The 288,358-nt window shown below is 33.9% G+C and overlaps 3 protein-coding genes across 6 annotated transcripts in view; 2 read left to right on the forward strand and 1 right to left on the reverse strand.

Moving 5' to 3' along the window:
• Nucleotides 1-38,311: 38,311 nt before the first annotated feature.
• Nucleotides 38,312-152,235, reverse strand: LOC145284833 (zinc finger protein 236-like). The gene is made up of 24 exons (XM_080133809.1): nucleotides 152,059-152,235; nucleotides 135,012-135,292; nucleotides 128,109-128,411; nucleotides 119,592-119,728; nucleotides 116,289-116,416; nucleotides 112,474-112,631; nucleotides 109,421-109,543; nucleotides 103,768-103,875; nucleotides 101,581-101,784; nucleotides 96,971-97,229; nucleotides 92,138-92,332; nucleotides 87,651-87,794; nucleotides 86,411-86,660; nucleotides 81,688-81,982; nucleotides 78,298-78,381; nucleotides 74,498-74,589; nucleotides 69,245-69,399; nucleotides 65,848-66,114; nucleotides 62,433-62,641; nucleotides 55,241-55,463; nucleotides 48,432-49,522; nucleotides 46,982-47,176; nucleotides 44,518-44,692; nucleotides 38,312-39,978 (listed from the first exon to the last, which is right to left on the reverse strand). Exons 1-24 carry the CDS (start codon nucleotides 152,108-152,110, stop codon nucleotides 39,617-39,619), a joined length of 5,490 nt encoding a protein of 1,829 aa, XP_079989935.1. The 5' UTR covers nucleotides 152,111-152,235; the 3' UTR covers nucleotides 38,312-39,616.
• A 12,379-nt stretch (nucleotides 152,236-164,614) lies between these two features.
• Nucleotides 164,615-288,358, forward strand: part of LOC145284835 (xylulose kinase-like) — a 225,628-nt gene continuing 101,884 nt past the window's right edge. Inside the window, exons 1-2 of one of the 4 annotated variants that reach the window (XM_080133813.1) lie at nucleotides 192,050-192,424; nucleotides 283,883-284,063. In XM_080133813.1, the coding sequence (XP_079989939.1) occupies nucleotides 284,058-284,063 (6 nt within the window). In that variant the 5' untranslated portion in view covers nucleotides 192,050-192,424; nucleotides 283,883-284,057. Of the gene's footprint in view, nucleotides 164,653-192,049; nucleotides 192,425-274,904; nucleotides 275,076-283,882; nucleotides 284,064-288,358 lie in introns of those variants that run through there. The other 3 variants (XM_080133812.1, XM_080133811.1, XM_080133814.1) reach the window with 3 other exon arrangements.
• LOC145284834 (ubiquitin carboxyl-terminal hydrolase 34-like) lies at nucleotides 240,712-261,418 on the forward strand. Its single transcript, XM_080133810.1, has one exon. The coding sequence runs from the start codon at nucleotides 244,222-244,224 to the stop codon at nucleotides 255,604-255,606; it is 11,385 nt and encodes a 3,794-aa protein (XP_079989936.1). The 5' UTR covers nucleotides 240,712-244,221; the 3' UTR covers nucleotides 255,607-261,418.

Raw genomic sequence — 288,358 nt, forward strand, 5'->3', positions numbered from 1 at the left:
GCGCGTGTAATTATGAAGCAAGAGTTGCATAATCTTCAACCACACCTCTCCTGACTCGACACTGCTTGAGTTTAATATATATATATATATATATATATATATATATATATATATATATATATATATATATATATATATATATATTGTTTGCAGTGGTCCTTGTCACTGGACTCAAGCAGTGTCGATTAAGGAGAGATGTAGTTAGAGATGGTGTGCACCGTTGCCTCACAATTACAATATATATATATATATATATATATATATATATATATATATATATATATATATATATATATATACTAGCAAACGTACCCGTTGTTGACTGGGTTCAAAAACAGCCTACAGAAAATGGACTCTGATTTATGCAAGTATGATAGGTTATGAAAAGGGAGTGTTGTGAAGAGATAGCTTCGAATTTGGGAGTATCAAAACCAAAGCAAAATATGATGAAAGTAAAAATAAAATATATAAACCCCATAATTTATTATACCATACCTGTTCACATTGAAACACCTATCACAATATTCTGTGGATCTATATTAAAAAAAAAACTTGTTAAACTTTGTGACATATTTCCATTCTATGGAGGTCAGGCGCGAACGAACACCCCATAATTTTATTATACTATATTGCTTCAAACTGAAACATAATTATCAAAGTATACTTACGCAGATAGATATGAAAAGTCTTTATTAAAGTTTGTGCCTATTTCCATTCTATGGAGGCTAGGCGCGAACGCCGGCCCCACAATGTTATTATACCATCCCTATTTAAGTTAAAACATACTTATCAAAGTATCAGTATGTACATCTATATCAAAAACACTTGTAAACGTTTTTTTTTATTTTGTAAATTTTTTATTTCCATACTTTGTGGAACAGGAGCGTACGCAGACCCCACAATTTTAATGAATCATCATTATGCCAGATCAAACATACCAATTCCTGTGTCTCGATACATCTATCATTATATGTGATTTATGTAATAGTCAACCATATAGGAGCCTATTCGTGACCAGACACACACACAGACGTTCAGCTTTATATTATAGATATAAGAGACGTACCATGGTTTCACTAAAATGTTCACGAAACTTTCTTCCACAATCTGCTGTAAGTAATGTGTACATAAAAGGATTAGGAAAATAATTTAAAATCTAAAATCCTGTTCGATAATTTACTCTTTTTCAAAATTTGTCTATATACCTATAAAGTTAGGTTTTTTTCTTATTCTTGCATTGATATTAAAAGCTTACTTTTTCTATTTTAAAAATTATTTATATATAGTTTCTACATTGTGTATAATGTGTATAATGTTAGATGAAAATATTTTAGCACACGGAAATATATATATATATACCCAAGTATATATATATATATATATATAAGTGATCTTGTCTGTGTGCGCGAAAATTTTCTACCAAACTCCTCTCTGAATATTTGAACTACAGATTTGAAACTTGATATGTTACATGAAAAGGGACAGACCCAGTAATTAAAAGAGCAAACTAGATAAGTTTGGGCATGATATTTGGAAAAGGTTAGAATCGAACCCAGTAAGAAAAGTTTTAAAAAAAGAATACATATTGAAATCATAGGAATGTAGCACGATTGTCATTGAGAAAGAAAGTATTTCAGTGGAGTTATGAATGTTCATAGAAGTCAGTAAAGATTTAGCTTCAGAATTAATAGAATCCAAAAGGTTGCGGGAGACTATAAGATTTAACTCCACTGAAATACTTTCTCCGGGTACCCCTAGATTCACGCTCAAAGACCATAAACCTAATTTTTATGATAACCCATCCATCAGATTGATCTGCCCATCTAGCTCTGACTTGGGTGCGGTGAGCAAAAATATCTTAGATAGAATTATCCCCTCTATTAAAGAAAAAGTTAGCTTCCTCCTTTGGCAAAATTCGAATTCTGTAATTAATTGGTTTGTTTCCCTTGAAAATAAACACCTCCTTAACTTCATAACCTTTGACATCAACAATTATTATCAATCAATTTCACCGATACTCTTAAATAAGGCCCTAATCTTTGCTAAATGAAATTCTGACTTAACTCATTTGGAAATTAAATTAATTCTCCTAGCCAGAAAATCCCTTATACAATTTAACAATAAGTTTTGGACTAGAAAAGATACCCCTAATAATTTTGACATCCTAATGGGTGCTTCCAACTCTGCTAGGTTACAGATTTAGTGGGACTCTTCTTACTGAAAGAATTGAAATACCATTTTAAACATATCCAAGGGGACCTTTATAGAGACGATGCTCTATTTACAACAACAGCTAGGCCAAGAGAGTATAATAATACAATTAAAAAATTACATAACTTTTTTAATAATTTTGGCCTTTCTATAATTATTGAACCAAATAAAAAAACTTCAGATTTTCTAGACATTACACTTAATCTTAATACTGAAACTTACAGCCCCTATCATAAACCAAACCTTACGCTTTTATACGTCCATTAATCTTCTAACCACCCCAATTCAATTATAAAATCTATAGTACCATCCGTCTCTAGAAGAATTTCTACGCTCTCAGCCGATAAAAAACCTTTAATCAAAATGCTACTTTCTTCAATAATGCCTTAAGAAATTCATGATACAATGAAAAGATTCAATATAACCATTATGCTCCAACTGTAGGCCGTCTTAAATCTGTAATCACACAGAATATGACTCGCAAGAAACCAGTTCAAATAACAAGATCTGCTGCTATCAATAGCAATGGTCCACTCCACAAATATAATCCGAACAAACATGCTAATCGTAATACTTCTAAGCCACCCTGTCGCACTAGGAGAAAGAAAAATATTTGGTTTAATCCTCCATTTAGCATAAATGTTAAAACTAATATACCTAAAGAATTCTTCAATATTGTAGAAAACTCTTTCAAATACCCACACAGATATAGTTCAATTTTTAATAAAAACTCAATAAGAACTTCTTATTCTACTATACCTAATTTAGCACAAAGAATCTTAGCATCTAATAACAAAAAAATTAAATCAGCCCAAAAAATCCCTTTCCCAATCCAACCAAAAAGAAACTGCAACTGTATTAACAAACATCTTTGCCCACTCAATCATGATTGCATCACAAAAGATGTAATATATTCATGCACAATTACAGAGCTCCCACGAAATTCTCCCATAATAAACAATAACATTTTGCCACCAAATTATCCTTCCTCCGACCCTCCCTCTGATATAATTATTAATCCAACAAACGATTCAACCAGCCCCTCTATTTTCAATCATACAACCAGCTATAATAATAATAATAATAATAATAATAATAATAATATTTTTAATAGCAGCCATCCTAACACTGATAACACTAATTATCCCCTCCAAACCAATCCTGATACAATTACTGTCCTACCCTCTGTTCATCAAAATGAACAAAATTTAAATTCTCTTCCCAGTATAAATCAACAAATTAATATTAATTCTCGACTCCGAACTATTAATAAAACATATACATATATAGGTGCTACTTCAACTTTAATAAAGAAAAGAATTTCAAACCACACTTCTTCTTTCAATAACCAAAATTCAAATAATAACCAGGGAACTTCTCTAACTACACTGGTTAAAAAGCTTAACTCTACCAATACCCACTTTTCAATTAAATGGACCATCCTAAAAAAAGTTAAGTCTTGTACTCCAGGATCTAAGTCTTGTCACCTGTGTACATCTGAAGCTATAACTATTATAACCTCGCCTTAAAGTAGTAATATAATAAACTCTAAAAACGAACTGATCTCTTATTGCAAACATATGTCCAAGTTTAAATATGGTAAATTTGAAATCACATAGCTATTAATTTAACCCTTCAAATATATATCTTCCCATAATTTTTTTTTTATAATCTTACCTTCTAAGCTTTTTATATTTTTAATTTTATTTGTTTTTCTTTATTTCTTTGGCCTGTTTTCCATCTGCTGTCTCCGTTTTATGGTATAAGTATACCGATTAATTAAATATATACATCAACCTATTCATTTTTATTCTATGTATTTGTTTACTTATATTTAACTATATGCCTTTACATACACATTTATTTGCCTTATTTTGGAGTTTGCAGATACCGGCCTCTCCTCTTATTTTGTATGTAAGTATGTATGTTTTTTGTTTAACCTGTATATGTTTTTGGATATGTGTATATGTTTATGCATGCGTGTGTGTTTGTATATATATGTATATATATATATATGTGTGTGTGTGTTATTGTATATGTATTCATATATGTGTATATATATTTATATTCGTGTTTGTATGTATATACATGTATGTGTGCATTTGTGTGTCTGCATGTATGTATATGTGCATTTATTTTGTGCATTTATTATATATATATATAATTTTTATTTTTTATTTTATTTTATTTATTTATTTTTTTTTATTTATCTATTTTTATTTTTTTTATATATATATATATGTGTGTGTGTGTGTGTGTGTGTGTGTGTGTGTGTGTGTGTGTGTGTGTGTGTGTGTGTGTGTGTGTGTGTATATATATATATGTATATATATATGTATATATGTATATTTATAACAGACGCCCCATTTCTTGGTCATTTATTTGTTCTTCTGATCAGTTTTCTTAATTTTTCTGAGACTTTCACGTGCATATCTAAGCTGACCTAATTATTAACGCTAACTTTCGCGCTTTTTGTCTGGGTCAGTTTGACCTTGCTTTTCAAATTTAAATTGTCACCGTTTTTCGGATTTTTTTTAAGCCTTAATTTTTTTGATTCATCCAGCCTTGACAGACGTGTTTCAAATATTATCTTTAGTACTTTTCTTTTAATGATTTGGAATTCATTCCATTTGCGCTTTTTTCCAAGGAACTCTACCTTTTGGATGATTTTGGACCATTTGGAATTTATCATTTTAAATTCATTGGATTGAAATTTTAAATTCGACCGTTTTGGATTTTACCATTTTGAGATTTTTACCCTTCACCGGACTATCCATTCATGTGAAATCTTTTTATTATTTTTCTTTTGCCTCCTGTTCCCCTTACCTCACCCCTTTTTTTAACCAAGTAAGATTTTTGACTTACTTGTAGTTTCATTAAATACTTTTATATGCAAAATCCGATCCTGCATTTTGCTAATTCCTGCCCTCTGATGAGAAGGAGAGTATTTCTTCGAAACTCCGCGGATTAAGGACTATCCACTTATCTTGTGCTTCCTTTTTTAAAATTAAATATGTCTTTAACTCTTTTTCAAGATGTCTTTTAACATATTTTATTAATCATTTGTTCATATTATAAGCTCTATTTCTTTTCGGTTTTATTGAGCTTTTTATATCTGGCTGAGTTTATTTTACTTGTAATATTTATAATATATTTTAAGTTTACCATTTTGATTACCTTAGTAAACTTATTGTAACTTTTATTTATATATATATATATATATATATATATATATATATATATATATATATATATATATATATATATTAAGCCCGTTTCCTTTGGTAAAGCACTTTTATAAAATGGTTTCACCTGCTGCTTAATTAGCGTTTATGCGAAGTTCTCTCTTTGTTTGTAAATAAACAAGCAGGTCGAGCACTGTAAAAAATTGTCATTTGTTGGGGTTGTTTACGAGCACCGAGCCTATGGGCCGAAGGTTAGATCTGACGACAATCAACTAGGTGGTTGTAGGTTGAATTCCTGGCTAGAGATTGGTACTAGTCTACCTGTACTGATGAGCTGTGATACAGCGCAACAGTACTGTATGTGGATGAAATATATATATATATATATATATATATATATATATATATATATATATGGTGTCGGAATGTGTCAAAAAGAAATTAATATAAAGTGCTTGATCTTAAAATGTGAGCGTTCAAATACGGATTATCTATTTAAACACTATATTTTACATACTTAAGATATTACCATGGTTTCATTGACGTCTTTGTCTTGGACATCAAACGTTGAGTCAAACCTCAGTTCTTCATTCTGCTGTAACTGATGTGCATCATAAAAGGATTAGGAAAATAATTCGAAAATTTACCTCTTTTTCTGAATGATATTTATAAATACGTTGGGGTTTGTTTTTTTTTTCGAAAGTTTTTTTTAAAGTTTTTATTCTGCGATTTCCCGTCATTAATGCGCGTTTCTAATTCATTAAACCTGACATGAAGTAAAAGTAATAAAATTGTTTTTTACCATGGATGGATGTGACGCAATGTCGAACGTAATGTAGAGTATAGGCATTATTGAACGCCACAAAGACGCTCATGATCTCGTAGCGTTCAATAATATTTATGAAATAGTGCACCTGAGGGTGATCTCATTAAAATAGTTTAGTGCTTCTAAGATTATTTTGAACATTCCACCCAGAGGAGATTCCCCTCTTCCGAGAAAAGAAATATGATTACCTTTAGAATAAATAATGTCTATTTCAAATATTCATTCCCTGCTGTTATAAACACAATTTTTTTTTTTTTTTTTACATAGGCATCACCACATTATCAAGGCCAAGAGGCCACTCAAGGATAAGGGATAAAGAGTGTACAGTAGAAATTGGGCAATATAGTAATCATTAGTAATGAAAATTTGTTAAATTTGATAACTTATATGGAACGGCTCATCAAGAACTTATTCACGTTAGACTTGAAGACAACCATATTGTAGTCAGCCGGAAAGCAGGAAAACGGAAGACAATTCCACAGGCGTGCAGTTCTAAGAAAGAAGCTTTGTTCATGGAATCTACGTTTAGGTTTAGGCACAGGTAAAGAGTGGGGGGAATTATTGATAGTGTTTACAGCTAGACGAGTGTTTCTTGTGAAAGTTTGGCGAGGGGGGACCATAGATTGAAGCTCAGTCGAACACTTTCCATGAAAATAACGATACATCAGAGACAAACTCGCAACATCTCTTCTGTGAGATAGAGGTTGCAGCGAAGAGAAAAGAACATCTCCTACGAGGCTACGAAGTCTATTTTGAACTCTATCAAGGCAGGACAAGTCCTTTCTAGCAGCTCCTGTCCAGATGTGGCAACAGTATTCCATCCTTGGACGTACCTGGCTCTTATATAGATAGAGAATAGCATCAGCAGTGAGATATTTACCGGATCGATAGAAAGATCCCACCATTTTTCCAGCGGCCTTGGCAACAGATTTGATGTACGTGTTCCATTTAAGATCAGGAGTAATGGTCAAGCCCAGAAGCTTGTCAAAACTTGAGGCCTCCTGAAGACGAGAGCCATTCATTTCAATTGATGACAAATGTGGATTAGAATGTTGATGATGTAAAGAGAGAAGCTTGGTTTTAGATCCATTAAAAGTAACCAGCCACTCCTTTCTCCATTGTACTACGTGCTCAAGATCAGAGGAGAGAGAATTGGAGAGAACTTGGTCGTTTACTGTCTTAGATGTGCTATCATAAATGGTAGTGTCGTCAGCATAAATGTCTACAAATGATGTAAGGATGTGATTTGGAAGATCATTAATGTAGATCAGGAAAAGAGTCGGGCCCAGGATGGACCCCTGAGGGACACCAGCATTAATACTGTGAGCTTCTGATTTTTGCCCCTCAACTACTACTCTTATGAACCTATCAGAAAGAAATGATTTAATAATTGAGAAGACTTTTCCAGCTATACAATAGCTAGCGATCTTATGAAGTAAACCTTTATGCCATACCCTATCAAAGGCTTTAGATATGTCAAGAGCAATTGCCCTAGAAAGATTGCCACCGTCGAGAGATTTGCTAATCCTATGCGATATAACTGTAAGCACATCTGCTGTAGATCTAGCAGAACGGAAACCATATTGAGTGTCACTAAGAAGGTTATTTTTGTTGAGATGGTTGATTACTTCTGTATTTAACACAGATTCCAACAACTTACTCATGACGCACAGGAGACTTATTGGCCTGTACTGAGAGGGGGATGAGCGATCACCTGAATTCTTAAATATAGGGCATACTGATGAAATTTTCCAGGGAGATGGGAAACTATTCTCCTTAAGACAACGTTTACACAGTTTTGTAAGTATGGGCGCTAGTTCAGGTTGAAGTTTTTTGAGTACTATAATTGGAATACTGTCAGGGCCAGTTGCTTTACTGGAATCAAGGTTTTTGATTAGCTTGGCAACATCACGTACAGATATACGTATATCACATAGCGTGTTTTCTGATACAGGAGGAAATATTGGGGGTTGGCGGCCTTGGTCGCAAAGGGTAGAATTAGCTACAAAGTTCTTGACAAAGAGTTTGGCTTTGTCTCATGCTGACGAGATTACCTCAGGTCCATTGATAATAGTTGGGATGGAGCACACGCTTCTGTTCAGGATTCTGTTTGCTATTTGCCAAAACTGGTGGGAACCAAGCCGCTGCTCAGCTACTTTGGACTTAACAGATTGAGCATACAACTCTCTTGCGTTCTTTATTACTTTCTTACAATGGTTGCTGGCAGTCCTGAAAGCGGCTTTAGTTTCCGTACATCTATTACGTTTGAAGCAGTGGAAAAAGTGATTTCTGTGCGCAATGGCAGCAGCACATTCTGGAGAGAACCATGGCTGGCTGTTAGGTTTTTGCTGAAACTTTTTAGAGGGTATGAAACGGTCAATACCTACAATTAACCATTCCGTCAGGTCTAATACTATAGAGGACACATCCTTTTTAAACATGGAATGCAGAGGTAGATCAGATATAAATGTATGGAAGCTATCCTAGTCAGCCTTAGTGTATCGATATACTATACGATGAAGAGGTACGTCTGGGGACTTATTACATTTCATTTTTATCTTAATTGATACAACAGAGTGTTCGGAAGATCCAAGAGGCGACAGAACAGAAACTGAACATAGTTCAGGGCAAGTTGTGAGAAAAAGGTCTAGTAGGCTTGCATACTGGCCGTCATTGTCGGGCACACGGGTGGGTTCCTGAACAATCTGAGTGAGGTCATAGGCAATGGAGAAATCATGACAGAACCTCCCCTCATCATCGGTCTTGTTTGAGTGGGTCAACCATTCGACGTTGTGAACATTGAAATCTCCACATACGTGAATGTTAGCTGAAGGATAAGCAGATAGGACTTGGTCAATTTTCTCAGATATGCTTTGAAAGATAGTAACTCCGCTGTTGTGGGGGCGATAGAGAGTAAATATAAATGCAGTAGTGTGAGCTAAAGCAACCCGGAAGCACATATAGGGTAAGTTAGGATCTTCCTTGGAGATGTCCCTACCACATGGAAAGCTATCTTTAATATAGGCACATATTCCATGCCCATGGCGATCTTGGGGGTCAGATTTAGAAGTTAAGTTAGAGTATCCTGTAATTGCAAACTCTTCTAGGGAAATAGCCTGTCCAATGCCAGTTTCACTTAAAAATAAAATGTCTGGTTTAGTCTCCTGTAATTGGGTTTCAACCTCTGTAAGGTTAGAACGTAGACCCCTGATGTTGGAGAAGGAGACATGGTAGTAGGGGTCTACGTTGGAAGTTGGAGAACCGGGTTTAATCGAGTATTTTTTCTTGAAACTTGTCATGATGAAATTTTGGAATTTGTGGACTAGGTCGTCAGATTTACTTAGAGCAGGACAGAGAGGGGAAACTAAGAGAGAAAAAGAGACGAAGAATTTTTTTTTTTTTGTAGCTAATGATAAGGTAAAGCCGTAACAATTACCCACTAGTATGGCATCGAGAGGCCCCACCAGAAGCTACTGCATGGTCCAGAATCCATTCACCAAATGGCAATAAAGCAGCCTCAGTACTTTGCACCTGCTGATAAGACAGCCTCCTTAATGGTTAATCCAAGGTTCGGGTCTCTGACTATCAGGCGGATAACGTCAGCCTGACGTCAGTCAAAACGTTTACCTCCAGCACCCTTACTAGTGACATGGCTACAAGGATAGACATAGAAACAGAAAATTTCCACCATCTCTGCCAATTGTTCGCGCAAAATACTGTCAAACTAGAAAACAGCTTTTTCTTCTCCCTTTGTCAGAAAAATCACTCATTAAAAAATGAGGACTGAGGGACAAATAAGAAGAAACGAGAGTAACAGGAGCTGCCGATAATGCATCCACAATGCATTTTCTACTCTCCATTAAAAAAAAAAAACTATTAAGTATTGTACTTAATAAAAGTCCGACAGACGTGTTTAAGGGAAAGTATGGTGATAGATTCCCCTCTCACGAACTAAAAATGAGTACAATTACGTAATCTATTTTTGCAATCAACTCGGTAGATAAATAAACATTTATCGACGAGAAAAAAAGCTAGCATTTAATACAACAGAAATACATGAATTAAATACTGAAATAAAATGTAGTTATTAATATTTGAATCTAAAAATAAAAAGTGGGAATTAGTATTGAAATCACTTATCTCAAAAACACTTCCGTCTCAAAAATGCAAACTAGTGAAGAATTTAACTTTTAATAGCGTTCAGAAGATTTTATTTTTTTTTTAATTAACCGTTAAAAGAAAAGCGTGATTTTATTCTGAACTTTAACTAGTCACATTTTAAGAAATTACAATTTTGATGCTAAGATATATTTTATGTCTAAAATATGATTTAATGATGTAGTTATGGGTTACATCCCTTCCTTCTTTTCGTTTTCGCCTTGCTATCAGTTGGAATATCAATAGAGAATAGCAATAAAGATTTGGGGTGGAAATAATTGAATATCGATGATATGGTCTAGATATCACCGGATATATATATATATATATATATATATATATATATATATATATATATAAACACACACACACACACACACATATATATATATATATATATATATATATATATATATATATATATATATATATATATATATATATATATATATATGATAAAAATATTATATCTGGCTTGCTGAAACCTCATTTAAATATAATTTTAGAATGGTCTTTACTAACCCCAAACACCCGAAAAAAATCTCCCTAAATACCCACTACTTAAGCCTAATCCAAAATAATCTTACACCCACCATAAAATAGGAAATAGGAAATTTTCGAAAGATCCGTTTTCTATATACCCCTTGCTTTCTTTGTCTGCATGAAAAATTTTTATTACTAATTTTAAAGATAGAAACAAACTATCAAATATTAGAAATGAACTGTCAATTGTTTGCAAACATTACAAATCTCACCTTTTTAGCAACTTCACGCCATACTGAAGCACTTTCATTAAATACTATCTCACTCAAGCAGATTACCTTAACTTTATTCCATTATTATTATTAAGAAGAAGAAGAATATTAATGTTAATAATAATAGTAGTTATTTATTTTTATTCCATTTGTAATAATTATAAAATAATAATTATTTACCTCTTATTTCATTAATAATAATAATAATAATAATAATAATAATAATAATAATAATAATAATAATAATAATAATAATAATAGTTATTTAATATTATTCCATTAGTAATAATTATAAAATAATGGTTATTTTTCATTTATCTCATTATTATTATAAATAATAAAAATAATAGTAATAAAAATAATAATAATAATAATAATTTACCTTTTATTCAATTAATAATTATAAAATTATAGCGATTCATCTTTTCCTTCATTAGTAGTAGTAGTAGTAGTAGTAGTAGTAGTAGTAGTAGTAATAATAATAATAATAATAATAATAATGATAATAATAATAATAATAATAATTTATATTTTATTCCATTAGTAATAATTATAATATTATAGCTATTTGTCTTTCATTTCATTAGTAATAATTCTAATAATAATTATTATTATTATTTATCTTTTATTCTATTAGTAATAATTAAAAAATAATAGTTATATATCTTTTATTCCATTAGTAATAGTAATCATAGTTATTTATTTTTTATTTTCATTATTAATAATTACATAATAATAGTTATTTATATTTTATTCTATTAGTAATAATTATAAAATAATAGTATTTATCTTGTATTCCATTAGTAATAATCATAATAATAGTTATTTGTGTTTTATATCATCAGTAATAATAATAATTATCTATATTTTATTCTATTAGTAATAATTATAAAATAATAGTTACATATCCCTTATAGTTTTTACCTTACTCAAGTTTCCTTAAATAAAATAACCCATTATATATTAATTAAAACCCTATTTGTTCCGAAAATTAATTAAAAACTCCGAATCATTCCCCCTTAAACTTAACTAAAATTCCATAACTACCTAATAAATGTATTACAGCTTCCTGTTTATTTGACAACTTTTACTTTTATAATTATAAATCTATAATTATTATCCCTGTCATTTATATAAATGGACCGTATATTAATTTTATTGAACACCTGTATTTACCTCTTGAACTGAGCGTATTTTTGCTCTATCTGCCCCTACCATGACTACAGTAGCTAGAGGCCACAGAAACTCTTCTGAATCATGACTTTGTTGGCACGCGCAAAATACTGCTGTTTTCTCTTGGCACATGTTAAACATACTTTTCTTCGTTATTTATCTCCTTCTGCCTCACTTTCTAACTCCGTCATGTTTTCACTTTCTTTTTTTATTTTATTTTATTTTAATTTATATTTTACATTATATGCTATTAATTTGCCCCTTTTAACAAACAATCTTATTCCTTCATTTTAATTCATTTTCATTTCTTTCCTTCCATTCTTAATTTTTAATTTCAATTCTAACAATAAATATAATCTATATTTCTTCCCAATCCCTTTTCTTTTTCTTTGCTCTCACTCCCCCCTCTTCCCTCTCTATCCAGCACTTTAACTCTTGTTTTTTTATACCTATACGTAATTTAAAATAATCTTTTTCCTTCTAATTTATTTTGGCTTAGATCGTCTGACGAGATCGGCAGAATATTTTTATTGTCCTGTCTATTGAAACAACTTGTAATGATTAAGTAAACATCGCCGAAGTTTAAATAATAAAAGCATTCTGATGAGTTAAGCGCATAATAGATTCATTGATTGATATAATGATTAAGTGATTGATTTTGCGCTACGAAACAGATACTGTCAAGAATTGTATAAGTCAACTGAATTAAAGGAGTAAATTATAAGATGGTCAACATCATGAATTTTGGAATATAACTTTTTGTCATTTATTCTCTATATTGCTCTGTAATTACATTGAGCTTCTTAAATAAGGATTGATATATATTATAAGGAAATATATTTCTACAGAAATATATATATATATATATATATATATATATATATATATATAAAGGAATAAACCAAGTCACACGTCCATCAACGTTTCATCTTTATTATAAGACTTCTTCTGGACGAATGAATTAAATGAAAATATATTTGTTGTAATGAAAAGTATGACTTCTATTTCAGAACAAAAACAGTTGTTGGAAATTACAAAGAAAAATTATAGAGTTGTGAAAGAGAGTAAGATTTTTAATGTCGCATAACTGTGCTGTTAATATATTTAAAAAGATATAATGTAATTTATATTCTTTTTGAATAAATAAGGCCATTATAATTCAAATGTGGACGTGTCACTGAAATGAAATGAGTGTATTTTAGTTTTCGCGGTTTATTTGAAATATATATATATATATATATATATATATATATATATATATATATATATATATATATATATTATTCTTGTTGGGACGATTAATCGGAATCGAGAATCGGAAAGATCGAAACTTTTGGGAGTATCGGAATCGGTATCGGAATCGGAAAAATTATCGTCTAATTTCCGATTCCAACCCGATTCTTTCAAATTTTAAAATAAAAGATGAAACAAGCACAAATTGTTTTGTTGTTTGATTATTATTATTAGTAGTAGTAGTAGTAGTAGTAGTAGTAGTAGTAGTAGTAGTAGTAGTAGTAGAAGAAGAAGAAGAAGAAGAAGAAGAAGAAGAAGAAGTTGTCCTTTACAACATAAGACTGAGAAGGGCCACAGAATAGGTTATAAATCTCATTTACAGATTAACATTGATTAGCAGAGTTTAATTTATTCTATTTATTTGTCATTTATTGAGAGATAACTTATCTATTGCCTTTGTTATCGTTTCGCATCTATTCAAAATGACTATGTGCCCTCATCTGAGGGGGGTTCATATTATTATTAAAAAGTTTTAAATGCTCTGAGGGAGGATTTCGTTGGTGCCGGCTATACATTAGGGTAACTGTCATCGGCTTCTTTTGAAATAATAAAGTTTTATGACACCTCTTTGGACACAAGGAAATCCTTAGCGGCTGTGACAATTGTTATTCCAAGCATATTTGAAACCCCATTCCCAGATGTAACCTCTCCAAACCTAATTTAATTTTTGTATTATTAGTTTTTATGAAGACTGAGATATATGAAATACTTAAAGAATCAAAAGTGGAGGAAATTAAAAGCTTAAACAGAGAAGATGAACAAGCTCATCCTAACAGATATCATTACAAACCTAAACAATTTAATTTGTGCAGATGCCAAGACAGCAAGTATAAAGTTTAAATCAGAAAAAAAGACGGGGAAAGAAAAAAGACCAACAAAACCTGGATGGGAAGTGAGGCTGGAAACCCAAATAAACAAACTAAAGAAAGAAGACAGCCTATCCTGCCTTGACAGAGTACAAAATAGACTTCGTGGCTTAGTGGGGGATGCCCTCTTCTCTACCCTGCAACCTCTCTCCCATAGAAGAGACGTTGCGAGCCTATCCTTGTTTTATCCTTATTTCCATGACAGGTGCTCATCTGAACTCCAATCTCTGGTCCCCCCTCGCCAATCTTTCACGAAAAACACCCGTCTAGCTGAATCCACTGTGAAAAATTTCCACCATTCTTTATCTGCGCCTAAATCAAAACGCGGATTCCATGAACAAAGCTTCTTTCTTAGAACTGCACGCCTGTGGAACTCTGTTCCGTCTGCCTGCTTCCCACCTGACTACAACTTGGATGTCTTCGACTCCAACGTTAACAAATTCCTAATGAACCGCCCTCTTAAGTAAACACTTCATTAAATCTCCACACTAACGTACTGTACTTGCAATAACCCTTATCCCTGAGTGGCTTCCGGGCCTTGATAAGTGGTGACCACCCTGTAAAAAAAAAATTAAAAAAATAAGAAGTTAAAGCGATAAACAAGATGAAAACGACGAGAAGAGGATGAAAAAATGGAAATCTGACCAGCGAGCTGAACAAGAAACAGGGAGAATTGAAGGGAAAAAAATAGCAGCAAAAGAAAGGAGATTAAGACTGAGCGCCCCTCATATACCGTCTAGACCAGATGTATTTAGTTTGTTTCTCCCAAGCACCAACAATATGGTAAGTCTACTGTAGTCGCATTCAATGCATGCAGCTGTTGTCAGTGCAAACTAATGTAGTTGAGACTGAGAACAATAAGAGAGCAGTATACCACTAGTAAATATTTTAATTACAAGAGAATACTACAACAAGAAGGAGGATATGTACTTAAATAGTCTTCGGGACTAACGACAGAGAGTGGATGAGTTCATTCGATGGGAGGAGGGAAGTTAGAATATAATTTACAATAACAATGGAACATATTTTCGAATGAAAATACGATATCGACTTTTGTAAAGACAAATCATAACTCGTGTCTTCAACGCTCAACCACAACGCTACATCAAGACTCCAAATACTCCATTCAAGATCGTCTCTGAGGTCTGTCATACCCTCCCCCGTCAGTGGTTGTCTCTGGAGAAGGTAAAGACAGTTCAGCTCTGAAATCAGTGGACACAAAAATGCAAAAAAGACATCGAATTGAACTTGAAAAAGGATCATTTTATTAAATAGTTGCCGGCAAGAAGTAGAATGATCGGGAATTGCAGATTTGAGGTCATGCCCCTTTACTTTATGTATCATCAATTTCTGTTAGCGTTCAATTGCATTGGCTTCCAAAGATTCATTTACTCTTTTGCGCCTATTCTATATACTCTGTCTGGCATCATTTCATCTATCGAATTTTCTCGCAGGATGAAAGAACTAGAACCCTCTGACTCGTGTAAACTTCGTTTTCTGTTTATATATGACAATATTGGTACATTAGAAACAAAAAAAAAAAGATTGATATGTCACCTTTTAAATTCAGAAAGATGAAAAAAAAGAAGAACAGAAAAGGAAAAAGAGAAGAAATTGGGGTTAGGGTTAGAAATATGTTAATTACTCACAGAATTCGCAAAGTAGGGAGGATTGATAAGAGATATGCTAGATTTACTTAAATAAAATTTGAGTTATTCTCTGGCCAATAAAATTTAAGTGGATGTTTTTTATTTATTTTCATAAACCGGGTTATGGTCTGATCGTGTCAGAGAATGGGCGCCATTAGCCGAATTTCCCAAATAATATCAAGTAGGTATATGACTTACCAGAAGAGCTAACAGGGCCCCACACACACGCTCTGCAGTATTGGTTAATTGAACTAGATATTGGGCAAAAAAAAAAAGAAGTATGATTATGAGAGACCCGTCCCAAAATAGGAGAAACCTCCCATTCATGGTAACAGGGGGGGGGGGGAATAAATGAGTAAGAAGGAATGTTATAAATCCGTTGACCATTCCAATGTCAGAAGGACGGATCCTCGCATATTGAGAACAATTAATTGTGACAGAAAGTTAAAACAATGATGTATTATCAATAAGTGAGAATTAAATTCTATTGATAAGATGGGCGGAGCTATGACACTGGTTTCTCGATATAACCCAGAGGGTCTGCTGGAGACCCAGACCGAGAATCAGCCGGGCAGATAAGTCATTGGACTGGGCTGAGAGACTTCACTTTGTTCCCCACTAAACTCCACGTCGTTAAGTCTGATCCCCACACTCGAGATCGCTAGCTGAACTTGAAAATCGACCTGACTTTATTAAGAAGTGCCGTGCAGACACGAATATTAAGGGCCCAAGTTGATGAGTGCATAATCTTTCTGCAAACAATTATTGTTACGTTATCTCAAAAAAGACCAGTCGTCAAAATGTTATTTTTTCTTCTTTTGGCTTGAAATTACCTTTGCTCTCCAGCGATACGGATTTTGTTGACCAGTGCCAGACGATTTGCCTTCATGATCTCTGACAACGTGGGAGGAAGTGGTAATTTGCCGGACATGACCTTTAAACATGCAAGGCCTTTCCCAGAGTAACCCCGGAGCATCACCTGGGACCCATAACGACCAAATTCAGTGACGTCACTCGTTGGAGAGTGTAGAGGTACATATGTACTATACAACATAATCTCGTTTAAATTACAGAAGTTAAGCATTGTGGAGCCTGGTCAGTACTAAAATGGGTGACCATTTGAGAATACAAGGTCCTATATGTGCTCTCCGCTTATTTCGGAATTGTTTCCAGTTTTCTTGGACCTCTCCTTGCAACTGAAATCAAGTAGTATCGACATGAGAAGGGCGGTTACATATTGCGCAACCTTTGCTTCACAATTTAGCATGTGTCATCTACCACCATTCCGGGATAATCAGATGGGCTTCATCGTTCCAACAGACAAACATCCTATGTTAACGTTTCCCCTCCAAATTTAGCTCACCAAGTATGTCCTTACAGACGTATATTTAATATGTAACACTCTTATCGCTAAGATGACTTTCGAGGGGTAGCTGATAGCATTATATAGTCAGAATGTCATTGTCTCCCTACAGCAGATAACGTTATCTGATACTGTTTTTATTTATAACTAGCATTCCAGCCCGGCGTTGCTCGGGTGTTCGGAGGTGTATGTTGAGCAAAAAGAAAAAAAGCGGCCAATTTTTTTAAACTTTGACCCCTATTATGACTCCTTAACATTTATTGATTTGGGCTCAAATCAAGTTATTAAGTTAGATCCATGTCCAAGGAACCTATATCTAAAATTTCAAATGTGTAGACCCAAAATTGTCGGAGGAGTTTGGTAGAGTTCTCAAAGGTTAACTCGTTGAAATTTGACCCCTTAACAGCCAAATTTCTGGCCGAAAACCGATCCCAAAGATTTTCCAAAATCTCAGTACCCTGTATATCAAATTTCGAGTCTGTAGACTTAAAATTGAGAGAATTATTGCGTAGGGAAATGTACACACATACAGACACACAGACACGTTCACTTTTATAGATTTACATTTATAGACTAGCATTTACGCCCGGCGTTGCCCGGGTGTTTGGAGGTGTATGTTGAGCAAAAAAAAAAGCGGTCAATTTTTTAAACTTTGATCCCCTTTTATGACCCCTTAACATTTATTGTTTGGGGCTTAAATCAAGTTATTAAGTTAGATCTTCAGTGTGTTGTTTTGTTTCTTTTTTTCCTTCTCGTCTCATTCTTGACGTTATTCTCGCGTTGCCTACGCACAGTTCAAACATTTCACAATACAGCCGCTAGAAACAACGCGCTGCTCTTTACAAACAGACTTCTTTCTCCAAATTTACAACAAAGAAAAAAAAAAGAAACAAAAGAACACACTGAAGATGGAGTATTTCTTCTGAAATATATTTGTGATAAATTTCAAACAAGTAAAATATTTGTTTATTTTCCTAATATTACGTTGTGATTTGGCTTTCAAGCGCACTTGATGCATATTTTATTTTATTCAAATTAAAACAACCTTTCTATATGAACTCCCATCTCATTCTTGACACACACGCACGCACACACACACACACACACACACACACACATATATATATATATATATATATATATATATATATATATATATATTGTTTTAGCAAAAAACAAGACATCAAAGAATGGATCGATAGCAACAAATCGTGTATTTCAACGCTAGTTACAATTGTTTCAAGATTATTCGGGAAAATTCAAACATTATGTCGTTTGAAAATTTTCACAAGAACAGCCTGTCATCAGACTTGTTGAATAAAAACACTTTAACTATAAAACATTATGGAAACCATTTCCTTTATAAGGAAAAGAAAACAAGCGAAGATAATTTACGTATATCTCATCATTGCAAAGGCTTTTAAACATTTATATATTTCGTATCTCCATTTAAAAAAATTTTCAAACAAATTATCATACAACGTTACCACTAATTACATATGCCCACTTAATATGTTTTACTAATACGATTCATTGGTTTCTTAATTTTAATTTCTTTATTTAAATTATTTTTTCTAATCCGGATTAATTAACTAAGTTATATTGTTGCGATCCTATGCTAGTTTCGTATCTGGAATTTGCTTTGTTTATTTACAAATATATCGGCTACCCTATTTATGTGATATATATATATATATATATATATATATATATATATATATATATATATATATATATATATATATATTAAGTAATGTGATTTACAATTTAAAAATTTAAAAAAAAAAAATTTTATTTAAAAATCAAATTTTAATTAAATTAAAAATCAGTTTCATAAGAAGGAACAACAACAAAGTCAATTATCTGTACGATCGTTTCGGAAATCCGTGCTTTTTATTTGTGGTATACATGAAGTTATGTAGAAAAATTATATATAGTTTTTTTTGGTAAGCACGGTCTCCTCATCAGCAAATTTAGGAGGATTTTTATTGAATTTAAAAGACACCATAAATAAACCTAGCATTAAAAGTAAGGCAGATGAATCTGAAAAAATTGAAATAAAAGGTTTGGATTTAAAATTTATAAGAAAATTAATATAGGTTAGAGATAGAAATGAGTAGAAAAAATATATATTTTTGAATTTACATAATAAATTTGATTTAAAAATATATAGAGATAGTTACCTTTTAGTTTTTCTTTTTTTAAATCAGGAACTGTGTTTAAAGTAGTCATTTAGATGTTTGCTATAGCTTTTTATTTTATTGAATGATGAATTTTAAAAGGGCGACGCTCATGCAGTAAATTGTTTCCGTTAGTGTATTTTGATTTAAAGACGCTACAGTTAATATATATAGAGAGAATATTTATTTTGCAAGTTTTTAAGGGGAGATAATTGTCATGTGTTATTGACTTTATTTATTATTTGATTTACGGGTCTAAGGGAGGTAATTGGTCTAACTTAATTTATTAAAAAAAAAAATTGTAATCTATTTTTACTAATGAGTAATTTTTAATGATTTAAGGTGGTTTATATTTAATAAATTTAAACCAACGTTTATGATTACATGTCAGAATCTCGTGTCTTGAATTTAATAATTTGGTTGTACTTTTTATATCTAATAAATAATATCTATATAAAAAGTACAACCAAACTATTAAATTTTTTTAAATTTTTAAATTGTAAATCACATTACTTAATATTGAATTAGCTCTAGGACATTTAACTATCGAGCTTATTATATATCTAAATTACAACGAGCATTTCCTGTATTTTAATTAAACTAGTAATTTCACATTACATTAAAATACACTTAGCTCTTTAGACTATTATTCTAATCTCCTTTAAATTATATATATATATATATATATATATATATATATATATATATATATATATATATATATATATATATATATATATATACAAAGAACTGTCCGGTTGAGTTCCTACTAACCTCGTACCGCCTTCTGTAAAATATTCACAGTAAGTTACAATCATAATTATTAACGCTCCCCTCTCTCTCTCTCTCTCTCTCTCTCTCTCTCTCTCTCTCTCTTCCTCTCCCTCGCTCTCTCTTTCTTTCTCTCTCTTTCTCCATACTTAAAACTAAACGAAACTTCTATAAGCAAAGTTTCTTTCATAGAGCTGCCCATTTGTAAAGCACAATACCGAAGGGCTGCTTCTCAGCTGATTATAGCATGATTGTTTTCAAGTTCGACATAAACAAATTTTTGTTGAGTTGTCTCTTTAAATAATTAAATTCTGCCTAATCACTACCATTACAAATCATTACAGTGTTACTGTTGGGTCACTGTCCACCTGGCACTCATTTAATCGTTATCCTCGAATCGCATCTATCTTAATGAGTATACATAGGTGTGTGTGTTTTATATTCTTATATTATAGATGTAATTTAGCCATAAAATATAAAATAAAAATGTTTTTAAAAAAATTAGCTGAAAATAATACGAATTGATCGATAAAATAAAATCTATAATTTATCCGTATTTCTACAGTACTCGGGACAGTTAACAATGTCGTGTCAAAAATATTGATTTCGCCATATCAAAACACCTTCATCAAAATAAATCGTTCGCATCAATTATATTGTCTCGTTTCTTCCTCGTTGGAAGATACTTTCTTCCAAATGTTCTTATTTCTAAGGAAGCTTAAGTGTCAGTGATTTATACGATGAAAATCACTGATCAATGCTGTCAAACATTTTGCGCTAGTAAAACTTAAAAATAGTATAAATGCACTAAGCAACCTGCAATGAAAAGTCTGTAAAAGAGGTAAATGGCGCAGCAGCACCAACTGAAGCAGTGTCATTTTGGAGGTGAATTGCTATTTTGCAATTTGGTACGGTTTTATTATGCAATTTTGTTTAGGTTGATCGCAGTATTGTTGTTTTTTATTTTTGTTGTTGTTTTTGTTTTTGTTTTTTTTTGGGGGGGGGAGTACTTTTGTTTACTCCAAACATTATTAAAAAATCAATTCTTACTTTAACAATTCTGTAATTTATTTATGAATCATATTTTTTTTACAAAAAAAAATGTCTGAAATTAAAATTCATCGTCCAAAATAACGAGGAAAATTCTTTTCTAGGTGTAGAGTTTATAATGACTAGTTATTTTGACTCTAAGATCACTGCCTACATCTATTCTGCATTATAGACATTATCTTAACTCCTTTTATCCCCTTAATATTGCCTTAATTCCATATTTGTATCTTAGTATATATCAATATATGTTAACCATATTTCCAATCAATTTTTCTAATCCAAATGAATACAAAATAATAAGTCTGCTTTCCATGTTGCCACATTCCTGTACATTATGCTTATTAGAAGAGTGGGACTTATACCCTAACTTTTTTTTTCAACTTTAGAAAACAAAAGAACTTTATTTAAGTAGATACTTAATATCTATTTATATCTATGGTCCTTGGTATGACACTAAACTACATTCGGCAGCAAGACCCAGATCAGGAGATTTGGTGTCTGAGAAGAATGTCATTACCTCTTGATTGCTGCTGTGCTGAGCAACCTCTGGCCAAGGTGCAGTACCCATAAGCCCCCCCCCCTTCGCTGGGTTACAGCTGGGCAGGTGGAGCTCATCAGTCCTGGACCGAGACAGAAAATCAGGAGTGGGGCCCCTCAGGCAGTTGACCATCCATCCGGCAGCTCCTGCATCATCCAGATAGGTCTCCAACTGACTCGACTCCGCCCTGCCACTGGAAGAGAGAGAGGGAGGGTGGTCCTGCGCAAGCCTCCTTCACTTAAATCTCCTTCCAGCGCTAGTCATTGACAACTACAAAAGTCCTGTGGAGATGGGCGAGCAGCGGTGGTAGCAGGTGCGAAATCACTGGAAGCTGCTAGCTGCAAACCTGCACATAGGCGGCTCAGGCCATATGGTCGTTCTTGTCTGAATTCGGAACAGCAGCAAGGTCCGGCAGCCATCTGAGCGACCAAGCAGTCCTTTTTAGGATCAGCTCTGCTTACCTCCTAGCCTGAGGACGGAGATAGAAAAGGTGCTCCAAACATGGCCTGTTCCACTGCAACCTGGCCAGCTTACCACGGCTGGTGGGCTTCCCTCTTTGCGGTCGAAATCAAAAGAACAAACAAAAACTCATTCTGGCATCCTGGAATGTCAGAAGACTACTCGATCCAACTTCAACCACGACGAAGACCAGAAGGCTGGAAAGGAGAACGGCCTTAGTTGCCAGAGAACTCGGATGATATGGAGTAGAATATAGCTGCTCTCAGCGAGACGCGGCTCCCCGGCACTGGTCAGCTCATTGAATCTGGCGGTGGTTACACATTCTTCTGGAGTGAACGTAGCAATCAAGAGCGCCGCGAGGCCAGCGTTGGATTCGCCATCAAAAATCATCTTGTGGGCAAACTCGACAGCATTCCTGAAGGCTTGAACGATCGCCTCATGACTCTGAAGCTACAGCTCCAGCTTAGTAATAAAATATTTGCAACCATCATCAGTGCCTATGCTCCCACCACGACCAACCCCAAAGAAACCAAAGAAAAATTCTATGAAGACCTCAAAGCCATCCTCTCCTCTGTACCACAGACCGACAAGCTCCTTCTCCTCGGTGACTTCAATGCCCGTGTTGGCAAGGATCACCAAGCGTGGTCAGGTATCATCGGACATCATGGGATAGGAAAGTGCAACAGCAATGGTCTTCTGCTGCTCAGGATCTGTGCCACCTATGGACTGACCTTAACCAACACAATGTTCCGTCTCCCAACCAGAAACAAAACTTCATGGAGGCATCCTCGCTCCAAGCATTAGCACATGATTGACTACCTCATCGTCAGGGCTAAAGACAAGCAAGATGTGCTCGTGACAAAAGCTTTGTGCGGTGCCAACTGCTGGACAGACCACCGCATCATTGTTTCCAAAATCAGACTGCAAATAAAGCCCAAAAGAAGACCACACGGTCAAAAAGTTGCCAAACGAATGAATGTCAACAAGAAAGACGCCTACTGTGGTAAGCGAAGTGAAGTCCAGACAAACTGTGCATCATGCAAGATACCTGGCTCAGTAACAAAGCCGATCCAAGGCTACGCCGATAGGCACGACATGAAGCGTTTCTACGAGTCCTTGAAGTGTGTCTATGGACCAACGACATCAGTCACATCTCCCCTGCTCGGTGCAGATGGTTCACTCATCACTAAGAAAAATGAAATCCTCGAGAGATGGGCTGAACACTTTGACAGTGTCCTGAATCGTCCTTCAGACATCAATGATGAAGCCATTTAACGACTACCTCAAGTGCCAATCAACCATGCCCTCGACACACCACCCACAGAGGAGGAGGTTGTAACAGCTACCAGGCAAATGTCGACTGGCAAGGCACCTGGCTCCGATGCCATCACAGCCGAAGTATTCAAGTCTGGTGATCGCTATCTCATCCTCAAACAAACAGAACTGTTCCAAGAGTTGTGGCAAAGCGAAACTCTACCTCAAGACTTCAAAGACGCAACAATTGTTCACATCTACAAAAGGAAGGGCAACAGTCTTGCGATAATCACTGAGGTATCTCTCTCCTCTCAATTGCAGGCAAAATACTAGCTCATGTTCTTCTAAACCGCCTTCTGAAACACCTGGAACAGGGTCACCTTCCAGAAAGCCAATGTGGTTTTCGCACAGGTCGTGGAACCATTGATATGATATTTGCTGCTCACCAACTCCAAGAGAAGTGCAAAGAACAATATCAAGACATCTACATGACTTTCGTTGATCTCACGAAGGCTTTCACCTCAGTGAGCAGGGAAGGCCTGTGGAAGATCATGTCAAAGTTTGGTTGCCCGGACAAGTTCATGAATATTGTAAGACAGTTCCATGATGGCATGATGGCACGAGTAACTGATGACGGTGACATCTCAGCCCCTTTCCCGGTAACCAACGGCGTAAAACAAGGTTGCGTGCTAGCACCAACGCTTTTCAGCATGACGTTTTCGGCAATGCTGGCTGATGCCTTCAGGGAAGTTACTCCTGGCATCCAAATCCGGTACCGGTGTGATGGGAAGCTCTTCAATCTCCGCCGTCTACAAGCTGTCAGTAAAGTCAAAGAAAAAGTAATCAGAGACCTCCTTTTTGCTGACGACTGTGCTCTCAATGCCATCAAAGAGCATGAAATGAAACTGGAAGTGGACAAATTTTCTTTAGCATGTGAGAACTTCGGTCTTACAATAAGTATGAGCAAGACAGAAGTCATGCACCAGCCTGCTCCTGGCAACACGTACCAGGAACCAAACATCCAAGTAAATGGTCAGAGCTTGTAAGCAGTAGACCATTTCACCTACCTTGGCAGTACACTCTCTCGTGCTGCCAACATCAACATCGAAATCACCAACCGCATTGCCAAGGCCAGCAGCTCCTTTGGCAGACTAAGGAAAACAGTCTGAGAACGAAGAGGAATTCAGCAGTACACAAAGGTCAAAGTGTACAAAGCAGTGGTCCTGACATCTCTTCTATATGGTTGTGAAACGTGGGTCTTCTACAGACGTCACAAAAAACAACTAAACCACTTCCATCTTCGATGTCTTCAGAACATCTTGAACATTCGCTGGTAAGACAAGATCCCAGACACTGATGTTCTCGAGAGGTCCAAGCTCCCAAGCGTCATCACTACGATCCGCAAAGCACAAACCCGCTGGGTAGGCCACGTGTATCAGATGACAGACTCGTGCATACCAAAACAACTGCTCTATGGTCAACTCCAGTGCAGAATGAGAAGAGCTGGTGGACAGCACAAACGGTTCAAAGACAATCTGATGTCCTATATGAAAGACTTCAACATTGACGTGAACTCAGTGGAAAGCAGTGCTTCCGACAGGCCATCCTGGCGCTGCTTGTTACACAAGGGCTCTCTGCTCATGGAGGCAAGATGAACTGAATCTGCAAAAGAGAAGCGCGCTGCACGAAAAGCCCGAGATGCTGAAGTGGCCGTCTTCAGCCACTGGTGTCCAACATGTGGCAGGGGCTTCCACGTCCGGATTGGATTGATCAGCCACCTACGGACACACCACTAGTTGTCTATGGTCATAATCGACTCCGATTGACGAACACATATTTATATCTATGTTTGTATCGATATAAAGTTGATACTTAATATGTATAGATTGTATATTAATTGAGTATAAAATCATTATCTATAGTTCATACCTATATTTGATATAAAATCTATATTGAAATGATACTTTTAGTGATAGTCTAAATCTATACTTAAAACTATCTATTAAATAGATACTCCTTACTTATTTCTATCCTTTTTGTGGGTTAATGTATGTAAGTGTTTATATGTATATGGCCTTTTTTTCTCCGCTCTACAGCAAATGTTCTAGATGGCCTCTATTTAGCTTTTGTTTTTTTGGGGGGTCACCATATATATATATATATATATATCTTGTAAAGTAGGCTTTTATGCCATACCTTATCGAAGGCCTTTGATATGTCAAGAGCATTTGCCCTAGAAAGGAAGCCTTTGTCAAGAGATTCACTAATCCTAGGAGATATAACCGTTAGCACATCTGCTGTAGATCTAGCAGAACGGAAACCATATTGCATCACTAAGAAGTTTATTTCTGCTGAGGTGGTTGACTACTTCTTTATTTAATATGGATTCCAGTAACTTACTCACGACACACAGGAGACTTATTGATCTTACTGAGAGGGAGATGACTTATCACCTGAATTCTTAAATACAGGGTATACTGATGAGGTTTTGCAGGGTGTTGGGAAGCACTTCTCCTTAAGGCAATGTTTTGTAAGTATGGGAGCAAGTTCTGGTTGAAGCTTTTTCAACACTATAATTGGAATGCCGTCAGGGCCAGTTGCTTTACTCGAATCAAGGTTCTTGATTAGCTTGGCGACTTCATGCACAGATATTTGTATATTGCATAGCATGTTGTCTGTTATAGGAGGAAATACGGGGAGTTGATGGCCTTCATCGCATAGGGTAGAATTAGCTGCAAAGTTCTTGGCAAATAGTTTGGCCTTGTCTGATGCTGACGAGGTTACCTCAGGTCCATAAGCAGACAGGACGTGGTGAATTTTGAACAATATGGTAATCGTTAGTTTGTTTACTTGTTTTAAACTTGACTTGCGATTTTGTTTGGAAAATCTTTTTGTTACAGCAGTGACCGAGATCACATAATTGATATTAAGGTCAATCTTGAGATAAAGCCTCAATTTAAGTATGGAGATGCGATGTTGCCTGCGATTGAATAAAGATCAACAAATGTTCCACTCTTCCAATACTTTTATTGTCATCTAATATATAAATGACTATATGTCTGTCGGTCTGTGTTTGTCTCCATATTTTCAAACTATCTCCTCTGAAACTAAGTCACAGAGCAGCGCTAGGGACCTCAAATGCTTGGATTTTTTACGGGTCATTCTTTTATAGGTCTTTAGCAGGTTAAAATTGTTTTTAAGGGGTCAAAAATGGATCAAACTTCAAAAAATTGTTAAACATTTTGTTCATTCATCTTAGTTTATTTTTCATTTTTAATCAGTTTATATGTGTGTCACGTTCGTATAGTGTTAACGTCGCCAGCTTTGAATGCTTTGGTTTCAATTCTAGCTGATGGCACCTCAATACGTTTTTTTTACTTTTGAAATTATGACTTTCATAATATATACAAAATCTGGACAAATTAAAATATCATATTTAAGCATATTTTACGCCCGGGCAAAGTATCACATGTTTTCATTTTATCAAAATTGGTGAAATTGCCCATTTTTCATTCAAATTGACTTTTCAATCAAATTGATCGCCTGCTCTAGTCAGGGACCCACCATGGTGCACAGAACGGCTCACATGCTACCTTCAGTGCATTAATCCACAATACATTGTAGTTTAGATTTCACTGTAGGGAACTTAGTGTTGATTTTATAAAATTATTTTTATATAATGACTTGAATTAAAGTTTAAATGCAAAGATTAAGTATCATGGTTTAATTGTACTCTAAGCAGAAGCATTCATTTCGAACGCACCTCTGTCTTATCAACAAACATACTGTTGATTTTATACATTAGTTTGTTGTTTGTTTGTTTGTTTTTGTTTTACGGCATATCAACTCTTTTCAGGTTATTTAATGCCGAATCAAGTGATTTTGAAGAACAATTTTTTAATAGAGTATATTTGTTTTTTTTAAGTCGGTTTCTATTTAACCCATAGTTGGGACCCTAACAGGTACTACCACTCCAAGTTAGAGTGGACCTGGGAGCAATGGCAATTAAAAGGTGGCGCCACACTCCCCAAAGCCCGCAAGCTGCGGCCTCACCATCGGATATAGTTTAAGGTCATATCCAGGACCTTATCCTTCTGCTTGTGTGGTGATAAAACTTCTTAAATGCTCTTGTGCTGTTAGGCTGTATAAGGATATTTACTTTGGTTAAAATTGGACTCCTTCTTTAATCAAATTTTTTCGATTTTCGATACTTACCGAAGGCATTCTGATACAAAACCTATCTAAAAACATTCCCAGACACATAAAGTATATTTGTGTGAATTTTTTTTTAAATCGCCCCAGCCATTTTGGAATCCATAAGAAACGAGCTCACACAGACACACACATAAATTGCCTTTTAAATAAATAAGTAAAGATAGCAGACGATCACATGCAAAGAGTGCCACAAAAACAAAAAACGATATTTTGAAGGAAATATTTTTATTTTTGGAATTGCATTCATTTTTTCAGATGGTAATATTTTTTTATCAAAACAAAAAAAAACAAATTTTTAAATAAAAAGATTTTTTTTACATATTTCACACGGATAAAAAGTATTGCTTTAAAGTCCCACATTCATTCAATATTTCTTTATTCACAAAAGAAAAGGAATGAAAAATATATTAAATTATCAAAATTTCAAAAATTCTTTATTTTTTTTGCTTCATTTTTTTTTTTTTTCTTAAAAAAAATTGTTTGAATTTTGTTCATTCATTTTTAGTTTTTTTTTTCCATACAAGTACTAAACAACAATAACAACAACAATATAATAACAACAACAATCTCCATCAGAAAATCGTTCCTCCAGATGGAATGTTATTTTAGAGCATGTTATGGGTAAGGAATGGTGAAAGAGGAAGGAGGGGGTGAATGGAGCAGATCTGCCTTTCTGAAAAAAAAAATTTTTTTTTAAAAAGCTTGGTGGAAAAAGATCAACCAGAGAATAACTTTTATTTAAATAAAAAGACAATAAAAAAAAAAAAAGAGGAGTTGGTGTCACCATTTGTAAATTGTCTTGAAATCCAGTCATGGGAGTTTCTAAAAATTTAAGTCAAGGAGGAAGAGGAGGAGGACAAGGAAAAAAGAGAACGGAGGAAGAGAAGATATATCAGGATCTTCTTTTATGCAAACAATAGATTTCATCTTATTTTCCAACACATGTTTTTATAATATAAAATAAAATTAAAAAAAAAAAGATTGCAAGTTCGGAATGCAACCATATTAAAAAAAAAATACAGAAATTCTTTATGATGTCATGGAACGCATATGTCATATTCCAAAAATCACATAAATTGATTGATTTTCTTTTTTTAACTAAGAAAATCACATTTTATGATGAAGCGAGATCTTGTATTTTGATCCACATTTAATAAAATGAAACAACTCAATTCGAACTACCTAGATTTTAAAATCAGTCTTATAATGGCTGCAATATAATATTAATCATTAAAAATCATTTAAAAAGAATGATTTTCTATATTAAAAATATTACTAACTAAATTTACATAATTTTTAGAATATGACATTTTCGTTCAGTGATGTGACATATATCAAAGATGTTTCTGTATTTTTGTCTTTTTTAATTAGGTTAAATTCTGGATAACAACGAAAAACACTTTAACTAAAAAGTTATCGATATTAGAATGTTTTAATTGCAAACCTTTTTAAGGCATTCTTTACTTCATTAAACACAATAATGCTGCAGTCAGACACACATTGGTTTCCTTTGGTTTAGAAGCACAGTTAAAATAAAGTCGTTGACAGTAGTTGAGGGCGTCCTTTTCGGTAACTACTACACCAAAGTGTAAAGAAGGGCGCTACTCTTTTCCCAGAACTACTCCACTTACACTTGATCCGCACCTGATAACGCTGCATGTTTTAACAAGGGGTTATCAAGTACCATTTTTTGAGTCTTTGGTATGACTCAACCGAGGCCTGAACTCCAGTCTCTTTGCTCATTAGCGGATACTCATTACACCAAATGGGCCATTGCACAAATGAACCATAATACTAGACTTTTGCCTTTAAATTTTAATTCTAGGTTGAAATTGTTTTTTTATCTGCCAATTTAAAGACTTCAAAATCACTTTCAAATGTTAAAATATTAATTTCATAAATTTGAAAAGGAAATATTGTAGCAAAGGTACTGGGAAGACTATACCAATCATCAAAAGAATTTGCATAGCGACATGCATTGTGTGTGGTCATAGGCAGACCCAGCTGTGGCTCAATTTGATCCCAGGCCTAAGGATGGCAGCTTGCAGCAATGTTATTGAGTAATATATACATATATATCATTGTTGGTAATTGAAATTTCAAGGTGCCAAGTTGTTGAAAGATAAGTGCATATGCATGATGACAAGAGACTATAAAGTAGAGTGGAACTACAATATCAAAAGGGGAATTCACATATTGTGACCATTTTTGAGACGGTGAGAGAAAGTATCCACTGATTGTGGGTCACATCATTTTTTTAAACTGCGACAATGATTAGACTGTGCCAAATTATTTTATATATATCTTTATTATTTCAAATAAGCAAAGGAATTAATAGTATTTTATGTTTCTGAATTTTTTAGATGAGGATTGTTATTCATATTATTTGGATTCATCAAACTACTGTTCTCATCTTGAGTGTTATTTTCATAACTAGAAATAAAATAGGTTTATGGCTCCCAAAATTCGAACTAGAACCGTCTGCAAGAATCTCTGGTGCAGTGGTTAGAGTACTTGGAAAAATCAATTTTAAAAGTGATATTCTTCTAAAGGTTGAAGGTTCAATTCTCAATGTGGGCAACTGAAAAATACAATTGCAAATTAATTAGAACTCTATCGAGTCATGGCTGATGAAACGAGAACATGCTACTCCCATGAAGTAAATAATGAGTTCAGTTCGAAATTCTGTTCAAATTCCAAAGTTCAACAGAAACATTCCCGAGTTTGACAAGAAAATATACCTGAAGAAAGTCACAGGTTAAATCGACCAAAATGTTGTGAAAATGACACTCAAGATGAGAACAGTAGTCCGAAGATTCCAACTAATATGGTTTCCATTTTAACACTGAAACATAAAATATTGCAGTTACGGTGACTTCTCAGTGCCTATAGTCAATTCATAAGTAATTTTTAAGCCTTTAAACTGTCCATTCGAAAATAATTTCTGCTTAGAATAAAAATGTATAGACCAAAGTCAAACATTGTTTTTTTTTTGTTGTTTCAAATTTCATAATGATTAATGCACCAATGAAACCATTCTTTCTTTGTGTTCCTTTCAAATTTAGCATGCCTTATAAAATCTACAATACCCACGTGGTACAAATATTAATAAAAGGCAAAGTTTTGTTTTAATTTTGTAAATAAGAACCTCACTTTAACCAAAAATTTTGAATTATTTAAAAATATATGTATAATTGATTTAATTGCAGGGAAAATGTATTTTTTCTTTTCTTCTTTAAAAAAAAAAAAAAAAAAAAAAAAAAAACACTGTAGTCTAGTTTAAAAGTGACCCATTGTTAATTTTCTTAAAATACTTTTAAAATGTACTCTAAAATAAGTTCCCTTATGCTTTAAAGAGAAAGTAAACGATTACACTCTGATGTTCGTGAAATGTAAAAAAAGATTTGGAAAAAAAGGAAACGATTTTGAAAAAGAAAGAAAGAAAAGATTTTAAGAAAGAAAAAATAACTGATTAAATTAAACATATCTGTTGCTCACATTTGTTTTTTTAGGTGAACACATAAATGAATAAATATAGAAAGTTTTGTAAAATAAAGGGAAGTAACTCTTGTACTTGTCTCGCTTTCCTCAAAAATATTTTGAAAAGAGTTGAGTCCCTTGCATGCGTTTAAAGAGCAGACTTCATTACAAAAGTTAAGTACTTCAGTTGTAAAAATATGAATAAATGATTATATCAAAGATTTTCCATTGAAATATATTTTTCATATGATTTCAATTATCGACACAGTTACATCAGGGTTTTTATTTTGCTTTTTTTAATATCTCTATCTTTATAATGTTAGGTATGTTTATATATTTGTATGTATAGCATTCACTCCTGAACTAATCAACCGATTATTATGAATTTGGAAACACAGTTGTTAAGCGGTCCAAATGTGGGTTATATTTGATTTAATTTAGTTTTATGCAAAGATAGTAAAAAGTTGGTACAGGCCCTTCGTCAAAATTCAGATACCTCCAATCATTGTGAAACTTTAATAATATGTATTAAATATAAATTAATAAATATTCTCCAAACTTCTGTTTGTTTCGAATATTTTATAGGGTTTTTAGGAGGGAGCATAATATGGAATAACCTGCCATTTGAAAATTCAAATTTATCAGATTTTCACTAAATTTGATCCATTGTCTTGAGAGACCAATTAAGTAAGATTCCCCGAAAATTAATTTCTTCTAAAGACGCTTTAAGCTTATTTTCTAGAATTAAAATTATATCATAGATTTTGATCAAAATTGGAATAAGGATTCCAGACATAGTCTAGCATTAATCTTAGTTTTGGTGCAAAATTGTTCTATTCAAGGGGAAGGGGATAATTGTACCCATCCTAGGACGGGTATTTTTCTAGTTGTATATAACTCTTGAGAAGTAAAACATTGTAAAATATGAAGTCATTTGATAAGGAATTTGCATAGATATTAGATTGCGAAATGACATAAAATTTTCTGAAACACTGTGCATATCATTATCAACATTGGCAGAACTTGGATATGAGTATATATTTTGCTCGTTAGGACTGAGCCAGCCTCAACTACAAAATTTTTGGAGGTGATCTGCAAGGTGCAACTTTATGTCATACACACTTCAGATGTCATCATTCACTGAGGTAAACGTGCTTGACATGTAAGGAAGGCCTCTTGCAGAAGGTTGCCTACCTGCCAGGCGAGTTCATTCGGGGATGCATCTCCCCCAGTAAATTAAACGCACCTCCAAATACCAACCTAGAAATTTCTACGATTCAGAGAGAGAGAGAGAGATTCTAATGTCATTACTTTAGACAAATGTGCCCAAATGCATTAAAATCAATACATTATAATTTTTTCACACGGTTTATTTTTTTAATATTTTTCTTTAAACTTGAAAGATTAATTGATTGAAAGTAAAGCATTTGAAAACATTGAAACGTAGCAAATTTATAGATTTAAAAAAATTTTCTGAGAAATGTTTTTTGTTTGAAATTAAGAAAAACAAATACATATTAAATTAAATGCGATTTAATAATTGATACATTTTTGGAAAATTAATAATAGTTAACATTTATCTACATTTTAAATTCTCCAAAGCAATTATTATTATTAAGTTCATAATGATTTGGAGGGGGGGGGGTGAAAGAAAAAAATAATTTTTTAAAAAACGATCAATTTTTTTAAAAATGATCACATTTAAATTTTTACATTTTTCTTACGATAATCAAACAAAATAATTTCTCAAAAGAATTTTTTTTAGATATATAAATGTTGCCACTTTTCAATGTCATTTTATTACCATATATACTTGTGTATAGGTCGATCCTTTTTTTTTCACTTTTCATTACTGATTTTTTTTTAAAAAGAAAAGAAAAAGAAAATAACAAAAGGAAAAACAGAAATAAAAAGTGAAAAGAGAGCAACTTATACACAAGTATATACAGTATCATATATATTAGTTATGAATAAAAGCTATAACTGGCATACGAAGATGAACAAATAATTTTAAAATAAAAACTAATAGGAGGGGAAGGGGGACTCCAAAGAGCTTTTATAAAAAAAAAAAAAAAGAAAGAAAAAAAAAGAAATTTCCTACAAAGAAGCTGCTACATCCTTCATCATCTGCGTCTTCATATTTAAGGTATTATAAGTGTCTCAGATTTCGAGGCATGCAACACCAACAAACATCTTATATCTGCTCTCAATGCGATCTGATTAAAAAAAGCCGACATACTGCATACAGTCATATCACTTCTCAAGCACTATGGCCAGGTATTCTTCAATCTCTAATGATTTGAATATCCAGACGTGTTATGGGGTCGATGCAAGAAGTGGCACAGCCGCACATACACCTGACCATGGTATGATCATTACACTGAATCCATTGCAGGTCAGAAATGTTTGGAGCCATACAAGTGAGATATGGGCACTATGTCTTGATAGCACAGCGTTGAAACATGAGTGCCAAACCGTTATTCATTATTTATCAAATCTTTTAAAGTTTGAAAAATGATATCAAACCTGACTTTAACTTCAAAGTAACTTAATCTTTTTTAGGATTTGTAATCATTATTGATATTGTTTCGCATAGTCTCACATGGCTGAATTTGGTTAAAAGAGTGTGTGTGTGACTAAAAAGATAGTTCCCCTATGAATATAGATTGTCTAGAAACCTGTTTTCTGTGGCAACTTCTCAATGAATTTGGCTGCAGTTAGCATGTAAACATTCATATAAATGATGAAACTGTTTATTAGAATACTAGTATGTATTTGATACAAGATATATAAAAATCTGTTGGATATAAGTATCCAATGTATAGATAGAAAGGTATATGTATGTTTAAATTAGTATTTCTTATTGTTAGTAATATTTTCTATGTGAAAGCTAATGATAATTGCACTTCCTGAATGATTTAGAGAGTTAACTCCCTTACATATATTATGTTGGCACCTATTTTTAGAGACCTTTATATATATATAAAACAGCGAAACAGTACTGTATGTGGATGACTATAATGCTCCTCATCTTGAGTTGAGCATATTGAGAAGTGATACACGCATTACCATTAGCGTATAAGCGATGCTCTTTGTGTTCTTGAGTATTTCGGACGATGTCAAAACATCATTAAACTCACGACTTGTTCAGCAGCCGCCGATAATATAATGGTTAGGAGCCTTGACTGTCGTACAGACGGAGGGTTTCAATCCTGGCTTGAGGTAGTTGCCTGTCTAGCCGCACTGATAAGCTGTGAAACAGCGAAACAGTACTGCATGTGGATGACTATATATATATAACTTTTTGATATACTTAATCATGGATATGTGAGCGACTACATGAATGTTAACTAATTTGTATATACTTTTGCAAAACAAGCGTTAATTACTTATTAATTTTTTATGGTTTCTTATTAGATGACTGGTACCAAAAAACGTCATAGTTTCTACATGCTACATAACTGCATAGAATTTAAGGTGAAAACTTTCTAGCACACGGAAATATCTGTATATAGTGACCTTGTCGGTGTGTGTGCACGAAAAGTATCTACCAAACTTCTCTCTAAATATTTAGTCAACAGTGTTGAAATTTGTTATATAGGATATTTGGACCTGTAGCATGCTTTCAATTTGATTTTTAGCCTATAAAAATAGCTGTTAAGGAGTCAAAATTGAAAAAACAGAGTTGACCTTGGCAGAGGTAAAGCGACTATCTTCTGGGCATCCATACATATACAGTTTTATCTTGAAGTTGCTTAATTTTTAGCCTTTTTTTTTTTTAATCCATCTGACAATTGCGCAAATGTTATTGATAAAAGCTGAAGTGCTAAATAACAAGTAAGACAAGAGCACTGAATGCTTTGATTTCGATTCCAGCTGATAATGCTAAATCTTTTTTTTTTACTTTTCAAATCATTAAATGGGTACAATATAATAATCAACAGAGAATTTACTCTTTTAGAATAAAAACGAAATCTGCATAAATTAAAACATCATATTAAAACATATATTACAACTGGGCAACACTAGGCGGTCTTCTAGTAAATCTATATATCTATAAATTGAGGGGGTGTTTTTTCTCACTCTGATATTAAAAGCCTACTTTTTCTATTTAGAAAATTATTAAAACAAACTTTTTGTATACTCAGTTATTGATATGCAAGTGACCAAATAAAGGTTTACTAATTTGCATATATTGTTGAGAAACTAACTTTAATTAATTATTCATTTTTTAATGGTTTCTTATTGGATGATTGCTTTCATTTAACTATTACGCCCAGTTCTTTTTATGCATATTTTCTACATCATGCATAATTCTGTAGTATCTTGGATAAAACTGTTCTAGCAAACTCATATATATATATATATATATATATATATATATATATATATATATATATATATATAGCCATCCACATACAGTACTGTTTTGCTGTATCACAGCTCATCAGTGCGGCTAGACAGGCAACTACCTCAAGCTAGGATCGAAACCCGACCACCCATATGACAGTCAAGGCTTTGAACCATTACGCCATTCAGCAGCTGCTGTACAAGCAGTAAATTAACGATAAAGCTTGATTTGTTTACACAAAGAACATCGCTTAATACACCAGTGGTATATCATGTATCACTTCCCAATATGCTATAAGTGACCTTGTCTGTGTGTGTATATAATTTTCTACCAAACTCTTCTCTGTTTTGGTCTCCAGGCTTGAAATTTGATATATAAGGTATTTGGACCTGTGGAACACTTTTGATTTGGTTTTTAGCTGGTAAAATAGCAGCTAAAGGAATCAAAAATTTAAAACAAAACATTGACTTTACCCTGGCATAAGTCGACTATCTTCAGTTCTGTTCATGCATTAATTAGCAGTTATAAATTAAACGTTTTTTTGACATTTTTGTACATGTATAGATTTAGGTCATACGCTAATGGACAAGGCTGGAAAGCTGTACATTTTGGTTTCAATTCTTGCTGATGGCAGCTAAGTTATATTTTTTTTTTTTACTTTTAAAATCATTACTATCTATTAGGTATAATATAATAATCGATAGAGAATTTGTTCTATATATGAAATTTAATATAATATAAATATATAATCTATATATCTATGAAAGTAAGAATGTGCATGTATGTGTGTGTGAGGACACTTCTCAACCTATATACTGAACAAATTTTTGAGCTACAGACTTGAAATTTGGTACATAGAGTATTCAGACATGTGGAAAACTTTTTAATCTGTTTTCATCATGAAAAAAGGGCTTCCAAGGGGTCAAAATTGAAAAATTGGTACTTGGGAGTGATTGGATTTTTATTTGTTTGCTAACTATTTCATGAATGCGCATGTGTTAATAGTTCACATTCAGATTAATTATGTTAAGAATAAGTAGTTTGAAAACATTTTAAAGAACGTGTCAAGTTGGTGTAATGGTTATCATACTTGATTCACTGTCTTTATGTTTTTGTTTCGATCTCAGCTCGAGTATTTTTTTTGTTTTTTGTTTTTTTTTTTACTTAAAAGAAGTGAACGGTTTCGAAAAAAGAATAATACTCACATGCACATGTCTCAGTTTCTTTCCATTTTTTTTTTAAAGGAATTTAACATTACGTTTAATACCTACAGTATTTCTGTTTATAATAAATGAGAATTCTGCAGGAATTAAAATATAATATTTATGCATACTTTACAACTGGGCAATGCCAGGCGGCCTGCTAGCATAACTGATTTTATCATAAGATACAGACAGTGTATATATATATATATATATATATATATATATATATATATATATATATATATATATATATATATATATATATAGGTATGTAATAATTAGCCTATGATAAAATAAAATAGAATACAGAAATTTGTGACATACCATGTTTTTCTCAGTTTGAGCATTGATTGAATACCTAGAAGTATGTACTTCTAGGTATTCAAAGTTTAAATTGAGATTAATTAGCAGAACACTAAGTGAAAGACTTCTATATCCGATTTTTATTTTCTGCTTATTACCTATCTCTCTCTTTTTATATATACTTTTTAGAATAAGTACTGAGTTTTAAATGATACTCATATTTTACTTAGACAAACTGTGTAGTATATAAACTTACAATAATTAAAAAAAAATTACTGAAAGAGCAAAACAAAAGAATAGTTGTTATAAAGCCAGCAGAAGAATGAACGAAGAGAAAAACAGAGTGAAAAGTCTAGAAAAGAACATTGATAGTGTACTTTTATACCAATATTATTAGACTGGTCTAATGCTTAGGAGTTGGAAAAACATAAAATTATAGGTTATTAGGATTTTTTATAACAAAAGTTTTATCTTCATAAATGTGTTGTTGTTTTTTTTTTTGCAATTACTGTGTTCCTAAAATACGAGATGCCTTAAATAAGTTTCCAGATTTTTTTTTCCTACAGGTATTTTTATTGATAGTGCACACATCTTCTCTGGCTGTAATGCACTTGTTGTACCATTCCAACAACTTCTGGAAGATTCCATGGAATTCCTCTTGTGTGAGCGTGTCAATGACCCTCATTACAGCATCTTTTATCTCCTCAATTGTCTCATAACGACAGCTTCTAAGATTTTCCTTGAGCTCAAGGAATAACCAAAAGTCACAGGGAGCAAGGTCTGGATTATAGGGAGGGTGAGGAACTGTCTTGTTGCTGATCTTGATCAAATAGTCTATGACAAGAGTGGAGCATACTTGGGACAAATGTCACACAAATCTTCCACATCTTCAGTTCCTCGAGAATAATTGTGTGTATAGTTCTCATACTGATATCAAGCTGTAAACTTATTGTCTCTATAGACACACGACGGTCCTTATTCATAAAATTCTTTATTTGGCCAATCAACTCTGGTGTTCTGACTTCCTTACTCCTCCCACACCTCTCATCATCCCTCACGGACTCCCTGCCTTCCTTGAATCTCTTATGCCACTCAAAAACTGATGCTTGATTCATCCAAAAGCATTCCACACGTTTCTGTGGCAATTTTTTTCAAATTTAAACCAGAATTTTATTGCATATCGTTCTTCTAAAGTATCCTCACGTCCAGATTGCATTTTCGAAATGCACCAACTGTGATACTCAAGGCTTTAGGAGGGTGTATTCAAATTCCTGTTGAAGCTATTCATTTGAACCGGAGATCATAAAAATTGGTCAGTCATCTCATAAAATGTATAGCAATAGCATACTGATTTTTCAAGAGTCTTCAACAATATTAAAAGCCTGTATAAAAACATTTGGAAATTTATTGAAGGCACCTTGTACTTTATCTTAAATTTTTGTTCGTGTTATAGAAACTAATGCAAAAAAAATCCTAATTCTCACATCAAAATGCAAAAAACAAAAAGAATACCTTTAGTTTAAAAAAATCCTTATTCTTGCATTAAAATGTAATTTTTTTTTTTTATGAGGGAGAGGGAAGGTCCAAAATTCCTCAGATTAAAAGACAAAAAAAAAACAAATCTGTCATATTCCAAATATCACTTAAATTGATCAAGTAGTTTTATTTTTAATTAAGAAAATCAAATTTTATGAGTAAGCAGGGAGAGATTGTTTAACATCGCCATCTTGAAGAAACAAAGGGAGATAACTCGACAATAATTCCAACTTGCATGATCATACTTGCCTATAATTTCTCATTAATTACTTTAAAATCATTAACAATGATTTTCTTTATAAGAATAAAACTACTTGATCAATCTGTGAATTTCGCAATATGATCTTTTCATTGTCACATATATGTATATCAAAGATTTTTCTCTATTTTTGTTTGTTTAATATTAGGAGAATTCTGAGGAAGTACCTTTTTTTTAACTGAAAAAATATATATCTTAATTCTTACATTCAGATGCAATTGAATTTTTTTTTAAATATCCTAATTCTTACATCCAATTTTTGGCATCTTTTACAATAGACAACAGACTAAAAAAAGTGGTCAAAAAACAAACATGCAACAAATAAATGTTACCAAAGGCAAGATAAAGTTGGTAACATTAATTTGTTTCATGACCATTTTTTTTAATTCTGTTGTCTATTGTAAAAGATGCCAAAATAACTTTCAAATTATAAAACAAAACAATATTTTCCTTTCTCTCAACTTTCTAAGTTTACTTTCCCAAAGATGCAATTGAAGCCATTACTCTTGATGAGCGAGCCACTTTTCATTAAATCCTCAATCCACTGGTGAATTTCCTAAAAATAAATCAGCAAGATCCAAACCACTTTCTTTGGGACTGCTACCTCCTGAGGCATCAAGAGATAAGGTAGATGTCACTACAGGATCATTTGTGCCAATTGTGTCTGTACTGAGAGTCATTGAAGGTATGATGGTCGGAGGCAAGTTCATGGATTGGACCATTTCAACATGGTGGGCTCTTTTGATATGTGTCTTCAGGTTTCCCTTCTGAATGAACGCGAGATCACAGTAAGTGCATTTGTAGGGCTTTTCCCCACTGTGTTGTTTCAAATGAATCTGGAGTGCATTCTTTTGGTTGAATCGTTTCATACACTTTGGACATTTGAACGGTCGTTCACCTAGAAAAACAAGATTTCACATATTACAAAAAAGAAATCACCTTACACGAACACATGTAATATAGTGGGGTTGTATATATTTATGACTATATATTATCGTCTAGTGTATATATATATATATATATATATATATATTTACGTGTTGATAGATTTTTACTATCAACATTTTCTGACAGTTTCCCCAGTTCAGAACCATTATGGTCTATGGGCTGTTTCTCTCTCTCTCTCTCTCTCTCTCTCTCTCTCTCTCTCTCTCTCTCTCTCTCTCTCTCTCTCTCTCTCTCTCTGACTATCAACTACTGACTTTCCTTTTACCAACTTTGGACTAATTTCTATGTGTCTCTCGAACAATCTCGTTACGCCATTAACTCCACATGACCAAAGACATAAAGACACATATTTTGTTTATGTTACTTAAGATTTCACAGATTACCAAAAAAAAAGAAATCACCTTACACGAACACATGTAATATAGTGGGGTTGTATATATTTATGAGTATATATTATTGTCTAGTGTATATATTTACCTGTCAATATATTTGATCGTCTAGTGATGAGAGTATGGGCAGGATATATAACATAACCAAAAAAGGGACGGATAACAGTTCTCTTTGACCAATGGAGAAACATACCTGGTTCATCTTTGGTCTTGTTTGACAGGAAGCTGTAAAGAAGATTCATCCCAATGAATCAACAAATCTTGGGTTGTCTTTTCAGCAACTTTATTCTGAATGTTTCCCCCATTGGAAAACTGCAATGCTGGTCCTAGATATTACTATCAACATTTTCCGACAGTCTCCCCTGTTCAGAACCATTACTGTCTGTAGGCCATCTTTCTCCCTCTGATTACTGACTTTCCTCTCTGCCCGCCAACTCTTGAGTAATTTCTATGTGTCTCTCTAACTATCTCGTTATGTCATTAACGCCACGTGACCAAAGGCACAAATCAGATGGCCCACCTTTCACGTATTTTGTTTATGTTAGTTAACATTCTTTTCATCAAGTTAACATTTTTATGGGAACTATTTTATCCTTTCCCCTTGAAAACATACCTTTCCCCTTGAAAACATTTTTTCCGTTTCAATCTTTACAAATATCAATAACGATCATAATAATAATAATAATCATTTAGCTAACTCCGCATTGCCCGAACTAATCATGTAACACAAAGAGATCAAAATTTACAATACAGGTCCCCTTAAAAAGTATAAAGAAAGGCTCCGGCCTCTCTAGTCAAGTATTCTTGGCTTTTTGGCTACGAGTAAAATGCAGTATCTGTACTAATGCTGCACTTCATATTTTCTATCCTCAGTCAGCAAGGGGGAAATCTTTCTAGACTGAGGCAATTTTTATTTTTATTCTAATGCAGTCCCATTTTAGAGAACTGGATTTTTCCCTAGATTAAAAACCGACTTTATGTTTAATTTTGCCCTTGTCAGAAATCATTTGATTGGGACATATTATTTATTACAAGGATAGGCACTGGTGGGGAAATAATTGACACTGTGACCTGTTTCGGAGTTGGACAACGATTTGGAACCCGTACAATGAGCGGACAATAACAGCGTGTGCAGTAAATGCATGCAGTGCATGTTCATAAGGTCAACTGTTCAAAGAAATCTAAAAAATAATTAAGTTTTGAAAATGCACAAAATTTGGAATTGCAGAGTTATGCAGGAAAGAAACCCCCAAGGCATTTATGCTGGCAACATAGTGACGTTCCAGCTTTATTAAGAGAATTTAGGAGGGGCAAGAGAGTTTGATCGCAAGTACAATTTTTTTTTCAAACTATATGTTACATATTTCAGTTATGTATCATGGTTTTTTTCATAGATTTTACTGGTGTTCCTTGAACTTCATTCTTCGATTTGTTTCATTTTGTGAATCACTGATGATTTGAATGAAATTTAAATGGTAGAATATCAATCCACATCAATGAAACCATGGTACATCTCTTAAATATATAACATATAGGTTAGAATGTTCTGCATCTGTCACCACTGTGGAAAAACAGTCATGGATATGTCCTTAGCATCATTCTGGTTAATAATGACTGGCTTGATAGTGAGCAGATCTTTCTTTTGTCACAATGAGTTATAGTTCAGTTTGATCCTAGAAGGTACACCATCCCAGACATTATCTGCTCCGTCAAGAATGAGGTTTGGTTTATTTTGATTGCCTGAGGCACTCCTACTAGATAATAGCAACAGGTTCATTCCCAGCCAAGGAAGTTGAGTTTTTTCCCAATCTTCAAATCTTGTGCCACATTTTGCTGCTGTGAGAAACAGTTAAATTACATAGAGAAAAATATTGACTATAAATCAAATATAGCTAGATGGTTCTCACAGTCAATTTGCATAGGAGGAGATAATTCAATTCATAACTATTATTTGCCAGAGCAATCTAGCTTTAGAAACTCTAAACAATCCATTCACAAAAGGGGAGATAATTCAATGAACAAAATTAGAATATTCTGTGAAGGGTTTGAGAATAATTCTATTGTATAATGAACTTAGCATGAATAAAGCTTTTGCTCAGTGAAGTCCATCTCTTCTAATGTCTAATCAAAAAAAAAGCTTACCAAGCTTATCACATCTTCAGAAAATCTGACAATGTTTGTGGTAGATCCAGCTGGTATCATTGAACATTTTCCAACCAGATTTTCTCCCTTGGTATCAAAGCCAACAGTGTCTATGCCATTTCTGAAATGCAGTATGTTGCTAGTCCTGTGCAATTCTAAGAGGTCTACCCTCCCAGGCATTGTCTTCTCCCTTTAAAAAGGGGTCAATTTATTGTTAATCATCAGAGGCGCCCCTGCCAAGGAATGCCAATGGGGGATCGCGTAGGCATTTTTTGCAGGCCAGAGTGCATTTCTTCTAAAGCACTGACTTTTCATTCCCAGTTTCCAACCCTTGTTTTACACGTTCTTGCCATGGAAGGGTGATAAATGTCATCAAGCCAGAATGAGTTCAAACTCTTTGAATTATAGATAAAAAGACAACCTACACAGCAAAAATATCTCCTTTTCACTTACTCCAAAAAATGTCAAGGTTATTTCATCTGCAGGAAAGATTTGGGAAATAGATTCCCCGAGCAATGCTGATATGACTATAAAAATAGATTTACATATACACTCTTCCCTCTTTTGAGACACAGGTTTGAATCCTGTAAGAGTCCCATTTTGAATTTATTGGTATTCTTTGCTTATTTGGTCCTGGATATGACCCCTTAAACTATATCCAGTGGTGAGGCCCCAGCTTGCGGGCTTTGGGGAGTGTGGAGTCACCCTTTAATTACCATTGCTCCCAAGTCCACTCTGACCCGGAGTGGTAGTACCTGTTAGGGTTCCAACTATGGGTTAAATAGAAACCGACTTGAAAACAACAAATATATTCTATTAAAAATTTTTTCTTCAAAATCTTTGGATTCAGCATTAAATAACCCGAAAAGGGTTGATATGCCGTAAAACAAAAACAACCAACCAACCAAATCTTTGCTTATTTCCAGTCCTGTGGACTAAAGATATTAACTACACAAACACCAGCACCAACAAAAATGCAGCTTCATACATAATAAATATACTCTATACTGTCAGAAATAACTTTTTAATATTTAAAACATATAAAAAAAACATTCATTGCATTTCACTGCTGATACAGCAAAAAGTCATGCAACATTGCTAGTAAAAGCGTAAACAAAGATTTGCCACAAAGATTGCATGAAGAATTATTGGTATTATTGTTAGGAAAATTATTTTCAATAAGAATAGCTTAAACTTTAGTACTTACTTTTTTGAATACCTTCGTAAGAAAAAGGAACTCTTAGTCAAGTCAAATAATTTCACATACTTAAAGCAATTTATATATATATATATATATATATATATATATATATATATATATATTTGTGGTCATCGACATACAGTCATGTTTCGTTGTATCACAACTCATCAGTGCCGCTAGACTAGCACCTCTCTCAAGCCGAGGATTGAACCTAGAACCATCGCGTTGATAGTCAGCAGTTCTACCGATCAACCCACGGGAGCGGTGGCCACAAATAACTTTGCCAAATGTCTATTTTAAACCAACATTTGTCCACCACTTTTATAGTGCTCAAACCGCTTATTTATAAACAAACAGCGAGCCTCACATTTTTCAGCCAATTAAGTAGCGGATGAGATTATTTACAACAGTGCTTTACCCAAAGAGGGGGACTCAAATTAAATCAACACTTAGCTTTGGTCTTCTCTTATCTTTTCTTTCAAAAGGTAGTTTTTTTCGAAGTTCTTCATTTTTAAAAACGTTAGTAATAGTGTTGCCTTTTTTAAGTACTGTCTTTCCTTTAGAACGAGCTTTGTTGATTTTTCTTGGTGAAAAGTTTTATAGATTGACAAAAAAAAAAAGTCTGCTTAATTAATACAAGCACAAAAGACAGCTTTTAATTTTAACGAATAAAAAACGTCTTTTTAATTAATTATACATATTAACATAAGTTAGGGAGATAAGTTATCTTCACCAACTCTGCTTTCCCCATACATACCAGTGTGAATACGAATATGGCGTTCAAGTTGACTTGGTTTCTGGAAAGACTTGTCACATATTGTGCATAAGTGAGGTGTCCGCTTGTGCTTCTTTGGATTTGAGGCGTCATTTTCATGTATGTTTGCTATATGCTCTTTCAGATTACTGGCATTACTAAATGTCTTCGAGCAGAACTAGAACAAAAACAAAAAGCATGAAAACAATACTTAAAAACATAAACATCAAAACATCCATTAAAAAAATAATAGTAAAAAAAGGGAAAGGAATCTTTTTTGATTGTTTTTTGTTGTTGTTGTTGTTGTTGTTGTTGTTGTTTTTCTTTAAAAAATAAAAAAATTCCAACTTAGATGATACAATTTCAATTGTGTCTTGTAAATCTAACAAATAAAATATTATTGAAAGATGTAAATTTGGATCATTTATACTTGAGATACCTCCAAAATCAGACAATCAAAAGGACATATTTTGGTTTGATACCATTTTTTTTAATTAGAAACTTTTTTTTTTTTTATAAATCTCTAAACTTTACAAGTCATTTGTTTTGTAAACAAAATTTGCAAAGGTAATCGTGTTGTTTATAATTCACTCGGAAGTAAAAAAAAAAAATTGGTGTCTAGCCATTTCTATATTAATTTATTTTTATTTCGGACTATCATTCTCATCTTTATTAGTTGTTTTTTTTTGGATCTTTTATTGGTTTTGTTTATTCACAACGTTTCGGCCAACTATTCCTCTGGCCTTCGTCAGGTGGTAACCGCGACGGATAGGAACTTCGAATCTCCTAACTGCATTCTCAGCCATCACTGCCATCCGTAGTTGTTGTCGTCTCACCACATTTTGGCCAATTAACCTCTGGCACGCTTTGGGTGGGATTGAAACCGCTATCTTCAGACAATGTTCATCTGGAACTGTAGAGATTCAACGTCTCTATCAACTGCGCCACGGGCCCCGAAGGGCGATCAAGGTTGGATTCTTTGATCTTATGAATCCACCTTTATTTATTATATATACCAATCGATACGGACCCGACTATGGAAGATCAGATAATAAAATGGCTGTGCATGGGTGTCCGAAGCGTGCTTTGTCATATGAAGGTCATCCCAAAAATAAAGCCATTTATTTTTTTAAACTCCAAAAGTTGAAAAGCTATAAAGATGGGAGTGGTACGATTAAAACGAGCAACCTTTTGTGCTCCCAAATTTATATTTCTACATATAGAATCTCACACCATCAATATCTACAACAGAGATGAAACTTTCAGGTCATGAAACTTTCAGGTCATGAATATTTCTACATATAGAATCTCACACCATCAATATCTACAACAGAGATGAAACTTTCAGGTCATGAATGTATAAGTTCAGTCATCACCATGCTCTATAACAGGCACGAGGGGAAAACAAATGAACATATATCTAAGGAAATGGCAGAAACACTAGATGAAGACCTCCAATCTGTAGTGGAATGGGGACATAAACGGATGGTCACATTCAATGCTGCCAAGACTAAGTTTGTTTCTTATAATAATTACAAGAAACCTTCTCCACCACCAATAGCAAAGGCCCAAAACACATTACTGAAAGTACTTCCTTTAAACTCCTTGACCTAACATTCACAGGGAAGATGAATTGGAACAGATACATTGAGAGCATTGCCAAGGCTGCTGCAAAGAAGGTGGGCTCTCTCTACCGTGCTAGAAAGCTACTTACGCCTGAAAGTATCCTATACCTCTATAAGGCCACCATCTGCCCATGTATGGAGTAATGATGTCATATTTGGGCTGGTGCGTCTGCTACTTGTCTCTCATTCTTGGACAGGGTTCAAAAGAGAGTCGTCAACATGATAGATCCTGAACTGTCATCTAAGCTTCAGCCTCTGTCCCATCAACTAAATATGGCATCCCTCTGTCTGTTTTACAAGTATTTTCATGGTGAATGCTCTGACAAACTACAGACACTTGTACCCCCTCGATGTAAATACCCCCCGACAAACACAAGAAGCAGCTAAATCCCACCTCTACACAGTAGAGATCCCTAGGTGTAAGAAAGCCTCCTACTCCAATAGTTTCTTCCCTAGAACTGCTAGACTGGAACTCCCTTCCGGGATTCTGCTTTCCTAACTGTACTTACATGCAGAAGTTTAAGTGTAATGTGAACAGACATCTTTCTACTCATCTCGCTTCATAATATTCCTGCAACTTATGTCCCTGATAGTAGCTCCCTACTACAAAGTGGCACTGTGCCTTGTTTGGGGTGAAAATTGGAAAAAAAAAAAAAAAAAAAAAAAAAATCATAACAATGCAATCTGCAATCTCCTCTGATCCACTTGGACAGAATAAAAAAAATAGTAGTCGTTACTTTTGGAATGCCGTTCGTATTACATGTACAGAAGCAAATAGAATGAAGGACCAAACGAAAAAGAAAATAAAAACACAGTTTTGATTCATTTGGGAATGTACTTACATGGCAAATATACTTTCCTTTATTTTCAAATATACCAAGGCATTCATCGGTGATATTTTCATTGACTGTGTTATCATTAGCTTCCGGTGACATCATGGCCGTTGCTGCATCATGAACTGTCTCTAGATTCTCTGATTCCTCGACCATATTTGATGATCCATCATCTTGCACATCACCAACACCAGCAACAGAAATCTGCAACAGATTCAGAAACAAACAAGTTGCCAAAGTACACAGAGAATGTAACTGGATTAATAATTTTGGTGCTTATGCATTTTTGGTACTGCGCTATTTTTAAATAGTTTTTTCAGGTTAAATTCAAGTTTCACAATATTTTTTTTATTAAATTGTTAGGTGGAAGCATAGAACAGTTACAAAACACCCTCTCCTCCCCATATTAAGAATGGCTTTCAAAATAATGTTATTATTTCAGTGCAGTACCAAAAATACATACATACCATAATGAGGAGACTTCAATAGTATGGCCACATTGAAAGAATCGAGAAGACTTGGTATGCTATGTTGAAAGAATAGAGACTTTAATGGTATGGCTGTGTTGAATGAAGGAGGAGACATCAATGGGATGGCCACATTGAAAGAATGGAGGAGATTTCAATGGTATGCTATCTTGAAAGAATAGAGGAAACTTCAATGGTATATCCGTGAAGAAAGATTGGAGGAAACATCAATGGTATGGCCACATCAGGAGTATGAAAGAGACTTCAATGGTATGGCCAGGTTAAAAGAATGGAGGAGTTGTCAATGGTATGGCCACATTGAAAGAATAGAGAAGTGATAAGAATGGACAGAAGGGAAAGACGGATTCATATACACTGACCAGATCAAAGGAAAACATAGAAGAAAATGATAAGGATGGGTTTGTAAGAACGAAGAATAAATAAAGGCTTGATCAGAGATAGTCAATTTCTAAAAACTGTTCAATTCATGCCAACATGTAAAACAGACAAACCAAATATGATGACACCAAATCTCTATTATAATAAGATCAATACTAGAGATATGATCACTAAAATAATTTCACAAAACTGAGTTTGTTTTACAAGTATTTTTAATGGAAAATGCTCTAACTCAAGGCATGAGTACCACCTCAATGTAAATAATCCCCAACAAACCCATCAAGCAGCAAAATCCCACCTCTACACTGTAGAGATCCCTAGATGCTATAAAGACTTCTATTCAAATAGTTTCTTCCCTCGAACTGTTAGACTTTGGTATTCTTTCCTGGGCTCCTGCTTCTCTGACTATACCTGACATGCAGAAATTCAAGTGCAATGTGAACAGACATCTCACATCGAAACTCCCTCCATAGTATCCCTGCAAATCTGGTACCAATGACTTATTTGCACTGTGCCTTGTTTGGAGTGAAATAACAGTAAAAAAAAAAAGGGGGGGTGCTGTATAAATTAATTACAAAAAATATATATCTTACCTGAGTGTCTCCCGCCTCAGTCACAATAAAATTGCCCTGATGACCAAGTGCACTTTCTTGACCGTTCATCATTGCAGCGTGGATGGCCTGATGGATTTGATCAACAACACCCTGGTTCTGAGCCATCGTGATGGTGGTTAGTGGTTGCATGACAATGTTTTGATCATTTAACGTCACAGGATGAATCTGGATAGTGTTAGGAAGGAGTTGTGTAGTTGTCCCCGTCGGGAGACCAGCTGGAAGTTCCTGGCCAGCAGGGGCCATCACAGTCTGTCCCTGATGCTGCAGTTGTATATGCGTTGGAGTATTACTGACAAAATTTGGGGCCAAAGTAAAGTTTAAGCCACCTTGCTGCAACTGTTGTAATAAAGTATCATCTATCTGTATCGTCTGCGATATGAGACTTGGATCAAGGCCCATGATCTGAATACTCTGACCGAGGTTTCCAGACAACTGAAGCTGGATGCCATCAAGGCCTTGAAGAACATTAGCAGCGAGAGCACTTTCTGACACGTGACCGCCACCGTTAGTGGTATTACCTCCAGCTGCGGTAGCTCCATTAGCCATATTACCTCCAACCACACCATTGCTAACCAAATGTTCATTTCCAGCCACGGTTAAAGACAGTGGCACCAACCCATGTTGGTTTGCTATCATTGCTGGGTCAATGCTGACCATTTGGCCTGGTAATGGACTTGACGATTGTAACCTTTGGATCATTTCAACAGAGTTTTGTATCGATGACATTACTTGATGTTCTTGTTGTTGTTGTTGTTGTTGCTGCTGCTGCTGCTGCTGCTGTTCCTGTTGCTGCTGCTGTTGCTCTTGACGCTGAGTATCCTCAACTGCTGCAGCGACTAATAAGGCTGCAGTGTCCATGGTGGCAAGCTTTACAGCCCTTCGCTTTTTTGGTGTGCCTGGCTTGAAATGGGATGAGATGTGGCTCTTCCGATGTCCCGACGTACGGAAACGTTGGTCGCAATGTGGGCACTTGAACGGTTTGGCACCTGTGTGTAGTCGCATGTGGACTTTTAGACTTCCCTTCGTTGAAAACGGCAATGTGCACACGTGACACTTGAAGCGTTTCTCTCCTGTAACAAAAAAAAAAAAGTGAACTTTTTATTATACATATTTTATATTAAGAATACAAAAATATATGGATAGAAATGGTTATTCTTGCTTTTATTCTATTACTAGTAGGGGGTACTCAGCGTTGACCAGGTGTTTGACGGTGTGTGTGTGTTGGGAGGGGGGGATTAGATCAAAACAACCCAGTTCTAAAAAAAAAAACGTTGGCCGGGTGTTTGGCAGTGTGTGTGTTGGGAGGGGGGGATTAGATCAAAACAACCCAGTTCTAAAAAAAAAACGTTGGCCAGGTGTTTAGCAGTGTGTGTGTTGGGAGGGGGGAGTAAATCAAAACAACCCAGTTCTAAAAAAAAAATGTTGGCTGGGTGTTTGGAGGTGTAAAAGAAAAAAAAAGTTTTAGTAGGAAGGTAGGCTTGAACCCCGAAGCCTTGACGCAAAGGTGGAAACGAGATGGAAAAAATTCCTGAGACCTAACCATCTCAGCCACAAGGTGGGAGAGGAAGTGATAAGTATCTTACGTTAATGTTAATAAAGTGAAATTGACAGGTACGAGAAAGTTAAGTCGCATGATGTTTGACCTAGTTTTGCGCTGCAAGCCAGTTTCTGTTTTCCCCCGCCCCATCATTTGCTTTTCAAAGACGTGGCGATCGAAAAATATCTCAAAAATAGCTTGTAAAAGTCGGGAAAATTAAAGATAGACTCGACCTTCGTTCTTAAGTCGTAGATATTATGATTTAGACAACATATAAAAAGTTTTAAGAAGGAGTGAGCCGACCGAGAAGCCCAACGAAAAAAGCCTTTGGTGGACATGCACAAAAATGCACACACACACACATTTTTGCTTTTATATATATAGATAACACGAGCAGGGTTGAATGAGGGTCAACAGTTATAGTCAGCTAACGTACTTCCTAACTGCCGGTGTAGCTGCTACAGGAAGCGGTGACAAGGCAAATCAGTTCCTTCACTTTTATTGTTTTTCAGTATTTCTATTGTAAAATGATTTAATGAAATAAAATATAAGAAAAGGACATTATTGAAATGTATACAATAAAAATGAACAATTATAACACAATTAGTCTTTATTTGCACGTTTAATAACAAAATCTATATAAATAAAACAGTAGATACATATGTGTGTGTAAATATTTATCAGCTAAACTATTAAACTATTGGTCACATAACACTGAAATTAACAGGAAATAGTAATCATACACCCAGGATGGTTTATAATGAGTAAAATCTTTGTTTTGAGTAGACGAATGACATGTACAGAAGACAGCAAGTTGAAATGCAAACTGTTCATTTCAACTTGCCAACATTTCTATTAGTTTGCGCATAGCTAAAAGTGGTTTAATTTTACAAGTTTTTTATCTGCCTGTCGGTTTAGTCCGAATGATAGCGAACGAGGCTAGAGATTTAAATAAGGGAATTCAGCTGAAGAGCTAATTGTTTTGGTTCTGATTCTAGCTGATGGCACCAAAATTATTTTTTATTACCCTTAAAATGAGTACCATATATTAAGTACCAGCAGGGCGACCCAACGTTGATTACAAACAATGTTGTATACTTCTAATACTTTTATTGTCATCGAAATTGGTGAAATCACTCATTTGTCAATCAACTCAATTGATTGCCTGCTTTAGTCAGGAACTCACCACTGTGCATTAGGAGGAAGCTTCACATGACTCTCTGTAATGACTTAGTCCACAATTCATTGCAATGTAGAGAACCTACTGTTGATTTTATATAACTTGAATTCAGTTTAAAATACAAAAATCAAGTACAATGGTCCAATTATACTCTAAACAGAAGCGTTCATTTTGAACGTGCCTCTGTCTTATCAAAGAAAATACTGTTGATTTTATAGGCCGAGCCATTCTGCTTGTGTGGTGATAAAACTTCTTGAATGCAATTATGTTGGTAAGCTGCATAAAAGTGTTAATTTTGACCAAAATTGGACTGTTTCTTTTTTAATCAGATTTCTTCGATTATCGATTTTTGATACTTATCAGAGGTATTCCAATACAAAACCTATCTAAAAAATACTCCCAGACACATAAGGTACATGTGTGTGAAATTTTTTTTAAATTAGCCCAGTCGTTTTGTAGTCTATAAGGAATGAACACACACACACACACACACACGCACACACGCACACACACACACACACACACACACGCACGCACAGAGAAAAAGTGCCTTTTATTTATAAGTAGAGATAATATTCAATAGAGACTATGTAATAATTAAAACGAAACCTGCATGTATTAAAATATATTAAGTGTACTTTATGACCAGCAAGGTTAGGTGCCTCTGCTAGTTAAAAAAATAAAAAAAATGTTATTTTATTTGAAATTTTATAGGAAGTATATGCTTATGAAATTATAAAAATAAAAGTTTTTTTGTTTTTTTTAAATTAAAAAAAAGTTTTTTATTTAAATTTATATAATAAATATATGTTTATGGAAGAATAAAAATAAAATTATTGCAATCAAAATAACAAATGAAATTATTGAAATCAAAATAACAAATTAAATTATTGAAATCAAAATAACTAATTAATTTGAAATCAAAATAACAAATTAAATTATTGAAATCAAAATAACAAATGAGATTATTGAAATCAAAATAACAAATGAAATTATTGAAATCAAAATAACAAATTAAATTATTGAAATCAAAATAACTAATTAATTTAAAATCAAAATAACAAATTAAATTATTGAAATCAAAATAACAAATGAAATTACTGAAATCAAAATAACAACATTTCAAACATCATAAAAAAACGTATTCAATACATATTCCCAAAATCTATATATCTATAAAAGTGAAAGTGTCTGTCTGTCTGTCTGTGTACATTTCCCTACACAATAACTGTCAATTTTCAATCTACAGACTCAAAATTTGATATGCAGGGTAGTGAGATTTGGTAAAATCTTTGTAATCAGTTTTCGGCCAGAAATTTGGCTATTAAGAGGTCAAAGTTTAACATTTTGACCTTTGAGAACTTTACCAAACTCCTCTGCCAATTTTGGGTCTAAACACTTGAAACTTTAGATATAGGTTCCTTGGACATGAATCTAACTTAATAACTTGATTTGAGTCCAAAACAATAAATGTTAAGGGGTCATAATAGGGGTCAAAGTTTTAACAAATTTGACCTCTGCGGTCTCTTCCTACTCAGAGAATTTCTGGTCTAAACATTTGAAATTTTACATAAAGGGTATTCAGAGATAGGGCAAGATTTTTAATCGGTTTGGGTCGAAAATTTGAGTTACAAATATATAAATCTATGTATGTATGTTTGCATATCTGCCTAAAACTTTCGATATAGGCAACGGATTTTCACAAGATCAGTATCGTGTTGAAGCTCGACCTTTCAGATGACAAATACTGAAAAATTAGCTAAAAACATTAATTTCTTCACCCTCAACTGGGCACTTTTCTACAGGGAGGGGTCGCTTTTTTCACCGATATTTTTGAAAGTCATCCCCTCTTTTCGATTGTCTAGCTTTAATTTAAACCTACGTCACTTCCGGTTTGGTGGTGGTCGTAACACAAAGATGTCACTTTTTTCACGTTCTTTTCCTCCTTCACGGTACAGGTTCGAACCTGCCTTCCTACAACCATTTTTTTTTTTTTTGCTCAACACACACCTCCAAACATCCGGCCAACACTGGGCACCTAGACTAGTTATATATATGTAGAAATAATAAGCAAGAATTTTGTATCTAAAATTTCTGAATTGACTAAAACCCAATATGGATAAACAGTGCCACATGCGGATGTAGATGGCACCAACTTGACGTTGAAACTACTTTCAGCTACCTGGGTGACATGTTGAATGTTTCTCACGATTATAAACATGCTATCACTGCTGGCTGTTGCGTTGCTTGGTTTAAGAAGCTGCTGTCAATCCTTACAGCTAGGCACATTCCTTTGAAAATTCTCAGGTCAAAGTTTTTTCAGGCAGTGTTTACTGTGCCATCTTGCATAGTAGTGAAACATGGACTGTGAATGCTTCTGATAGCATAATGACCATGTTATTCACTTGTCGAGTGCCAGGATTGAAGAATTGGTCTGAACTTTGATGGAAGAAAGTGATAGATTAGTTTTAATTTTGTTTTGTTTTTTGATTAATGAGTTATCACTTAACAAGGCTAAAAGACAATTAAGGATGAGTATTAATGAGTTGGATAACAAACATCCTTATCCCACCACCCAATAAAGTTGCTAAAGTTGCTGCTAAGAAGGTGAACTCTCTTTACCGTGTTAGAAAATTACACACACACACCTGAGAGTATCCTATACCTCTACAAAGTTACCATTTGCTCATGCATGGAGTATTGTTGCCACATCTGGGCTGGTGTATCTATCACTAGTCATTCCCTCTTAGACAGAGTATAAAAGAAAAGAGTTTCAAATTTAATAGGTCCCGCACTATTAGTCAAGCTTCAACCTCTGTCCCATCGCCACAATGTTGCATACAAGTGCTTTAATGGCATGTGCTCTGATGAACTCCTAGCACTTGTGCCACCTCGACATATACACTCCCAACCAACCTAACAAACAACAAAATCCCACCTCTTCACTGTTGACGTCCCTAGATGCTGAAAAGCCTTCTACTCTAATAGCTTCTTGCATTGAACTACTAGATTTTCGAATTCCCTCCGTTTCCTGCTTTCTTTTTTTTTAGCAAAACTCAATTTTCGCTAATTGTCTTCGAAAACTTTTCATTAATAATTAATTTTCTATCCCATCGAGTTTCGTAATTTTGCATCTGGTGCATCTATCACTAGTCTTTTACTCTTAGACAGGCTTCCAAAAAAGAGTCTCAAATCTAATAGGTATCGCACTATTGATCAAGCACCAACCTCTGCCCCATCACTGAAATGTTGCATCCCTGTGCCTGTTTTACAAATACTTTAATAGAATGTGCTCCAATGAACTCATAGCACTGGTTCCCCTTTAACATATATACTTCCGACAAACAGAAAAATCCCACTCTTTCACTGTTTAGATCCTTAGATGCTGGAAAACCATTTACTCTAATAGTTTCTTCCCTTGGACTGCTAGACCCTGTTTTCTGCTTCACTGATTATACTGACATACAGGTTTAAATGTAATGTAAACAGACGTCTTGATGCTCAACTATCCACAATCCCCCGTTAGACATGATCCCAAATAGTAGTCCCTCACATTCAAGTGGCAATATACTTTATTTGGGGTAAAACAAGTTTGTTTTTTTGTTTTTTAAAGTGCCAGTACATCAATACAGCATACGCAGAAGACAAACTGGGGAACAGAAATTCCATTCCTGTCAATCCAGTCTATCCTGCTGTCCAGCTTCCTCATTACTGTCAACCCAGCCTCTAATGCTGTCTAGGTATATCATTCCTGTCCTTCCTGCTCCCAGTGATGTCATCCTTGTCATTCCAAAGTTGCCTGTTTCTGATGACGTCATCCAAAATATACAACTTCAGTTTTTTTTCACATTATTACTTTTTTTTTTTGGTAAATAAAAATGTGATCTCGATCGTTTTACACCATTCATTCGCATTTGTCATCACTTTTTGTCACTGCCGTTACATCTTGCCTGTGTCTACTTTCTTAGTTGTAAAACCGATTAACCCAATGACATAATCCAAAATAACCCTTCATGTTTAAGTGACAATGCGTCTTGCTTGAAGTGCCAAAAAACAAAAAAAAATACCTACCCGGTTCATGTGTCTTCATATGACTGTCTAATGTCGACTTTACAGTGAATGATTTTGCACAAATCGTACACTTAAAGGGTTTTTCCCCCGTATGGATACGAATGTGTCGAACTAAATCGCTCGGTTTCTTGAAGCTTTTCGGGCACTGACTACACTCATGTGGATGCTTAGGATATGTGTCAGTCTCTTCAGATTCCTCAGGAGTTCTGCCAGATACTTGATTCTGCAAGAAAAATAAATAAAGAAATAATATTAGATATTGACTGGACAACAAATAACCTGATCGATTATTATTCTTAGAAAAATAAAGCAATTAGATTTTGGAAAATGTGTATTTACAACTTGGAATGTTTAGTCAGCAATTTAAGCAGAAATGAAATAAAGTCGATTTAGAAATTTTAAAATAGATTGGGATTTGGTTAGTTAAATAAACAAGGTTTTAGCTTACATGAACGACGCAAGATTTGGTCTGTTTTGCTGACATAATAGTTAGTTAGCAGAGACCAAACTAAAGAGTTGGCAAGAAACGTGTTAATAAACAGACGTGTGGATACCCTGTTGAAAGCAGCAAGGGGAAGAAACAGGAAAATGTAGAAAGAGACTCAGAGTGTCAAACTTCGACAAGGGAGTTCATAAGACAAATAAAGACTGCGTAAAATATAACTCATTATGGCGTTCTTTTGGGGTTTGAACAAATAAGAAGGTATGTGGTTTCTTTGGTCTGAGATAAGCAAACATATTGTTATCGTTTGATAAATCTTGAAATCTAGGTTCTCTGTCATCGATTAATTGCCATTATTGATCCTTGAAGTCCTCTTCTGATACAAGTGATCACTAAGGTGGCTTGTTCTCTGTTGGCTGAGGTTTGGTCCTGTGTGTTGCATAGGTGATGGACAATGCTGCGAAAATACTGGATCCATTGCACCTATGCAAATTCGGCATCTGGGTAAAGCCAGATATTAAATCCAATTGCTGGGCGATAACGTCAACCCTACATTTTAATCAAAAAGGGTGTCACGGAGCAATGGTATGACATATATTTTAACCTGGATTGCAATTGCTAAACACGCAAAGCAATAAAATAATAGAAATTCTGATTAATAAGAATGACATTTCAATATAAGACATAAGAAAACAAAAGCAGAAAGAGAGCGAGCAACCGAACAGTGAATAATATTTCTACCATTGCTCAACCAGCATACACTGCCCAGCCAGCTGAGACCACACCACCAAACTCACATACCAACAGAACTCTCTCTTGTCATATGCTATCATTGAAATGTACATAAACTTTGTTGATTTAAAAAACCACGGCTAAAAAATAGCAGCATGTTTATACATTAGCACGCATAGAAGGTCCACCCACCCAGGATTTGTTTTCTCACTCTTCGGGGAGAAGTTAGTTTATTGACTAATCGCCTGAGGAATTACTGGGGAATTATTTTTTCCGAGATGTGTTTCCATTGGATAATTCACATCATTTTTCATACATTTGACCAATCGCTGTGCTTATTAATTTCTCTTAACAGAATGACAGAACTACAGAAGAACCAATAATGAAGACACTTTTTGGTCTCTAATCAACAAAAGAAAATTGTGCACGGATTCAAAAATGGTGTTTTTTTTTATCTTTATTTTAACATTGTTAATTATAGCAAGTTATAATTAACTTACATTGTATAGTTTACAGACACACTTGCCTACATCTACATCTATCAGTTAAAAAATAAAGCAAAAAAATTTGCTGGTAAATGACACAAATAAATCGCTGGCAAAGAAAGAGAGGAGAAGCTTTAACTAAGGTACGAACACGTGTTACTTTCTGAATAGAAATTGTTTTACCACCAATTTAAGCAGAGGAAAGCCAGTTTTCTCAATCAGAATTTTCGAGGAGAAAATGATTTTGATGGCAAAAGTCATCTAGTAATTCTTCCTCCTTAATATCAGTCAAGAATATGTCCTAAACAATCAGTCCGATAGACATTGGTCATTTGAGTGAGCTTTTTCTAACTTACTGAGGTATGTATGTTTTTAGTAGTCCTAGGAAGTCCATCCTCCAAGGCCTTACCTTCCTTCTTTAGAAAAAGGGTTGGTTTATTGCTAATTACCTGAGGTGCCCCTACCAGAGAATACCAACGGTGCTACCCTGGCTCGTTTTACAGGTCAACTTGGTCACGAGAGTACTGGCTTTTTCTCCCACTTTCTGGCCACATATTGATTAACCATCCTATTATTGAATGCCTTTTGTGCGCCTTTGTCTCTCTACTAACCTCACTTTATCTACCTTTGGTATAGTATTTCGATGGGCTGAGGGTGTCTGAAAAGAAAATCTAGGGATTGTTTCTTATGAATAGGAGGGGAAGGGGTCAGTAAAATAAAATGTACGTACATTTTTGAAAAAAAGTAAATAAGGAGTGTTAAATATTGGACTCCTGGATGAACCAATGGGTGAACCAATTGAAGTGAAAGCGGCACTGTGATTTTCAGTGTTATGAATTAGGAAATATTCAATAGCAAAAAACTGTTGACGTTTTTGAATTTTTGAGATGAGGATTGATTATTCGTATTATTTGGATTCATCGGACTACTGTTCTCATCTTGAGTGCAATTTTCACACACTCCGACCTTCTTCAGGTCTATCTTGTCGAACTCAGGAATGTTTCTGTTGAAATTGCGAATTTGCTGGATGGAGTTTCAAGTGGAACCCTTTATTTACTTCACAGGCTAGCATGCTCTTGTTCTGTCAGCCATGACTGGAGAAAGGTCATAAATAATTTGCAATTGTATTTTCTGATAGACCTGAAGAAGGTCAGAGGTTACATCAACTGAAACATTGTGAAAATGACACTCAAGATGAGAACGGTAGTCCAATGAATCCAAATAATATGAAAAAAAGCTGTTATTGTTTTTATTGCCTTTCCCCATTTTTCACTTCTTAAACTTTAGGGCAGGGGGGAGGGGAGGTCCATAAAATCACCCTTATTAAAAAATAAAAGCATCTCAATGTAAATAGGATCAGATGATTTATTAAGTTATAATATTCAATTGTTTCTTATTTAATAAATACTGTAGCATTTCTGTTAACACACTGATATATGAAGGATGGTATACTGTTGCTATATCTGGGCAGGAGCTGCTAAAAGCAGCCTATCCTGCCTTGACAGAGTACAAAATAGACTTCGTGGCTTAGTGGGGGATGCCCTTTTCTCTACCCTGCAACCTCTCTCCCACAGAAGAGACATTGCGAGCCTATCCTTGTTTTATCGTTATTTCCATGGCAGGTGCTTGTCTGAACTCCAATCTCTGGTCCCCCCTCGCCAATCTTTCATGAAAAACACTCGTCTAGCTGAATCCACTGTGAAAAATTTCCCCCACTCTATATCTGTGCCTAAATCAAAACGCGGATTCCATGAACAAAGCTTCTTTCTTAGAACTGCACGCCTGTGGAACTCTGTTCCATCTGCCTGCTTCCCACCGGACTACAACTTGGATGTCTTCAAGTCCAATGTGAACAAATTCCTAATGAACCGCCCCCTTAAGTAAACACTTCATCAAATCTCCACACTAACGTAATGTACTTGCAATAACCCTTATCCCTGAGTGGCTTCTGGGCCTTGATAAGTGGTGATCACTGTGTAAAAAAAAAAAAAAAAATATGATATATCTTAATTGTTGGTGGCAGTAAAGTAGTGTGGGTTAGCGAGAAAGGAAGACACACACACACAAGAATTCAATGGGTGTTTCTTTTTTTTCAAATCACCAATCAACTGCTAATATCGATTTCGAGTTGTTATTATGTAACAATTTGTGACCATCTGCCTTCATCTGCAAATGTCTACTATACGATTTGGCTGTCAATGTAGTAAAACCCTCAGAGCATTTTACTTGGTAATGAGGTATTTCCTTTTGCTACCAGTCTTTTGCAAACAGTTCCAATCAACAATTATTTTTGAAGTACATTGTACATTATACCGTACAGAACCGACTGTTGAATTTATAAAATTATTTTTATATATAATGGTTTGAATTAAAGTTTAAAATGCAAAAATCAAGCACCATGCCTTACTTATGCTCTAAATAAAAATATTCATTTTGAACATGCCTTTGTCATATCAAAGAACCTACTGGTGATTTTATATGCCAGGCCTTTTAGCTTGTGTGGTAATAAACCTTCTCAAATGGTCTTCTGATGTTAGGCTTTGTAAGTTATTAACTTTGGTCAAAATCAACTGTTAGCTTCTTTCATCGGATTATTGATTATCGATACTTATCAAAGACATTCTGATATAAAACCTATCTAAGAACACTGCCAGAATTTTATATAATAGTAGATAGATAGATAGATATGATTATTTTGACTTTATTAAGTTTAAAAAGCCTCATTTGCAAGTAAATATATTCAAATACAAATAAATCATAACAGTTGTTTATTTTTCTTGCACAAATGTGACTTTCAAGCTAAGACTTGTAATCTTCACTCAAACCTGTGCAACTTCCTGAACATATATATACATATATATATATATATATATATATATATATATATATATATATATTAGCAGGCCACCCGACATTGCCCGTGAAATATGTTTAAATATATTTTGATTAATGCAGATTTTGTATTTATTAAGCCCTGATATTATTGTAGCTCTTTTGTTAAAACTGCAAAAGTATTTATCCAAGCTAGCAGAGATGCCCGGCATAGCCTGGTCATAAAATATGCTTAAATATGATATTTTAATTTATGCAAATTGCATATATATTATTATAAAGTCAATACTCTATCAATTCTTATATATTATAAAGTTGTGATTTAAAAAAAAAATTTTTAAATATCCATATGACTTGGGTGCATCAGCTTGAATTGAAACGAAAACCAAAACTTATGTAGAAAAAAAAATGTCTGTAAATATATATATATAAATATATATATGTACGTATAACTTGAGTTCCTTCAGCTATAATCGAAACAGAAATCAAAACTTATAAAGAATTCTTGGTAAAATTATTTATAAAAAAGTAGATGACTTGAGTGCCATCAGCTATAATCGAAACCGAAATCAAAACTTATCAAGAATTCTTGATAAAATTATTTATTACAAGAAATGGAAGGTCATAACAATTAAACAACAGTCACTCAGAAGAAAAAAGATGTAAGCGTGACACACAGAATACACATGCTATCGTATTAATATATAGATTATATTGGACTCAATATATAGTAATGATTTTAAAAGTTTAAAAAAAATTACTTGTGTGCCACCACCAAGAATCGAAACTAAAATGTTTAGCTTACAATTTACTTTTTCCTTTGACGTTTATGCCTGAGCTATAAAGACATGTTTGCTGCAAATTATGTTATGCATGCATATTCGTAATGCTATTGTTCGACCTTCATCTGGCAGATTCCATTTCTTTAATATTCACACTTTTGCACTGATTTTCCCGCAATATAAAGTTCCAAATGGTTTTGAATACACTATATATTCAATTTAATGTCTGTAGACCAAAAACTGACAGAAGAGTTTGGTAGGCAAATTTTTTAACCATATATATATGCGCATACATAAATATATACAGAAAAAGTTTTGTATTTACTATGACCTTTTTACGCAAATATTGCAGAAGTATAAATCATGTAGAATATCTGCATGAATATAATTACACGTAATAGTTAACTAAAGATGATCATCCCATAAAAAAATTGAAAAAAAAATAATAGGGAATTCATTAAAATGAATGTTTAAAAGAATATGCAAATTAGCTAGATATTTTGCAGATGAATGCAATTCTAAAACCCATATATGACAAAGTTATATTTTCTTTTTAAATAAACAGTAAAAGAATTTTTAATATGAATATCAATACACAAAAAAAAAATTATAGTTAGCTGACTATAACCAGTAATTTTCTACTAAAAATATTCTTAAAGTTGTATATTATTATTATATCTTATTCGTGTGTATGTCCGGCTAAAATTTAAAAATTAACAAAACAAACACCTACAAAATTGGTATGTTATTGATTGGCGTTGCCCTGGATGAATAATATCTTAAATTTTGGAAAAAAATCATTTAATTTTTGGCATAGATTTTGTTGGATTTTTCAGACAGATTATTTATTAATTGAAGGGAACTAACTCTGTTTTTTAATCTCATTCCTCATGGAATTTATAAAAACAAGTTGTTCGTGTGTGTGTGTGTTTCCAGAAAGAAAGATATACTGGGTGAAGAAGAAAAACAGGGTAGAGGAGACGGAAATGGAAAACAGAAGCAGGGAAAAGGAGTGAAAGATAGAGAAGAGATAGAAGTTTTAATAAATAATAATATCCTGCCTTGAAAGAGTACAAAATAGACTTCGTTGTTTAGTGGGGGATGACTTTTTCTCTTCCCAGCAGCCTCTCTCCCACAGAAGAGATGTTGCGAGCCTGTCTTTGTTTTATCGTTATTTCCATGGCAAGTGCTCGTCTGAGCTCCAATCACTCGTCCCCCCTCACCAATCTTTCACGAGAAACACCCGTCTGACTGAAACTACTGTCAATAATTTTCCCCACTCTTTATCTGTGCCTAAATCCAAACGTAGATTCCATGAGTGGAGCTTCTTTCTCAGAAGTGCACGATTGTGGAACTCTCTTCCGTTCGCCTGTTTCCCACCTGACTACAACTTGGATGTCTTCAAATCCAACATAAACAAATTCCTGACAAATCGTCTCCTTAAGTAAGACACTCTATCAAATCTCCAATATTAATGATTACTACAATACTATCTCATTGATTACTGTACACGCAATAACCCTTATCCCTGAGTGGCCTCCAGGCCTTGATAAGTGGTGACCCCCATGTAAAAAAAAAAAATAGAAATATACTATACTATGACAGGTAGCCCCGCTAGTCTTACAAGGGAAATAACTCGTATAGTCTTTTGGTAAGAGTTTGTTTCTCAGTTGCTTTTTTTATTCATACAAAGTTTATTAACAGTTATGTTTTCTTGTTCTTTTTGTTATGAACAAAAGCTAAAATGCTTCATTGATTTATTCATTTTTTTTTTCCTTACTTAGGTCTTGCTTCATTCTTATTAAATCAAAACCATGTTAACTTTTAGATACCAATCAATCAAACAATTGTGTTACAAAAAAAAAATATAAAAAGACGATGAAACCAACAAATAAAATCAGCAAGGGGTAATAACTTACCCTCCTCAAATCACTAACTCTATCTTTTTCTGTTGTACATTCAATCAAAATTCGTTGTGAGACGGTCATGTCTTCTTGCGATCCAGTTTTAGAAAGTTTATGAGTATCTTCTTCACTGATCTGAACGACAGGTCGATTACGTCGGTTTCCATTAGAATATACCTCATCTTTATTATCTTCATCATCATCGTCATCATCATTGTCATCTTCTATAAAAAAATTTTAAAAAACAAGATTAACAAAAATATATATATATATATTGAATAGTGATGGGATGATTCCAATATTGTTTTTTTGGATTCTGATACAATTACCAATTCCAATTCTTTCAAAATCTCTGAATATTTAGCTATAGATTTGTTTTTTTGTTTTGTTTTTTTTAATGTTCAGATTATCGTAAAAACCCATGTAATATGTGCATATACTTTTGTGAACATAAAAATACACTTGTGTGGATTATCTAACGATTTAAGATTTACTGACAGTTGAAAATCAATAAGTATTTATCATTTTATCATTTTTAACTAAATTACTTATGATTTATAAATTACTTATCCATACTGGTAATTTAAAATAAATAAATATTTATCATTTTATTATCAATACCTGCAATGCAAAATTAATAATTTAAAAAATTGTTTTTGGAAACTGAAATTAAACACAAATATTTTTGATTCAGATACTGATCCCGATACACCAAAAACTTAAGATTTTTCCGATTCCCAATTCCAATTAATTGTTCCAAAACTAATATTAAGAAAAGTGTGAAACTTAATAAGGGCATCACTTACACCTTGACTTCAATGTTAAACGATTAATATGAAAAATAATAATCGACTTTTTGCCACAGTCAAAAATAATGCAGCTCACAATCACTGGATTGCATGAGGACTATGCTATCATCATAAAACACTGAAAGGTAAACAAACACTAAGCCAATGAAATCGCAACAGTCAACATAAACGATTAGCCAATTTTACTCAGTAGAATTTTATTTTTATTAAAGTTTCATAAAAATTGTTCAATAATTATTCATATTCATAGAAGATTGTTTTTTTTTATTTTCCAGTTAATTCTTATTGAATTATCTTTGTAATAACAATGTAATAATATATTTTGCATCGGAAAAATATTTCCAATTATTGAATTATCTTCATAATAACAAAAATAATATATTTTGCATTGAAAAAATATTTTCAATTAATTTTTATTTCCAATTCCAATATCGATTCCGAGATCATTAAAAGTTCTGATTTTTCCAATTCCGATTAATCATCCCGGCACTAGTATTTATCTCCCTACCACAGAAGGAAGATAAGACAAGGCTGGAAGAATAAGTCAGCATATGGTACTTTTTCTTGTGAATCGTTATATTTTATTAAAAAGAAGAAAAATATAATTTGATTTAATTCTTCCCAGAAAATACTTTGTCAAGGAATTATTTTCAAATAGTTTTAAAAAATTTTTTTAAAAAGTGGTGTAACTCTGTATTCATCCATACAGAGTTACTTTCTTTTTACTAGAATGAAAAAATTATTTTAAAAATGACAAAGTTTTAAAATAGAAAATCAAAACATATTGCAAATAAATTCCAAGCAACATTGGATAGGTAATAATACTCAGCAAACATATGAATCCTCATATTCCACTCATTTATAAGTTCAATAATACAACTACTATTATTCTAACAATTGGCCCCTCCACCCTCTAAAACATTCACAACAAAAACTCATCTAGCTACAACCACTGTAAAGAATTTTACTTTTTACCACTGTGTACCTAAAACTAAATGAAATTTCCACAAGTTTCTTTTCCTCTGTGAGACACAATACCATGAGAATGTTTCCCAGCTGATTACAACAGTCATTTTCAAACCTAATTTTAATAAATTATTGTTAAGCCATCATCTTAAATAATCAAATTCTGCTAAATTTCAACCATCATTATCAATCATCACAATGTGATCTCACTGTTCACCTGAAAAATTCATTAATCCTTATCCTCGAGTGGCCTTTGGACCTTGATGAGCAGTGACTCATTAGTAAATAAGAAAACTTGTTTACAAATGTAAACCACTTTAGAAAGAAAGGTTCCCAGCATTAAATAACCAGAAAGGTTTAATATGCTATCAAACAAAATAACACTAGATCCCGTGTGATCAGTTAGGTCAGTATTAGTTATATATATCATTAAATATCTTTTAACTTTGACATCTTTGTACATTTGCACATAATTATATGTACTTCTGTTTGTTAGTGTAATTATCTCACTAAGTTTAGCTATACTGATGAGCTGTATTGCTGGAAAAATGGTGGGAACCTTCTACCATTCCATTAGATATCTCACTGCTAATGCAATTCTCTATCTATTTAAAAGCCAGATATGTCCAAGGATGGAGTACTGTTGCCACATCTGGGCAGGAGATGCTAGAAATACCTTATTCTGTCTTGACTTGTAGGCTATTAGGAGATGCCATTTTCTCTTCCCTGCAACCTCTTTCCCACAGAAGAGACACTGCGAGCCTGACTCTGCTTTATTGTTATTTTCATGGCAAGTGCTCATCTGAGGTCCAGCCTCGCCAAACTTTCACAAAAAACACTCATTTAGCTGAAATCACTGTCAATAATTTCCCCCACTCTTTATCTGTACCTAAGCCTAAACGTAGATTCTATGAACAAAGCTACTTTCTTAGAACTGCACGCCTGTGGAACTCTCTTTCGTAAGCCTGTTTTTCAGCTGCTTACAATTTGGTAGTCTTCAAGTCCAACATAAACAAATTCTTGATGAACCGTCCCCTTAAGTAATCCAATTTACCAAATTTCTACTACTAATGATTACTATGATATCCCACACTCAATAACCCTTATCCTCGAGTCACCTCCAGGGCTTGATAAGTGTTGACTCCTATGGAAAAAAAAAAAAGTGTCCATGAATATTTATATATAAATATATATTTATAATTTTTATTCATAACACAGAAAATGTATCACCATAAGATAGCTGAATACTTTCAGCTTTCTTTATTACCAAAAGCAATAAACAATAAACAAAAAAAGCAACTCTCTCTCTCTCTCTCTCTCTCTCTCTCTCTCTCTCTCTCTCTCTCTCTCTCTCTCTTTAGACATCTCATCAGGTCAGTAGCGATTCACTGAATTCTTGGCCACAGTCAATATGACATATTCCCCCTTCTCTGTCTCTCTACCAACTCCCCATCCCCCTCTTTAGTAACACCAAGACAGCATGAACACTCTGACTCTCCAGTTGAACCATTGCTGGCCTAACCTCAACTGATGATCATCACCATCACTGACGAGATGAAATAAATTATCATGTGAAATAGTTAACTATTGAGTTTCTCCTTTAGTTTCCAGATTATGCAATTGCATCTTTTGAATTGAGAAAAAAAAGAACTTACCGTTTAACTTTTCTTTGTGCATCTTTATATGTCGCCGCCAAATTGAATAAATGCGGAAGGTTTCCGTACAATACGGACACTTCAACATTTCAGTATTGTTGTTATGAATGATCATGTGTCGGGTGAGGGAGCCATTCGTTGTGAAGGCTGCATGACAGATTTGGCAACGGTAATCCTTCACACCTGTATGCGTCCGCATGTGAGCCTTAAGCACACCTGTGGACACAAACGTGCGGCTGCATTGAGTGCATTTATAAGGCTTTTCACCTATACAAGCAAAAAAACAAAAAAAACAGAGAAAAATATTTAAAATGATGACTTTACAGCATTTAACATTGTCAGCTATCTTGAAGTGTTTAGCTTAAAAAGAGGTTACTTTTTTTTTATCGATTAGTTTTGTCTGATTTTTGTAACAGTGACAAGCAATATTAGTCAACTATGCAAAAGTCTGTTGTCTAAAAGACAATGTCTTTGACTGTATATTCTAGAATGATGTTTAATGTAATACTGTTCATGTAAGTAAAAAAGTAGGGAATTAGTTAAATGTAAATATGAAATAGGATAGTCAAGGATTCGAACTTGCGAAGCTAGATTTGGAATTGAAAATTCCAATCATAAGTTAAAATAAATACAGAATGTTATTGAAATAAGGAATTGCAATTGTTTAGCTTACATATCTGTTTATTGGGAAAGGAATGTAATCATGAAATTTGTTCTGTTATTAAAATAAGGAATTTAATCGTCAATTGAAATTGTAAACATGTTATTTGAAAAATAGGTTACTGAACTCGGGGTCATGTCAAGTTTGGCAACGTGAGGCATGTCATCCAACATGCTTTATGAGCACATGTTTAATCATGTGATGACGTGACGAGTTCTCAATATAGGTAGAGTTTTAGATGCAGTCTGGGAGAAGAGTAGGAGAGAAGCAGAGAGGTTCAGACCGCTTCTCCGTTAGAATCAAGGCACCCTCTAGAAGTGAGAGGGTTTTAGAAATAACCATGTAACAACTTTGAATCCCTGAGATAAAATCATGTCCGACCGGTTGAAGATGAAATAAAGGACGTCAACATGTGTTTTTGTATCTGCGTCTCCGTGTTGTTATTCAACAGAAAAGGTATTGTCCATTTATATTATAAGAACTTTGTGAAAATCATCATCTCAAAAATAGGTAAGAAATATATGTATCAATATTTATAGAAACACTCCCGTTCATATAGAACTGTCTCTCTCTTTATATATACCTGTTTATGTCTCCAATATGCTATCTCTTACAACATGAACATCTTAAGACATATGAACACTCAACACATGAACACTCCTAACACTGTCTCTATCACTCTAAGACTCTCACAAATATGAACAACAACAAATAACATCAGTCCTCTTCGAATAAGAATTACATAACATATACAAATATTTGGTGCCGTATTTGGTACTTCTAAAAATAACACCCCTATGCAACAATATGAGGGGTGTGCAATAAGTAATGCCCCTGTCCCACTTCCCATAGCAGTAGAGCAACAAAACTTGGCACAGTTATTAGTCTTTCTCTACATAAGAACCACCCAGAGTTATGCATTTCTCCCATCATTTGATGCAGCTCTGGACACCGTTTTTGTAGAACACCCCAGGTTGGCCCTCCAACCATGACAACCATTAAGTAACTGCCAAACGACACTTTCCCGTGATTAAAATTTTGATAACGATTATACAAAAAAGAATTTTGGTTCACAAAAATTTAGAAAACACATTTATAATGATGAACATCAGCACCAAGGAGAGAAAGAAAAGAACCTCCTCCCATCAAGATAACTGTCAGAGATTGTGACCAATGAAGAAGGAATGAAGGGTCCTCCTCTTAGGGTAACAGTGAGAAATTGGGCCCGATGGAAAAGAAGGACAGAAGGGTAGACTTAAATATCCGTTGACCACTCTTAGCCTTGCAAGTCAACAGAGATTAGACCATTTCTGTAATGATCCGGTCGTTGTTGATTTTGTGGTGGGAGTAAAGTTCTGTGCAGTTCTGGGAGGTCTTCTCTCTTTAAGGGGTTAGTTTATTGCTAATCACCTGAGGCGCCCTCACCAGGGAATGCCGATGGGGCTGTCCAGGCACTTTTTGCAAGTCAGAGGGCCACTCTTTGGGGGCACTGACTTCTCAAAAGTCAAATAGAATTGGAAATTGGAAATATTATTGGAAGCGTGAAAAAATAATGTATTATTGAGAATTAGGAATTAAATTCTATTGGAAGAATGGCGGAGTCATGTCCATCTAATTCTTAATATAAAGTGAAGCATAATAAACTTCGGAGACTTCTTTCTGCTCACCCACTGAATCCAAGCCATTGAGAGATTGACTCTTGACTTAGGGCTGAGATTACTAAGCCTGAAAATCGCTCAAACTTTCCTAATAGTGCCATCCAGACATAAACATTAGGATCTTAACTCAAAGATTTGTGAATGATCAGAGTTGTGTAATCTTTCAACAAATAATCAATTTGCTTTTTACAAAACGATCAACTTATTATTCTTTTCTTCTTTTGGTTTGAAATGACCTTTGCTCACCAGTGATACAAACTTTGGTGAACAGTGCCAGACGAATTGGCCTGGGTAAAATGAGGATTTATCAGACAAACACTTTTCAACATCCAGGACCTTCGCCAGAGTAACTGCCATATGCACAGTGACCAACCGGAACTGAGAGTGGCTAAATTAGTGGCATCTCCTACTGAACATCGCTGAAGGAGTAAGAGGTACATTAACAGGTTAATGTAGTTTGCTTAAAACATTGTCTGATGTGTATATAAACGAAATTTGAATGTAAAGAAGGGAATACAATGTAGAGGTGTAACAGATAGACACAAACTGAAGAAAATTAAAACATAACAGTGGAATAATGTATGTCGATTCATCCTTTACTAATAGAATATGTATTTTTCTAGTCTTTTTTATTTCACTCACTATCTCATACATTCCAACTGAGAGATCTTTTTAAGATTCTAACTATCCCTTTCAATGCATACTCTTTTCTTTTTTTTTTTTTAATTTACTTCCGTTAGGTTTACAAAATCAAGGGAACTAACTCCTCCTCGAGCTAACACTTGCTTTCATTACAATTTAGATTTATATCCGAAGGTTCTTCTAACAATAGACATTATTCCCTTTATGGTTGGTAACTGTATTTCATTACAGCTTGGTCTTCCAAAGGATTGTTTCCAAGTAGTTCTTAAGATTTATTTTTTTTCATGAGGCCAGTTGCTCCTATCACAACCGTTATAATGTGTATTTCTTTCAGAGACCATGTCGTTTTTAAATCATTTTTTTTAGATTTTCATATTTTGTTATTTTTCCCCATTCACCTCTATTAAGGCCACAGTCATTTGGAACGGTGACATACCTGTATGAGATCTTATGTGCTGCTTCAAATGGCTGGATTTTTTAAATCCTTTATCACAGTAGGTGCATTTGTAGGACCGTTTGCCTTCATCTATTTCTCGTTGCATGTTCATATGCCGCTGCTGTTGAACTGGCGTCAATTGAGGCTCACTACAACTGAAAAAGACAAATTAATCTATACAATTATAAAACTCAAATGACCTTGTAACAAATGATGTAATCCACTTTTCGGTTTACGACATCCAGTTGCGTATATGCGCATAAACATTAACTTATAACAACGTAAATAAATAAACACAAATCGCTTCTTTTGCAGATTTTGACCTGCGCACTGAAATATTAATGTTATTATTTCAAAATTATTATTTAACATGGGAAGAGTGGGGGTGTTTTGCAACTATTCTTTATTACAACTATACTGTCGCTATTTTCTTACAACTAAACAACTTTAACCCGTTGACAAACATAAGAACAATTGTAGTAAAGCCAAGACTCCTACTACTACTACTACTCTCTATCCGTCCCTTTTCCTTCCTTCCTTCTTTTTTATTTTTTGTTTACATTTCTAGATACAAAATAGTTGTGAGAGAACGGTGAATTTGTTGACACATTTACTAATTTGTTTCAATATTAGTTTCATTTTATTTTATTTATTTAGTTTTTATTTTTTTGCTTCAGGTTTTATTAATTATTTTTTTTTAGATTTTAAGGTTCTATAGCTTGGTTGAAGGATTCCAATATGGGTTTTTCATTCTTATATTTCTCATCGGAAGGTTCATGTGCGTTTTTGCTGCTAAATGACTTTCGGCAGCGTTCGATTCGTAGGAAAATCATGTTTAATTTTCGATTTTGGAGCGATTATTCAGAAAAATAGGTAACTTTACACAAATAGGGAGGATTTTTTTTTTCATGTTTGAGTGATCCGTCCGTGATTTTTCATCTTAATATACTTTCATAGAAATGTTTCTGCTATGTCAAAAAAAAACTATTTTCTTTACGTTACAAGTGTCACGCTCATACATGAATTCCATAGCTAATATAACATACTGATCCAACGGGTCATGGGTAGTCTAGTTCAATATAAAAACAAACACACAACTTTCCTGAAAAGATACTATTTATAACTAAATGTATATAATATATATATAAATGTATATAATATATATATGGGATAATGGTAGCTAAGGTGATTAACTATACAGACCGAACCCGTTCACCACATGCCAGTTAGTTATCTACAATCAAGTGCAAGGATGTTTCATCTAATGTTACAAGTTCCTTATTAGTAATGTTACATGTCCCTTATTGGTAATGTTACACATCCCTTATTAGTAATGTTACAAGTCCCTTATTAGTAACTAGCGGGGTTGGGGGGGGGGGTACCCGGCGTTGCCCGGGTGTTTGTAGGTGTGTATATGGGAGGGGGGAGGGGGGGGGGTAATTAATAACCCTGCTTAAATATTATAAAAAAAGACGATGTAAAAAAAACCCAAAACCAAAATGGAAAAAAATGGCATAAATAAACCTGTGTATGGGGGAGGGGTAAACTAAAGAATAAGCGAAGGAATAAAAAAAAAAACGTTGCCCGGGTGTTTAAAGGTGTAAAAGAAAAAAAAAATAGTTTGGATCGGAAAGAGGGATTGAACCCGGAAGCCTTGACGCGGAGGTGGAAACCAAAGCCAACTACTTAACCGTCTCGACCACAAGTGAGAGTAATTGATTAGCATGTTAAATTAAGGCTTATAAAGCTAGTTAAAGAGGTTTGATTGACAGGAAGACGCTAAATGAGGTCATTGCGGGATCGTTATTTTTAGTTTTCACTTCCCCCAGATGATGGTGGGAAGGGGGAAAAGCAGCACGCAAGCCGAGAACACAACGTTTTAATTTAATTTCACTGTATTTATACTAAAATGCAGGACAAATAGAGGACAGAGCGAAATAGCGCGAATTTCATAAAAGTCAATGTAAATAAATCTAGAGACGACCCGCGTTCCCAAATCGTAGTAATTAGTAAATTAGTAATGTTACATGTCTCTTATGAGTAATGTTACATGATGTCAGCTGGAAGCTGAAGACACACTGGAAATTTTTTCAGTGAGATAATTACACATATGCTAATATGTATTTATCTATATAATTATAAAACTTGATGGATCATCCTGCCATCCTTACTTGCTTGCTTGAATCTTGTCTTTGATGATCAGGCAATTCCATCTATCTATCTATATACATAAAAGCGAAAATGTGTGTATGTATGTATGTATGTATGTATGTATGTGTGTGTGTTTGTATGTCTGCTAAAAACTTTCGACAGACAAAACAAAAATTTACAACTTTGGTCTCATATGAAAGCCCCATCCTTCGCCCGACAAATATCGAAAAGTTGGCCAAAAACGTTAATTTTTTCACCCTGAAATCAGCACTTTTCTACAAGAGGGGGGGGGGGGTCAGCAAAAACCGTCCTCTCATGACGATATTGCTTCTACGCATGCGTCATACGACGTCGTAACTTGATTTAGTTTAAAGATTTTAAAAAATGACCTAATTTCGTGTACATCATCTTAGGTTAGTTGGTTAGAGCGCTGGGTCATTATCTAAAGGTTTTGGGTTCGAATCGTTGTGTGAGATGTATTTTGTTTTTTTTTCGATTTTTTAAATTTTAATATTGAAGCAGGGTTATTTAAGCCATTTTTCACATAATGTTTGTTTTTCTGGGTTTTTTTTTACTTCGCTTATTCTTAGGTTTTCATTAACACCCACCCCCGACTCCCGACGACCACACACACCTAAAAATACCCGGGCAACACCGGGTACACACCGATTTTTTAAATTTTAATATTGAAACAGGCATATTTAAGCCATTTTTCACGTTTTTTTTCTTTTTTTGGTTTTTATTTTTCAGAGTTTTTAAAGAAGTTTTAACGTTCGTTTTTCCGTCTTCTTTTTTTGTTTTTTTTTAGTTTAGTTTTTTTTTACATCGCTTATTCTTATGTTTCGATTAACACCCCCCCACCCCCGCCTGAGCACACACACCTCCAAACACTCGGGCAATGCCGGGTACCCCATCCCCTGCTAGTATATATATAAAAGGCAAAAACGTCCGCACACATTTTTTGTATGTTTGTATGTCCAGAAAAGGCTGTTCTCGGGGAGGGGGGTATGGGTTACTATGTTTTAGAACTTTTTATATACTCCCTAGATCATAATATCTATGATTTGTGAAGGGGTGTCGTATCTACATTTATTTTGATTGACTTTTAAAAAATTCATGCTATTCCATCCTCTTGTTTGTTTGATCGGCTTTTTCATATAAAAGCAAAACTAAATGGAAAGAGAAGACAGCAACCTGGCCTCTTGTGCTGAGACGTCCAGAGCTTTGATTAATCTGGGGGAAACCCCTCATATCAGACAATTGCTATTCATTTGGACACTCCCTTTTTGTGAGAAGCTGGTTTTCCCCAACATTATGGGCAAATGAAACGGCAGAAAGCTGAACTGGCCTCCAGCCAACGTTCGTTTCTGCAAGTCAACTTTTTCATTGACATTGATAAATTTCAATGTTTTTCACTTCCTATGGCCTTGTAGCGTAGCACTAAGATCTCACATTTTTTTTCACTTTCTTTTCCGCCTTCAGGTTCGTCAACACTTCTTTTTTTTTTTTTCTTTTACACCTACAAACACCTGGGCAATGCCGGGTACCTCCACTAGTCTTTTAATAAAGGAATGGCAGGTGTGAATTCTTTATATATATATATAATTCCAGGTTAATATTTGAATTATCCAATGAAGTTTTAAGGTTAATGCAAGATATAAATGGTACTTCTGCTTTGTTTTTGTAAACCCCTCAAAAAGGCTTGCCATAAAGTGAACACTGGCACAATATAAACAGGCACTCCTTCTTCCCATGCAATAATTTGCAAGACTTCAGAGAAAATTTTGGCTAGACTTGTATAACTTTGCGCATTGAAATTTCAGCTGGGTTTGTATACAAAGACATTTTGAGATCCTTTAGAAAATTCTACCCAGAAGCAACTACCTAGGAAGATAAACAGGATTCTTTTTATAGAAAGTAATTTTTTTTTAACTAATGATTCACTTAGTAAGCCATAATCACATTGTTATAATTTCATGAACATATTTCTTATAAAATTTAAAATAAAATAAAAACTTATTTTTTGATTTTGTTATTAATTGTGCAAGTAAAGACTAATTGTGTTATTTTTATCTGTATGATTTTGTTAATTTTTATTGCTTATCTTTCAATAGTGTCCTTTTCTTATATTTTGATTCAATAAATAACTTCACAATAGAAATACTGACAAACAATAAAAACGAAGGAATTGATTTGCCTTGACACCGCTTCTGGTAGCAACCACACCAGAAGTTAGGAAGTACGTCGGCTGATTATAACCAATTTGTTTCTTTGACATTTATTCCAAGATTGTTGCCATTTTTCTTCGATGATCGTGTTTATGGAAGGTACAAAGATCAGAATATGAGATCTTAGTATTGGAAAGTATCATGTTCAGCCATTCTTTTGCTGGTATCTCTGGTAGAAGTCTGAACATGTGAACCTTGAATTCCAGATACTAACCTTACCATATTTTGGTATATATTTTTATTAATCTTTATAGAGAGTCAAAATTGGACCTTAGGTTTACTTTCGGCAGCCTCATAACTTTTGCTTCCCTTATTTTGATTTGTGTTTCAATCAATTGCCATGGAAACGATGATGATTCCCACTATTCATGAAAATGCGTTGAGCTTGCTCTTAGTTTGCCAAGCCAACAGAATATTTGATGAAACTTCACATGTTTGCATATCTCTTGAGAAAGTACATTTTATTAAGTAGAAAATGGATTTTGGCTTTATTTTTGGCAATCTCATAATTCACACTTCCCTTATTTTGTCCTTTAGTCCTCACATTCCATGAGCGATGTTTCTGACAAACAGGAAAGAATTGCTGTTTTTTGGATTGGAATTTATCCATATAACATTTACTATCTGCTAGTTTTTAATCTTGAAGCAGTATTTGTTTTTTCTTCAATTCCTTATATTGAGCGACCTCCATCAAACAAAACAATCTTCAATTGATTAACTCTTATAATACAGCTACATATTATGACCACTTAAAATTTTGCAGCACTAAAAAATGTCATTTTTGCTTTCATTCTAAAACTTCCATTCATTCTAAAACTTCCACAAATTTGTTATTATTGAATAGAATAAAAAAAATAAAATAAAATAAGCTTACCTTGTGGTAAGAATTGGGTTGGAATCTAATGTTGAGGCAAATGATGCATTTAAAGGAGTTATATCGATCACATTTGTTAACTGCTGAGTGTTCTGGAAAGAGAAAACGCATACATCAAATATTTATTAAAAACAAACATTATTCTACCAAAAAAAAATAGTTAGGAAGTGAAAGAAAAGAAAGTAAACAAGCTAAGCATGCAGGGTCCCCCTCCACAAGTGAAAAATTTACTTTCACCATGACTAATGTTTGTGCAAAATTTCAAAAAAATCCAAGGCATGATTGAGATAAATGCGAACAAATGAATGGATGAACGATTTGAGAGCAATTTTATCCCCATAGTGCCCCTTAGGAGGGCAACCAGAGTTATCCCAGAAAATTTGTTCTGGCAAGAATTTATTTTCACCATGATTAATGTTTGCGCAAAATCTTTAAAAAATCCAAGGCGTGGTTATTGAGAAAAGTGCGAACAAACGAACAAATGAATGAACGAATAGGAGTGAATTACTAGATCCAATCCCTCCTTTGTCAGGAGACGAACAAGTTGATCAGCAGAATAAAGGTTATAAGAAGTGAGGTTAGTAAAAAGATAATGAAGAGGAAGTTGTTCACTAAGGCACACAAAAGGCAGCTGAAATAGGATTGTTAATCAAGGTATGGTAGTGACTGGAACAAAGGATTAAATATAGAGGTCAGTACATTTAGAGACAGTTTATGGACAGTCTTGAGATTACAATAGTTGAGGACAGTTTCCAGTTTAGGACAATTGAAGTCAGGTTGCAGATTGGACTAGATCAGGAGAGCTTTATGAGATTGGGATAAGCTGACATCAACCGACAACAAGAAGGTTTCAACAGACGATTAAGATTTAGAGGATTGTTTTCCGCCTACGCACCCAAAGCCCAACTTGATATTTACAGAAAATGTCGGAGTCTGTTTTCTTTTGTTTGTTTTGAGCTGTTTTATTTTTTATACTTGCGAGCCACTGTGCACTCCTCAATATTGTGAGCCACTGTGCACTCCTCAACATTGTGAGCCACTGTGCACTCCTCAACATTGTGAGCCACTGTGCACTCCTCAACATTGTGAGCCACTGTGTACTCCTCAACATCCACCGATGTGAGCGATGACAGCATGGCCAGAAGAAAAGATGAAAGAGAAGAAAACAATAGCGCACAGCATTCGGGTTGACAATTGTTGTCAAGCAGAGGTTTCGACTATTGTTCTCATCTTGGATCCTATCCTCACAAGGTTTCCATCAACTTAAGTTCCAATCTCTGGTTCCCCCCTTGCCAAATTTTCACAAAAGACTAGCTGAAACCACTATCAATAATTTCCCCCATTCTTTATGTGCGCCTAAACTTAAACATGGATTCCATGAACAAAGCTTCTTTCTTAGAACTGCATGTTTCTGGAACTCTCTTCCACTTGCCTGCTTTCCAACTAACTACAATATGGTTGTCTTCGAGTCCAACATAACAAGTTCTTGTTGAGTCGTCCCCTTAAGTAATCCAATTTACCAAATTTCCACTACTAATGATTACTACGATATTGTCCCATTGACTACCGTATACCCATTATCCCTTATCCTCAAGTGGCCTCCGGACCTTGATAAGTGGTGACTCCTATGTAAAAAAAAAAACTTAATCTCTAACTTTCTTCAGGTGCAAGAACTCGAAAATCTGAACAGAATTTTAAATGGAACCCTATATTTAATCTGTAGGGGTAGCTTACTGTAGTTTAGTCAGTCATGACCAGGTAGAAATCTGAAGTAATTCATAATTGTATTCTTAGCATCACCCGCACTGAAGATTGAACTTTCAACCTCCAGAAGACCGTCACTTAGAACTGATTATTATTTAGCACTTATATCCATTGCACCACAGGTTCTTGCGATTATAAGAATAACATCCAAAATGAAAACGGTAGTATGAATAATTCAAATAATCTAATGGTTTGAAGTTTAAAGTTAGGTATATGTTTATATATGTGTATGTATAGGATTCACTCCTAAACTAATTAATGAAGAATTAGCAGAACTTGTGGAAATTCCACCGTAGTTGAAAATTTTTAAAACACATTATAAATAAAATGAATAAAAAAAATAAAACAAATAATGATGAATTTAAAACCATTTTTTTAGTAAATTCTTTTTTAACCTTTTTTAGCTTTAAAGCTAGAGTTTTTTTAACCTTTTTTAACCTTTTAAAGCTAAAAAGAATTTATTTTAAAAATGTAGATTTTTTTTTTCAATGAAAATTCAACACATATTCATTGTTTTGTTTTATTTTGTTTTTTCTGAATTATTTTTTTATATAAATTATAAAGGAACAGATGTCAATTCACTTGCATGATTTTTTTTAATATTTTAAAAAGAAACTATAATAAAAAAAACTTAGTCTTCTCTTAACATGACTTTTTTTTTTAAATTATAAAATAAAATAGCCAATTTGAAACCATAAACAGGCAGCTATGTTTTTTTGTTTTGTTTTTTTTTTTAAATCTTTGGAGAGGAAATGGTTTTAACGGTTTTTAACTGATAAAGAGAGACTATACAGAGAGGTAATTTGTTTCTCATTAATTAATGTTTGCGATATGATGATGGTTTTTTGTGACACTGGACATACAGACAAGTAAATTAATATTTAGATTATAATTCTGGAACACAACTGCTATGTGTAAAGGGTCCAAGCAAAGGGAGTAAAAAGAGGGTGAAAGCATTCATGTAAATTTCAATTCCACTAAATGTTGTGAAATTGTAAAAATAGATAGTACACATTAATATTTCCAAAATTTCAACTACTTTAGAGTATTTTAAAAGTATTTAATAATGGGCCAAAAATGGACCTCTTTGCCCATTTGAAAATTCAAATAAATCAACTTTGGATTAAATTTGATTCATAGGCACCAATGAAGCAAGATTTCCTGAATTTAAATTTCTTCTTAAGACTTCATTTTTAAAATGTTCTAGAATCAAAACTGTACTGACATGCATAAGTTCCCCAACTGTACTGACATGCATAAGTTCAAGTGCAACATACTGATATGCATAAGTTCACCCCAACTGTACTGACATGCATAAGTTCAAGTGCAACGTGAACCAACATCTCGCTGCCCTAATCCCTACATAGTACCCCAGTAGATGTTTCCCCTGATAGTAGCCCCCTACACCAAAGTGGCAATGTGCCTTGTTTGGGGTGAAAATGTAATAAAAAAAAAAAAAAAAAAAAAAAATTATGGAATAGATTGTGATCAAAATTGAAATAAGGACTCTAGTTATGATATTTATCATCCTTATATCTTGATTTTAATCAACATAAGAGAAGATTAAAAAAAAAGATGAAGGAAGATACAAAACAGTTTTGTTTAGAGAATTAATTTTATCTATATTCAACGGACAGGTATTCTTCTAGTATCTGTGTCACAGAAGATACAGAAAAACATTGGTACCATCAGTTTCAAATCCAAACAAAGGGGAAAAATATCTGGTCGCCTATGTTGGACTCTCTTCAGTCTCCGTTTATATCTGTCTTCTCGGAAATAGCATCTTCTAACACATATCTGTGTTACATATTGTAAGACAAATATAAATATTACACTCTTATTTTGATATTTTCTTTAATCAAGCACTTTGCTAGGATCCACTCCCACGAATCCCACGAATCTCTTTCACACACAAAGGTTTATTTCTATTTAATCTCTCCATACGTTTCAAGGGATTGAAGTGAAATAGACATAAAATAACACATTTTTTTAATGATTGCAGTTTACATTTCCCCAAAAAGTCAACCATTACTTACAGGTAAGGTCATTTGACTTTGGCTAAAGGCATTGAGTTGGGCAAAGTTCTGTTGGTTTCCAAGGAGATTTTGTTGAGAAAATACCTATAAATTAAAAATGAAAGGAGAAAAAAATCATTCTCTCATAATACAAAGCAAATAAAATAAACAAATAAGAAAGAAAATCCTAGCTTGAACGGTGTATCTTGGTGTGTTCGTATCATGCAGACATCTCAGGGCAGAATCTTATCATCCTGATCAAAACACCTTTGTGAAACTGTTGTGGTCCTTAGTGTGGTTGTGTCATGGAAAAATCCCCGAGTGGATATTGTCTTGATCACAGCACCTTTGTGAAACTATTGTGGCCCGAAGGACATATCTTGGTGTAACTGTGTCATAATACAAATATATTAGGAGGAATATAATCATCCTAATCACAACACTACTGAGAATAGTAATACACATGAAAAAATTTAAATGGCTTAAAATATTTCAATATTGATATATATAGAAAGAGCTTGATAAGCTAAGAAAGAACCTTTTTAAATTTTTTAAAATCCAATTAAAATCAAGGAAGTTATGACTATTTTTATGCCTTGCATGTTTGGATATTTTCCCCTCTTTAAGACCATATGCGTTTTGCCACAGTTTTTACACTACTTTTCAGTAAAAATGCTATATCTTTGTTAAAACACAAGACTAAGCAATGAAATTTGCCATATAAGTGTATTTTTGTGCAAGGAATCTGAATATGCTACTGAAAATCTCCAGAAATGAATGGTTTCAAAATAATCTGCAGTAAATTCACATAAATATGCTGCGATTGTTTAAAAATGCCATGTATTCATTAAAAAAAAAAAAAAGTTAGAGAATTCAAAGTTTAGTTGTAATGCATTTCATGTGCCAAAAACTGAAATCGAAATCTAGGATTGGTTCAAAATGAATATATTGCAATATTTCTTTGGTATTATTGTAGATTAATACCTTCTGTTACCCCTCCCCATCTGACCACCTCTCCAAAATATGTGATTCTACCTTTATAGAAAATTGCATGTGAACAACTTGAAAAACTTTAATAAAAGATAAACAAAAATTATTTTAGAATTTAATGTAAAATGATTTCCCATTTTGAATCATTCAAGCGCTTTAGGGCAGTTATCCCCCCCATCTGGGTGTTTTTTTTTTTTGTTTGTTTGTTTATTTTCTAAAAGGCAATTATGTGTGGTTTTAAGAGGGTCTTTGTGCAATTATGAGAAGGTAGGGAGGTTGCCACTCTGACTTTGGGTTAATGATAGGGCTAAGGAAAATTATGTGTGAACATCCTGAAGACTTGATAGAAACAAAACAAAAACAATTTTAGAATTTAGTGTGGGGGTTGGTTTCACATAAATGTAAAATAATTCACCATTTCAAGACGATTCTAGCGTTTTAGGACAGTTGACCAATTTATTTTTTTTGGGGGGGGGAGATTAATCATGTGCACTTTTCTTCAAACGTTTTTATGCTTTTTTTTTTTACACTTATATGAGCTCACAGGGGAAATTTGTTTAGTGGGGAGCTCTGTCACTTGTACTTAGTGTTATTGTTAAGGCTAAAGGTTTTAGGAGGAGGCTTGCCACTTGTACCTAGGATTAGATATAGAATTAAGCATTTTTTTTAAGAGGGTATTTGATACCCATTGTGAAACTTTACAAGAATTATGACAAATAGACAAAAATAAATGTTATTTAAAAAAGTGACGTCCCTCTAACAGAAAACATGATGCTTGGAAAAATATCAAGTATTTAAATTCTATTTAAATATAAAAAAAGAAACAAATTTTTGCTAAAGCTGACAAATTGTTAAAAATTTTGAATTAATGTTATTTTGATTTTTAATTAAATTTCATGTCCTTTCTTACCATTGTTATTTTTTAACGGAGCACCTCCTACAAATATTTAAATATTGATTATTTTTTTTATTTTTTTTTTAATAATCGGGTAGATTAATTACGATTCGATAATAATTCATTGAAAACATTTTTTAAGGGACGAAAATTAGAAGTGTGTTACCGTTCGTAATCGTACACGTGAACCAAAACATATCTCACATTTTCGCTTGTTAAAATATTTTAAAATTTACTACTACCCAATTTTTAAAAATATTTGTATGATTGATAATAAAATAGCTCTAACATGTAAGAATTTTTTTTATAACCAGATTTTCAATTAAAAAAAATCGATTTGAAATAAAAATAAACAACAAAAACAAACGTCTGTTTACACCATGTTATCGCTGCTGCTGCTGATACAGCTACTATCACTAATACTACAGAAGTCTTGATTCAAATTCATAACGATTTTTTCGGATATTATGTTTTTAAATTGCTACGTACTACTAGAGAAAACAATGTCCTATCATCTTTTTAACAAATAAACATAGTAAAAAGATTGTTTCCTTTAATAGTGAGTGTCCGAAGAAATTTTTTTTCAAAATTTTCAATACTCACCATTTTGAAATCTTTTTTTTAACACAACAAAAAAAACGAGTGGTCAAATGAATTTCGGACACTCGAAATTATTAAAAATGACATCTCTTTTGGCTAATTTCCAAATTTCATTAAAAAATTCTGTACAGAAACATGGTACGAATGTTTAGAAATCGGGGGGGGGGGGTCCGTTACAAAAACTTACCGAAAATGCTGTTTTATGATGTTCACATTTTTATCACTTTATTTGCTTAAAACTCTAAAAATATATAATGTATGTTATTATTTACTAATTCATTTGAAAGTATATTCATTTCTGAACAAAACGGTAGTATTTTGAAGACTTAAAGTGCTTTGGTTTTTAAAATATGACTATTTTAGCAGAAACCCCTTGAAATTGGTGATTATCCAAAGCGTTTTAATGGCCATGTGTATTGCTACTGAGAAACTATTGCAGCCCAAGTGATGTATTTTAGTGTGTGTTCACTATGCATATATCTCAGGGTAAAATATTATCATCCTGATAACAATGTCATTGTGAAACTCTTATGGCCCAAGGGGTGTATTTTGGTGTGGGTGCACTGTGGAGATATCCTGGAGTGGAATCTCATCCTGATATGGTACCTTAATATCTTGAGGTACGATAGTTACATTCCCATTTGGAGCAATGCTTGCTTCTTGTCTCGAGTCCATTTTGCATCTAAAAATCCTCAAGACAACAATTTTCATTCATGTATGCAAAAGGAAGGGGGGTCAAGTAAATAGTAACATAATACATTAACATGTTCGTACTTCTATTTAAAAAGTCGCTAAAAATGTTAACAAAATCTCTTGTATCTCTATGCATGAGGACGTTTAAAACATGAAATTTCAGACAAGATGGAATGTTTAGCATATAGAATAGTGGATAAGCATGATAATAGACCAATAAAAATAATAATTACCTGTTCCAATAAAGATTCAGAAATGTTTGCCTGTGATAAGACAGTACTAGTTGAGGCTGTGAGATCATCTTCACCGAAATCTCTGAGTTCAGCTGTCATGGAACTCTCCTGCAAGGCCGCGGCTGCCGTTGATGCCTCTGGTTGACCAGAGTCAATGGTTGAAACATTCGATGGCTGTGAAACAAGGACATCACCATCCATTTCATGTTCATTACTGTTCACCATCGAGTTCTCATGAATATTCTGGGATTGTAATGATTGCCCTTCTTGCAATGCTTGCATTGCGAGCTCATGTCTGCATAAATACACACAAGATAAAAATAAATAAAATTCAGAGAATTTAAATTTATAGAAGACAATACAATGCAGAGGGGTAACAGATAGACACAAACTGAAGCAAATTAAGTTATACTTGTAGAATAAGCTTTGCAAATTAACCTTTTATTAATGCAATACATGTTTTTTTTGGGGGGGAGGAGGAGGAGGAGGAGGGGAATATTTTATATGCATTGAGTTTTTACTTGCATCAGCATGGTCAGAAGGAAAATCTGGATTGTAATATTTTGGGAAATTTCCCCTTCATCAGACATGTGTTCAACTTTCAAATGTGCATATTGGGGCTATTGTAAACATGTGTAATTCTGCAGAAATTGGAAAATAATTTTATTTGATGAATGTATTTCAATTTCTAACGGCTATGTCTGTTGGGAAAGCAAAAAAATAAACATTTTTCACAATTCATTAATAACATATAGTGTGAATAAACCTGAAGAAGGTCGGAGGTTACATCGGCCGCAACGTTGTGAAAAAAAATAACCAAAATGAGAATAATAGTCCAAATAATACAAAAAATAATGTCATTTGTTTTAAAAATCTATTATTACTTAAAGCCCTATATTATTAAATATATTATTAAATATATTATTAAATATATTATTAAATATAGGGCTTGTGATAATATTCAATAATTTACTTTTAATATTTTATTCCTTTTTTTGTGCATTTATAACTAATTCTTATTTGTTTATTCTTATTTGTTTAAGTTTTAATTTATTTTTTGTGATCTTATTAAAATGGTTGATGGGAGACAACTTTGTCAAATGGTTAAGGGGAGACAATTTATCGTAACGATTAACACATTGCAACGTTTTGTCAGATGAAAGTCTATGAGCCTAAAAACGACTTCTTTTTTTTTTTTTTTTTTTTTTTTTTTCTAGTCCTACCGGTGAATTCACACATTCAAGCAGGCATGACACTGAAGACTGTCATTGAGACCAATTATTACATGCTTCCAGCATTTCAAGCCTCCACACGTCACAAGTTTTCTATCGCCACAGGACCATTTTTAGAGACAAATGCCTGAGGGAGTATCTATGCACAGATGATGTTACAGAGTCTTAGCTTTGTACGACAGCTAAGTCTCTCTCTCGGTTCAAAATGTTGAGATCCAGCAACAAGCAAGAGCAAGATAGCCAGCAACAAGTTAAACTGCAGACCAGCTTAATGCGGGTACTGGTCTCCCGCTTTATGGTTTTTTTAAATCAGAGATTTGCTTCTCCTAGAAAGGTTGCCTTCACCACGGCTTACGAGAGCCCTCTCTACCCCAGCACACACATACATATACACAAACACACACGATGCTAGTTGGCTGTTGACCCCGAAAAAGGGTTCATTCGCTCTTTGAAAGGTCTTGTTTTTAATCCTTCAGGGAGACTAGCCGCTCTCCTCACCAAACAAGTCTGGTGGGGGAACCAGTTTAGTCGCCGGTGATCCGACCATAAGGCAGGTAGTACTGGGTTACATGGTACCAGTAGCATATGACATGACCTGACACTAACATACACACAAACATACGTACATACATGTATATATATTTATATATTTTGTTGTTTAATGTAATTATTTTGATAAAGGTTGGGTCTTTTAAGTTTAATGGGTTTTGATTTTAGTAATATTTAATAATATTTAAGTATAGATCATAAATAAAGTTTTTTTTCCTAATGTTTTTTTTAATTCCTCTTTTGTGGATATTTTTTAGACTTTTCAGGCAATCACCTTTTATTTTTTGCTAAACTACGATCGGCGTGATAGTGATGAAAAAGTACTCATCAAATTAATTATTGAACGAAATTGTTATAAACTATAAATGATTTGGTTAAGATAATGTTTCAATGGCAGCCATCTTAAAGCTAAAAACTTCAATATAACTGATAAAATAAATATAAATCATAAAATACTAGCAGGGCTACCCAGCGTTGCCCGGGTGGGGTGTAGGTGTAGTAAAGAAACCCTCTCAAAAAAAAAAAAAAGTGGTAGTAGCGGGAGGAATCAAAACAACAGTAGGTAGTTTGGATGGAGAGAGTTGTTTAAAAAAAAGGCAGGAAAGCTCGAATCCGTAACGCGAAGAAGAAAAAGAAGGTTAAAAAAACGTAACGTCTTAGCCAATGCCTCGATGGCAAAACCGGATGTCGCAAACGTTGAAACTAGTCAATCAAAAGGAGATGATGACTTGCAAAAGTATCAGCGGAAAAAAGTAACCCCCTCCTCGCAGAAAACTGGCAGTTGAGGATGAAGGAATTAGTGTTTTGGGCCAATATTTTGATATTTGTCATTCGAAAGATTGAGGTTTAAAACCATACTGGATTCATCATGTTCCGACGCGTCTGTCAAAAGTTTTTGCAAGGCATACAAACACACACACACATTTTGCCCTTTTTATATATATATATAGATGGAAGTCTAATAGGAAGTTGTTATTTACATTTTATTCACAGCTTGTCAAAAACGGTAATGTGTAAGCGCAATGTTTTAGAAAGAAAATGTCCGCCAAGTTCTTAGAATGTGTCCAATAAGTCTTATAACGTTTATGACAATGATTTCATGCAGACTGAAGAAATAACAATATTCCAACTTGTCATGAAACTGTCAGAAATTTTTAAATGATTTAATCAATTGCCAAACAATGATTAATAGTCAATTAAATGTGAAATCTGTAATTTACCATGTGCATTGAACCGTTATTCGAAGTCAATTGATGGTTGGAGATGAAATGTTTAAAAAATGAATTTAATTCAGTATGAAAAGATTTTTTTCAGTAAAGCAAACTTTACTTATGAACAATTATCTTTATAATTTACTAGCAAGCCGTCCGGTGTTGCCTGGTCATAAAATATGTATAAATATTATATTTTAATTAATGCAGAATTCTTATTTATTATTAACAGAATTGCCGTAGGTATTAAATGTAACGTTAAATTCCTTTGTAAAAAAAATGAAGTAAAAAAAAAAAAAAACAGAAAGAAACTGAGACATGTGCATGTGAGTATTATTCTTTTTCTAAACAGTTCATTGCTTGTAAGTAAAAAAAATACTCAAACTGAAACCAAAACCTAAACACAGTGAGTCAAGTATGATAACTTTTAGACCAGCTTGCCATGATCTTTAAAAAGTGTTGTCAAACTAACTTATACTTAACATAAGGAAGCTGCCATGTTTCACAACTGTGCATGTGCAGTCGTGAAACAGTTGAAAACAGACACAAATCCAATCACTGCCACATACCAATTTTTCAATTTTTACCCCTTTAGATCCCATTTTTTCCGGATGAAAACCGATTAAAAAGTTTTTTACATGTCTGTATATTTTATATACCAAATTTCAAGTCCTTACATCAAAAATTCATTGAGTATATACGTTGAACAGTGTCCTCAGACACACACACACATATTCTCACTTTTATAGAGATACTAGCAGTTCAGCCCAGCTTTGCTCGGGCCCTATGTACTGTTCATAATGTTATGTGCATATATATATATATATATATATATATATATATATATATATATATATATTAAAACGTTTGACTCATGTCCAGGCAACCTACATGTAAAATCTCAAGTGTTTAGACCCAAAATTGGCGGAGGAGTTTGGTAGAGTCTGCAAAGGTCAACTCTTTCAACTTTGACCTCTTGGCAGCCAAATTTTCGCCCAAAACCTGATTTAAAAAGCTTGCTAAATGTCTAAATACCCTTTATGTAAAATTTCAAATGTTTAGAGCCAAAATTGACTGAATAGTTTGCTAGAAACCGCAAAAGTCAAATCTTTGGAACTTTAACCGCTTGGCAGCCAAATTTTTGGCTAAAAAACAATTAAAAAAGTTTGCCCTATGTCTAAGTACACTTTATGTCAAATTTCAAATGTTTACACCAAAAACTGGCTGAGAGGTAAATTCTTTTTAACTTTGACCCCAATTTTGACCCCTTAACATTTATTGTTTTGGGCTCAAATCAAGTTAAAAAGTTTGATCCATGTCCAAGGGACTTACATCTAAAATTTCAAGTGTTTAGACCCAAAATTGGTGGAGGAGTTTGGTAGAGTTTTCAAAGATCAAATCGTTGAACTTTCACCTCTTGACAAACAAATTTCTCGCTGAAAACTGATTAAAAAAAATTTCCCAAATCTCAGTTCACTTTATGTCAAATCTCGAGTCTGTAGACTGAAAATTGACAGAGTAATTTTGTAGGGAAATGTACACACGAACAATTTCACTTTTATATATATAGATAGATTGAGGATGCTTAGTTACATATATTAACCATTCATGTTATTTGATTTGTTTTTGTTTTCTTTTTAAGTGAGCTATGAAAATCAAAGAAATTGTGTTAATAAACATAGGAATAATAATAAACATGGTGAACTGTCAAAAAAAATTTTGTAACTTTACCTGTGTGTCTTCATGTGTTTTTTGCAATTAACAGAAGTCTTGAACGTCTTCTGGCAATATGGACACATGAAGGGACGTATTTCTGTATGGGTCGAGTTGTGTCTCTTAAGACTACCACTGGTCGTGAAGGCGCTATCACAAATCGCACACTTATAAGCTTTTACACCAGTATGCGTTCTTGCATGAGACTTTAGTACCCCACTCGACACAAATGACCGATGACACAGTTTACACTCATACGGCTTCTCTCCTAGAGATAAAAATGACAAAAAAAATCATGATTTTTGGAATATGATATTTTCATTTCAATACAATTATGTACATCAGAGATAAAAATGATGAAAAAAAAAATCATGACAATTCTTTGGAAATAAAAAAAACAAATTTTAAAGAGATAGATTTCCTATTAAAAGCTTTGGTGTCTTTTTTCAGAATTCCCCTATAATAAAAAAAATAAATAAATAAATAAAAAAAAAGAAAGAAAAATCTGTATGATGTACATAACCGTGATGAAACAAAAATATCATATTCCAAAAACTACATAAATTGGTCAAATAGTTTTATTTTCATAAAGAAGATAATTTTCACACAACTAACAGTAATTTGTAGACATTACAACAAAAAATTTTACAAATTTAAATGAAGTTATCTCCTTTGTTTCTGGAGGTTATTTTCAAGATGGCGAATAAAATTTGATGTTCTTAGTTAAAAATAAAACTACTTGATCCATTTATATGATTTTTGGAATATGATATTTTCATTCCATGACATTTATGTACATAAAAGATTTTTCTTTATTTTTATTTTGTAATATAGGGAAAATTCTAGACACAAACCAAACCTTTACATTAAAACATTTAGAAAAAAAAACCATAAAACGGAGCAAGTGGAAGAATATAAAATAAGAAAATTATTTTAGATTTAAAAATGTTCAAGTTTTGTTTTTATAATTAAACCAGCAGATACCAATCATTAGCAAGCAACAACAACTTCATATTTGAAAATTTAAAGCAATTTTTTTACCAATTATTTTTTTTTTTTAACTTTTTAGTATCCTTAATTTTTTTTTTTGTTTCAATATTGTCCAATGAAAAAATTTTCAATGAAAACAAAAAAAGAGGTAAATTCTTTCTTTTTATGTTTTATTTTACTTCAGTCAACGTTCTCAGAAATCAAGGGACCCCTTTCCTGGGGCTAACACTTTATCTCTAATGAGATACATAGATATTCGAATTCTTACCTGTATGAGATCGGACATGTTGTTTGAGGTGACTAGATTTTTTGAAGCCTCTTTGACAATAGGTACATTTGTGTGGACGGTCAGAGGTGATTTCAGTGAGGTAGTTATTGAAAAGATTGTTACGTGATGGTTGCTGGATGAGACCTACGTAAGGATGAAATTATACAAGTAAAAAAACCTGACTACTATAAAAAAAAAAACGTGTTTAAGTTTTTCACACATTTTTTTTACAATCATGGTAATACATAAAAAAAAATTCAAGAAAAAAAAAAACAATCATTGACCATTTTTAACAAGAGACAACAAAACAAAAATAGCATGAAAAAAAATAAATATGCAAAAAATTTTACTAAGGTAAGATAAGTTACTCTTCTACCTACCTGGATATTTTTTGTGTTTTAACTTATTTGAAAGCATGTTTTTTACTTAAAGACAAAAGTATCTGTTGGGTTAGAATGAAAAAAGAAATGGCAGTCTCCTTACAACTATGTTGAGCCTCAATAATCACTCAAGAATTGAAAATCAAACAAAATACTGTACTGAAGTGGCACTCATCCTTGGCAAGTTGAACCAGATTCGTCCAAATGAGGAAGTTACAAGCAGTCCCTAGCCGCATGTATATCCCCGTTAGGGAAGATGATGACATTAGGTTTTTGCAACTCTTGCAGGGAGTTGTCAATGTCTTCCTACATACAGCGCCTGGTATTCCTTAATGGTCACCCATCTGGTACTGATCAGGCTCAACATTGCTTAACTTCAGTGATCCAATGAAAACTGGTGTGTCAATATGATTATATTATATAGTTTTAAATCTGTTGATTTAGAATAAAAAAGAAATGGTAGTCACATTACAGCCATGTTGAGCCTCAATAATCACTCAAAATCGCTGCGAAAATGTATTGTTCTACCAGTATTTTGTTTAATTCTTGATTTTTGAGCAATTATCAAGGTTCGTCATGACTATAATGAGATTGACATTTTTTTATTCTAATTTCACAGATTTGACGCTACTTTTGTTTTTAAGTAAAAAACATGCTTTAAAATAAATTAAAACACAAAAAAATTATCCAGGTAGGTAGAAGAGTAACTTATCTTGCTTTTAGTAATATTTATTTGTTGTATATTTAATTTTTTCAATCTTTTTTTTTTTTTGGCTATTGTCCAAAATGTCCCAATCATCTTCTAATATATAAATTAAGACAGCCGCAGTTTTTTTTTTATTTTACTTTAGACCTAAATATGTCTAAAATATGACCATCTCATTCCGTTTAACTTTTGGACAAATATTTTTGCAGAGAAGCCATCTTTTTTTTCTGAAGCAATGTCAGTTACAGATGAAAACCATTTTCCCTATCAGCAGCAACTTTCATTATCATTACAGAATAATAATATTGATACATTTTTTTTTTTTTTTTGTTTACTAACACTAAATAACTGTTAAAAATTTAGGTGAAAACATTATTATGTACTTACAAGTCATGTCGAAATTAGTATAAATTCCCAAAATTATGAAAAATGATCCGGTAGAAAAATAATTACAAGTAAAAATAGAATTTATCGAATTATCAAGTTTTATCTATGTTTTAATGTGAAAGAGCTGTGCAACCAATTTTGCATGACAAACTGACTTATCTCTCTTGATTTTAATTACAGTCCATTTTTAAACACAAAATCTCAGAATGTAATTGAGTATAATTTTTTTTTTTTAAATATAGAGCACATCTTCCACTGGACCATTTAATATTTTCATTCAGATAATAATATTTCCTTTTTAAATTTACTATTAATCTAATGTTTATTTCAAATTATTGTTAATATACCAAGTAAAATTTTATTTTTTTAAATTTGAAAATAAAAATAATTTAAGAACCAAAATGACATTATTGCATTTCAGAAAACATCAAGTAGGAACAGTTAATATCCAATAAAAATGTTGGTATCTAGTATATAAAATTAAGTTACGTGGACTTCCAACTTTGAACCAAAACAGCTTCCATCCTAAAATATGAACATTTTATCTGAAATAGCCACTTTTTTCTTTAGCATTGGCCCATGTTATTTAGAAGAAAAAAATTATAATTTGATTCAGTTACACATATAATTATTCTTAAGTTTTAGAAGTATCTTCACAATTTGAAAGCATTATAATCGAAGAATATACAGCATAATCACATTGACACACTAGTTCCTGTCAGATCATTGAAGTTAAGCAACATTGAGCCTGGTCAATACTAAAATAGATGACCATTTGGGAATATCAGGTGTTGTACGTGCGTTCTGTTTATCTCAGCTTTGTTTAAAATACGCTTAAATATGATATTTTAATTTGTCCAGATTTCATATATGTTATGTACCAATGTGACACACATATGAACTGATTAAAAATTAAAAATAAACTAAACTGAATGTACAAAATGTATAATGACTTTTTCAATTTTGACCCTTTTTTGACTCCTTAAAAACTATTTTAACTGGTTAAAGACCCATAAAAGAACAGTCTGTAAAAATTCCTATCATTTGAGACCCCTACTGCCACTCTGCGACTTTTAGTTTTGAAGGAGATAGAGTTTGAAAATATGGAGACAGACAGACAGACAGATAGCCTTTTATGTATGAGAGACCAAAGGAACTATTTTATGCCAACGAGATGACGACAGCCCATTTGGTGGGTTTAAAAGGATTCATCATTCCGCATTACCAATCTTTTATGAGTTCCACATAACATAACATCATCTGAATATAAGTTATCAGATCATTTTTGTTATACTCTGCACGTTATGTTTAGCTTAAACTTATCGGAGCATATCTTTGCATGAAGTAATGAAGTATAATATTTTGTAACAATAAAGAAAATAAAGCTCTTCTATAAAAAACAGATATATTTGATTCATCTGCGCCATTGGGTGATGGTTGACAAAAGTTTAGACAGGAAAGGAATTTAAATAAACTTATATGAAGTATGATATTCTGAAAATAAAAATTTGCTTAAAAAAAAAAAAAAAAAAGAGACACTTTTATAAACAACAATAGATGTATCTATTCAATATATCTTCACCGTTGGCTGAAGATTGGCAAAAACTTTAGACAATAAAAAAAAAAAGAAATTTAAATGATAAAGTTCTGCTGCCAAAAGTATTTTCTTACAGCAGTGCATCTTATTTAAGACAGCCTTGCTTGACTGTCCAGTTGACAAAGGTAAGAGAGAGAATGTAGATGCCAGGAAGCTCTCCCTGATTGACCTGCAAATCCAAATGGGTCTGGAAGTAATTCTTCAAATATTGATTAAAATTAACATGCTAATGAGTCTGATTGGATCTTGTGTAACCAAATCACCTTACAGGGGTGGCTCTCCACAATGGTTTCTCCAAGAGGCTGAACGCTCTACATAATCAAACCAGCAGAAATAATTCTTCCTAAGCATAGTGGTAGCATCTATGATGGGTAAATGCAGTACTTTCAGCAAATCCTCTGACCTAATGTGTTGGGTTTGATTAAATTTCAATTACCTACACTATTAGGTGTAGGTATTGTACCATACTTATACTGAAGAAGCACATACCTTAAGTGGGTTGAACCAGCTTCCTCCGAAGGACAAAGTTTCATGGGAATATCAAATTTACAAGTGATACCTAGTTAATTCTATATCCCCGTCAAGGGAGATGACGACATCAACTTTTTGCAGTTCTCGCAGAAAGGTGCTGATTTCCTCCTTGGTATTCCCAAATAGTCCCCCTTTTGGTACTGATCAGGTTCAATATTGCTTACCTTCAGCGATCTAATGAGAACTAGTGTGTCAACGTGATTATGCTGTTGGTGGTTATTGTGTAGAAAAATAAATTGTGAAACACAAAAGGTTGCTCGTTTTAATGGTATCATTCCTGTCTTTGTAGATCTTCAACATTTTGAGTTTAGAAAAAAATAGAAGGCTTAGTTTTTGGAACGATTTCTGCATGACAAAGCGCACTCCGAACACTCATGCACAGCTATGGTACATTGCTGGCAAAATCTTTAATTTGCTCCTTCAGTCCAGCCCCTCTTGGTAAACAATGTTCTTTTTTTCACTGTTTCTTTCAAATGCTCCCATTTTTCTTACTCATAAAGCAAGGAGAGATAAGTAAGTCTGTGATTTAACCAAGTAATAATAAATGGCAGATTAGTAAAATACAAATGCTTATTTTTGTTTTTTATTAAACTTCTACTTGATAATTTTTCCTAATTTTTGATGAAGATATTTATTTTTGTCTGATATGTAAGTATATCAAAGAATTTTTACTTGGAATTTGATTTTCATATGTATACTGTATAAATACCAACTTTTTCTTATGTACCTCATACTGTATAAATACCAACTTTTTTTTTATGTACCTCATACTGTATAAATACCAACTTTTTTTTTTATGTACCTCATACTGTATAAATGCCAACCTTTTTTCTTTTTTAATTGGTTAATAATGCCGTATAAGCACTAAAGGATTATTACAACTTACCAGTATCTGTGATTAAGATTGGTTCTTGGAGTGCAATTTCTGGCAGTGGAATGTCTGGCTTGGAGGGTTTGCGTACTGGCTTTCGCGTTTTTTTGGGCAAAGTAATATCTTTGAAATGAGACCTAACGTGACTTTTCAGATGCGCTGATGTACGAAATTTTCTCTCACACTGAGAACAATCGAATGGTTTTGCTCCTAGAAGAAAGAAAACAAAATAGTTTACTGATTTCTTGCCGCAGTTATATCAAAACACCAATTTTTTAAACTATATTCTATGAATCAAATTATTTTGTTTTTAACATTGATAAGAAAAGAGAAATAAAAATAAAGCTCACATCAAGTCTTGGGATTACAATCTCTAATGCTGGAGGTCAGCTCTATTTATTTAGGTATCTTAGTATTTATGGCATGGTTGAACTAATTCGCTCAGTTGTAAACAAATGAATATAATGGCATAAATAAAGTGGGAATTGATTCAAACACGCCTTGTACATATTATTTCAGTATTTGGATAGATGCCAGACACCTCCTTGTTCTGCCTCAAGCATTTCAATATCTTCAAAGCTTGACCCTGGTTCTAAATTGGTCAGCATGAGTTAATATTAGATGCCCTCCTTTTTTAATACAGCCATATATATGTGCATCCTACTGGCAAACTATTATTATACAGATGAAAATAACACAATTAGTCTTTATTTGCATTTTTAATAACAAAATTTAAAAAAATAAGTTTTTATTTTATTTTAAATTTTATAAGAAATATATGTTCATGAAATTATAAAAATAAAAGTTGTTTTTTTTAAATTTTAAAAATAGTTTTTTTTTTATCTGAATTTATATAATAAATATATATTTATGAAAGTATAAAAAATAAAAAAGAAAGATAGGAAAAACGTAATAAAAAAAAGAGTACATGCACATGCCAGATATAGGGATGAGAGAAAAAAGTGAAGGAACTGATTTGCTTTGACACCACTTTCGATGCGTTACACCAGAAATTAGGAAGTACATTAACTAACTATAACTGGATATGTTATACACACGTTTATTTAACTTCTCCATTTTATTATCCGATAGTCCTAATAACTATTTTAATAAATGTGTATATACGTTTATGAAATTATAAAAAGAAAAGTTTTTTATTTGAATTTATAGAATAAATACATGTTTACGTAAGTATAAAAATAAGATTATTGAAATCAAAATAACAAATGAAATTGAAATGAAAATAACAAAATGAAATTATTGAAATGAAAATAACAAAATTTCAAACATAATAAAAAAAAGTATCCAATACATAATATCCCCAAAATAGTTTAAAAAGATTTTTAAAAGTGTTTTCAATGATCCTTTAAAAAACAAACAAACAAAAAAAACAGCATAAAAAGTATTTTCAATAATTCTTAAAAATAACAAAACTAATTTCAATAATTCTTAATTAAAATAAGACTGAAAAGCATTTCAATGATAATTGAATAAAAAACAAACGATCGGAAAAACATAATTAAAAAAGAGCACATGCACAGCGGAGATACAGGCATGAGAGAAAAAAAGCGAGGAAACTGATTTGCCTTGTTACCACTTCCGGTAGTGCTACGCCGGAATGTAGGAAGTATGTTAGCTGACTATAACCGAAATTCCACTCAGCTTTTTCAGTTGAAATGAAATGCATTTGGATTCTTCCAAAATAACGCATGGCCTCTCGATTTAAAAGTCTTAGTTTATCTTGTCTGCAATGTAGTTTACAAAACCCTGCTGCTCTAGCATGGCTTAAAGATCTGTTGCCGTCACCATGAAGCCACACCTCTATCTCACCCAAAACGCATTTTTTTTTTGGCCCACGTGATGCATTTTTCTCTCTTTTTCTTTCCCTCTCTTCCTCCGCTGTGATGTTACTTTGTGCACTGGCTCGGCCATTTGCATGTGTGTCATGCAGCTGCGGCGGCTGCGACTGCGGCTGCTGCTACTACCAGCACTAGCAGCTCTGTTACATTTCTTCCTGTTACATTGAACATATTGCTAGAGTGGGCAGAAAACAGTGAAGGCAACGAGAGAGTTTTTAAAAGAAATATATTATGCACACATTTATTTAACTTCCTTCATTTTGTTATCCACGGGTAGCTCTATTAACTATTTTAATAAATGTATATATATGATATAAATGCGGGAGTGGCTCAAGGGTCTATCCTTGGACCTCTATTATTCCTAATATTCATAAATGACCTCCCTGACAAAATTGTCTGTGAGATGAGTATATATGCTAATGACACCACACTCTATAACAGACACGACAGGAAAACAAATGAACACATATCTAAAGAAATGACAGAAACACTAGAGGATGACCTCCGATCTGTAGTGGAATGGGAACAAAAATGGATGGTCACATTCAATGCTACCAAGGCTAAACTTGTTTCCTTCAATAATTACAAGAAACCGTCTCTACCACGAATAGCTATAGCCAAAGACTCTTTATCTGAAAGTACATCTTTTAAACTCCTCTGCCTAACGTTCACAGGAAACATGAGGTGGAATAATTAGATTGAGAGTATTGCCAGGACCGCTGCGAAGAAGGTAGGTTCTCTCTACCGTGCTAGAAAGTAACTAACGCCCGAAAGTATACTATACCTCTATAAGGCTACCATTCGCCTATGTATGGAGTATTGTTGTCATATTTGGGCTGGTGCATCTGCTACTAGTCTCTCGCTCCTAGACAAGGTTCAAAAGAGAGTCGCCAACCCGATAGGTTCTGAACTGTCATCTAAGCTTCAGCCTCTGTCCTATCGACAAAATGTTGCATCCCTCTGCCTGTTCTACAAGTACTTTAACGGTGAATGCTCTGACGAACTGCATGCACTTGTACCCCCTCGACGTAAATACCCCCGAAAAATTTGACAAGCAGCTAAATCCCACCCCTTCACAGTAGAGATCCCTAGATGTAAGAGAGCCTTCTACTCCAGTAGTTTCTTCTCCAGAACCACTAGACTTTGGAATTCCCTTCCGGGTCCCTGCTTCCCCAACTATACTGACATGCAGAAGTTCAAGTGTAACGTGAACCGACATCTTGCTGCCCAACACCCTACATAGTACCCCTGTCGCGTATTTCCCTGATAGTAGCCCCCTATATCAAAGTGGCAATGTGCCTTGTTTGGAGTGAAAATGTAATAAAAAAAAATTTTGTTAAATATATATATGTTTATGAAATTATAAAAATCAAAGGGTTTTTTTTTAATTTGTATAATAAATATATGTTTATGAAATTATAAAAATAAAAGGTTTTTTTAATGAATATATGTTTATGAAATTATAAAAATAAAAGGTTTTTTAATAAATATATGTTTATGAAATTATAAAAATAAAAGGTTTTTTAATAAATATATGTTTATGAAATTATAAAAATAAAAGGTTTTTTTAATAAATATATGTTTATGAAATTATAAAAATAAAAGGTTTTTTAATAAATATATGTTTTTAAAATTATAAAAATAAAAGGTTTTTTAATAAATATATGTTTATGAAATTATAAAAATAAAAGGTTTTTTAATGAATATATGTTTATGAAATTATAAAAATAAAAGGTTTTTTAATAAATATATGTTTATGAAATTATAAAAATAAAAGGTTTTTTAATGAATATATGTTTATGAAATTATAAAAATAAAAGGTTTTTTAATAAATATATGTTTATGAAATTATAAAAATAAAAGGTTTTTTAATAAATATATGTTTATGAAATTATAAAAATAAAAGGTTTTTTTAATAAATATATGTTTATGAAATTATAAAAATAAAAGGTTTTTTAATAAATATATGTTTATGAAATTATAAAAATAAAAGGTTTTTTAATAAATATATGTTTATGAAATTATAAAAATAAAAGGTTTTTTAATGAATATATGTTTATGAAATTATAAAAATAAAAGGTTTTTTAATAAATATATGTTTATGAAATTATAAAAATAAAAGGTTTTTTAATAAATATATGTTTATGAAATTATAAAAATAAAAGGTTTTTTAATGAATATATGTTTATGAAATTATAAAAATAAAAGGTTTTTTAATAAATATATGTTTATGAAATTATAAAAATAAAAGGTTTTTTAATAAATATATGTTTATGAAATTATAAAAATAAAAGGTTTTTTAATAAATATATGTTTATGAAATTATAAAAATAAAAGGTTTTTTAATGAATATATGTTTATGAAATTATAAAAATAAAAGGTTTTTTAATGAATATATGTTTATGAAATTATAAAAATAAAAGGTTTTTTAATAAATATATGTTTATGAAATTATAAAAATAAAAGGTTTTTTAATGAATATATGTTTATGAAATTATAAAAATAAAAGGTTTTTAATGAATATATGTTTATGAAATTATAAAAATAAAAGGTTTTTTAATAAATATATGTTTATGAAAGGATAAGAATAAAAGGTTTTTTAATAAATATATGTTTATGAAATTATAAAAATAAAAGGTTTTTTAATGAATATATGTTTATGAAATTATAAAAATAAAAGGTTTTTTAATGAATATATGTTTATGAAATTATAAAAATAAAAGGTTTTTTAATGAATATATGTTTATGAAATTATAAAAATAAAAGGTTTTTTAATAAATATATGTTTATGAAAGGATAAGAATAAAAAAGAAAGATCAAAAAAAAAAAAGAGTACATGTTCAGAGGAGATATACGCATGAGAGAAAAAAAGGGAAGGAACGGATTTGCTTTGACGCCGCTTTCGGTAATTTTGTAATAAACTGGTAGCCCAACTAACTATTTTAATAAATGTGTCCGTTTCAATAAAACCAAAGGAGAAAAACGTTACCAGTATGTAAACGCGAATGAACTCTAAGGCTCCCCAATGTAGAGAACATCTTATTGCACGCTTCGCACTTATATTCTTTTATTCCCAAGTGGGTCTTCTGATGTGCAGTGAGGGTGCTCTTTACTGCAAATGCACGGAAACACTGGTTGCACTTGTAAGGCTTCTCGTGCGTATGGATGCGTATATGTCGGACAAGATCACTAGGTTTCTTAAATTCTTTCGAACAATATGTGCACTGGTGCCATCTTACACCATTCACCTGAAAGATGAATAAGAAAGGTTTGTTTAGAGTGTAATGCAAAGTAAAAAATAAAAATAAAAAAATCATTGCAACAGAAAATGACATTCCTGAAATTTTGAGATGAGGATTGATTATTCGTATTGTTTTAATTTTCATCTTGAATGTTTTGTTTTTTTTCAAAATATTATGTATTGTATTTTGAGTGTCACCCACACTGAGGATTGAACCTTCAATCTCCAGAAGAGTGTAATTTTACAATTGAATTTTAGCAAGTACTTTATCCATTATGCCATAATTATGAATTACTTAGTCCAGTCATGGCTGATGGAACAAGAGCATGCTATCTCTATGGATTAAACAAAGGGTTCCATTCGAAATTCCATGTAAATTCTTGTTTTAATACAACAGAAAGATTTCAGAGTTCGGCAGAAAGATTCCAGAGTTCAAGAAAAAGATTCCAGAGTTTGACAGAAAGATTCCCAAGTTTGACAAGATACAACAGAAGAAGGTTGGAGTTTACATCAACTAAAATGTTGTGAAAATAACACTCAAGATGAGAACAGTAGTCCGAAGAATACAAATAATAGGAATAACAGAAAATGATTTTGCCATAACTTATGTTTGAGAAAATTCAACATAGAAAATATACAGAGAACATTTATTACTAATGGAGATTTGATGTCTGTCTGCCTGATCGGTTAGGTTGTTTTGTTTTACAAGATGTCAATCATTTTAGAGTTATTTAATCCTGAATTCTGTCATTTTAATAAAAGTTTTTATGCTTCAAGTTCTTTATATCTTCAAATATTTATTCATGTTATTTAGTTTGGTTGATTTACAGAGGGAAATTGTTTTTGTTTATGGCTTTGCAGAACATGATTGAGTTTTACAAAAAGAAAGGAAACAAAAACAATAGCATCAATGTTTGGTACATTTTAGTTCAGGAAGTTTATCTGATAGCATTGGGTTGTCTATTTGAAGCCGAAATTATATTATTACTTTTATTAATTGTACTATTGTACTCTCTTTTAATGTTCATTTCTGTTTACTATAATATTTCAAACCAATGCACTATTTTTCCATGTTCAATTTAATGGGGTTCTATGGCTATGATACCATTCTCCTAAGAATCACCTTCTCCTGTTTAGGGGTAATACTATCAATTGTTATTCATTTATTTTTGAAGGGGGGGGGGGGTAGAGATATACTAGCAAAATATGAGCCCTCTGGTATGTGTTTCCTAGCTTTGATTATTACAACTTTCCATTTTTTAATTATTTCTCTAGTTACATGCATATTTTTTTTCAAAAAAATATTCTAGACTTTTGTTTCTTTGAACACTCTTCACAATCATAACTAATGTTTAAAAATCATAATAAAAAACTATACTATTACTTCTATTAATTGTACGATCTATTAATGCTCAATTCAGTTTAATATACAATTTCAGATTGACAACAGATGGGAGGGTTTGTGGAAGTTAGCAGTTGATCTGGATTCACGACTTGTGTTCCCATGGATAACAACAGCTCAACATCCAGATATAGTGATGTGGAGCAAAGATAAGAAGAAGACAGTGTTGATGGAGTTGACCGTAAGTTGGGAAAACAACATCAAAGCTGCTGAGGAAAGAAAAGACAAACAGTACAAAAAACTGATCGAAAGATGTAAATAAGATGGATGAGATGTGGAGTTTTGCCATATTGGAGTAGGAGCCCAAGGTTTCATCGAGAACGGTTTTGTTCATCTACTAAGAAGTCAATTCGGGTTCACACAGTTTGAAACAAGTAACAGAAATCCAAACAACAGCTGAGAAAGCTTCGATGTGGTTGTGGCTTAAGAGAAATGATGAGAACTGGACAGAGCGTCCAATGTCAAATTAAATGTCAATGCCATCTGACATCAGAGCAAAGAAAACATTGCAACACCCATACTTATCTGCTGCAGAGATCAGGAGCCGGCACCAGAGGAAGACAGACATCTCCAAAAGGAGGGGTGCCATCGTGCAAGTGCAATTAGTTGAGGATAAGGCACCGAAACTGGCTGGCACGGTATGATGCCATTTCTCGTGGGTCTGGATCTAGCAGTGAAGTTGCTGGCGATGAAGGATGAAGTGTTAATCTTCCTTTCAGACTAATGAACTATCTGTCGATGTTGAATTGAAGAGGAGAACAATGTAGTATCTGTTGTTTTTGTGATACCATCCTCCAAGGAATTGGGGGGGGGGGATATTTGTTAATTTATCATGATAACATCCTTCACGGGAGGACGTTCATAGTATAGTACCTGTTTTGTGGCAATAATTTCATCCTCCTAGGCATTTGCTCTCCTTTGGTTAAGGGAGATGGGTGTGGAGTAGTATCTGTTTTATTGTTATGAGACCATCATCTCTCTAATATTACCTCCTCCCCTGAGGGGAAAGGGGATTACTGTAGGCTATGTTTGATCAGCATAATACCATACACCCAGGCATTACTTCCTTCTTGCGGATGGGCAGTTTGTTCATCATGATAAAATCCTTCCAGGCTAGCAAAAATATGCTTCCCAGAGCCGTATAAATTTGTGAGTACAGTTCAATAGAATTAGGACTAAAAAATGATTTTCTCACAAGTTTTGTATTTCAAGTTGAAAACTAATTAAAAAAAAATAACAAGTGATTAGACAATCTTACTCTCAATGTATAGACAGACACAGTAGAAGTGAATAGACATGCTTATTATCAATAATAAAGAAAACTTCTGTTAGAAGCTTCTGGTCGATAAAGCGATAATGATCCTTCCCCTCTCCCTCTGGTCTATTGGAAAACTACTTGATCAACATTGGAAAGTGGAATCCCCAGGTTTGCAGTTATTTGACACTCACTAAGTCTACCAAACAACGACCACCAAAGAGATGAGCTGACCAGATAAGAGTTTATGTATGCCATTCACCTTCAGATTAATCCACAATACGTCCTCTCTGAAATTTTGACAATTTTATGGAGAGTAGAAAAATGAACTTTAGGTTTACTTTTGGTAGCCTCATAATTCTCATTTTTCTCCTAGGAATTACCTCTACATTTGGGGGGGGGGGGGGTAGTACTTGTTCTTTTATCATTAATACCATCCTCCCAGGCATTACCTCTTCTTTTTTATGATAGTATAGTATCTACTCTGTAGCAAAGACTTCATCCTCCCAGACATTACCTCCTCTTTGGGGGAAGGAGATAATGGAGTACATGTTCATTCATAATACCATACTCCCAGGATTTACCCCCCCCCTTTGGGAAGGGAATGCAATGTAGTATATAATCGTTCCTTACGATAAAATTCTTCCAGACTAGCAAAAATATGTTCCTTCAAATGTGTGAATCTGTACAGAATTTTGAACGGAACTTTTTATTTAATGCATGGAGAAAGTTTGCTTTCATTCCATCAAGCCATGATCAAGTAGAAATCTTGGCACTACTGCAGTATGCGAGTGAGCGCCAGTGTTAGGGGGCAATGACACCAATTTCTTCTTGGCCAAATAAATAAGAAACAAGATTTTTTTTGTCAAACACAAAAATATTTGAAAACCAAAACATTTATTGTATAAAAATGTATCAAAATATAATTGTAAAGACATTTATTGAAAAGTCTGTGTAAGAAAATATAATTATAATCAAAAAATTTTGTAATTAAGGCAACATTGGATTTTTATAAAATGATAATAGTTTGTGTTTTTTCCGAACAAATAAATAATTTTAATGAAACATTTTTCAAATTAAAGCAACATTGAAGGGCCAACAACAAATTTATAATTTAAATCAAACATTTTTCCGAATTAAAACAACACTGCATTTTTTTTTCGAAACATTTTTTGAATTGAAGTCTAATTGTGGCACCTGTTGATTGAAAAGTCTGCGTACGAAAATATAATTTTCAATAAAACAATTTTGTAATTAAAGCAACATTGGATTTTTATAAAATAAATAGTTTTTGGGTTTTTTTTTCAAACAAATAAATAATTTTAATGAAACATTTTTTTAATTAAAGCAACTTTGAAGGGTCAACAACAAATTAATAATTTAAATCAAACATTTTTTTCGAATTAAAAAAATATTAGAGTAATCGTCCCCTGTTCTTTGACCGAAAAGCGCCACTTGGCAACAGTTTAGTGAAACATACCAAAAAATATGGCACTTGCCCAAATACTACAGAATTGCCGAAATATAAGTATGGAACATTCAATGACTGGGTAGAAAAGAATTGGATAGGAATTTAACTGAGAAACAAGAATGGGGATATTTAAAATGTATCCATTCAGTTTTTTTTCACTTAGTGACAATAATACTATTCCAAACTTAAACTAATAAGCCAAACATTAAGCATTTGCTAAAAGAACTCACTTTGCGTATAGTGTGTCTTTTGATGCATCCTGTGGCTGTATCATGTACGGCCATAGTAGTAATGGTCTGAGCAAGACTGGCCGGCACCGAGTCAATATTTCCACTAGCATCCTCGTTTTCATCTTGCTCGCCTCCAATGTTGACACTTGGAAGACCACTGTTCTCAAGAGCTTGTTGAAGAATATCAGCATTCATACATTCCGCCTGGAAATTAAAATGGAAATGAAAATTTAAATAAAAATGAAAATGGAAATAAAAATAGAAATACAAATGGAAATACAAATAATACAAATTATAAAAAAAAAACATTCAATATTTAAAAAAACAAATAATCCTTCCAATCAAATTTTGTTTTTTAATTTAATTTATAAAAATGAACTAATATTTACCAATTTTCAATTAACTTGAGTAAAAGTTAAAAAAAAAAAACATAAGAAACAATAAAAAAGTTAATTATTATTATTATTACTAACTTGACTCATGGAAATTTCACACATGTATTTTTCATTTCATTTATGCTGAATGTCTATAGAAATATTTTTAAGCGTGGCAGTAATATATTCTTGTCATACTTAAAAATATTTCTTCAAACATTCAGCATAAATGCAAACCGCACAATATTATCATACCACCTTTATTCAAACTGAAACACACTTATCTAAGTACTCTAGTTAATATATCTATTTATAGAAGTTTATCTCAAAGAAGTTTCTGACATATTTTCATTCTATAGACGTCTGACATGAATGCAGATCTCAAAATATTATTGAACGTCTTTGAACAGAATAGATACTGCACTTTGATCCTAGCCCGAAGAGCAAAGAAGTGTATTTTAGTTAGAGTTTGTGTTAGCGACATCAGTTGTTTTTTTTTTAATTGGGGGAGGGGAGAAGCATGTTTGACAATCGGGCAATCCCACCTTAAAAAAAAAAGAGTGGTAGGTGTTAACTTACATACAAACATGAAATTGCCTTAGTGTATTATTAAATAGATTGCTTGATATACCTCTTTGAGGTTCCTTTTTTAATGAACTTTTCAATTTAACCCTTAAAAAAGTGTTATAGCCTTGCAGGCCAGTAATGATCAACACAAACACAGTGGTATATAATTAACAAAAGCATCTCAACAAAAGTATGTTAGAGAAGTACATGACATGATTCTGGAGATCATAACTGCTACTAATTGCAGTTAGCAATAGATGTACTCTACCCAAAAGATGGGAGGCAAGGCCTGTGAGGGTGAACTTCCTAGGACCACCCAGAATGAGAACCTCAGTCTGCCAGATAAAAGGTCACCAGAATGATAAAGTTTTTTCCAGGCTGACTATTGAGGTCGGAATCTCAACTGGCAAGCAACTGCAAGCGCAACCCAAATGAATGGCTCTCAATTTATCTTTTATTACACCTGTATATTGCTTCCAATTTCATTTTTCTTACACCTCTATGTTGCTTCCAATTTCATTTTTCTTACTCCTCTATGTTGCTTCCAATTTCCCTTTTTTTACTCCTCTATGTTGCTTCCAATTTCCCTTTTTTTACTCCTCTATGTTGCTTCCAATTTCCCTTTTTTTACTCCTCTATGTTGCTTCCAATTTCCCTTTTTTTACTCCTCTATGTTGCTTCCAATTTCCCTTTTTTTACTCCTCTATGTTGCTTCCAATTTCCTTTTTTACTCCTCTATGTTGCTTCCAATTTCCCTTTTTTTACTCCTCTATGTTGCTTCCAATTTCCCTTTTTTTACTCCTCTATGTTGCTTCCAATTTCCCTTTTTTTACTCCTCTATGTTGCTTCCAATTTCCCTTTTTTTACTCCTCTATGTTGCTTCCAATTTCCCTTTTTTTACTCCTCTATGTTGCTTCCAATTTCCCTTTTTTTACTCCTCTATGTTGCTTCCAATTTCCCTTTTTTTACTCCTCTATGTTGCTTCCAATTTCCCTTTTTTTACTCCTCTATGTTGCTTCCAATTTCGAATTTTTACATTTCTCACACTTGTAGATATATCCCCAATTTCCCTTTAATATTACCATAGAAAATATTTTTTTTTTACATTTAAAACACATTAAATATTTCTTTTTAATATTATATTCATCAAAATCAGATAGTTTATTTTTTTTCTATATATCCAAGAACCTTTCAATTGGTTAAATCCTTTGTTAAATATTTAAGATGAAAACAAAACTGATCTTACCTCTCCGTTGAGATCTTTGGCTGCAGATTGCACTGAGAGTTCAATAATCTGATGGATGACTTTATCGTTGTCAGCAAGTGGTTGAACCTCAATCTGTGTTGACAGATCCTAACAGAATAAGAGCATATTTAGTATATCACAAAATCATTACAAATTTAATATAGTTATATTTTCATATAAAAACCTACATATCAGAAATATTTCATGTATAGCAAATACCCATGCCAGAAAAATACCCATAAAATTAATTCCCTAAAGAGAACATTTTTTCAACACTTTTATGTTCTATCAAAAAAATTAAAATCAAGATACTAAACCTTATATCTAGAATTCTTGTTCTAATTTTTATCAAAAAATATATTCGATTTTGATTTTGGAAAACGTCTAAAATTTAAATCTTAAGCAAAAAGGGGTCTTAAGAAGAAATTAAAATTCATGGAATCTTGCTGAATTGATTGCTTTGATTATATAAATGGGAGGTTGTACTCATATCATTACCTCTAAAAATCCTCGAAATACTCCAAAGAAATCGAAATTTTGAGAATATTAATTGATGTTTAATAATTATTGTTAAAATAGGACAAAAATCAACAGTATCTGAATTTTCACAGAGGTGTTTCACCTCCTTTTTTCCCCTTTGTATAAAACTTCATGGGGGGGGGAGTAAGTTAAACTTAATACAGCTCACATTTGAATCTTTTACACCTAGCAGCTGTGTTCCAAAATTCATAATGACCGGTTTTTTAGTTTAGGAGTGAATCCTGTACATATTATGTTGGTGCAAAAATAATGCCGTTTTTTTATCGGATGTATATACGTCAAAAAACAACATTATTTTTGCACCAACCTAAAATAAATATATAAATAGACCTAACATAATAATGATAGAGATTAGGTGCAAATAAAAGTACATATAATTAAATCATTTTAATTCTAAAGTTAATAAATTATTTTTTAAATCTGCTAAAATAAATGTTCCTTTATAAAGATAGAGATATATACAAGTAAATGTCTCGAATCCTTATTCAAATTTTCATCAAAAATCTATTGTATAATTTTTATTGTAGGAAGAATTTGAAATTCAAGGAATCTTACTTACATTATATATTGGGACCCTATGGTAGTAAGTAGAGATTGTTTTAACTAGTATGAATTTCAGTATACATGTATGGATAACCTGGCAGCAAACAGAAATAGATCACCTGCAGATGGAATGGTTAAGGCGGAGGTTCAAAAGATTAGTTCCCTAGATAAAATGCATTAGAAATGCAGGTGTCAAATGATATGACAGAGATTATGTCACAATGTTGGGGGAAGAGAACAGAGTTTCTAGCAGTTGGACTCGAGAGTGAGAGAGGCGACGTGTCTGAAAAATGTAGAGAGAATCTACAAAGTGCATTCAATAAGTTTCCAGGTTTATTTTGTACAGGCATTTAGAATTATCATAGACTCTTGATAATTCAGTATGTTATTGCTATACATCTTATGAGATGACTGACCAATTTTTTATGATTTCAGGTTCAAATGAATAGCTATAGCAGGAATCGGAATACACCCTATTAAAGCCCAATTGTCACAACTGTTGAATTTCAAAAATGCAATCTGAACATAAGGACACTTTAGAAGAAGGATATGCAATAAAATTCTGTTTTAAACTTGGAAAAAAAATGCCACAAAAATGTATGTAATGCTTCAGACTTCTTTTGGACCATCTTGCATAAATTGAGCATCAGTTTTTAAGTGGCATAAGAGATTCAAGGAAGGTGGGAAGTCTGTGAGGGATGATGAGAAGTGTAGGAGGAGTAAGGAAGTCAGAACACCAGAGTTGATTGGCCAAATAAAGAATTTCATGAATAAGGACCGTCATATGTCTATAGAGACAAAAAGTGTGCAGTTGATGTCGGTGTGGGAATTGTACTGATTAGTTAGAAGACTCTGTCTTGGACCCCGTCTAAGAGAGAAAAACACATGGTAGATGCATATGCCAGAATGTGGCAACAATACTCCATGGTGGCTTTGTAGAAGTACAAGATACTCTCAGGTATGAGTATTTTCTAAAACAGTAGAGGGAGCCCACCTTCTTTTGCAGAAGTTTTTGCAGTGTCCTCAATGTATTTATTCCATTTCATGTTGCCTGTGAATGTTAAACCAAGGAGTTTGAACTATGAGCTTTCAGGTAGGGTATTATAAGTCCTGGCTATCAGTGGTTGAGAAGGTATGTAATTGTTAAAGAAACGAAGCTTAATCTTAGTAGCTTTGAATGTTTATATCGATTTACATTCCACTAAACCTCAAAATGGTGCACGAACACCATGAAACAAGAGCCAGCAGAACTACATCCATCACAAAACTGGCCAAACATTCTAGACAAGACTGTCTTACAAATGAGACAGAATCAGAAAATAAGTCTGCTACGGAAATAGCCCAAAAGAGTTGCTAAAAATACACAAAGAACTTCCATTGCAAAAAAACTGGAAGAATGTGCAAATCAAAAAACATGCCAAATATTTTCTGGATGAATTCACCCAGGACTATATAGATAAAGAAGGTCTTATAGACTGGCTGAAAAGAGGTTTGCTCCACTACGATCAGGAGAGAATTATAATGGCTGCCCAAAATCAAGGCTTAATGACCAATGCTTTTTGGAATATGATATTTTCATTTCATCACGGGTACATACATCATACAGATTTTTCTTTATTGTTACTTTTTAATAGTGGGGAATTTTTACAAGCACCATTTTCGTTTTTTTACTCACTATTACAGATATATATATATATATATATATATATATATATATATATATATATATATATATATATATATATATATATATATATATATATATATAATAAAAGGAAATCAACTATTTGAGAAGCACTCGATATTCAGAATTTAAAATTTAACAGTTGGAAAGACCAGTCAAGTGCAAAATTGATTTTTAATAAACATCTATTTATTAAAATCAAATTGAAAATTTCTTTTTTTTTTTTGCAAATTTTCAAATAGCAAAATATTCTTCTTCGGGAAATACAGACAGTTTTTTTTTCTTCTCTTGTATCATGGTGGAGGTAATTTTTTTAAAACTCACCTGAGATACTGGTATATAAAAGTAATTACTTATATATATATATATATATATATATATATATATATATATATATATATATATAATAAAAGGTCTAGCAATGATAGTAAGTGCAGGTTTTGCTACATAGAAGTAGAGAGTGTGAGTCACTTGACATCTAATTGTAAGATTCTGCAGGGGAATGGCTACTATACAACCCAACACAATGGAGTGTGTAACTATCCCCACTGTACCATCTAAAAAAAGTTGAATATCAAATGTAGCAGCAAATCCTGGGAACATATACCAGAAATAACAGTCGGAAATAAGTTATGCACCATCCACTATGACTATCCAATTCCTACAGTTATGCTCGAAAACGGAGCCATAAAACCTGACAAAGTGATATGGGACAAGAAGGAAAAAGAAGCAACCTTAGTAAAAGTTAGTGTCCCCCCCCCCCCATGATGCTGGGTTAAACAGGGCTGAAAGGGAAAAGATAACGAAATACCGAGGTCGTATGTACGACATGAAAAGAAACTGGAATCTTAAGATAGCTATCATTCCAGTTATTATAGGATGAACTGGACACATGAAATAGAATTTCAAAAACTACCTGGTAAATATACCTAATGAACTAAGTGTAAGAGAGAGATTCAAAGAATTGTATTAAAAGGAATGGTCAGAATCTTAAAAAGATCTCTCGGTTGGAATATCTGAGTTAGTAGGTGAATGTTTGGCATCCATTAGGATGCTTCATTACCAACTTGAACAAACTGATAAGAAAATTAAGAAAAAAAAAGACTGGAGATTGTTTTCTAAGGCTTCTGCATATTGCTTTGAATATGTGTACATTCGTTTTTACCCTTATGTCTGTTATAGAGCATGGTGTCATCAGCAAATATACCCATCTCGAACACAATTGCATTTGCCTTTATTTGATTTTAACCAATTAGAAAGTATTGCCTCTTGGAGCTGGGCACCTGTCCATATTATCTATATAACCAAGCACCCAAATGTTTTTGCTAGTGAGAGACTCAGCTTGCCACAGGAACCCTTGTCAGTCATAACACTACTACAAATACTCTTGGAAAAAGTCACCTCCAGGATCCAGGCACATCTTCACATTATCTATATATGTGAGCGTTCAATTGCTGTTGCTAGGAAAAGATCCAACTTAACACAGAAATCTTACAGATACTACAAATACTCTTGAAAGGTTAACAAACTCTGGGTATAGACACTAGCTACTGGCTTCTAAATATAGTGAGAGCTTGTCAATCTTACAAACGCATTCAAAAGTTCATTTACATACAGACATATTACTGCTGCCTGTCATATTTTTTGTCAATAAAATTCTACTGTTCATGCGTGTAAGATAAATATATGCATATAGATTAACTAAGTAAAAAGCCTTTTTATTTACATCAAGTACTTTCATTTAGAAAATGATTTATACAATTTATAAGTAAATTACTTTTATATACCAATATCTCAGGTGAGTTTTAAAAAAATTACCTCCCCCATGATACGAGAGAAGAAAAAAAAAACTGTCTGTATTTCCCGAAGAAGAATATTTTGCTATTTGAAAATTTGCAAAAAAAAAAAAAAAAAAAAAATATTTTCAATTTAATTTTAATAAATAGATGTTTATTAAAATCAATTTTGCACTTGAATGGTCTTTCCAACTGTTAAATTTTAAATTCTGAATATCGACTGCTTCTCAAATAGTGGATTTCCTTTTATTATATATATATATATATATATATATATATATATATATATATATCTGTAATAGTGAGTAAAAAACGAAAATGGTGCTTGTCAAAATTCCCCACTATTAAAAAGTAACAATAAAGAAAAATCTGTATGTCGTATGTACCCGTGATGAAATGAAAATATTATATTCCAAAAATCATGTAAATTGATCAAGTAGTTTTATTTTCATAAAGAAAATCATTATAAGTGTGATTACTTCATATGAATTAATGTTTAGTTATCTCCCTTTTTTTTTGACATTTTTTTTTTTAAATGTTGAGCAGAACAGTCACTCATAAAATTTCATTTTTTTTATTTAAAAATAAAATTACTTGGTCAATTTAGATGACTTTTGGAATACGTTATTTTTACTTAGTCACAGGTATATACAGCATTCCGATTTTTCTTCATTTTTGTTTGTTAATATAGGGGAAATATTGGACAAGAACTGAAAAATAAATTTACTAACTTATTAAAAGCAAGGAGAGGAATTTTATACAATTTTCCAAGAGATCTACAGATTCAAAATGGATTCATTATTTTGTCCAGATTATAAAATGGTGAGAAAATATGTAATTGCTTTTATTTATAATTCACATTTATTTGGAAATTAACACTTTTTAAAAAAGTTTTATCATTTGTTCTGGCTGAAGATGGGGCATCCTAGCAGTTGTCAGACATTTATCTGCTATCTCATACATTCCAACAGAGAGATCTTTTCAAGATTTTACCCCTCCCTTCAAGTACAATTGTTTGTATCTCTCTTGCACTTGGTTCACTGGGTATATTTGTCAAGTTATTGAATGCTAAATCAAAACTATAGCTTACCGCCGATTCTGAATGTGATCGACTAATGTGGGCATTTAAACTGCCAAGTTTTCGGAAGACACAACTGCAATCATCACATTTGAAAATTGGTCCATCAGCATCTTTACATAATGAATGTACTCGCTGAAATATAAAAAACAAGAAAGCATTATTTTACAAAAAAAAATTATGAAAGACTTTTGTTCATTTTCAAAAGTTTAAAATGGAAGAAATATTTTTAAGTTGTGAATTGTTTTTTCCAATTAATTTATTATTCGACAAAGAAAAAACAATGAATATTTAGAAAATTCCTTATTCCAGAGTTTACGCCTTCTTCTCTTCAGAAGAAAAGTATTAGAAAAATATTATTTATAAAAAAAAATATGATTTTGCTGTTTAGTGCATAAATTGAAACTGCAACATATGAAGCAAATCATTTTTGCATAAAAGATAATGAAAAGGTTTCAAGGAATGCAAAAGTGCAAAGGTGAACAGGATATTTAGATGGAGTTCAGATAAATCCATAAAACATGATGGGTAAGCAAGAATCCGTGAGTTTTTAATTGTAAATCCAGATGGATTAAAAATCAAAATGCAAATTATATATATATATATATATATATATATATATATATATATATATATATACTCCTATAAATTTTTTTTTGTGTGTGTGTATGTATTGATATTCATATTAAAAACCTTTTTTTCTATTTATTTAAAAAGAAAATACAACTTTGTTATATTAGGTTGGTGCAAAAATAATCTTGTTTTTTTGGCGTTCAACTATATACATAAAAAACAACATTATTTTTGCACCAACCTAATAAATGAGTCATTGAATTATCTGCAAAAGATCTAGCTATTTGTGTATGTGTATGTATGTGATATTTATGTATGTGTATATATATTTGTTTAAAAATTTTGTCTACCAAACTCCTGTTAGTTTTTAGTCTACAGACATGAAACTTCATATGTAGGGTCTTCAAACCCATGCAAAACTTTATATTTGGGTTTTAGCCAGGGAAAATCGGTGCAAAAGTGTGAAAAATAAAAAATTAAAATCTGCCAGGTGAAGGCCGAACAATGGCATTACGAATATGCATGCGTGACGTAATAGCTATTGGTTCATGTTTTAATTTTTAGCAAACATGCCTTCATAGCTCAGACATTAATGTCAAAGGAAGTAAATTGTAAGCTAAACATTTTGATTTCGCTTCTCGTGGTGGCATACGAGTCATTTTTTTTTACTTTTTAAATCATTGCTATATATTGGGTCCAATATAATAAAAATATGAAATCTGTATTAATAAAAATATCATATTTAAGCATATTTACAACTGGGCAACACTGGGTGACCTGCTAGTATGTGCGTGCGTGCGTGCGTGTGTGTGTATGTGTGTGTGTGTGTGTGTGTGTGAGAGAGAGAGAGAGAGAGAGAAGCCTGAATGAGATAGAAAATCATTAAGACGTAAAAAAGAAAATCAGAGAAAATATGATCGGACATTTATTTCTGGTTTGAATCTCAAAAGGTTTCCTTATTAACTCGACCCCATATTATAATTTAAGGAGAGTAGAAAGTGGATCTTGGGTTTACTTTCAACATATTCAAAAATTACAAAAAATAATAAAGACGAAATTTAATTATTAATAAAAACAATTAACAAAAATTGAGTTCTGCTAAAACTCAATTTTCATTAATCGTCATCAAAAACGGTTTTCATTAATAATTAATTTTCTGCCTTATTGCTTTTCATAATTTATGGATAGGTTCATAATTGCGACATGACAATTAAGTTAATACCATTGTTTTACTTGAAATTCAATGTTTTCATTTTTTTAATTTTACTCTTACAACTAATACAAACAGATTTTAAAATAATAGATCAAGTTTAGAATTAAAAATAATTAATTTAGAAATATATACACTTTTTATTTTCACCTAATTTTCTTCTTTAATGTTAGGTATGTTTATATGCTCATATATTTACCTGTGTAGGATTCACTTCTAAATTATTTAGCGTTCATTACGAATTTTAGAACATAACTTTATAAAGTAAAATTTATTTAAACAGATTTTAAAATAATTGATCAACTTTAGAATTAAAATAATTAATTCAGAAATATATGAGTTGCCTTAAATAAGTTTCCAGACTTTTTTCATATAGGCACTTTTATTGAGAGTACATATATGAAACTCTAGTCCCCTTCAAAGTAATCTCCTCCGGCTGCAATGCAATTGTTGTACTGTTTCAACAACTTCTGAAAGGCCTCATGAAAGTCCTCTTGTGTGAGCGTGTCAATGACCCTCATCACAGCCTCTTTCATCTCCTCAATTGTCTAAAAACGACAGCATCTAAGGTTTTCCTTGAGCTTAGGGAATAACCAAAAGTCACTGAGAGCAAGATCTGAGAGAGTAAGGCACTGTCTTGATGCCTATCTTGGTTAAATAGTCTGTAACAAGGATGGAGCACCCTTAGGACAAACGTCACGCTAATCTTCTGCATCTTCAGTTCCTCGTGAATAACTGTGTACAGTTCCCACACCGACATCAAACTGTGTACTTATTGTCTCTATAGACAGATTATGGTTCTTATCCATGAAATTCTTTATTTTGTGAATCAACTCTGGGGTTCTGATTTCCTTGCTCCTCCTACACCTCTCATCATCCCTCACAGACTCACTGCCTTTCTTGAATCACTTATGCCACTCACAAAATGATGCTTGATACATGCAAGATGGTTCAAAAGCAGTCTGAAGCATTCCATACATTTCTGCGGCATTTTATCCAAGTTCAAAACAGAATTTTATTGCATATCACTCTTCTACAGTGTCCTCACGTCCAGATTGTATTTTTGAAATTCAACACTGTTCCAATTTCTGTTCATTTAAACCTAAAATCATAAAAATTGGTCAGTCATCTCATAAGATGTATAGCAATAACGTACTGAATTTTCAAGAGTCTATGACGATTTTAAATGCCTGTACTAAAAAGTCTGGAAACTTATTGAAGGCACGTCGTATATACTTTAATTTTCACTTAATCATAAAAAGCAATAAAAAATGAATCTAACCTGGATGTGAGCTCGTAAGTTTCCCTTTTGCGAAAAAGTTGCTGAGCAAAATTCACATATATGTGGCCTCTCCCCCGTGTGTTTTGTCATGTGGATCTGAAGAGCACCTTTTTGATTGAACGTTTTATCACACATTTTACAATCAAATGGACGTTCACCTGAAAAAATATGGAAGGGCATAAAAATTACATGAGGATCGTTTCAAAAAGTAAAAAGTTGAAGAGCTACGAAGACAGGAATGGTACCATTTAAATGAGCAACCTTTTGTGCTCCAGAATTTATTTTTCTACATAGTCACTACCATTCTCAATGCACTTTTGCCAGGAATTCAATGATACGTCTCTGTTTCTGACGCACCTCTATGACAGGGTTTGTTTCCTTAAAGTCTCACACCATTAATATCTGCAATAGAATTATGAAAATCTCAGATCATGAATGCATAAGTGCAGTCATCATAACCATGAAATTTGCAATCCTCTCTAATCCATTCAGGCAGAATAAAAAAAATAGGAGGCATTACTTTTGGAACGCCTCATGTATTATAGTAGTACCATGTATTACAATAAATCTAACCTTCATCACCCTTCAGGGCCTGTGGCGCAGTGGATAGAAACATTGAGTCTCTACGGTTCCAGGTGAGCATTTCCTGAAGATAGCGGTTTCAATCCTATCCAAAGCAGGCCAGAGGTTTAGTTAGCCAAAAACATGGTGACACAACAACAACTACGGAAGGCAGTAATTACTGGGGATACAGTTACAAGACTCAGCATTCCTATCCTGTCGCAATTAACCACCTGAGGAAGGCCAGACGATGAGTTAGCCCAAACGTGGTTAAACAACAACAACTATGAAAATGAAGATAACAATCTACAAAAAAATGAATGCACAAATTATGAAGCCTCATCTCAAAAGATTAAAAAAAAAAAAAATATATATATATATATATATATAATATATGAAATTTGTAAGTTTAGAAAGCCACGTTTCAGTCAATTCATCCTCTGATCTTCTTGAGGTGGTTAACCGTGATGGGATAGGAATGTTGAGTCTTGTAACTGTACTCAAGTAATTACTGCCTTCCATAGTTGTTGTTATCTCATCATGTTTTGGTCAACTAATCCTCTGGCCTACTTTGAATTGGATTAAAACCACTATCTTCAAACAGTGCTCACCTGGAACTATAGAGATTGAACTCCTATATCCAGTGCACCTCAGGCCCCAAGGAGACCACAACAACTATGGAAGCCAATAATTACTGAGGGTACAGTTATAAGACTCAGCTTTCCTATCCCATTGCAGTTAACCACCTGAAGAAGGCCAGAAGATAAGTTAACCAAAACATGGTGAAACAACAACTCTGAAGCTGAGGATAACAGTCCACAAAAAATGAAGGTACTTGTACAGTTTAATCAAGACATAAAAAAATAAAAATATTATAAAAAAATTATATTGTACGTATCTGTTATTGAATGAGGTTCTCCAAAAAAAAATTTCACTTAATTTCATCAAGTAGTTTTTTGTTTTTTTTTTACAGCGAAAAAGCAATTTGTTATGATATCAAGCAAAAGGTTTGATTTTTAGGAAGAAAAGTGGGTACTAAAGATGGGGAGGGAGTGTCGGTGCTTTAAACTGAGTTATCTCCCCCATGGTGTGTTTAAAAAATTCAAAGATGTCTACCTTCAACATGCTGCCATAAAAACATGTTTTTTCACTGTAAAAAAAAAAAAAAAAAAAAAAAACTATTCGATCAAATTAATGAAATTTTTTTTCGGAGATCTTCAGTCCAAAATGGATACGTACAATATAACCTTTTTTCGATATTTTCATTTTTTAATGTCTTGATTAAACTGTACAAGTGCCAAAATGAATATACATATTTGTATTTGTAGCATTCTTTTATGTTTGTCACATATCTTCTCTGTCTACCACCCTGGTAACACATGTACCTTTTCTCATTGCATTGGGACTATACTGTATTCTCTCTTTAGTAGTTTTACACTTTTGTATATTATACTAAGTACTACCTTATATGTTTTGTATTACCCTTTTACATTTGTTAAAAACTGTCCATGTGAGAATAAAGGTAGGTATCTACATCCAACTGTTTCTTCAATATTGTTTTCTCTTTTTTGAGATGGCAACTGTATGAAAATAATTCTGATCCAGTCAAAATATTTTCTGAAAGGAATTAAATCAAATTCATTTTATTTTTTAACATTATGCTGCTATGATTCACAAGAAAATCTGATTTATCCGCATCAAATGCTGATTTTGTAGAAGTTATTGATGACGAAAATAAAGAAAATGACTGATTTATTTCATATATTAGATATCTTTGCCTATCATGGACGTAGCTTTATTTTATGGAAGATAGATTTAACATTTTTCTCTTAGTATTTTTCCAAAGTATTTCATGTTGCAATGATTTAAAAAAAAAAAATTTTTTTAAACATAAATAAATATTAACAATATTGCTAGAACGATAAAATATGATCAAAAGAAACAAACTCCTTTTCTGTTTCAGGTGGTGTTACCTGCCCACTTTTAACTCTTATGTGAGTTCTCACAGGAAGATGTAAGAACAGGATGAGACAAATGCTGGTGGGCATCATTAAGATTTTGAACCCACGTAAATGAAAATGGAGATATATTACTTCTATCTATGATAGTTGTGATATACAAATTCAAGTAATATCGGACTAAAATTAATAGATGTTGCTTCGTTATAAATAAAATGTCTACATCAAATCAACTGTGAATATTCTCATTTCTTGCACTGCTTTGTGTCAGTCATGCGTTGTATGCATATTTATCTTCAAACATAATATTATGCAAGGCATTAATAGTTATATGTTGACAGCTATGAGAAATTAGGAGTGATAATAACCCCCCCCCCAAAAAAAAATGTTAGTGACATCATATAAATATTACATTATTATTATTTTTTTTGTTTTACATTTGGATCAGTCTATGTTTCTGAACAGGGTGTAACAGGTGATAACAGTCGTACTGACATAGGAACAGGGTCATTATTATAGAGATAATTTTTTTTTATCATTCACTTGTAGATCATTGCAGCATGTATGGATTATTGCTGTCATATTTGGGTTGGTGAATCTCTGTCCCATTTTAGGATTCTTGATAAAATACAGAAACATATCTGTAATTTGATTAGCATCATCCTTTCTTCTCTGCAACATCCCTCTCACAGACGTGATGTTGCTAGTCTCAGTCTTTTCTATAAATACCATTAAGGCATATATTCTTCAAAATTGTCTGATTGATTCAATGCTTCTTTTATTCTTGCTTGTTTAACTCATTAATCTAGTGGTCTCTATCAATTTGCTGTTTTGATACCTCAGTGTAACACAGCTTCTTATTTCAATAACTTCTTTCCAAGAACTGCAGGCTTGTGGAACTCTTTTCCTGCTGATTGTTTTCCTCCTACCTATAGCCATAGTCTTTTCAAAACTAAGACCAATAGTCATCCCTTGTCTTTGTGGTAATCATCTTTTGTTGTTGTTAACTATTTATATACATCAAGTGGCTCCATGCCTTGTCTGGAGCAATTTCCATAAAATAAATCATATCAAGAAAATTTTATTCAAGAAAAATCAAGATGACAATCATTAAAGAGATGGGAAGACTAGATAAGGGCTAAGATTGGCATGTCACTCCTGACAGTCGAAAGACCAGCCCAAGACTGATAAGTTGTAGAATTTTGTTTCCAAGCATATGGTGAAGATCTCTAGAGTATGCAAGTAACTCAAATGTTTTATGAGCAAATCAGTAAAAATAATTAAAGACTGTCCTACCTGTATGTATCCGAATATGCCGTAGCACCTGGCTTGGTTTCTGGAACGATTTGCCGCAATGATGGCACTTGTGGTGGAAACTCGACCGATCAATGTTTCGCTTGTAGGAGCGATGAGACAACGAAGATCTAAAATTAGGATCAAAAAAGAAACCAGAAAATTACCTTGTGCTTCCAAAGCATATGTAATTCTATTATGCCATGAAATGCAAGATTTGCTGCTTCTGCAAAATAGTGGGATCTGAAACAAACGCATTTCAAGTGAAAACATTATTACATACTTATGGCCTAACGTTTACAGGGAATATGAACTGGAATAGATACATTGAGAGCATTGCCAAGGCTGCTGCAAGGAAGGTTGGCTCCCTCTACCGTGCTAGAAAACTACTTACGCCTGACAGTATCCTATACCTCTATAAGGCCACCATTCGCCCATGTATGGAGTACTGTTGTCACATCTGGGCTGGTGCATCTGCTGCTTGTCTCTTGCTCCTGGACAGGGTTCAAAAGAGAGTTGCCAACCTGATAGGTCTTGAACTGTCATCTAAACTTCAGCCTCTGTCCCATCGACGAGATGTTGCATTCCTCTGCCTGTTCAACAAATACTTTAATGGTGAATGCTCTGACGAACTGCAAACACTTGTACCTCCCCGACGTAACTACCCCCGACAAACCCGACAAGCTACTAAGTCTCATCCCTTTACAGTAGAGATCCCTAGGTGCAGGAAAGCCTTTTACTCCAATAGTTTCTTCCCCAGAACTGCGGATCTTTGGAACTCCCTTCCGGGATTCTGCTTTCCCAACTGCACTGATATGCAGAAGTTCAAGTATAATGTTAACAAACATCTTTCTACTCATCTCCCTTCATAATGACCCCGCTAATTAAGTCCCTGATAGTAGCCCCCTGCTTCAAAGTGGCACTGTGCCTTGTTTGGGGTGAAAATTGAATAAAAAAAAAATAAATAAAAAAAATGTGTGCTGTCAAAAGTAGTACAAATTCCAAAACATTTAGAAAAATAATCCAGTAAAAAAGTAATTACTAGTAAAAATGGAATATTATTACTTATTAAAAGTGAAAAAGTTGTGCAACCAATTCAGTATGACATATTGACTTATCTCCCTTGCTTTCCTTGAAATCCACTATTGAAAACAGAAAATGTCCAATTGCTAGTGACTATAATTTTTTGTGGAGAATAGATCTAGCACATCTTTACCGGATTATTTTTCATAAATTTTTTTTTTAATTTATACCAATTTCAACATGACATGCAAGTACATAATAATGTTTTCACCTGAAATGCGTTTGTGTCACATCTCACATGTGAGAGTTTTTTATAGGTTCTCTTTTATAATTGAAATGTATAAATTTTATTTATTGAGATTGTCGGACTGACTTTCTCATCTTGGTCGTTATAGTCACAACGTTTCGGCTGTTTTGCCCTCCGGCCTTCATCAGGTGTTTTGTATCAAACTGGGGAACCGTTTGTTAGGAGTCTCGAACCCAACCCTTTATTATTATTACGGGGGTACCGTGTTCAGACTCCAGCTAGGCTCTGGGACATAGTTGCTGATTCTCTGTTTTGAATGTTACTTTTCACTGCCTTCGTTCAGGATTGAACTCAGCACTTTGGGTAACTGTAAACTTTGATACACCGTCTAGGACCACTCAGCCATATGTCACTTGGACAATTCTTAGTTGGTTTTGTTAATGTTAAACCTGTGTTGTTATTCAAGGTTTTCTCTCTCTATTATTAACAAAAACCAACTAAGAATTGTCCTAGTGACATATAGCCAAGTGGTCCTAGACGTTGTATCAAAGTTTACAGTTACCCAAAGGTACTGAGTTCAATCTTGAATGAAGGCAGTGAAAAGTAACATTCAAAACAGAGAATCAGCAACTATGTCCCAGAGCCTAGCTGGAGTCCAAACATGGTACCCCCGTAATAATAATAAAGGGTTGGGTTCGAGACTCCTAACAAACGGTTCCCCAGTTCGATACAAAACACCTGATGAAGGCCGGAGGGCAAAACAGCCGAAACGTTGTGACTATAACAACCAAGATGAGAAAGTCAGTCCGACAATCTCAATAAATGAAAACACCTCATCTCAAAAATACAGACAATTACTGTGTAAATTTTATGCTTGTACTTCTAGTTATTGTCTTTTTTCATTATATTTTATTATATCTATATCACACAGAGCTTAACAAATTTGCGTGACATAGAATCTGGAGTGTATACATGGCATAATCATAAATATTTATTAAAATTAACCCACTTTTATCAGTTGTATTATCAGGTGTATTTTGTTGAATTCTGGAATCTTTGAACTCTAGAATCTCTCTGTTGAACTCTGTATCTGCATGGAATTTCAAACCGATCCCTTTATTCAATCCATGAGGTCAGCATGCTCTCATTCCATGACTGGTTAGGAGTCCCAACTAATTTGCAATTGTATTTTAACTTTCGCTCGCACTGAAGATTGAACCTTCAATTTCCAGAAAAGTGGCACTATACAACTGAATTTTACCAAGTACTTTATACACTATGCCATGATTTAATACAAATAATGAATTCCCAACTAACAAAATTCAGAAACATAAATCCATTTTTATAAAGTATTTAAAAATATTTTTAAAAAAAGAACCCATTTTTATTAACTAGCTTAAAATGTTGTACATACAAGTACTGCTGCCACATCTGGATAGGAGCTGCTAAAAACAGCCTATCCTGTCTTGACAGAGTACAAAATAGACTTTGTGGCTTAGTGGGGGATGCTCTTTTCTTTTCCCTGCAACCTCTCCCCCACAGAAGAGATGTTGCGAGTGTGTCTTTGTTTTATCATTATTTCCATGACAAGTGCTCATCTAAGCTCTAATCTCTGGTCTCCCCTTGCCAATTTTTCACGATAAACACCCGTCTAGCTGAAACCATTGTCAATAATTTTCTCCACTCTTTATCTGTGCCTAAATCAAAACGTAGATTCCATGAACAAAGCTTCTTTTTTAGAACTGCACGCCTGTGGAACTCTCTTCCGTTTGCCTGTTTCCTACCTGACTACAACTTGGATGTCTTCAAGTCCAACATAAATAAATTCCTGATGAACTGCCTCCTTAAGTAAGACATTTTATCAAATCTACAATACTAACAATTACTACGATACTATCCCATACTGTACACGGAATAACCCTTATCCCCAAGTGGTCTCTGGGCCTTGAGTAGTGATGCCCACCATGTAAAAAAAAAATGAATAAATAAATAAAAAAATAAAAAAATGGTCATATGATAGTGTAAGAATTGCTCACTTGATTCGGTAATGCTGCTTCATATGTTCCCTTAATAATGTCAATTTGGGAAATTCTTGTGTGCATTGACGACAGGGGTATGATCGCTTGCCTTCCTGGTCCTGACGATGTTCCCTCATGTGTCGAACTAACTGGCCCTACAAAGGAAAGAAGAATCTATATAATAATATACCAGAGCAATTTCACGTTCATATGTACATTATCAACCTTCATTCTTTATTAAAAGATAAGATTGTCTAATCACCAAATATCAATGGCTATGATGCATTTTTCTATAAAATAATAAAATCAAACCTATTTTCTAGCCAATGTTAAATTACTTTAAATAAAGCTTACTCAGTTATAGTCAACTAACATACTTCCTAACTTCCAGCATAGTGCTAACGAAAGTGGTAACAAGGCAAATCAGTTCCTTTATTTTTATTGTTCTTCAGTATTTCTACAGTGAAGTGATTTATTGAAATAAAATATAAGAAAAGGACATTGTTGAAACGTATACAATAAAAATTAACAAAATTATGCAGATAAAAATAACATAATTAATCTTTAATGGCACTTTTAATGACAAAATTTAAAAAATGTTTTTATTTTATTTTATAAGAAATATGTTTATGAAATTTATTTTTATAAGAAATATGTTTATGAAATTACAAAAATAAAAGACTTTTTTTTATTTTAAAAATAAAAGTTTTTTATTTAAATTTATATAATGAATATATGTTAATGAATGTATAAAAATATCAGAAAAACGGAATAAAAAAAGAGTACATGCACAGGGAAAATATAGGCGTGCGAGAAAAAAATGAAGGAACTGATTTGCCTTGTCACCACTTCCGGTAGTGCTACACAAAAAGTTAGGAAGTATTAGGTTGACAAGAAGGTTCAGGCAGAATTTTAAATTTTGATTTCAAATAAGTTTTTTTTATAATACTTATACATTATATATCATTTCAAAAAAGTGTTTTTCACTCTATCTAATTGTTTAAATTATAATCGTTTTAAAATTTTCTATTTTTCAGAATGTTGAATATAAATTGTCTATTTTTCAGAATGTTGAATATAAAATGAAACAAAAAAAAAAATTTCACAATTTTCTTATTTCAATTCAAGCTAGGCTGAAAAACTGCTGAAGCAGCTTGCGATATCAATGAGGCATTTGGTCCAGGAATTACTACTGAACACACAGCACAATGGTGGTTTAAGAAATTTCATGGCGGCAACAAGAGTCTTCAATATGATGAGTGTAGTGGTCGGCCATCGGATGTTAACAACGATCAATTAAGAGCCTTAGTCGAAGTCAATTCATGCACAAATGTTCGAGAACTTGCTTCTGAATTAGAGGTAATGTATACGACGATTTCCAACTACCTGAGAGAGATTAGAAAGACAAAAAACTTGATAAATGAGTGCCTCACAAATTGAACGGCATCCAAAAAGAAACACACTTATGAAGTGTTATCTTCCCTTCTTTTACGTAACAAGAACAACCCGTTTCTCAACTAGATTGTGATTTGCAATGAAAAGTGGGCTCTTTACAACAACCGTCATTGCTCAGCTGAGTGGCTAGACACCAACAAATCTCCACAACACTTCCCGAAGTCAGAGTTGCACCAAAACAAGGTCATGGTCACCGTTTGGTGGTCTGTGACCAATCTCATCCATTACAGTTTTTTGAATGCAAGTGAAAGCATCACACCAAACAAGTACTGTCAACAAATAGATGAAATGCATCAGAAACTTCGAGAACACCCAACAGAAAAGGCGCAAGTATCATCTATGACAATGCCTGATCGCACGTTGCTAAACCGACCCTGAAGAAGTTGAACAAATTGGGCTACAAAACTCTGATTCATCCACCACACTCTCCAGACCTCTCACCTACTGACTACCACTTTTTGAAGCATCTTGACAGCTTCAAGTGATATCAAAAAAGTCCTTCAGTGACTTCATCACCACCAGAATGCAAGATTTTTATGTTACTAGCATAAATACACTTGTTTTGTGTTGGCAAAAGTGTGTTGATTCTGATGTTGCTTATTTCGATCAATAAATTCTTGTTTGAGCCAAGATCTGATCATCTGAATTTAAAAGTTAAAATCCGCAGAACTTCCTTGTCAACCCGATACATTAGCTGACTATGACTGGTTACTCAAGCTCAGCAGTTGTGTGTTCTCAATTCACAATGTATCATAGTCCCATGACTTGTTCTTAGGAGGATCACAACTCCAAGAAATCTGGAACACAACAAACGAATCTTCAAAACTTGATAAAATGGCTGGAACCTCTGAAGACATCGTCCTTTTGTTTTCATTTCACTTCAGGTAGTTCTCAGAAATCAAGGGGCCCTTCTCTGGGACTAAAACTTGATCTGTATATTTAAAATAATTATTCCAGGTTAATATTATTCAGAGTTAAAGCATCCAATGAATTTAATGATTTAATGAGGTTTATACAAGAGTGCTCAATACCAAGATAGAGCAACATATACTTTTTTATTTAGTTTTACATAAACATTTGGGCATCAATAAACATTCATGAGTATGTTTCAGTCAATATATATATATTGAAAATATAAATATCTTAGCGTTCAACTAAGATTTTTCTCTACCTCTTAAACGTTGACTTGATGAAGAACATTGATTTTTCTCTCCACAAATGATCAGTTAACTATGTTACAGTATATCTTTTTTTTAGTCTCCTGGTCTTACAGGATTCCAGAACAAGAATTTATCTGATCTAGTTGAGTAACCAGTTAAGTGTCATTATTTAACTTTGGCAGCATTCATCCAGGATGGATTGAACCAGCTTCTCCCATAGAATACACGGCATCCCGGATGAACACAGACCATGCATGAGGATCAGCAGCAACTAAGATAGTTATAGGCAAACAGTTCTGGGATCAGTGGCAAACACTGTAGACCTATGAACCAAAGGTAGGTTCGACGTCGGTTTTGATGGTGTGTAACCACGTCTTCAGATGGTCCCGGAGCATCTTAATCAATTTTAGAGTAGTAATAATATTAGAATGGTACAATGAAAGTGTAATGCAAATCTTAAAGACAGACTTAGATCTGATGATCTCTGAGGAAGATTAAAATTGAACAGTATAGAGACGTCGTGTGTAGAAGAAAAGACTTCCATAGTATAGCCACATTAAAATAATTCTTGGGTTAGTACAGAACAATTGAGGTAGCCATTTCAGCTTACAGCAGAATGGCAAGGAAAACATGAGAGAAAGTCATAAGAATATACTTGAGAGAAAGTGGAATAAATAAAGATGTGCCAAAGATAGGGCTCTAAGCACATGGCAACATGTACAATGAACGTTAAACGTTAATATTATGTTGATTAATATTGTTATATATATCCTTGCATATATTCTTTATACTCGAGGGACAGTCCGGGATTGAATGAGGATCAATGAATTTTTCACCCTCCCATATATTTTATTGTCATCAAAATCGTAAAATCAACCATTTTTCAATCAAATCAAGTAATTGCCTACTCTAGTTTGGGACCCATCATGATGTACCAAGAGGAAACTTCACATGACTTCTTGAAGTAACTTAATTCATAATACATTAAAGTTTACATTGCACTGTAGAAAACCTACTGTTGATTTTATAAAATTATTTTATATAGGAATAATGGATTGAATTAAAGTTTAAAATGCAATAGTCAAGTATTATGGTTCAATTGTACTCTAAACAGAAACATTCCTTTCAAACACGCTCTGTCATATCATTATACCGGTTATACATGTTGATTTTATATGCTGGGTCTTTCTGCTTGTGCGGTAATAAAACTTCTCAAAATGTACTTGCAATGGATAGCTGTATAAGGCATTAACTTTGGTCAAAATCACTTTCTTTCATCAGATTTTTTGATTATCAGAACTTATCGAAAGCATTCTGATACAAAAGCTAGCTAAGAACACTGATAGGCGCATAAAATACATTTGTGTGAAATTTCGAAAAAAAGTCGCCAAGTTATTTAGGAGTCTATAGGGAATAAACACGTGCGCACACATACAAAGTTCCTTTTAAGTAATGATAGATAGATAGATAGATAGATAGATGATATATATATGCATATAGTATATTTATTTATACAAACATTATTCGCTACACATGTGCATACTTGTTTCTACCACAACTCCTTTTAAGAAGCAGCATTAATGGACAGGCTACTCAAAATTTGTGATGTAAATATCTTTGTACTAAATTCCTTTATCATTTTTTTTCATTTCCCTTTCATCATTATTTATTATTTTGAGATGTTTGTCTATGCCTGTGGTGTAGATTTTAGAGTGGTCAGAGTCAATTTTAGCCGTTCTTTGACCTCCACTCCATAAACTCTTATTACTACGACCGTACTACTGAACGTGCCAACTTCTTTTTCTATCATAGTCTCCATATACATACCTCCAAAAATACAGGTATAGATAAACATCTCAGATTAACATAATAGAGAAATAATAACAAATGGTAAAGGAATTTAGTGCAAAGATGTTTACATCGCAAATTATGAGCAGCCTATTTCACTCTCTCTTATCTCTCAACCTATTTTCTGTGCTATCTATCTTCTTTCTTTATTTTTCTTTCTTATGATTTGTTCAAATGGAAAACTTTGTATGAAAGAATGACTATTTAAAACCTGGTTTCACAGAAAAAAGTCTAGCTTGAAGATGCTGCTTCTCAAAAGGAGCTGCAGTAGAAATATGTATGCACATATGTAGCCAATATGGCTTCATTCAGTCTTGTCAGATTATGGATATCCATTGAAGGGTGCCTACACATCAAATTATTGTGGCAAGAGTTGTCCAATATCCAACCACATCTCTCCTAAGCCGACACTGTTTTAATTGCAGTTGCAATTATATATAAGTTCAGCACGACTAGAAACAATGCCATGATAAACAATGCCGAGAGCGCATACAGTGCGTAGCGTTCCCAAATGGTCACTTATCTGGTACTAGCCAGGCTCATCGTTGCTTAACTTCGGTGATCTTGTGAGAACTGGTGTGTCAGCATGATTGTGCCATATATATGTAGCCAATAACCTGCATATAAATTAATATACTATAATTATGCTCTGCTTGTTATTGATCACTTTTTGATAAACACAGGAGTTTCAGTGGATTTACATCTAGGAAATTACAATGATACAATCATATATATCAGGACAGTTGTCTGTGTGTGTATGTCCAGCTAAAAGTAAAATACTACAAATCAACTAGGTCAGGTTTAGTCAGGAAGGGTGCAGTTTTCAGCTAATTCATGTACTAATTTAGAAAGAAAATACTGACTCGTTCCTTGGGGAATCTATTAAATAAAGATGAGTTGTTTGTGTGTGTATGTCCAGAGAGGAATACAAAGTTATTAAATATAGGAGAATAAAAATAGGGAAATAAAATAGATATAAAAAATAAGTACAAAAATATAAAGATATAAAGGGACAAGTGAATAAAAGAAGAAAAAAAAAAAGAAAAGAAATAAAATGAAAATACGACAAACAGAGAAAATATATGGTTCTCTTCCATAATTTGACCAGAATTCTCGTGAATTCCCGTCAAGCATGGATCAGGCGAGACCAGCAATTATCGGTGTCAGCCAAGCGTTGTTCAAATTGTTGAAATGCTAACTCGACTTTTTATTTTATTTATTTAATTTTTTTTTCTGTTATGTTTTTAGTAATTTTTAAGGTGATATTAAGGGGGGGGGGTGATTTCTTTTTTCTGATTAATTACTTATTATTTTTTTTTTAATTGAATTTTTGGGAGTTTGATTAGCCAAAGAAAAAGCGCTATCTAAATGGAAGCAGACGACATTCGAATTGGAAGAAAGCGACTAAACCAACAAAAAAAAAAAAAAAAAAGAAAAGTTGACAAACAAATATATTTTCAAACTCGCCAAACAAAAAAATGACAGGCAAGAAAATAAATCTATACATGTTAGAAAAAGAAATGAAAACATCGATGCAAACAATCTCATATTGTCAGAAGAAGACATTGCTGTCCCCAAAAAATGAGGTGCAACAAGTGTAAACACAAATGTTTACTTAAAAAAAGATTGTGCATAAAGGATGGTTTCTCCTGGAGATGTACAAATGGACAGTGCCACCAAAAGAACTTAACTGAACAACAAGTCTTGAAAATAAATAAAAAACAAGAAAAAAAAATATGGTTACAAAAAAGAAAACAAAAAACCCAAACTTGAATTTACACCTAACAATTATACGGTTAAAAAATCTTTTCTTGGAGAAAAAAAACAAACTTTCTGTTGATAAATATTTTGCAAAAAAATAAAAAATAAATAAATAAATAAACAAAGAATAAAAAAATAAAAATAAATAAATAAAAAATAAATAAATAAATAAATAAAAAATAAAAAATAAATAAATAAATAAATAAATAAATACTAAAATGAAATAAATTATTTTCATTTTTCCAGGTACGTTTGTTTTGTTATTTTTAATTATTTGCATTTATATTTTTTCCGGTTTGTTTTATTTTTTCCATTAGTCTGTAACGACGCTCGGCTGACACCGATATTTGCCAGTCTCGCCCGATCCATGCTTGACGGGAATTTACGAGAATTCAGGTCAAATTATGCAAGAGTACCAAATATACAATAGGAGAAGAAGATTTTTTGCAAAGTTTTTTGGGTCCTTATTGAGTGCAAAGCAGTATTGAAATATTTAAAAAAAAAAAAAAAAAAAAAGAACCAAGTAACTAGAAGTTCCTCTGTGAAAAACACAGTCTCCATCCAGTTTAAGTGGTGATTCAAGGAAACATGTTGCAGTTTGTGGTGCAAATTTTGCAATTTAATTAGGATATAAAAGCTGGGATGAGAACACCCCCCATATATATATACACTTCATACTGTAACATTGATTACAGACTAAGTCAAAATTTGGCTACCAGTATGGAAATTATATATATATATATATATATATATCCATCCATACTGGTAGCCAAATTAAATATTGAAATGCTCATATCTTTGGTTCTATGGGACATGAAAATTTGCAGGCTTGTTTGAAGATTATAATACTATTCTATGATTAAAATTTTATGACAATTAGTAAAAAAGGACCTATATTTTCAAAACAATAAAATATGCCCAAATTTGCTTACATTTGTATATATAGTGTCTTGCAGGCCGACTTCAGTATTGCTGCGTTGGTTGTCTCCACTGTGGCCTTGCCAGGCCACTTTATATACATATATATATATATATATATATGGTATAATCATGTTAACACACCGGTTACCATTAGATCACCAAAGTTAAGCAATGTTGAGCTTGCCAGTACTAAAATGGATGACCATTTGGGAATTCCCGGTGCTGCATGTGCTCTCTGCTTATCTTGCACATTGTTTCCAGTTGCCACTGAACTCAAGCAGCGCTGATTCAAGAGAGGTGTGGTTGGAGATTATGCAACCCTTGCTTCATAATTACACATGCAGTACCCTTACAGGGGATATTCATTGTCTTTCAAGACTGAACGGAGGCTTCCATTTCCATATATATATATATATATTATAGAAAAATGCGAGTATTAAAAGTAATATGGTTAAGCTTAAACATGGAAAAGTAAAAGGACTAGTTTTTAAAACTGGTAAAGAAAAGGACAAAATATTCTAGTAAAAAATATAATAAATTTATAACTTAAAATATTGCAGCATTAAGAATTGATTATATAATGTTATAAATTGAATTTTGGAAAAAAAATTCTTAATGCTGCAATATTTTAAGTTATAAATTTATTATATTTTTTACTAGAATATCTTGTCCTTTTCTTTTCCAGTTTTAAAAACTAGTCCTTTACTTTTCCATGTTTAAGCTTAACCATATTACTTTTCATGCTGGCATTTTTCTATAATCCATGATTTTTCCAGGTTTCCAATAAATTCACTTGTTCTTTGTTTAATTTCAGTCTTATTTTTTTGCCTCCATAAACACATATGTAATAACAATATACGGCATTCTTCTGCTTTCAATACAATACTCCCAATTATCTCCCTTTCATGCTTTCATTCTGTTTCATGAGTTACTTCTCTTTTCGCGACAGTAGATGGAAACCAATCATAAAAAGCGTCGCTCACCTTCTTACATATTCTTATGATTTTGAACACCAGAAAATTCATCATAACTTTTGCTTTACTGAACGAAAATTGAAAATTTTTTGCCACAAATATAGCTGAGAAGATGATCTATAAACTGTAATAATTGTTTGAAATTTGGTCAAAAAATAAGTGAGCGGTGAAGCTTTAAGTTCTAAAATGATTAAAACTGCCACTTAACCATATATTCAAACACAGTAGTGTTTGAATGATATGTGTGTGTGTGTGTGTGTGTGTGTGTGTGTGTGTGTGTGTGTGTGTGTGTGTCGTGAAGACAATACGTTCTCTTCCCATTGTTATTTCTCTATAATAGAATATGGTGAGACTTATTCTGTAACCAATGGTAACTTACATTTAATAAAGATCACTCAAGTTCAAACGATATTTACCTGCAAACTAAACTCATCTCCACATTCAGTGCACATGAGGCTTTCTTCCTTAACATGTAGTATGATGTGGGCTTTTAGGCTAGCAGTACGGGTAAATGTTTTGCCACATTCAGGACATGTTGGCTGCCGATTATCATTCTGGGGATGAGTCGCTAGGTGAAGCTTGAGATTAGCCTCAATATTGAAGGAATCATTGCACACTGTACAGCGGAACGGTTTGTCGTCATCATGCGTTCGGATGTGGCGCTGCAGTTGGTTCCATTTTGGGTAGACTTTATCACAGGTTTCACAGCGATACGGACCCTAAAATCAATAATAATAAAAAATAACTAAAAATGAAAAAAAAAAAAATCAACATATTTACAAAGAACTAATATAAAAATAAATTTCAAGAATTAATAGAAGCTTAAATGTTGCAATCTACTTGATTTTGTCTAATCTATAATATAAATCTCACCTGTCTGTTTAAATGTATGTATGTATGTATGTATGTATGTATGCCTTACAAAAACTTTCGACAGAGACGATAGATCCTGACAAGATCGGTATCATTTTGAAGCTCGACATCTTGGATGAAAATTATCAAAAAATTGACCAAAAACATTAATTCCTTCACCCTAAACTCAGCCATTTTGTACAAGGGGGTTGATTTTTTTCGCCGACATTTTATCAAGTCATCGTCACCATTGGATTGACTTCGGTTAATTTCAACGCTTTTGACTTCCATCACGGAGACATTGGCTAAGATGTCAGATTTTCTTTCACTTTCTTTTCTGCCTTTGCGTCACGGGTTCGAGCCTGCCTGCCTACTACTATTTTTTATTTTTTTGGGCTCAACACACACCTCCAAACACCCAGGCAATGGCGGGCACCCAGGCTAGTTCATTGTAAGAAAAACAATATTTTCCAACAAATGATATTTTCAGATGATTTGATAAATGTTTTACAAGAAATGTTTTTTTCAAAATGATTTGGTAGAAGTTTTACAAGAAATGTTTGTAAGATGATTTTAGTTGATGTATAACAAATGTTTTTCAGGACGATTTAATGAATGTTTTATAGCAAATGTTTTTTAAGATGATTTAGTCGATGCTTGATAATAAATGTTTTTCCAATATGATTCTGGTTGATGTATAACAAATGTTTTTCAGGACGATTTAATGAATGCTTTATCGCAAATGTTTTTTAAAATGATTTAGTCGATGCTTGATAATAAATGTTTTTCCAATATGATTCTGGTTGATGTATGACAAATGTTTTTCAAGATGATTTCATTAATTTTTTTATAGCAAATGTTTTTTTAAATGATTTGGTAGATGTTTTACAAGAAATTTCTTTATGATGATTTTGGTTGATATATGACAAATATTTTTCAAGATGATTTAATCGATGTTTTATAGCAAATATTTTTCAAAATGATTTGGATGATGTTTTACAACAAACGTTTTTTAAGATGACTTAGTCAATGCTTAATAATGAACAAATGTTTTAAAGATGATTTGGTTGATGTTTGACAATGTTTAAATAACAAAAGTAAGAAATTCTTTGTAGCAATAATTTGCCATTTTTTTGTTCGTTGTTTTATTTTTTAATTATTTTTGCTTCTTTTTTAAAATGATTTGGTTAACATATCAATACTTTATGGGATTTATTTAAAGCTAAAAGAATATTTTAATTCAGATATGAGTCCAATATCTATTATGAGCTTATACGCTCCATAAAAAAACAATGGAAAAAAAAATTCTTAGCCTTAGTATTCATATAAAATAATTGGTGAAGTTATAAAAAATAAGAAAACGTCTCAAACTGGAAAGTTTTAAAAAAGAAAAAAGAGAGTAAAAACATAAATCTACATATAAAGCCAAAAGAAAAAAATTCAGTATAGAAATATATTCAAGTTTCGTATTATTTGGATTATTCAAGCTACTGTTCTTATCTTGAGTGTTATTTTCACAATGTTTTGGTTAACCTTCTTCAGGTGTATCTTGTCGAACACAGAAATCTGCATGAAATTTCAAATGGAACCTTCTATTTAATCCATGAGGGTAACATGCTCTCATTCCGATAACCATAACTGGGTACTAAGTAATTTGCAATTGTATTTTGAATGTCGCTCATATTGAGGATTGAACCTTTAACCTCCAAAAGAGATAACTTACAACTGAATTAATTCACTCTATAATATGTATCAGTTAAACAACTCTGTAAAATCATGACCCCAGTTGAAAAGCTGTTTTGTTCGATTTATTTTTGTTTTATGGCATATGAATCCTTACTGACTAAATATGATTAACTTACAATATGGACTTTTTGAAATTCTGGCAATTCGTCTATTTGCTTGTGTCATGTCTTTGTCTATGTAAGATACAAAAATGCATGTAAATCTCCTGCAGCCATAATAGAGTCACAATGACATTGGTACATCACAAACACTGACAAAAAATTCAGTGCTAGTGCAGTGTAAAGTGGAACGATAAAATTGTCGCCCTAGAAAAGATGACATAATTCCATTTCGATTTGATAAAAACCGGTTTTATTTTTTTTGTTGCTGACCATCTACAATTTGGCCAGTTGTGTACAAATCCCAGGAGTAATAGGAACCTTCTATCATGTCTGAAAGTGACACAATGTTCAACGAGTGAGATCAGAGATGCACCGCTGTACAACTTATGCTTTCTACTGATTCAAATTATGACAACAGAACCATTGCCAGCACCCTCAAAATGCTCACTAGATTGCCACGAATAACAGGAACAAAAACAAAGTTTCTGGCCATGGTCTTGTGTGGTTTCAAGTGAAGACCACATCATGCCATCTCACATCTTCAAAGTCAACTTGAAAATCAACACCAAAGTGTACCTGGATATGCTGAAGAATGTGGTGATCCCCTGGTGCAATCAGGTGGCCACTGGCAGATCCTGGGTGTGGCAGCAGGACTTGGCGCTGGCGCACAAGTCCAAAGGAACCCTAACTTGGCTTCAGAAGGAGTGCTACGACTTTGTACTCCTCTCACTTGCCTCCCTCCTCCCCCGACCCGAACCTGCTGGACTACTTCATTTGGTCATACATCAAGAACATCACCAACATGACCTCCTACAACACCAAAGTTAGCCTGATCACCACCATCCACCAAGTATTCCAGGGCTCTATAGACAAATTTATATTTAGTTAACCTTTGACAACTAAATATTCTCGTTTACAAGCCAAATAGAAATGCTATTAGCCAAACCCACATGACTTTTAGAATATGACATCTTCGTTCTGTGAGGAGTATGTACATCATAAAGATTTTTCTGTATATTTTTAAATAAGTGTAATTCTAAATATACAACAAATTTTATGTTGATACTTGAAGGTATAAACATTCTGATTTCTTCAGATGTTTTTTTAAACAGCCTTCATTAAAAAAGAGTATATTGTTTTATTAAACTTTTATTGTTTAAATAATTTAACTTTGTTCATTTTATTATAAAAAAAGTTGAAAAGATATTTTTCACTCAGTAGTTACCCTTGGAAAACTGTCAGTGAAAAAAAAGACGATCGCCAAAAGATAAGCGTTTCATTATTTCTAGTCGCCACTTTGAAAAATCACTCGCAAATGCAACTGTTTCACTTGCAATGTAGAGCCCTGTATTTGCCAAGCTCCCGGTGGCACTTGTGGAAAAGGCAAGCTCCCAGTTCTGGATCCGTATCGAGGCGGTGATTGAAGCTGAAGGCAGCTACATTAGATAGCTGTTAGCTCTACTACATAATCATGTTACTTGAATTGATTTTTTACAATAAACGTTTTAAAATGAAGCTGTAGTGTTGTGGTCTTTAGGGCGACACTTTTATCATTCCACCCTGTATAATGTAAATTACAAAAAATGCATTTTAGGTAAAAAAATAAAAACATGATTACGTACTTACATGTCATGTCAAAATTAGTAAAAATTCCAAAAATTATGAAAAATGATCAAATAGAAGATTATATTTTACAACAACAAAAAAAATATATTAGCAGTCCACCATTTTTTATTTTGAAATGACGAATTTGTCAAAATCATACATTGCAGTTACTTCCCTTTACTTTTAAAAACTCTTCCACATCAATCAAAACAATAAAACTGTATAATTCAATAAAATTTTATTTTTTCTTGCAATTATTTGGTTATAGTCAGCTAATGTACTTCCTAACTTCCGGTGTAGTGCTACCAGAAGCGGTGACAAAGTATTTTTATTGTGAAGCGGTTTATTGAAATAAAATAAAAGAAAAGGACATTATTGAAACGTATACAATAAAATTATACAGATAAAAATAACACGATTAGTCTTTATTTGCACTTCTAATAACAAAATATTAAAAAAATGAAAGGTTTTATTTTATTTGAAATTTTATATGAAACATACGTTTATGAAATTATAAAAATAAAAGTTGTTATTTTTTTTAATTCTTAAAATAAAAGTTTTTTATTTGAATTTATATAAAAAATAGGAAATGGCACTAATCCTATGTAGGTTTAACCAGCTTCCTCCAAAGGAGGAAGTTCCATGGAAGTATGAAATTCACAAACGGTCCCCAGCTGAATATATATCCCTGTTAGAGAAGATGACGATGACATTAGGTTTTTGCAACTCTTGCAGGGAGGTGTTGATGTCTTACTACATACACCGCCTGGAATTCCCAAATTGGTCACCAATATAGTACTAACCAGGTGCAATGTTGCTTAACTTCGGTGATCTAATGAGAACCTGTGTGTCAACGTGATTATGCTGTATAATTTATATAGTAAATATATGTTTATGACAGTATAAAAATAAAATTATTGAAATCAAAAAACAAAATTTCAAACATCATAAAAAAACATGTATCTAACACATAACATTCCCAAAATAGTTGGCTTTGATTCTCCGCCGCCACAGGAATTCTTGCAGATGACTATTGAAAAAGACTAATTGTGTTATTTTTATCTGTATAATTTTGTTAATCTTATTGTATACGTTTCAATAATGTCCTTTTCTTTTATTTCAATAAATCGCTTCACAATAGAAATACTGAAGAACAATAAAAGTGAAGGAACTGATTTGCCTTGTCACCGCTTCTGGTAGCGCTACGCCGGCAGTTAGTAAGTATTTATAGTTGACTATAGCCAATTATTTTTTCTACTCAATCATTTTTCGTAATTTTTCATGATTTTGACATAACACATAAATACATCATCGTGCTTTTAATCCTATTATATCACACAAGCACCAAATTTTCTAATACCAATGCTTTCTCTTAGCTGTCAAAAGTTCAACTTTTTTTTATCCATATTTCTAAATAGTAGATGTAGAACAGTTAAGGTAACAGGTTTAGTTCACAGGGAAAGGCCAAGAAAAACATAGGAGGAAGTGATAAGGACAGATTTGAGAGAAAGAGGGATAGACCTGGCCAGAGATAAATTAGTTTTGAAGCCAATTTGAAGTCAAGTTGCATGTTGATACAGTCGCCAGATCGATTTTTTTTTTTTTAAATATGTCATTTTAAACAAAAACAATATTACTTAATTTTCATGTGGAAAATAGTAATATATCCAAAAATAATGAAAATTTATTGAGTAGAACAGCTGCTATTGTTTTTAGTAAAAAAAAGTCTATCGCTATTATAGTATCAATATAATTTTGTTAATTTTTTTTGTATACTTTTCAATGATGTCCTTTTCTTATATTTTATTTCAATAAATGCCTTCACAATAGAAATACTGAAGAACAATAAAAGTGTTGGTCGTCATTTAAATGTAATCCAACATTCGGGTTCAGAGTTATGTCCCCTGTTTATGTCCCCTCGTCACCGTCTACTTTATAACATCTAAGCAAAATACAATTTTACCCAATTGTCTGTAAAAAAATACTTTTAACTATAAATAACTTTCTACTCAATGAATTTTCAACGTATTAATTTATTTTTATTTCGGACTACTAGTCTCATCTTTATTAGTTGTTCTTTTTTCATCTTTTATTGGATTGTTTATTCACAACGTTTCGGCCAACTAATTCCTCTGGCCTTCGTCAGGTGGTAACCGCGACGAATAGGAACTTCGAATCTCCTAACTGCATTCTCAGCCATCACTGCCATCCGTAGTTGTTGTCGTCTCACCAATTAATCTCTGGCACGCTTTTGGGTGGGATTGAAACCGCTATCTTCAGACAATGCTCACCTGGAACTGTAGAGATTCAACGTCTCTATCAACTGCGCCACGGGCCCCGGAGGGCGATCAAGGTTGGATTCTTTTATCTTATAAATCCACGTTTATTTATTATCTGATCTTCCATAGTCGGGTCCATACCGATTGGTATATATATATTATTCCTTAATTGGAATTCATTTTTTGAGATGAGCATTATATATATTAATTTATTTTTATTTCGGAATACTAGTCTCATCTTTATTAGTTGTTGGTTTTTTTTTTCATCTTTTATTGGATTGTTTATTCACAACGTTTCGGCCAACTAATTCCTCTGGCCTTGAATTTTCAACATGACAATTAAGTATATAATATTGTTTTCGCTTAAAACGACATATTTAAAAAATTGATCTGACGGCTATCTAACAAGCACCGAAGTCAATTTCTAAAAGCTGTCCAACACATGCCAGTATGCAAAACAGACAGTAAATCAAATATGATGATGATAATGACGATAACTAAAATCTTTTTGAGATTATCTCCATTTAACTCCGCATTTCTTGTAGCGTAGCACAAGAGAACAAGGAATACATAAAAACCTGGCCAGAGATAGGTTAGTTTGAAAGCCAATTTCTTAAAGCATCCAATGCATGTAAAACAGACATTAAATCAAATACAATCATAAATATTCATTGATCCAAACATACATTATATTTAGAACAAAATGAAAATCTAGTAACGTCTGATTACTACTTACCTTGCCGACTGGCGGTTTAATCACTGCTTCAGCAGTTGTGATAGGAATTGGTTGAGCCGACTCAAAATGGACTGGTGGTAATACTCCGGCTGCTTCAGCCACAACAGCATGCTCAGCATCGGCTTCAGTGATATGCTCAAATACCACTGTGTGAGCCATTTGTTGGGCGAGATCCGCTTGCTCTTGCGTCGACAAGGAAAGGCCATCATTTGGACTTACAAAGGTCACACTACCAACTCGTGCTACAGCTTCTGCTACCTGATTGAAGTATTGCGCATAATCTGCAGAGGAACAAAGAAAATAGATTGAAAATGTTATATTATTTAATAGCAGATGATATTAGTGCACGTATATCATGAATATTAATAGTGCATGTATATCATGAATAATATTAATGCACGTATATCATGAATAATATTAATGCACGTATATCATGAATGATATTAGTGCATGTATATCGTGAATAATATTAGTGCATGTATATCATGAATAATATTAGTGCATGTATATCATGAATGATATTAATGCACGTATATCATGAATAATATTAGTGCATGTATATCATGAATGATATTAGTGCATGTATATCATGAATAATATTAATGCACGTATATCATGAATAATATTAGTGCATGTATATCATGAATGATATTAGTGCATGTATATCATGAATGATATTAATACATGTATATCATGAATGATATTAATACATGAATATCATGAATGATAATACATGTATATCATGAATGACATTAATACATGTATATCATGAATGATAATGATGCATGTATATCATGAATGATAATGATACATGTATATCATGATTGATAATAATACATGTATATCATAAATGACATTAATACATGTATATCATAAATGATATTAATACATGTATATCATGAATGATATTAATACATGTATATCATGAATGATAATAATACATGTATATCATGAATGATAATAATACATGTATATCATGAATGATAATGATGTATGTATATCATGAATGATAATAATACATGTATATCATGAATGATATTAATACATGTATATCATGAATGATAATGATACATGTATATCTTGAATGATATTAATGCATGTATATCATGAATGATAATAATACATGTATATCATGAATGATAATGATATATGTATATCATGAATGATAATAATACATGTATATCATGGATGATAATAATACATGTATATCATGAATGATATTAATACATGTATACAATGAATGATAATGATACATGTATATCTTGAATGATATTAATACATGTATATCATGAATGATACTAATACATGCATATCTTGAATGATAATAATGCATGTATATCATTAATGATGATAATACATGTATATCCTGAATGATATTAATGCAAGTATATCAGGAATGATAATAATGCATGTATATCATGAATGATATTAATGCATGTATATCATGAATGATATACATGCATGTGTATCATGAATGATACTAATACATGTATATCATGAATGATAATAATGCATGTATATCATGAATGATAATAATACATGTATATCATTTATATTAATAATACATGTATATCATGAATGATAATAATGCATGTATGTCATGAATGATAATGATACATGTATATCATGAATGATAATGATGTATGTATATCATGAATGATGATGATACATGTATATCATGAATGATATTAATGCATGTATATCATGAATGATAATAATACATGTATATCATGAATGATAATAATACATGAATATCATGAATGATAATAATACATGTATATCATGAATGATAATAATACATGTATATCATGAATGATAATAATACATGTATATCATGAATGATAATGATACATGTATATCATGAATGATAATGATACATGTATATCATGAATGATTATAATGCATGTATATCATGAATGATATTAATGCAAGTATATCATGAATGATAATAATGCATGTGTATCATGAATGATAATGATACATGTATATCATGAATGATACTAATGCATGTATATCATGAATGATATTAATACATGTATATCATGAATGATAATAATACATGTATATCATGAATTATATTAATACATGTATATCATGAATGATATTAATGCATGTATATCATGAATGATAATTATACATGTATATCATTAATGATAATAATACATGTATATCATGAATGATAATAATGCATGTGTATCATGAATGATAATGATACATGTATATCATGAATGATAATTATACATGTATATATTTAATTATAATAATACATGTATATCATGAATGATAATGATGCATGTATATCATGAATGATAATAATGCATGTATATCGTGAATGATTATAATACATGTATATCATGAATGATAATAATGCATGTATATCATGAATGATATTAATACATGTATATCATTAATGATAATAATGCATGTATATCATGAATGATAATAATACATGTATATCATGAATGATAATAATACATGTATATCATGAATGATAATAATGCATGTATATCATGAATGATATTAATACATGTATATCATTAATGATAATAATACATGTATATCATGAATCATAATAATACATGTATATCATGAATGATATTAATGCATGTATATCGTGAATGATAATTATGCATGTATATCATGAATGATAATAATACATGTATATCGTGAATGATAATAATGCATGTATATCATGAATGATAATAATACATGTATATCATGAATGATAATAATACATGTATATCATGAATGATAATAATACATGTATATCATGAATGATAATAATGCATGTATATCATGAATGATAATAATACATGTATATCATGAATGATAATGATACATGTATATCTTGAATGATATTAATGCATGTATATCATGAATGATAATAATACATGTATATCATGAATGATAATGATATATGTATATCATGAATGATAATAATACATGTATATCATGGATGATAATAATACATGTATATCATGAATGATATTAATACATGTATACAATGAATGATAATGATACATGTATATCTTGAATGATATTAATACATGTATATCATGAATGATACTAATACATGCATATCTTGAATGATAATAATGCATGTATATCATTAATGATGATAATACATGTATATCATGAATGATAATAATACATGTATATCGTGAATGATAATAATGCATGTATATCATGAATGATAATAATACATGTATATCATGAATGATAATAATGCATGTATATCATAAATGATATTAATACATGTATATCATGAATGATAATAATACATGTATATCATGAATGATAATGATACATGTATATCATGAATGATACTAATGCATGTATATCATGAATGATATTAATACATGTATATCATTAATGATAATAATACATGTATATCATGAATCATAATAATACATGTATATCATGAATGATATTAATGCATGTATATCGTGAATGATAATTATGCATGTATATCATGAATGATAATAATACATGTATATCGTGAATGATAATAATGCATGTATATCATGAATGATAATAATACATGTATATCATGAATGATAATAATACATGTATATCATGAATGATAATAATACATGTATATCATGAATGATAATAATGCATGTATATCATGAATGATAATAATACATGTATATCATGAATGATAATGATACATGTATATCTTGAATGATATTAATGCATGTATATCATGAATGATAATAATACATGTATATCATGAATGATAATGATATATGTATATCATGAATGATAATAATACATGTATATCATGGATGATAATAATACATGTATATCATGAATGATATTAATACATGTATACAATGAATGATAATGATACATGTATATCTTGAATGATATTAATACATGTATATCATGAATGATACTAATACATGCATATCTTGAATGATAATAATGCATGTATATCATTAATGATGATAATACATGTATATCATGAATGATAATAATACATGTATATCGTGAATGATAATAATGCATGTATATCATGAATGATAATAATACATGTATATCATGAATGATAATAATGCATGTATATCATAAATGATATTAATACATGTATATCATGAATGATAATAATACATGTATATCATGAATGATAATGATACATGTATATCATGAATGATACTAATGCATGTATATCATGAATGATAATGATACATGTATATCATGAATTATAATAGTGCATGTATATCATGAATGATAATGATACATGTATATCATGAATGATAATAATACATGTATATCATGAATGATAATTATGTATGTATATCATGAATGATAATAATGCATGTATATCATGAATGATAATAATGCATGTATATCATGAATGATAATAATACATGTATATCATGAATGATAATAATACATGTGTATCATGAATGATAATAATGCATGTATATCATGAATGATAATAATACATGTATATCATGAATGATAATGATGCATGTATATCATGAATGATAATAATACATGTATATCATGAATGATATAAATGCATGTATATCATGAATGATAATGATGTATGTATATCATGAATGATAATAATACATGTATAACATGAATGATATTAATGCAAGTATATCATGAATGATAATAATACATGTATATCATGAATGATAATAATACATGTATATCATGAATGATAATGATGCATGTTTATCATGAATGATAATGATGCATGTATATAACGAATGATAATGATGCATGTATATCATGAATGATAATAATACATGTATATCATGAATGATAATAATACATGTATATCATGAATGATAATGATACATGTATATCATGAATGATAATGATACATGTATATCATGAATGATAATAATGCATGTGTATCATGAATGATAATGATACATGTATATCATAAATGATAATGATGCATGTATATCATGAATAATAATAATGCATGTATATCATGAATGATAATAATGCATGTATATCATGAAGGATAATAATGCATGTATATCATGAATGATAATAATACATGTATATCATGAATGATAATAATACATGTATATCATAAATGATATAAATGCAGGTATATCATGAATGATCATAATACATGTATATATTTAATGATAATGATACATGTATATCATGAATGATAATGATACATATATATTATGAATGATAATGATGCATGTATATCATGAATGATAATGATACATGTATATCATTAATGATAATAATACATGTATATCATTAATGATAATAATGCATGTATATCATGAATGATAATAATGCATGTATATCATGAATGATAATAATGCATGTATATCAATAATGATATTAATGTAAGTATAGCATGAATGATAATGATGCATGTTTATCATGAATGATAATGATGCATGTATATCATGAATGATAATAATACATGTATATCATGAATGATATAAATGCATGTATATCATGAATGATAATAATACATGTATATCATGAATGATAATAATGCATGTATATAATGAATGATAATAATACATGTATATCATGAATGATATAAATGCAGGTATATAATGAATGATAATAATACATGTATATCATGAATGATATTAATGCATGTATATCATTAATGATATTAATGCATGTATATCATTAATGATAATAATACATGTATATCATGAATGATAATAATAAATGTATATCATGAATGATAATTATGCATGTATATCATGAATGATAATAATAATACATGTATATCATGAATGATATAAATGCATGTATATCATGAATGATAATAATACATGTATATCATGAATGACAATAATGCATGTATATCCTGAATGATAATAATACATGTATATAAATAATGATAATAATACATGTATATCATGGATGATAATAATGCATGTATATCATGAATGATAATAATGCATGTATATAATGAATGATAATAATACATGTATATCATGAATGATATAAATGCATTTATATAATGAATGATATAAATGCATGTATATAATGAATGATAATAATACATGTATATCATGAATGATAATAATGCATGTATATCATGAATGATAATAATGCATGTATATCAATAATGATATTAATGCAAGTATAGCATGAATGATAATAACGCATGTTTATCATGAATGATAATAATGCATGTATATGATGAATGATAATAATACATGTATATCATGAATGATAATTATGCATGTATATCATTAATGATAACAATACATGTATATCATGGATAATAATAATACATGTATATCATTAATGATAACAATACATGTATATCATGAATGATAATAATACATGTATATCATGAATGATAATTATGCATGTATATCATTAATGATAACAATACATGTATATCATGGATAATAACAATACATGTATATCATTAATGATAACAATACATGTATATCATGAATGATAATAATACATGTATATCATGAATGATAATAATACATGTATATCATGAATGATAATAATACATGTATATCATGAATGTTAATGATACATGTATATCATGAATGATAATTATGCATGTATATCATGAATTATAATAATACATGTATATCATGAATGATAACAATACATGTATATCATGAATGATATTAATGCATGTATATCATGAATGATAATAATACACGTATATCATGAATGATAATAATACATGTATATCATTAATGATAATTATGCATGTATATCGTGAATGATAATAATACATGTATATCATGAATGATAACAATACATGTATATCATGAATGATATTAATGCATGTATATCATGAATGATAATAATACACGTATATCATGAATGATAATAATACATGTATATCATTAATGATAATTATGCATGTATATCATGAATTATAATAATACATGTATATCATGAATGATAACAATACATGTATATCATGAATGATAATAATACATGTATATCATTAATGATAATAATGCATGTATATCATGAATGATAATAATACATGTATATCATGAATGATAATTATGCATGTATATCATTAATGATAACAATACATGTATATCATGAATGATAATAATACATGTATATCATGAATGATAATTATGCATGTATATCATGAATGATAATAATACATGTATATCATTAATGATAATAATACATGTATATCATTAATGATAATAATACATGTATATCATTAATGATAATTATACATGTATATCATGAATGATAATAATACATGTATATCATTAATGATAATAATACATGTATATCATTAATGATAATAATACATGTATATCATTAATGATAATAATGCATGTGTATCATGAGTGATAATAATGCATGTATATCATGAATGATAATAATACATGTATATCATTAATGATAATATTGCATGTATATCATGAATGATAATAATACATGTGTATCATGAATGATAATAATACATGTATATCATTAATGATAATAATACATGTATATCATTAATGATAATAATACATGTGTATCATGAATGATAATAATACATGTATATCATTAATGATAATTATGCATGTATATCATGAATGATAATTATACATGTATATCATTAATGATATTAATGCATGTATATCATTAATAATAATAATACATGTATATCATGAATGATAATAATACATGTATATCATTAATGATAATAATACATGTGTATCATGAATGATAATAATGCATGTATATCATGAATGATAATAATGCATGTATATCATGAGTGATAATAATGCATGTATATCATTAATGATAATAATACATGTATATCATGAATGATAATAATACATGTATATCATTAATGATAATAATACATGTATATCATTAATGATAATAATACATGTGTATCATGAATGATAATAATGCATGTATATCATTAATGATAATATTGCATGTATATCATGAGTGATAATAATGCATGTATATAATTAATTATAATAATACATGTATATCATGAATGATAATAATGCATGTATATCATTAATGATTATAATGCATGTATATCATTAATGATAATAATACATGTATATCATTAATGATAATAATACATGTATATCATTAATGATAATAATGCATGTATATCATGAATGATAATAATACATGTATATCATGAATGATAACAATACATGTATATCATGAATGATATTAATGCATGTATATCATGAATGATTATAATACTTGGATATCATGAATGATATTAATACATGTATATCATGAATGATATTAATGCATGTATATCATTCATGATAATAATACATGTATATCATTAATGATAATAATACATGTATATCATTAATGATAATAATACATATATATCATGAATGATAATAATGCATGTATATCATGAATGATTATAATACTTGGATATCATGAATGATAATAATACATGTATATCATGAATGATAATTATGCATGTATATCATGAATGATAATTATACATGTATATCATTAATGATAATAATACATGTATATCATTAATGATAATAATGCATGTATATCATGAATGATAATAATACATGTATATCATTAATGATAATAATACATATATATCATGAATGATAATAATGCATGTATATCATGAATGATTATAATACTTGGATATCATTAATGATATTAATACATGTATATCATGAATGATATTAATGCATGTATATCATTAATAATAATAATACATGTATATCATTAATGATAATAATGCATGTATATCATGAGTGATAATAATGCATGTATATCATTAATGATAATTATACATGTATATCATTAATGATATAAATGCATGTATATCATGAATGATATTAATGCATGTTTATCATGAATGATAATTATACATGTATATCATGAATGATAATTATACATGTATATCATGAATGATAATTATACATGTATATCATGAATGATAATAATGCATGTATATCATGAATGATAATAACACATGTATATGATGAATGATAATAATACATGTATATCATGAATGATAATAATGCATGTATATCGTGAATGATAATAATACATGTATATCATGAATGATCTTAGGACATGTAGGTCATGAATGATGAGAGATGTTGTGATTGTTATGTGCTGCTCATAGGATGCAATGTAGCATTTTATTATCACAACTGAATGTGTCTATGATGGTGTTTGAAAGCTACATAAGATAATGGCTATTAGCATAGATGTATTGAATTTGTATGTGGCATCTGTTTTTGCAAACCTACAATGCTTTGGTTCAGAGGGGAATTTCTGCAGTCATTTTATAGGGAAAGATAAGGTAAAAGCCAGGAGTAACAAATCAGTAAATAGATCAGTAGAGAGTGCTGATTACATGGTGCATACACAAAGGAGATAACTGGTCATTTAGTGTCAGTCTTAAAGGAGAGAAGTAAGTGAATATTAATGAAAATCAAATAGCATTTTTAAATATTTCTTACATATGTACATAATTATATACTTGGCGATTTTTTTTTTACAATAACCAACAAAACAAAAAAGGATGAATAAATAAATAAATAAATAAATGTTACCAAAGGCAACATAAGTTACTCTTCTACTTATCTGGATAAGTTTTTTTTATGTTTAAACTTATTTTAAAGCGTTTTTTGTTTAATAAAAAAAAGTGTTGAATACTAAGTTAGAATGAAAAAATAATGATTGTTATGAGGCGATACAAGGAGCCTTATGAATAGCAAATCAAACAAAAAAATACTAGTAATAAAATACAGTTTGGTGTAATATAACATTTTTTTATGATTGGTGACATTATCAGATGTGCTTCTGTTTAATTTTCGATTTTTGAGTGATAACCGAGACTCCACATGCCAACCATTATTTTTTTGTTTAAACTTAAGACTTGAACATACTTTTCTGTTGGAATAAAAACAAAAAACAGTTTAAAATGATTTAACACAAAAATCTTATCCAGCTAGGTGGAAGAGAAACTTAACTTGCCTTTGATAGCATTTATTTATTATATATTTGTTATTTTGACCACTTTTCAGTTTGTTGTCTATAGTAAAACTGCCCAAAATTGTTTCTTTAGTTTAGTAGCAGAAAAGAGGTATACTATCTTTTTTTTAATGGCTGACATGTATCTACTATCATGACACTTATTTGAAAGTAAGCTTTAAAAATGTACATTAATAATTTTTGAACAAAACAGCAAAAATTAAGTAATAAGTTTATTTCATTTGTTAAGATAAGAGTCGATAGGTAGATTTTTTTAATATGTAGTTTTAAGCAAACAGAATATTACTTCATTGTCATGTCGAAAATAGTAATATATCCAAAACTTATGAAAATTCATTGAGTAGGAAGTTATTTATAGTTAAAACTAATTTTTATAGAAAATTGAGTAAAATGGACTTTTTCTTAGATGTTATAAAATAGACGGGTATAGGGTGCTCTGGAAGAAATAGCACCTTTGTAGCCCGGCTGCTGCACCCTCCAGGGGTGGACAAGTGTCACTGATCTTTGACCATCTTCTAATCTCTCACATGTGGCTCCACGTCACCATATCCTGGTTCCTTGCTTCAGCAGGCAAGCTAAACCATGTGAGGGGGTGCTACTACCTTGTAGTTAGATGTTGGCTCAATGAAGGCTCGGGGAAGCAGCCCCTATAGAAAATTCGGAGTGTAGCCCCACAGGCAGGTCATTGTGGTACTTCCTACTGTCTCTGGCAACTACTACAGTTGAGCTAGTCCCAGCATTCCTCCAGAGTACACCAGCAAAGAGAATATTGATGCTTAGACAATTCAACTTCTCCATACTAATGCCCAGGCTTGCTATCTGGAGAGACAACTCCAATTACACATCATAGAACCAATCAGAGGAATGACAATTACCGGTTATAAGTATAAAGCTAGATTGCTGTACAGCTAGGCACAAAGGACTATTCTTGACGATGGGAGGAGTTATTCAACTCCATCAGACAGCTACTGCTCTCCTTAAGCTGAGCAGCCCTCAGCAAAGTAAGGTACTGTCACGCCACTGGCCACCTGCCTCATGGAGGTGCATCGGGTATAGAATCCCAATGCACCAAATAATCAAACAGAACTCAAAAAGAAACTCGCACTCAAGCTCGGGTATTAGAATGTCCGCACAATGCTGACCGGCTTAACAATCTCCACTCAATCTCTGATACGCGAAAAACCGTTGTCATTAACAAAGAATTATTACGCCTACAGATAGACACTGCTGCTCTGCAGAAAACCCATATCGCAGACACAGAGAACCTCAGACTACACCTTCTTTTGGCAATGGAAGAAAGAAGATGACACAAGAGAGCACAGTGCTGACTTTGCAGTCAAAACTCTCTCCTCGACAAGGTCCAGTAAGTCAAACCACCACTACCTGTATAATGGCACCATATGTCAACACCACACAACACCACAGATGGACCTATCATTCTAATATGTGTCTATGCTCCAACTATGTCAGCAACTGATGACACCAAAGATGCATTTTACAGTGAACTTGACACTTACATTCAAAACCTCAAGAATCGTGAACTTTTGATAGTTATGGGCGATTTCAATGCTCGAGTTAGAAATGACAATGAAGTTTAGTCTATCTGCCTAGGACACTTTGGAGTAGGAAAGTACAATGAAAATGGACAAAGATTACTAGAACTCTGCTCAATGCACGACCTCTGTGTAACCAATACTTTCTTCTCTTCAAAATCCCATTATAGAGTATCATGGAGACACCTAAGATTAAAACATTGGAACCAACTCAATCTGATTCTCACCAGGAGAACTTACCTAACTCACAGTCACTAGAACTTACCACAGTGCTGACTGTGACACTGATCACTCACTCATACACTGCAAAGTCAAACTATAACCACAGAAATTTTTTCCCACTAAACAAGCTGGAAAACCAAAGATCGATGTAATTAAGACCAAACACCATGACAGGGTCAGTCAGTTTGAGGCCAACCTCGCAACTGATCTACTCAGATGGCTCAGAAATGTGGGAAAATCCAAAGAAGGCCACGTACTCTGCTGCAATCTCAGTTCATGGGAGGAGAAAGAGTGGACAAAACAATGACTGGTAAAATGTGAACTATGAAACTGGATCTTTTCATTGAGTCTAAGAGAAAGGCTCTTCAGGAATACAAGGATACTCTATTAACCCTTCGAACATCTCACAGCAAAGTAAAATCAACAGTACATGACCGTGTAAATAAGTTCTGGAACAAACTATGCTTCATCCAACAAGCTGCAAATACTGGAAACATCAAGGCAATGTAAGACAGCATTAAGAAAGCAGTCATCCAAGCGCCATAAGAATAGCTTCTCTGAAGTCCAAAACAGGAGAAATTCTTACAGACAAATCCAAACAACTTGACAGATGGGTCGAACATTACTCTGAACTTTATTCAACAGAAAACAAAGTAAGCCAGAGCGCCTTCAATAGAATTCCACACTATGCACAATTAACTGAGCTGAACATATCACCAACCATCGAGGATGTCTCCAAGACAATTGACAAACTCCCACCGGGAAAGGCTCCAGGTACTCATTCCATCTCAGGCAAAGTGATTAGGAATGGCAAGTCCTCTCTCCTCAAGCCATTATATCAACTCTTGCTATTTTGTTGGGAAGAAGGTGCTGCTCCACAGGACACGAGAAACGCAAACATAGTCACCTTATACAAGAACATATGGGACCGCAGCAACTACAATAATATTGGCGTATCTTGCTACTGAGCATTGTTGGTAAACTGTTTGCCCGCATAATTCTGGTGAACCTGCAAGTTCTTGCTGGGAGAATATACCCTGAATCACAGTCTGGCTTCTGTTCCCAACATTCCACCATTGATATGATCTTTTTACTAGGCCAACTCCAGGTGAAGTGCAGAGAACAAAACAGGCCACTGTGCCTTCATTGACCTTACTAAGGCATTTGACCTCGTCAGTAGAAATGGGCTATTTAAGATGCTGCCTTTCATTAGCTGCACTCCCAAATTCCTGACCCTTATAAAGTCATTTCATGACAGTATGTTGAGCACTGTGCAATTTAACAGAGACACCTTTGCTGAATTTGGTGTAAAAAGCAGTATCAAACAGGGATGTATGCTTGCCTCATATGCTATTTGGCATTTTCTTTGCCTTTCTCCTGAGACATGCATTCAATTCGTCAGAAGATGGAGTTCACTTTTGCTTCAGATCAGATGGCCATCTTTTCAGCATCAACCGCCTTCAGTCCAGGACCAAAGTCCAACCAAGTTACCATCAGGAACTATTGTTTATTGATGATACAGTGGTAGCATTCCACACTAAAGAAGGATATCAAAGACTCATGGGCTGGTTTTCCAATGCTTACAAAGAATTTAGCCTCACCATCAGCCTGAAGAAAACCCAGGTCATGAGCACCATCCTCTCCCATCATCATTATAGCTTAGACGTAGTCCATCAATTCCAATATTTATGGTCTACAGCCTCAGACAACCTATCTCTTGATGTAAAACTCAACTAGCATATCGGAAATGCATTCACCACTCTTGCAAAATTGACAATTCGGGTGTGGAAAAATAAACATCTCACCATCTCCACAAAAGCCTGTGTTATCAGTACCCTTCTGTATGGCAGCAAAGCATGGACAACCTACAGCTACCAAGAACGGAAACTAAACACATTTCACATAAGCAGTCTGTGCAGAATTCTTGGAAAGACAAAGTTACAAACAATGCTGTGCTTGCAAGGGCCGGTATCCCCTCCATGTTCACCGTCCTTCACCAAAGATGCCTATGCTGGATAGGCCATGTGCATTGCATGGATAATGGGTGAATTCTAAAAGACATAAACTCATTACTGGCAAAAGGAAAATTGGTCGTCCACAGCTCCGCTATGTCGACGTGTGCAAATGCAACATGAAAGCATGTGATATTGACTCTACCAGCTGGGAGCGCTAAAGTCCACAACATCTGGAGACAAACAGTAACCAAAGATGGAGAAAGGTCTATAGTAGAACAGGCAGAGACCAAAAGACTATTCAGAAAGCCCAGTCAACAAGATTCGACAGACTATCAACACGATGGAAGGACCTTCACCTACAGCATCTGTAACCAACAATGTAGATCAAAGAGAGGCTTATTCAGCCACAGAAGGTTGTGTTCAACCACCTCTACAGGCACAACCCCATAGTCGTCTAGACTGACGGATGCCAACTATAAAGTAGACGGTGAAGAGTTCATACACGGGGGACATAATTTTTAGCCTATAATAAGTGAGAATTTTTTTGGTGCTTGTTAAGATAGAGTCGACAGATCGATTTTTTAAATATGTGGTTTTAAGCAAAAACAATGTTACTTACTTGTCATGTCGAAAATAGTAATATATCCAAAACTTGTGAAAATTCATTGAGTAGAAAGTTATTTATAGTTAAAAGTAATTTTTATGGAAAATGGAGGAAAATTGCATTTCCCTAGATGTTAACACCTTAAAAATTGCGAATACAGGGGAAATTCTTTCTTTTTTTTTTTTTTTTTTTTTTTTTTAAATTACATTTTCACCCCAAACAAGGCACATTGCCACTCAGGTGTAGGGGGCTACTATCAGGGTCAGCAACTACGGGGGCACTATGTAGGGATTTGGGCAGCAAGATGTCGGTTCATGTTGCACTTGAACTTCTGCATGTCAGTACAGTTAGGGAAGCATGATCCTGGAATGGAATTCCAGAGTCTAGCGGTTCTAGGGAAGAAACTACTGGAGTAGAAAGATCTTTTGCATCTAGGGATCTCTACTGTGTGGGGGTGGAATTTAACTGCCTTTCCCTTTTCAACACTTTAATGGCTGACGTTTTGTTTTAGATCATAGAGATAGAGTCTATCTCAGATAGACAGGTTTTACTGAAAACACAATAGTTCTACTCTTTGAATTTTCTTAATTTTTGGATATATTAATATTTTCAATGTGACAATTAAGCAAGCGCTGTTTTTACTTAAAACCACAGATTTAAAAATCGATCTGTCGACACTATCTTAACAAGCATCCTTTTTTTTCTAAAAATACAATGGTACTTGTTCTACTCGAATAATTTCTGTAACTTTTGGATATGTTACTATTTTCGACAAAGCACCTGAAGAAAACTTAAAACATTAATTTTCTCACACATAATGTGGCAAAAAGCGAACAGCTTTGTTGTTAAAAAGTTGTTGTTTTTTTTGGTATTATTATACAAACACCGTGACAGCGTTAGGGTTAGGATTAGGGTTAGGGTTAGGGTTTAGGGTTAGGGTTAGGGTTAGGGTTAGGGTTAGGGGTTAGGGTTAGGGTTAGGGGTAGGGTTAATTCGCTGTCACGGTGTTTGTATAGTTTTACCGTTTTTTTTGGGGGGGAGGTTATTATTATTATTACAAGCATTATAGAGTAATACGTTTTATTTAGTTTAACTTTTTACATAAGGACAGGGAACCTTATTAGGGGAAAAATAAGTAAATAGAAAACAAAGAAAACCATTTTAGCAGTTTTTGAGGGGGTCTTTTGAGGGGGTGAAATTTTTTTCAACCTCTTTTTTCAACTTGTAAAAGTTGTTTTTTTTTTTATTTACTTCACCTACACTTTTTTTTAACAAAAACAAAAAGGGGCTGCTTATGCACCGCGCTATTTTTTTTATTTTTATTTTTGCAAGTTAAATTCCAGCCTTACGGTATCTTTTTTTTTAATTATTAGGTGAAAGCACAGATTAGTTATAAAACACCTCCCCTATCTTAAGAACGGGTTTCTAAATAAAAGCTATTATTCCAACACGGTGCAATAAATGCATAAGTACCCAAAAATGTCTCCTGTCCTTAAATAGAGACACAAGCCTCGTTTTGACGCACGCGTTTATAAAGATGGAGACTATATTTTTCCGGTTTGGTTTCTATTTCGGCGTTTCACACGTACGATGAAACTCGCTCTAACGATTTTAATTTTTTATTTATTTTTTAAAAAATAAAACATGACTTAAAAGTAAAAAAAAAAAAAAAAGTTTAGCAATAATTGCCCCAAAACATTTTAATTTTAATGTATATTACTGAAATAAAACTTTATATTTTGAGACCAAAAAGTAGTGTGAAAATTATTTTCACTTGATTATTTTTAATTAATTAAAAATACAAGCCTTTTTTTTTTCTTTTTTTAATGAGCGGTTCTTGTATATTTAACAAAACAGAAATCAGGTTTTAAATTAATACAATAAACAATTAGAATTTTTTAAACATCTTTAAAAAAAATTTTTAACTTAGAAGTGCTAGTTGTTTATTTCGTAAACAATAAACTATTGTTTACGAAAATAACAATTAGCAATTTTTGTCCCTTTAATTTTTATCTTATGGATTGACAAATTGAAATGGATTTAAAACATAATTCTTAAGTAATAAATAAGTTATCGAGCTTTTGGGGATTTGTTTAAAATTGCTTGGGTTTTATCCGGATCTGTTTAGTTTTTGAAACAAAATAATCGGTTTCCAAAAAAAAAAAAAAATACAAGAAAAGAAACATAACATTGTTCCATTTTTTTTGTTGTTGTTGTTAATATAAAAAGAAATTACAAGCTTAATCATAAACTACAGAGTTGACTTTTTTTCGTTTTTTTTTTTTGTTTTTGTTTTCATATTCTTTTTCAAACATAAAAACAAGTTTTTCATGTGTTTATGAAAGTATAAAAACTACAAACACTAAAAAAAAACTGAATGTTTTAATGTTGTCTTTGAAAAGTATCCAGCAATTTAAAAAAAAATTAAACTGCTTTAAAAGGACAGCAGTTTATGGAAGAAAGCATTAAAAGAAAGCCAATAAAAAAAAATCCCCAAAGACTCGTAGTATAAATATATATGCATGTGTGCATATTATAGGCGGTTTAAAAGGAGGAGCGATAAATAAATGCAAACGCCGTTGACGAAGACTATTTCCTGAATGTGGCCAGTTGACTTGAAATACGTATCATTGCGCCCATTGCAAAACATGGCGGAATTACACCAGAGAAAATTAGCACCCTTTTATTCTACATCGGACTCGTCACACGGGAGTCAAATATGTCAGCCACCTTCACTCGATATTCATGCTACTCACCTGATACATTTTCGACTTGAATATGAGTCGCCGATGGTGTCTCGATGGACATATTTTTTTCTTAAAAATAACCACAAAATGGTTGTTGGTGGTGATGGGGACTTGATGAAAGCCACAGCGAGGCTCTCTCGCGGCCAACGCGCCGAGATACCCGGATGATAATACCAGCTGCTGCTGATGTTGCGAAAAGTTACGGCGACTGCTATGGTTGACTATCTCTATCAACTTAGTCACCAAAGTAACAAAAAAAAATCTTTTTCTCATGAAATGTTAGCAAAAAAGCATATTTTGTCAGACACACCTAAAAAAAAAATTTGGTATCATTGTAGATGAGGATCTTTAGTTAACTCACACCTCACTCCTAAATGAGATTCTACTTTTTTTAGACGATCACGTTTTGAACACACTAAAAAAAGTTTTGGGGGGAAATTATTTTAGAATTTTAAAGTTTTGCATATAAATTTAACGTAAATTGGTCGCCTACTTTTCAACCATTGGTTAGATAGCGTTTAAACTACATGTAACCGTTAAATCTTAGTTGTAGCCGTGTACATGTGTTTCATCGGGGGGGGGGGATACTTGGAATTAGGGTTAATGATAAGTTAAGTATTCTTTAGAAGAGGGTTTTCCAATCAGACTTAGGGTTAATGATGGGTTAAAGAAAGACTTCTTTTTTTTTTTTAGATGATGATGATGATGAATAGTAATTATTTTATTTTATAAACTTTTCAACATGACCCCCCCCCAAAAAAAAAAAAATTAAAAAGTACACAATTTATTTTGGTTATACCATCATCAACGCTCTGATCCCCATCTGGCATCAATTGAAATGGATGGCTCTCGTCTGGGAGAAGCCCCGTGTTTTGACAAGCTTCTGGGTTTGTCCTTTACTCCTGATCTGAAATGGAACACGTGCATCAAGTCTGTTACCAAAGTCGCTGGAAAGATGGTGGGATCCTTCTACCGCTCCACAAGATATCTCACTACTGATGCAATTCTCTATCTACATAAAAGCTAAGTACGTCCAAGGATGGAATACTGCTGCCATATCTGGGCAAGAGCTGCTAAAAACAGCCTATCCTGCCTTGACAGAGTACAAAATAGACTTCGTGGCTTAGTGGGGGATGCCCTTTTCTCTACCCTGCAACCTCTCTCCCACAGAAGAGACGTTGCGAGCCTATCCTTGTTTTATCGTTATTTCCATGGCAGGTGCTCGTCTGAACTCCAATCTCTGGTCCCCCCTCGCCAATCTTTCACGAAAAACACCCGTCTAGCTGAATCCACTGTGAAAAATTTCCCTCACTCTTTATCTGTGCCTAAATCAAAACGTGGATTCCATGAACAAAGCTTCTTTCTTAGAACTGCACGCCTGTGGAACTCTGTTCCGTCTGCCTGCTTCCCACCTGACTACAACTTGGATATCTTCAAGTCCAACGTTAACAAATTCCTAATGAACCGCCCCCTTAAGTAAACACTTCATCAAATCTCCACACTAACGTACTGTACTTGCAATAACCCTTATCCCTGAGTGGCTTCCGGGCCTTGATAAGTGGTGACCACCGCGTAAAAAAAAAAAACTATACCGTTAGACAATGGCCCGAAAATGGGTGATCATTTTTTCATATTAATTTAATATATTAAATTAATATAAAAAAATAATATCCACTCCAAATTCTAAAATAATTGTTTTTATTTTTTCACCCTACCCTTCCCACCATCGTATTTCAGGGCGTTCACAAGTAATTGCCTAAAAGACAGAATATCATTTTGATAGGTGGGAACATTTGTGGGTTCTCGATACTCGCTGAAACTGACACCGAAAAAAAAATGGCATCAATAAAAATGATACAAATGAATGTATAGGAAATAATAGCAAAAAAAAAAAAAAAAAGAATTTGGTAACAGGAAATTGCGATCATTTAGAGGGTGGGGGTGAGGCTTTGTCTACTTTAGTTTTAGATAGAGATTAAGTAGCCTGTCTGTTTTGAAATCAATTTTTTTGAATAAGTAACTTTGTTGTTCTACAACAAATTTAATTTTTAAATAATGGCTAAGCCCCTCTCCCCATCTTCTTTAAATATTTTTTTAATGTATGAGGTGCCTTCAATAAGTTTCCTGACTTTTTTCTATAGGCGTTTAAAATTGTTGTAGATTCTTGAAAATCCAGTATGTTATTGCTATACATCTATATGAGATAAGTGACAAATTTTTATGATTTCAGGTTCAAATGAACAGCTACAGTAGGAATTGGAATACACCCTACTAAAGCCTGATCGTCACAGCTGGTGAATTTCAAAAATGCAATCTGGGCACTTTAGAAGAACGATATGCAATAAAATTCTATTTTAAACTTGGAAAAATGCCACAGAAAAGTATAAAATGCTTCAGACTGCTTTTAGACCATCTTGCATAAATCAAGCATCAGTTTTTGAGTGGCATAAGAGATTAAAGGAAGGCAAAGAGTCTGTGAGGATGATGAGAGGTGTTGTAGGAGTAAGGAAGTCAGAACACCAGAGTTGATTGGCCAAATAAAGAATTTCATGGATAAGGACAGTCATGTCTCTATAGAGACAATAAGTGCACAATTTGATATCAGTATGGGAACAGTACACACAATTATTCATGAGGAACTGAAGATGTGGAAGATTTACATAAAGTTCGTCCCAAGGGTGCCCAGAGAAGATCAAAAAGAATGACTTTGTCATGACAGCAGGGAGGGTCGAGCTGATCAATTCAGATCCCACAGTTCTTGATGCTCTAGTGACCTGCAATGAAAGCTGGATTTACTGCTATGGCCCAAAGACCAAGAGACAGCGTTCCCAATGGAAGCACTCAAGAAGGCCAGACAGAGCAAATCTACCAAGAAACTTATGATGATCTTTTTTCTTTTTTTTTTTTTGATAGCACGGGCATGATCTACGTGTACTGAATTCCCACTGGACAGACAATCAACAAGGAATACTATGTTGAGGCTTTAATGGTGTTCATGAAGAGATTCTGTCGGAAGAGGTCAGCACTCCTCAAATCGGGCCAGTAGCATTTCCACCAAGACAATGCACCAGTCCATAACTCCATCCTTGTCACAGACTTTTTGACCAAGATGGGCATCAAGACACTTCCTCAACCTCCCTATAATCCAAACTTTGCTTCCTGTGACTTTTGGTTATTCCCTAAGCTCAAGGAAAAACTTTAGAGGCTGTTGTTATAAGACAATTAAAGAGATGAAAGAAGCTGTGATGAGGGCTATTGACACGCTCACACGAGAGGATTCCTATGAGGCCTTTCAGAAGTTGTTGAAATGGTACAATAAGTGCATTACAGACAGGAAGATTACTTCGAAGGAAACTACAGTTTCATCTGTGCACTATCAATAAAAGTACCTATAAGAAAAAAGGCTGGAAACTCGTTTAAAACTTCTCATATTCTGTTGTTTTGAAGCAAATAAAATCGACTTTTTTAAGGGTTGGGATGGGGGGAAGGTTTCTGCCTCTATACTTTTAAATATGAGCTAAGCCCCCATCCTCCTATTTTAAAATAAGTATTTACTCACTTGGTGAAAGTGAAGAAAAGTTGACAGTCGAGAATTCGTCAAAAAAAATTTTTTAAAAACAGCAAAAACAAATGAGTTATGCTAAACGGAAACGAAGTAGAATTTAATTATCTACTGACCTGTATATTTTTAACATGCTGAAATTGTCATTAAGCTTTTTTTTTATTTCAAAATATTAATTAATTTAAAGCAATCTTTACACACAGTAGCTGAACTGGAGGAAGAAGTTCTAAATTTTTGAAAAGTTGTAAAATACTGACTTATCTTACCACTAACCCTAAGTCCAAGTTGCAATCCCCTACAAAAAACTTCAGGTTAGTAGTAGTCATAGATTTGTACCATTTTTGCAGGAATGAAGCCCTGATAGTTAAACGACAAGCAACCATTTATTTTCTCTGTGTGTCATAAATACAGATCAGAAAAATTTGAAATAAAAAATATTAAAAGAGTGTCAATATGTTAAAAGTATACAGGTTGATAGATATTCAAATTCTATTGCCTTTGGTATAAGATAATTGTTTGTTTGTTTTTTTGTTGTTTTTTTTTTTACAATTTCTCAACTGTTAACTTTTGCCATTTTACTCTATTATTCTTATTTACTTGTCTTCTTTGTGTCGTTATCTATTTTTATTAATTTTCCAACATTTATTATTACATTTAATTCTCAGTGTGAATCACCTTTTCTATGCTGCAACATATGTCAACACTTTAGTGAAGCTACAGTTCACATTGCTACAGGAGTTTAATTTTTTATAATGGTTTATTAAATGATTTCTATTTGTTTTCAAGAGAGTCACCACTTATCAAGGTCCAAAAGCCACTCAAGGCTAAGGGTTAATGAGTGAACGGTGGTCACTGAGACAACAGTATAGTGATCGTTAGTGGTGGAAATTGGGTAGAATTTAATTATTTAACAGGATGGCTCAACATGAACTTGTTTAGATTGGACTTGAAGACGACTGTTGTAGTCAGATGGAAAGCAGACCAGCAGGACAGAGTTCCACAGGCAGGCAAAGGAAGAAAGTCAGAATAAAGAATATAATTTGGTAAAGTTAGCATCTGACTGATATAGACTTTTTTTTTTTTTATAAGGTAGTCATCACTTGAGAATAAGGGTTAATGAATGTAAGGTGGTAGTTTAGTAATCCTTAATGGTGTAGATTGCATAAAATTTGGATTATTTAAGAGAACGGTTCAACAAGAACTTGTTTACATTGGACTTGAAGGCTACCATATTGTAATCAGCTGGGAAGCAAGCCAATGAAACAGTATTCCACATGCTGGCAGTTCTAGGAAAGAAGATTTGTTCATGGAATCTGCATTTTGAATCGGGCACAGAAAGAGAGTGGGGAAAATTGTTGACAGTGGTTGTAGCTATATTAAACAAGAGAAGGCATAAACATCTTCCATAAATAAGGCCAATATCCCCACTACTATATACATGGTGGAACGATAAAATTGTCGCCCTAGAAAAGATGACCTGATTCTATTTCTATTTGAGGAAAACCGGTTTTCTTTTTTGTTGCAGACCATCAACTTGTGTACAAATCCAAAGAGCGATAGGAGCCTTCTAGCATGTCTGAAAGTGGCACAATGTTCAACTAGCGAGATCGGAGATGTGCCACTGTACAACTCATGCTCTCTACCGATCCAAGTTATGGCAACAGGACCATTGCCAGCATCCTCAAAATGCAAATCTGGACGGTTCAACACTTGAGGGCACTTTGGAATTCCATTCTGGGCTCCTGCTTCACTGACATGCAGAAATTCAAGTGTAATGTAAACAGACATCTAGCTGCCCAACTCCCTAAATAGTATCCCTGTAAATCTGGTCCAGAATAGTAGCCTATTACGACTAAGTGGTTCTGTGCATTGTTTGGGATGAACTGACAATAAAAAAAATTTGTTTAAACAAAATAGATCCCTTATGCAACTTCTACAGTTTTACGTAACTAAAACATGAATATTTTATTTAAAAGGTTTATTGGATCAATTCTATGAGCAAACTTTTACATTTCATTGTTACTTCCATGGCAAGTGCTCGTCTGAGCTCCAATCTCTGGTCCCCGCCCCTCGCCAATCTTTCATGATAAATACCCATCTAGCTGAAACCATTGTCAATAATTTTCCCTACTCTTTATCTGTGTCAAAATTAAAACGTAGATTCCATGAACAAAGCTTCTTTCTTAGAAGTGCACGCCTGTGGAACTCTCTTCCGTTTGCCTGTTTCCCACCTGACTACGACTTGGATGTTTTCAAGTCCAACATAAACAAATTCCTGATGAACCACCCCCTTAAGTAAGACACTTTATCAGATCTCCAATACTAACGATTACTACGATACTATCCCATTGATTACTGTACACGCAATAACCCTTATCCCCGAGTGGCTTCCAGGCCTTGATAAGTGGTGACTACTATGTAACAAAAAAAACTTTTTAAAAAAATATAAAAAGTAAGAAACTTTTCCATTTGTAAAAAAAAAAAAATGTAAGATTTATTTGCTTCCTCGCAAGGGCAGTGTTGGACACAATGTTGTTGTTTTTTTTAATGTGGGGAAAATTTTGCTGTTCAAAAAGATTCACTCTAGTTTGAAACAAAAATTTAAATTGCCTCAGTCTAGTATGATTTCTTCTTCACCGAAGTTTTCATTAAAATAATAACGAGAAGCATGTTACACAGATGACGAGGGCTGATCACTAAGTGTGCCGTGACATCAAGCTAACAAGAAAATCAATAAATGGAAAAGGAAAGTGATGCAATGATAAAACAGCAAATGAAATAATAAACAGCGGTTGTAAAAATAATAACATTTTTATTGGAAGAGAGAAAGTGCTAGAAAGTGTTATCCTACCGTGTGCATGCATAGTTCATTTAAATAATACATGTTATGTTGGTATAAGAGGTTTTTTGTCTTTTTTATTGTTGTTTCACCCCACACAAGGCACAGGGCCACTCAGTCAGGGAAGCAGGAGCCTGTGAGGGAATTCCAAAGTGCAGCAGTCCAAGGAAAAAAACTATTCGAGTAGAAGACTTTATGGCATCTAGGGATCTCTACAGTGTAGGGGTGGAATTTTGCTGCTTGTCGAGTTTGTTGAAGATATTGTTGTCAAAGGGTCACTAGTGTTTTGTGTTCATCAGAGCACTTGCCATTGAAATACTTGTAAAACAGGCACATGTTCCGGCGAGGGAATAGAGGTTGGAGTTTAGTTGATAGAGGACCTATTAGGTTGGTGACTCTTTTTTGAACCCTCGTTTAAACCCCTTAATAATACCCTAACACCATCTTTGAATTTTAATATACATTAATACTGTATTTTAACCTTAGTTTGAACCATTTCTTCTGATTCAAATTAATAAATGAGTTGCTACTCAGCTACTCATGTTTATGCAAAATACATTTCCGAATTTTAATAAAAGAAGGATTTATCTTTAAACCTTACAAGCCAGAAGAACTTTATTTAAGTAATATACTTAATATCTACAATTTCTATATGTTCATATCTACTGTAAATATGTCCATATCGCTATTTATATCTTATATATTAATACTAAATTTCTATAGATTATAACTTATTTGCAGTTATGCCTGTACTGAAATGTACTTTATATCAAAGTTATATCGTTACTTAAATCTATATTGAATAGATAGATTTTATTTTCCTTCTTATTGACTTAAATATCCAGAGTTTGTGCGTGAAATTTTATCTTAACTCCTAATATAACTTTGAATCATACTTTAACCTTTTATCCTATTCTTAAACTAATATATGAACATGATATGTCCTAAGGTGGCCTATTATTCGAACATATCAAAGATAAAGTCTTCCGTGAAAGGAATAAATAAATATACACTGTGGTTTGAATACTGAAAGAGAAGTTTATTTACGTATTTACATAGAGACAAATACAGCGTGTTAATGTTCAGGGAGAAGTCTCTGTTTTACAAAGGTCCGGTGAAATCCGGTGACTCGGTTTCTTTATGTAGAATGTTCCAGGTTGGTTACCTATCTCCACATAACAGAACAACATTTTAACCATATATTAATTCCGTTCTTAAATCAACCAGTTGTAAATCTAAATATTTTCACCACATGCTTTTTTTACTTACTCCTCTTTTCCATTAACAATGAAATAGAAAGCATAGTAAAACCCTTTTCAATTTTTTTTAGTGTAACATTGCAGTAGATATATAACCTTCAGTACTAACTTAATTAATCATAACTACTCATGTGGGAGTGCAGAAATACATGGTTTAGGACCCAGGCGCAGGGTTAATCCTCTCGGTGCTGGAGATCTTCTAAGGTCATCCGTCTAGGAGAAAGAAAACTCTGAAGTTAAACCTGTGCTACTGACCTCATACGTTTTGGCACTAAATAAAGGGGGGGGGCCTTTTCGGTCCTGGCTGACGACCTTCCTAGAGCTGGTTTATGTATTGATAATGATATGGCTCATCGTCATTGTCATTAACATCATTTCACGATCACAGTTTAGTTTATGGAGTTTGGTAAATTCCATCATATTTCATACTCACCACTACACCACTTGGAAAACAGGAAGACTGACCTGACCTTCCACCTACTTACAGCGTCTTGATAGTCCTAAATGGTCATCCATCTGGTATTAGCCAGGCTCGGTTGCTTAACTTTGGTGATCTGATGAAAATCACGGTGTCAATGTGATTACACCATATATATCATATCATAGTTTCTGTGTTGATATGGCTTTTGACGATGACGATGAATTTGCTATTATAGTTACTGTGGCAACATTGATGATTTGCACAAGGCGCTTAAGATGGCAACATGACATAGTAATTTCCTCAATATTTGCTATGTCTAAGATCGTGTGTCCATTAGTAGGGGTGAACATTCAACTCTGGCATAGAGGCTGGCTGTTTCATAAGCTGATGGTCTGCTGTAGCACCCTGTGTGCTTGCCTGTGGCGATCTGCTTAACTGTTAGTTTGTCTTGACTTTTATAAACAACTTTGTAGAAAGTTCTAGATTCAATTGTTTTTTGTATTAAACAATCATTTGGTTGGTCAATCTGTGCATGGGTGGTTAAGTTGTGACAGGGAGCGAAAATTTAAAATACGGTTTCACCCCGTCTTTTAACGCTATTTTCACTGTGTCTGTTTTCATGACTCCAGTTACCTCCCCTTTGTTTACATTAGACACGAATTTAACCAAATTCATTCGATACGCTGTTTCTCTCGATAGCAAGTTGTCTGTACTGCTATCAATAACATGTATTTCGAATGAGTATCTGCTATCCTTATGTCTCGTATCAACCGTAAACTTCCCTATACAGTTCAATATACCTCCGGGGTTTTTGTATATGCCATATGCTGGTTTCAAAACAGGGTTTTTTCTCAAGCTACGAAACGTTTCGTAACTGATAACATTTATGTCCGCTCCGGTGTCGATTTTAAAAATTAAATTATTTTCACATACCTTTAACCGCACGTGCCATGGGTCTATTGCATTTTCTCTGAATTCTTTACTTTTATAAATAGCCCCAAGAAAGTATTCCTCTGTCGTATGTTTTTCCACTTGTCTGACATTATGGGCTTTGAATCTGCAACATATCGCGAAGTGATTTATTTTGTCACAGTTTCGACATCGTTTTCCGTTTGCTGGACAATAATCTTGCCGTTTGTGTTTTTTGTTACATTTTCCACATCTCTGTTGCTGCATTTCTTTTTGTGGATAATTTTGTTTCCATTCGTTTTGTTTTACTGCGTCAACCGATTTTTCCTTCATTTCAGCCATTTGTTGTCTCACTTGTTCATAGCTGCGTGCTATTTCTATAGCCTTTTCCAAGCTTAGGTCGTCTCTAAGTTGTAGTTTTTCGGATAGCTCTCCACTTCTTAACCCGATGACCAGCCTGTCTCTTATTTGGTCATTTTTGTGTGGAAAATCACAGTTTTCCGATAGTTCGTGAAGTCCCCGAATAAATTGTTCTATCGATTCGCCTTCCCTTTGTGTTCTGAGGTGAAATTTTGCGCCCTCATGCATAATATTTTTTTTCGGCATGAAGTGGCCTTCAAATTTGTTCAGTATCACGTCGAAACTCTTTTCATCTTCCTTTTTCTTGAAAGAGAACGACTTATATATCTGTTCGGCGTCCGGTCCCATACAATACACAAGCGTGCTAATTTGTGTATCAGCGACTCTTCATATAATTTTGTCGCACTCCGAAAACGTTGAAATCGCTCTCGCCATGTCCTCCACTGGTTCGGTTGCGTAAAGTCAAAACGCTCTGGGGGCTGAAGTCTAAACATATTTCTTTTTGAAATAGTTGACGTTAATCCTTTTTTTTTTTCTCGTTATAAGGTTTCCTTACCCAAAGAAAAAAATTTATCCCAATCTGACACCATGTTTCGTCGGGTCCCTGTAATTTCTATGCTACCACGTGATGACCACTGCTACTACATTTAAGAGGAGGAAGGAAAGAACCAGAAACGCGTCCGTTCACATCAAATACTTTATTTAGACTCCTCCTGATATTAACCAAGGGCAAGTAACTCTTTATTATTACACATAATTCATGAAGATTTCGTATTTATTATTATAGAGCCAATTCTTTATTTAATATTATCTTATACCTAATATATACTACTGATTTCCAAAAATTTTTAAAAAAATAACTTCGGTGCCATGAGCTAGAGTCGAAACCAAAACATTTAGTGCTCTAACCACATTCCTTACCATTTAAGCTATCTACAGACAGATAAGAAAATTTTTAAATTAAACCACTTTAAGCTATGAATGAATTTACATGTACACAAAAGTAATAGAAATATGTTGGCAAGTTGAAATTAACATTTTGCATTTCAACTAGCTGACATATCTCTGTACGCATTATTCATTCATCCAAACAAAGATTTTACTTGTTATGAACCATCCTTGGTTTATGATTACTATTTCTTGTTAATTTCAGTGTTATATGACCAGTAATTTTATAGTTTATCGGTTAAATATTCACACACACACACACACACACACACACATATACTGTTTTATTTATATGGATAAATATATTGAGAAATTTATTGTTTCAAAATATTAAGCAAATACACAAAAAATAAGCATCAAGAGGACAAATTTAAATATACTTTATATAATAAATAAGAAAATTCTTTTTACTTCGCTAATCTTTTAATTGAGTAAATAAAATTTACTTTTATATTTATAGTGTTGTGCCCACCCCATACATTATGGCATCCTAAATACTATTTATTTCTGTGAATCTTGTCACTCAAGCTGACCCATCAGTTCTCATTCAAATATTGTATCGGCAGCTGGCAAAACTGTATAAAAAGTGTGCATTTCTACACTCAACCTGATAAATGAGGTTTAACTCAAGGTTAAAACGAAGTAGATAGAACAGCATTTTCACTAAGACAACAATGAAAGTCAAGAACAGCAGCTTTGCCTTTTCCTTCTACAGCACATCAACAATGACTGTTATCATAATCACTATCATCACAATAACTTCAGTAGCTTGTTTCTAACCGAAAAACTAATTGTAGCTTAAGTCGGCTATCATTATCATCATTATCATCAACAATATCAGCAGCTTACTCTCCAACCAGCCAAAGTTGACAGTAGCTATGTCAAAAATAGCAGCTTCCAATGATAAAAAACAAAGGACACTGTCGCAATCTATGGCAACACTTCAAAAGCCAGCAATGACCAAGATTTTTCTGATCCTCTCTCTTCTGACATTGAGCATGTGGTACAGTGGGGAAAAAGGTGGCTGGGTATTTTTAATGCATCGAAAACCAAGCTTCTCACCTTTCATCATAATCACTCTGTGCCAATTCAAATGAATGGCTCTTGTCTGGGGGGAAGCTTCACATCTTGATAACCTTCTGGGACTGATCTTCACTCCTGATCTGAAATGGGACACATACATCAAATATGTTGCCAAGATTGCTAGAAAAATGGTTGGATCACTCTACTGCTCCAGAAGGCATCTCACTGCTGATGCAATCCTCTATTTGTATAAGAGTCAGGTACACTCTACAATGGAGTACAGTTGCCACATCTGACCAGGAGATACTCGACGCGCCCTATCCAACCTTGATAGAGTTTAAAATCAACTTCGAAATCTAGTAGGTGATGCCCTTTTCTCTTCTCTGCAAACTCTTTTCCACAGAAGAGACGTTGCAAGCCTGTCTCTGCTCTATCGTTATTTTCATGGCAAGTACTCATCTAAGCTCCAGTCTATGGTCCCCATTTGCCAAATTTTCACAAAAACACTCGATTATCTACAATATACAATTTCCCCCACTCTCTAACTGTGCCTAAATCTAAACACAGATTCCATGAACAAAGCTTCTTTCTTAGAATTGCCCACCCGTGGAACACTGTTTTACTGGCCTGCTTCCCCGTTCAATACAACATGGTAGCCTTTAAATCCAATGTAAACAAGTTCTTGTGGAGCTGTCCCCATCAATAATCAAATTCTACCCAATTTATACCATTAACGGTTACTACACTACCATCTTACATTCATTAACTCTTATCCTCGAGTGGCTTTGATAAGTGGTGACTCCCAAGTTTTAAAAAAAAAAATGACACTTTTATACTTTGCTGCAACACATAAGTTTGTTTTTCATTCTTTGCCATTTCAATGACCATAAAAAAACTGTTGGAAATTCATGACTAGAACTTGGTGGACAAGTCAAACATAGACTAAAGTTTATTCGTATCAGATATGATTAGATTGCAGACAGGTTTGTCAATTTTATTAACGATTTGTGGGAGGAATGGGATCAATTTGTTCTAAACTGAAGAGGAAACACAGACATACAGTGAGAGAGAGGGAGACAAGAGAGAAAAAAGAGATAGAGCACATCAAAGTAGCCTTCTTCTGTCTCAAGAGACAATGGATACCCTCTGAAAGGGTGTCATCATGACGAAGATTTTATAGACAAGCAAAGGTTGCACAATACAAAACTGCATTTTTCCCGACTTATCATTGTTTAAGTCCTATTGCAGGAAGAAATCCGAGATGATCGGAAGCACTACCGAGGTAAGTGGAAAATAACTGGTGTCATCTTACAGCTTTTCCTTTTGCTCTAGCAAGGCTTGACAGTTTAGTTTACACTACTATTTCATTCATAGTTCGGGAAAGGAGAAATGGATTCATAGCTTTCCCAAGGTTTGATTATAGAAAGCGATTTTACAACCATTTCCACATTCAAAGTTATGACAGCTTGTATTTCCACACATTTAAATGCTTATCTGACGTAATTCATGCTTTCGTTTACGACAGGTGTTAGTTAAAAAATGTTATGCTTTGAAAAATATGTCAGAATAAGATTCTACAATGTGTCATCAAATATTTATTTACACAATAACCATAAAAAAGAACAACGATAAATACCAAAAATGGTTTGTAATGAAGTTTTATTGCATATTTCTTTTAATTTTGTGAGTTTTGACGTGAATAATTCTCAAATTTTATTATTTAAATTTTCAGATCTGCCACAAACAATTTGTGTGTTTTTAATATAATTTCTTTCAATGCACTTAATTGTTGTACTTTTTTTAATGCAAAATAAAAATAAAAATTCATTAAATTAAGTTATGACATCTTGTATTAACACACATTTAAATGCTTCTTTTATAGTTAATTCAATTTTCAATTAAGCTGCAATTTATACATCGTCTAGCAGCATTACCCGGCATTGCTCGGGGGTTGCTGTGATGCCTTTTTTATGCTTATTTTGATCTGTACCTTTTGTAATTCCAATATTTTCTTTCTTTCTTCTTTTTTTTTTTTTGTAATCCTAAAATTATTTTAGTAAATTTCGGTTATATTGACACTATACTGATCAACGTAGTCCCCACACAGTGGATGCAACGTGTCAGCAACAATCCAATTTCTCTGATTTGTTCCCTGAGCAGCTATTCTTTCAGTTTAAAACCAACTACTTTGACGGGGGGGGGGGGCATGATTTCTTGAACCGTATGTGAAAGAAACCACACAAGAATCAACATCGACTATCTATCCGTTGTAAGAATTTATGTGGTTGTCGCTGTACAGTTCTACAATTAGTCAACTGTGTCGAAAAATTCCTTATCTTATGTTGATACTACTTGTGCTAGGTTGTTGGGGGCCTATGTTTTGTTAAACCGACATATAAGAAACCTCTGAATCACATTTTCACTAAATATGTGTGTAGACTGCTTTGCAATTTCTTCAGGATCAGTTGCTTGTTCAATGGACGTTCAAAAACAGAAACATTTGCACTGCTAAAATACACATCAATTTTTAAGTCTTATAAAATTCTTTGCAGTTAATGAAAAAAAATTAAGAAATGTACGTGCGGAGTTTGAACCTACAGACCATGTGATGCAAAAAAAAAAAAACACACTGTCAACTTAACCACAGTAGAATTTTCATGGCCCGTCATTCTATCATTTTTGCTAAGCGACGATATGGAAAAAATGGCTTTTTTACTCATTATATTTTTCTTGAAAGTGACAGATAAACTTGGTTTTAAAACAAATGAGTTTCAGGATAATGAGAGATACAGAAATAAGTTTTAAAAAGAATATGTTAAGCACAGCTTTTTAATACTGCTTTCTTATTTGTGGCTCCAATCAATAATCTGAAACAAACTCTGGAGTAATAATTTATTAATACAGTGGGACATTTAGTAAATAGTATATGCTACATAAAATTGCTCAGTTCCTTAGATGTAACAGGTGCATGCAATAATGCAGTAGGCCACTTGGAACGTTGTAGATGCTGAATCCAAATGTACACGATACTCTAAACATAGCTGGTACGACTTATAATATAATTTTACTCTTACTAAGTCTTATGTTGAATTGAACAGTGCTCAATACCCTAAATAGAATATATATGGGAGCTGAGAGAGTAGGAAAGTAGAGATATCAAGGAGAAATAGAAGTAAAGAAGAGAGGGGAAAAGAAAGAAGAGTACATTCAAATGTATATCAGGTTGACAAGAAAATTCTTGCGGTTTTTAACTTTTAAATTCCCATGAACATATTTCAGCTCAAACAAAAATTTATTGATCAAAACACCATCAGAATAAACACACTTTTGCCAACGCCAAACTAATGTATCCCTACCATCCAGCTATCCATCCATCCAGCACGGCCATAGCCGAGATTGAACTCACTACATAAGTTTGTAGTGTAATTCAAATCTTGTCGGAAGCTGAATACTTGATGCTTAGCCAGGGCTATCAAGGGTATTTTTTATCGTAACACCATCACTAGATGAGGTGTTTATCATGGCTTAAGAGAGTCTCATCTACCCTCGAGAAAAGGATAGACAGCCCCAATTTCTCAACCTGATATTTTACCTTGCGGTATTCATGCCAGTAATGTCAAACTCTTGCATTCTGGTGGTGATGGAGTTACTGAAGGTGTTTTTGATATCATTTAAATTTTTGAAGTATCTCTCATGCAGAAAGTTGTTGAGATGCTTGAAAAAATGGTAGTCAGTAAGAGGTCTGAAGAGTATGGCAGATGAGGCAGAGTTTCGTAGCCCAATTCATTCTCCTTCTGCAGGGTTGGTTTAGCAACGTATGGTCGGGTATTATCATGGAGGAGAATTGGGCCTTTTTTTGTTGATTAATGCTGGGTGTTGTTGCTAAAGTTTCTGATGCATTTCATTCATTTGTTGACAGTATTTGCCCACCATAATGGTTTTGCCTGCATCAAAATAAAAACTGTAATGGATGAGACCGGTCACAGACCACCAAACACTCAGTATTCTGGCTTCTAATCCCTGAGCTGAGCATCGTCGGTTGTCATAAAGAACCCACTTTTTATCACAAGTCACAACCCGGTTGAGAAACGAGTCATTCTTGTTGCATAAAAGAAGGGAAGATGACACTTCATAACGGTGTTTCTTTTGGTTGTTGTTCAACTCATGAAGCACCCATTTATCAAGTTTTTCTCTTTCCAATCTCTCTCAAGTGGTTGGAAATCGTCATATACGTTACATCTAATTCAGAAGCAAGTTTTCAAACAGTTGCGCATGGATTGGCTTCAACTAAGGCTCTTAATTGATCGTTGTCAACATCCAATGACCAGCCACTAGGCTCATCATCTTCAAAATTCTAGTCGCCGCCACAAAATTTCTTAAACCACCATTGTGCTGTGCGTTCAGTAGTAGTTCCTGGGCCAAACACAATATTGATACCACAAGCTGTTTCAGCAGCTTTTCGGCCTAGCTTGAATTGAAATAAGAAAATTGTGTGAATTTGCTTTTTTTTCCATTTTGTATTCAACATTCTGAAAAGAAGGCATAATTGCTTTAAAACGGGTGTAATTTAAACGATTATATAGAGCGAAAAACGCTCTTTAAAATGACATATAAAGTAAAGGTATTTTAATGAAAATTTATTTGAAAATATATCATTTGAAATCAAAATTAAAAATTCCGCAAGAACTTTCTCGTCAATCTAATATATGCTTTTCTGTTTTACTTTTTATGTTTTAAATCAGATTGTAATCATATTGTTATTAAAAATAACTTTACTTCTCCACCCAAGTAGAATATTGAAACAAAAAATAATTTCAATTTGTTACAAGCATACAAAAGCATATTCATGTTTTTTTTATGCAAAATATGATTTAAAAAAATGAGATACAATCTAGAAAAGCATTTCTTGCAATACATGAAAATAGTTTTTTAAAAAAATGCTTTTTTATTAACTTTAAAAATTAAAGCACAAGACTGTAAATGTATCAATTTTCAAAGTGAACTTTTATAAACTTTACAGAGTAATGTATAAAAATTTAATTTAAATTGAATCTAAAATTACCTTGGATTTATTTTACGTGATGTACATTTCGTGACACTTTTGAACAAATTTTAGCTGAAAATTATATATCTATTTAATTAATTGCTAAATAATAGACAAATTTATTTTTTATGTGCATTTTACTGAATAAAGATTAGGGTATTATGCATAAATATTATTCAAAGGTGCCAAATTGTACATAATAATTTGTTTTTAATAAGAATTAAATGAGACAAATGAAATATGATACAGAACAAAAGTGAAGGAACAATGTTAATAATTTGCAACAAAAAATTTCAAGAAACCCGAAAAACCAGAATCACAGTTGGGAATGAATAACTACTGATTTTTGCAAGAAATTACTTGGATCATGTGATCGATCATGCAGTAATGTATACCAAATATTAAATTTTGTTGATATTTTTTCATTGATATTTTTGTATTAACAAGATTGTCCAGTAGTTTTTTTTTTTTTTTTTTTTTTTTTTTTACGTTTAATATCTATTTTTAAGAAAACTATTATGTCAAATTTTAGAATTTTCCATAATATTTGAGCAAAATACCCTAACCATTGTTCACTAAAAATAATATTTATGCAAAATACCCTAACCTTTGTTTGGTAAATATAATATTTATGCAAAATACCCTAATCTTTGTTCGCTAAAAATAATTCTGGGAAAGGAATTTTGTTCATGAAATCTGCATTTAGATTTAGGCACAGTTAGAGAGTGGGGAAAATCGTATATAGTGGTTGTAGCTAGTAGAGTGTTTTCTGTGAAAGTTTGGAAAGTGGGAAGAATAGATTGGAGTTCAGTTGAGCACTTGCCATGAAAATAACAAGAGAAACATATTTATACCTTTGTAGTTTTTGTTCTGCATATTATGACCATGACTGTATGTCTACTATTATATAAAAGTAACTTTGTGTGTGTGTGTGTGTGTGTGTGTGTGTGTGTGTGTGTGTGTGTGTGTGTGCGTGCACGCGCGCGAGTGTGTTCCCTATAGACTCGAAAACGACTGATCCGATTTTTTTTTTTAATTTCACAGGTGGGTGTCTGGGAGTGTTCTTACATAACTTTTGTATTGAAATGTATTTGATAAGTATCAAAAATCGATAATTGAAAAATCTGATTAAGGAAGAAAATCCGATTTTGACCAAAGTTAACACTTTTATACAACCTAACATTACAAGTCTTTTTGAGGAGTTTTATCACTGCACAAGGCCCAGCCTATAAAACCAACTGTAGATTCCTTTTGAAGACAGGGGTACGCTTGAAATTAATGTTTCTTTTTAGAGCACAATTAAACCATGATACTTGACTTTTATACGTTTAACTTTAATTAATGTGATTATGTAAAAATAATTTCATACAATCAACAGTTGGTATGGAACAATCACGTTGACACACCGGTTCTCGCCAGATCACCGAAGTTAAGCAACATTGACCCTGGCCAGTACCAGATGGGTGACCATTTGAGAAGGCTAGGCACTGTATGTACGTTCTGGGAAGGTTGAGCGTGGGGTCAGCACCCTCACCCCGTAAAAAAACTCAGTCGCTACAAAAACATATACAAAAAGTTGTAGATGGCCTATGCCCTTTCAGGGTTCAAGGCTATGGATGGATGGAATCAACAGTTGGTTCTTTGATAAAACAGAGGTGTATTCGAAATTAATGTTTCTGTTTAGAGCACAACTGAAACATGATACTTGATTTTTGTATTTTAAACTTTAAGTAAAGCCATTATTTACAGATAATGTCATAAAAGCAACAGTAGATTCTCTACAGTGCAATGTAGACTAAAATGTATTGTTGACTAATTCACTGCGGGGAGGCATGTGAAGTTTTCTCCTGGTAAACTGCAATAGGGCTCCTAACTAGAGCAGACAATCAATCGATTAAAAAAATGGTCGATTTCACTGATTTCGATGACAATAAAAGGATGGGAGAGTGAAACATTTGTTGATCCTCATTCAATCCCGGACAACGTTGGGTCTCATTGCTTGTATCGATTATAATAAAGTCATATTCGTGTCTCTCTGTTCGTTTATTTGTTTACAGTCTGACTAATGTATACAAAAGCCAACATTGTTTAACAAATTAATTTTTATACTGAAAACGGACTTTTATACCATCACCCATTATATATATATATATATATATATATATATATATATATATATACACTCTTTATTCAAAGGAAATCTACATTGAAGAAGTTACCTAATTTGCATATTACATTAAAAAATAAATATTTTAATAATTAGCTCAATGTCATTAATGGGTTTTAGTGATACAATTACTTTAATTGTTCTGTTTAGGAATATTATTTAAAGCTTATTTATTTATTTTGGATTTAATTTATTTTTAACTAGCATGGGTGCCCGGCGTTGCCCGAGTGTTTGGAGGTGTATGCTAAGCAAAAAAAAAACAAAACAAACAAAAACAGAAAAAAAAACGGTCAATTTTTTTAACTTTGACCCCTATTATGACCCCTTAACATTTATTGTTTTGGGCTCAAATCAAGTTATTAAGTTAGATCCATTTCCAAGGAACCTATATCTAAAATTTCAAGTGTTTAGACCCAAAATTGTCGGAGGAGTTTGGTAAAGTTCTCAAAGGTTAAATCGTTGACCTTTGACCCCTTAACAGCCAAATTTCTGGCCGAAACCCGATCACATCGATTTTCCCAAATCTCAGTACCCCGTATATCAAATTTCGAGTCTGTAGACAAAAAATTGACAGTTATTGCGTAGGGAAATGTACACAAACACACACACAGACACACACACACACAGACAGACACACAGACACTTTCATTTTTATAGATATACTAGCATTTCAGCCCGGCGTTGCCCGGGTGTTTGGAGATGTATGCTGAGCAAAAAAAAAAAAAAAAAAAAAAGGTCAATTTTTAAAACTTTGACCCCTATTATGACTCCTTAACATTTATTGTTTTGGGCTCAAATCAAGTTATTAAATTAGATCCATGTCCATGGAATCTATATCTAAAATTTCAAGTGTTTAGACCAAAAATTGTAGGAGTTGGTAGAGTTCTCAAAGGTCAAATCGTTGAACTTTGACCCTTTAATCGCAAGATTTCTGCCCGAAAACCAATCACATCGATTTTCCCAAATCTCAGTACACTGTATATCAAATTTTGAGTCTGTAGGCTTAAAATTGACAAAGTTATTGCGTAGGGAAATGTACACACACAGACACACACACACACACACACACACACAGACACTTTCACTTTTATAGATATATATAGATTATTTCCAACATCAGTTGCATTTAAAAATGTAAGTAAGCTTTATTTATTTAAGCTATGAGAGTTATTTCCTTTTGTTTGATTTTCATAGATAAAGATTGATGTGTTTTATGCTTCCATTAATCTAACACGTAGTGCAATTTTATGAAAATGGTAACAGGTTTAGGATATTCGGTGTATCTTGAATAGCATATAACTGAATTCTTCACTTCGACCTAGCAAAAAACAGATAATATATATATATATATATATATATATATATATATATATATATATTATCTGTTTTTTTTTTGTGTGTGTGTGTGTGTGTGTGTGTGTGTGTGTGTGTGTGTGTGTGTGTGTGTGTGTGTGTGTGTGTGTGTGTGTGTGTTGAGCCATTCATGGCGGCAATAGATTCAGTCGGGGAAGAATCAATGTATTCCCTGATCAGCAGTGGTTCAGTCGTGTCAAGACGGAAACTGACAGCGAAGCGAACTGACTGGAATTCACAATTCGATATTTTTATAAAGAGGTCGGAGGTTTCTCATTGGTTGATTTTCCTAACATGTAGTTATAAATAAGATCGTCCAAATTCGGGGAGACATACCCTCCATTCATCAAAAATATTTTAACAATGCACATATCTAACTTATATAGAGAGGAAAATATTTATCTTATTTTAATATTTTCATGATGTAAATATACTTTTTCCCTAAATGAAAGTTAATCAAATGAATTGTTATTTTTATTTTATTTTTCGTTGTTGTTATTTTAAATATATAAACTTTCCTTTTATTTTACATTGAAGAGCTTGTTTAATTCAAATAAATAATGTTCAACGAAATTTGTGCCTTTTTTTAGTTCTCTTCTCATCTGTGGTATTTTACAGGAACCTCTGATGCACGATTCTAATATTTTTCCCAATTCCAATAAAATTACTGGTTCTCCTATAGGTGAAGTCTCCTTGAACTACTTTCACTTTTTCTTGCTCACATGCCTCTATTCCGAATCTATAGCAGCGGGCCAATATCAGTAGACTTCTTTTCTTTTTTTTTTTTTTTTTACCAAAATGGTCATTAATAATGTTTTTTTTATGTTTAACATATTTCAACCTGATATAAATTATTGCGCAAGAAAAATAATTAAATTAAATCAAAAATCATTTTTCTTATTTCGAATTATTTAATCAAGTAAAAATTCCATTTTTTAATTGATTACTAAATTTAAAAAGTTATTCTAGCAAATTATCTAACAATTTAATAAACAAAAATATTGTCAAAACTAAGTTTAACTTGAAAATACTATCAAAACATTTTTTTCCACTTCCATTAATCATTCCAGCCATAACCCTAACCCTGACATGTAGTTCTAACTCTAATTTTTAATTTCAGATGAAATTTTCCATTTTTCTACTTAATCTAACTTTATATGAAAAATACATCCCTGCTGACTACAACATAGTCGTCTTCAAACACAATGCCAACAAATTCTTCTCATAAACTACCTCATGCGTAACGAAACAGTTCATACCGTTGAACAATGTTAGTACTCTTATAGTGTTCCTCATCTTCTGGATGATAATGAGTCCATCTCATTAGCTTTATCCTCGAGTGGCTCTTGACCTAGACAAGTGATGACATGATAGTTAAAAAAAAAATACTGTTTTTAATGGTATTTTCAGATGTTGCAGGTGCCAATCACCTAAGAATTTTAGCCAATGCTTGGGCTGTGCTGCGCCTCCAGTCATTGGAGTAATCGGTTTTACAACTAAGAAAATAAACACAGGCAAAAAAGTAATAGTGATGACAAACACGGATGAAGAAAGTAAAACGATCGCGATCACATTTTTATTTACCAAAAAACAGTAATGATGTGAAAAAAAAATTGAATTTGTATATTTTGGGTGACGTAATCAGAAACAGGCAGAGTTGGAATGACAGGATGACGCCATTGGAAGCAGGAAGGACAAGAATTATATATCTAGACAGCATTAGAGACTGGATCGACAGTAATGAAGAAGCTGAACAGCAGAAAAGACTGGATCGACGGGAACGAAATTTCTGTTCCCGAGTTTGTCTTCTGCGTATGCTGTATTGATGTATGATGTATTGAAGTAAAACATTGTCATTTGGACGTGAAGGTTACTATTTGGGATCATGTCTAACAGGTGAACAAGGATAGTTGAGCATCAAGACATTTGTTTACATTACATTTAAACTTCTGCATGTCAGTATAGTCAGTGAAGCAGAAAACAGGGAGGGAATTCCAAAGCCTAGCAGTCCAAGGAAAGAAAATGTAAGAGTAGAAAGTTTTCCGGCATCTAGGCACCCCAAAAGTTAAGGGGTGAGGTTTTGCTGTTTTCCATGTTAGTTAAACCTATGTACTTTCATGGGGCACCAGTACTATCAGTTTATCAGAGCATATTCTATTAAAGTACTTGTAAAACGGGCGCAGGGATCCAATATTGCAGCGATAGGACAGAGATTTGAGCTTGACCAATAGCGTGAGACCTATTGAGACTCTTTTTCGGACCTTGTCTAAGGATAAAAGACTAATGATATATGCACTAGATACAAAATTACGAAAAACGACAGGATAGAAAATTATTATTTATGAATAAAAATAGTTTTCAAAAACAATTAGCGAACATTGAGTTTTGATAGAAAAAGAAAGAAAAAAGATACAGGAGGTAATTATTTTCTGAAAATTTTGAAGATCTTAGGCCAATTTAGCAATTGTCTATAAAAACTGTTTTCATTAATTCATTTTCTACTATTCATGTTTCGTAATTTTTGGATATGTTCATTACTGCGACATGACAATTAAGTAGATACCATTGGTTTTACTTGGAATTCAATATTTCGATTTTCGAATTTCGCTTAAAGAAGAGCCCCAAAAATACTTGTAAAGGGACGTAATCTAGTTACTTAAAATTAACAGTTATTGCCCTTGGACCGTGCAATTTTAGATTATTTGTTTGGGTAGTTGTTGTTTTATTTAATCCAAAAGAGACTTTTATTTGTTTGTCTTCTGTTTGTTTTTTACAAAATTGTCACATTAATTTTTCATAAAAATTTATTAACCATGAAAAAAAAAAAAAAAAAAAAAAACTACTTGATCAATCTACGTAATTTTTAGATTATGACATATTCGTTCTGTCCATGACAGTACATACATTAGGGATGCCCATTTTTTTGTGTAAAATCACCAACATTTTATTTTGTGTTTTTGCGAACTTTTTACAGATGTCGTTAGACGCTTTAATTGAACAAGGGAAGTAGCGTTGTTTTGCTATTGTTTATGTTAATCTGATTAATTAGAGACCTCCGTACATTGTTTTTAAAATAAGCGCTAAAATCAAGTTGACTCCCTCTCCCCGGAAATGTAGTGGACTATGATGCTGCTTACGGTATGCTTCCCTTATTTCTCTCTTTCTCCCTACTCTTCTACTTTTCCCTTCCTTTCTTCTCTCAACGTCATCGGAGGTTTCAGCTAATCGAAATAGAGAACTGTCTTGGAGGGAGATACGAAGAAGAAATCTGTCTCAGACATGTGGAAACGATAGAAGCATCAACACGTGACGGACCAGTTTCCCTGGGTAAAGACTTTTATCAAAGAAATGTACCATCCTCTTTGTACCCCTATATCTTGGAAACTTTTATAAAACATCATCAATCCTAAAGTCTCGTCGTACTTAATTATAACCAATGTTTTCTTTTCCACAACCGTTCTTTTTCTCTCTCTCTAATGTTGGAGGTGCCCCCAAAAGGGGACTGACCGAAATAGTGACCCTTTTTCAAATGTCGTTAAAATTTATGGTAACCGCCATAATTTGGTGAACGCCCGACGTGCGTATATACACGCAATCTTCAAAGAACAAAAAAAAAACAAAAAAAAAAACGAAAACGATGAGAACGTGACAGTAAAATAAAAAGAAGAAGAAGAAAAAGCCTTTCTAAAACTACAGTAGAACCTTACAAAAAAAAAAGTATATATAAATCCGCTTTCCAAGAAATGCCGATAATATAAATATTTTTTTGCTATTTTTGTGAAACCGCTTAAGCTAAATAAGTAAAATAAGCAGTAAAAAAAAAAAACTTTCTGGTCTAAAAAATATTCTGTAACAACAAAAAAAAAGTGACTAAGAATCAATACAGAATCCCAAATTTCATTCTGAAACACACACACCCGCGCACAAACAAAAGGAACCTTCCAGACGCACGTGTGTGAAGCCAATTTTGGAACACGTGTGTGCATCGACGAACCCAGTTTTTTTTTCTTTAAGAACATTGACTATATATTCACACACACACACACACACACACACACACACACACACACATATATATTTCCATATATATACAAAAAAAAAAAATTTAATTGACGCTATTTCTCCAAACCCCTGCTGAAATTAACCCCTGGTGAGTACTCGCTTTTCTCTCTTCTTGCTTATCACCCCCCCCAGCCATTTCCTTTAGTCGCAGCTACAAATAATAATAATAAAAAAATAAAAATAAAATAATTTTAAAAAATAATAATAGTAACTAATAATAATCATAGGAATAATAATAATTATTATTAATAATAATAATAATAATAATAATAATAATAATTAATAGTAGTAATAATAATAATAATAATAATAATTAGTAATAATAATAATGGACGCACAACAGGTTAGCGTAAAACTCCCGCAATTTATGGAGACGAGTGTCGAGGGATGGTTTTCGATAATAGAAGCTCAATTCCATCTCAGACACATTATGAGCAATGATACTAAGTTCTGTACGGTTATCAGCACATTGCTGCCTGACATGGTAACAAATATACCTCCAGCAATTCTGCAGTCGCTAAACTATGCGAAGTTAAAGGAGTCTGTGTTGTCTACATATGAAAAGACCAGATCTGAACTCCTAGAGAAGTTGATGAGGACCACTACGTTAGCTGGTCATCCGTCATTATACTTCCAGGAGATGGTAATGGTCACACATAGAATAGGGGCAACCGACGAGATAGTGCGCCATAAATTCATACATGCACTTCCAAAGCAAATCACCCCAGTAATAGCAGCCCACACTGAAATGCCGTTAACAGAGTTGGGTCGACTATCCAACAACTTGATGCCGTTAATAGAAAATACGTCAGTATTTCAGGCAGTTGAGAGTCGAGCTCGGACAAACGACTATATTACCACCAGACAGTCTAGTGAAACCATTCCAGCCGGCCTATGTCCATATAGAATGCCCAGTCGGCCTATGTCCATATAGAAGGAAACAGCGGCCGAAGATATGTAGAGCCCATATATATTTCGCAGACGAGGCTCATACATGTAAGCCATGGTGTAAGTGGCCAAAGAAAAAGAGTAGCTTACGGACTCTGCCGAACTCGCGCCCTTCCTCTCCCGCCCCCTAGTGATTCAGAAAACTAGAAAGGCGGACTGTGTTTGCTCCAGTAGTGCTGCCCTTATTAGAAGTTTCTGCTAAAATAGGAGCGTCTAAAGTCAATTTTATCATAGATACAGGAGCCAGTGTTTCCATTTTACTACATTCCGTAGTAAATGGAATTACTCTGGGCCCAACTCCTGTTCGTATCTCTACCGCTAACAGTGAAAGCATAAAATGCTATAGTCAGACAAACCTTGAAGTTAAGATACCCCGTTTGAGAAGATCTTTTCAATGGAGTTTCGTGATCGCAGATGTCACTAACCCTTTGTTAGGATTTGACTTCTTAAACAAATTTAACATTATAGTGGATTGTAAAAATAGATCCATCCGTGATAACGTAACTGAGCGCAAATATATTAGGTTCAATATAATAATCAATAGAGAATAGTCTCTATAATAATAAATACGTAATCTGTATGAATTATACTATCATACTTAAGCGTATCTTATGACCAGGCAATGCAGGGTGTCCTGCTAGTAATACAGGGTGGAACAATATAAATGTTGCTCTAGAAAAAACAACATGATTCCATATCCGTTTGATTAAAACTGTTTTGTTTTTTTTTTGTTACAGACCACCTATGAGTTGGCCAGTTGTGTACAAACCCCATCTATCATGTCTGAAAGTGACACAATATTCAACTAACAAGATCAAAGATGCGTCGCTCTTCAACTCAAGCTCTCTAATGATCCAAGTTCTGACAACAGGACTATTGCCAGCACCTTCAAAATGACAATCCGGACAATTCAACACTTGAGGGCATAGCTTAACAAAGTTTCCAGCCAGGGTTACGGTCTTTGGTGTGGTTTCAAGTGAGGGCCACATCATGCCACCTCACATCCTCGAAGTCGGCTTGAGCGTCAACACCAAAGTATACTTGGATGTGCTGAAGAGTGTGGTGATCCCCTGGTGTAATCAGGTGGCTGCTGGCAGACCCTGGGTGTGGCAGCAGGATTCCATGCCACCCTACAAGTCCAACGAGGCTTGGCTTCAGAAGGAGTGCTACAACTTTGTATCCTTCTCTTACTGACCCCCTCCTGCTAGACTACTTCGTTTGATCATTTTTTTTTTTTTTTTTTTTACATAGTGATCACCACTTATCAAGGCCCGGAAGCCACTCAGGGATAAGGGTTATTGCAAGTACATTACGTTAGTGTGGAGATTTGATGAAGTGTTTACTTAAGGGGGCGGTTCATTAGGAATTTGTTAACATTGGACTTGAAGACATCCAAGTTGTAGTCCGGAGGGAAGCAGGATGACGGAACAGAGTTCCACAGGCGTGCAGTTCTAAGAAAGAAGCTTTTTTCATGGAATCCGCGTTTTGATTTAGGCACAGATAAAGAGTGAGGGAAATTTTTCACAGTGGATTCAGCTAGACGGGTGTTTTTCGTGAAAGATTGGCGAGGGGGGACCAGAGATTGGAGCTCAGACGAGCACCTGCCATGGAAATAACGATAAAACAAGGATAGGCTCGCAACGTCTCTTCTGTGGGAGAGGGGTTGCATGGTAGAGAAAAGGGCATCCCCCACTAAACCACGAAGTCTATTTTGTACTCTGTCAAGGCATGATAGGCTGATTTTGGCAGCTCTTGCCCAGATATGGCAACAATATTCCATCCTTGGACGTACTTGGCTTTTATATAGATAGAGAATTGCATCAGTAGTGAGATATTTTCTGGAGCGGTAGATCACCAACATGACCTCCCACAACACCAAAGCCAGCCTGATCGCCGCCATCCACCGAATATTCGCCGAGCTCTCGCTGATGCTTGTGGAAAAAGCATGCTCCCAGTTTCGAACCTGTATCGAGGCGGTGATTGAGGCTGAAGGCGGCTACATTGAATAGATGTCAGTTCTACTATATAATCAAATTACCTGAATTGATTTTTTCAATAAAAGTTTTAAAATAAAACTGCAGTGTTGTTTTGTTTAGAGCGACAATTTTATCGTTCTAACCTATACATTAAAGCTATAACATGAAAACAGTAAATATGGACTCTGTATACAAAAAGTTGAAATGGTAACTCACATCATAAGTGAATGCAGCAAACTAGCCGCAAAAGAATACAAGAAAAGACATGACTATGGGGAAAGCAGTACAGTGGGAACAATGCAAACAATTAGATTTTGAACATTTTTTTTTATAAAGGAATCACCACTTATCAATGGCCAGAGGCCACTCGAGGATAAATGTTAATGAGTGTACAGTGGTAAATCGGAAAATGTCGTAGTAATTGTTAGTAGTGGAAATTCGGTAAATTGGATTACTTAAGGGGATGGTTCGTCAAGAATTTGTTCATGTTGGACTTGAAGATAACCATATTGTAGTCAGTTGGAAAGCAGGAAAACGGAACAGAGTTCCACAAGCGTGCAGTTCTAAGAAAGAACATGACTCATGGGGAATATTTATTTATTTTTTTAAATATTAAATTACTCCAGTTTTAAATAAAGAAGAGACATATTTGTTTCATTTATTTATTGAATATTTAGTGAGCAATGACAATTTTAATTATAGAAGATGAGCCATTTTGTTTGTGTTTGTTTTTGCTTTTTTTTAATAATATTGCGTGGTGAATTTATTCTGCACAGCTAAAAGAATCGTGAAATCTCAAGAATTCACAATTAGAATTGCATACCTTAAATGCTGCATTGTTCAAGTTTCCAGATCTGTTAGGGGCCACTCATAGTTTTCTTTCCTCCAGCTGCAGATGGCTAAAAGCTTTGTTGTTGGTGTTTTCTTTTAGCAGAAAGCTGAAAAATTCAATTAAAAACTTGGTGGATTGGCATACCATTTGTTGAAATTAACTTCAGTTGCCAATTTTTCCTTTTCAAAAAAAAAAAAAATTTTGTTCTTGCAACAGATGCTTCCTGGTTGTAGTTAAACAAAATGCCTGTTGACTTCATTTCCTTCCTTCCCACTCTTGCACTTCTCACACCGTTTTTATCCATTTATTGCCCCATCACACGACCTGTGTGTGCACTTGGATTCTTAATCCGACAAGAGTATGTGATGCGTCTAGTGTGTTAGATATAAGTTAGTGTTAAGTTCATGCTTGCATGCCTTCTCACTTCCAGCAAACACCACTGATTAACCTGGTGGTGAAAAGGGAGCAGCCATGCATGCATAAGTCTTCCCTGCCAGTATATAGCCTCTCCATCATCAAGACTCCTACAGTGACTCCACGGCCACACACAGTAACTGGGTGCCTTGCGGCCCCAGGCTAAACTTGTAGGTGATTTCGGAGTAGTAGGAGACCCCAGAAATAGTGCATTATGGCCCACCGATGTGTGGACATGCCCTGGCACACTACCAACTCCTACCCCACTGTCTTGTGGGTGCCCTTGGTTGGGCGAAGACTAGGGAAAACCAACCCCAAAATCAAACACCACTGCCTTGGGGGCCTTATCACAGCAAAAGGCTAAGAGATGGAAACTCTGACTTCAAATCCTACTGTTGCCTTGCAGTTTTCCTTAAAAGGCTATGGAACCTCATCCAGAAAGAAAAGGCGTAGTAGCGGACACGATAGGGTGACTGTTTACCTCGCTGAGATTACTTTCGGCCTCCTCTGCTGCCAGTCGTCATGGGTTCGCTCCACTGGACATGAGCATTGGTGGTTCAGAAGGTGTCTATCTGATGCGCAACAGATACTGCACCTAAACTGCGCGAGCAAATTTGGAGCCAAGGTGGATAAAACACTGAGGCCCCAACTAATCATCGTCAAGATGACGGACTGGATGATGATGATGATGATGATGATGATGATGATGACGATGACGACAACAACAACGACGACCTTACCTTTAAACATGTGACTCGGGTTTAGTATAAAAGCTCAATCAATCTTCATGGCGCCTCTCTGTCAAATTCCACTTGAAGGTAAGTTCATTACTGTTGTCGTTTTTACGTACAGCCACACAAGGCGCAGACATGGGGACACTTGCTTCTTTGATGACTATCACACATTGTGCGTACACACCCGAGCTGTGACGTCACTTGCTTTTAAGTGAAATCCAGACATGCGCAGTGAGAACACTCACCCCGATATAAAAGTAAACAACAAACATTCAACTTCCTCTTTCTTCCCTTTTTGACTTGGTTCGTCAACCAGGCAGGTTCGCGTCCACAGCTCTCAGCTTGAAGACTTTTCCACGTGGACGACTGCTATCATGAACGCGCAGCTTTGCTGAGGCCAACACACTCTCTTTCTCTCTCTCTCTTTCCCTTTCTACATGCGGGACTGCCATTTCTCGCCTCTACTTCATTCCTTTCTTTTCCACACGTGTAGTCGTCAACGACTGAATGAACACGTGCTCCACCTAAACCCTTTATTTTCGACAGAAAATAAACGACATGTTTATTTTATCCAGCAATTGAGTTTTGTTTCCTTCTTTCCATTCGTTTCATTATTTTCTTTTGTAGTGAGTTAGGGTATTTATATTCTGGCCCGCAACAAACGTCAAAAGAGAATGTTTGGAGTTTTATTAGAACTGATATAGAGATAAATGTTCTCTGCTACAGCTTTGACCTTGTTAATAATGCCTTGCAGGTCAGTATTAGATATCTCACTGCTGATGCAATTCTCTACCTATATAAGCCAAGTACATCCAAGGATAGAGTTCTGTTGCCACATCTGGGTAAGAGTTCCTAGAAGCAGTTTATCCTACCTTGACAGAGTTCAAAATAGACTTTGTAGATTAGTGGGGGATGCCCTTTTCTCTTCTCTGCAACCTCTTTCCCACAACAGAGACGTTGCGAGTTCGTGTCTGCTTTATCATTATTTCCATGGCAAGTACTCATCTGAGCTTCAATCTATAGTCCCCCTCTTTCCAAACTTTCACAGAAAACACTCGTCTAGCTGAAACTATAGTCAATAATTTTACCTATTCTTTATCTGTGCCTAAACCAAAACATAGATTCCATGAACAAAGCTTCTTTCTCAGAACTGAACGCCTGTGGAACTCTCTTCCGTTTGCTTGTTTTCCATCTGACTATCACTTGGTTGTCTTCAAGTCCAACATAAACAAATTCTTAATGAACCGTCCCCTTAAGTAATCCAATTTACCAAATTTCCACTACTAACGATTATTATATTATCCCATTGACTACTGTACACTCATTAACGCTTATCCTCCAGTGGCCTCCGGGCCTTGATAAGTAATGAACCCTATGTAAAAAAACAATAAAAAAAAACATCATCAGCAGCAGCCCTGCTTTTTTAATAGCGTCGGGACCACAGCTCACCAAACTGTAGAATCATGGTAATCTCGGGTAGACAATGAAGACTTTGGTTTCCCATTGCTTTCCATCTTGATTTGGGGATGCTTTTCCTCCAGTGAGTTAAACACGCACTCAGATACCAACCTGGAAATTTCTATGACTAGGCACAGTATATACAGCATCTAGCCTTCCCAAATATTAACCCATCTGGTACTGGCCAGACTCATTGTTGCTTAATTTCGGTGATCTGGCGAGAACTGGTGTGTCAATGTGATTGTGCCGTATTATTAATATTAATATCAATTATACAACGCAGTGTAAAAATTTGTTCTATACAAGAACGCTTTGGCTGAAATTGTAGGGAAAATTATGATTTATCTGACTAGTGTGTGTGAGTGCTTTGTAGGGTTCGATCGCTTAACGAAAAAAAAGTTCAAAATGGCGACCCACAGTTGTTTTTGGTGCGTGACGGTTATGCATGAGTAACATAGACTTTTGTTATTCTTATGCGAATGAGACTATATCAGGTACATTAAAAGGGTGATGGAGGGAGCGGGTATCTGAGTTGGAAGAAGACATGCTACGGACACAGACACCTGCAGCAGATCAAGTTAACTTGAAGAATCGTAGGCGGTAAAGAACACAACTTTATTGAAATCAACTTTCACACAAGAGAAATTTGCTTCAACCACATCATGCATATTGTTCAGGATCCTTTGATGTCTATCAGTAGTTGAGAAGGTTTCCTGTAATTACTCAATGAAAGAAGCTTATCATTTGCAGCATTGAATGTTAACATCCATTTATGTCCCCATTCCACTTCAGACTGTAGGTCTTCCTCTAGGGTTTCAGCTATTTCCTTAGACATATGTTCATTTGTCCCCCACTCCCCATCCCTGTGTCTGTTATAGAACACGGTCTCATTAGCAAATATACCCATCTCAAAGACAATTTTATCAGGGAGGTTATTTATGGATATCTAGAATGATAAAGATCCAAGTATCGTTTTTTGTGACACTACACTCTATGGCAGACACGACAGGAAGACGAATGAACACATTTCTAAAGAAATGGCAGAAACACTAGAGGAAGACCTCCAATCTGTAGTGGAATGGGGACAAAAGTGGTTGGTCGCGTTCAATGCTGCCAAGACTAAACTAGTTTCATTCAATAATTACAAGAAACCCTCTCTACCACCCATAGCAATGGCCAACGACTCTTTATCTGAGAGTCCATCTTTCAAACTCCTTGGCCTAACGTTCACAGGAAACATGAGTTGGAACAATTACATTGAAGGCATTGCCAGGGCCGCTGCAAGAAAGGTGGGCTCTCTTTACCGTGCTAGAAAACTACTAACACCCGAAAGTATCCTGTACCTCTATAAGGACACCATTCGCCCATGTATGGAGTATTGCTGCCACATCTGGGCTGGTGCATCTGCTACTAGTCTCTCGCTCCTTGACAAGGTTCAAAAGAGAGTCGCAAACCTGATAGGCCCTGAACTGGCATCTAAGCTTCAGCCTCTGTCCCATCGACGAAATGTTGCATCCCTCTGCCTTTTCTACAAGTATTTTAGTGGTGAATGCTCTGACGGACTGCAATCACTTGTGCCCCCACGACGCGAGCACCCTCGACAAACCCGACAGGCTACTAGATCCCACCCCCACACTGTAGAGATCCCTAGATGTAAAAGATCTTTTTACTCCAATAGTTTCTTCCCCAGAACCGCAAGACTCTGGAATTCCATTCCAGGTCCCTGCTTCCCCAACAGTACTGACGTGCAGAAGTTCAAGTGTAACGTGAACCGACACCTTGCTGCCCAAATCCCTACATAGTACCCCAGTAGTTGTTGCCCCTGATAGTAGCCCCCTACACCAAAGTGGCAATTTGCCTTGTTTGGGGTGAAAATGTAATAAAAAAAAAAAAAAAAAAAAAAAACACTCGCATTTATATTATGTTGTTTTGACACATGACCATAGGGCACAACCTGGATTTTTCTCTTATCTAAGAAGGATTTGATTATGTTTAGTATTCCCCAGTATAATATTATTTAATTTTCACGAAAATACCATTGTGTCAGACCTTCTCAAAGGCCTTAGATATATCTAGGGCTACTGGCCTAGCCTCCCCTGCATTATTTAATGTATGATATATTTTCTCAGAGATTACAGTTAAAACATCTGCAGTAGAATGGGCTTGCCTAAATCCAACACCATCGCTGCCCCTCTCCCCTTCCTCCCCGATGTAAACAGAAAACAGTAAAATCTCCTAAAAATGTTAAATGGTATTCTAATCGGTAAATGTTAACACGTTACGTACGAGAAAAACGGTTAATTAAACTGCAGAAGCACCTGTTAAGCTACACAAGTTCTATAATTGACCCCCCCCCCGAGCCCAAAGAACAAAAAAACATAAAAACGTTTGGTGCTTATATTTTTGTAAACCGCTCGTGAAAACTTGATTTTTAGATCAATAAAAATGCATTAAAAACTACGTAAGACAAAAAAAAAAAAAATTTTTTTTTAAAAACTTTATTTCAAATGGCTGCTCAAAGATTCCTGTGCAATATGATAAGTCACTTCACTACGCCCGTTCACATGCGAACGTATCATGTAAGAAAAACACTACCAAAGGCAGTGAAATGGTGCAAAATAGTCCCAAGGTCCAGGGGTTCATACCATGCAAATGGTAAATTTGCGACGAGTTTGATTATCAGATTCATTGTCAGCGACCTTGAATATTCCTAAAAAAACAAATTGAAGTAGTTGGTATTCTGTTGTAGCGTAAGGTAATATTTACCCAAGAATTCGTTACAGCTACGTTTTCTTTTTCTCTTGGACAAGGTTCATTTAAAAAAAGCGGGGGCAGGAATAACTATTTTAATAAGAGATATATAAGAGATTCTATTTTTTGAAAATAAATGTTAACCTTAAAAAACATTACAAAAAAAAAAGGAAGTTGCGACTACTTTTTAAAACATTTAAAGTTAGAAAAAAAAAGCTGCGTCTAAGTCTTTTAATCAAAAACACAAAGAATAAATTAAAATTGAAGCAAGACATAAAACTATCAAAACTTATTTCATTTCATGCTTCTGGAGGTTGCATTTCCCAAGTCACGTGACATTTTGGCCGCCATGTTGTCAATGTTTCAAAATAGAACCTACAAGTCAAGAGAGTCAAAATTATTTTCGAATTTAGAAAAGGTATCAGTTTCACAAATTTAACCTGAAATGACCCCCTCGCCCATCCAAGTCATTCTAGCATTTCAGGACAGTTTTTTAAAAACTATGGGAAATAAATTCTGAGTAGATTTGGGGGAGGGATCGTAGATGTTGGAGTAGTACTTTGTTTTTGGTAATTACAACCTTGCCATTTGTACTAAGAGTTAGTCATAATAATTTTAGTTAATCACTCAAAACAATAGAATACAAAACTGATCCTCCAGCTAAAATAATTTTTTTTTTCCACAGATTTTTCAGAATGCTTACATGTAATTGCCTAAAAATGCAGAATCTCAATTTGAAGATGGGAGTAGCTGGAGGTGTTAATAGGTTCACATCACAAATTTATCTTTTTAAAAACAGAAGAACTACCGACCCTTCACACATGCGCAGTTTGCAAGCTGTGTCGAAGACAAGGTTTTTATCTGGACCCCCATTCAAACAAAACAACATTTCTATCCGAAATAATTGACGATTTTTTTTTTTCCCAATTTCTGGAGATTATGTGTCTGAGAGGTCACTCTTTCTAACAACACTGTGTTCATGCCTGTACAATATGGATGACAAGTTTTTAGCGGGCATACAAACACCCATGCAAACGACTGAGATTTATATAATAAATAGAAGAAAAGAAAGAAGATATATTTTTTGTAATTGTGCATTACTTTTTTTTTTTTGGACAATTATTTTGTTTTCACGTTTGAAGAACTCCTTTTTGAAGGGGTGATAATTCAAAGATACCCAAATTTGGAAATATCAAAATTTTATGTAACTTTTAGATTAAAGTAGGGTTAAAATTGGTCAATGTAGCCTAGTCGTCTCACTGGAGACTTACCTGCACAAAGTTGCTTTTTAGGGATATTACCTTCAACTTCCCCATGTTAAGAATGGCTTTCGAAATAAACACCTTCAACTTCCCTATGTTAAGAACAGTTTTCAGAAGAAATACCCTTTGTAGGTAAGTCTCCAATGGGACAACCAAGCCACATTGACCTTAAAATTTTTCAAAAAGGTGGTATAAAATAGTTTATAAGCGATATATTTTTGGTAATTATTACTGTTTTTTGGACAATTATTTTGTTTTCACGTTTGAAGAACTCCTTTTTGAGGGAGAGATAATTAAAATACAACCTAGTCCGAAAATGTCTAAATTTCACGTAACTTAGTTAAAAACAAAATAAATACATTTAATCTGAACATTTATTGAATTAAATTATTATCTGAACATTTATTGAATTAAATTAAGAAAGCCGTTTTCTTAAAAGTCACACGCATTCCGATAATGACTGTTCAAAACTATAAATTTTTTTTAAAATCATACATTTTTTATGTATTGACAACTTTCATTCATTTCAAAATTTTCTTAAATTTTATTTTAATTCAATAAATATTCAGATAATTAATGTTTTATTTTGTGTTATTGCATTACTTTAGTGTACTTGTTTTGTTTTTAACTAAAAGTTACGCAAAACTTTGACATTTTCAGATGGGGTATTTTTTTAATTGTCTATCCCTGAAAGGAGTTCTTCAAAAATAAAAGAAATAGCAATGCATAAGGGCTTTTTTTTTTATTGTTGTGATTATGACATGCTGAACGTTTTGGAGTTAAAATTAATTTAGTAATACATACGAAATTTCGAGAAATGCACTTTGAGTAAATGTAATAGTATTATTAGCTTATTTCCGAAATGGTTCCATAATGATAATAAGTTAATGTACTAATTTAAAGTGTTATTTTTCATTAGAATACATAATACTAATTTGAGTTTAACTACAAAACGTTATACACATCATAATCTTTATATATATATATATATATATATATATATATATATATAGTCATCCACATACAGTAGTTTTGCTGTTTCATAGCTCATCAGTGCGGCTAGACAAGCAACTACCTCAAGCTAGGATCAAAACCCAATCGCCTAAACGATAGTCGGAGCTTCTAACCATTGCGCTATATGGCTGCTGCTATGCGGGCAGTGAATTAACAATGTTTTGACATTGTCCAAGTACTTAAGCTCAATTTGATATTGTCTAGATACCTAAGCTCAATTTGTTTAAACAAAGAGCATCGCTTCATGCGCTAATGGTAATTTGTATATCACTTCTCAAATGCTCAACTTAAGATAGGGAGCATTATAGTTATCCACATACAGTACTGTTGCCGTTTCACAGCTCATTAGTGCGGCTAGACAAGCAACTACCTCAAGCTAGAATTAAAACAAGATCACCCAAATGACAGTCAGAGCTTCTAACCATTGCGCTATATGGCTGCTGCTATGCAGTCAGTGAATTAACAATGTTTTGACATTGTCCAAAGTATCTAAGCTCAATTTGTTTACACAAAGAGCATCGCTACATACGCTAATGAATCACTAGTATACATACATATATATATATATATTGGTAACTAAGAATTTTTTGACTCAAAATGACTAAAAAGCTTGCCCTATCTCGGAATATCCTTTATGTAAAATTTCAAATGTTTAGACCAGAAACTTTCTGAGTAATTTGGAAAAGACTGCAGAAGTCAATTTTTTTTTAACTTTGACCCCTTTTTTGACCCCTTAAAATTTATTGTTTTGGGCTCAAATCAAGTTATTATGTTAGATCCATGTCCAAGGAACCTGTATCTAAAATTTCAAGTGATTCGACCCCAAATTGTCGGAGGAGTTTGGTAGAGTTCTCAAAGGTCAAATCATTGAACTTTGACCCCATAACAGACAAATTTCTGGCCGAAAACCGATCACATAGATTTTCCCAAATCTCAGTACCCTGTATATCAAATTTCGAATTTGTAGACTAAAAATTGACAGTTATTGTGTAGGGAAATGTACACAGACAGACACACAGACACGTTCACTTCTATAGATATATAGATAGACTAGCATGGGTGCCCAGCGTTGCCCGGTGTTTGGAGGTGTATGCTGAGCAAAATAAAAAAAAAACGGTCAATTTTTTTAACTTTGACTCCTTTATGACCCCTTAACATTTATTTCTTTCTTTCGAGTCTGTAGACTAAAACTTGACAGAGTAGGGAAATGTATACAGACACACAGACACGTTCACTTTTATATATATATATATCTATAAAAGTGAACGTGTCTGTCTGTCTGTCTGTGTACATTTCCCTACGCAATAACTCTGTCAATTTTTAGTCTATAGACTCGAAATTTGAAATACCGGGTACTGAGATTTGGGAAAATCGATGTGACGGGTGTCAGCCAGAAATTTGGCTGTTAAGGGGTCAAATTTCAACGATTTGACCTTTAAGAACTCTACCAAACTCCTCCGACAATTTTGGGTCTAGACACTTGAAATTTTAGATATAGGTTCCTTGAACCTGGATCTAACTTAATAAAGTGATTTGAGCCCGAAACTATAAATTTTAAGGGGTCATAATAGGGGTCAAATTAAAAAAGAATTTACTCTTTTTTTTTTTTTGCTCAGCATACACCTCCAAACACCCGGGCAACGCCGGGCTGAAATGCTAGTATATATATATATATATATATATATATATATATATATATATATATATATATTAAACAAAAATATATACATATACATAAATATATATGGAAACAATTTTGTGTTTACTATAAACATTTTATGCAAATATTATACAAGTATAAATCATGTAGGATATCTGCATGTATATAATTACATGTAAAAATTAACTAAAGATGATCATCTCATAAGAAAACCGAAAAAACTAATAGGGAATTAATTAAAATGAATGTTTAAAAGAATATGCAAATTAGCTTGATCTTTTGCAGATGAATGCAATTGCACGATCCATATATAAGAAAATTGTATTTTCTTTTTAAATAAATAGAAAAGAGGGTTTTTAATGTGAATATCAATACACACAAAAGAAAAACGAATTTATAGGAGTATAGAAGATAGATAGATAGAAGATATATATAGTAGTGATGGGACGATTCCAATATTTTTTCCCCCTGGTTTCGTTACAATTACCGATTCTTTATAAATCTCTAAATATTTAACTATAAAATGGTTGTTTTGTCCCGATTACCATAAAAACATGTTCAATGTGCATATATTTTTTCAAATGTAAAAACACATTTGTGAGTTGATCCATAGGTTTTAGTTTTACTGGTAGTTTAAAATCAATAAATAATTTATTTTATTACTACCAACAGTGGAAGATTTTATTTTAAACAAAATCAAATTAAAAAAAAATAATTAAGGGAATTGTTTTTGGCATTGGAAAATAGGGACAAACTTTTCTGATTCCGATACCCTAAAATGTTCAGATTTTTCGATTCCGATATTGATCAATCGTCCCAACACTATTATAGACACACAATTTTTATCGCCTATTATATGTAATTTTATATATATATTAAAAAATCCTTAACCAGACTCTAACCTAAAGCTTTACCCCAAATTGATTCCTTAGTGTTTTGAGTAGGAACTTTCTGATACACTTCATTATTCTTGTCTTTGGTTAGCAAAGAAAAAATTCTTCTAGACTAAAAATCCTTCTATTTGTCTTGGTGGAGAGCGCTCTTTTGGATGGAGCTAAATTATCCCTACATTATATATATAATTTATTGCGTGAAGTTGAACGTTACAAATTCAAATGTTTACAATTTAAAATTGAAAAATTTACAACCACAAATTTAGACCCAAGGCCTATAAGAACTTGGGGAAGGGAAGGGATGGGTACAGGGTCTTTCTAAAGTCTAACTTTGGATATTACTCTTGACTGGCAACATTCACCACAATACCACATTCACTCCTTGGGGCTAATGCTAATGATTGAGATCCCAAGCGTTTTTGTGTATATGTGTGAGTGTATGAACAGATAACAAAAATTATATATATTTTAACAGACTGTTAAATTCAGTGCTCGCGGGGAAGCCCATATATATGGACTTATTTGAAAATAAATCACACAAATAAAGAGTGAATAATTCGAACGAAAAGGAATAAATTCGGTACTTGTACAAAAATGAAAATATCCAAAAAATGTTATAATGTATGTATCCGTTTGGGACTGAAGATTTCGGGAAAAAAATTCATTTAATTTGATCAAGTAGTTTTTATTTTACAGCAGAAACACACGTTTTTATGAGAGCACGTTGAGGTCAGCCATTATGGAATTTGTTGAACACGCCATATGGGGAGATAACTCCAGTTAAAGCGCTGACACTTTTTCCCCATCATTATTACTAGCTTTTCTTCCTAAAAATCATTGCTCGGTATCATAACAAATTGTTTTTTCGCTGTAAAATAAAAACTACTTGATGAAATTAAGTGAAATTTTTTTTCCGGAGAACTTCGTTCCATAACGAATACGTACAATATAACCTTTTTCGATATTTTCATTTTTTAATGTCTTGATTAAACTGTACAAGTACCATAAATTCTATTATAAGTGTATAAAATATTAAAATTATGAGTTTATTTCGAGAAAAATATGTGGTACTTATTGGGTGTTGAGTTCCATGGCGACCAACAGAAAAATTTAATGGGTAAATGTTTACTTTAACTACAACAGAACACTGACCAATGTTTTTTTACTGGTTTTCGGGGTCGCTGACAACGAATCTGATATTCAAACCCGTCGCAAATTTACTGTTTGCATGGTATTAACCCCTGAATCCACGCACTGTTTTCTGCTAACACATCGCCATCGTTTATGCTATTCTTACATGATGCGTTCGCGCATGGACGCGCCTAGTAAGGTAGGGCGAAGAAGGGGCAGGGGGACACCACCGGTCCCCCCTGCCCATCCACCGCCGTCCGCCCTCTACCACCCATTGTAAACAGAATTTTTGTGAAAAATTAAACAGTTCTTCTGCTCGGTGTATGTCGGCGCGTTACTTACGGAAAAACGGCAAATTAAACTGAAGCACCTGTTAAATATTGTATAAGTTTTATAATTGACCCCCCCCCAAAAAAAAAAATAAAATAAAAAAACGAAAAATAAAAATGCTTTTGTAGCCCGCTCGTGAAAACTTAATTTTTTAGATCAATTAAAAAAGCATCAAAAACTACGTAACACAGAAAAATGAATCACATTTATTTATTTTAAATGTCTGCTAAAAAAATCCTTCCGCGATGTGACAAGACACCTTACTACGCGCATCCATGCGCGAACGCATCATGTAAGAATAGCATAAACGATGGCGCGGTGCGGTGCGTTGCGGTGCGGTGAGTTGGCACAAAATAGTGCGAGGCTTCAGAGGTTAATACCATGCAAACGGTAAATTTGCGACGGGTTTGAATATCAGATTCGTTGTCAGCGACCCCGAAAACCTTAAAAACCCAAATTTTATTGGTCGGTGTTCTGTTGTAGTTAAAGTAAACATTTACCCATTAAATTTTTCTGCTGGTCGCTTTGGAACTCAACGCCCAAGGAGTACCAAATATGTATCTATCTTTTATGTTTCATTTCCTCAGTAATTTGTAATTTTTTAGTACCATTTTTTACACTAGTTTAGGTACGACGATCACGGTCACGCTGACCTAAACGAAACCTTACTCTTCGAAGAGAGCCGTGGTAAAAAATAAATTTATCAAAATCTACACTGAACCCAGAATTAAAATTAAATTTAACAATAGTCTACATTTTTATTAAAGGCTACAATTAAATATGTTAAATGTAGGTTACTAATTTCTGTTTGTCAGAGTACTGTAAAATATCAACAAAGAGAAAAAAAAAAAAGGCAAAACTTTCTAACCAACCAAGTCTTGTTGACCTTTGCACAACCTTGTTGCTTGTATCTGCATAAATTGGTTATTACCATTAAACATTTTAAAATAATAACTTTGATAAACAACTTCAGAATGCTTCAAGATCAACATATATATCTGGGATTGGATTTCAGCACTCAACAAGTAAGACACGCATCATTTCGTTCATAAACACATTTTTTTTTTTATCTCATTTATTTTTTTTTTTATGAATGAAACCAGAAAAAAATGAGTATATCGCCATTCAGTACTTTTTTAGGTTTTGAAATTAATTTTGAAAATGAAAATTGATTAAAAAAAAAAATGCATCTGCATTCCAAATTTGATAATATAAATGCAGGATAATAACATTTGTTCGTAAAGGCAACGTTTAAAGAAAATAACGCAACAAAATGTTTAGAAATCTTGATTTTTTTTTTCTCAAGATATTTTTAATGATATACTTTTTTTTTCTTAAATAGTTGCATAAGATACGGTTAATTGGTAAAACATCTTTAGTAGATGAATTGACAAAGTTTTCATCATAAATACGGCGATAGCAAGATGGGAAGATGATTTTTTTAAAGCTTCCTTGTAATAGTAAATCTTGGGGAATTTCCCACGTGACACGTGCTTGTAAATATGGCGCACGTCACGAATAAAACCGCGGGCTGACGCGTGGCCTTCGTTATAAGACGGTCTTGGCTGACGTCAGTGATGGCGAAACTGAATTGCCTACTGTTATTTTAACAAAATTGTGTGACCACATCTCGTGTGGCTGTATTTCTCGTCTTCATGTAACGTTGATCATTATCCTTAAGTTCCGAGTATTTTGTTTTTGTTTTGATTATTATTATTATTCAACTTCCGGTTTCTGCTGACCGTTCTGGTGTTTATTTAGAACTAACGCAAAACTTCAGAAAAATTAAAAAAAAAAACTTTGATCTCTTCACGGAACGAAAGTGTCATATTCCAAAAATGCAGATAATCAATCAAATAGTTTTTTTTTTAAAACCAAGAAAATCATATTTTATAACGAAGTGAGACGTTAGATTTTGAATTATATATTTTTTATTCGCTCTGCTGTCACATTTTCTAAATAAGGAGAGACAACTATTCGAACTATCGAGAGTTTAAATCAGTCTTGTAATGGCTATAATTTCCTATTAAAATCGCTAAAAAATCGTAATAAAATAGACACGGCCAAAAAGTGATAGACAAACCAAGTTGTTTTTTTTTTTGTTTTTTTTTTTTAAATGAATTAAAATCCATTATTCTTGAGCAACTTTTTTTTTTTTCAGAAGATAAAAACTTGAATATAAAAGCAAAATAGTAAAAGACTTTGGTAAATGTTACCTTACGCTACAACCGAACCCCGACCACTCTAATTTGTTTTTTAGGGGTATTTGAGGTCGCTGACAACGAATCTGAAAATCAAACCCGTCGCAAATTTACTGTTTATATGGTATGAACCCCTGGACCTTGGGACTATTTCGCACCATTTTATCGCCTTCGGTAGTGTTTTTCTTACATGATATCTTCGCACGCGAACGGCTGAAGTGAAGTGTCTTATCACATCGCGGAGGAATCTTTAAGCAGCCATTTGAAATAAGATTTTTAAAAAAATAAATAAATATGTGGTTCATTTTTATTTTTATTCTTTTTCTTACGTAGTTTTTAATGCTTCCAGCCACGGTTCTGGTCTTTGTTATGATCTTTGGTATGGTTTCAAGTGAGGGCCACCTCATGCCATCTCACATCTTCGAAGTCGGCTTGGAAGTCAACATTGGATGTGCTGAAAGAATGTGGTGATCTCCTGGTGCAATCAGGTGGCCGCTGACAGACCCTAGGTGTGGCAGCAGGACTCGGCGCCGAATCACAAGTCTAAAGAGACCCAGGCTTGGCTTCAGAAGGAGTGCTACTACTTTGTACACTTTTCTCACTGATCCCCCCCTTCTCCCCTGACCTGAACCCACTGGACTACTTCATTTGGTCATATGTTGAGAACATCACCAACATGACCTCCCAGATCACCAAAACCAGCCTGATTGCTGCTATCCGCTGAGTATTCGTCAAGCTCCCGCCGGTGCTTGTAGAAAAGGCATGCTCCCAGTTCCCAGTTCCGGACCCGTATCGAGGCGGTGATTGTGGTTGAAGGCAGTTACATTGAATAGATGTAAGCTCTACTACATAATCAAGTTACCCGAATTGATTTTTTTCAATAAAAGTTCAAATAAAGCTGTAGGGTTGTTTTCTTTAGGGCAATAATTTTACCACTCCACTCTGTAAAATAATTACAAAGTTAAATCCACCATAAAATAGGAATACCTTATTTTTTAATAAACAAGTCAGTCATTTTAATAATTTTAAGAATGGGAAAAATACTAACTTTATAGAACTCACTCCTGTCTTAAATCGGGGTGTGTGTGTGTGTGTGTGTGTGTGTGGTCTTATGAGTTTTCTGAGTGCCCTGAGAATCGTCATAAATAAGATATATGACGTCATAAGCAAACCCTCTAACAATTAACTCTAATCAGTTTGGAGATGAGAGCGATTCTATATTCTATAAAAATAGCCACAAAAGAATGAATTATTTCGTGATTCTTTGAAATTTGAGAGCATTGAAACTGCTGAATAAAAGTTATTTCTGATTTTAAAATTCTGAGCAAATCCTCATGTATTTTTTGAAAGCTGATTTGATAATTTTATATAAACGTAAATTTGTAGATTATCCTTCACCCGTCAAATAATAATCATCATATCGTTTGAATTCGAAGATTCTATTGTTGGCATTGGTTTTCCGGATATTTTTCTAGTCAGAATTTTTTCTAGAAAGACATTAGAGATTACGAGAGGGATCACGTGAAGATTGACAACATCTTAAGGAAAAGTGATTTTTATGGAACAAACTGGATTCAAACTTGGGAGACCTGGTATGTTATGTATTCACTTTGGTTACTTGTTGAATGTGCTTTTCAGTCTATATTATTTCTAAATCGATTTTTGTCACTGGTTTACAGCAAACTGACAGCAAATAAAACATAAGACAGCTAATTTATAATAATTATCTTGTTTATTCCACACTAACAACAGTTTTCGATTTTGCATGACTGGTGTTGACATCAGTGAAAGCACATGATGGGAATGTGGTGCAGATGTTTTGGCAATGAAGAAAATGTGAAAGCTTGTCTTCGCTCTGTGACCAACTCTGTCCGACTGCTCTGATGTGTCAATTTGTATAAACATTCTGTCATCCTGGAATGTTTAATATTTCCCATTGTCTATTATCTTGAACTTTTGACTGAAATCCTCTTACATATTTCTGGTCAAATTATGCATTCCAATAGACAATGGTGGAAAGCCTTGCATTCCTCAAATGGAATTAATTTGTGTGTGTGGTCACCTACCAAATATCCAACACTAGGTCATCATTGTTTTGATAAGCTTCTGGAATTGACCTTTACTCTTGATCTGAAATGGAACACGTACATCAAGTCTGTTGCCAAGGTCATTGGAAAAATGATAGGATCCTTCTACCGCTCCAGAAGATATCTCACTGCTGATGCAATTCTCTATCTATATAAAAGCCAAGTACATCCAAGGATGGAGTACTGCTGCCACATATGGACAAGAGCTGCTAAAAACAGCCTATCCTGCCTTGACAGAGTACAAAATAGACTTCATAGCCTAGTGGGGGATGACCTTTTCTCTTCCCTGCAACCTCTCTCCCACAGAAGAGACGTTGCGAGCCTGTCTTTGTTTTATTGTTACTTCCATGGCAAGTGCTCGTCTGAGCTCCAATCTCTAGTCTCCCCTCGCCAATCTTTCACGATAAACACCCGTCTAGCTAAAACCACTGTCACTAATTTTCCCCACTGTGCCAAAATCAAAACATAGATTCCATGAACAAAGCTTCTTTCTTAGAAGTGCATGCCTGTGGAACTCTCTTCCATTTGCCTGTTTCCCACCTGACTACAATTTGGATGTCTTCAAGTCCAATATAAACAAATTTCTGATGAACTGCCCCCTTAAGTAAGACACTTTATCAAATCTCCAATACTAACGATTACTACGATACTATCCCATTAATTACTGTACACGCAATAACCCTTATCTCCGAGTGGCTTCCGGGCCTTGATTAGTGGTGACTACCATGTAAAAAAATAAGAAAGTCTGTGTCATTTACTATTAAACCACCATCACCTCAAATAATAATAAAACAAAAAAAGTCTTACAAGTTTGATATTTACTTGCCTCCCCACGAGGACAGAGTTAGACACAAGATCAATTTTTAATGTGAGGGAAAATCCAAATTCAGCAAAAACGATACTGTGCATTGGGGCAAAATATATATGATCACATTCTAGAAGGATCTCCTTTGCTGACCGAGGACAGAAATGATGACGTATAGTATAACAGATGCTACACTTTAATGTCAATTAGAAAAACGTAAAGAAAAAATATTGTAATATCGGCAAATATTTAAATCGTTAAAAAGCTTTTTCTTTCATAAAATATTCAGAGCACAAGTTTTTCTTAAATTTCCAATGATTGCACATGATTAGTTAATTTGAATGAAGTGAGAACATTCTTGGTTGTGATTAGTGGCGGGCATAAGAAATGTGCTGCCGTGTTACATTAAATTTACATGCTAATTTAATCCCCCACTCTAAATTCTAATGTAAATTTTCCCGAAGTTTTTCAGGGTGTTCATATGTAATCGCCTAAAAAAGTAGAATTTCATTTTGAGGAGAGGGAGAGATAGCTGAGGATACTAATCTACAATGATACCACAATGGTAATGCTGACACACAGACGTCCAATGGCAACACAAACGTCGATAATCACCGATGTGTCACGTAACTAGCGTTTATGTAAAACACGATTGACGAACTACATGAAATCGAAACGAAATAAATACGTGTGAATCACTTTCAACATTACTGCAAGACGTTTTAATATTTTGTGTGTCTTGCTTCAAAGTTGACTTGTTTGTTTTAATATTTTCATTTTTATCAAGAATTCGTCACAGTTACATTATATTTTGTAATGTTTCATTCTATTTTTAAGTTTAAAACTTTAACAAAAACATAGTAAAAAAAACCAACAAAAACTGTTTAATTTATCAAAAACAAAAAAGGTGCTTCTTGAAATTGGGACTTATGACGACCATTAAAAGTAAAGAAAATACAGAAAACCCTGTATGGTGTACGTACTCGTTACAGAACGAAGGTGTATATTCCAAAAATTATGTAATTTGATCAAGCAGTTTCTTTTTTTTATTCAAGAAAAATCAAATTTTATGACTACGCGAGTCATAGTGTTTTCATCCTCCATGATGAAATCTGATGAAATAAATAAGAGAGAGACAACTCAAATCGAAGTGTCAAGGTAAAAAAGCAAAATTATGGCGGTTATGGCAACTGCCATAATTCTGCTTTTAACGACGTTTGAAAAAAGGGTCACCATTTCGGTCGGTCCCCTTTTTGGGGCACTTCCGACATTAGAGAGAGAACAAGAGTGCTGAAAAAGAACGGTTGTGGAAAAGAAAACATCGGTTATAATTAAGTGCGACGAGACTTTAGGATTGATGATGTTTTATAAAGGTTTCCAAGATATAGGGGTACAAAGAGGATGGTACATTTCTTTGATAAAAGTCTTTACCCAGGGAAACTGGTCCATCTATCGTTTCCGCATATCTGAGACAGATTTCTTCTTTGTATCTCCCTCCAAGACAGTCCTCTATTCGGATAGGCTGAAACCTCTGGTGACGTTGAGAGAAGAAAGGAAGGGAAAAGTAGAAGAGTAGGGAGAAAGAGAGAAATAAAGGAAGCATACCGTAGCAGCATCATAGTAGTAGTTCACTACAGATTTATGTTCAACAAGAATAAAAAAGCATTGGAAATGCAAAAGGATATAGGGATGGTATGCCAAAAAGTATACAAACAAGATAGCTATGAATGACTCGGCACATGGAAATAGAATTGCATCCAAAGTATAGCCCTATAGCTTTTCTCCAATCTTCATTCCCTGCCATCATTACAGTTGTAAAAAGCTATAGGGCTATACTTTGGATGCAATTCTATTTCCATGTGCCTAGCCATTCATAGCTATCTTGTTTGTATACTTTTTGGCATACCATCCCTATATCCTTTTGCATTTCCAATGCTTTTTTATTCTTGTTAATTAGTATTTTTATTTACAGTCTTATTTTTAAACTTACATTCATGATAGTATTGTCTTTTTTAGGAGGTGGCTCATTGCCGCCTCCATTAGTAGCAGGTCGCTTCCTGCTGGGTTTTAGGTCTTTGGGTTTTGGGCCTTAGGAGTTGCCTCTTGGTCCTCCATCGGTTCTATATTACATAGAGAGTGCTACCGCCTCTCTGATAAAACAGTTAGAGTATTATAAAGTTCTAAAATGTTCATACCTTCACTATTAAATTTTTCTTGACTTTCTTGCAGTTTCTTTTGCGGTTAATTTAACTTATTTCCTTTGGCGTTTGGTGAGTTCTTAGAAGAACTGGTCTGATCTACTTTTTTTAGCGAGCGAAGAGATTCAGCTCCATTTAACAATGGTTGCTATAGTGTATTTTTGCGCATGCGTGAGAATTTCAAGTTTCTTCCTTATTTTTCAATAGTTTGACAGTAGTCATGTGTCTTTCTGCCAAGAGCGACAGACGTCAGTGTTAGCCGTGATCGTCTAGAGGTTAGGACCCCACGTTGTGGCCGTGCTAACTTAGGTTCGAATCCTGGTCACAGCATTGACATTTTGTACATATTTTACAGTCCAAAATCTGAAGAATTATTTGTTTTTATAACATTGTTTTTTGACGTTGTACTTGCTGATAGGTTACTCTTATAACAATTTTGATCAACTGAGATAAAGATTTCGTGGTTTCATTAACGCTGGTGGGTTACTGTTTAAAGAAAAAACCTTAACGTTCACCTCAAATATTCAGCATCCAAGAAATATAGGCCACTGGCAAACTGGAACGTCTGTGAGCATCCGGTGTATTATTTGGAGCTGTCCCTTTTGAGAGAAGTTCCGTGTTCGAAGTGGTCTGTATACATTGGGTATATAGTGTTTAAAACTTGTTATTACACGTAATCTTATTTAATTATGGAGTTAGCTAAAAAACGATGGGTCACTGCACTTCTCCGTGTAAAGAGCAGTCGATTGATGCTTGAACTGTTGTCAGAGACCGTTCGTACACCGAGATACATCGTCTCAAAAGAAAGAAGAAGAAAGAAGAAAGAAGAACAATTGGCCATTTTTGTACCCTTTTTTTTTTGCTCTCTTTTGACATTTTAACCGACGTTCTGACACTCGCTGGATTCGTAAGACACTTCTCTGTAAGAATATGTGCTTTTTGAAATTTATAAGTTGATTTTAGTTGAGATTTGGATAGTTTTGTTTTGTAGGCGTATATAGGCGTGTACGGGCCATCCCTATATAGAGAGTGCTACCGCCTCTCTGATACAGTTTCGTAGTAAAATCGCTAAAAATCGTAAATTTGGATTTTCTTAGTAAAAGAAAATTGCTCCTATAAGTGCCAGGTTTAATGAGCAAGCACCAATAGATCCATGCAATTTTATTGGCGGAAACTGATGGGGGGAGAGGTATGGTTTTGAAAGTCGGTTTATAATTTTTTTAAGAGGTTTCTGATTACTTTTTGATTGTATTTGAAAGATTAAAGCATAAAGTTAATCGCTAAAAGGAAAAAAATATTTTTACACGTGAAAAAAAGTTAAAATAAAAAATGTTTTCACAGCTAAATCGGTAATTGACAAGTTCAGATAAATTTTGAAGTTAAATACATTCATTGTAAAAAATCTCTTGAAAGAGAAACGAGTTTTTTTGGACTATTTTAAACATAATTAATAAAGTAAAGTCCTAAGATATAGAATTATATATATATATATATATATATATATATATATATAGTCATCCACATACAGTACTGTTTTGCTGTTTCACAGCTCATCAGTGTGGCTAGACAAGCAACTACCTCAAGCCAGGATAGGAACCCGATCGCCCAAACGACAGTCAGAGCTTCTAACCGTTGCACTATATGGCTGCTGCTATGCGGGCAGTGAATTAACAATGTTTTGACATTGTCCAAATACCTAAGCTCAATTTGTTTACACAAAGAGCATCGCTTCATACGCTAATGGTAATTTGTATATCACTTCCTAAATGCTCAACCTAAGATAGGAAGCATTATAGTTATCCACATATAGTACTGTTTCGCTGTTTCACAGCTCCTCAGTGCAGCTAGACTAGCAACTACCTTCAGCCAGGATAGAAACCCGATCGCCCAAACAACAGTTGGAGCTTCTAACCATTACGCTATATATATTTATATATGTATGAAGGAGTTAAAAGAATAAGAATAAGATCGATTCTTTAATAGAAGACTTATCGGGATAATGCAAAGCTCAACAAATTGCTTTGGAGCTTATGTAGAGTATCAATAAAATAAGAAAACAACAATATAAAAATATATACAAATATTTATTCGTTTATTTAATAAAGATGATACATCAATGCAGGATAAGAAAAACTCTTTATACCAAGATATTTCAAAGCCTAATGCTTATCATCAGAAGAGGAGAGAAGATGCTAGGTAACATAATGGGGATGCAACGTCTAGCGATAGCTACATTAGGAGCGAAATAACTTTGCAGTGAGAGATAAGATATTGAGACTTTTTGGGGAAGGAATGTGAGAACTAAAGTGATCTCTAACATGGAAGGAATATAGCTTTTATTATATAATGAAAGTAGGTGTATACCACGTATGCCCTGGTGGGTTTAATATATGTGTGCATGTGTGCATCTAAGTTCTTGGGAAAAATATAAGGTAAGTGATTGAAAGAGGATGCTTATTTAATCATGTATTAATGGGTTATAACTATGGAAGAGAGTATTTATGTTAGGTCCATATATATTAGTAGGAGTATTGAATTTATAACTTAGTATTTAAATGAAGTATAAATATAAATTGTTTGATTTACTGAATTTTGGTGAATTTTTTGAATGAAGGGAGGGAGTCAAAATGTTTATGCATTTTAGGGATCGGCCATTCATTTTGCACGTCTTTTAGGCTTCTTTTAAATGGTACAAAAGTTATCACGATAATATTGACTTGCATTAAAGTTACATAGAGGGGGGGGGGCGGTTCTGTAGTGCTCTTTGGAGGAATTTGTATGTCAGTTATTAATTTCTACTTAATTTTATGTGATAACTCGAATAATAATTAATAAACGGCCTAATGCTTGCAAGGAACATGAACTAGAATAGATACATTGAGAGCATTGCCAAGGCTGCTGCGAAGAAGATGGGCTCTCTCTACCGTGCTAGAAAACCACTTATGCCTGAAAGTATCCAATACCTCTATAAGGCCACCATTCGCCCATATATGGAGTACTGTTGTCACATTTGGACTGATACATCTGCTGCTTGTCTCTCACACCTGGATAGGATTCAAAAGAGAGTCGTCAACCTAATAGGTCCTGAACTGTCATCTAGGCTTCAGCCTCTGTCCCATTGATGAAATGTTGCATCCCTCTGCCTGTTCTACAAGTACTTTAATGGCGAATGCTCTGACAAACTACAGGCACTTGTACCCCCTCAACGTGAATACCCCCGACAAACCTGACAAGCAGCTATATCCCACCCCTTCACAGTAGAGATCCCTAGGGGTAAGAAAGCCTTCTACTCCAATAGTTTCTTCCCCAGAACTGCTACACTTTGGAACTCTCTTCCGGGATTCTGCTTTCCCAACTGTAGTGACATGCAGAAGTTCAAGTGTAATGTGAACAGACATCTTGCTACTCATCTCCCTTCATAATGCCCCTGCAACTTATGTCCCCGATAGTAGCCCCCTACTTCAAAGTGGTACTGTGCCGTGTTTGGGGTGAAAATTGAATAAAAAAATACAAAAAAAAAACATTTTCAATAATCTTACTAAATAATAACAAAATACATGTGTTTATTTGGACTACTTTCACTTTGGTTCTTATATTTACAACGTTTCGGTCGACACAACCTCCAACCTACCTCAGGTGCATCTTTTTTTTTTTTTAACTTTAAACCCATACAGTAATACAAATTACAAATCCTCATATGAAAACAAATCTGAATTTTCATCAAGTTTTTCAAACTTTTTTTCTGTTCAGAATAATACATATCTATTGTTATATTTTTATGTTGGTTTTCTTTTACAACTAAAAATTAAAAACGAAAATTTTTTTAATTAAAACAAATATATACATTTGTTTTGATGACATTGAAGGTTGAATTGATGCAGAAATCAGTTGAAAGTAGAAAAATATAGCAACTGATGCTGATTACGAATTATTGAAGCAAAACAACTGGTACTTATGCAGAGAAGGTACTGTGCTGAAATAACATTTAGAAATTCATTCTTAATGTGGGGAGGGGAAGGTGTTTTGTAAGTAGTCTGCACTTTCACCTAACAATTTACTAAATAAAAGATTCCATAAAATTTTTGAAAATACTAAAAAAAATTTTTTTAAATAGCACTTACTATCTCTGCATGAGTACAAAACAAATAATGGTTGATTAGCATTATTAAAACTTAATTTTAAATTTGCGATCACCTATAAATGTAAATTAACAATAATTTTTTCCTAGATTTTGAATAAAATTTTATTATTTTTGGGGGGAGGGAGGGGGGTGCTTATGTTTTCGTGTTAATTTTTTAAAATAGTTTTTCATGTTAAAATCAAGTTTTACGATATCTTTTATTAAATTGTTAGGTGAAAGTATAGAATATTTATAAAACACCCTCCCCATGTTAAGAATGATGTTATTCTTTTAGCATGGTAACATAAATGCGGAAGTACCATTTTTTTTTTTTTTTAACTTTTTAAAATCTTCATGTTATTTAATGCTAAAAACAAACAACAAAAAGCGAAATGGTGAGATATTTCAACAGTTCTTATAGTACAATTGAACCAACCAATATATATACAGTGGGTATACATGAGTTATTTCCCTTTAACCGTGGTTACTCATATTATTCACCATAACACAACCTCCCACCATGTAAGAGACAATAAATATCGGTTGACTACTATATTACAGTTCAATAAATATTTTGCAGTGTTCACATGTGTCCGTTATTCCTCACACTAATCCACTACTAACCTAGTATAAACGGTAGCAAAAGTATTTGGTACATTGATTTTTTTTTGTATTTCTCAAAAATATCAATTTGAATAAAATTTACACTCAATCAATCTAAAAATAAAAGGGAAATAAAGATATTTATTAACAAAAAATCAAATTACTCATATTCAAAAATATTTAACATTTACTAATAATTAGTTGTATATCCTCTATTTTGCCTTACAGCCTCCAAATGCTTTCCATAAATGCCTACTATTTTCTTACATGCACTTGCTAGTAGTTTCAGCCATTCTTCTTCACAAACTTTTTTTTAATTCCTTAATATTCTTGGGATCTCTTGCATGCACTCTTAACTTCAAAGTTTTCGACAGATTTTCAATGGGATTTAAGTTGGATGACTGGCTAGGTCACTGTAAAACACTAATTCCGTTGTCTTTAAACAATTTCATAATTATTTTAGCCTTGTGCTTGGGATCATTGTCTTGCTGGAAGATAAAGTCATGGCCCAATCCTAAATCTGTAGCATTCTTGAACAGATGTGTTGACAAAATCTACATGTATTTTGCAGCATCCATTTTCCCTTCTACGGTTTCCATTCCTCCAACTCCATTTGCAGAAAAGCATCCCCAAATCATCACACTTCCACCTCCAAATTTTACAGTGAGAATAGTATTAGATGGTTTAAATTCTATGCTCTTTTTCCTCCATACACGGGTGCGCATATTTCTTCTGAAAAACTCAGTTTTTGTTTCATCTGACCAAATAACTTTGTTCCAGAAGTCATCCGATTCAAATCGATATTTGTAAAAAAATTTCAAACGATCTTTCACAGGTCTAGGAGTATTTCTCGATTATCTAGAATACAGCCCTGTATGATTCAGTAATCTCTTGATTGCGTCCTTGCTTACTTTAATACCTGCTTTCTGAAAATCATTCTGAATGAGCCAGAAATGGTTCTTTGTTCACGTTATGAGCAATGTAACGAGCAGTAAGACCATTTAATGTACGTGGCATGACTGCTTAAGAATGAAATTTGACAGTGTGTTAAATACTTTTGCATATGAGTAATTTGATTTTTTTGTTAATAATATTTGGGTGCTTATGCACTTTTGTTACAGTGATATATTTTTTAATATTTTCAAGTTAAATTCAAGTTTTGCGATATCTTGTTTTATTAAATTGTTAGGTGAAAGTACAAATATTCTGCCTTTCTATCAAAAAATTTTTAACTATCACTTACTTACCTCTTATAGTCTGCACATTTTTTTTTTTATTTTAACATATTGATAATATTTTTATTTCTGTTAACACTTTCATTCATTATTTCTGTTTAACCTGCGTTTAATCAAACACTTTACAATTACCGTTTAGTCAATAACAACCTATTTTATTTTTCTTATCTTACACCTGATTACATACATTATAACACAACTTTTTTTTTATTGGCTTTGACCCAGAAAATTTTTATTTTAAAACATTTTTTGGTTTGTCCCAGAGGGGCCTCTGGACATCCTTCCCCCGAACGGGGGAGCAAGCATTTTCTCCCCCTTTCGGGCATTTTCTGCCCCCCCCCCACTGAAACATTCAACAGTGACACGACTAGACACACAGTATACCATTAACTTTTTAAAAAATAACATGTTTTATTTATTTTTTTATTTATTAAAGGTAAGAGAGTAATTCGGGTATGCATACTAAACTGTTAACCGTTAGTTTGCGTGTTCGATCCTGATCGATTCTACTTTTTTTTTTTTAATTATATTTGTTTATTAAATCCTATCCGAAGTGGGGAGGGGCTATACCCTTTCCTTCCACCTCCCCTCAAGGGTGGGTTCCTAACGGAAGGGCGTCCGATCCTCCACCCACCTACGGGCAAGAAGGGGGAGCTGGCCACCATCCCCCCACCAAAAGGGGAAGCCTGGCATTTTCTCACCCGAAAGGGGGGAGCTTGGCAGTTTCTCCCCCCCAAAGGAGAGAGCCGGTGTCCTCCCCAAGGGTGGGAGGGCAAAGAGGCCAGGAGGAGGTGACTTTTTTCCTTGGGGGGGGGGAGAAGCCTCCAGGCACCCTCCTCCCTGAAGGTGGGGTTGGGGATTATCTCTCCCTGAAGGGGGGAGGCCGGCACCAAGCATGTAAATCCAGAGGGGTAACTTTTTTTGTTACTCCTCGGAGTGGGAAGGGGGCCGATCACCCAGTCAACGCCGGGTAACCCCTGCTAGTTTATATATACATATATATATATATATATATATATATATTTTCATACAGTATATATATCAATCCTTATTTAAGAAGCTCAATGTAATTACAAAGCAGTATAGGGAATAAATGACAAAACGTTATATTACAAAATTCATGATGTTGACCATCTTATAATTTATTCCCTTTAATTCAGTTGACTTATACAATTCTTGACAGTATCTGTTTCATAGCGTAAAATCAATCACTTAATTATTATATCAATCAGTGCATCTACTATGCCCTTAACTCATCAGAAGAAATAGCAACAATCAATCTGTCAAAAGGAATTGAAGTGTGATTTGACGTGATTAAAATCCAAAAATTGGAAGAGAAGCTGCAAATACCTTTTTAATTTTCCATGACGCCGTATTGAATTTTTTTAAATATATACACACACACACACACACACACACACACACACACACACACACACACACACACACACACACACAGGTTTCATTGGATTTGTTTTATACAAGTTTGTTGTAAATTGTTAATGCTTTTTAAATAAAATCTTAAAATGGGAAGTTTTGTATTTCAGAATAAAAAGTAATGAAGTTAAAACTTGTGAATTTTTAGAAAAATAATGCATGAAAATGTCATGTGTATAGTCGTAATTGCTAGTAGAGTCAAAATCCATTTAAAACAATTTATTTTGTGCGAAAATCGGTACTTTGAGTAGAATTTAAACCAATGAAACTGAACATTTTTTTTTTTTACTCTAACCTAACCCAAAGTTTAGTTCAGCAAAAGTCGATTTGGTTCGGTTCAAATTTTGTAGAAGCACCTTAAAATAATGATTTATGAATTTTTTTTTTTTTTTTTTTTTTAAGTAAAAACAATACTCAAATTTTAGGTATCTGATTGGTTAATTCCTATTTTAGTCACCTAAATTGTTTAAAGTAAAATGAATTATGGCAAGGTTTTTTTTCTCAAACTTATTTTTCCTTTATCAAAATGAAAATTCATTCGAAAAAAAAAAAGGCTAGATAATGAAGGATGACGATTCAAGTTCATGCTTTTCTCATTAAATTATGATTTTTTTTTTTTTTTTTTTACTTGGGAGTCGCCACTTATGAAGGTCTATAGGCCACTCGAGAATAAGGGTTAATGAATGTAAGGTGATGGTGTAGTAATCAAATGGTTTAAATTGGGTAAAATTTGATTATTTATGAGGACGGCGTAATAGAAATGTGTTTACATGAGATTTGAAGGCCACCATGTTGTATTTGTAGGACTATGTGAAGTAGTCGCTAATTTGTAAGGGTGTGAGTCAGTCTTCACCAATTCATAATCAGGGTCTACCAATTTTTTATACTGAGGTTGCAGGTGCAGGAATCTCTATAAATCAAAAGTAGTAGAGTATCCACGGGACCATTAAAAGTAAATTTAACATAATCTCCGATTTGTAAAAGGCTTCCACCAAATCACATCTTCACACATAAAATAAAAAAATGTGAATAACTTCAGAAAACAACACTTAACAAAGAACTCGAGATCGCTATATTGAAATGAAATAACAACATTTATTTACCTGTTTTCAAAACAGTAATTCAAATCGTCCCAACTTTAAGGTTTTTTGCAACAAGTGTTCATTAGGCAGGCTTAGCTAAATTGAGTGTCTCTTGAAAAGGGCATGAAGTTAAGATTACTGATTTTTATGAGCAGAGGGACACACGTGGTTATTTTCTAAGGGGAAGAAAATGGTTATTAAACCACGTAAGTGTTATGCATGTGTGTGTGTGTGTGTTCATCACATAAGAAAACAGTAGTTTTAAATAACATTGTTGAAAATGACATTTAAATTCCCGTTCGCTAGCCCACTTGGGAACGCTGATCATTCAGTGATAATAGTCGAAATCGTCTTAAACTCTAGAGCCAAAACTGAAGAGCCATTGCTCAAAATGACGAGATATTATAAAAAGGCTGACTAGGAAGCCATCAGGGATCTCATCAGAGATGCCCCATGGGGAAATATCTTTTCTCTTCCTGCTGAACAGTGTGCAAATGAGATCACTGAATGGTTCAAAATGGCAATTGAAGCACATGTTCCCACGCGGAAATTGTAGAGCAAGCTATACTCTCCCCAATGGTTTACTTCTACTTGTGCCACTGCCATTGCACAAAGGCAGCATGCGTATCAACAGATTTAACTGACATAAGTCCAGTTCAAACAGGTAAGTATATAGAAGCTAGAAGTAACTGCAAGAAAGAAATAGCGACAGCTAAGAGAGAATTTACTGAAACCACCAAAAAACGTATTGAGCACAAAACTTAGGAACCCGTGATTTCTGAAAAATCTACAACAGTGTAGTAAATAATGGGCAATCAACAATTCCCCCACTAACCAACAATCATGAGGCTGTTTGCTCAGCAACCGAGAAGGCTAACATGCTTGCTAGTTGGTTTGCCTCCAACTTCGCACTGGACCCTGCTAACCACCCCCTCCCTGACTTTCCTTTGCAGACAGACGCCACGCTAGACAATCTGAAAATCATCCCATCTCAGATGCATGCTATCATAAAAAACCCTGACACTTCAAAAGCATGTGGACCTGATCTCATCCCGGCTGTGCTATTAAAAAAATGCTTCGCCGAAGTAGCTCCAGTTCTCTTCAAGCTTTACAACAAATGCTTTAATGAATCTTGCTTTCCTGCCTGCTGGAAAACAGCTTATGTGGTACCAATTTTCAAGAATTCTGGCGAAAGAACTGACCCATTAAATTATCGCCCCCATTAGCTTCCTCCCACTTTTCGCCAAAATATTTGAGTCCATAATTAACCAAGCTCTAGTCCATCACCTTACAGATGCTAAACTTCTGACCAACCAACAACATGGATTTAGACAAGCCCGTTCCACAGCAGATATCTTAACTGTAATCTCTGAACGTATATACCATTCACTGGACAAAGCAGGGGAGGGTAGAGCGGTAGCTCTAGATATAGCTAAGGCTTTTGACAGAGTATGGCATGAAGGTCTTAGAAAAATCAGATCACTGGATGAATACTTAACATAATTAAATTCTTCTTAGATAAGAGAAAAATTCAGGTTGTCCTCGACAGTCGTACATCTAAACAATATGACATAAATGCGGGAGTGCCTCAAGGGTCTATCCTTGGACCTTTATTATTCCTAATATTCATAAATGACTTCCCTGACAAAATTGCCTCTGAGATAGGTATATATGCTGATAATACCACGCTCTATAACAGACACAATAGGAAAACAAATTAACACGTATCTAAGGAAATGTCAGAACACTAGAGGATGACCTCCAATCTGTACTAGAATGGGGACAAAAATGGATGGTAATATTCAATGCTGCTAAGACTAAAATTGTTTCCTTCAATAATTACAAGAAACCTTGTCTACCACCAATAGCAATGGCCAAGAACACATTACCCGAAAGTACTTCTTTTAAACTCCTTGACCTAACGTTCGCAGGGAACATGAGTTGGAACAATTACAGTGAGAGAATTGCCAGGACTGCTGTGAAGAAGGTGGGCTCTCTTTACAGTGCTAGAAAGCTACTAATGCCTGAAAGTATCCTGTACCTCTATAAGGCCACCATTCGCCCATGTATGGAGTATTGTTGTCATATTTGAGCTGGTGCATCTGCTACTAGTCTCTTGCTCCTAGACAAGGTCCAAAAGAGAGTCTCCAACCTGATAGGTCCTGAACTGTCATCTAAGCTTCAGCCTCTGTCCCATAGACGAAATGTTGCGTCCCTCTGCTTGTTCTACAAGTATTTTAATAATGAATGCTCTAATGAACTGCAAGCACTTGTGCTCCCACGACGTAAATACCCTCGACAAACCCGAAAAGCAGCTAAATCCCACCCCTACACAGTGGAGATCCCTAAATGTAGGAGAGCTTTCTACTCCAGTAGTTTCTTCCTCAGAACTGCTAGACTTTGGAATTCCATTCCGGCTCCCTGCTTCCCCAACTGTACTGACCTGCAGAAGTTCAAGTGTAATATGAACCGACATCTTACTACCGAATTCCCTACATAGTACCCCAGTAGCTTATGTCCTTGATAGTAGCCTCCTACACCAAAGTGGCAATGTGCCTTGTTTGGGGTGAAAATGTAATAAACAAAAAAAAAAGATTTTCCATGATGGGTTTGATTTTATCTGAAGCACGTAAAGTCCAGAGGAGGGATTTTGACAGAGTTTCTTGGACATGTGTCGGGCTAGAGAAATCTGAAGAAAATGGATTTGATTTTAATGGGCGAATCCTTATATACGGGTGTTCTGGAACATTCCAGTCTGTTTATTGTATCACTGCATGTGGAGTACAACGTAGTTCCTTTATCACATGTGTGTGGCTGGGCAAATTATGACGTCGTAATCCTGCGCATTCTGATATCCATGGGCGTTGGAACAGTGATTGCTATGAAAAGGTCTCTGCCGAAGATTTGTTGTTGTAAAACAAGGATGAAACTTTTCAAGCTGCGTTTACAATTCCTCTACAACTATTTTCGCATTTTCATTTTTTGTAATGTTAAAAACTAGATGTTGGTGTTATTAATATTGTAAGCTTTGTTACAGTAAAAAACAAGTGAAGCATGGTCCTCCATGAGTGCACAGTGAATGAGGCATAAAAAAAGTGATTAAGTTCAGCATTTACCCCCCCCCCATTTAGCCCCAAAAGTCCCCAAGGGACATCAAATCCTGATGAAAATGAACAAACAGTGCAGTTTTAGGCCTTAACATATGTAAATTTGAGTTCTGCACCATGCAAAAAAAAGAAATGACTAAGTCTATCATTTGCCCACCCCCATTTAGCCCCAAAAGTCCTCTAGGTCTTAACATATTTAAATTTGAGTTCAGCACCATGCAAAACTGCTAAATAGACATACACAGAAAATTTTGGACAAATATGGTAAAATAGTCCCAAAAATGGAGTGTTTTTCTTAGCGCTAAAAGAGCCCCTGGGGCACACTCAAGAGTTATCGCGAAGTATAGAAAAACAAAATTATATAGAAATCAGTTACTTCTTTTCAGAAAGTTTTATAAAATTCCAAGGGATCACTTTTTTTAATAAGCACAAAAGTGTAAATTTTAGATATTTTAACCCTTGGGGGGGGGAGTTCTCTTGGAAAATCTGTTCTGTTACTTTTTACTCATATCATGTTGAATGTTTGTGTAAAATTGCAAAAACTTCCAAGGCATAGTTATTGAGAAAAGTGCGGACAGACGAACGGACGAACGGGCAAGGGTGAAGTTACAGGTCTACCCCCCTTTTGTCGAGGTACCAAAAAAGTCGCCGCAGCTTTAAAAGTTTCATCCTTATTTTAGTAAAGAGTTTCATTCTTTGTATTTTTAAGGTTAAAGACTATTTTAAAAAAAAAAAAAAACTTACTATAACATTTACTTTTTAATAAAAAAAAAACAAAAAACCTTACTATAACATTTACTTTTTAATAAAAAAAAAAACTTACTATAACATTTACTTTTTAATAAAAAAAAACTTACTATAACATTTACTTTTTAATAAAAAAAAAACCTTACTATAACATTTACTTTTTAATAAAAAAAAAACCTTACTATAACATTTACTTTTTAATAAAAAAAAACTTACTATAACATTTACTTTTTAATAAAAAAAACCTTACTATAACATTTACTTTTTAATAAAAAAAAAATTACTATAACATTTACTTTTTAATAAAAAAAACCTTACTATAACATTTACTTTTTAATAAAAAAAAAACTTACTATAACATTTACTTTTTAATAAAAAAAAAACCCTTACTATAACATTTACTTTTTAATAAAAAAAAAACTTACTATAACATTTACTTTTTAATAAAAAAAAACCTTACTATAACATTTACTTTTTAATAAAAAAAACAAACTTACTATAACATTTACTTTTTAATAAAAAAAAACTTACTATAACATTTACTTTTTAATAAAAAAAAACTTACTATAACATTTACTGTTTAATAAAAAAAAAACTTACTATAACATTTACTTTTTAATAAAAAAAAAACCCTTACTATAACATTTACTTTTTAATAAAAAAAACCTTACTATAACATTTACTGTTTAATAAAAAAAAAAACTTACTATAACATTTACTTTTTAATAAAAAAAAACCTTACTATAACATTTACTTTTTAATAAAAAAAAACTTACTATAACATTTACTTTTTAATAAAAAAAAAACTTACTATAACATTTACTTTTTAATAAAAAAAACCCTTACTATAACATTTACTTTTTAATAAAAAAAAAACTTACTATAACATTTACTTTTTAATAAAAAAAAACCTTACTATAACATTTACTTTTTAATAAAAAAAACAAACTTACTATAACATTTACTTTTTAATAAAAAAAAAATTACTATAACATTTACTTTTTAATAAAAAAAACCTTACTATAACATTTACTGTTTAATAAAAAAAAAACTTACTATAACATTTACTTTTTAATAAAAAAAACAAACTTACTATAACATTTACTTTTTAATAAAAAAAACTTACTATAACATTTACTTTTTAATAAAAAAAACTTACTATAACATTTACTTTTTAATAAAAAAAACAAACTTACTATAACATTTACTTTTTAATAAAAAAACCTTACTATAACATTTACTGTTTAATAAAAAAAAACCTTACTATAACATTTACTGTTTAATAAAAAAAAAACCTTAATATAACATTTACTTTTTAATAAAAACAAACCTTACTATAACATTTACTTTTTGATAAAAAAAAAAGTTGCCGCAGCAGCTGCAGCTCAGCTTCTTTTTTAAATGTTTTCATCTCATGAAAATGTCGTTGGTTTTCTCTTAATCGTCGAGTAAAGATTACATTTTGTATTATTAATGTTATCAGCTTTGTTACATGAAAAAAAATTTGTTGCAGCTTTCTTTTTTTTTTTTAATGTTTTGATTTAATAAAAAATATTGTTGAATCGAGCGTCCTAAATTGTGAGATGAAAAAACAAAATGAACGAATCTCTTAGTAAAAGAGAGTTGTCTCCCTCTGCATAGTGAACTATTGTAAAACAGCGCCCTATACAGTTATCGATCATCCATACCTTAAAATTTGTCTGACGTCACTTTTGCCGAATGGCTTTATAAACAAAGTGTGACTCTTAACGAAAGCCAAAAAAAAGTTATAATAAACATGTTTTATTATTAAATACAGTGTAACCCGGATATAAGAGACTTCGTCTCCTGACCATACAGATATCTTATATTCGGGTTTCTTATATCCGGGTTACTCTGTACATTAACACAGCCTCTAATTTGGGATGAGAGAAAATCTCTTTTACATCCGTTTTTCTTATTTCGGTCTCTTATATCCGGTTACACTGTATAATGAAAAATACTTACTACTTTATTAATCCTTACATTATTTTAGATATTACATTTCGAGAATAAAAAAAAAAATCATCGTATATACAAACCAAAAGGGAATTTTCAGTATTGTAACGTGAAAATTATTAGTCGTAGTGGTGGTGGTCTGAATGAAAAGGCTGCTGCTAGAATTGAGACAGGGGAATCAGACCAACTTTTATAGTGTCTTTTTAATTGGATCCATTTGTTACAAGAAAAACACAGTTAAATAAATTTCTTAAATAACAGTTTGCACATTTTTTTTTTCTTTGGACTAAATAAGAATCACTGAGTAAGAATCGACCCCCCCCCTTTTTTTTTAATCCATAATGGCTGATCCTACCACATACTGTAATTCCAATCCGAAACCGAAATTAAGTTTTCAACCTGGCTGCATTGCTTCCGAATATCTTTGATGTAGACGCCTATTTGCAATGGCTGGTGGTACGTCAATTATTAAAAAAACACTATGGCGTGTCCATGTGGTCAACAGTGCCGCCTAAATGTGCATGCCGGATGTATCGACGGTAAAAGATGGTATTGCAATGCGCGCAAGACACGCAAGTCTTTGCGTGACGGTTCGTTCTTCTCCGGTAGTCATCTTACTCTGCAGCAAATTATCATAATGATATACTGTTGGTCTTGTGCCATGTCGCAGGCTGTGATCAAACATGAGACTGGCATTGACAGCAACCATACACTTAGTGACTGATGCAACTTTCTTCAAGGAGAATGCGAATCATGGTTGGCTAATAATCTAGACGAAATTGGTAGCGTAGATGCCAATGGAGACCCAGTGGTTGTTGAAATTCATGAATCAAAGTATTTCCACACAAAGTATCACAGGGGACAATGGAGAGAGGGTTATTGGGTCTTTGGCGGTATAGAACCACGGTGATCGTGATAGAACACAGCACAGGGAAGTGCTTCCTTATTGAGGTACTGTGAGAAATTCTATATACAACCGCCATCTTTCTTGTTTAGGCCGGCCACACAGTTCTAGTAGGTGGTCTGTGATTGGTTTAAATTTGAATGTGTCAGGTGATTTGACTTAGCGTGCTTTTTGTATCATGCTATTATTTTTCAGTCTAAGAGAAATTCAGCAACGGGATAGACTCAAACCACAGCGGCTGCCTCTGGAGGGAGCCAAGACTATTCCTTTATGAACACCAAACTGTTGGTGAACGAGGGACACATTTCTTCAAGCAGATACAACTTCTGTTGCTGAATCTATCCAAATCAAGGATGACATTCAAGAACTGTTCTGCATGTTTATTTTCCAAATATTGGATCTTATCTCATTTCATCTTGAGTCCCGTGGGGCTCACATTATGCCTAATTATAGGCGCCATCATTCCCGCCAAATTTATCATGAACATTCATGGAATCTTCCAAAGGGCCAATGAACTAACATTCCAACAATAGGAATTCGAACTAAAGGCTCCATGCGTATGGAAGCAAATTGGGCCACCGTTTTGCAAAAGGACTATACCAGAACCAAAGAACTTTCATTGCTGTTACATTGGGAATAAATTTTGAGCTTAAAGGTATGTCTTTTGTTTGTGGAATTCATTTGCTTCTGCAGGGAGGAAATTGAGTTGTGTGAGAAAGAAATTTCTTACAGTACCTGACCACACAACAACTACACCTGAGGCACTTATTCGTCGTTATATCTTGCCTGGTTCCCATATAGTGTCAAATAGTTGACCAGCTTATGCAAACATCGACCAGATTGAAGGCAGAATCTACATCCACTCAGTTGTGAACCTGTCTGATCCAGAAATCCATGTCAAACCTGTCGAGAATATGTGGATATGTGCTAAAAGATTGGCATATCTCGAGATCTTTTCCCACCGTATTTCCATGAATTTATTTTTCGCAATAAGTTTCGAAACGAGGACTTGCTAACGATTATGGCTGACAATTATCTTCTCTAAATGTAATTTTAATACAAAAATCTAATCTGTTTTATGTAAATGTAATAATTAAAAAAAAAAAAAATGGCTCTCAATACATATAACATGCTGCTGTTGGGTCTAATAATAAAGTATAAATAATACTAAAAATTATGATTTTTATGGTTTTATTTCAGTCTTTGGGTCTAATAATGTTTACTCGCCCCCCCCCCCCCAGCTTTTAATGGCTTTATGCAAGTCTAATAATTTACGCACTTAAAATGCACTTTTACCTTACTTCCTATTCGAGAGTTTAAATGTTTTTAAATCCTTTCACTTTTCATTGCGGGAGATCGGGAAGTAATTCATTCTTATTTCATTTGATTTTGATTTTATCTTTTGTCAACTATCGCCACAAAACTCCCTGACCTACTCCCCATGTAAACACAGAATTTCTGTGAAATTTTAAACGGTATTCTACGCAGTAAATATCGGCGCGTTATTTACGGGGGAAAAAAATGGTTAATTAAACTGCAGAAGCACCTGTTAACTGCACAAGTTCTATAATTGAATACCCGCCCCCCAAAAGAGGACGAACAACATAAAACTATGTTTTTGTAAACCGCTCGTGAAAACTTAATTTTTTAGATCAATTAAAAAGCAGAAAAAACTATGCAACACAAAAAAAATGAACCACATTTTTTATTTATTTATTTATTTTTTTTGAAAACCTGTTTCAAATGTCTGCTAACGATCAGTCACTTTACTATGCACTGGTGCCACAGGGCTTATGAAGAACCTGAAGTCCTGCCTAATATTCCTAGTGAACCAAGTGCAAAAGAAATCCAGACAATTGCACTTAAAGGAACAACGAGGATACTAAAAAGAGTTCTCCTCGGCTGGTTTCAATAAAAAGCAGGGCAATGTTGGCAGTTGGTTTGGCTGCCCCATACCCAATGTTACAATCTTCAAAGGAAGAAAATTAAAAATAATTTTTTTTTTTTAAACACTAATGTAGCATTAACGAAGGCGGTGAAAAATGGTGCAAAATAGTCGCAGGGTCCAGGGGTTCATACCATGCAAACGGTAAATTTGCGACGGGTTTGATTATGAGATTCGTTGTCAGCGACCTTGAATACCTGTATAAAAATAAATTAGAGTGGTCGGTATTCTGTTGTAGCGTAAGGTAATATTTACCTTTGATTTATTGTAATAAATGGAAATGTTACTTTTTATTATTTGGATTAAATAGTCGAACTTCTTCGTTTACAAAACAATTCGGCGGAAATGACGTCAGATAAATTTGAAGGTATGGATGACCAACACTGTATATAATTAGCAGTATCAGAATTTTTGTAGGAATTTTTGACACCCCTAACACGAAACTGCGAATACAATATAAAAATCTCGTAATTTCTCTGTTAAAAGTGGGTTATTTATTTTCTTTATGGATTATACTTCCAAAATAAACTATTACAGTTGTTTTAAAAGTAATAAAAATTTTTTTTTTTTTTTTTTTAAACAGTAATGAATTTTCCGAACTCAATATTTTTCAATTTTTAAACTCAATATTTTTCAATTTTTAAACTCAATATTTTTCAATTTTTAAATTTTAAAAATCTATCAAAATTTTTCTATTGATTCTATTTTTACGATATTTTCAGGGTCAATGTGAAATTTTATGTTCTTTCCAATAAACCGAATATAATATTTTAGACAAACGTTTTTTTTTAAATTCACGCCCCCCCCAAGTGTCACCCATTTTCAACTTTCTCTTAAAAAGTAAATAATTAATTTATGTCGTGGAGTTTTATATATCACAAATTGAAGAGAAAAGGTCAATAAATAATATATTCAAATTTAAAACAAAAAAAAAATCGCTTTTTTAGAAATTTACCTGTAAAGTCCGAAGTTTAAAACCTTATTTTATAGGAACACATTGTTTCTTTTTGTCTTTTTTTTTTTTTTTAATAAAACCTTGGTCCTTGCTCCTTTAATTGAAAAAAAAATTAGGGCTTGAATTACATTTTTCGAGGAGTTATAAGCTTAGAAAGATAGGGGGTCGAATAATTCACGCCTCTCATTTTGAAATGTCTATTAAAAAGTAAATAATTAATTTATGTCGTGGAGTTTTATATATCACAAATTGAAGAGAAAAGGTCAATAAATAATATATTCAAATTTAAAACAAAAAAAAAATCGCTTTTTTAGAAATTTACCTGTAAAGTCCGAAGTTTAAAACCTTTTTAAAAAAAAAAACACACATTGTTTTGTTTTGTTTTTTTTTTTAATAAAACCTTGGTCCTTGCTCCTTTAATTGAAAAAAAAAATTAGGGCTTGAATTACATTTTTCGAGGAGTTATAAGCTTGGAAAGATGGGGTGGAATTATTCACTATTTTCACGAAATTTCTGACACTGCTATATATAATGTAGCATTTTTTTTTTTTTTCTGAGCAAATATAAAAATTAATAGAAGTTTTATTTAAACAGTCTTTATTTGAACTTTTATAACAAAATTATAACTTTTCTAATAAAAATATGTTTATGCACTATAGGTACCTGCAACACGAGACACAGATTTAAGCCCCCTCCCATGGGCGCTTCTACACTATTGGAACGATATTTTGTAGTCGATAAATGGAGTTTTCAGATTTAAAAAAAAAAAAAAAAAAAAAGCAATGGCTTTAACCGATTTTTGTCAATTCTAATAAGTTACAATGGTAACTTAAAAATCATGCAGTCGGAATTACCTGAATATTACTGAATTATTAAGAAAAAAAAAAGGTGAAAAATCTTAAATCGAAACGGAAAATTACCTCCCTTTTGAACTCTCCTGTGTCTTACGATTGTTTTGATCAAATTCTAGTCTTTATTTTTTTTTAATAAATAATTTTTTGCCTTATCGATTTTCGTAATTTTTGGATATAATCATTTTAAAAATACAAGGAATACGTAGATACTATTGTTTTCATGTGAAATAATTCAGTATAACGATTTCCGAAATTTCGTTCCAATAGTGCAGAAGCGAAGCGCCACACGATGTAACTGTAATTTAATATTATCATCATAAAATTTGTACAATTTAAAAGAAGTTTCAAATAAACTAGGAATATTTTTTTTTTTAATTTTTACAGCGTACGAAAATAATGGAAATGCGAGACGAAAATCGTGTTTACATTATCGATGCTTTAAAATAGCATTAGTAATTATTTCGAAGACGTAAACATACTCGTGTTTAAAAAAAAAATCTAGCAAAAAATCAACTAGTAGTCCGATTTTCATGAAATTTTCGATACATATTCAATTTTAAATGGACTTATATTTTTAAAGCAGATTTCGTTAAATATGTGAAGGAAAATATTTTTTAAGTGTTCTAACCGGTGCTCGGTAAAAATGGCACCGGTAAAAATAGCAAACGTGAATAAATAGGTAAAAAATGCCACTTTGACAATGGAAAAGCAGGACCAATCGAGAAGTGGGGGGGGGGCTAAGCTTCCATTCCTCTGATCTAAAATAGGGTTAAGTCCATTGAGTGTTTGTTTTGAAAAAGCCGGTTTAGTCAGGTTCAAATTATGTAGAAGCACCAAACAAATAATTTTAACGTTTTATTTAATAATTATTTTACCATAAATATTTGTGTATAATAATTTGCAAAAAATGTTATTAAATCTTGAAAATAGAAACTTAATTCAGTCGGCCACTGCTTTTAATTTTCACTTGTAAAAAAACATACAGAAAATTGGCATAATTGATTTACAAATTTACATTTACAAATAATTAAATAAAACTTTTTATAATAGGAATGTTTGGTTTGTTTTACAATAAATTTTAAAACGTTTACTTGGTTCAAAAACCAAATAGTGTGGAGCGCTGGAGCGTTACTGAGAATAAGAAATAAAATGACCGACATTATAGTCATATCTTTCGAGTCTTGATAATGACTTAAAAAAAAAATACTGGTAGAAATCCACCCAATGAAAGTTACTGGCAGTGTTGAAATAATGTCATTATTATTTAAGAAGCCACCCTTCACATGAAGAGGAAAAACTATTCTGTACTTTCATCTAACAATTTAAAAAATAAATAAACTTGTGAAATTGAAACCCTCGCTGGAAACAATATTACTGATGAAGTTTGATATCAGGAAAGGAAATGACCAAACACCGTTTGCTGCTAACTTGGAATCAGGTACTCTTCTGGTTTGGTTTGTCTATATTTATCAAATTTTGTTTTGATTTTTTTTTTTTTTTTTTTGTTTGTTTATGCTTTTCCCTAATTTGCAATTATAACTTTTTTGTTGTGAAAGAAAAATAGCTATTATGTGAGAATAAAATTCCCACATAGTTTAGAATTAATTAAAGTTATTTAAAAATCGGGCAATAAGCACGATAGGAATGACCCTTTCTTTTCTTTTTTTTTTTATTATTAGCAGCAATTTCTAAAAGAAGTAATGATATTATTTTGCAACTTTGGGCAAAATTAAAATTAAACAAAATCACAATCTTACAATTTTAAGCAACATCAAAATTAATCAAAATCGCAAGTTTGCAATTTAAAAGGCAAATCTAAAGTAAGTAATTAACATAATTTTACTATTTAAAGTCAAACTCGAAATGAGTAAAGTTCATGATTCTGCAATTTAAAGCATAATTTTGCAATTTAAACTATGTGAAAATAAAATTCTCAGTCTGGGGTAACTCAAAATCATATCATTTGTTTAACTCCTTAATAAGGGTTTGCCAAGAGGCTATAAAATTTTCAGGAATGTCCTGATCCCAGGACAGTTTGCCTTTTGAGAGTTGACTAACAAGGATCTTGCCTTGAATGGTAACTGGAAGCAGTAAGGATAATGGATCATATATACTTGAAATTTGAGAAAGAAGCCCATGCTTAGTTTTAACTTCAGTGTCTATCACGATAGGGGCCAATCTAACCGTATCTAGACAAGGGAAATAACGGTAACCTTTTTATAGGTGGTAAGAGGGGAGGTAAATGATCAATCTTCGATTTTCCTGTTCTGCAAGTCTGTACAGTTGGAGTTACAGGACCGAAGCTCTAATCCTGCATTCTTTAATCTGTCACGGACAGTATTATAAACAGAAAGGAGTGAGTTATAATCATGACCAGTAGTGACTAAGTTGTCAACATAAAAATTATTAGTAATTACAGAGGAAGACACATCTGAGTCATATTTCTCTGCATGAAACTTGAGTTTGTAGCTCAAAATGAATGGGCTGGCATTGAAGCCAAAAATGATTGAGTTATACCTATAGGTATACAATTTTTCATTCACTTTGAGAAAAAAACAGGATCTGTTTTTGTCCTGCTCAGCTCGTAGGCGGATTTGCAGGAAAGCCTTACGAAGATCCCCTAAAAGAACATAGTTATTTTTCTAAAAGGCCAATAGTAGGTCAAGTAGTTGTGCTATCAAGTTTACTCCAGCAGATGCTGCATCATTAATGGACCCACCCCCCACCCGCCCACCTTTTCAAGGAACAATTAAAAGCGGGACAAATTTTTGTGGTGACACCAAGGCTCTCCTTAATAACGGGCCTATGAGGGACCCAACAATATTTTTCATACTCTCCAGGATTAACAGAGAAAGGTTCAACGATACCAATTTGTTCACATTGTTCGAACACTCATAAATATTCGTTATAAAAACATTGTTTCTGTAAAGAATGTGCCACCCTTTGCATAATTTTTAGGGAAGGCACATGATTAGAATCTACCCAAGACAATTTCTCAAAGTCCCAGGGCAGATCCACATAATATTTCCCATCTGTTAATATGATGTTTTTTTTTAAATTTAGCTATCTTCGCTTCATTGTATGAAGACAGTTTAGTACTCACATTGATTCTGACGGAATGAAGAGAAAGAAATTTTTCAATTTCACATTTGATGGAAGAGTCTTCAAAAAACAGTCCAAGTGTGTCAGAATAAGAGAACACAAGATTCAATACCCTTTTGACCAAATAGGAGGAACATTGAGGTAAAGATCGGCAAAGTCAATCAATGGGAAACAAAGTCAGAGTTTCCCTATTAGATTTGGGCTTTAAAAAATTACGCCTATTACAAAATGGGATAATTTTATTGGAAATTTTCCATGCTGTCCCACTGAGACATTTAACTATACAGAATTTTTTTATTTGCTAGATTAAGTCCAAGCCAACAAAGCCATAAAGCACAGTGCCATTCAAATCTTTATAGCCATGACAGAGATGAAAACCTGTCTCCATTATATTAGATGTAATCTTGTAAAATTTGTTAACTCGAAATTTTAAATTAAAACTGTCCATAAATAGCACAGCGAAAGGAAAGGGTTTCTGAGATCTCAATTTTAGAGAGACATTAAGCTCCAGAAGGTCCATGGATCTCGTTCCAGTAAAGGTGTTCATAGGTATTGCTACAGGTCTAGGTACTAATTTTTCCCTAGATCTCAATTCCTGTAAAATAGCCTGGGCAAAAAAAGATTTTTGACTTCCAGTGTTCAAAATGCAATGGAAAAACATTAAAGGTTTATTTCTTTCAATGACACTCTGATAATAGGAAATATATAATTATCCTCATTAGATGAAGTAGTCCTTCCTACAAAGGACTTTGATGTCTTTGGGCACATTACAGAGAAGTTCTCAACCTGCAAGTAACACATGGGTAAGGAAATCACCTTCTTTCCCTTACATTCTTGATCCAAGTGATTACCAAGACACTTACTACAGATTTGAAACTCTTTGGTTCAGAGAACCTTCGAGTCATAAGAAGAATATTTGGAGCAGTCCTTAACTGTATGGTCTGCTAATTTACACAATTTACAAATTTTATACTGTTCACCAGTATTATTAAGAAGTTTTAAAGGGTCCATGCTCTTTTTACAATTCAGTCTTATAACCGGAGCTCGCTACCATAACAATGAAATAGCAATGTCCCTAAATCACTTTGAGGAGTGTAACTATTCAGCAGATATATAACCTCTACAAACTAACCACGCAGGGTCGCAGAAATACCTGGATTAGAATCCAGGCGCGGAGCAAACCCTCTCAGTGCGGACGGACCCAGTAGATCTTCCCAGATCATGCGTCTAGGAGAAGGAAAACTCTGAGACTAAACTAAAGGGGAGGGAGGCGTCTTCAGTCTTGGATGACAACCTTCCTAGAGCTGGTGACTCAAACAAATTAACGGTTTGCAAACCTAAACTGCTTAAGGAGTAGACAGGCTCTGTTTATCGCCCGGCTTCCATACTCCTTCTTTGCCTATTAGTCAGGCACAGAGACACTATCACAGTGATTCAACAGAAACACCCAGTGGTAGATCTTGTTTTTTGTCTAGGGCAACGAACGCCGTTTTCCCCATTCCCGACACACCCCACCCCTAAAACTGGGCACTTGAGAGTGCTTGAGTACCATATATGTCTGAGCAATTAGATTGGGTTGACCTTCCTCTGATGGGTTGAGGGTACCAGATTGACAGTTCCTGGCTGCTGTTTCCGACTGGTAGTACAGGGGCCCTAACTCTTTCTTAGCACTTAGAGCGGCTGCTCCATCAACAGTTGTAAAATATTGGGATGTTTGTAGTGCCATGTCGCGCATGGAAAAGGACCCTGCACTCATTCTCAGTGGGCTTTCCTGAGGCCACAATCCTAGTTGAAGAAAGGTCAGCTGATGATCTACTTGTGATGCATGTCTGATGCTCTGCATAACCTCTTGTTCAGCTCCCCCTTACCTAAACTGAAACTCTTTAAAAAATATGATGACAGTACAATCTAAAAATAAGCTTAAACCAGGCTTAGGGTCAAACAAATCCAACTTGCCTCCTCCCTTGAGGCTTGCATTCACAAATATCCGTGGGCTTAGAACTAATTTAGCTGATGTTGAAGCATTTCTCCTAACAAATACCCCGGATATCTTAGCACTAAGCGAGACTAACCTACACTTCTCCATCCCCTCTAACTACTTTAACATACCTGCATATCTCCCACTCTACCATAAGGACTCTGACAGACACATGCACGGACTTGAAGTTTACATTTGTAATACCCTTCCCTTGACTAAAGAAACAAACCTAAAATCGGATGATCAAGCCTTTATGTGCTTTAGACTAAACATGCAACACAACATTGGCTACTTTTACTTTTTCTACCACTCTCCCTCGACCCAGGACTGCACCATAATAAATAAAGTCTCTGACAGCATAGACACAGCACTCTCCCTCGACACTAGCGCACAAGTACATGTATTTGGTGACACCACAAAAACTGGCTTGGATTCTCTACTTATGCAGATGCAGCGGGCAGCACAACTCATAGCTTCTCTATATCTCACTCCCTATCACAAATTGTTACATTTCCAACCCGTTTCCCTGACCAAGAAGAACAACACACATCACTTCTAAATCTGTTTTTGACCACAATTCCCGATGATTGTATAACGAATGCCGACAGCTCACTTGGGAACGCTGATCATCCAGTGATAATGGTAGAAATCGCCCTAAACTCTAGACCCAAAATTTAAGAGCCATTGCTCAAAACAACGAGATATTATAAAAAGGCTGACTGGGAAGCCATCAGAGATCTTATCGGAGATGCCCCATGGGGAAATATTTTTTCTCTTCCTGCTGAACAGTGCACAAACGAGACCACTGAATGGTTCAAAACTGCAATCGAAGCGCATGTTCCCATGCAGAAATTTTATAGCAAGCCCCACTCTCCCCAATGGTTTACTTTGACTTGCGCAACTGCCATTGCTCAAAGGCAGCATGCATACCGCAGATTTAACCGACATAAATCCAGTTCAAACAGACAGAAGTACATAGAAGTAACGTTAAGAAAGAAATAGTGACAGCTAAGAGAGAATTTATGGAAACCACTAAAAAACGCATCGAAGCACAAAAACTAGAAACTCATGACTTCTGGCAAATCAACAACAGTGTAGTAAATAATGGACATTCAACAATTCCCCCACTAACCAACAATCACGAGGTTGTTTGCTCAGCAACCGAAAAGGCTAACATGCTTGCCAGTCGGTTTGCCTCAAACTCCACACTGGACCCTCTAAACCACCCCCTACCTGAATTTCCTATGTGGTTAGAAGCAAGAAAGACAAGTCTTACCGTGGGTGCTAAGCGAGTGAGTTCAGGCGAAGAAAAGGAAGAACAAATATGGCGGCCAGCATTTTTATTTCGTCCGTTCTCGCGTAATCTTCTGTGTGCGTGAAGATGGAAACTATAAAACGATGTTCATTTCTCGGTGCTGGGAGATTATTCCCGATCAGGCAGGAGAAAAGGCAACAAGAGTAGAGACAGAGGACTGTAGCAATAATCTTTCTTGAACATTCCGTTTGTGTATTTGAGGTGAACCCCCCCCCTTATACTTCACAAACAGACAGAAGTACATAGAAGTAACGTTAAGAAAGAAATAGTGACAGCTAAGAGAGAATTTATGGAAACCACTAAAAAACGCATCGAAGCACAAAAACTAGAAACTCATGACTTCTGGAAAATCAAAAGTGTAGTCAATAATCATGAGGTTGTTTGCTCAGCAACTGAGAAGGCTAACATGCTTGCCAGTCGGTTTGCCTCCAACTCCACACTGGACCCTTCTAACCACCCCCTACCTGAATTTCCTATGTGGACAGACGCCACATTAGACGATCTGAAAATCACCCCTGCTCAGGTGCATGCTATCATAAAAAACCTTGATACTTCAAAAGCATGTAGACCCAATCTCATCCCAGCTGTGCTATTAAAAAAGTGCACAGCCGAAGTAGCTCCAGTTCTCTCCAAACTCTACAACAAATGCTTTAATGAATCTTGCTTTCCGGGCTGTTGGAAAACTGCTTCTGTGGTACCAGTATTCAAGAATTCTGGCGAAAGAACTGATCCATTAAATTATCGTCCCATTAGCCTCCTCCCACTTTTTTCCAAAATATTTGAGACCTTAATTAACCATGCTCTAGTCCATCACCTTACAGATGCTAACCATCTGACTGACCAACAATATTGATTTAGACAAGCCTGTTCCACAGCAGACATCCTAACTGTAATCTCTGAACGTATATACCATTTACTGGACAAAGCGGGGAAGGGCAGAGCGGTAGCTCTAGATATATCTAAGGCTTTTGACAGGGTATGGCATGAGGGTCTCCTCAGGAAAATTAAATCATACGGTATCACTGGTAGAATACTTAACATAATTATAATCCTTCTTAGATAAGAGAAAAATCCAGGTTGTCCTCGACGGTCGTACATCTAAACAGTGTGATATAAATGCGGGAGTGCCTCAGGGGTCTATACTTGGGCCTCTATTGTTCCTAATATTTATTAATGACCTCCCCAACAAAACTGGCTCTGAGATAGGTATATATGCTGATAACACCACACTCTATAACAGGTATGACAGGAAAACAAATGAACATATAACTAAAGAAATGGCAAAAACACTAGAGGATGACCTCCAATCTGTAGTGGAATGGGGACAAAAATGGATGGTCACATTCAATGCTGCCAAGACTAAACTGGTTTCCTTCAATAATTACAAGAAACCTTCTCTGCCACCAATAGCAGTGGCCAGTGACTCCCTGTCTGAGAGTACATCTTTCAAACTGCTTGGCCTAACGTTCACAGGAAACATGAGTTGGAACAATTATATTGAAAACATTGCCAGGGCCGCTGCGAAAAAGGTAGGCTCTCTCTACCGTGCTAGAAAACTACTGACACCTGAAAGTATCCTGTACCTCTATAAGGCCACCATTCGCCCATGTATGGAGTATTGTTGTCCCATTTGGGCTGGTGCATCTGCTACTAGTCTCTTGCTCCTAGACAAGGTTCAAAAGAGAGTCGCCAATCTGATAGGCCATGAACTGGCATCTAAGCTTCAGCCTCTGTCCCATCGATGAAACATTGTATCCCTCTGCCTGTTCTACAAGTATTTTAATGGTGAATGCTCTGACGAACTGCAGACGCTTGTGCCCCCATGACGTAGACACCCTCGACAAACCCGACAGGCAGCTAAATCCCACCCCCACACAGTAGAGATCCCTAGATGTAAAAGATCTTTCTACTCCAGTAGTTTCTTCCCCAGAACCGCTAGACTCTGGAATTCCATTCCAGGTCCCTGCTTCCCTAACTGTACTGACATGCAGAAGTTCAAGTGCAACGTGAACCGACATCTTGCTGCCCAAATCCCAACATAGTGCCCCAGCAGTTGCTGCCCCTGATAGTAGCCCCCTACACCAAAGTTGCAATGTGCCTCGTTTGAGGTGAAAATGTAATAAAAAAAAAAATTTAAAAAAAAAAAAAACACCTTTATGACCCATTTTATTGACGAAACAAACTTGTTAATAATTTGACACACTTTAAATACCGTGGATTCAGCAATTATGATGGCAAGTTGTTTACATTGCATGGAACAGTACGAAAATTTCACAGTATGTGCAGCTCAGCATTGCCAAAGTTTCTGAACCTTTTGATACGAAACTACCGGCATGTTTCTGAAACTGGTAAAAAAATGTTATCTCGTTAATAATTTGAAACGCAGTGTAAAGTAAGTAACTAACATAATTTTACTATTTAAAGTCAAACTTGAAATAAGTAAAGTTCATAATTTTGCAATTTAAATCATAATTTTGCAATGTAAACTATGTGAAAATAAAATTCTCACATAGTTTAGAACTCTGGCAGAGTGGAAATTAACACAACAATGAAAAGTGCACTTACCTGGTGATAAATAACAGGTTGTTTCATCTTCTCAGTTGCAAAATTATGTTGCATAATTTTGCTGTTTCTGCTGAGCCTGGTAATTAAGACTTTGTAAGAAGTCTTAGGGAAAAAATCTTCTGAGAAGATTATCATTAGTTCCAATAGAAAAAGGCAGATAATTCCATCGAAGAGGTAAAACCAAAATCAACATTCTTTGCTGATTAGAAAGACGATATTACGTCCAGAAAAGAACACCTAACTTAGTAGGTCAAATTGTCTCAAAGGTACCATGACAATATTGGGTGCCAAGCCCTTAAATTAATAAGAATATTAAAAATTAGTCTATCATATGTAAAAGTTTTCAGTTTAAACATGCCTGCGCTTGCAGGTTAAAATTCAAATTAAGGGTGTACCAATTATTCGGCAAATAATCAGTAATTGGCCTAATTAACTACTTTGCTGATTAATAGGTAATTGGCCAATTTGCTGATTAATCGGCCGATTAATTACTTTTCTCTTTCATATCAATTTAAATCTTTTCATTACTGCCAAGTGACTCATCAGATAGTTTTGACACATTAACATAGTAACTGCTAATTTAACTTAACATTTAATTGTCTGGCCACTATTATGTCTTTTTGTTTCATTAAATAAAATTACAAAATACAATTTCTAATTTTTAGATGTATAATTAAACAATTAGATAAGAAAAAAAAATTACAAACCAACTATAAAGTACAAATTGTAATTCTTTAAGTGAAGAACTGTAAGCTGCAATTCTGCACCTGCTACTTCTCTACTTCCTCTTATATTCTAGCTGCTTGTCTCCTCTACTCTCATAATCTCTTCAGTATTTAAAGTTGAATACTTTTAAGTTGTAATGTAGAAACATTTCTCTATTCTCATGACACAACCTGTTCCTCATAGATTCATACACATTACCACCTGTGCTAAAGAGCCTCTCATCCTCCAAGATGAAGGTGATGCACTTAAATATTTTGAAGCCAGTTTACTCAGCAGTGGTAAGATCTCCTGTGTCTACTTCCACCATTGAAATGGATCATCACTTCTTGCGAGTAGTTGTAAAGTTCTTTTGTGCACTTAACCATAAGGGATTTACTCCTTTTGAGTCTAGATTGTGATTCTTGTATTTCTGTTGTAATTGCAGTTTCCAGATTTAACTTAGCTTTTACCTGCTCTAAGTTTTGATTTGTTATTGTAGGTTTATTCGACGCTAGTTTATCAAAAAAGCTTGAAAAAGATGCAGTTTTACTTTCACTTTCATCTTGACAGATCTTGAAGAAGTGTATCTTGCTGATTCTACTTCAATATCATCAGTAGAAAGTAGATGTAGAATCCAATTTTTAGTGTTTTCCATGTCATTCTTTTGAAATTTAAATGTGAATCTTGGATCTAGGAAAGTAGACACACAAGTTTTTATCATTTAGATAGGATGAAAATCTTGTATCTATTGATTTATTGAATTGTTCAACAGTGGTAAGGATTCCACTAAAATCAGAAATATCAGAATTAGATTGGACAACTTTTGAAAGAAATAACCTCAAAGCTAAAATTGTAAGTATTATCATTGATATAGTCGAAGTTCTATGACTTGCTTCTTTGGTGATTATTTTTTAATGGATTCAGTAACTGGACAATTTTTTGAACAAGTACCCAATGGTAAGTTGTTAAGGTAGGAATTTTATAGCATCGCAAATACATATATGTATGAAAAAAAAATGAATGAATCTTTTATTAAAAAATTTGTGTTTGTATGAATCATTCTGCTTCACATATATGCCACAAAAAGTCCTTTCTGAGTAATGTTTACTAGATAAAAAATATTTTGTTGTTCTGAAAAACAGCCAAATTTGTTTGCTTATTTTAAAGCTGGTAAACATTAATCAGAAGGGACTTTTTCTGGGCATTCAACGTAAAGCAGAACGGTCCACACAAACCAGAAATAAATCATTTGTAAACAATCACAGCGTTAACTTAAACAATGCCAATACAAAAATAAGATAAAGATGTTAAAACAAAAAACAAAAAAACAATAGTACTTATGTAGAGAATTTTTTGGAAACATATTTCTTAACATGTGGAGGAGAAAGTGTTTTTCTAACGAGTCTATACTTTCACCTATCAATTGAATAAACAATGCAAAACAAGTGATTTGTGCCATAAGAATTGAAGAACAACTGAAGTTTTTTCTCTATATGTGTTTGACTGGAGAAGGGGTTGAGGGAACCACCTCAAATAGAAGAATGTGATCAGTGCCAAGCGAAGAATTCAACAGAATCGCAAAGAAATACCAATTGTATAAAGAACTCTATCATTGATAACATGCAGTTCTTACTTTTATTAAAATGAAATTGATGTTGAACATGTACGTTTACTTAATAATGATAAACAAAGTGAAAAATACTACATAAAATTATTACATTTTCTTGAGGATACTATTTAAGAAGTGCATGGTGTAAATAGCTGACGTTTGGATATAGCATTCTACAATATGCATGCAAAATTCCAGATCTTCTAATAGTTTTTGTGATATATGATTTTGAAATTATTATATGTTTATGCCATTTGGTACTTTATTTCCGCCACCAAAATTAAACATATCAGCATTTTTATCGACTTATAATGAAGTAAGTTGCGGCTGAAATTGTTTAAAAAGAAATAGGCATAATAATCATTATGTATAGAATTATAGTGAATGTTCATATTTACTGTCATTTAATTCAGTTTTATTTGATGATACTTTAGAAATTGTTCATCAGTGCAATTTTGTTATTATAAATGATGCAATGTTCACTTTTCACACCTTAAAAATGAAGGCTGAAATTGAATTAGAAATATTTGTACTTTTACTTCCTATTGTCTTATTATATTAGGAGTGATGAAAGCATCTTTTGTGACATTTTTACTAGTTATTTTTTTGTCAGTTGGTTTCAAAGTTGACATGTTGTAATTTACACGTGTTCGTTCTTCTTCTTCTTCTTCTTCTTCTTCTTCTTCTTCTTCTTCTTCTTCTCCCTCAGTAAGATAGTGTATACTGCTGATCATCAGTGAAAAGCAGATGTAAACTCCAATTCTTAATGTGTTTTCTATGCCAATCTTTTAAAATTAATATTTGAATCATGGGTCTAGGAAAGTAGACATACAAAAGATTCTATCATTTAGATAGAATGAAAATCTTGTTCCGATTGATAACCTGAATTGTTCAACAATGGTAAGAAAGATTGCACTAAAGTCAGAAATACTAGAATTAGATTGGACAGGTTTTGACAGAAATAATCTCAGAGCTAAATTTCTAGGTATTATCATTGATATGGTTGATGTTCTGTAACTTGCTTCTTTGATGATTTCTTCAAATGGACTCAGGAACTGGATATTTTTTAAAACAAGTCCCTATTGACAAGTTGCTACGGTAGGAATCTTATCAACAGCACACATTGCAAGAGTTTTTCGTTGTTCTTAATTTATTTTCAGAAATATGTTGAATTCCACCATGTGGTCACATCTTGAATGAGTGAGTTTGTTTTTCCAAATTAAGCTGATCATATATTTCAGTTAATTTACTAATTGCTAATACAAAGCGATTAAAGTGAGAAACTGTATTTCTGTTGGACGTAAAGATTGCTTTCACAGCCTGAGTTACAATGTATGATAGTGATTCTAAATCACATTATCTGGCAGTAGCAACCATATTTGTTCCTGAAACTTGCAAGACTAAGAAAATTTTATTGAAGATTTTATACTCATCCAGATGATTGTGCAATTCTTCATTTATTATTGCACCTGTGTGTGCATCAGGAAATGGAACCACTCTAAGCACAGCTCTGCACTGTTCAAAGTCATATGAAAATCAATGACCTGTCACTCAGAAAGGGAGCATTATCTGTTGTAGCTGTCCAAATGTCTGTAGCAGTTTGGTGTTTCATTGTTCCTGGAATGTCTGTCGCTGAATATTCATTGTGCTTCCTTTTCTTATTTGCAACTTTTCCTTCTTTTGAACGAACTTTTCTAAGATGGTTTAAGATATTAGTCGTTGTAAAAGTTTTTGCTGATTTGTCACCCTTTGATGTGATGGTTTGACATAACTTGCAAGCAGCTGTGTTCTTATTTTTGGGATTGACATCAAAATACTTCCAGCAGAAACTGGTTGCCATAATGGTTGAAGGTTGTTGTTAATATTTAGTTAATTTTTTACGTATTTAAATTACTTATGTCTAATATCTAATTAGTAATTTATCCCAATAAAATATACATCATCTAAACCAGAAAAATAAAAATACATATCTAATGGTAGAAAGAGTCCAAAAATGAGGAACAAGAGTATGACTGATGAAGAATGCTTTATATTTGGTTCACACATCATCACAATTTACTGTACAATTCCTCAACATGAAAACTGAAAGATGAAGTAATAATTTTCTTTGACAAATGATTTAAAATAAAAAACTAATAATGATAATTCGATAGAACGAGAAAGGAGGGAAATTTTTCCGTATGTTTACATCTATTTGCCTTTTTTTTTTTTTTTTATTCAATTTTCACCCCAAACAAGGCACAGTGCCACTTTGAAGCAGGGGGCGACTATTAGGGAATTAATTAGCGGGGTCATTATGAAGGGAGAAAAGTAGAAAGATGTTTGTTAACATTACACTTGAACTTCTGCATATCATTGCAGTTGGGAAAGCAGAATCCCGGAAGGGAGTTCCAAACACCCGCAGTTCTGGGGAAGAAACTATTAGAGTAAAAGGCTTTCTTGCACCTAGGGATCTCTACTGTAAAGGGATGAGACTTAGTAGCTTGTCGGGTTTGTCGGGGGTAGTTACGTCGGGGAGGTACAAGTGTTTGCAGTTCGTCAGAGCATTCACCATTAAAGTATTTGTAGAACAGGCAGAGGGATGCAACATCTCGTCGATGGGACAGAGGTTGAAGCCTAGATGACAGTTCAGGACCTATCAGGTTGGGAACTCTTTTTTGAACCCTGTCCAGGAGCGAGAGACAAGCAGCAGATGCACCAGCCCAGATGTGACAACAGTACTCCATACATGGGCGAATGGTTGCCTTATAGAGGTATAGGATACTGGCAGGCATAAGTAGTTTTCTAGCATGGTAGAGGGAGCTAACCTTCCTTGCAGCAGCCTTGGCAATGCTCTCAATGTATCTATTCCAGTTTATATTCCCTGTAAACGTTAGGCCGAGGAGTTTAAAAGAAGTACTTTCAGGCAATGTGTTCTTGGCCATTGCTATTGGTGGTAGAGAAGGTTTCTTGTAGTTATTGAAGGAAACAAGCTTAGTCTTAGCAGCATTGAATGTGACCAACCATTTTTGTCCCCATTCCACTACGGATTGGAGGTCATCCTCTAGTGTTTCTGCCATTTTCTTGGATATGTGTTCATTTGTTTTCCCCTCATATCTGTTATAGAGAGTGGTGTCATCGGCAAATATACCCATCTCCGAAACAATATTATCAGGGAGGTCGTTTATGAATATCAGGAATAATAGAGGTCCAAGGATAGACCCCTGAGGTACTCCCGCATTTATGTCATATTGTTTGGATGTATGTCCGTCGAGGACAACTTTGATTTTTCTATTACTTAAGAAGGATTTAATTACATTATGAAATCTTCCAGTGATTCCATATGATCTAATTTTCCTTAGAAGACCATCGTGCCGTACCCTGTCAAAAGCCTTAGATATATCAAGGGTTACTGCTCTACCCTCCCCTGTTTTGTCCAATGAATGGTATATACGTTCAGAAACTACGGTTAAGATATCTGCTGTTGAAAGGCCTGAATCCATATTGTTTGTCAGCCAGGAGTTTAGCAGCTGTTAGGTGCTGGACTAGGGCTTGATTAAATAAGGACTCAAATATTTTGGCGAAAAGCGGGAGGAGGCTAATGGGGCGATAATTTAGTGGGTCAGTTCTTTCACCAGAATTCTTGAAGACTGGTACCACAGAGGCGGTTTTCCAGCAGTCGGGAAAACAAGATTCGTTAAGGCATTTATTGTAAAGTTTGGACAGAACTGGAGCAACCTCGGCAGAGCATTTTTTTAATAGCACAGCCGGGATGAGATCTGGTCCACATGCTTTTGAGGTGTCTAGGTTTTTTATAATAGCATGTACCTGAGAAGGGGTGATTTTCAAATCGTCAAGTGTGGCGTCTGTTCGCAGAGGAAAATCAGGGAGTGAGTGGTGTACCGAGTTCAGTGTGGAGTTTGAGGCAAACCGACTGGCAAGCAGATTAGCCTTGTCAGTTGCCGTGCAAGCAACCTCATGATTGTTTGTTAGTGGGGGAATAATTGACTGTCCATTATTAACTACGCTGTTGTAGATTTTCCAAAAATCCCAGGTTCTTAATTTCTGTGCTTCGATGCGCTTTCTGGTGGTTTCAGAGTAATCTGTCTTAGCTGTGTCTATCACTCTCTTACAATTATTTCTAGCTTCTATAAACTTCTGTTTATTTGAGCTGGACTTATGTCGGTTGAATCTGCGGAACACACGCTGCCTTTGACAAATGGCAGCTGCACAAGCAGAAGTAAACCATTGGGGAGAGTGGGGCTTGCTATAGTATTTCCGTGCGGGAACATGTGCTTCAATAGCAGTTTTGAACCATTCAGTTGTCTCATTTGCACACTGTTCCGCTGGAAGAGTAAAGATATTTTGCCATGGGGCATCTCTGATGACCTCCTTGATGGCTTCCCAATCAGCCTTTTTGTAATACCTCGTTGTTTTGAGTAGTGGGTCTTCAGTTTTAGGGCGAGAATTTAGGCTGATTTCTACCATTATCACAGCGTGATCAGCATTCCCGAGTGGGCTGTGGGCATTTGTTGTACAGTCATTGGGAACCGTTGTCAGAAAGAGATCTAGAAGTGAGGCATGTTGATCGTGCTGGTCTGGGAAACGTGTCGGAAATGTAACCAACTGAGATAGGGAATGAGATATAGAGAAGCTATGTGTTGCGCTACCAGCTACGTCTGTGTGATTTGAGAATCCTAGCCAGTTACTGTGGTGGACATTGAAGTCACCAAATACATGTATTTGTGCGCTAGTATCGAGGGAGAGTGCTATATCTATGCTGTCTGAGACTTTGTTTATTAGGGTACAGTCTTGGTTTGAGGGAGAGCGGTAGAGAAAATACAAGTAGCTAATATTGTGTTTCATATTTAGTCTGAAGCACATAAAGGCCTGGCCCTCTGATTCTAGTTTTATTTCTCTAGTTAGGGGGAGGGTGTTTCGAATATAGACTCTAAGTCCATGCATATGTCTGTCCGAGTCCTTACGATAGAGTGGAAGATAACCAGGCATGTTAAAGCGGTTAGAGGGAATGGAGGAGTGAAGGTTAGTTTCACTTAATGCTAAGATATCCGGGGTGTTTACAAGGAGAAATAACTCAACATCATCTAAGTTAGTTCTAAGCCCGCGGATATTAGTAAATGCAAGCCTCAAGGGAGGAGGCAGGTTGGTTTTCTTTGAGTTTGGTCCTGGTTTAAACGTAACTTTTGCTTGAGCTGTCATTTCATTTTATTTTATTTAAAAGTTTCAGTTAGGGTGGATGAGTGAGGGGGTGCTGGACAAGTAGTTGTGCAGAATACCAGACATGCAATACAAGTAGACCATCAGCTGTCCTCACCCACAGGATTGTGGCCTCAGGAAAGCCCACCGGGGATGAGTGCAGGGTCCCTTTCCATGCGCGACATGGCACTACAAACATCCCGATATTTTTCAACTGTTGATGGAGCAGCCGCTCTAAGCGCTACCAAAGAGTTAGGGCTCCTGTACTATCAGTCGGAAACAGCAGCCAGGAACTGTCAATCCGGTACCCTCAATCCATTAGGCAAAGCCAGCCCAGTCCAACTGCACTGACATATATGGCACTGAAGCACCCCACTGTATCCAGTTTAGGGGGATGGGATGTCGCGGGAGTGGGGAAAAGCGGCGTTCATTGCCCTAGTCAGGAAACAAGGTCAACCACTGGGTGATTCAGACGAGTCCCTGTGATAGTACCTCTACGCCTGGCCAATAGGCAAAGAAGGAGTATGAAAGCCGGGCGATAGACAGAGTCTATCTCCTCCTTAAGCAGTTTAGGTTTGCCAACCGGTGATTTGTTTGAGTCACCAGCTCTAGGAAGGTTGTCATCCAGGACTGAAGAGGCCTCCCTCCCCTAGGTTTAGTTTCAGAGTTTTCCTTCTCCTAGACGGATGACCTGGGAAGACCTACGGGTCCATCAGCTCTGAGGGGGTTCGCCCCGCGCCTGGGTCCTAATCCAGGTATTTCTGCGACCCCGCATGTGTAGTTAATATTTATTGGTTATTTAGGTTAATATCTCCTGGAAAAATCGGGCATTTAGGTTAGCTTCTACAGAAGATTTTCACTCCTCAAGCGTGGTTAAAAAAGGGCATTATTATGCTTTCCATTTTCATTTTTACTGGGAGAGGGTATAGGTAAAAATTCATGCAGTGGAAGCAGCTAAATTTGCTACAGTATTGGATCGAGAGAGACGAGTTAATGTATGGTTAGATATAGTTTTGTAAGTTTAGCAATGTATGGTTAGATATGGTTTAGTAGGTTTAGGAATGTATGGTTAGATATGGTTTAGTAGGTTTAGGATTAGGATAAACTGTTAGAGTATAATCTACTTGCTATTGCCTCAAGTTATAAAAGTCTGTCGCAGTTTCAAATTACTGCCTCCAGTTTTTTCTTTCTCTCTTTGCCCCCACTCTTTCTCTTCACTTAAACAAAAGACACAATTGGCTTAACACAAGCTAACGTATGAACAATATCCGGGTTCAGTGAATACATTGACCTTCCTTTTCTCTTTTCATCATCAATTTCGCTACGCACGGCGGAATTCAAACATGTCAACAAAATCCCAATAAAACAGGCAATTGACATTTTTGCTTTTAGACGGAATTAATTTAAATGGAATCAACAAACTCACAATCTGCTTTTGATTGCATAAATTTCGTTCTAGAATTAATTAGAGTCATTTGTTTGTCTTATTGGGAGCGATATCACTAACATCACATTGGCCAAATGAATATGGCCAGCCTCGGCTCCACCGACCAATTTCGCCCGGTTCCTGCGTGGGCTGGGCATGAATTTCAAAGACCATATGTGGGGACAACCCCACAGTTAAGACCATTGCTCTTGTAGCAATCAGTTATTAGTCAATGTAGGGGAAACCCTTCATACCAATTATCACTATCCAGCTCCCCTGCTCCCTGGAGAGCTGGTCCCCATTTCCCCAATCTCTCCATATTAAAAAAGGGCCTTGTGCCTAATTTGCTCAGTGGGGAAGCAAATAAATCCACCAAATTCTTCCGGTCCCTGTGGGGGCTAGGCATGAATTTCAAAGTGTAGTATCTGTTCTGGTAGATACTGCGATCGAAGGCCATATATGGGGGCAACCCCACATATAAGACCATTGCTCTTGAGCAATCAGTTATTGGTCATTCTAGGGGAAACCCTTCATACCAATTGTCACTATCCAGTTCCCTCTTGGGGGAACTGGTCCCCCTCACCTTTCACTCTCTACGTTAAAAAACGGCCTTGTGCCTAATTTGCTGAGTGGGGAAGCGAATAAATTCACCAATTTCGGCTGGACGCCAGCCCCGGCCTGAGGAGTAGGAGGAAGCTCCCAAAGCGACGACTGACGCTACCAGTCACGTCGACGGAATCCACCAGCGCCGAAGGATTCCAGCAGCAGCAGCAGCGACAGTAGCGGTCTCAGAAGCAGTTCAAACAGCCCTGATAAGGGCTAATAAGTTTTTTCACTGATACAATTCACTACTGCTTGCCTCCTGAGACTCACAAGCAGTGAACTTCACTCCCAGTCTCCAACGCTTCCAGCTCACTCCAGCGGCTTCCTGCTCATCCCCGCAGCCTTCCAACCCTTGGTGCCTACCAGCTCTTCCTGCAGCTTTCTGGCAACCTCGCCTGCACCATGACTCCCTACCGACCGTCCGTTCCTTAACACTTATCCTCCGTTCTCAGTGTCTTCCATTCCTTAACACTGACCCTACGCTCTCAGTGTCATCCGTTCCTTAACACTGACCACCTCATCCATTCTGGATCGCCTTGATGTCAAGCCGATCATTTCAGACCCAGCGAGTAACCCTGCACCACGCTACGTCTAGAGTACCTGTTCCATACCTCCAGACCTTAGCCTCCAGTGACGTGTGACTTTCCAGCCGACCAGCATCCACATCATACGATTTTTCACTTCCTTTGCAAATGAAAGGTGAATCCTCGTCTTTAACCAAGCAACTTGTGTCTGTCATTCTTCTTAGCTTTTTTGCTGTTTACTTTTTGCCTGTGTCTACCTTGTTAGTTGTTGGGTCGATTGTCCCCGGACGACCGGCCCTGCAACAAGTCTATATGTTAACAGCGCGTTATATCTGTTATTTGAGAGTATGGTTTAGACAATGCATGTCTCTTCAATAAATTTTCACTAGCAAGCAAAAGAGTGAGTTAACTTGTCTTCCTTTCCAATGTAATTAATATTAGTATCATTTATGACAACAAAATTTGCTGATAAATTGGCATTCGGCCGATTAATCAGTAATCGGACGATTATCACAGGCCAATAAATCGGTAATCGGCTAATTTGATAATCGGTATATCCCTAACTCAAATCAACCAATGAGAAAGGCTGTAATTAAAACAAATGTTAACCCAATAAACCAATGAAGTGACACGATTCAAGTCATGTAATTTCTCACAATTACTAGCAGGGAGTCCCGACGTTGCCCGGGATTGAATGATGGAAAGCGAATGTTTCATGTCCATGTTTTCATTGTCATCAAAATCAGTGAAATTATCCATTTTTCAATCAAACCGATTGATTGCCTATTCTAGTTGAAGACCCACCATGGAAACGTTACATGCCTCTTTACAGTGACTAATTCTACAATACATTGTAGTCTACATTGCAATGTAGAGAACCTACTGTTGATTTTATAAAATTATTTTTGGTAAATTTTTATCTGGTTTCCATCTTAACATTTTCCTTAAAAATGACAAATTTTATAGGTTTTCAGATATGCTGAAAATGATTATTGCATTTAAATTGTTAGTTTTCCGGATATTTAGCAATGCTATTTCTTATGTTATTGCTGGTGGTCATCTTGTTATGCACAAGCAAGCGTTCGTGCATAAAATGCAACCTCGAGAAACTATGTGCAAGCGCACATACCAAGATAGCTATCAGCCACCATAAGAAATAACATTGCTTAAGATCCGGAAAACTACTTATTTGGGGAAAATTTAGATGTGATATTTGTTTTCAACATACCCGAAAACCTGTGAAAGTCATCATTTTAAAGAAAATGTAAAGTTGGAAATCGGGTAAAAATTTATTTTTTTATATGTAATGGTTTGAATTAAAGTTTAAAATGCAAAAGTCAAATATCATGGTTCAATTGTGTTCTACACAGAACATTCATTTCAGACGTGCCTCTGTCATATCAAAAAACTTCCTGTTGATCTTATATGCCTGGCTTTCCTGCTTATGCTTTGATAATGGCATTGCTAGGGTTATAAATTATGATGCATAGTCAAAGGAATAGAGAAAGAAAGAGAGTGAATATAAAAGCAATAAAGTTTTATATTCTTTATCTCTACCTCCCTAAAAACTTTTCACACTGACTTAGTAAAAAAAATCTGTCAAACTAGCAGAAAGCATTTTCATTTTTATGCTGTGATTAGCCCCTATTAAAAAACAGAAGCCTAGCCCACCCCTAACTGTGTAAATGTCCATTAAAAAGGTGAGGGGAATTAGTCCTATTTAAAACTAGAGGAACTAGAGCTTAGCCAGCACTTCTTGAACAGTCTTGCTTTTTCATTGTCAAAGTGCCATTTTTACTTTTTTTTTTTTTTTTTTTTACACAGTGATCACCACTTATCAAGGCCCGGAAGCCACTCAGGGATAAGGGTTATTGCAAGTACATTACGTTAGTGAGGAGATTTTATGAAGTGTTTAATTAGGGGGGCAGTTCATTAGGAATTTGTTAACATTAGACTTGAAGACATCCAAGTTGTAGTCCGGAGGGAAGCAGGCAGACGGAACACAGTTCCACAGGCGTGCAGTTCTAAGAAAGAAGCTTTGCTCATGAAATCCGCGTTTTGATTTAGGCACAGATATAGAGTGGGGAAAATTTTTCACAGTGGATTCAGCTAGACGGGTGTTTTTCATGAAAGATTGGCGAAGGGGGACCAGGGATTGGAGTTCAGACGAGCACCTGCCATGAAAATAACGATAAAACAAGGATAGGCTCGCAACGTCTCTTCTGTGGGAGAGGGGTTGCAGGTTAGAGAAAAGGGCATCCCCCACTAAGCCACGAAGTCTATTTTGTACTCTGTCAAGGCATGATAGGCTGTTTTTGGCAGCTCCTGCCCAGATATGGCAACAGTATTCCATCCTTGGCCGTACTTGGCTTTTATATAGATAGAGAATTGCATCAGTAGTGAGATATCTTCTGGAGCGGTAGAAGGATCCCACCATCTTTCCAGCGACCTTGGCAACAGACTTGATGTACGTGTTCCATTTCAGATCAGGAGTAAAGGTCAAACCCAGAAGCTTGTCAAAACACGGGGCCTCACCCAGACGAGAGCCATCCATCACAATTGATGCCAGCTGGGGATCAGAGCGTTGATGATGTAAGGATAGGAGTTTGGTTTTGGATGCATTAAAGGTAACTAGCCACATCTTCCCCCACTGAACCACGCGCTCGAGATCAGAGGAGAGAGAATCCGAGAGAACTTCGTCATTTACAGCCTTTGATGTGTTGCCGTAGATGGTCGTGTCATCAGCATAGATGTCAACGAATGATTTAAGTATGTGTTTAGGGAGGTCATTGATGTAGATCAGGAAGAGAGTTGGGCCCAGTATTGACCCCTGAGGGACTCCAGCATTTATATTGCAGGCCTCCGATTTTTGTCCATCTACCACTACTCTTATGAGCCTACTTATTTATTCACATTTGCCACTTTTACCAGCGCCATTTTTACCTAAATTCGTTCTAACCCCTCTTCCCCTCTTTCATATTACGAAAAGTAAACAAAATAAATTTAGGTTTATAAAAATTGCAACATTTTATAAAGCTGAAGAATTTAAACAAAAAATAGTTATATATATATATATATATATATATATATATATATATATATATATATATATATATATATATATATTACTTATTTATTTACCATGAAGTTGTAAATAAAAAATGGGCATAAAATCAATGTTATGTTTAAAAAAAAGTTAACATTTTTTTTCTCAATAATATATATTATGATTAGCTAAACTACAACAAAAAAAAACAATTCTAAAAAATAATTAATTTTTGAAACATTTAAATAGACTTAGATTCTAATATTCCGCAATATGAAGTTTTAAACAGATTTTTGATTTTACAATTTAAAAAACATTTTTGTATAATATAAAAAATAACTATTGACAATTATCAAATTGCAATTTTAACTACAACTTAAAATTATTTTAATTGTTAAAAGATGTTTATTCCTATGGGGGGGGTCAATTTGATTTTAGCACCTATTTTCAAAAAATGTATGGAGGTCTCTAATTAATAAAATTAACATAAGCAATAACAAAACAAAAAACAAACAAAAAAAGCTGCTTCCCTGGTTCAATTAAAACATTTAATGGTATCCGTAAAAAGTATGCACAAACACAAAATGATGACGTAGCTGATAGTGTATAAAATGTTGGTGATTTTACACAACATTTGGATATCCTTAATATACTGTTTTTGTTGTTGTTGTTGTTGTTGTTTTAATAAAACACCAGGTTATTTTTTTTCATATCAAACATAAAAATAGAATTATTATAAAAAAATATTTATGAACTGTTATATATATATATATATATATATATATATATATATATATATATATATATATATATATATATATATATATATATATATATATATAAAATTTTTTTTTTTTTCAATAATATGTTTATGGACTGTTTTTTTTAATCAAACAAAAAGATAGTTCATAAATATATTTAAAGAAAAGAAAAAACTATTCATAAATATTCATAAAAAAAAAACTATTCATAAATATTTTTTAAAAACAAAATCTCGTTGGAGAAAACATAGTTCATATTTTTTTATAAGTTATATTTTTATGTTTGACTAGCCGTGGTGTTTGAAGGTGTGTATTGAGCAAAAACAAAAAAAAAAAAAAAAAAGTGGTAGTAGGCAGACAGGCTCGAACCTGTACCGCAAAGGAGGATAAGAACGTGAAAAAAAACCCAAAACATCTTTGCTGTTCTGGCCATCATCAAATCGGAAGTGGCGAAGGTTTAAATTAAGGCTAGTCAATCAGAAAGAGGGGATGACTTTTGAAAATATCGGTGAAAAAAGCGATCTCTCCCAGAAGAAAAGTGCCCAATTGAGGGTGAGGGAATTAATGTTTTTAGCCAATTTTTCAATATTTGTTGTCTGAAGGGTTGAGCTTCAAAATGATACTGATCTCGTGAAAATCTGTCATCTCTGTCAAAAGTTTTAGGCAGACATGCAAACATACATACGTACATACATACATTTAAACAGACATGTGAGATTTATATTATAGAAGATGTATAAAAAAATTACCAACATCTGATGTTTTATTTAAAAAAAAACAAAAACAAAAATAGTTCAATAAACATATTTTATTATAAATGTTATAATTTTCTTATAAAAGTTGGTACTTATGCACTTATTGAACCGTGCTGAAGTCTGGCGGACAAAGTGAGACCCCTATAGTTAAATATGCATCGGCTCTGATGTTATACGCAGCACGTTCCAGGGAGCGTTCATTAATCTAAAAAGAAAGAAAAGAATTTTGGTGTGTGTGGCCTTGTTTTTTATTATTATTATTGTTTTGGCTTGAACTTTCTGCTTTTCGGATTATTTTGTTATCATGTTTTTAAGTGCAAGATATTTTTTTTGGTCGGAGATTATAATTTTAGGTAATTATTAACAAGAAAATTGGTGCAAGTACAGATTAGCACTTGCTGAATATTTTTTTCGTTTTTATTAAATTGTTAGGTGAAAGTACAGAATAGGTACACTAGGTGTGTCAGAAACTTCATGAAAAATATTGAATAATTCGACCCCCTGTCTTTCCAAGCTTATAACTACTCGAAAAATGTAATTCAAACCCTAATTTTTGCTTCAATTAAAGGAGCAAGAACCAAGGTTTCATTTTAAAAAACAAAAAACAAAAAGAAAACGTGATAAAAAAAAAAAAAAGGTTTTAAACTTCGGACTTTACGGGTAAATTTCTAAAAAACACTTCTTTTTTTTGTTTTAAATTTGAATATATTAGTTATTGGTTTGTTATCTTCAATTTGTGATATATAAAACTTTAGTGAGTAAATTAATTATTTACTTTTTAATAGACATTTCAAAATGGGGGGGGGGCGTGAATAAAAAAAAAACCTTTGTCTAAAATATTATATTCGGTTTATTGGAAAGAGCATAAAATTTCACATTGACGCTGAAAATATCGTAAAAATAGAATCAATAGAAAAGTTTTGATAGATTTTTTAAGTTTAAAAATTGAAAAATACTGAACTCGTAAAATTCAATTAATTTCATTACTGTTTTTTAAAAAATACAAAAAAAATATTTCTATTACTTTTTATACAACTTTAATAGTTTATTTTGGAAGTATAATCCATAAAGAAAATAAACAACCCACTTTTAAAAGAGAAATTACGATTTTTTAAATATTTTATTCGCAGTTTCGTGTTAGGGGTGTCAAAAATTCCTACAAAAATTCTGATACACCTATAGGTACACAATACCCTCTCGTCCCCATGTTAAGAATGGCTTTCTAAATAATAACGCACGGATCAATAAGTGCACGAATACCTTTTATTTTTTTTTATTAAAAAAAACAAAAAAAACTATTCGACGAGAACACGACACGACTGTCTTTTTTTAATAATTATTTTTATTCAAAAATAAAAAATAAAAATGCCCCCCCAAAATATATATAACAAAATAATCCGAAAATCGCAAAGTTCAAGTCAAAATAATAATAATAATAACAACAACAACAACAACAACAAGGCCATCATACACGCCAAAATCATTTCCTTTCTTTTAAGATTAATGAACGCTCCCTGAAACGCGTGTCGTACAACATTGGAGCCGATGAGTATTTCGCTACGGGGGCCTGCCTCACTCGTGTACGTCAGCCAACCATTCTTAACATGGAGAGGGGAGGTTGTTTTGTAACTATTCTGTACTTTCACTTAACAATTTAATTAAAAAAAGATATTGTAAAACTTCAATTTAACTTGAAAATATTATCTAAAAATACCGCGGTTCAATAAGTGCATAATCACCTAAAAGTTCAAATAAAGAATACTTTAATAAAACTTCGATTTTTATAGTGGCTCTTTAAAAAAAAAAAAAAAAAAAAAAATACACAATAAAGTGTTGATCATCCGTACCTAAAAATTTATCTGACGTCACTTCCGCCGAATGGCTTTGTAAACAAAGTGCGTCTCTTAACGAAAGCCGATTTTTTAACCTTAGTAAATACTTTATTATTATTAAAATAAAAAAGTTAATTGTTATTGTGTAAAATGCATACAAATATAAAAGTAATAACAAAGAAAGTCAAAACGAACAAGTAAACAAAACAATTTATTTTGAATTCGTAAATAAGAATTGCGGGTCATTTGCAGGGCAACAACGACAAATAAGTTATTTGTTTATCGACTTTCTTTAAAACAAAAACTATTTTAAAAGTTTAATTTGATTTGTTTTTATTTATTTTGTGCAATAATAATACAATAGAAAAGCAAAAGAGAGGCAAACACTTTCATTATTATTAATTTATAATAAAATAAAACTTTGCGACTTTCCTTTGTTGTTGATGATAATGATGATTCTCAAAGTTGAATAACATTAGCTTATAAATAAAACTGAATCAAGACGAAAACCCAAGGCAAAATTCTTCGTGAAATTTTAGAAAACAATATTTTTAATTAAAAAAAATTATTATTATTATTTTGATGAGATTTCTATTTCTAAAATCTATTTTCCATTCGAAGTTCTCCTCTCTTCCCGGGTGAGAGTGGTGGGAGCAGGTATAGATGGGCTGGAAGTAAATAACAAAATATATGATTCTGAAACAGAAGAGGAAAATATTTTTTTGTTTTCCTAAAACTTATTGTTAAAGATCTTAAGCGATTTTTTAATATCCTTAACAAAAAATAGTATTTAAAAAGTATTTTCAAATATAAACTGTTCCTTGTTTCATGTATGCGTAAGAAGAGGAGAAAGTGTTCGCCATTGCGTGTGGCTGATTTTTAGCCAATGAAATCACGATAAACTAATTTCTGCCAAGGGGAGATCACTCTGTTCAAAATTTTTTTACTAAAATTCGTTCCCGGTGAAAGAAAAAAACGTCTAAAAACAATATGGCGGATTGTTGAATCTTGAAAAATGTGTATGAAATGAAAAACAAAACCTTCGCGTGGATACCGGTTCGATTTTACCCGTTTACCGTATGGAATCGTTCATAAGCTACTGAGCAAGAGTTGCTTGCACTGTGTGTGTCAACAACAACCCGGCGACGATGTGTGATGTTTGCTCTGGTCTGTTGTCCTTGTTCGAAAGCCATGACGATCGCTTACACAGTGGTGGAGGTCTTCGTCTCGGCAAGAACGAGATTCTGTCTGTGATCCAGTATGTCAACGTTTGGCCGCAGAAACAATGCATGTGCTGCTACAAGGAGTTCAAGAACTTCGAGCGATTTAACAACATAGTTCAAATCATGTTGACGGTCGCCATTCGCCACATACAGACCTTGCCGAAAGATTATTCCAAAGAAAAAAAGGAACAGGAGAACGAGAAGGACCAGGAGGACGACCCGGCGGCCCCCGAAAACTCCGACGACAACAACAAGGATAAAGTATCACCCGAGGATTCGAAACCGGATGAAGTGGATCAGACTGAAACGGAGGAAGAGCAGGAAGAAACCGACGAGGTATGGACGATGAAAGAAAGGGACCAGTTGTTTCAATTAGTTACAAAAGTCTTTCTCATGAACTTTCCTTCGTATGTGGCTTATAAACATGTCGTCCATTCTTCGTTGGAGGAGCTATCCCAGCAAGAGACTCGGGCCCTCAACAACTACTGTGAAATCTCCGATTCTGAAGTCCCGCTCTACCTTCTGCGCAATGTTTGTTTTTTCTGTGATAGCAACGGAGTGCAGGCCTTGCAGCAGTGCTTCGAAAAGGCCACCCCTGACACACTCCCCTTCACCGTGGCTCATACGCTCATCAATATAATCGCAAATCTTCGCTTATGGATGAATATTGCTACGGTCATGCAGTACATTGTACCATTGAGGACTGCTGTTATCCGCTACATGTGTAAGTTATCCGACAAAGATCTTCGGATGGCCGGTACCCGGAATATGACTGACCTCATGTGGGCCGCAGTAAAGGAACCATTGGACACGCATTTCACCTACGACAAAGAAGGTTTGGATTTAGCTTTTAAGTATTTTACATGTTCCACTTTGACTATTCGACTTGCTGGTATTGCCCAAATTAACCGCCAAATTGATTTGTATAATGAATGTTGTAATAATGATACTCTTGTTGATGCTGAAAACGTTGGTAACCTGCTTGCTAAATGGCTTCTTGAAAATAAGATCATTGAGCACATATTTGGACCTAATTTGCACGTTGAAATCATTAAACAGAGTCAGATAATCCTCAACATTTTAGCCGTAGAAGGGAAGATCACAAATGAACACATCGACTGTATTTGGGCTGCCAGTCAGTTAAAACACTGCAGCAAGCAGGTGTATGACATTCTGATCCCACGTATAAAAAATCTTGACTTACTGCTGGTGCAGCACTTGTCCAAACTTGTATCTTCCCTTGACCCCTCGGCGCACACAGAGTCCACGCTCTACCTTGCGTCTGCCCTACTCAAGTGTATCTGGAGTACATGTGCTACATCCCAGAGTCACGTCGCTGCCGTCCATCACCAACAACCTGCTGATCAGCCCCAGGCCATTGGTCCAGTCTTAGAACAGGATGACGAAGAAGACATTGAACACGGAAAAGCTGTCAAGCCAGATATGAGTAGCAGTGAAAGCTTGCAGTTGTCCGAAGTGGAGAACGACAAAGTTACAGACACCCACACCGGTAAGCGAGTTGGCCTTGCCGATGTTAAAAATGACCAATCTCCGACTGACGACCCTCAGAAAGACTCTAGCAAAATCGATAGTAAAATAGTCTCGTCTCGTCAGCAATCGGGCATGCATTCTAAAAAGCACAGTTCCAACCACTGCCATAAAATGTCCGGAAAGGGTCCCAAACAATTTTCTGGCAATAGCGAGAACAGTGATGAGAGTGACTTAGAAGATAACGCGCAGCTTTCTAATCTGGCCAAGGAGTTTGTGTCCCCTCGGCAAGTAGGTGGGGGCAGCAGTGGCAGCGAGAGTGACGTGGAATGCAGTGAGTCAAGTGCAGGAGAGGGACAGATTTGTGCAGCCCTTAAGCACGGTATCCAAAAACGACGAGGTGTGAAGCGCCAGCCAGTACCCCTTAAATGTCAACCAAGAACATCACGTGGTAGAAATTCACAAACTTACAGGGATACTGGCCAGGGAACTTGTTCTGATGAAGACGAAGATGACGATGAGGAAGAAGAGGAGGAGGAGGAAGAAGAGGAGGAGGAGGAAGAAGTTGAGGAGGAGGAAGAGGAGGAGGAAGAGGATATGGAATCCGAATACGAAGAATCTGATGAGGACATGTTGAAGCATGATAAGATGGTTCACGTAAAACATCCGTGTCATGGTGAAAGTGAAGATAGTTCGGATTTTGAGGCTAATGAGTCCAGACAAGCAAAACTGATGCACGGGGCAAAATTACATTATGAGAGTCAACACGGATTACAAGAACATCGAGTTCAGCAACAGGGCTTGTTAAAACAGGCCTGTCTTGTCTTCCAGCGACAGGGAAAGAAACACTATCGCATCCGTCCTGGATTACAGCGATCTGAAAATAGTAGCCGTCTCCAAGGAATTCGGACTGGAGCTGTTTCACTTGAAGCTCGTGATGATAGTGACGGTGTGGCTGCTACTCACTGTAAAGAACTTGACGTTGGGCCTAAAGGTGATAAAAAGATGACCATCTCTGATGCTGGAAACTTATCGCAAGACTCTCAAGATTCACATGATTCCGAAGCACGACCATCCACTTCAGCCAACCATGATAGTGCAGACAGTAGCATCCAAGGGGTTGCATCATCGCAGTCGGCTCAGGAATTCGAGAACCGTGGGGAGGAGGCTGAGATGTTTGATTGTGCCAACTATATCCAGCATATACAGGCCCATCCCCATGGGCACATCCAGAGTGACTACATAGAAGACATCTTAAGCCCCGAGGGAAGCTGTCACAGTTCTCGTATGAGCACAAAATCTGAAAAGAATATGGCAGACTTTGATGGAGAGGAGGTGCTTAGCGATGAAGAACTTGCACAAATAAATGCTCATTCGCATTTTAATGCACACCAGATGCAGCAGCACCTGGCCAGTATGGCTTCGATGTACCACACCCACATGCCACATGTTATCCACCCCAGGCCATCCCAGAAAGAAGTGCCAGTGTTATCGTGTACAAACTTCACATTTGATGATGTCTGTAAGAAGGGTAATACTCTTCTATGGGACCTTGTGCAAGATGATACTGCTTGTCTTTTGCCCGATGGTTTAGTTGTTGAAGCTGAAAAGGACTTATATACCCTGGTATGTTATTCGCCTGACAGGCGGATTAAGATCAAATTTATTGAAGCTTGCATAGAAAACGTTGCTGCCCATAAGTCGGTGGTTGTTTCATTACGTTTACTACCCAAGATTTTCAGTTCTTTTCCTCAATACCGAAGTGGTTCGGATAACCACGCAGTGACAATGTGGGCAGAAAAGGAGCTCGACATGATGTCTCATTTCTTCAACGATCTCGTACATTACACGGAAAACCACAAAAGCACCAGCCAGAAAACCCACAGCCTCTACAGCCACAAGGAGCAAATAAAGGTACGGTTGCAGTTTTTGACTGGTGTGTTTAGTGCCCCTGGCTCACCAGAGAGCTTCCGCCTGAGCCTTGAGCAGGTCGACAACCTGTGGGCCTGTCTGGCCACTGATCCGGACTGTTCTGATGAATGTCTCAGCTGGTTTTTCAACCAGGCAAAGAGTAAAGACCATCACCATGCAATGTGCTTGGATACGTTTAAGCACATCTTTTTAGAAAAAATGCCACAGCTTAAACCTGAATCGATGAGTATGATCGGACTAAACCTCTTCCAGCAGTTGTCACACTTGGCTCGCATCGCCAATGCTTCACTGGATACTCCATTATCCGAGGATCAAGTTTGTGGCATGGATCAACTCTGGCAAATTGCTCTACGCGCTTTGAATACAGACGTTAGTATTACTGCTATCCAGTTCTTGAATAATTATTACATCAACTACGGAAATGGTCACTTGGAGAAGGAGGAAGAGTTTATTTGGCGGTGTATGGACAGCCTACTCACAGCCTCGCAAAACGTAGAAGAGAATCCAGATATGAATCTTCTCGTCATACAACGCGGTTTGATTCTTCTGAAGAACCACTTGGAAGGTTTCCGTAAACGATACGCCTACCATTTACGTAACTGGCACATCGATGGGCGTGGCATTGTCAGTCATCTGCGTAACGTGCAAGAAAAGCAGTCCAGTCCGATTCGCATTTTGTTACAACCAGCCGGAATTTCTGAGAAAACCCCATTGGATATGTTGTCTACTGATCTTATTGCCGAGCTTCGTGCCGAGGTTGCTCGATGGTGGGAAGCCCTTCAGAAACAGCAGCAGCTTCAGCGGCAGCAGTCATCTGGTAACCATGGCAACTCGATGCTTTCTCCTATTCTCGGTGCCATGTTGGGTGATGGACCAATCCGCATGATCACTCTTGGACAGGAATTAACCGTTGATAACGACGAGAAGACGTTAAGTGAGATGCAGTTCAAAGACTTACAGCTTGTTTTTGTGTCTGTTGGTGCCAGCCGACCCCAGCGGAAGATGGACGGCACCTTACCGTCTTCTTGCCTTCCTTCCCCCAGTCCTGAGCATTTACCGATGATGATTCTGCTGCAGGATCCAAATTTTGAGAGACTTCTCACGCTTCTTGAGCAGCTTAGCAATCTCAGTTTCCAGACTGCTGATTTGGAAAACAAGGAGAGGTGGAATTTGCAGAGCAAGGCCAAGATCTTCTCCCGCCGTGTATGGGAGCTGCTTATGCTGCTTCCGACTAGTCCCGAGATGCTGGATGGTTTTAAAAGTATAATGCCGTCGAACCCCAGTGAACAACCTGAACAACCAGAGGACACAATCGATTGGAGCCGACTTCTTGATCCTCAGCGGCCGCACCGGCTCATGTATTCTTTACAGATTGTGGAGTCCCTTTCAAAGAATCCAAGGAGTAAGAAAAAATCCGCTTCCCAGTCGAGCAGTTGTGACACCGACTCGGAAATGAGTGTTGAGGGTCAGGAAATGCCCGAAGAGATCTGGACGAAACAGTTTGTATCTAAAGGAGGTCTCAGCCACTTGGTAAACATCTTCAAGTCTGGCACATTGCAAGCAAAAGGTGGTGAGACCTGGAACCAGTGGAATCAAGAATGCCTTGCTTACCTGTTGCGTTTAATTACCCAGTTCTCAGTGGAAAGGTCTGACGCCGAAGCTGGACATGACGATGTATTTGAAAACTACGAAATACCACGAAAGAAAATGAAACGGCAGAAGAGTAACTGCGACAAGATCGTCGTTCCAAGACTGAACCAGACGATAATGTCTATGCTGAATGTAAGCACCGACCTGCAGATTATCATGCAAATTCTCTTTGATGCCGCTATTCCAATCGAGACCAGCCTTTGCAATACTGGAACCTGGGGTCGACCAGAAGTCGTTCACTATGCACTCAATTTTTTAGTGTCATGGGCTTATTCCTGTGATGAATTGAAGAACGAGTTTTGTTTGACAGCCAACTTCAACACTTGGCTGAAGCGGCTGACCTTGGAGGCTCCTGAACCTTGTGTACGGAAGGAAGTATGCACCGGATTATACCAATTATGCCTGGGAAAGACGTCTGAGAATAGGAGTGGATATGCGTTCCTGTTGCCCATATTGTCAAGCATGCTTTCCTTCTTGCAGGAAGCCCTACTCATAAAGCCCCAGTTGAATGATGCGTATTTGCAAGAGGAAAAGAAAGAGACGTATGGTCCTGGATGTCGAGATTACTTTTGGCTGGTATGCCGTTTTGTTGATAATATTTCACGAGATGATGCAACCAATAATTCCGATAGTCCAGTAAACTTGGATACGCTTTGCAAAGAGGTTGCAAATCTCATCATTTCCCGTTCTTTCTTTGAGACGAGACATGGTTATGAGGAAGACGACGCTTTGATTGGACTCTTGAACCTCTGTACTGCCATTCTGAAACATGACCCTCCGTTCAAAACCTCCGAAAAGGGTCGCGTCTTTCTCGAAGATATTTTTTGGTGCCTGTTTGCCTTGCCGTCACCTTGCAATCGAAGTCTACCAAAATGCAAAAGCCAAGCATCTCGAGCGGCTGCTTATGATCTGTTGGTTGAGATGGTCAAGGCCAGTGTTGACAACTACGCCATCCTTCATGAGAAGATGATGAAACAACACAGTAAAGATTCCCACACACCCTATCCCTGGGACTACTGGCCACATGAAGACGGACGGTCAAAATGCGGCTATGTGGGTTTGACGAACCTTGGAGCCACGTGCTACATGGCAACCTGTATGCAACATCTCTACATGATTCCTCAGGCCCGCCAGTCCGTGCTGCAAGCAAAATGTACAGAGCAGACGAAACATGAAAGCACATTAATTGAATTACAGAAGATCTTTGCCTATCTTCAGGAAAGTGAGCGTAAAGCTTACAACCCCAAAAGCTTTTGCAAAACTTACACGATGGATAAACAACCGTTAAACACTGGAGAACAGAAAGACATGACAGAGTTTTTCACAGACCTGATCACAAAACTCGAAGAGATGTCTACCGATATGAAGAAACTTGTGAAAAGTTTGTTTGGCGGCGTTCTTACGAACAATGTAGTCTCCCTGGACTGTCCACATGTCAGCCGCACCGTGGAAGAGTTCTACACCGTCCGATGCCAGGTCACCGACATGAAAAACCTGTACGATTCGCTTGATGAGGTTACTGTCAAGGATATGCTAGAAGGTGATAACATGTACACTTGTTCCAAATGCCAGAAAAAAGTACGCGCGGAGAAGAGAGCGTGCTTCCGTAAATTACCCAAGATACTCTGTTTCAATACAATGCGTTACACATTCAACATGGTCACTATGATGAAGGAGAAAGTGAATACTCACTTTTCGTTTCCTCTTTGTTTGGACATGTCGCAATACATGGAGGTCAATCTGATGGGAGCAGATAAACTGCAGGATGACGATGAGAAGGGCGGTAATAATTTCACAGATGATGATGAATCGGAGTGCTACGAATACGAGCTTATTGGGGTGACTGTGCACACTGGCACAGCTGATGGTGGTCACTATTACAGCTTTATCCGTGACCGTATAAACCAGTCTAAAACTGGACAGGACAAATGGTACCTGTTCAACGATGCCGAGGTGAAGCCGTTTGATCCGAGCCAAATCGCAGCTGAATGTTTTGGCGGAGAAATGACAAGCAAAACGTATGATTCGGTTACCGATAAGTTCATGGATTTTTCCTTTGAGAAGACCAATAGTGCCTACATGTTGTTTTATGAACGGTGTTCTCCAAAGAAAAAAGAAGTGCCGATAGATGAAGATGATTCCACATCAGAGCCACCCCAGAAGTTCAACTTTGACCTTTCAAAAGAGCTAGCTGATTGGATATGGCAGGACAATATGCAGTTCCTGCAAGACAAGAACATATTTGAGCACACCTATTTTGGATTCATGCTTCAGCTCTGTGGCTATATTCAGACGACGCTGCCCAGAGACGACCCTCGAAAGGTGCCCCTCATGGCTGCGCAGCTGAGCGCTTCTTTTGTCCTCGAGACCCACATTCATGCCAAGGAGAAACCTACAATGCTTCAATGGATCGAACTGCTTACGAAACAGTTTAACTCTTGCCAAGCCGCATGCGAATGGTTTCTGGAACACATGTCCGAATGTGACTGGTGGCCACAACAGATACTTATCAAATGCCCGAACCAAATGGTGCGGCAAATGTTTCAACGCTTGCTTGTCCACGTTATAACACAGTTAAAGAGCGTGCGGTATGACCTGCTGCCTTCTGTTAACTCCACAGAGGAAGTATTAGACTCGAACGCTCTCAGCAACCGTACTTGTGCGACCAAATTCATCAAACGGATGTTATCCATCCTGGAGCACGGCGTAAGGCCCCACAGCAAACACCTTACAGAATACTTCAGCTTTTTGCTTGAATTTGCCAAAATGGGCGACGAGGAATGCTTTTTCCTAATTAACATCAATGCTATTTCGACCATTGTTAACTTCTACATGGGACAGAAGGCACAAGAGAATTATGTTGAGATTCTTTCTGACGACGAAGAAGAAGATGATGTGATTGCTATGCCTGAAGATAAACACCGACCTTTGGCTTTGGACAAAATGATAGCACTCATCGCTCAGCTTGTGGAGCGGTCAAGAGGAGAGGACAACCAACTGCGTCTTTCCGAGAAGGATTATAACAGCGTTATAGGTGGTAAAAACTTCCCATTTCTCTACAATCAAATTAAGGATCATATTAATGTACGCCAGACTTGCAACCTGATATTTAGCCTTTGCCGGTGGAACGACTCCCTCGCAACGGCCATAGTTCAGATGTTGTTTAATGCCGTGAAGAAACTTAATGCTGAACAAGCACAGCCTTTCTTTAAACTTATGTCCTATTTGGTTGAATTTATCGGAGGCCCTCCAGGAATGCCACCTTTCATGCAGTACATCCTTCAACGTTTTTGGGAGCTTACTGAATGCTGCCCTCATCAGTGTCTTGAATGGCTTTCAACGCAAGTGACCAGGAATAAAATTGCTAACGCTTGGGTTCTCCAGCAGATGGACAACTGGGTCGAGGCCCATCTTATTGCACACAACAACGTGCGTGTGAGGAATGCGGCCAGTTTCCTACTAGTATCCTTAGTGCCAAATCTGAATTTCCGCCAGGCCTTCCGAACGGCCAGGAGCATTTTAAGCCCCCACAAAGAGCTTCTACTGTCGTCAGATGCTTTGGCCGTCCTGCATCAGATCTATGAACACTTGTTGTCGCTTGTCTCTCGTGCACGCCTCTATGTGGACCCACAGGCACACGGCACCAGTAAGCTGGTTTGCTATTTTGCTGTCATGACCTACTGTCTGATTTCAAAGAAAGAAAAACTCATGTTCAGCCGTTATTTTGCCGATTTGTGGCAACTTTTCCAGCCCAAATTATCGGAGCCTCAGATTTCAATGCACCATAACAAACAGGCGATGCTTCTGTTCTGGTACCAAGTGTGTGTCGACTGCCCCGACAATGTAAAGCTAATTGTAACGAACCCTCACGTATGTAAAAACATTGCTTTCAACTACATTCTTGCAGACCACGATGATCAAGAGGTCGTTATGTTCAACCGCTGCATGCTCCCGGCTTACTACGGCCTGCTGCGGATTTGCTGCTTACAATCTCGGTCGTTTACCCGTCAGCTTGCACAACACCAGAACATCCTATGGGCTTTCAAGAATATCTCGCCCTACCCTGCACAGTACACTGCCGCCGTTGAAGAGCTTTTTAAAATGATGAGGGTGATGGCTATGAAACATCCTGACAGTACGGAAGAAGAGTTGAAAGCGATCAACAACTTTCGGCGGACGACGATACAGATGTATCTGCAGCATCTGGATGCCCGTTCTGGCTGGCAGACGCTTATCAATAGTTTTAAGATTCTGGTCGACAGCACTGATGACCGTTTGCTGATAATTTATCAGCAAGGACTGCAAATGATAACCGAAGCCTTTTTTACTCTTCACGTCATGTACCATGAAGCAACTGCATGCCATGTGACTGGTGATATTGTTGACCTGATGACCCTGCTGCTGCCTGTCCTCAAAGTTGCCAGGCATTACCTGGAACGGAAGAATCCAACAACCCTGCACGTCAAAGAATGCATCTTCAACTGGAACGAGCGCGCAGAATTTGTACGGAAACTCCTCACTTTACTTAATTCTTACACTCCACCAGAAATCCGACAAAGTTGCTTTGAGGTTCTTAAAGAAATGGTACTTACTTTCCAAAAAGATATTATTCTGACAATAGTCACGATTCTACGAGATTCTCACAAAGCATTTCAGGACTCCAACCTTGTCGTCTCTATGGGCCCTTATTTCCCACGGAGGGGTCAGAAACCAATTTGTTCCAAATCGAATGTCCGACCCCCTCGACCTCAATTTCAAATGTTTTTGCTCTCAAATCAGCTTGAAGCTACCCGCGGTGTTGACGAAGCCTACGATGCTGCTCTTTCGGATTTTTTCACACCATATCACTTATTCATTGACCTGTTATGCCGAGTTGCCGTTAACCAACACAACCTGACAAAGGATTTGATCAATCTGAGTGCGATGGTTGCTTACGAGGGTGTACCTCTGCATTCACTGTATTTTGCAAAACTCTGGAATGAGATTTACCATTTGGAGCAGTTCGATAAGAGCTGCATCAAATTGTTGTGCAACAGTTATTACTTTATCGAGTACGTGAATGCAGTGTTGTTAGACGAACGTATGTCTCTGAACAGTCCAATCATCTATCAGTTCTTTTGCAATTTTTTCCCCAAAGTCCATCAGCAGGTGTTGAACGACCCTGGCCAGAGTCTGCTGGACAGTCTTGTGGCATCCATTACTGCTGAAAAGTCCGCCACCGAAAATGTCAAAACCGACACGGAACTGTTTGCGATTTGCCAGCGTATTAATGGTGACCTCCGTGCGATGCTGCTGATATTCTCCGTGCAGCCACCGAAGCAGCTGAGCAGCCTGCTCACTGACAGCCTACAGCACATCCACAAGGTGTGCTGTGAATATCAGCAACGACAGAAGGCGGAGACGGGGAACCCAACGTGTGACGAACCTCCCTGCTCCCCATCCTCTTCCTCATCCCCAGCCAACACGCCGACTGCCGGTACGTCATCAGGCGCCACTACCACCACCAACACTACCAACACTCTCACCACTACCACTTCTACTACCACCACCACTGCATCCACCGCTAGTAGTGTTGATAGCACCTGTACTGCTACTACTACATCTACGATCCCTACCACTTCTTTAATGACTACTACTACGTCACCAGAATCGCCCATGGACACTCTGGCTGCAAATACTAACATCGCCATGGTTACCAGCAACGTAGCTGACGCTGATCTTGTTGAGGGCCAGGTTCCCACGTTGCAATCTCCAGAAAAGATTGCGGCCTCCTCGGAGCAGTCGGAAAGTGCACAAATTGAAGACTCTTTAGAAACTCCGTCAAAGCGTCGCCGTCTCAGTGAGAATGAAATGGTGGATACTGTAAATACTGACGATACATCCACGGGATTTCAGATGAGCACTGTTTCCCCTACATCTGATAGTGGTGATTGTGGCAACGAAGCTGGCGGTCCCAGTAGTGGTGGTAGCAGCAGCAGTAGCAGTCATATTCTTTCGTCTGAGGCCAAAGAACATCAGGAATTGTCGAAGGGCAGCCAGCCGAGCCCCAGCACGGAGTTGGCTCCCGATGTCACGGTGTCGGCATCAACCTCTCCATCCTCCGCAACAGCGACAACTAGTAATTCTGCAGCAGGAACGTCGACGGCTATCAGTCGTTCACTTCACCGAGAAAAGCCAAATTTCATTGATACAGTTATTAAGCACATTGAACATTTGTATGGATTTCTAGGACGAAAGTAAGATGTACTGTGAAATTGATAGAATTCTGTCTTGTTCTATCTGTAATTGATTTGATTAAATCAAATTAATTAACCTCTCTTTCAATTCTGCTACTCTTAAAACAAGTTTTCTATCTCTGTCTCCCCTTTCTACCTTCTTTACTAAAATACCTGTTATCATCTGCTAATTTTGAAGAAAAGTTTGTTTCATATCTTTTTTTTTCTTTTTTTTTTTTTTCTTACATTATTATTGGGGGGGGGGCATTTTTTTACATTATTATTTTTTGTTACTTTTTGCTTTACATTTTTTTTACATTAGTTTTTTTTTTTTTTTTTTTAAATTTTTTTTTGCATTTTTAAGAACTTTTATTGCCTCATCTTCCTCATCTGCTTCTCCATTCTGCTACTGTCTCATGACGCAAACAAAAACTGAACAAAGCTTTGTATCCTCATACTTCCATTCTGTCTAGCAACCCGCCTCCCCTTCATTGATATAAATGATCCTGTGCTAATTTGACAAACTGTAATTCATTTTTGGTTCATTCTAACGTTCTCTTTTTGATACGATCATTGCTGTGTTCTGCTGAAAATTTCTAGCGACGACTTGTAAGTTATTTACTAACCTGCTGGACATTTACTTAAAATGATAATAAATGATATAAATATTATTAGATGTGTGAATATATCAATTCATTGAGAAAATACTCTTGACAAAAGAAAATTCAAACATCTTGTGTTAAGATAAACTTTTTTTGCTTTTAAATATTTGTGGAGACCCTTTTGCTTTTTAAAATTATTATTGATATTTATTTTTCATTTAAAACTATTTCATTTCAGCATAGAAAAAAAGGATTTATGTTGCATTATGTACCTATGAAAGTTAATTTTGGAAGGAATGAGTTGAGTGTGTTTGCTTTTAATATAATCGTGAAAAATGTAAATTAAAACATTTTAAAATCACAACAATTCTTATTTAAGAATGCTTTTTTTATATTGTTGGATTCTTAAATGTATTAATATAGGCAGCTTTAAAATATTGTACAACTAAAAAAAAAAAAATTTTAATTTCTTACTATAAAATAAAGAAAATCATTGTCCTTTTTGTAGGAAATGTAATAAAAGAATTTGAATCTTAAAGTAATTCTTCCCCACCTCCATCTTTTTTTAAATTTGAAAGTAAAATTATTTCCTGAAAATTCTAAGTCCAAAATTTCATTCTGGTAAATATAATTGTATAGTTACAGCAATTTTTTTTCTCAGATAAAAAACAAGCAATGCTTGTTAAATTGCAGTTATTTTTGTTTGTTTTTTTTTTTTTTGTTTTTTTAAAGAATATGCAAGAAAAATAGGTTCCTGTCCAGAATTACCCTGTATATAAAAAAAACAAAAGTAAAGAAAAATCTTTGATATACAATACCCGTAATGAAACATACATATCTTATTAAAAAAAATCATGTCAATTGATCAAGTTTTATTTTTAAGTGACTAAAAGGAATTTGTATGTATTACAAAAAAATTAGCAAATAGAAATTTGTAGACATAATATAAATCTAGTAAGTATGAATTATTGAATTGTCTCTCTTGTTTAAGATATTTTTTTCAGGATGGCGGATGAGATGGTCACTCCTTGGATATTCATAAAATTTGATTTTCTTATTTAAAAATAAAACTACTTGATCAATTTATGTGATTTTTGGAATATATTTTCATTTTGTCATGGGTACATATATCATACAGATTTTTCTTTATTTTTATTTTGTAATATAGGGGTAATTCTGGACAAGAACCCCCAAAACGCAAGCTTAGAACTACAAAAATGAAAATTAATAAAATTACTGAGGATGCACAAACATCAAGATTCTCATGCTTTTACATGTTGCATCAGAGTACAAAAATCTTGTTTGAACATTTTAAAGATTGTTTATGCACGATTCTCACATTGATTTACTTAAACTGAAATATTTCTGCTAGAATTTTGATCATCAAAGTATTTTTTTTCTTTCAGTTTTCAAATCCTTATGATGTAATGCTATTTTCTTTTGAGGAAATATACCTAAAACTATTTTGCTTGTCTACATTTAAATCAAGTCACTTCATCAATTTTTTCATCTTTATGAGCACAAGTTATTTCTAAAATGTTAAACACATTTTAAAGGCATAGATTACAAGCACATTCGATGAGAATTAGCAATTTTATAATTGATTAATCTAATTGAATATAATTGTTGAATTCTAAAATTTTGGTGGAAATCTATTCAATAGACATGCCGGAAGTCATAATAATTACCTCCCTTGCATTGAATTTAAAAAAAAAAAACTTTTTTTTTTAAGTTATTTTTAATAATATTATTTATCTTGAGTAATTTGAATGAACTGTAAAAAAAGAAAGAAAAAGACATTGTATGTATGATTAGTAGACAAAAAGCTCTTTCATAATTTTGTTCAAGTTTTTCTCAGAAATGTATACTTGGTAAATTTTTTTTTTTTTTTTATTGTAGATGATAAAGCAATTATTTCAATTATATTTTCTTTAATGTTGCACACAGCCTATAATTCAGTCACTCCAGTTAAACTTTCCACTGGGGAAGATCTTATTGACCAAAATGTAGTCTTTAAAAAGCATTAAAGGAAATATAATAGAATTTTTTTTTTCTTTTAAAAATATTCATGAACTGTTGGATATTTGGTCCAATATCTTATATAATAGTACTATAAAAATATGTGTATGGCAAGTAAGCTACACAATCTGTAAGAAATCATCATTTATAATTTAAAAAATTAGGTACATATGCATAACATGAAAAATAACTTCTCAAAATTATAATTGAGTAAATGCAAGAGGTTTATATCCTTTCAGATAGGGCTTTATAACAATAAATGTGAATTATCTTGGCACTTAACTGCAGTTTCACTGATCGTCTAGTCAATCATCCAAAGTGCATCAAAAAACTTAAATAGAAATGTAATTTGTATTTAAATGCATAAAAACGATCAGGAATTGATGTACTTCTGATGATTGGATGAGCCATGAAATTGCAGTAAATTTAGGTAAGCCATGTTATATATATATATACTAGCTAGCCATTTAGCATTGCTCAGTCATAAAATGTTTAAATATATTTTAATTTATGCAGATTTCATATTTATGATTATAGTCAATTCTCTATTGATTATTATGTCATATTGTATCCAATGTATAGTAGTGCTTTCAAAAGTTTAAAAAAACAAAAAGACTTGGGTGCCATCAGCTAGAATCAAAACCATGTGTACAAATACCACGTTTAGTTGAATTTCTATTTTGATCCCTTAGCAGCTATTTTTATCATTTGACTTGTCTCATGTCGTTGTATTACCTTGCGTCTCAGAGGAGACGCACTTTGAAAAACATGGAAACATTCAGGCATGGTGAGTTTTATAAATTAGATTTTTAAAATTCCTACTTCAAAAGTTTAATCACCTGACCAAATCTGCTAACATAGAAATGATTTGCAATCATAATGAATATATATATATATATATATATATATATATATATATATATATATTCCAATGTGATGGAAAATGAAAAAAACAATTATATATTCGTCAACAATTTTCCCTATTTCAAGCTCGGTTAAGTTGTGCTTTCTTACCTAAATCTGAAACCAAATTGCTTAACATAAAAGCAAGATTATAACAGAAACTGATCTATAATGGATATAAACCACAATAACGAAATTTGAAACAATATTCTTGATATAATGATAGGTTTTTTAAAATATTGGAATATAAAATGTGTGGTTTGCATTATTTTGCCAAACACCTGTGTGTGTATGTATGTATGTATGTATTAGTGTTGGGATGATTAATCAGAATGGGAAAATTTTGTGTCTATTTTCCAATGCCAAAAACGATTCTTTTTGTTTCATTTTTATCTTGTTTAAAACTTAAATTTTTGTTTCTGATAGTAATGATAAAATGAAAAATATTTATTGATTTTTAAACTATCAGTAAGACTAAAATCTATAGATCGCCCTCACCCAAGTGCATTTTTACGTTTGCAAGAATATGTGCATATATTACATAAGTGTTTATAGTCATCCCCCCCCCCAAAAAAATCTACGGCTAAATATGTAAAAAATTTAAAAAGATCTGGTAAGTGTATCAGAATTGTGAAAAATATTGGAACCTTCCCATCACTAATGTTTGTGTATGTATATTTATATATATATATATATATATATATATATATATATATATATATATACTTTTGTAGATAGGATTAAGAAAAATTACAAATAAAATGTTATCTAACATTAAAATAATAACAAAATAATTTTTGCTTTTATTATCTTAATTTTAATGCTTGATAACTGTTCTTTTTTAAGTGTTGCAGTTTTATCCATTTCTTTTCTGATAAGACTCATCATTTAAAACCCAAACATCTTTAATTAGCAAACTCTTTGAAAGCTCTTAGCAACCATTATAAATTACTTATACATTTCCATTATTTATTTATTTTTAGAAATCCCAAACAATTACTTGAAATTGACAGCTAAATTTTAAAAGTAGCTTTTTGCTAAATATTAAGAAATATAATACTTATTATTGGCGTCTTGGGAAACTGACAGATCCTCATTACTATCGGCTATGACCAGGCAGGCTGATAAACAAGTAGCAGTCTCGATTACAACTGGCACAGATGAAGTAGGAGGTCTGAACTGCGTCAGTATGCCATCTGTATGACGAGCAGACTTCTTGGCTGACTCTTCCTTTTGTGAAAATTATACCAGACAGTGATCGATCATCTGAGTTTTTAGTTGTTTGTGGAAGTGTTGCCTACTCTCCTATAATCATGTGCTGATAAATCTAAATAAGTTATAAAACTTTAAAGTAATTACTTCATTTAATGATTTTACTTGGTTTTGTTATTTCTAAAGTTATTTTTCATTTAACCATTTGTGTTTGTGAAATATCTTGGAATTTGGTCGTATCTTAAGAGAACAAAACAAGTTTTACAGTTTTTTACATCAGGCAGGCATATTTAAGTTTAAAAAAACAAAACGCAAACCATCTGTCACAATAACTAGTAAAAGAAACAGCAAGCTTTATTATATTTCCAAAATACTAGGTAAAATACACCTCTTTTAATTAAATGGGTATTTAGTTAAAAGTGGTTATGTTTATCTTGGTCTCTTCAACATAAAAGTTTTTGTTTTTTTATCAAAAATTTCTGATCTTTCATCTGCTTCAATATTTTTATTTTATTTTTTTTCTAAATTCATTAATCAATTTATTTGTGGACCAAAGAGCAGTGTCAACTCCCAGTTCCCTGTTAATGCAACCTAAAATTAAAACCTTAATTTTCTTTCTTTTTTTATTATTATTATTATTATATTATGGGAGATTATTTCTTTTTAACCTTTTATATTATATTTCAACAAGGCTTTTGTTCAGTTCCTTTCATTTTTTTTTTTTTTCATATTTATTCTTTTCTTTCTCCCACTTTCTCTCTTTCTCTTCTCCTCCTTCCCTCTCCTCTCAAATCATACTGTTGGACGGTAGCTGTTCATTTCACACAAATCTGAAATTTGTAAAGAAAAGTATAAAATAAATAAATTTAAAAAAAATAATTAAAAAAAAAAAAAAGCAGATCAATCAACAACAAAAAAATTGAACTGGTTTCTGGAAACAAAGAAAATGATTAAAAAAAAAACTGTTGATTTGTAGACAAAAAAAAGAACAAAAAAAAAAGTTCCAATGCCAATCTCTTTTTTTCCTATTTCTTTTACAATAATTTGTAAAAGACAACCACTTTTAAATTTGTAATAAAATCTGATTTCTTTTAAATTCCAGTTACAAATGTTTCTCATAAGATTTATTACTTGTTATTCATTTTTAATTTTATTTTTTATCTTCTATATTAACAATTTTTTTTCTTGTAGTTTTATAACTATTATGAAAGTGCCAATGAAAATACTAGACATTACTCATCGCTCTCATATCCAAGTACTGGTTTCTTCATTAATTAATTTTATTTATTGCAGACTATTATCGACATCTTTTCTTAGTTGTTTCACAACGTTTCGGCCAACTATTCCTCTGGCTTTCGTCAGGTGGTAACCGTGATGAGGAACTTGGAATCTCCTGACTGCATTCGCTGCAATTACTGTCTTCCATAGTTGTTATCGTCTCACCACATTTTGGCCAAGTAATGCAGTCAGGAGATTCAGAGTTCCTATCCGTCGCGGTTACCACCTGACAAAGGCCAGAGGAATAGTTGGCTGAAACGTGAAACAACTAAGAAAAGATGAGGATAATAGTCCGCAATAAATAAAATTAATAAATAATACTCATCTCAATGAATTCCAATTAAAAATAATATATCTCTTCATTAATGTTTATATATAACATGACTTGAAAGAGATATGGACAGTGGTCACGTGGAAGGGTAGAGGCAGGACGAGGTTGTTCACACCACTTTCATCTTCTACTTCGTCTTGCCTCTTCATTTTCCTCCTATTCTTTTCAGTCTGCGATGATTTGTTGTTCTCTTACTTTCTAACATATGTCAGGTTGACAAGAAAGTTCTTTCAGTTTTTAACTTTTAAATTCAGATGAACATATCTCGGCCTAAACAAAAATTTATTGATCGAAATAAGCACTATCAAAATCAACACACTTTTGCCAACACAAAATAAGTGTATTTATGCCAGTAACGTAAAAATCTTGTTCTGGTGGCGATGAAGTCACTAAAGGTATTTTTGATATCGTTTAGGTTTTTGAAGCATTTCTCACGCACACAGTTGTCAAAATGCTTGAAAAAGTGGTAGTCGGTAGGTGAGAGATCTGGAGAGTATGGCAGATGAGGCAGAGTTTTGTAGCCTAATTTGTTCAACTTCTGCAGGGTCGATTTAGCAACATGCAGTCAGACATTGTCATGGAGGAGAATTGAGCCTTTTCTGTTGATTAATGCTGGATGTTGTTGTCGAAGTTTCTGATGCATTTTATCTATTTGTTGACAATAATTTGCCGTAATGGTTTCGCCTGCATTCAAAAAAACTACTGGATGAGACCAGTCGCAGACCACCAAACAGTCAGCATGACCGTCTTTTTCGGGAAGTGTCGTGGAGCTTTGTCGGCATCTAACCATTGAGCCGAGCATCGCAGGTTGTTGTAAAGAACCCACTTTTCATTTCAATTCACAATCTGGTTGGGAAACGAGTCATGAAAGAAGGGAATATGACACTTCATAACAACGTTTCTTTTAGTTGTTCAATTCAATTTTTATCAAGTTTTTTTGTCTTTCTAATCTCTCAAGTGGTTGGAAATCGTACATGTTGCGTCTAATTCAGAAGCAAGTTCTTGAACAGTTGTGCATGGATTGGCTTCAACTAAGGCTCTTAATTGATCGTTGTTAACATCTGATGGCTGACCACTACGCTCTTCATCTTTAAAATTCATCACCACTATGAAATTTCTTAAACCACCATTGTTCTGTGGTAGTAATGGTTCCTGGGCCAAACGCTTTGTTGATTTCGCAAGCTGTTTCAGCAGCTTTTTGGCCTAGCTTGAATTGAAGTAAGAAAATGTGTGAATTTGCTTTTTTTTTTCCCCCATCTTGTATTCAATGTTCTGAAAAGAAGACGTAATTGTTTTAAAACGATTGTAATTTAAATGATTAGAAACAGCGAAAAACGCTCTTTAAAATGATATATAAAGGTATTATAACGAAAACTTGTTTGAAAATACATTGTTTGAAATGCAAATTAAAAATTCCGCAAGAACTTTCATGTCAACCTTATAAAATCATTTAAGTTGATATATAACTTTAATTCTGACTATCCAATTTCCATGTTTTATTGTTGTACCATGTTATTGGCATTATATTAACATACTGTGCTACAATTTATTTATTTTCTTATTTATTTACTTATTCATTTATTTATTTTTCATATGTAGACTCATCTGAACAACTTGTAATATAAAAACACTTTTTAGTTAGATTGATCTTTATCATCAAATCATACAATGAAAAGCTTGGGGCATCACTTGTTAAAGAAAACTCTGTTCTTGTTTAGAATTCCTCCTTATATTAAAAAACAAAAACTCTGTATAATGTATGTACCCATGACATCATGAAAATATCATATTCCCAAAAATCCCCTTCTCACCCCCCCCCATCTATAATATAAATCTCACCTGTCAGTTTAAATGTATGCTTGTATGTCTGCCTAAAACTTTAGACATAGGTGAAAGATTTTCACGAGATCAGTATCATCGAAAAATTGGCTATAAACATTAATTCCTTCACCCTCAACTGGACACTTTTCTACAAGGAAGGGTCGATTTTTTGCGCAACATTTTTTTAAGTCATCGTATCAGTTGGATTGACTTTGCCTAATTTTAACATTCTGAACTTCCGATCGCGTCATGGAGTAGGGGTAAGACGTCAGATTTTCTTTAACTTTCTTTTCCGCCTTCGTGGTACAGGTTCGAGCCTGCCTGCCTGCCTACTACCACTTTTTCTTCTTTTTTTTTTTTTTTTGCTCAACACACATTTCCAAACACCCAGGCAACGCCGGGCACGTCTTTTATAAATTTGAAAGTTAAAACTACTTCCTGAAAATTCAAGTTCAAAATTTCATCCTGTTAAATTGTATGATTGCAGTAATTTTTTTTTTTTTTTTTTTTTTTTTTTTTAGAAAGAAGAAATGGCTCGGCAATTCATTTTGTGATTTCATTGTTTCACCCCCCCCCCCTGATAGAAACAAAATCTAACACCTGAATGCTTGTCAAATTGCAGTATTTTTAATTAAAAAATATAGAGTTGTCACCATCACAACTAAAATTTCATTTTATTTTCTGTATAAGTTGAAAAATATGCAGAAAACTAAAATGAGTTCACTGCACTCCAAGCAGAGTGTAGCTAGTAAATATATAAAATAAAATTTTATTATTCCTCCAATTCTTGCAAATAATCATCTGATTAGTTTTCTTCTTTATTAGATTGTGAGTCCAAGATTGGCTTAGAAAACATCTAAATTGGAGTATTTGTGAACATGCAAGAACCTATTTTAACATTTATATTATTTAATCCTTTTGATTCGACCACCAAAATGACCATATTTTAATAAAGTACTTTAAAAGATAATGGCAGAAAATCATGTTTAATATAGGTTCAGTGGGCTTCTGCTGCATGATGATAGTCAATTGAAACGCTAGATTATCTAGTTAACAGCCTAGAGACTGTGTAGCTGGTATTCCAGTGGCCTAACTGACTTTTGCTTGATGCTAAAAAAATATAAGGTCATTGCAGACATTTTATTTGGAGTTTGGTTCTTTGAAATTTAGTATGAAGTCAGAATGTCTGGTGGAATCAAGTATTAACATATCATGTGTATTCGGATACATTCAACTTTGTAAACTTTCATTTTACAGGAAAACGTATTCAAAATTTCACTGTTAAAAGCCCTTAGAACAAGAATTAATAATAATAAACAGATAATGCTTTCTGAGTTTCAAAAGTTGACCCTGAAGCTGAAACGACTCTAAATAGTTTATAGAGAAGAATGCTTGAATGAAAGAAATTTCATAATTGGACATTTCACCCTTGAAGACGTCCAGAAAAGGAATATTATTACTAAAGTAAATTATGCAAATTGATTGTAAGTACATTTTCCATGGCATCGTGCTAGTATTATATATATATATATATATATATATATATATATATATATATATATATATATATACCGGTTGTATTGATTGATTTTCTAGATGTAAATCCAATGAAACTTGTGTAATTATTAAAGAGTGCTCAATGCAGGACAGAGCTGGTATATAGTTTGTTTATTATACAGACATTATTGGTTACATATGACAATATCAATTCTTTTTTAATCTGATGAAGTGCTGTGCCTGAATTCGGACTCCACTGAAACATGTATGCACATATGTAATGATTAATGTTTATGTAATAAACAGACATACATATATATATATATATATATATTTACACACACACTAGACTTTTTGTCCATTAAAACGGACAAAAGTTATGGATCATTGACTTAGATTGCCAAATTGATGGCTGAATATAGTTACATTTTTGCATTGAATACTAATCTTATTAATCCCTAACTGTGCATTGAATGGATACCATAATACTTAGTTTGCTGCACCTAATCATACCAAAGGTCCACACAAAATTTCAATTAGATTGGTCTAGTAGTTTCCAAGAAAATATTGTGGTATTGTGGTGACTAATCTCTAACTGTGCATCGAGCAGATGCTATAATACTTAGTTTGACACAACTTATCACAATAAAGGCCCATACAAAATTTCAACCAGATCAGCCCAGTAGTTTTCTGTGAAAAAATGGAACAGACTGACAGACTAAGAGAAACATAATTATAAACAAATACACAATGCAAAAATTCAAAATTGAATGATATTGAACATTATTTTCTGCTATCTTTGTATTTTTTTAATTTTTACAATTATATGATTCGGATGAAAGACAAGATGATCTTTAATTTTCACTGTCTATAAAGGGCAGTATGCATGCAATTTGCTAATTTTGACAACGTCTTTCCCAATATTGTGGGTTAAATTGATCTTGAACGCTTCATACATGATTATTATCCCATTATTTAGGTGGTGTTCAATTGCTTGTTAAAAAGAAGTGTCAAAACAAATGACAATGAGTGCAACAACATTGAATGAAAGAAAGTGCAGAAGCTATGGGAAAATGGAGGGATCCTTCTACCGCTCCAGAAGATATCTCACTACTGATGCAATTCTCTATCTGTATAAAAGCCAAGTACGCCCAAGGATGGAGTACTGCTGCCACATCTGGGCAAGAGCTGTTAAAAACAGCCTATCCTGCCTTGACAGAGTACAAAATAGATTTCATGGTTTAGTGAGGGATGCCCTTTTCTCTTCCCTGCAGCCTCTCTCCCACAAAAGAGACGTTGTGAGCCTGTCTTTGCTTTATCGTTATTTCCATGGTAAGTGCTCGTCTGAACTCCAATCTCTGGTCCCCCCTCGCCAATCTTTCATGAGAAACACCCGTCTGGTTGAAACTACTGTCAATAATTTTTCCCACTCTTTATCTGTGCCTAAATCCAAATGTAGATTCCATGAGCAGAGCATCTTTCTCAGAAGTGCACGATTGTGGAACTCTCTTCGGTTCGCCTGTTTCCCACCTGACTACAACTTGGATGTCTCCAAATCCAACATAAACAAATTCCTGACAAACCGCCCCATTAAGTAAGACACTCTATCAAATCTCCAATACTAATGATTGCTACAATACTATCTCATTTATTACTGTACACGCAATAACCCTTATCCTTGAGTGGCCTCCGGGCCTTGATAAGTGGTGACCCCCATGTAAAAAAAAAAAAAAGAGATTTTACAAAATTTACAAATTTCGCCTTTCAAGATTGATCAAGACGTCCAGTGAAAAACTTCATTGGACTTCCTGATTGATCTTCATTGAATCAAGTAAGAAAGAGCTTGCGGTATCACATGTTAAAAACTCTGGTCTGGTCCAGAATTCCTCCTATATTAAAAGACAAATTTTTTTTCAAAAGTCTTTATGATGCACACCTATGGTGAAACAAAAATATCATAACCCAAAAATTACCTAAATTGATCAAGTAGTTTCATTTTTATTAAAAAAAAAAAGTTTTAAGTGATAAATGGAAATTTATAGGAATTACAACATAAATCTCACAAGTTTGAATTATTATTACGTTACCTCCTTTTTTTTTCTTTTTTTTTTTTTTAAATCATTGTTTTCAAAATGACGGATAAGACAGCCGCTCTTCTGTTGCTCATAAAATGTGATTATCTGATTTAAAAATAAAACTACTTGATCAGTTTGCGTGGTTTTTGGAACTTGATAATTTTGTGTTTTCATGGGTACGTACATCATATAGATTTAATTTCTGGACAAGAACCAAAAACTCTGCAGTGAAGAATTTGCAATGAAGCTTTCCTAAAACCATATAATTGTTCATCATGATTTTTAATAAGTTAGAAAGGTTCCTAAACTTTGAAAAAGGGTTGCTCATGAATTACCTACATCTCATTGTCTTCAGACAATTCTGAAATTTATAAACCATCTTCTGCACATCCTTTCATTTGGATACCTTTCTCTGCTGCAAGCCTAAGGGAATATTTTGAGTTGCTTCAGCTGCCAAGTTACTTTTCTTTGTTAAAACTCATAAAGTATATTTCTATATTTTTGAGATGAGGATTAATAATTTGTATTATTTGGGTTCTTCAGACTACTGCTCTCATTTTTAGTTATTTTCATAACATTCTGGTTGATGTAACCTCAAACATCTTATCAGATCCAGGAATCTTTCTATCGAACTTAAGAATCTGCACAGAATTTCAAGCAGAATCCTTTTAGTTGACAGGAGAAGCATGCTTTCATTCAATCAACCATGCACAATGATCTGTGGCATAGTGGATAAAGTACTTGATAAAAGTCATTTGTAAGTTATACTCTTCTGAGGGTTGAAGGTTCAATCCTTACTGCAGGCAATGTTAAGGATACAATTGTGAATTACTTTGGATTTCTGTTCGGTTGACTGATGTAACAAGAGCATACTATCCCTGTAGATTAAAGGGTTCCATTAAAAATTCTGTACAAATTCCCAATTCAACAAGAGACTGGTTGGATTTACATCGGTCAAAATGTGAAATTGAAACTTGAGATGAAATAAAGAAATATGGACACTTGGACATAAGGGGATGCTATTTGAGACCGCGTCTACAGAGACACTATGTAGGGAGCTGTGCAACAAAATGTTTGTTCATATTACATTAAAATTTTGGTCATAGGTTTTCGTCACTGCCTCCTGCCTTTTTTTTTTTTTTTTTTTTTTTTTTTTTACTAGAGGGTCACTGCTTATCAAGTGGCATTTGAGAATAAGGGTTAATGAGTGTCTGGTAGACTATGAGAAAACGTCTTGATGATCTATAATGGTGGAATTTGAGTAGAGTTTCATTATTTAAGAGGTTAGCTCAATAAGAACTTATTTCTATTAAACTTGAAAACAATCATGTTATAGTCAGTTGGGAAGCAGCCCACGATGTTGTGTTCCATAGACAGACAATTCTTGGAAAGAAACTTTGTTCATGGAATTTTTGTTTAGTTTTAGGCACTGATAGAGAATAAGGGGAATTATAGAGAGTTGTTGTATGACAAGACAGGTTTGCTACCTCTTATGTGACCTACTTGGTTGATCCAAATTTTCAATTCCTCGCTCTAAATGCCCAAGACACATTGTCAACAGTGTAAACTTCAGCAACGAACCTTGACACTCTCATGGCGTCAGATTGTCCATCATTTGTAAGCGTCATGAATTTTTGCTTCTTTTTTCAACTATTAACAAAAGCTAAATTTTTAATAAAGAAACCAAAATGCATTCTGGCTGATTTAATTTTATAATTTTTTTTTAAAAATAAAGTTTAAAAAATGGTTTTAGTGTGTAGTACTTCAGGCAAGTGTTTCAATTAATATACAAGTGAAATTATGGCAGTTTCAAATAAAATAACATAAAAACTATTTGTGTACACTGAAAATTACAAAAAATTATTCATTATAATTTTACTAATAAATTAAATTCATTTCTTACTCCTATTCCAATTATGTATCTTTAAACCAGCATGTCATAGATTATCTCCCTTCTTCTATGAAAGAATTGATGTGACTGAAAGATGTATTTAGGCAATTAATTCCCATTTCAGTCACAAATTATTTTAAGCTGAAAAACTAGAGAGAACAGATAGAAACATTTATATATTTTACATATTATTTTTCCTTCTCTCTCTATACGAGGGGCGTGCAATAAGTAATGTCAATATGATATTTTCGTTTATACAGATTTCATATTATTATAGAACCAACTCTTTATTGATTATTATATTGCACCCAATATATATATATACAGATATATTCATATATATATACAGGTATATTTATATATAGATACAGGTATATTTATATATATATATATCTATACAGATATATATATATATATATATATATATATATATATATATATATATATATATATACAGATATATTTATATATATATATATATATATATATATATATATATATACAGATATATTTTTATATATATATATATATATATATATATATATATATATATATACAGATATATTTATATATATATATATATATACAGATATATTTATATATATATATATATATATACAGATATATTTATATATATATATATATATACAGATATATTTATATATATATATATATATACAGATATATTTATATATATATATATATATACAGATATATTTATATATATATATATATACAGATATATTTATATATATATATATATATATACAGATATATTTATATATATATATATATATATACAGATATATTTATATATATATATGCAAATATATTTATATATATATATACAGATATATATTTAAATATACAGATATATATATATATATATACAGATATATATATATATATGCAGATATATATATATACAGATATATTTATATATACAGATATATATATACAGATTTATATATATACATATATATACATGCGTATACATATATACACATATATATATACATATATATACATGCGTATACATATATACACATATATATACATATATATAGATGTATATACATATATGTATATATATACATATAATTATGCATACATATATATACATATTTACATATATACATATATATACATATTTACATATATACATATATATAGATGTATATACATACATATATATACACACATATGTGTACATATATATATAGATGTATATGCATACATTTGTATACACATGTATATAATATATATATATGTATACATATATATATACATATATATAATATATATATATATTATATATATGCATATACATATATGTATATACATATATATATACATATATATAATATTTACATATATATATATATATATATATATATATATAATGTAAGCTAGTGCTTATGAGCGCATTAGAAAGTATCAGCAGCAGCAAAAAATTAGCAACAGTAGCCAAAAAAAGGCATATGCAAATTAGGAACTTTGCACGAGAAGAAAAATGGAAAAATGCACCACATGCTCGATCAGAAAGATAATCAATGGCGAAGAAAATGAAGGTGTAAAAGCCAGGACGAGAATGGCTCAGCTGTGACCAGCATGCGGTCGAAGGAAGGAGAAGCACAGACCAGGTTAAATAAATATGTGACAGCGAGAGGCTTTTTTATGTGGTGCTGAAAGTAATGGTAATAAAGGCTTTTGTTAAAAAGGAAAAGATGCCGACCTAGGTTTTTATTTATTTATTTCCTTTGTTTAGCTGTTGCAGCTACAGAACGTTACACACACACACGTATATATATATATATATGTACATATATATATATATGTCATCTTGTGTCGAAAAAAACGCCCGAACTTTAGACAGTTCTCGATACAAATGTTGCATAACTCTGTTTTTTTCCTTTTCCACTTGCACGTTGCACTCTTTCGAAAATAGATAAATAAGAAAAAATAAGAACGTTACTTGTTATTGTGTCAAAAGAAGGAAAAAATCCAGCTCACGTGATTACGTGTCTTTTTAAAAACATTTACATAACCTTTTTATTTTTATTTATATATCTGTTTAAGCATTTTTTTCAGTGTACTAGAAGGAATTCAGTTGATTACAACCCGTTCTGTGTGTTCTTTAGATTATAATAGTACAACCCTGAATCCGACGGCGCAATACTACACCATTCAATACTGTAAAACTGAAAGGATGCTGTTCTGCTTGAAAATGGCGCCATTTTCTTCGTATTCATATTTATATCGATTCTTTGCTTTAAAAAACTAAAGTAATTATGTGTTTACTTTTTTAATATCCCATTTTGCTGTTTCGGATTATTTTACTAAAGTAAGTAAAGCTTCATTATTTTTCAAAACTTTTTTTGTTTCTTTATTTTTCGATATTTCGTTGATATTATTTAGTAAGACTGTTTAGCAGAAAAGCCAACAAACGACTACCCGAAAAAATAAATATACAAGAAATAAATGTTACCATTGTCAATAAAAGTTCAGTTCATGTTTTGTTTGTTTTGAAATAGTTTTTAATGCTCTTTACTTGAAATAATTTCAGTGAACCGAAATTAAAACAAAATTTGAGGTGATAACTACTTAAATGAATTTTTATATAAACTGCACATGCCATAATCGAATATTCCTCAAGCACAAAATAACGGAAAACATTAAAATATGTTTATAAATATTCCTTATGTTGACAGAACCCTCTTAAATTGTTAACACAGAATGCTCAGGTGCGCCTCCTTCAAATTGAAAACAGGGCTCTCCATTTCAAAGTCGCTGACATTTTGATTTTTTTTTAAATCGGTTCGTGAAAAAAAAAAAATTTTTTTTTACAAACTACTTAAAAATACAAACCAATGAACTTTTCTACCATAAAAGTAACTTTTATTGACTATGGTAACATTTATTTCTTGTATATTTATATTATTGTATATATAACATTTTCTCTTTGTAAGGAAACATCATTTTGTTGGTCACTCTTGACTACGAATGGAAACAAAGTTGATATAAAAAAATATATTTTCGCGAAAATTATCTTTACTTTCATCATATTTTGCTTTGGGTAAAATTTTGAGTATCAAAACTTATCTCTTTACAACCCCCTCCTTTTCATAACCTATCATACTTTTATCAATCATAATCCCTTTTCTGTAGGCTGTTTTTGAACCCAGTCAACGACGGGTACTTCTGCTAGTATATATATATATATATATATATATATATATATATAAGAACAAGTAGTTAATAAAACATGTTAAACACTTTGAAAAAGAGTTAAAAACATATTTAATTTTTAAAAGGAAGCACAAGAAAAGTGGATAGTCCTTAATCCACGGACTTTCGAAGAAATACTTTCCTTCTCATCAGAGGGTAGCATTTAGCAAAATTCGAGATCGGATTTTGCTTGCAAAAGTATTTGATGAAACTACAAGTAAGTCATAGATCTTACTTGTTAACAAATAGTGAAGCAGAGGGAACAGGGGGAAGAAAAAGATGATTTCACGTGAATGGATAGTCTGGTGAAAGGTAAAATATCCAATAACGATAAAATCCAAAAAAGTTGGTTAAATTTCCATTTCCACAAGTAAAATCCAATATATATATATATGTATATATATATATAAAAAGTCCACCTTGGCAGAAGCGTCTTAAAATCTCTTCATTTCTTCATTCTACATACAAGTTATCATTCTTTTAATAATATTTTGAATTCACTCTTTTTTCCTTGTACCCATTTGTGAATTATTTCACGGAATTCTGCCTTTTGGATGACATCGAAATATCTTCCAGAAACGTGATTCCTTTGGATTTTTACTTCTGGATACCAAACTCTAACCAACTTTTCTTAGATTTTACTGTTATTGGATATTCTACTCTTCACTCGACCATCCATTCATGTGAAATCATTTTTCTTTTTTTCCCCCCATTTCATCTGCTTCGCTATTTTTTAACTTTTACCAAGTAAGCTCTATGGCTTACTTGTAGTTTCATTAAATACTTTGCAAGCAAAATCCGATTCCGCATTAAGGAAATTATTTCTTTTGAAACGCCACGGATTAAGGAAAATCCACTTAATTTCTGTTTCCTTTTTGAAAATTAAATAAGTTTTTAACTTTTCTTAAAGTGTTTTTAACATATTTTATTAATCATTTTTTTCTTATTATAAGCTCTATTTCCTATTTGGTTTTATTGAGCTTTTACATCTGGTTTGGATTACTTTATAAATATTAAGTCTTTAATATTTATAATCTATCTATCTATATATATAAAAGTGAAAGTGTCTGTGTACATTTCCCTACACAATAACTCTGTCAATTTTTAGTCTACAGACTCGAAATTTGATATACAGGTTACTGAGATTTGGGAAAATCGATGTGATCGGTTTTTGGCCAGAAATTTGGCGATTAATGGGTCAAAGTTTAACGATTTGACCTTTGAGAACTCTACCAAACTCTTCCGACAATTTTGGGTCTACGCACTTGAAATTTTAGATATAGGTTTCTTGGACATGGATCTAACTTAATAACTTGATTTGAGCCCAAAACAAAAAATTTTAAGGGGTCATAATAGGGGTCAAAGTTTTAAAAAAATTGACCTCTGCGGTCTCTTCTAAATTACTCAGACAATTTTTGGTCTAAATATTTGAAATTTTACATAAAGGGTATTCAGAGATAGGGCAAGCTTTTTCATCAGTTTGGGTCGAAATTTTTTAGTTACCAATATATAAATGTATGTATGTCTGTTTGCATGTCTGCCTTAAACTTTCTATAGAGGCGACGGATTTTACCAACATCAGTATCGTTTTAAAGTTCGACCTTCCATACGACAAATATCGAAAAATTGGCTAAAAACATTAATATCTTCCCCTTCAACTAGGCACTTTTCTACAGGGGGGGGCACTTTTTTCGCCGATATTTTCGAAAGTTATACTCTCTTTTAGATTGTCTAGCCTTAATTTTAAAAAATGTCGCTTCCGGTTTGGCGGTGGTCCTAACAGCATAAACGTTAGGTTTTACCCCGTTCTTTTCCTCATTTGCGGTACGGGTTCGAGCCTGCCTTCCTACTACCACATTTTTTTTTTTTTTGCTCAACATACACATCCAAACACCCAGGCAACGCCAGGCTGAAATACTATAGGGGTCTTAAGAAGAAATTGAAATTCAGGGAATTTTGCTTCTTTTGTATCTGCTGTCTGTGGATCAGTTTTAATACAAATCTGATATATTCAAGTTTGCAAAGGGGAGTTTTTGCTTATTTTATGCTTTTTATAAATTTTTAAGACTCGAAAAAAAACTAAAATTTGGGGAATATTTATTACTCGATGTTCAATTTCACAAAATGCGAAACTATCTAAATTTTCATGAAGGGTATCAGTCTCCTTTTTAACACTTTTGCATGAAATCTCAGCCTGCATAGTGATGTCAAGTCATCCTTTTTTCAGTGTGGGATTCCATATATTTTCTTTGTAATTTATGGACATTTGTGATAGTCATCAAAGAAACAAGCATCCACGTGTTTGTGCCTTGTGTGGTTGTACGTAAAAACAACAATAATGAACTTACTTTCAGGTAGGATTTGAAACAGAAACGCCATGAAGATTGACTGAGTTTTATACCAAACCCGAGTCACATGTTTACAGGTCATGTGATGGGGGGGATAGATAAAAACAGTGTGGGAAGAGGAGGAGAAGGAAGGAAATTAAGTCAACGAGCATTTTGTTTAAGCACTACTAGGAAGCAACGGTTGCAAGAACGATTTTTTTTTTTTTTTTTTTTTTTGAAAAGGAAAAATCGGCAACTGAAATTATTTCAACGATATTCATGGATTGACTTTTTGTTTGAAATTGAATCGGTGATTATTTTATTTTGCTTTAGCTTATTTTCCCTTTCAGTTTTAATATTTTTCAAAATCTTTTTGTTTATACGTTTCACCTGAAATAATCTTGTATTTTAAAAGAGCCGGATACTGCTTGAATTTAAGCAATAAGATTAAAAGTGAATTCTTTGATATAGCAGAAAATGCATTTCTGGTCCAATCTGAAATCTTACCCCCTGAAAAAGAAAGATGGCTGTCACTTTACTTATAGCCAATATTTTTTTTTATGGAAATTACTGCAGACAAGACTTGATGAAACAAGCTAAAAAAATTACTTCAAGATTAAAAACTAACTAATGATATGTTTTAGACTGATAAACTAAGAAAAACAGCAATTCTTCCCCTTTGTTGCCCATGGAATGTGAGGACTACAGGACAAAATAAGGGAAGGGAGAGTTACAAAACTGTTGAAAATAAATCCAAGGTCGACTTCAGCGAATTTGGTTTATTTTCCATTTTACATGGTAGCATGCGTTGAACAGCTTTAAGAAATTGACTTCTAAACTAAGCTATTTTTGGCCCGGTATTTGTTTATCCCTCTTTTGCTCAAATTCATTTTATCACTTCATCTATGTTCTCCTTAGCATTCCCCTGTGAACTGGACCTGCTATCTTAGCAGTTCTTGATCTACAGACCCAAGAACTCTCATCCATTCTTTCAACTTGGTCATACCATCGAAATCTCTTCTGCACACATCTCTCTACTGTCCAAATTTAGTTTTTCTCTGATATCTTCAGAACTAAGCATTACATTACATCTCCATCGTATTATATATTATTTTATTTTTATTTTTTGGAATCCTTTAAGATAAAGTTTCATAATATTGTGTATTCTTTCTTTTTTTTTTTTTTTGTTATTTATCTTCTTCATAGTTGTTGTTTTTTCACCACGTTTCGGCCAACTCATCCTCAAGCCTTCTTCAAGTGGTTAACCGCAACGAGATAGGAATACTAAGTCTTGTAACTGTATCCACAATAATTACTGCCTTAAAAAAGAATGAATAATCATCTACATCGTATTATTCTTATTCTATGTCTTTCCATGCAACACATATCTTCAACACTGACTGGCCAGGATTCTATATCACACTGTATACATATACATGATCAACAGCGGTAATGTTTTTTTGGTTAATAATGACAGAAGTTCCTTGAACTTACTCCATTCACTCCTAATTCTTGCAATCACGTTAACATATATTCCATCCTGTGCTCAACACGATAACAAAACTCCCCAACAACCTCAAACCTCAATAACTTTATCATCCAACGGATTAAAAAGTTTTCCACGTGTCTGAGTATCCTATATATCGAATTTCAAGTCTGTAGATCAAAAATCCGTTGAGTATATAGGTTGAGAAGTGTCCTCACACACACGTACACACACACATACATACATACACACACACACACATTCTCACTTTTATAGATATGTAGATGATATCTAATAGAGAATTGGCTCTGTAATAATAAATATGAAATCTACATATTTCTACAATTAAAATATGTCTAAACATATTGTACGACCGAGCAAGGCCAGGCGGCCCTTGCTAAGTAATCCAATTTACAAAATTTCCACTACTTATGTCTACTATGCTGTAATCACATTGACTAATGTATACCCATTAACCCTTATCCTCAAGTGGCCTCCGGGTCTTGATAAGTGGTGATACCTGTGTAAAAAAATAAATGAAAAAACAAAAAAACAAAACGTTACCATAAATTATTTTCAAGTTTTGAGATTAGTAATAATAAAAACATTTTGCTTTAACTACTCATTTGCGACTTGCATTAAAAAAAAGTTTGATATTTGATATAAAATATAAGCATGTTTATTTAGTGTCGGTTTTAATGTTAAAGTAAAAATACATCAGGATTCTGTATTGAATTTGTTGCTTTGCATTTGTGTTTTGGCTGCATTATCTTACAGGTTTTCCAGAAGAGATGCTAATTTATTACTTGCTTTTAAAACAATGGAAGACATACTTGTCAAGTTAAAGGCTTCAAGGAATACTAAACAAGAACAGTAAAGATCTAAAAGTGAATTTTCCTATTTACTTGCCTTCCCACGAGGACAGAGTTAGACACAATTCAGTTTTTAATGTGTGGAAAATTCAGCTTCCCAAAAAGGGGCACTTTGGTTAGGAACAAAAATAAAAATTATCTCAGTCATGAAGGATTTCCCCTCCACTCACCAAGGACAGAAAATGTAACATGGTGTATACTGATGGGAGGTTTGACCGGGCTAAAAACCTCTGTGTCGAGTATCTTGTCTTGCCAGTCTATAGAGGCAGGTCATGTGGAAATGGTTCAGTTTATATTGTTAGAGGGCAGTGCGTTTGAAATGACAATGGAGTGTTAGCAACAAATGAATAGGACAAGGTGGATGCTTGGAAATGCTATTATGAGAGATTGTCGAATACTAAGTTTTCATGTATCTGAGAAAATCTATTTAATAATTTACTAAATAACTTATCAGTAAATTTTTCATGGAAACCAACTCCCTCTTCGACAAAGGAGAGTATCCAATCTAATAGGTCCCGCACTATCAACTAAGCTCCAACCCCTGTTGCAATGTTGCATCTCTGAGCCTGTTTTACAAGTGTTTTAATGGAATGTGCTATAATAACGTTGTGGTGGAACTAACCTATGTTACCTATTAATAGACTATTCCAATCTCAGTAAATACCGGAAGACTAAGCCGTACGGTATTGTATTTATTTGCTTCCCCACTGAGCAAATTAGGCACAAGACCGTTTTTTAATGTGGAGAGAGAGGGGGAAGGGAAAAGGGGACCAGCTCCCGAGAGGTGGAAAATGGGAGCTGAATAGTGATTTGCACACTAGTATGTAGGGTTGCCCCTACATGGACCAGAAGATTGCCACAAGGGCAATGGTCTTTGATTGCAGCATCTGCCAGAACAGATACTACACTATGATTTTGGCCAAAAAGCCACAAAGGTCCCCTCGCGAGGAGGGGGCGTGTTGATAAGCCATATGGTGTCAGTCGATATCGATGAATTAAAATATATTTAAACGTATTTTAGTACCGAGCAAAGCTGCCCCTCCTACTCAAGTCATTGAATAAAAATTTCAAGTTGTAAACCAGTACAAATAAAAATGTTTATTTAAAAAATGACGCCATTTAAAAACTTACTTTTTTAGATTAAAACCTGCAACCAATATACAAAAAAGAGGACGCTAAAACAGATCAATTAGATCATCCCAGTTGAACTTTTAAAAAAGATACTATAAAATAAGTCATGGTTATTATTATTCTCTTATATATAAAGCAAAGTACGTTTTATGTTTCTGAACTTTTGAGATGAGGATTGATAGTTCGTATTATTTAGATTGTTTGGACTACTGTTCTCATCTTATTTCCATGTTTTGATCGATGTAACCTCTGACTTTCTTTAGGTGCATCTTGTCAAACTCGGGAATCTTTCCATCAAGCTTAGAAAGCTGCACAGAATTTTAAATGGAACCCTTTATTTAATCCATGAGGGTGTCATGTTTTCGTTACATCAACCATGTCTGGGTAGAAGTCTTAAGTAATTTGAAATTGTATTTTTAAGTGGTGCCAGCACTGAAGATGGATCCATTAACCCCCAGAATAGTGTAACTTGTAGACATGTGGTGTAACGGATAAAGTACTTGGTAAAATTCACTTGTAAGTTACACTTTTCTGGAGGTTGAAGGTTCAAGCTTAAATGAAGGGCGACACTCAAAAATACATTTGTGAATTATTTAGAACTTGGCTGACAGAATAAGAGCATGCTAACCCTGTGAATTAAATAAAGATTTCTGTTCAAAATTCCGTGAAAATTCCCAAGTTCAACAGAAAAATTCCTGAATTCAACAAAATACACCTGAGGAAGTTCATAGGTTACTTTTTTTTTTCTTTTTTTTTTACATAGGAGTCACCGCTTATCAAGGCCCGGAGGCCACTCGAGGATAGGGGTTAATGGGTATACATTAGTCAATGTGATTATTGCATAGTAGACATAAGTAGTGGGAGTTTATTACTTAGGGAGACGATTCATTAAGAACTTGTTTATGTTGGACTTGAAGACAATCAGATTGTAGTCAGCTGGAAAGCAGGCAATCGGAAGAGAGTTCCGCAGGCGTGCAGTTCTAAGAAAGATGCTTTGTTCATGGAATCTACATTTAGGTTTAGGCACAGATAAAGAGTGTGGGAAACTATTGATAGTGATTTTGGCTAGACGAGTGTTTTTTGTGAAAGTTTGACGAGGGGGACCATAGATTGAAGCTCAGCTGAGCACTTTCCATGAAAATAACGATAAAGCAGAGACAGGCTCACTATGTCTCTTCTGTGGGAAAGAGGTTGCAGGGAAGTGAAAAGGGAATCCCCCACTAAGCTACAAAGTCTATTTTGAACTCTGTCAAGGCAGGATAAGCTGCTTCTAGCAACTCTTGCCCAAACGTGGCAACAGTACTCCATCGTTGGCCATACCTGGCTTTTATATAGGTAGACAATTGCATCAGGAGGGAGATATCTACTGGAGCGGTAGAAAGATCCCACCATCGACCGATATGTTGTGAAAATAACACTCAAGGTGAGAACATCAGTCAAAATAATACAAATTGAATTTAAATTATCATTTTTTGCTATCAATAGCTTTCTTCCTACAAAATCAATATTTAATTTTGGTTCATTTTTTTCTTGTAGATCATTAGAACATGTTGTTAAGAAGAATAGAACAGAATTCAAATTACTTTATTTTCAGAAAATACTTTCTCCAGATTAGAATTATTTTCAGATGAACGCCATCGAAAAAAAGTAAAGGTGGAGGACCATAATCCTTTATTGGTTGACACAGAAACAAAATAATGTCTTGTAAAAAAGCTGCATAGTTTAAGAAAAGGAAAGCCAAACAAATTGAAAGTAGAGAGAGTTAGTGTACCCCTTTCTCTCCGAACGACGTCCAGTGTGTGATGTCATCAGATTTATTTGCTGTGAGTCTCGTTTGGTCGCCGGTACTGGGTTGTTTCTTCGATAAGGGGCCTGGTTGATGAGAGGATCCAGTCAGATACGCTGCTACTCTCCCCATGTTGCTTTTGATAAAGTGTGCAATTAATTGAACCCTGGTCTCTTAGATCAACGTCATAGGAAAGTAGAGGTCATTTCAAACTAAAAGAAGAAAAGAAGTCGATAACTGGGATTATTATATAAAACAGGCTAATTATTCACTGGAAGTTACAAAATAAATCATTGATAAGTTTCCAACTCAAGATGCAAATGTTTGCGGGCTGTCTGATTCTATTAGTAAAGTTGGGGCAGTCAACCTTAAATCTGGGGACTTGTCACTTCACAGTGTGGATTCAAAGTCAAGCAGAGTATGTCCTTGAGGCTATTTTTGCCTTTATTATATTGAGAATCAGGTGGGTTTAACCACGCCTCCTGATCCACAGAATTCCATTTCACATTTCTAAGTAAACCAATTTCAGGCAGTTTTTGAAATTCTCAAGCTCTAAAAAAATTTCCTTTTTATTCTTCCTCAAATCTTTATTTTTTTTTTTTTACATGGAGTTCACCACTTATCAAGGCCCAATGGCCACTCAGGGATAACGGTTATTGTGTGTACAGTAATCAAAGGGATAGTGTAGCAATTTGTTTGGCAATAGTTTGGCAATTTGACAAGTTCCATCTCAATACCACTCTTATTAAGAAAAACAGTTAACCTTATTTCTTATTTGTAGGTCATCTGAAATATCGGCCAAATATTGAGTTTCTTTGGATAGGAAAAACAAGATGGTAGATACAAATTCAAGTGTTCATTAAATGTTATTCGGGAATTCAGTTATCCCCCAAAAGATAACCAATTAATTTATTTTTTTACTTATACGAATTGACATTTGGGGAAAACCCTTGATTATGCAAATGAAGCAAGAGGAGGAAAGACTCTCTCACATGGGTGATGGTGAAAAATAGAAACCTAATGGAGGGTAAAAGTAATGGGACCCTTCTGTTGAGAGTGGCCATCAGAGATACAGATTTGAGGAAGAAGAAAAGGATCTCAATTTCAAAAACTGCTTGAGTTTGGTACATATTACCAAAGTACAGAAGAAAAATATGTAAGTTTACAGATACAAATTGTGGATTTGTTATTGATGGCATTACTTCAAAACAACTTATTTTGTACTGTTATGTTTTCAATGTTTTTTGTTGCAATATTTAATAATGGGATATGCTCCCTGAAAGTTGCTGATAGGAACTAATGAATCAAATTAATTCACGTTCTGTTATCAACCAATCAGAAACCAAAGTTGCTTCATAAATATTGAATCTTTTAGCATTCTAGCATATAATTTTCTTGTATCAACATGAGAAGGATTTTTTGCTCTTTGCTTGCAAAATTATAAAGCCCAGGACCTGTACAGAACAGCTACCCACTGAAAATTCTTCATATCCAGGACTTGTACAGAATAGCTACCCATCAGAAACTATTCTGAAATTAAACATAGCTTCCAATTCAAGATATTTATATATATCTCTTATTCTTGCTTTTTTTTATATAGGACCTCAAACGTTAATTATGTGCATGCTTTCTTGTGCTGTACCTTAATCCATTGTCTTTCCTCTTCTCTTTCAATGTTAATTGACACCACAGTTCTTCTTCATCTCATTTGTTTAGTTATATGAATAAAACTTTTCATGCAGAAAGCACACAAGGAGACGTTCGCTGAGAGTTTCTCAACAATTAAATTTTTATAGAGAATCAACTCACACCGGAGAGAGAGAGAGAGAGAGAGAGAGAGAGAGAGAGAGAGAGAGAGAGAGAGAGAGAGAGTAAGGGGGTTGTACCTACTTCCACAGACAACTGATTTGAAAACCTTTGTTTTCTCTCAGCTCAAGAAACATGACATCATTCGTCATCTCGACTCATAACTCTGCTTTGTCTGACCTCTCATTTTGTTTTAATCTCACATATCAGCCATTCTTGATTCAACCTTGGAAATGATTCTGTTTTGCAGATTTGGGTTATCATGACATGTAATAAGAGTATCCCTTGTCAAAATCCACACTAGCTAACTTAATCGCTATTGACATATGTAACAAATATGCAACAGTACTAAAACCATGATTTATGTAATTTTCTTGAGTAAAAATAAACACTTAAGCAAAACACATTACGTGTGGAATTTTTTATGTAAGTTTTCAATTTATATAAGTCATCATCAAGGTATATCGGACATTTTGTGGGCAAAAAACTAAAACTCACTGCTTTTCTTTTTTTAAAAAGTCCATCCGCATTTTTGGAGCAATTAAAAGCATGAATAACTGTGGGTTTTTTTTTCTTTCTTTTTTTTTTATTCCTTTTTCTTCTTTTGGTGAATGATCTATTTCGGATATATTTTTTCTGTCAGCAGCCATTAACGTCCAAAATAACACCATATAATGTATTTAAAATCTTGAACAAAGAACATTTCCATTAATACACAAAACAAAAACAAACGGCGGCGATCTATATATTATTCATTTATTCTTAAAATAGAGAGTTTCAAATCAATAGATGAATTTCAATTGTTTTAAGAACAACTATTTCAGAAGATTTCCATATTAAACAGACACTGCAGTCAAACGTTGGCCTTAGAAGAAAATATTGGTGTTGGGAAGTTGTTTTTCCTAATATGTGAAGTCTAAGATCATGTGACAGCGGAATGGTCACCTATTGGTTTGTTTTGACATACGATCATCTATATAAAGGCATAACTTCCTCCTCCATTCTGTTTTTGGTTTAATCACTAAAACGACAACATTGTGCACTCACACGTTTTGCTAAGTCTATCTTTCATTATATTAATGTATAAGAAAGTTTAATATGTGTGCATATTTTTTTGGTGTAAAATACATCTTGCTACATTTTTAGAAGTGTATATTGTTGCTGTGAAATACATCTTGCTACATTTTTAGAAGTGTATATTGTTGCTGTGAAATACATCTTGTTACATTTTTAGAAGTGTATATTGTTGCTGTGAAATACATCTTGTTATATTTTTAGAAGTGTATATTGTTGCTGTGAAATACATCTTGTTATATTTTTAGAAGTGTATATTGTTGCTGTGAAATACATCTTGCTACATTTTTAGAAGTGTATATTGTTGCTGTGAAATACATCTTGTTATATTTTTAGAAGTGTATATTGTTGCTGTGAAATACATCTTGTTACATTTTTAGAAGTGTATATTTTTACTGTAAATACATTTTGTTAGATTTTAAAAGTGTATATTTCTGGTCTAAAATACATGCTGTTTTAGTTTTAGAAATAAGTTTTTTTTTTCTTTTTTATGTATATGTAAACAAAAAAAAAAAAACGATAATTCATATTCATATTGACTTGCTTTTTTGTAAAAAATATTTTGTTTGATTGGAAATTGCTTGTAAATGTTTGAGCTAGGGTCCAAAGTGTGTTTCCAGTAATTATTGGGGCGGAGGAATGCAGCAGAAATATCTCCCATATTTAAAAGATTGACAAATGAAGAGGAAACACGATTTATTAAAAATTAATGTTACTCTTGTTTAAACACAGGGTCCCAGTTTTTGTTTTCAGAGTTACATCTTCTAAATAGTAGCCTCTATTTCACTAAACATTGTAGGGGGAGGGTTTCTGAAGTTTTTGATAATTCAGTCATTAATTATCAGGTCGGTGTTAAAGATTTCACTGATTTGTTGAAGGGACATTTTAAACCTTCTAATCTATTTTATGTATATTATTATTAAGCATATTGTCATGATTAATTTATAATTTTTCTCTTTTAGATTATTAAAGCATCATTCATATTTTTCTGCAATCTTCTTACATGTCTCGATTCGAAAACGACCTTCTTTAGTCAACAAAAAGTGAGTCCTCTCACATCATGATAATGCTCATCCTTACATTGACCAAAGATCTCCTAGAAGAATTTTTAAAGTATGGAAAACCACTTATAATTCAATGGCTGTGAGTTTTTTTTTTCAAAAATAAACAACTATAAACAGAACGACTCATAGAAATCTATCTATATTCTTTTTTTCATTTTTAATATACTTTCATAGAAATGTTTCTGTTATGTCACAAAAACTATTTTCTTTACGTCACAAGTGTCACGCTCATACATTAATTCCATAGCTAATAAAACATACTGCCCCAACGGGTCTGGGGTAGTTTAGTTTTATTATAGCTTTCATTCATTTCTTACCCATCCTGTATATTCTCCTGGCATATTTCCCTCAGATTAGCATTTATTTAGAGGATTACAAAACCATTTAGTAATGATGGGACGATTCCGATACAATTACCGATTCCGAGTTTTTACAGATGTTTTAATATTTAAATATAGAGTTGTTATTTTTTCCCAGTTACTAAATGTTAAATGTGCAGATATTTTCTCAAGCATAAAAATACACTTGTGGGAAATAGTCTATAGATTTTAGTTTTAATGATAGTTTAAAATTAATAAATATTTATTTTATCATTACTACCAGCAGTGGAAGATTTTGCTTTAAACAAAATCATATAAAAAAGACAATGAATCGTTTTTGGCATCGGAAAATAGGCACAAGATTTTCCAATTCTGATACTGATTCCAATACCCTTTAAAGTCCCGATTTTTCCAATTTCCAATTCCAATTAATCGTCCTAACACTACCATTTAGATGGACTTAGGTTAACATCACAAGAGGAGATCAAACATGAGTTAGATTCATATTTCACATCAAAACCTAAAGAATTTTACAAGCAAGGCTAATTGATGTGTTGATAGATCGGATCAAGTTAGGGAGTAAAGGTCGTTACTGCTATCAATAAAGATTAAAATAAAAAAACATAGTTTTTCATTTTCAAGATAAAATGTTAAATCGGCAAAAACTACTGACCTAATGCATGAACATTTTGTATGAAAACATTAAAACATGACATGCCGGTTTCCCAGTCATGTTCGTTCAATTTCTTATCAATCATTAATTTTATGGATAAAAATTCTGATTAGTGTGTAGAATACTTCTGAGCATTTGATCTGACAATCTCAAAGCAAAGTGAATGTGCAGGAGACTGAATAACAGAAAATTTCACAACTTGAACACTGTCTGGAGTTGAGCGCTTCAAAGCATTCCGGATGATTTTCTTTTAAGTGCCGAACATGTTGCTCTGAACTTCGCAATCCATAGTAGTATTGATTTTCTATCTGAAACAGCATCATTCTGTCCTAACATATAATGAGATTGAAAAGCTCTCTGTGTTGCAATTATAGATTTACTATTCTACAAAAACCTTTCTAAAGCAAAAACAGCAAGCTGTCGGTGGCTAAGCATGTAATAACATGGATGATTGATAATCTGGGTATGCCAAGTTTGAATCCTGTTCATTCCACATAAACATTTTCATTTACAGATGTTAGCAATCTTCACATGGTGGCTCCTAGAAGTAACCGATGTCTTTCTAGAAAGATATCCGGGAAACGAATGCCAACAATAATCATCTGATTCATATGAAATGAATGGATGATGCTGAGCAAACAGTAAAAACAACGCAAACCATATTGTTTGACTAGCCTGGGTGCCCGGTGTTGCTCGGATGTTTGGAAATGTGTGTTGAGCAAAAAAAAAAAGTGGTAGTAGGCAGGCAGGCAGGCAGGCTTGAACCTGTACCGTGAAGGAGGAAAAGAACGTAAAAAAAAAAAACAAAAAAGAATGTGACGTCTTTGCTGTTGTGTCTATCATCAAACCAGAAATGGCGAAGGTTTAAATTAAGGCTAGTCGATCGAAAAGAGGGGATGACTTTCGAAAATATCGGCGAAAAAAGCGATTCTTCCTTGTAGAAAAGTGCCTGGTTGAGGGTGAAGGAAATAATGTTTTTAGCCAATTTTTTTATATTTGTCGTCCGAAGGGTTAAGCTTCAAAACGATCCTGCCAGACTCAATATAATATGCATAAATTTGAAGTAGAAAAAAAAGATACATTTTGCTTCATTTCTTAGATTTTGATGTACATATTTTTTTATAGACTGAGAAAGATCTTTTGACAAAACTACTTGCGAATTAAAAAGAAGTCACTTGTACTTAGTCGTACCAAGATCATGACTCAGTCGTGAGATAAGATACTCACCAGTAAAAGAAAAAAATTACTATAAAAAGGAGAAAGAGGACGATCACAGGAGAGATGTGGACCATGGAATGAAATAACGTCAAGATCACGTGGAGGACGTCACAGCCATAACAATGAGGAAATATGTCGTTGTTACAAAGAAAAAGTGAGTTGAAGTTCTTTCCTATTCTCTGTCTCCTTTGCTACAGAGCATACAACGTGTTGGTTCCTGGACGACGTTACAAGCATATAGGTATGAAAGAGTGCCCAGTGGCACAGAAGTAAGAATTGGTGAAAAGTTTCTGAGCAGGTTAGGTTGGTGGTTAAATGTAGAGGTTCCTGGGATTAGAGAAATTCCTTGGTTTATTTGCTTGATCGAGGTTAGAACTCCAACTTTGTTAGTCGAATGTGGATTTGGTATTGGAGAAGCAACTTCGTAGTCAATTTCTCTAATAATGAAACAAGACTAAAGATCGATTTTATCAAAGAATTAAGAGAAAATCAAGTTAAATAGGCGAGATATTTCAATAGTCCCTATGCTATGATTGAACGGAAAAAGGAGGGTAGAAAGTGAGTCTCACCTCCCTTATTATTCTATATGCGATGTTTCTGAAAAAAGAGGAAGAATTGCTGTCTTCTGATTTGAACGCTATCTATCTAACACTTTTCATTGGTTAATTTTTAACTTTGAAATCATATTTTTAAGCTCTTTACATCAAGTGGCTGTATTCCTTGTCGGGGGCGATTTTCATTTTTTTTTTTTCATTTTTTTCCATTCTTTGTAAACAGTTATAGTGTTTGTTTTTTTTTTTTTACACTGTAACTGTTTACAAAACTTTTTTTTTTAATAAACACTTTCTAAAAACTAAAAATAAAATACTGAAAGATCATCGTAAACTCATACAACAGTTGAAATTTTAAAAACAATGGAGTAAAAAATAAACTGTACCAAAGAAGGTAACTGTGAAATCACAACAATAACTATAATTATGAGAGGGACGCAAAGATTAATTCTCAAATTTCGACGGTCAAATGTAGATGTTAGTGAAATTTTTAGACTGAGCTTGATAGATCTGTTCGAGTATAGATGTTATACTGAAGTTGGGTGACTGCTGAGCAACTTGATGCAGAAGTTGCTTTAGAAAGAACAAGTTGAGTCATACAAAAAGTGTGTGTGTCAGTGTATCGACGAGAACAGTTCGTTTGGGTACCGCATGTAGAAACAAATGGGAGATTGAAGGGTTGCCATGGTAGCTTGTACTTACGTTCAGCCTGGGAATTTGGCCTCAGGCTAATGTCTACTGCCAGCTGAAGCCAGGGTGTAAGAGGAAAGAGACAGAGGGTTTGTGATTTCGATTTTTATGTGCTTGGTCATATGATTGAGATTGGACAAGCCAGGGAGAAAATGGATTTTAAATCTCAAGTTGTGAGGATTAGCTCCTGCCTGTGATTGTAGTGAGTTTTGGGACATCTGAAATTCAACAAATTTTTGAAGAAGATGGAAATGATAATAACTGATTATCATGCCATGATAACGTAAACTTAACGAAAACATTAGAGAAATTGATTACGTGATGAAAGTAATAAAGAAAGCGGCTTACACAAATGGGTGCACATCTCTCTTTTTCCTGTTGGGAATGAATGAGGGAAGAAAAGAGAAAGAAAAGATATTCGTTTGTAGGAGGCTCAGTAATATATATATACTATTAATTTACATAAGAGGACAGGAACTTTTATGAAAAGGACGAGTTGGAAGCACAGCAGACAGTTAGTTTTTCGACAGCTGAGAGAGAGAATGGACAGTGGAAATTGCAGTTGAACTTAGTTATGGGAAAGCAGGAGTTCGAACAAATATTTTTCTCCATTTAATTTCCTTTTTTTTTTCATTCACTTATACTGTGGTGGTGCAGGCTTTACTAATTGCATGTGGATTTGATTTTGAACTGAAATATCTCAAGAGACACATATCCATGTGCGACCTGGCACTTGAGAATATTCCAATATTTAGAGAGTGTTGATGGAAAAGCCTCACAAGGAGTATCCTCGAGTTTAGTTATACCGGCCTTCCTTGAACAAGGAGTTACACGATTATCACTATAAATAGCGCTAGTAATTCCAACACCGGTGAGAGAGATGCGACTGCGCTTCAACTGATAGCTGAGTGCTCAGCAGATA

Source organism: Euprymna scolopes, chromosome 9 (genome assembly GCF_053919585.1).
Source record: "Euprymna scolopes isolate OS-2025 chromosome 9, ASM5391958v1, whole genome shotgun sequence".
Classification (NCBI taxonomy): Eukaryota; Metazoa; Mollusca; class Cephalopoda; order Sepiida; family Sepiolidae; genus Euprymna; species Euprymna scolopes.

Coding starts and splice junctions, on each gene's coding strand:
- LOC145284833 (XM_080133809.1), bottom strand. CDS start 152,110: ATGTCCATCGAGACACCATCGGCGACTCATATTCAAGTCGAAAATGTA. Junction 101,785..103,767: donor CCAAAGATCTCAACGGAGAG/GTAAGATCAGTT, acceptor TTTAATTTCCAG/GCGGAATGTATGAATGCTGA. Junction 66,115..69,244: donor GCACATAAGATCTCATACAG/GTATGTCACCGT, acceptor TTGCTTGTATAG/GTGAAAAGCCTTATAAATGC.
- LOC145284834 (XM_080133810.1), top strand. CDS start 244,222: ATGTGTGATGTTTGCTCTGGTCTGTTGTCCTTGTTCGAAAGCCATGAC.